We start from the raw sequence: 268,252 nt of genomic DNA, 5'->3' as shown, positions 1-268,252 counted from the left end.
AACATTTTATATATATTTTCCTGGTGCACCAAAAACTCTATCTCTCTATACAACACATTAGCTTGACTATACTCTCGTGTCGTATAGAAGAAAAAAAAAAACTTGGCAAATTGGTAAATTTCCCGGGACCACTTACAATTTTTCATTCGACGTATTAAATTTCGTAATCCCTTCACTGCGCTAATTTTCCTTTAGCGCGGTGCCAATGCCGAGCAATATGCGTGTGTTGTTGACCATCAACATTTTCGAATACATTTTGACACAACGACGTTTATACACTATACGTCAGGATACATGACTATACGACCCCAAAAGCCAATGCCCTCTTGTCCTATCCTTCACTTGTTCCATTGATTAAGTTCAGAGTTTAAACCCGCTCTCTGCTGTATAATACTGGGCGGTGATATTGGGGTTGATGTAATTTTTTATGTTGGTTGGTTTTTTTTTTTCTTTCTTTTTTAATTTCATGTCACTGAGTGCTTAATTGAGAACGAAAAGTGTAAAAATGAAATATAAGGTTACCCACACTCTCTCACTCTTGCCAGCCGGGGTCTCTCTTCGTACTTTTAGTCGATTAAGTAATTAAACCATCTCTCTCTTTCTGTGAACCCGCTTGGTTACGAAAGTATTTTTGGGTAGTAAAAGATTTTTATGGCACAAAATTTTAACCATTATTTTATTGAGTAGGATTTATGGACGATAACACCAAAAAATACAAAACAAAAAAAATTGAGGGTGCTAAAGTATTTAAATAAAAAAAAGCAATTTTCATATTTTAATTATTGACGAACAATGTTTAATGGTGGCATGATGGTTTATTCAGATGGATGGCTTAGCAAAAATAAAATAAAATGTGTTTATGTGTTATGTCAAAAGAAATGAAATGTTGGGCGCCACTTTTTTTAGATAAATTCAACGTTCTTGTTGATATGTCTGAGTATTGTGGGAATTTGGGATATTGACAATTATCAATACAAAAATAAAGAATCCATCGCATTAAAAACAAAACAAAAAAAAAAAAAACATTTTAAAGTGTTAAAAAAATTGATAGAACCCCGGTGAAAAAGTAAAACTTCAACACATTCTGAAAGTGACAGCTTGCGAGAAAAGTGCTGATTACTTCGATGTTTTGGAGAAATCGCTCATAAATATATAGTGATCGAGACCACATTTATTTTTACGTGTGACGCATACAGGAATAAAGTAAAAGTTCGGTGACGTATTCCCATTGGTGTTTTAGGAACCTGCGAGTCTTTTTCAATTCACCGCAATTTCTGTATTATACCTATAGAATCAAATGCCTGCGTCATGCGTCAAAAAACGCATGTGTGCACCAGGTCTTTTTTATGAAAAACGCCAACGAAGTACGGCTGAGTTTTTTTTTCATGTTGGGACTCCTATAAGACATAGCCGTAGCTAGGATTTCATTTCGGGGGGGGGGTTACTTCAGACTGAAAAAATTTTTTTTTTAAGATTCACAAAACTTTTTTATCAACTATAGGCGTGTTTTTTCTATTACTCAGTTGCTACTCATTTTTGATTTTATTCGCAAAACAATAATAAAAATTACACAAGTAAGTATTTGTTTTTATTGTTTTTCGAATAAAATAAAAAAATGAGTAGCTACTGAGTTGAAGAAAAAACACGCCTTATATGTAACTGCAGTCGATTCTTAATTCCGCTAAAGCAAATGGTCATTAGAACTGTGTCAGAGCGAAAAACTTGTCAATATCCTTTTTAAGTATTTTTTAGGAGAGAAATTCATAGTTAAAAGTTTAAAATAGCTCTGCTTAACGTAGAAGAATTTAAGAATGTACCGAATATAAAATGGCCGAATATTCGGCGGCATCTCTAGTTTAAATTGATACAAGGAGTGATAAGATGTTTGATATAAATTGCGAGCGTTAGCGAGCAAGAAAATTTTTTTGAAGAAATAAATTTGAACCATTATTAGGCTTTATACAAAAAATTATTTCGCACAATTTTATATATAAAAACATTGAAAAATGAAATTTTTCTCCCACTAAAATTTTGTACCAAAAAATTGAAATATTCTATTATATCAATTTAGTTCTAAATTAAATCGGGAATACTTAAAATTAAAAATTTTAAATAATCCAAGTTGTTTGGCATGAGCTAATTTTCTAATTTGAAACAATTTGATAAATAGAAAGCTAAAAATATAACGAAAAATTTTACATAGGTACTCTCTGAAATAAAAGGATAAGATGTCGAAAAGACTTAAATAGATTTAACGGTAATATTTCAAAAAACGAGATGTGATCGAATATTTTTATCTTCGGATTCGAGTTCAGCAACCCTTTGAAAAAGTATAGCTTAGCCTCGACATCAAAAACCTTGTAGATAAATACTTGTGTTATTTAAAGGGTTCTTAAAAAAACATTTTAAGGTGTTTACATAGTGCTTTAGGAAATGATCAAAGAGGTAAAAACTAGTTTTTTGATAATCCCTTGCCAAACGTTGTAATGGACCACAAAATTGTTGTTTTTCCTTATAAAAACTTCATCGACAGCTTCTTAAACGATACGAAATTGGTAGAGACTTTTATGGAGATTTTCGGGATCGGGTCAAAATTCTGGCTTCAAAATTCTGCTTTTCAAAATTCTGCTTTTTTAACGAAAATTCTGTTTTTCAAAATTCTGCTTTTCAAAATTCTGCCAGCAATATTCTTGAACAAAAAATTCTGCCAATTCTGTTTTTTTTATAGCTTATGCGCTGACTAAAGAAAAATACACCTCATTAATGTAATCCAACATTGGTACTTTCCCAAATTTTTTTATTTGAGTGTCGCAAATATTTTTCAAATAAAATCTATAACTTATTGGAACCCATCGGTTGTTTGATACAAAATATTCCTTTTAAAAAATTTTGAATTATTTTCGGAAATGTTTAGTATTAAAAACCTGTTCTTAATTTTTTCAAATTTATTTATTTATAAAAAGAAAATTAATATACATTCAAAGAATAACAAATTATGTAGGTAAGTTATCAAATAAGCAGATAATTTTTCAAGAAGATGATTTTTAAGAAGTCTGCAAAAAATTAAAGAACGGTTTGCAAAATGTTAAAAAGCGCGCGCTTTTTAACATTTTCCAAACCCTTTTTTAATTTTTTGCAGAATTTTGAAAAACAGAATTATGAAAAGCAGAATTTTGAAAAACAGAATTTTGAAAAGCAGAATTTTGAAAGCAGAATTTTGAAAGCAGGATTTTGACTCCGGCAGAATTTTGACCCCAACCCGAGATTTTCAGATAGGTAATTAAATTACTAAAATACAAAAACAAACCATTTAGTACTGCAAATATTAGACTTATAGGCATTTTTTTATACTATATCTTTTGATTTTCTGAAAAAAAAAATTTCGGGGGGGGTTAAACCCCCAAAACCCCCCCTAAATACGGCTATGCTATAAGACGCTGTGTAACTAAATTTTGGCACCTGAACGTGACACTGGCTCATATGCAAAAAGAATGAGCTTAAGCTCTATCTCACTTTTCAGTACATTTTCTAAAGATCTATCTCAAGAAAATGATTTAGATCTCAAGAAAATATACTGAAAAGTGAGATAAGAGCTTAAGCTCATTTTTATTGCATACGAGCTATTGTCACAACTACAAAAATGCTTTGGTTTGGAAGAACCTTAAGGATGTCCAATACCAGCATTTTCAAACATTTCTTCCAATTCAATTGAGTGTGACATCAAAAGAAAGGTCACTTTAAACATCTCGTTTCGCATCAACAGCGTAGGTACTAGGCTTAAGAGGATTAAACACTTAAGCCTTAAGCGAAAAAAAAAATCGGTCTCCACAAAAAAACTCAAATGTCATTTTTCCGCACACAATTAATGTCCCCGGCAATTGTTTGTGTGCGAAAAAGAAGTGGAGACTTTTCAGTTTCACTGTGACGAACAGCGTACTGCAGAACAAAAAGTTGAACGAAATTTTTCGTTTACGATTTCGTTGTGGCATTTTTGTATAGGAATTTTTGTTTGTATCAGTACACGGAGAAAACAGACCACATAGAATTAAGCGGATTACACCTTTATTTAAGCGGATTTCTGTATGGTTTTTCTCTAAGATGATTTTCACCTTAAATTAAGGTGGCATCACCTTAAATTAAGGTAGGGTTCCCAACATTTTCGAAGCCGATTATAGTATTTTGAGGAAAAACTGTAAAAAAATATAGTATTTTCCACACAAATATAGTATTTATAAGTAAATAAAGAAGTCAAGGAATTTTTGTTTAAGTTGTTTCATATTAATGTTTGTAAAACCTTTATTTTTTGCACTTCTTGTAGGTATTATTCAAAAATTTTTTGTAGATAAAAAGTTATTATAAGGTTTTTCATATTCAACATTTCAATTTTCGCCGTTTTGAGTTCATGAATCATGATGAAAAAATTATTTTTGTATGAACTCCTCAGTAGCAGAAATGGAATATAAAATATCTTAAAAAACATTTAGGAGGTGTTTTAATTGCGTTAAAATTTAGGTGACAATTTTAACCTAGGTTAAATTTTGACACTAGCGTTGTGAATAAAAAATAGGTTTAAATGTATCCTCCTGTATAGAAGGCTAAAATTTTAACGAAGATGAAAACTTTAACTTAAATATTAACTCAATCGGCACACGGCGGCCTAAGTAGGCTAGGTTAATGCGAGTTCAGATATGTACATGGACAATATAAAGCAATAAAGTTAAATCAACATAAGAAATATTTTTGTTATTGATTTCGTTCACCTCATTAAAATGTAGTATTTTTGCGTACTATATATTTCTTTAACAGTATATAGCACGTAAAGCCCAAATATAGTACAATACTATATATTATAGTACGGTTGGAAACCCTAAATTAAGGTGACAAGTCACATTAATTTCTTGAATGCGCAAATTAAAAAAAAGAAGCTGGCAGCCACCGGGGATCGAACCTACAACTGTTGGGTTACTAGACCAGTGTCTTACCACTGTTCAATCTCACTGTTGGAAATGAGTATGATAAACTGCAAGTAAAGCTAAAGTGTGCATATAATATTAAAATTTTTACTTTTGGTCAGTTTTTTTTTTAAATATGAACATTCACATTAAAATAAGGTGAAGTTCACATTAAATTTAACTAAGTTTAAGTGAAATCACCTTATTTTAAGCGGATATCACCTTATTTTAAAGTGGTGAAATTTAATGTGCGCATCACCATATTTTAAGGTGACTCTTTTTTTTCCGTGTAGCGTAGGTACTAAGCTAACGTGTGGTGACATAGTTGTCAAAATTTGAACTGAACGTCAACAACCTCACAAAGATAATATAAAATAAATGTAAAACTAAAAGTCAAATTTATCTATCATTTATTTTGAAATATTATCAAAACTATTCGACAATAGTTTGTATTCTTTTTTGGCGTGTTATTAAAGTTTTTATCACCGTTTGCGCATTTTAACTAGTCGTCAATTCTTGAATTAAAATTAAACGTGAAATAGTGACCTTAGCGCCATCAAGTTCTCTAAACTGTAAAATAGTTTTTGTTTGTTTAAATTTTTGTATGCGCAAAAATGTTGGGTCGTAGAGATACCAAAAACAAATGCAAAATGGAGGATGTATTTTACTGTCATTGATTTTGAAATGTCTTAAAGATGTTTAGTTCTAGTGGTAAATGTACTAGATCTTCTACTCATGAGTAGTTTACGTTTACCACCTCTCCAAAGGAACGCGGCTTATGATAACTCTACCAATAATACTTGTTAGCGATTTTTGTCTGTCGTTTTCTCCTCTAAATTCGAAGAAAAATGACGTACATAGCTTCTTGCACACAAGTTATTTTGACATAGTTTCAATTAAAAAAAACCTTCAAATTCTCATCTCGAATTGATGGAGTCAAAGTCGTATAAGAAAATAAAGCAAATCTCATTTCTACCTTATGTATAATATGATATCCTCGTTCCATCTGAATGGTGCTCCTACTGCTTCTAAAACAAGGTAATCTATATGAATAAAATAAGCAAAATCTTTGAGAAGAAGGTAAAGTAGCTAAAGTCAGTAAAGTTACATACATTATACGAGTAGGTAGTATATCAGCGCCAATCCATTTCTCAAAAATAAAAAGAAAAACATGAAATGAAAGTGAAAAATTGAAATGGCATTCCGCACCAACACGCGAGATAGCATTCATATGTAGTTTGTTTGTATGTAGAGTTCACTCTCTAAAAAAGAAAAAAAAAAAAAACTCTCCACGAATAAAGTGAAATAATGATTGACAGATGAATTTATTTTTCGTTTTCCATCCGGTTGCGCCTCACAGAATTTCACAGAGGGATTTAGCTGCTTCTTATCCTCCAAGGAGCAAGCAATTCGCAATGCACAATCCATTTATTTACAACACACACACACACACATACTAACATACATTCATGTATGCATTAGGTTTATATGTGTATTGTGTGTACTTGAGAAAAAATTCAATTCCATATAGTATCCTTGTGCTTGGATTCATGACTCTATCCTATATGTCTTCTATTTTTATCTGAAAATTCGAGGCATAAGATGGAACAATGCATCTTATTTGCAAAATTATTTGCCCCCTAGAGAGTTTTCACGGTTGATTTTACTTTTTTTTTGTGTTGAAAGAAAAAAAAAGGTAATAGAGTAGGTATAGGTGCTCTTGGATCACGAGAAATCCTTTATTGCATCATTTGTATCATGGATATGCCATATCATCAATCGCAATCGCACACATGCACACACACACACACAAAGAGTTGCTATTTCGCTCGATTTTCAATCTGTAATTTGTGCAACTTGATTCGTGCAAACACCTGCTCTAGCGGCGTCAAAAATGTTGACATAGAACTATCTCGCAACACACAATACGGAACCCCACATTTCCGTCATCACCCGCTTTTAATATCACAAATATGCCCAACGGTGTGTATTGCTGCTGCTGTTGCAATGTGTACACACATACACACATCCGATGCCTAGGATGCAACTTTATTGGTTAGAAATGTAACGCATTTAATCCATCTAATCAGGATGCGGGTATTTGCTGATGTCGAACGCCGTAATGCCTAAGGGAGCTCTGGAAGGCTTTGCGTGTTTGAATTTCACCGAGCCGAGAGAGAGTCGAATCGAGTCGAGTCGAGTCGAGAATTGAGCGCCTGAAACGAAAGGATTCTTGAGTTTTGTTTGTGCCGCAGGAGACACAGAGTATAGTGGGTAGGGATATTTATAGAAATGTATTAGCATCAGCAGAGACAGAGTACAAACTAGCAATTGTATTCAATTGCACGATGCAATGGGCAATATGTGTATGAGAACGAAGTACTATAGAGGAGGTATTTACCTGGGCTAAAGAAGCCTTGAATCTATTCGGTGTTGTTTGGATATATAACGGTATGAAATTATTATTAGTTTACGGAATAAGATTGTTTCGCACTTTGTTTGTTTTTGGTAAATAAAGATAGAATTCTATGCTTAGTTTGCATTTGTATGATTTTGAAGGTGATTTTAAACACGTTAATCATACAAAAGGTATATAGCTTTAAATTTAATAAGATCTTGAGAGCATATAGGACAAGTATTGTGATATTTTGAATCACTGAGTTTACAGACCCAGCGAGGTTAAAGATAAACCAAATTGGCAATTTTGCTTCTATAAAGTCTTACAGATCTTTCAGTATATTCTATAAGGTTTTATAGAAGCAAAATTTGTAAGCGGTTGTACCTTCGCTAACTTCGCAAGAGTAAGTGACTTTTTATAAGTCATCACGACCTCTGGATGCGCTCCGTCTGAAAATAATGTACGTTACTATTGGCTTTAATGTCACGATGGCATTTATACGTGTACAAAGCGTAAAGTTCGTTGTATTCTCTTCCGAAGTCAATATTAGCCGTGTTCTTTTGGAGGTGGTAGATAATCTAGTACATTTACTACTAGAACTACTCATGCTCTTCTGTCCGAGTACTCTTTTTGACATTTGGTTTTTCCTCTAATCGCTTAAGATATAACATATAAAAAATACATCGAAATAATGACATTCCGTTGTGTTCGCCGTGATTTGTATTTGAACATGGCGGGCGGACTGCGGACATGTCTAAATAAGTGGGTTGAGTGAATCCAATATGAACTTCGTCTTCTGGATAATGTCATATATGTGTGCTTCCTTGAATCGTTTTTATGTTCCTGAGTTTTTTTTTAATCAACTGTAATTTGGCACAACCTTTATTCAAAAACTATGACAAAAAACTTTTTCAATTTACCAACCTCTTAAAAATCAACATTTGTTTTTTTTTTTTCAGTGTAAAAATTGTCCTTTTTACACTTTTTCTAAATTAACCATGGTGATTCCAACAAATTCAATCACTTTTTATTCATTAACCCAACCTTAGTTTAAAAATTATGACAAACAACTTTTATAAATTACCAAATACCTAAGTCAGTTAGGAAACTAAAAAAAAGTCACTGTGGTGTATGAGTAACTTTTTTGGGAATTTTGAGGACTTTTGAATTGTTCAATGCAAATTTCGTATTTTAAATATATTTCTTGAACGTAGAGTATAAAAACTTTGATTTTGAGAATGTATCAAGAACTCGAGCTGGATAATTGGTTTTATACCTCAAAATTTTAGTGTTTTAGGAGATTTTTCAGACATCTATAAAAAAATGAATTTTCTCTGAAACTTTTTTAATGGTGGACTAATGAAAATTTTGAGTAAACTGACATGGACTAGACTAGTTTGGTTCAAAAATTTTGAGGTAGCAGTTTTGACTTCATGGAACTTTTGACTAGTTGAATTTTGACTAATTGAAGTTAAAATGTAAACCAAACAAATTTAACTTCTATGTATTTTGAAATAATTTTTTGCGATATAATTTTATAACAAGAAAAAAAAACCACAAATTATTACATATATTTAGTACAATATGTTAGAATTACCATGTTTATTCGAGAAAAAGTGTAAAAAGGACAATTTTTGACTGAAAAGAGGTTGGTAATTTGAAAAAAAAAAACGGGTTGTAATTTGTTGAAATTATAATAGTTTAGCCTGGGCTAACCCTAGGCAAACGAACCACAGTGATAAATCAACGATTTTTACACTGAACGAAAAAAATATTTTTTTGTGGTTTTAGATATGAATAAAAAATAACACTGGTCAACAAGGTTTTTGCCACAACAACCAAAATATACTTTTCTAGTAGTTTTTGATGTGCTGAACTGGAATCTGAAGTCAAAAAAATGTTATTGGCCATTATTTTGAAATATTACCGTTAGGAATTGTCAAAAAACGTCATTATGGCTGTTTTCGAGGCTATGTTTTTATGTGGGGTAGTTTATTATGAATTAATTTGTAACGGTGCCTATAAGAACCGTTTTATTCTTTCAAAAAATGTTTAAATATTTCCGATATCTCTTTTACTGCCCGAGATATTTAAAATTTAAGTAGCGGTCTTTGAATCAGAAACAACACAGGCCAACCAAATTAAACTTTTTTTTCCACAAAACTCAAAATACACTTTTCTGAAGGTTTTTGGGTTGCTGAACTCGAATCCGCAATCAGAAAAATTCTATTAGCCTTCATTCTTGAAATATTACCGTTATAAAATGAAAAAAAAGGTTTTTTTTATAACGGTAATATTTCAAGAACGGTGGCTAATAGAATTGTTCTGATTGCGGATTCGAGTTCAGTAACCCAAAAACCTTCAGAAAAGTATATTTTGGTTCTTGTGGCAAAAATTCTGTGACCAGTGACTTAAACTTTAGATTAAGTTTAGTTTTTCTTTGGCTTATTAACTGAAACTTAAGATATCTCGAGCAATAAAAGAGATATCGGGAAAATTTATACAGTTTTTGAAAGAAAAATATCTGTTCTTTTAATCACCGTTACACCGTTTGTTTATAAAGAATTACCCCACATAAAAACATAACCTGGAAAACAGCCAAATTGACGATTTTTAGCATTTTATAACGGTAATATTTCAAAAAACGGAGGCCAATAAAATTTTTGACCAGTGTAATGCTTCTATAATTTTTAAACTAAGGGGGGAATAGCGAATAATAGGCGGAATAGTTCTAAACTAACGATTTTTTCACAGGAAAAAAAACGTAGGTAATTATTTTCGGTTTTTTCTTGTATTTTTGAAAAAATGGTGGAAAAAGAAAAAAAAGTTTTGTTATCGTTGGAAAACGAACCACAGTGCAAAACCACCAATTTTGAAAATTTTTTTTTGATTTTTGAGGTGAAAAAAAAGTATAATTCCGTTATAATTTTAGAACTATGGGTGAGTTAACGAAAAAAATTCTTGGACTAACGTTAGGCAATTGAACCAGGCGAATTTTGAAAAAAAAAAAATTAGAATTTTGGATTGCAAACTTCACATAGCATCATCAGAAGTACCTACATAAAGTTGAATCACTACCTGTTGCTCCTTAAAATTTCAAGTCCTTATTTACATATATATCTAAATTATCGATTTCTTCTTTAAACTTGAATGAGTAAACTTTTATAACATTTTCACTTTACCTATATTTATTCTGTTTTTGGTTAAAAATATTCAATCACCAATTTTTAAAATTTACTTAAGTCTTAAAGATTTTCAAAATATTTATATTCTCGAAATAATAACGAAAAGTGTAGTTTTAATATGTTTTCTGCTTATTTTGACTCTGTTTTCGATTGCATATTCAATTACCACTTATTATATTTTAGTACCTAATACTTATATTAAAGAAATACTAAAAAAGTGTTTTGTGTTTATGTGAACTCTGTTTTGGGTTGGATATTCTATTCAATCACCAATTTTGAAAATAAACTTAGTTTTCAAAAGCCATTCAAAATATTGACATATCCGAAAAACTTTAGAAAAGTGTACTTTTAGCAAGTTTTGTGTCTACAACAACCTTCAACTGAAGAACATACAGTTTAAGTACAACCTGTTGCTCCTTATAATGTAAGTACTTAATAATAAATCTAATTTATCGATTTCTTCTTTTATCTTCAATAAACTTAATTCATCATAATTACCTTTAAAGCTTATTCGTTTTCTTAAGAAAACAAGTCTGTCTTTCAACCTTATGTACCTCCCTTCTATCTATTCTAGAAATATATCAAAATCAAATAATTTAGCTATCAACACGAATACACACAGAAACGTATGGAATGGTTTATTGAATCAAATTATTTCATTCTATATATTTACCTACTTATACTCTCCCATCTTGACACGTTTGCCTTTCATTAGAATTTCTTGTAAATCAGATAAAAGATAAAAATTTCCTTTTAGCTTCTGCATGGATGCTTGTATCTGATCTTTAGATTATTCTTATAACCAACCACACACAAAAACACACACAGATAAATTTAGAAAACTGCTTTTATGTTATTTCAACCTGTTATGTGTATTCTTCAAGTCGATAAAACATATATGTATTAAAAGTAGTATTTATATAGGATATTCAATTACTTCACATCAATTTACTTGAAAGCCTCATTTTTATTTTTTTTTTTAACTCTCCTTCTATCATTCTCCCATGCCATCACCTCATTCATCACCAATTACTCACCAAAAAAAAACCATATGATTTAGGTTGGAGGATGAGGAAAGAAGAAGAAGGATACAAACATCCTCTTCCAAATCTAATCCTCGTATAGAATCGAAGGTAATAATGATTTTCATTCCAATTTAATTACAATATCTAACCACTTATGCCCGCTTACCTGCAAACAAAAAGGATCATGATAGCAATTTTATCTATCGAAAAACTTGGACTTGGTATTCTGATGTGGAGAAGAGTCCTTATTCGGTCTGTCTGTCCATGATAGTTCGGTTCGGACCGAAGTCAATGCCGTCGTTCTAGTCATCGTCATGTTGTTTTTACCTCATTGAACTGCCATGTTGCATTTATCTTTTAGTCCTCTATCCCTTCGCTGAAGTTAACCAACATCTCGTCCTCCCTTTCTCTCTATTTGCCTCCTTACAAAAGGACATGGGCATATTGAACGTATTGGCATGTGGAGTTAGTGGTCATGAATTCCTGGATGCATACGACCTATAGCAAGCCGATATACATACAACATACAGAAAGAGAAAGAGAGAGAAAACAGTATGGGCCAAGACTATAGAGTATAAAGATTGAACTCGTTGCCACTTTCGACAGAAATTAATTCTTTGACTTATGAGGTGGAAGCAAGTTATTTCCAAGTGACTTAACTTTCATCCAACAAAGTGCTCCCGACCGGCAACACATAAAGAAGTAGATATACAAAAAGGATGAACCCCACTCTTTTCCTCCCTCTCTCTTCTAACCACCACAGTATTTCAAAAACTAAGCCAATACCGAAAAACAACCATCCATAGAATGGACCATCAGGACATCACAATACTTCCCATCACCTAAAAGCAAAATACAAAAAAAAAAAAAAAACAAGACAACACACAACCGAAAATCTCTAGGAATGGGCATCTTTTTGATTTTGAATGTGAAGGCTTTGATTTGGACTTTTTGATGCTAAATACTGGAGATACTAGGATGTTACAACACATAGTAAAATGGCTGCAGGGAGTACAAGAGATTTCATGTGTTTTAACGATGAAAACCTTCGTTACATTTTTGGGTTTTACATCAGAGAAACATTGTAAGGACCTTTGCGTATTATTCTGGAACTATAACTGCACTGAAAGGAATGAAAATGAAAAATTTAACCCCATAGTTTTACACTATTTTAAAAAATTCTTATTTTTTGATTTGACGAGTCACGAAAAATCTAAGTGTACATTCAGATATATAAAATGAGGGGCAGAAATTTAGTGAGACATGTTAAGCAAATTTTTGTACAAAAACTTTTCAGAAAAATTTCCAATACAATTATCTAAATTGGAAAGACTCCTCCAAATAAAACGCTTCTATATTATTTTACTAATGCTAACAAATAAAGCTTCTTTAAAGCTTTATAAGAGTGAAATTTGCTTTCCTAGTCCTAGCCAATAGTCGTTTAATTTAAACTAATTTCATTCATGATCAAGTGCGTTATTATAATTATATTTTTTGTGTAAAATAGTGGGTAAAGATAAAACATACACATCGGCTTAATCTGGGTAAAAGTTAAGGAAATCGGTTAATTTTTTTACAAAAAAAAAATCCAAAAAAAAAACAAAAAATTGAACAGTGACGTGAAATGGCGTCCTACAAAAAAAGGCCGCTCCGAGAAGCCAGAACTGCAACCTCAAAATTTGTTCAACCAAATAAATTTTCTTTTGTCCAAATTTTTGAACAAATTCTTTTTGTATGAGAAGTCTGAAAATCGTCTCAAAACCCTCAAAATTTAGCCTTATAAAACCATGCAATCGTTTGTCCATTTCGACTTCTTTAATAACATAAAAAATCATCGTTTGTCCACCACCCGTTTACACTGAGGGAAAAATTAAATTGAAGTTGAAACGTCTGAAAATGAACTACTTTGATTTATGTTATTTTAAAATAGGTTACCATCAAAAATCAATTTTTTTTTCACGTTGATTTTTAAATGTTTATCTTCAACGCAAAATCATTCTGAATAATGTGGTTCTCATTGATTTTACGTTGTTTTATGGTGGCTTTTCTCTCAGTGTAGGAAATATTAAAAAAAAAAAACAAATTTCAAAATCCCATAATCCCCAAAAATTATTTTTTTTTTCAGAATTTTAATTTGAAATCTTCACCTTCAGATCTTTATGCATAGAAAAAATCATCGTCTGTCCATCCTTAGTTTAGGAAATATTCAAGAAACAATTTTTTATAGCAGTTTTCATACAAAATATAATTTTTTTTTAAATCCCCAAAAAATATTTTTCTTTCAAAAATTCAAACGGCATTCCGAGAAATGGATACAAAAATCATCGTTTTTCCACCATTCGCTAAGGAGATATTCATAAAACTAATTTTGTGCTGAAAATTACCAACAAAAGTTAAGCATACACCACAGTGTACATAATATACATAACTGAAAAGTTTTTCAAATATTCAAATTACTGTCGTTTGTCCATTCTATACGATAAGAAGAAACTTCAACTGCTAGTTTTTAAACAAGAATAGAGAAAAGTTTTTTTTTCGAAGATCATTATTAATTCAGGGAAAAAAACCGCAATGTAAGATGTAGTTAGTATGGTAATAAAAATTATTAAATGTTTTTAAAATAATCGTCTTCAACGGAAACTCATTCCGAAAAACAGTTAAATGAAAGAACTTTTCGCTGATTTCAACTTGCTTTTTCCCTCACTTTAGAACAGATCTTTCAAGTTCTGACTTTTTTTTATAATGACAACCTCAATTTCAACAGAATTTTTTTTTGAAATATCAAATTTTCGAATACAGGACATTTGATTTCTTTTCAAAGATTGATTTTTAGAGCGGAATTCAGAGTCGTCACACAAGTAAAAATTTTACTCAAGTGAACATTTGCTCTCGCGTTTGGCCCACTTAAGCTACTCGTTACGTTGAGAAAACCCTTAGGTTTTCTTTGATTTTAGCTTATGATAGTATTCATGAGGAAATGTTGAAGTAAATGCATGAGCAAACACTCAGAAAACTCATCTCAGACTTGTGCTTGAGAAAAAATATTACTTGAGTGACAACTCTGAATTTAGCAATTGGTGTTGATAAACAATTACTAGGTACATGTACCTGTAATGGCATACTGACTATATTATTTATCGTGTTTTTTAATTTCTTAAAAAAGCGACTCTAACTATTTTTGAAATTTTCTTTTCTAAAAACACTTTTTAATAAAACAAGTTAAATTGGTATATAAAGACTGTATAAACTTAAGCCTTGTATGCAGATCGAGCTAAATTTTAGCTCTCATACAAAATTGTTTCAAAAATATTCAATATGAGATTTTGGAAAGAGTTTTGTATGATAGCTTAAACTAAGCTCGTTCTACATACTACTCTTTAAACATAAAAAAAAACTAAATAAATCATTTAAAAACTTTGCGTTACAAACATTTCTTAATGGTTTTCTATTCTTACAAATATTTTGTCATTTGACAATTTTTTTTTTGTTTATTTTGGGCAGTAAGTTTGTGAATTGTGTGTTCCCCCCAAACTGAATTTCTAGATTGGTGCCTGAGCCACGTTGACAAATTTTACGAGGGACTTTGAGCAAACGTGAGGAAACCTCAAGGAACTTTTTTAAACAAATTGACCTAGTTTTTTATTTATTAAAAACTGTTCTAGATAGTTTTGCAAAGTATTGATATTGAAGAAATAACGAAAAGTGTAGTTTTAACATGTATTCGTTTTATTTTTACTCAGTTTTTGATTTGATATTCAATCACCAATTTTCAAAAATTTATCAAAAATTTTGATATTCATGAAATAATAAGCGAAAATCTTAAATGTTGTAAATGTTTTCTGTTTATTTTGAATCTGTTTTCAGTTGGATATTCAATTACCAATTTATAAATTTAAGTAAGTTTTCAAAATATATCCAAAACATTTATATTTACGAAATACCTACTAATAAAATGTAATCTTTACATGGTTTCTGTTTATTTGAACTCTGATTTGGATTGAATATTTAATTACCATAATTAAACTTAGTTTTTTAAGAGCTATTCAAAATATTTATATCCCAGAAATACTTATAATCCAGTTAAATAAGGGTTTAACCTCGGAATGAATGTTAGTAGAAATTTTTTTTGCTCAATATCTTCCTTTTGCCATTCTATAACATATCTCAAAAGTCTAGAAAAATCTCATGTCCGCTTGTCGCGATTTCAAGGTCAAATCGCGAAATGGAGATTTTCAAAATTAGCAAAAACAGGCTATGGTATTATATACACATATGATACATGATTTCAAGGCGTTTTTTAATGCTGATTCCAAAAAATCTAAAATTAAGACAATCTGACGTCTCTGGAAAAAGTTATACCTGTTTTTCATCTGTCAACTCATATTATTATAACAGTTGCAAACTTACTGCCGAAAAACCCTTAAAAGTCATGGTAGATGAACCAAATTTTGCATGAAGATTTTAGAATCCATCATTATTAAAAATCAAAACAATCCCTTACAAAAAATATATATACCTTTTGAAATAATGGTATTTTTTGATGGAGGGGCAAATTTTAGGATATGCACTAAAAAAGATTCTTGTTCATCTTAGGAATAAGTGCAAATAGGCTAATTTTTTCATTTTAATCTTTGTTTGGATATTCTTTAACTACCCTCAAAAATCTAAAAAAATCTCATGTCCGCAAGTCCTAATTTTCTTGGTTTGAAAATACGCGACCTCAAAACAACAAGGTTCTAACCGACAATTTTGAAAAAATGAGTTGTATATCAAATCTAGGTAAAATCGTGGTGCTCTTTCCATTCCCGCTATCTATTTTGCTCTATCTCTTTCCGTTTCGAAGATAAGCTGGGCTACAGAGTTCTATCTGCACAATTTTCATTTGAAATTTAAACAATAAGGTTCTAACTTCCACTTAGAACTTTGTTTCACAAAATATCCAGAGATACAGAGTTCTATCTGCCTCTTTTTCGATTTGATTTGAGAGCAATAGGGTTCTAACTTCAAACAACGTTGCAGTTAGAACTTTGTTACATGTTTAGACGAAAAAATTAAATGCTGAGCAACTAGACTTTGTTTATTATTTTGAAATAGAATTTATTCTCAAAACTATAAATAATTGCTGTAATCCACCACTCTTAAACAAAAAGAAATAAATTATTTAAATCTTTTTATTTCAACGCATTCCAAGTCTTCAATATCAACTAAGGTCACATGAACAAAAACTGTACATAGAACCTTATTGTTCTAAATTTAACTGTCTCATCGTTGAGCAACGAAGTCCTATACGGTTTTTTAAAGTCAAATTAAAGGGTTAAAAATGTGTTTTTATTAGTTTTTTAAGCTAAAATCTTGAAGATTTTCTATACACTCATCGAATTGCAAACAAAAAATCAAACTTTTCATACACAGTGACGGTAAAGGTGTTTGAATATTGAGAAGCGTTTTTCTCAAAACATACTTAGGTGTACTTAGAACCCTGTTGTTCTAAGGTCACGAATAAGGTGCAGATTTTAAAAAATTGGAAAACTACACTTCAGATATTTGTGTCAGATCAACATGAATAAGGTGCATTACTTTTCAGGGATGGTCAGGTTGACTTGTTTGTGAGTTTTGTTGGAATTAGTGTTAAAAAATACCTTTAAGTCATGTCGCTTATGTTGGTATACATATAAAAATTTAAACTTTTCTTATTAATTTTTTAAAATCTGCACCTTATTTTTAAACCAAGAAAATTAGTACTTGCGGACATGAGATTTTTTTAGATTTTTGAGGGTAGTTAAAGAATATCCAAACAAAGATTAAAATGAAAAAATTAGCCTATTTGCACTTATTCCTAAGATGAACAAGAATCTTTTTTAGTGCATATCCTAAAATTTGCCCCTCCATCAAAAAATACCATTATTTCGTAGGTATATATATTTTTTGTAAGGGATTGTTTTGATTTTTAATAATGATGGATTCTAAAATCTTCATGCAAAATTTGGTTCATCTACCATGACTTTTAAATGTTTTTCGGCAGTAAGTTTGCAACTGTTATAATAATATGAGTTGACAGATGAAAAACAGGTATAACTTTTTCCAGAGACGTCAGATTGTCTTAATTTTAGATTTTTTTGGAATCAGCATTAAAAAACGCCTTGAAATCATGTATCATATGTGTATATAATACCATAGCCTATTTTTGCTAATTTTGAAAATCTCCATTTCGCGATTTGACCTTGAAATCGCGACAAGCGGACATGAGATTTTTCTAGACTTTTGAGATATGTTATAGAATGGCAAAAGGAAGATATTGAGCAAAAAAAATTTCTACTAACATTCATTCCGAGATTTACCCCTTTTTTCTCCTTATTTTACTGTATTATTAAGAAAAGCGTAGTTTTAACAAGTTTTATGTTTATTTTTACTATGTTTTTGGTTGAATATACCATATTTCAATATTCCTACATTCATATTTACGAAATATTACAGAAAATTGTAGTTTTAACAAGTTTTCTGTTTATTTTTATTCTAATTTTGGTTGCAGTTTATGTTTTATTCAGTGTAGTCTATAGACAAGACATATAAGCCTACGCTCCATCATCGTCTCTAAAGAATTATTATGTGTGGTCCAGAGAAAAGCAAGTCTTTTATTTATATGTATATGATATGAGGTTTTTCTCACCCTCTTCTCCTTTCCACATGCGTTTTTGTTGAGGAAAGATTGTGCGTAAGTCATCAGTTTTTTTTTTTTCTTATTCAACTTTCTTTCTTGGTAAAAAGATAAGAACACACAGCATCAATAGATAACATACTATAATATTGAACTACGATTATCTATCCTACATGTATACAAGACTATATAGTATTTTGAATGCTGAAATCAATTACGTAAAAGGCGTGTTGAACATACAAATTGGGTTTCCTTAGGGGCATATAAAAAAGGGTATATGACGAGGTAAAGAAATTTGGGAAATAGGAAGGAAGGTATATCTTCTATATGTTGTTAGTTTAATGGATACATGGACTTTCATGAGCTTTATTATAGATTTTGTATAATAAAATCGTTCGTTTGGTTTCGATTAGGGGGAAAATGGTCAAGAATTGAATAAAAATGATGGAATATCTCTTAAGGAATTGGTTACATTCTGATAAGAAAAGTACCTATGGGGATTTTGTATGTTTTTACTCTGTGGTCAGTAGAATTGTAATTTGTGGATTTAAAGAAGACAAACGGATTTATTCTTAAAGCCAATATAAAGTATTCATTTATTTTCACACTCGACATTTTAATTCTTTAGTTGAGATGGTATTTAAAAATTGTTTTTTTTTTTTTTTTTAATCCCCACAAGAAACAGAACGACTCAAGCTAGAAAAAACACCCTCTTTTTTTAATTTGCCACTCAATTATGAACCCCATTTCGTGTAGACGAAAAAATTTCAATTACCTGCTTAGGTATGTGCAATGGGGATTGGGGACTGGAAATTGGAGACTGAGATTGCAGCAGCATGATGTCTTGCAATTTTGCTTGCTATCATACCACACCACCCCTTTCGGGGGAATTATTCCAATTAAAATTCCCTTACAAAAATGCACACGAGAATCAACTACATAAATACAAGCAAACATACCTATGCGATAGGATAATAGTGCAGAAAATTCCTATTAATCCTGAATATGAGAACGAGAACATTGCTTCTCTGTGCATTTATTCAAAAACATACAAACATACCAACATAGAAAAATGCATTTCCATGTCATGTTCCAAGTTAACAATTTTTTGTTTCAATTTTTTTTTTATTTTTGCTTCTTATTATTGTTTTGTTGTTGTTTTCTTTTTTGTTTCTTTTCAATTGAAAAAAAAATGTCCTTGCAATTTGAAAATTTCAAAACTTTTATCCAACAATTATGTAAGAAGCTTTAATGGTAAATAAAAAGAAGAAAAAGAAATCAGAAAGAGAGAGGGATAAGAGAAATAAAAATGAGGAAAATTAGCAAAGGAAGTAATATTAGCAATTATTATAACGGTTTTTTTTAGTTTTTTTTTTTTTTTTTTTTTAATTTTATTCCTTGCACCAGTGTGTACATATATTTCAAATAATGGAATTTCCCTTAAGGATAATGAAAAAATAATTACATGGCAGTTCAGTGTAGTAGTTTGGTGTGCAAATATTTAGCTTAAAGAGGGTACAGTGAATAGTGGGTTTTAAGATGCACTTTTTGGGAGGACAAGTATTGGTTTAATGGAAAAATTATGATGTATCCTAAAAGATGCTAATTTATATAACAGTTTTATAACAGTTCATAGTAGATACGAAATGTTCAAAGGGGTTCATTAGTGGCGTGTTGCGAGCATTCATAAACAGTTTTTTTCTTCTTCAATAGAGGCCAACTATAATAAACTGAACCGAGCTCAAGTTAGCTTAAGCTCACTAGCCAATACACAGTCTTATATGTATGTAACTTACCATAATAGACAACCAGAATCTAAGGGAAACATTTTTTTTTTTAAGAAACGTAAAATATCAGCTTTGTTTTCTCTTTTAATAAATCTTTTAATTTGTTTAATTTTTAGTTAAAATGTTAGTAATTTTTTGTTTATTCCACTAAAGTTTTGGTCTAAGTCATCTATGGTCAGCTAACAACTTTCTTTTCTTGTTTTCTTTACATAAAGAGCTAGAAAAAAGATCGGACGGAAAGTACCATTAAATTTTCTATTTGCCCCAAAAAAACTGTTATACTTCATAGGGAATCCAGTTATCCAGTGTATAAAAGAGATTTTTGAAGCGCATTTCAACTCAATGTAGGTTTATATGTCGGTGTGTCTTATCAATAATTTCTGTTCCTTGTGAATTTTGCTCGTGACACTAGCTATAAGCAAAAAAGAAAGAAATTATAGCAATATTAATATAATGAAATTCTAATTACATATGCGTTTGACATTTGTTTAAGTTACCCAGAATCTATTATGGTTATTTTTTATTTTGACAATAACTTCTATCAACTTTTCGTTCGGTTTAGCTATTTATGTAAAACATCTATACTAAGAACTTGATTACAAACGTTTATTTTGTCAACAAAACAGAAAATTAAATGAATCAATGGCTTTTTGGGACCAATTACAGATTTTACTGTCTCTTCGAAAAAAACACCCTTTCACCTAATTTTTTTTACGAAAACTCTTTACTCTTGCTTTCTATCCCTAATTCAATGTTTTACCAAATTTCATTATGGTGGCCCATAATTTTTTATTTTCACTAAAAAAAAAACACCCTTTTAACCATGATATTTGTATAGACACTTTAAATTCTTGTTCCTGATCTCAAAAGTAAGTTAATTGCTGAATTTCAATAGGGTACCACTATTATTACTCGCTCTTTCCAATATACCCATATTTTCTCTACACCTAAAAAAAAAACACCCTTTCACATGGAAAAAAATGTATAAACTACTTTTATTCGTAATTCCCATAGGAAACACAACATATTTAATGAATTTCGTAAGGGTACATTTTATAGGTAGGTACCATTGAATTTATTGGACTTATCGCGGATTTTCCCTATTTCCCAAAACAAACACCCTTTCACCTAAAATATTTGTATAGACTGCTTGGGTTCTTGGTTTCTGTTATAAATGAAACATTTTTACAAATTTTCATTGGTGTAACAATTTTTCAAAGTTTTTGTGGTACTAGTTCCGAGTTTCATCATTTCTTGAAAAAAAAAACACCCTTTCATTCAAAATAATTTTGTACACTTTATAGATTCTTAAGCCTGAACTACATCAAAACACAAAGTCAGAAAAGTACAAAAAAGTAAACACGATGTTTTTTCTTTTTCCCCCTAGTAACTTATTTGTATATCTCTCTTTCATTTTTAAAAAGTATTCGAGTCAAAAAGCTTGAACATGACCAAGCTTTCAATTTTCACAAAGTTTCAAAAACAAATACACTCAAACAATATTTTATATCCTTTCCGTAAGGTAGCTCTGCGATCACATAGTTCCTGTCATTTTCGAAGAAAAGCTCTTTTGACAAATAAATATTTTTTTTCAAATACAGTCGATTCCCTCTAAGTCAAACTTCATTCAGGTCAAATTTCCCTCTAAATCGAACTTTTTCACCATTTTAAATGAAACCGCCTGCAGCAAAAAGATTGAATAGATGCGTTTTACTCGAATTTCCTATAAACTCCAACCAATTTTCGTGTCCTGTGAAAATTCGACTTAGATAGAGTCGACTGTATTTTGTTTACTTTTTCAAATTTTTTTTATTTGAAATTTAAAACTTCAAAAAACAAAAGAGCTTTTTTAGTTATTTTTTTTTCAATAGATGTCAGGTAAATATACATGTGATTTCTTTATTTTGAGCTTTGTTTACTTTTTTGTACTTTTTCGACTTTGTGTTTTGATGTAGTTCAGGCTTTAATTCTTTTACCAAACAAAACTTTTTTACCAAGTTTTAAAAATTAATAAAATATAAAATACAATTTTTTTTTTGTTGATTTTATGTACTATTTTACCTGTATTAAGCTGAGTAAAGCCTAATTTAGTTGGGCCCTAAAGCTTTCGGCAAAAATTCCCAAACGTCAAATTCTTTACATTGATGAAGCTGGAATTTTAGTTTAAAATTGTTTGTAAACGTAACAAAATTTGTATTATAAATACATACTTTGGATTTTATATAGTACTAGATTTCTACTTGTATGCGTATTCTACCACTTCTTAAGCAACGCACTCAACGCAGCTATTGTTTCATATATAGATAGGATATCTCTGCTACTTTCATAAACTTCACTGGCAGCCATTTTGAAAACGGAAAAATATTATATTCATTTCCTAGCGGTAGAAAGTATTAAAATAAAATTTCTTTAATATTCCAAGATAAAATTAGATTGCTAATATGCCATCACTGGGTATTTGGTTCTGTTTGATTCCTTAATTTAAGCAACTGTTATAATCTGTTATAAAACGCTTGCATATGTAATTGTAAAAATTCGTTAAACTGAACGCAATTTTTTTTATGTTGCAAGTAAGTCTCACTTGGTGGTGAATTTTTATCGCACTTAAAAGAGATGTGTTTTATTTTTGTTCCTTTGGTAAACTTCCTGCGTACTTATATAATGTAATATAGCATAGTTGGGGTAGTAGTGGGATAGCCTCTGTGTGTGGCTTGACTTTGCTTGTTGAAATAGTTGAGGTGGTTTGCCTCAAGTAAGCAAGCAAACCAAGCACCACCTCCGGTTTCTCCATAGCGTGGAGTGGAAAGTAAATTCATTAAAAGCAAAAACTAAGTAGGTATAACAGTTGGAGCGAATGTGAACCTACTTCCGAGAACAATGATGACTTCCGGTAGTGTAATTTGTTTTTTTTTTTTTCTTTTTTATATTTTTGTTTCATTGTTTCTTGGGTAAATTACACAGAAATTTAAAGGTCAAACAAGTGAAAAAAGCCAAAGGTATAAATATAATAGTGTGATACACTATACACCATACCCTCGGGATGATGAAAAAATGAAAACAAACAAAAAAAAAGAAAATAATATTGTGATTTTCTTAATTAAATGCACCGGGGAAAAGGTGTTTCTTTCATGACCATTCAATTCAAGTCGTGCGAAATAACACACATAAATTTAATTTATAAATCATAAGTCCCAGCCCTTAAGGCAGTCAAACCTATATCTAAATAATATAATAATTTATGCAAAAATCAAGAACGCTAATTACAACATAAGTTTTGTCGATTATTTTGATTTAAGGACATCTGGCTAAACAAATAAAAATATAAAAAATAAGTAGGTTAATGGTATTTTTCCTGAGGACAGAAAACCTTAAATTGAGTTATAGTATTTAAGGGAAGGAAATTTTGCTTTTTTTTTTAGAGATATTAACTGGAGTAACAGAATGTGAGGAGAGGGAACCCATGATATAAAACATACAGTGATGCTTATAGGAGGAATTCGTGATATGTATAAACTGGCGCAAACTGTGATACTCAACGGAGAAGTCAGTGATATACCAGGGCAATGAATGAGGCCATCCGTGATTCATAGTATTCCATGATATATTTTGTTCATCTTGTGATACCGTGTTATAATGTTTTACTTTTAAGTAATTTGTATTGTATTGTATTGTGCTATAAAATGAGGATCTCTTAAAATATAACAGAATATTTCGTGCTTTTTACAAGATCAATCTGTGATATATTCCGATTGCACACATGATACTTGCTGAAATAATCCGTGAGATAATGCAAATTAATCTGTTATACATTTCGGAGCAATCTTTGATATTAACCGGAGCAAATAGTAATGCTTAAAAAAGCAATCTGTGATATATAATGATGCGTATTGTGGTGGCTCGTAAGATACTTACTTAAGTAATTTGCGATTATCACAATAATTGGTATTTATAGGAGTTGTTGAGAGAAAGCAAGCGTTTTTGTTTCCCTGTTAATTAAGTCCGATTCAAGATACGATCTTGATGGATTCCTTTAATAAACTTCGATTAATAGAAGACACGGTCTTTAGTTTCACAGCTTTATATAATATAAAAGAGGTTAGGTTTTTGACAACCATAAATTAACCATAAAATTTCATAAATTAACTTTGTAAACAAATAGCGAAAAACATAGAATTGTTTACAGGGTATTTAAATTCAATTAATTTGGTTAATTATTTATTTTTATAGCAAATGTTAAAATAAAGTTATGTTAATGTAATTAAAGAAAATTTAAATTAAAAATATTTTTGAAATGAATATTTAATACAAAATGTATTTAAGACTCAACAGGAGTAATTTCTGATGCTTGAAGGAAAAATTTGTGATATAAAAAAGGGGACGATTTGTGATATTTACCTGAGCATGCTATGATACTAAGCATAGTTATTCGTGGTACTAAAAGGAATAATCCTTATCCTTTAAATTGAGGTGACTCGTGAAACTTACCGGAGCCATCCTTAATATATAGTAATATTGTGATACCTCATCAATTCGTTTTATATACTCATTTTCAAAAGTAATTAGTTGTGCTTAAAAGAATCAGAGCAATTCGCTGTATAAAATGAGACTTTCTTAAAATGTACTAGAATATTTTGTGATACTTGCAAGTTCAATCTGTGATATATAGTATATCGATTACACCTATGATACCTGCCTAAAAACTTCGAACTAAACACTACATTAACTTAAATTATTTACCTAATAGGGCAAAACCTATTGTTTATCGGAGCAACCATTTTTTATTCTTACAGGAGCAATCTGTGATACATAATGAAACAATCCATGATACAAGCAAACTCGATTCTTAATAAATGCGTTTTATTTACCTCGTTGACCTATGTTATTTTCAAAGCAATCTGTGATATGTATACTTGAGTCACTCATGACGTTTTTGGAATAATTCATTATGCTTACAGGAGTTTTCTTTGATATAATTTAATCAACCGTGGGTATACTTGGGTGCCTTGGGGTACTACTTACTGAAACAATACGTGATTATAACTGAGTGGTCCGTGGTTTTTATAGGAGTAGTTTCTGATTGTTAAAGTAGAAGTTCGTTATATAAACTCGGGCAGCTTATAATGTATCAGGGAAATCTATAATAATTGATCTATGATATTGATATTCATAAAACGATATAAGGTAGATAAATCTGTGATACATAATGTTGCAATCCGTGATGTTTACTATTTCGTGTTCGTGATATTTTGGAGTAGTTCATTATATTTTTGGAAAAAATGCATGATAATTAGGTACTGAAACAATTTATGATATTAACTACAAAGATCCGTAATATTTGTCATGGGAACAGATACAAAATTCGTTGGATCGTTTTGAAAATTTTGATTTTTCAAAAAAAAAATTTTAAATGAGTTTTCATAATTTTTCCTTATTTTAATATCAAGATTTCCTAAACGTTATGGGAGCGTTTTTGTTGAAATCATTTAAGTTGTTTACGAAATCAGAAATCAAGAAAATGGTTTTATAATGTCTGTTAATAACTTCTAAAAAATATTTTTTTTGAAATCAAAATCGGTTGAGTTGTTTTTTATCATTTTATTTTATTTAAAATGATTTTGAAATTGTATGATCTTTAACACAACTTTTAACATTTCCTTAAAAGTTTTGAAACTTATCTGGGTTCTTTACTCTACCATATGTTGTTCTTTATTGTATATTATATTTTGTAGCAACCTGACAAACAGAAGCTGGAACTAAATAATTGACGAACATTAAAAAAAAACTAAAGCCTAGTCTAGAGGCGAAACGAAAATTTTCATACAAAACCAGCACAAAATTTTGCTTTTCGTTGCACAGCTTAGGTAACAAAATTCTTACTTGCGCTTGAATATATGGAGATTTTTCAATCGTTTGTCACTCCTTGCAGAAAAAGTTTTTTGACTTTGGAGACTTAGAAAAATTTTCGTTTTGCTTCAGCAGCGTACTAGGCTTAAATGCTTTATCCGTAAAATTAGAAAAATTTTAATTTCCAGCCACTGTTTTCTTGTTTTCCGTACAAAGTATTTTAAATATTGAATACAAAAATCAGAGAATGTCCAAATACGGGACAATCAGGGGACAAATTACAAAATACGGGACACTTATACGTCCCGGGTTTCTTAAATAAAAACTCGGGACAAGCTGTAGAAATACGGGACAGTCCCGGGTAAACCGGGACGGATGGTCACCGTACCAATAGGCGATGCTTACAGGAGCATTTCATTATGCATACCGAATTAGTTCGTGATATTTCCTTTAAAAAAAAATGTGTGATACTTATATGAACCATTTATGATAAAGATTAACTGATATAAAGAAAAATATTTAACAGAGCAGTTTTTGGGAAACTTGTGATACCGCTGCGGTTCGAAATCGTGATATATCCTAGTAGTTCATGAGTTTTTTTTTTAACTGGACCAATAGGAGATGCTTAAAGAAGCAATCTTGTGGAACACCGAATTAGTTCGTGAAATGTGCCCTTAATAATGAAAGTGGACTAAGTCACTCCCAAAAATGGCATCAAATCTAGCGTAAAAATAACTATTATTTAAGGGGTAAAGTTTATTTGAAAGCGAAATCGCAGTTAATAAACTTCTTTATTGCTCCTCTAGTGATTTCATGAAAGAAATATAATTAAATCGTTATAAGAAAATTATTATGTAATTTTTTCTTCAAACAATGCAAAAAGTGACTTAGTCCACTTTCATAATCATGGGCACAAATATCCTTAAAAAAAGTGTGATACTAATATGAACTATTTATGCTTAGGATAAACTGATACAAACTCTTTGACTAGGTAGGGGAAGCGGGGGCAAGACCGCCCCTTTAGTGTTTGATTATCATAAAATCCAATAAAAAACTACTTTTTATTAAAATAAAGTCTTTATTCATTAAGTTTATTGTTTTTCGTAAGAACTCTCATTGTTATAAAAAAAAAGATAATAAGTTTTCAAAAAACATCTAACAAAAAACGGTCTCGCCCCCACATGGGGGTATGACTCCTTCTTTCTCAGAAAATACTTTTGAATATTTACTTTCTATTATAAAAAATTTTTTCCGCATTAAAATACAATTGACTTTCCACGTGAACCATAACAATTTGATGAAAAATCACAAAATTTACCGTAACTCTTCGGCGTCTCAACCGAAATTTCTAAAACTTACAGACGTGATCCACCATACCAAAAGGTACCTATTTTATATTGCAAGTATTGACAATCTTACTTTTTTCGTACAGCATAGTACAAAAACGGTCTTGACATTTCCCCTATACCTAGCTTTTTTGGATGATTTTAAAGCAACAATTTAAAGCACAAAACTTTCATGTCATCTTCTTGTAAGTCCATGTTCCTACAAAAGGCTTCCTTTTGAATCCTTAAGCTTCCCATCTCCCTTGACACAACTTAAAATCTTAACAAATTTCCATCCAATGGATATCATAAAATTCACTATCAGTCAAAATGCAAAAATGGCCGACCTGTCTCGAACAGAATTCCTTCAGTCAGTGTTCTTATTTATGTTTGCTTTTCTAACATTAATTTCCAGCTACAAAAATAGAACACAACAAAAAACATGAAGATGATGAATAAGAACTTACACCGACTTTATACTTAGATATGGCTGCCCAAAAATCAAATTCCTTTCTTCGTCCTTTGCCATTGCCCATCATCGTCATCATCATCATCACCATTAACCATAAGAAAATACTGCTAGAAGAACAAAATGACGACGAAAAAAATATATATATATATTCGACAATAAATGTTACGAAAAGATTACAACAAACGTTCTTTTTGGCGCACAAAAGTCCCTAGCTACTAGGTAGGTATATCTTCTATAGCTTTTCGTGTTGTGTGTAATCAAATAAAACCAACACAATCAGGAATAATTAAAATGCCAGTCACCCCTCGTCCTTGTCCACACAGGACACACAAAATAATAACAAAAAAAAAAAAAATAAAGTCCCTGTGCCTCAGTATTTTCTAACAAAACCGTGATTGTAATTACAAAAATCTCTTTTATCATCATCAACACCAGAAGCAGGACATTATATATACAAAAGCTTCGTTTCGTCGCAATATTTTTCGTCGTCCTTCTTTTTCTCCTCATCTTCATCGTATAGTCATAGTTGTCTTCGTTGTCGTTCTTACTCTGTACATATAACTCCAACCCTTAAGTCTTCACAGGTCCTCGGCATTCATGCAAACCGAAATGAACCGCACCAAAAAAAGACAAACAAACCTTTGCTTTGGTGAGGCTTGCGTGTGTGCGTGTAAAGACATTTTTGGTTCGTCCCGAGTACTAAATAAGCAATTTAACCCCATACCGCCTTAAGAGCCAAGCCGGGGCAAAATGCACAAGCAAACCATCATCATAAACAAAACTATCGTGCTGGTGGCACAAAAAGACCATCATCCAAAAGGGATCTTGAGCAGAAACCTAACAAATATTCTAGCAAGGCATAACACACTATGATAGCCAGCCCTATTCTCCCCCTCCCCCCAACCATGCATCTCTGTCCAAAGTAATATTCTGACAGGAAAAACGAAAAACTTCCATCAAAGCTGCTGCTTCTGTTGCCCCATAGCCCCCCCCCCTTATAGTCTCAACCACCCAGCTAATTATAATTAGCGTACGTATTACATTCGCAGGGGGTAGTTTATACTGTACGACGACGGACGACAACGATGAGTACAGTTAGTTCAGCGTAGAAAGAAAATTATTTTTTGCAAGCAGTCAAACAGAGCGTAGGGAAAGAAGGGTAGTGAGGGAGTAAACCGGGGAGGGGGGGTTTGGTTCTTCCCTTCTTTTGTGTGTGTCGTTTCTTGTTAGAGATGCTCGTAAAATAAGTTTTATGTTTGTTTATTTCTGGCTGCTGCTAAAAACTAAAACCCAGAAAAAGGACCTCTTCAAGTTTTTGTATAAATATGTGTATAAACGTATGTAGATGGCGTTACCATAGCTATATGGTGAAAGGAGTTTTGGGAGGACTTTCTGTGAGTGTTTACTAACTAAACAGAGACTTCATATGCATGACGTGGCATCAGGCGTTCTGTGTTGCAAAAGTGCATTGGCCATATTCATATTGTGCGAAGCAATTCTACAAAAATAAAAAAACATTTTTAGCGAGAAACCCCTGCAAATATAAAGCCCAAGGAATAGCATACAAAGGAAGAAGTATAAAGAGACTGCAAATAGTGTAAGATAGAAATGTTTATCACAAGATCCAGAAATAAATTGCTAAAAATTTCAAAAATATATATGATATACATAAATATGTGTGATAAATCGGGAAAACGTTGGACCCGAGTCTCGAAACAGGTTTTTGTTGAAAGATACGAGTTTGTAGTGAACAGGCTCATCCATTTGTGATATATTGTGGAAACACGTGATATTTAGCGGGACAATCTGTGATGCACACAGGAGAAATCTGTATTATACAGGGACAACCCGTGATATTTAATGAGGTAATGTTTATAGGAAAAATGTGTGATATTCTGTGATAACCTATGATTTCTACGTAAAAAATCTGTGATATACTATAGGGCAGATGGTGATGTTTATAGGAGCAATCTGTGATATAGTGATACAACTCGTGATATTTATGTGTGAATTTATGATTTAGCCGTGATATTTACCCGGACAACCGGAATCAACTCGTAATATTTACTTGATAAATCCGTGATATATTGTAGAAACCCGTGATTTTTACCGGACCAATCTGTGATGTCACAAGAGAAATCTGTAATATATGGGGACAACCTGTGATATTTACTGGTGACACCGAGACATTCCGTGATATTGACTTAACCAACCTGTGATATACTGCGGCGATTGATGGTATCTATCAGGATGATCGGATATAGTTACGTTAATAATCTGTGATATTAACATGAAGAACCTGTGATATACAATGGAAACCTGCTATAATATTTTCAAGGCAATCGGTTGAACTCGGTATTTTTAAGATAGAAGAAAGTTCCATCTAAAATCTGATATATGTTTAAGCCTTGTTCGTGATGTTTAGATACTAAAGCCATACATGATACTTACAGGAGTAATCCGTGATACTTACTAGAGCAAACCAGAGTAACCTGTGATATTCACTGAAACCGTCTCGTATATAATCAAGTTGGCGGTGATGTTTACTAGAAAAATTTGTGATGCCTGCAGGAGCTGGCCATAATATTAACTGCAGAATGCATGTAGCAATTTGTGATACATTTGGAGCAATCTGTGATACATAATGATGCAAGTCATGATACTACCGCAGGTGACTTGTGATATTTACCAAAACAGTTCATGATATATGCTCGACCTTTCCGTGATGCTTACAGGAGTAACCGGTGCATCATGCTATGGTTTCCACAGTGGCAACTCATGGCACTTTTTGGATTAATCTGTGATATGTTTTGGAAACAACGTCACTTTACCCTATATGCAACTTGATTTTACGAAGAATGAAAACAAACAAAAAAAAAAAATTATAAAGAAGAACTTTGAAAAGTCCAACACTAACGAGAGAAACCACAGGAACACAGAATGTTCTCTTTCGGCTGGTGGTGGTGTGTATAGTTGGTGTAACCATATGTGGTATGTTGTTAGTCAATTGGTTGAAGGTTTGTTAGGAGAGATTTCCCATGAGAAATGTAAAAGGACACACACAATATAGTTGAAGAGTTATGGCGGGCATATAGTTGCACATATACCACGAACTATAATACAGAAGAAAGGAAGAAATTGTTCAAAGGTAGCTATAGGAACCTTATACCTACCTAATTCGGGATTTGCGTAGATACCTATGCAGGTAGCGGTTTTTCCTCCAAAGAGCAAAATGTTAAGAAGTTTGCCCTTTTGGTTGGTTTACACTACTATTCTGCTGTATAAATTGCTTCTATATATTTTGTGTTATGTTACCTCTACCTTGAAGTACAAAAAGTTCAAAAAGGACTACTACAACGACTTATATTGTCAAAGCTAACAAAAGAGGAACAAAATACTCACGCGAAAATATTCTGTGTGACATGTTGGTGGCGGCGGTTCTGACTGTCTACACGTATGGCGGTGGGTTTTTGGGGTTTTGTGTTCAAAAAGTTTACTCAAGTCATTGTCAGATTTTAGGATTGCCAAAAGAACGTTACGTTTTCGAAAGGATATACGTATGCAGAATGCATGTTAGAGAAGAGGTCTGTGTGGTAAATGTTATTTATATACGAAGCGACATGCGGGACTTTTGTTGCGCTGCAGCTTTGCTTTTATATTGTTATAAGAAATAGGAACAAGTTCTTGAAGTTTAGAGCTGCTGTGATATCTTCTTTTGTGAAACTTATGGTTTTTTTGTTCGTTTATTTTTAAAGAAACGAAGTACAACAAGGATAAGGATGTGTTCTTCTTGGTTCATAGATAAGACTAAAGGGCAAATGTTATTATGCACTGTAAGAAGCTTTTTTTAGAGAAGTGCATATCCTTGAGTGTAGGTAAGATATTATTGTGGTATTGAATGTATATTTGTTTAATATATTTCAAAGTGGAATGGCTTACAAGAGAGCTAATTAGAAGAGTTTTTACAAGATAAGGTCACATAATAAACTTTTTCTTAATGGTTTTTTTTTTTTATCCTTGTAATGTGGGAATTGCTTATGTTTTTTAAGATTTTGTGCAGTATTGTTTTGAGGGAAGTTTGACTCAAATAAGTTGCGTATTCAAGGGTATCAGAACCGGATGAGTAAAAATTACATATTTTCATACTTTCAGAGTAGACAGCTCTGGAAAGTAGTAAAGTTAAATTTTGAGTAGGTAAGGTATGGTGAAATTGGGAAATACCAGCTTAAAATAGTTATTAAACTGGTATTTCCCAATTTCACTAGTGATTTTCTTTGTTTCGGGTGTGACTATACAGTTTTTAGTGTAATTCACCAACTTCGAAAGCGATTCACTAGTGTGTTTTACAAGATTAAAGTGTGATTAACTTTTGTTGGCCTTGATTTACTAGACTAAGCTTTTATTTTCCAACTACAACAATGTATTGTTTTGTTTCGGGTGTGACTTACCTATTTTAACCATGATTTATCAGTTTCGACAGTGATTCAAGTGTTTTATATACATAATTTTATATATATAATTTGCTAAAGCTGGATTTTATCGGTTTCTCCAATTATACACCAGTTTCGGGTGTGACATATATTAGTTTAGAGTGTCATTTATTTGTTTCAAGTTTCAGGTTTGATATATTTTACCTCTTAAAAAAAAAAACTAACTATGACTTGTGCATCTACCATTTTTCCATTTAAATCTTTCTAACTAACCAAATTAACACCGCACCACTTTTGGTTTTATATTTTTCGTTTACTTTTTCACTGGAATTCATGGAAGCAAAATATTAGTTATCTATTTTCTTTTTGTTTTTTCTCTCTCCACAAACTCCGCAGTGATTCATTAGCTAAACAATTTTTTTTTTCAAATTCAAATGCAATTTATTCTAATAGCTTTTAGATATAGCATTTCTACATACTTTTTTTTAGAGGCGTTTATTTTATATGAAAAAAAAAAAAACTAAACACAAAATGAAAATATACGATTTTCCATTTAGAATAGTAAAAACCCGAAACATACATAACTTCATGGTCGCCATTTATGATGCAATGAAAAATTCTTTTGAATTCAAAGTCAATGAAAACGAATATTTTTTTTCTATTACTAGAGTTTTATATGGGCCACAAAAAAAAAAATTAAAACAACAAAATTCTAATCCACTTTTTGTTTAGATTTTTGTATCGTTTACCTAGCCAGCTCGTACGTTTACCTTTAAACTACCTATAAAATGAATTTACCCTTTTTTTACAGAGCTGGAAAAATGTGTGCTCTGCAATTACATCCAACTCAGTAGTTTTCTGTTAAAAAAAAAAAAAACATAACAGAAAAAAAACAGCCCATCTATTGAGTGAGAGTGCCATTTTGTTTTTGTTTTTTCTTTTTTTTTTGTGAAGTGTAAAATCGATAAAACTAAGTTATCGATATAAAATTAAATTTTCTTTTGATTTCATTTGGTTTATTTTCATCATTCGATGTTTGTTAGGGTTTATTTTATGGAATGACAGGTACAGATAGATATGTCATCTTTCAAACACTGGATAGTTCATTGATACAAATTTTTGACTCGAATTGACAATAGGTGCCAAGGTTTTCTTGCACCAATTTTCTTAGCTCAAAAAATAAGGAAGAATTCTGAATGTATATTTTGTTCTGCAATACTGTTATATTATTATACTGTTATAAAATTAACAAAGATTATCATCTCGCTTCATGAAATAATCCACAGTCATACTGATTATAATATACAAACTCTGTAGATGAACGGCTCTGGAAGATTAGTTGTATTGCAATACTGTTATACTATTATGCTGTTATACAATTACGGCAAATTATCATCTCGCTTCATATTCATAATCAAAATAAACAAAGGCCAAAAGGCTGTTGAAGACTGATTACACTGCAATACTGTTATACTATTATACTGTTATACAAGTTTTACATAGATTTTGATTTTTTTCCTAAGAAATGGTGCGTTTCGTTACTTCTATCTAAGCAAAAATTCGTTGGACTTCCTAACAAAACTATTCTGAAGGCATACATGTTTTTTTCCTCACCGTATGATTTTTGATTGAAAAAAAAACTGAATGTGAACTGAGATAGATAAAGTGCAAAATCGTAGGAGATTTTAAAATGTTTGTATCTATGGTTTAATATTAATATTACATATTTTTGACTTGTTATATTAAATAACGATTAGTAAAATAAAAATCATATATAATAATACTTTCTATAAGGCTTCTATAAAGCTTCCATCAAAACAAATTCAATAATGGCAGCAACGTTTAACTTTTTCTTGCAAGTGATTACAGTAGTTTTAATGAAGCGTCCATATCTTTACTTCGGTTAATTTGCTTATCGAAGTTAGTTGACGCGTTTAATTCAAAAACATCTAATTTCTTAACAGATTTTGATCTATGTATTTTTATATGCATTAAATTTTTTATCTGACTTTTTTGAAGTTTTCTAAAAAAGCATTTAGTGGAGTAACTTAAGCTCAAAAATTGGCAATATTAGGGAACCCGGCCGAACAGCTTAGATTTTGCTGATCTTTTTTTTCAAACGTCGGTAATTAAAAATACTTTAAAGTCTATAGATTAAAAATTGCCGGTGTTGCCGTTTTGATTTTTTAAATTTAATTGAAGATTTTTGTGAACAAGAACCAATTTTTTTCAAAAAATTTTCTTAAATTTCATAAATTAATTGATGCCAAAAGATTGTCTAGGAAATTCAAGGAAAAAAAATATATGGGAGTGAGGGACAATCTTCCATAGTTCAAGCGATAGATGCACTTTTCTTATTAATTGACTTCAAACACAAAAAAAAAATATTTGAACACAACGGCAACACCTACAATATTCAAATATACATTTTTTAAAAGCTAAAAGCTTAGTCATATATGTAAAATTAAAATTAAGTTAATTGAATGAACGGCTTTTGAAAGAATGGTAGGGGAGAGTGGGGCCAAATGTAACACTTTTTTCTAAAATCGATGGTTCTCCTACAAATTTGAAAGTGGGTCAACCTGACCTTTTTTAAATTAAAGACCCATGTTTTAGCTCCAAGATCCATCATAAAAATTTAGCAAAACATAACGGTAATGTTGAAAAATAAAGCTTCCAAAAAAAAAATCGTGTTGTTTCAACTTACCCCACATACGGGGCAAAGTGTAACACATACCGGGGTAGGTAGTACCAAGAACTAAAAATAAGAGAAAAATACCTTTATTTGTTTATATTTATTTATTTTTAATTAAAAACAATAAAAACAAACCTCAGTCATGAAATTTTGGTGCAAATTTGTAAAAAGTGGAGCAAATCTAAGATTTCCAGAGAAAATTTGACAGTAGTCTTAAATAAAAGTTATTCGAATTCATAAATTGTTTTATAAGCTTTATGAATTCAAGTGGTGGTTCAAAAATGTGTTTCCAATTTCAAAATAAATACAAATTCAATTACAAGCATTCATATTCAGGGTTGTTAATTATATTTGGTAAACAATTTTTCAGTATAGGTAGGTTTTTACATGGTACAACTTGCCCCGGAAAAATGTTACAACTAGCCCCAGCATGAAATTTGGCTTATAAAATCAATTTAAAAAAAAAGCGAAACTGATATAGACATAAAATATACACGCAATTTGAGCCAAAACACAGTTGCATATAACAAAAAAACACTAAGCACTCTATCTTTTTCGGGTAAAGAGGTAGACCAAAAATAAAATAAAAAAAAAAAAGTTACAAACATGCATTTTTTGGGCACCACTAGTGTAACTTCTCACCCTGTCGTCTAATCTTCATCTGAAGAAAATGTGCCGGTAGATATGCAAAAATTGAGCATTTTTCTCCTTTACGCGTTTCTTAATATTGAAAGGAACATCGCTTTTTTTAGCTGTTAATTCTTACCCCTGTTACATTTAGCCCCACTCTCCCCTAACTGAACTCTGATTTTTGAAAAAAAAAATATTGAAAAAATTTTAACATGTCGTTTTTTAAACTTTTTCGTAATATAAAATGCATTTTTTTTCAAATATTTTTGGCCGCATTTATTATGATTTCAAATTATAAAAGGAAATGTCAATATGTATTACGGTTTATGAAAAAAATTAAAAAGTATTTCATTTTCGAAAAACTTTTTTTAATAAAAGTTTTGAAAAAAAATGTAACTTATTTTTTTTTTAAAGTTCAACATCTAAACATAAAATTATTTTTTATTCATTTAATAACCCTTACTGTTGAAAGTTAAATAGCAAAAATTTAAAGTTCCTATTTACCACAGTCTTTGAGAAAATTAATTATTTCAATGCAAAAATTCAGTTTTAATAAAACAAAAACCATTGAAATTGAAGTAATTTTTCATTTTTTTTTTCAAAAGTGTGATATATTTTACCTTTTTTGCTTCGAAATTCAACTGGTAATATTTATGGCCAAAAATTTGTTTTAAATAAATTCATATTTTATTAGAAAAAGTTTGGAAAAAAGTCATTTTAAATTTTTCTAATAACATTTTTTTTTTAATTCTGAGTTTGAGGACCATTTTTTCAAAAAGTCTTGATTAAATTTAGTGGATTTAAATTTAAGAGATAAGAATGAGCTTCTGGCTTTTTAAAAATGTATTTTAAAATATTGTAGGTGTTGCCGTTGTTTTCAAAATATTTTTTTTGTGTTTGAGGTCAGAATGTTAGAAAATTGCATTTATCGCTTAAACGATGGAAGATTGTCCCTTACTGCCTTTTATATATTTTCCTTAAATTACCTAGAGAATCTTTTGCTATCATTTGTTTTATGTAATTTAAGCAAAAAAAAATGGTTTTGTTAAAAAAAATTTAATTTTAATTTTAAAAAACAATACGGCAACACCGGCAATTTTTAATCTATAGACTTTAAAGTATTTTTAATTACCTGCGTTTGAAAAAAAAAATCGTCAAAATCAGAGCTGTTCGGCCGGGTTCCCTAATAATTTGCTTTAGTTACTCTACTAATTGTGAGATAGCTAACTGAAAACAGTGATAGACTATAAGCCTGTAATTTCGATAAGACTTGCATTATATATCTAGCTATATAAAATTTATAGCTCCGTTAAAGCTTGTTTTAAACTTCATTTATATAGATTTTATTTTTCTCTTCCCATGGAAAGAATAAACGAATGTATCACTTATTTTGAGCCTTACAGAAACTGAAATGTCAGTTGGATAGACAATGGAGTAAATGATTTTTAAAGATCTGAGGGTCTATAATTCAGCATCAATACTGATACAATATCTCTCTTCAGCCTCTTAAATTCTTAAAAAAAGAACCATTAATTTATTCCCATCAAAGATGTCTGACTTAAAAAGTTGATTTTTGCCTTTTGGAAGTATAAAATGTGTATTTTTACATACAGAACACTGCGGTGCGAACAATCTGTAAGTCGTTTGCCATTCTACTCAAAAAGTACATAAAAACATACATATTCACAAACACATGCATATAAAAACATAAATCACTCGTTCAACTTTTTTTGCCGACAGCAGCAACAACAACAAAAAATCGAATTCTGCTTGGATTTTTTACGATAAATTAAATTTATTTTCTCCAAAATAAATTGTGTGCAAGGATTTAACTACTGGCTGATGATTTTCTTCGAAAAAAAGTACACATTATAATAAATATATATACATTGTCTGTGTCTGTATGTACAGAGTTTTTTACTTCACATTTCCAGACACGCAGGTGAATTTATATATTTTTTTTCGTATATTTACCTGATATAAGGGATTGAGTTAAAATGAAATACATTTTTATAATTATTTGCATTCAATTTGTACTGCATGTTGTATACACTGATGGCAGACAGAGAGAACTTCTGATTCTGATTGCAAAAGAAAAGTAAAGTAAAATGCTTGAAAAGGAAGGAAGGAAGGCCAGACAGAATAAAATATAATTGGATAAATTTTAATCCTTCTCTGAATTATACTTACAAAAAATGTTACTTTCATATGCGGATTCCATCATTATTATTTGTTCTGCGAAAATTTAAAAAATCAATTTTTACAGGAATTTTTTGTTTCGTGTTAAATTGCGTTAAAAGGATCAATGATGTAGAATATTTTCGGGAAAAAAACATCATATATGTACAATGCTATAGCCCCTTTTAATTTATCTGAAACAACCAGATTTTTCAAATTTGCAAAAGCAACTGTGAACTGAGAGGCAATGAAGTTGTTTTTATTGGCCAATTTTTATATCAAATGTTAATGGTGTGTTATACTAACCTTTAGCCTCTCTTATAATACAAAATTTAAAACCTTAAAGGAAATAATTGTATAAGACTTCTTTTAAGCTTTCTTAAGAAAAAAATAAACTTTTAAAGCCATTTCTTATTGAAAGTGGTTTAAATTTATTAAACAAAAAAAGAGGTTGTCTGTAAAGCCGGTTTACGGACGATGATTTTACGTGATAACGTCGTAAGAAAACAGGTTGTGTGCTTTTAAAATGAGCCATTTGAAGGGTTTATTTATTTCAAACAGTCATAATTTACAAGAAAAAGCTAAAAAAAATGTCTTTTTTCTTTTCTCATTATATTAATTTTTTTAATTTTAAAAGCTCACAAAAAAAATTATACCACTAAGAGCCAATTTTTCAATCTTCTAATAAACAGTCAGTTAACTGTTCGACGAATAAATTTATTAGGCTTATAAACAATCAGATAAAAACATTGAATTTTTCATTCAAGAATAATTTATTCAATAGAATAACAAAAAAAAAAATTGTCAAATTAAAAATATTCAAAATTAAACGTCATTTTTATTCATGATTAATTTTAATTCGTCTCTGAAAGAAGCAGATATTTTTATTCCTAGGAATAATCTATATCTGCCTGTTGAAAAATTGATTTTTTCTCTATCCTTAGGAATAAGTACTAACTGACTGTTTAACTGACTATTGAAAAATTGGCCCTAAGCCAAATATTTCTTCTAAATAATAAAACCATTTTTAAATTTTTACAATGAGCAAAAAGTATTAAAATAATTTATTTAAAACAATCATTTTCATCAAAAAAAGCAAAGAAAACATGTAAATTTATCTTCTCACGCTATTAAATCCATTTTTTTTTTTAAATCTATAATTTTTACACCATCTGAAAGCTTATTGTCTTAGCTAAAAGTATATATATACAGGGTGTCCCAAAAGTAATGGATCAAACGAAGTATGCTGATAGGGGATCTTAAGGGCTCTCAGAATTTGGTAACTTGTTAATCCCAAATCCTTACGGTTTTCGATTTAATGCAATTCTTGTGAAATTTCAAAAAATCCCTACTTTGCAACAGTATTTTGCTTCCTACGCCCATTATTGTTTTTTGTTTTTTACAATTCTTTTACAAAAACATTGCCAAATAATTAGGAACAATTAATTAATTAAAATATTTTTCATTTGATACTTTATTTTGCTGCAAATTAACTAACAGTTTCAAGTTTTATAAAAAATCAGTTTTTTACTTTTTTTTAGAGCAACACCGTTAAAAAAAATTGTAGGGTGTGAGAGTGGTTTATTATTTTAAAAAGTTGCAATGTTATTGTAGTTTTCAAAAAAAGTATAAAAGTTCCCAAAGATGCAGTTAGATCGCAAAATATTACAATTTAAATTCAACAAAACAGGGGTTTTCAGAGCAAAAATACAAACAAAAATAGGGGCTTTTGTTCAAAGAAAAATAAACAATAACAGTTCGAGAAAATGTGTTTATTTTTGGTTGTTTTTTGTTCTGAAAAACCCTGTTTTGTTGAATTAAAATTGTAATATTTTGCGATCTAACTGCATCTTTGGGAACTTTTATACTTTTTTTGAAAACTACAATAACATTGCAACTTTTTTAAATAATAAACCACTCTCACACCCTACAAATTTTTTTAACGGTGTTGCTCTAAAAAAAAGTAAAAAACTGATTTTTTATAAAACTTGAAACTGTTAGTTAATTTGCAGCAAAATAAAGTATGAAATGAAAAATATTTTAATTAATTAATTGTTCCTAATTATTTGGCAATGTTTTTGTAAAAGAATTGTAAAAAACAAAAAACAATAATGGGCGTAGGAAGCAAAATACTGTTGCAAAGTAGGGATTTTTTGAAATTTCACAAGAATTGCATTAAATCGAAAACCGTAAGGATTTGGGATTAACAAGTTACCAAATTCTGAGAGCCCTTAAGATCCCCTATCAGCATACTTCGTTTGATCTATTACTTTTGGGACACCCTGTATATAGATCAAGTCTATGAGACATCTACAAAAAGAGCTAGAATTTTTTAAACTCGATGAAATTTCATCAAAAATCAAAAAAAACTTTATTTTTATGTTCATGCTATTAAATGAACTTTTTCCCTAACAACCTATACAAAATGTTATACCACGTGAAAGCTTATTGTTTCACCTTTCAAATGAGGTATCAATCTCATTTCAAAGATGCCTACAAGAGAAGTTAGAATTTTTTAAAGTCAACCATGTGGAATTTCCAGACTGAGATTACGGTACTTCCCACACTGGTGGCTGTTCATGGCGCAACAGATCTCCACTGGTGGTATGATGTTTTTCGCAAGTTTCTTGATTTAACATTGTGTGGCTTGTAGTAAGTCTAGCGTTATGTGTGATATACCAATTGAAAAGTAATTGTATCAGGATGCTCATAAATGTTTAATCAAATTTCTATCTGCTTTTGGTAAAAAGTTATAACCTGTTGAATTCTATTTTACCGTTATCTCAAAATTGTGTTAACAAAAATGATTGAAATTTCGCACACATATAGTCGTAGTCATGGTCTATCATTACTCCATATATAATATTCCTCTATCTATTAAAGAAAAAAAAGTAAAAATAAAAAACGATGAAAATTGGTTAAAAACGGCCAAAAAACCTGTTTTTTTTAAACTTATTTTTCTCCGTATTCAGTCAAAACTCTTTAAACGATTCCAATTTTTTGCACATGTGTGCGCATTTATCAGCCCTTGATGTCCCATATAACTCGAGATTTTTTGAACGCTCCAAAAAAAATCTAATAGTACCCCTAAAAAAGTAGGTATTTTTCAAAAATTCATATTTTGAAACGCAGAGTGTTGAAAAAAATGCGTATGAGAAGCCTAATTTTGTTTTCCTTCATCTTTCACCTGGCACCTTTAGAATTGTCAAAAAAAATTTCCCCTACCCATAATCAACATTTTGTCATACCCACAACACCCGATCAACGTTCAAACAAAACGTTATAGTGGAGTTCCAGAATTTTTTCTTAAATGCAGTTATCTTAAAATCAGTCTCCTCTATCTATAACAAAAAGAATCAACTCTATACGACCACGCGTTTAGATTTTAGCCCAAATTTCATCTTTCCGTTTTACCCCTGTTTACCCTATTAAATGACGGAATTTTATAAAAATCCTTCATTTGGATTAGGCTTTAGATTATTATCTTTCAAATAAGCTTTAGGAGATTTTTGTATCTCTAATAGTTTATTTTTAATTTTGAATTTAAATTTTTTGCCACACTGCGAAAGTGCGAGAGTGTAACGCTAGAAAATGGCGTCACTTTTTTGTGGTGGCTGCCATGGTATAGCTATACTCGGGTAAAAAGACTTATGGAAGTAAGATAAACCTTGTAAAAGGCTTACTTAAAATTTGTTTAAAATTAATTTTCTACATATTTTTTATATTTATTTTTTGTGTTTTCAGTTTTCGGAGGTAAAGTAACTCGAGTTTCCAATTAATGTGAGCAGGCTATAAAATAGGCCATAAAGACATCAATTTTGACGATGTGATTAAAAAAATTCAAGATGTTCTGTTGTTTAAAATTAATATCACATGTTTATGGTTTTATATAGTACAAGGCGATTAAATTAGATTCTTTAACCATTTAAAAATTAAAATCCAATATGTAATAACTTGTATAGCACTTCTACAATGCCTTATACAAGTTATCTTCATATCTCAACAAAAAATGTAAATAAAATCGAAATGAAATTGGTAAATCGAAGTAAAAACTATTAAATCACACTCGAAACTAGAAAATTACTGTTAAAACGGGTTAATACCAGCTCAAACTAGTAAATCACTGTTTAATCTATGTGGAAACTCTGCTAGAACTGGTAGATTTCAGTAAAAATGGTAAATCACGCCCGAAACTAGAAAATCACTTTTAAATCATACCCCAAATTTGAAAGCCATAGATGAAACTGACAAATCCCATCGTGAACTAGTAAATTACAATTGTAAATTACACTTGCAAATCATTGTCAGAATTGGTAATTTATAGTAAAAACTGATTAATAACACCCGAAACTTGAAAATCATTTCTGAAATTGTTAAATGACAAACAGAGCAGATAAATTCCAACTCACACTACAAATTTGGTAAATCATAGATCGAACTTTTAAAAATTAGGTACTGGTAAATCATGGAAAAAAAAGGTGAGTCACACCCGAGACCCTACTTTGACATAATTAATTTATGAAAGGGTACATTTTTTTTTTAAGAACATCAGTTGGTAAATTTGATTTCCAATACTCATTCAGACAGATAATGTGTCTAGTTCAATCTCTTTATTTAAATAATCTTCTCAGAAAAACAGAAGTGTCAATGTCAAAAACAAACCATAACCTTAAAAAAATAAGTTCATTTCAACTAACAACTAGGTAATTCTCAAAAAGAACACACAGTATGGGTTTCTCAATATCACAACCCCTTTTACATACCTCGAACAAGTTCATTATGTGAAGGCTCATTAAACTAATATCCTATCAAATTTTCTCTCTCATGGTTCATAAAAAAAATAGGGGAGACTTACATACATAAAATTTTCCTAAAATGGAAAACAAAAAAAAAAAAAAATAAAACTTTCAAATTTTATTATTCTAATTTCAGAGCTTGAAAAAAAAAATATAAAACAAAAAGTCCGATCTTCTCCATAACCACAGAGACAGACGAAATTTCTTCATTTATATTCTCCACATAGCGAAAAATCTCTCCAATTATAAAACACTCAGCAATTACTTGCAGAAAATCCTCCTATCTTTGTCGTCGTCAAGAAGTAGGGGAGAGAGGGATCTTGGGCATAGCCGTATTTAGAGGGGGGTTACAGGGTTTAACCCCCCCCGAAATTTTTTTTAGAAAATCATATGATGAGAATTTGAACAAATACAACCCTAACCCTAATACATACTTGTGCATATACAGGGAGTCCCAAAAGTAATGGATCAAACGAAATATGCTGATAGGCCAACTTAAGGGCTCTCAGAATTTGGTAACTTGTTCATCCCAAATCCTTACGGTTTTCGGTCTAATGCAGTTTTTAAGAAATTCTGAAAAATACCGATTTTGCAACAGTATTTTGCTTCCTCCGCTCATAATTGGTTTTTGTTTTTTACAATTCTTTCACTAAAACATTGCCTAATAATAAGAAATAATTAATTAATCAAAATATTTTTTATTTCATACCCCATTTTGCTGCAATTAACAGTTCCATGTTTTATAAAAACTCAATTTCTTACTTTTATTTCAGAGCAACATCCCGAAAAAAAATTGTAAGGTGTGTCACTGGTTTATTATTTTAAAAACTTGCCCTGTTATTGCAGTTTTCAAAAATGTATAAAAATTTCCAAAGTTGAAATTAGAACGAAAGATATTACAATTTAAATGCAACAAAACAGGGCTTTTCAGAGAAAAATAACAAAGAAAAATAAACAAATTTTGTCGACTGTTGTTTGTTTATTTCTTTTTGAATAAAAGCCTCGATTTTTGTTTGTTTTTTGCTCTGAAAACCCCTGTTTTTTAGCACTCAAATTGTAATATCTTTCGTTCTACTTTGATTTATGTGACTTTAAGATACGAAACCATCAAAAATTAACCTTTTTTCCACGTTGATTTTAAAATGTTCATCTTCAACGCAAAATCATTCCGAATAATAGTTAAATTCTAGGCTTTATGAAAAATGTATTCTCTAAAGATATACTGAGGGAAAAGCCACCATAAAACTACGTAAAATCAATCGACAACGAAAATGCTAACGAAAAAATATCATCGAGTACCTATTCTTTCAAAGTCAAATAAAAAAATCCAAATTAATTAAAAATCAAGAAAAAACAACAGAAAATAATTTTTAACACAAGAAATAAATAAGTTAAAAGTGAAAAAACACTGCTCTTGGAATCAGGAAAAATGCACAGGACAATAAAAAGTAAGTGACAAATGAGTGAATACTTTCCATTTTTTCCCTAGAGCTGCGTAGTTACTAAAGACTAATACGCTGCTGATGCCAAACGAAAAATGTTCAAGTCTCCAAAGTCGACAAAGATATATCATCGCGTATTCTGTCAAAGTCAAAATAAAAAAAATCAAAATTAATTTAAAATCAAGAAAAATCAACAGAAAATAATTTTTAAAGCAAGAAATAAATGAATTAAAAGTGAAAAAAACCGTCAACACTGCTCTTGAAGTCAAGAATAATGCACAGGACAGTAAAAAGTAAGTAACAAATGAGTGAAAACTCTCCAATTTTTCGCTAGAGCTGTGTACTGAAAAAACGAAAAGCAAAACGAAATTTTCGTTCAGGATTTCGTTAACGAAATTTTGTATGGAAAATTTCTTTTCGCTTCAGCCGCTTACTAGGCTTTAATGTTCAAAACTTTTAATAAACAAAGAAATTTGAAAAAAATAATACATAAATCTCATCAGAGAGAGTCAATTTATGATTTATCTGCTGGCTGTTAAAACCATTGATAATATCTAGTGTTTTTTATATGATATTTACGAAATTTTTGTTTGTATAAGGTTTAGGAAGGCTTCTACAAAATGTTCTTGCTCGCTTACGCTCGTATGTAACAATATATAAAAAAAATTTTGCCGGTCTGAGCTAACCCCTCCCGGAATAAAATCATAGCTACGGCTATGATCTTGGGGGTAGGTTAGGTACACAATACGATATAGAACGAAAAAAAATTATGAAAATAATAATAAAAGAAAACTACTATGTACCGTTCCAACGCCCAAGCACTGTGGATCATTTGTCATTATTATTACGATTATTGTTATTACTATTACCATCTCTACCTAAACTCCCCTTCGCAGCCCCCTCCCCTTGACAATGACTACGACTATACGACTACGACGAATGAACGCGTTATTTCAATCTCTGAATTCTCTATATGCATTTGGGTGATGTCCTTTGTATATCTATCTATAGACTTGGCACTGTATCTTCTACCGCCCGCATTGCTCCAACTCCCTACTTGCAGTCCTTCTCATACATATTTGATAGAAGATGGAGGAACAAAAAAATTGTACTACACGAAAAGTTACTTCAAATCCAAAGGAACGATAAGGAGAATGACGACAACGTCGTCGTCGTCGTTGTTGAGAATTCGAAATTGGAATGAGTAACCTACTCGAGTCTCTAGATACATATTTAAGATTTTCTCGAGGAGTAACAACATTTTTTTTTCGTCGTCATAGTCATCGTCGTTTGCAACTCTCCAAATTGCAACAATGGAAGGTATAACAGTAATTTAAAGGATGTGCATCTATAGGAATATGGAAGAAGAAATATTCCAAACGGTAGATCTGATGCAGACTTTATTCATCGCTACTTTTGTTTGCTCCTTTTTTTTTGTATCTATCTGTTTCTCTTGTTATTTTATTTATACATATTTTGTGTATGTTTTTTTTTTTTTGCTTTTGCCTTCCTTATTTCAAGTGTTTGTAAAGTTTGCTTGGTGGCTTCTAGGATTCTAGGATGAGAGATGCTGTGTGAGCGTAGTGTACCATGGAATGACATTTCATAAAAAGCACTCACTGTCTGACTTACGGATGAAGGAAGAATACTTATATTCTTGAATGAAAGAAATAAAAAAAAGTAGATATAACCAGGACTCGCAGAATCGTTTTTTTTTCTCTTCTGTGGAGAAAGAAACAAGCAATATTATTTTCATCCGAGGAACTGTGTTGGTTGTAGCTATATCTATACAAAAAAGGATACAGGAATCCTTTTCCTTAACATTTCTTCTTCATGCTTGACTTGTCTTCAATATAGTTTCAATGTTGTTGTGAATGATGCATTGGGATGCTGCTGATGCTGGCTGTTCTTGCAACAACACGCCATCAGTAAGGATTCCAGGATTCGTTTTTTTTTAATTCACTTTTTTGTATATTTTATTTATTTTTTTTTTCTTGCTTTGTTATCTTAGGATTGGTGAGTTTGTAGATGCATTTTTTTTTATTTTGTGTTTCTTGTTTTTTATTTTTTTACTTTGGAGATTGTGGCAATTTTCCGTTTAGCAAGAAAAACTTGAACATTTTTAGGAATAATAATGCTTTTGGAACCTCATCGCCGCTGGTGTTACCAGAGGAATTTAACATTGTCCACGTGTTGAGTTTCCAAAATGTATCTTAATGTTTATTTTAATTATTTTGGAAACTCTCCAAAAAAAAACTCTCGAACAAACTCTCCAGCAAGTATTGTAATATTCATTTACTTTCAAAATGTATATTACACCCTATTTTGACTGAATTGAAGCTCCCAATTGAAAATTTTATTTCATGTTCTACACACCAATTCGTATTTTTATAAATTCTCCAAAAGGAAAAATATTGCAGTTTTCTGTGTCTTTTTCAATGTCAACTTTTTTAAACAAAATTTTCAGGAGTTCATAGTGCAGACATATTTTTTAATACACATATTAAAAGGTGTAATATTTCAATTACAAATTACAAAAACTCTCCACTAAATTCATCAGCTGTAGCTTTGATAAAGTTTCTTTAATTTTTTTCACTTTATTCTGTCAATGATTAGTTTATATTTTAAAATAAAGGTCATGAATTTCGTAAAAGTCTACAACCCATTGTTGTTTAAATGTCAAAAGTTACTCTAGAGTATTATTTTATATTATTAAAAAATTTCCATAGTATTTTCATTAAGATTAGTGCATAAATTTCCACCTAGGAGACATAGTTATAAGAACACTCTCCAAATATTACACAAATGTTTAACTTCTTATCTTATGGGCAATTCCATGGTAACTCACGTTACATTCACAAAAATTTCCGATACATAAATAATTTTTTTTTTTGTTAATTTTAATATAAATTGATACGAAATTACTATCCATGAACGGAGCATAACTATTACTTTCATAATTAACAAAACAAATTTTCTTTAATTTTAGTATTTGCTTGGGATAAATAAAAGTATGATGGTAACTCACGTTACAAAAATCGGACACGAGATTTAAGAGTCCCACAGTATGAAGTTTTTCTGCGAAATTAAGAATCTTAATTTGTTTTAAATGAAGATTCCATACATTAAAAATTACAAACGTTTAATATTAGTGACAAAACCAAACATTTATTCGATATTTCGAGGAAAAATTTTAAAATGTTTAGGTAACTCACGCTACATTATTTTGGTAACTCATGTTACCTGCGATTTGTGGTTCCAATAGTAAAGAAAAGATGCATTTTCACTCAAGTTTTTTTTAAATCGAATATTGTGTAACGAAGCTTGCTTAAATGTTAATTTATTTTAGCAATCACGAGGGCATATTGTCATGGTCACTATTAGATTCATCCAATTTTCTGTGGGCTTGTTTTTCCGTCATTTTCATGTGAAATTCCTCTGTAGTTGGCAGCTTATGCTTTAAAAATGCTTTAAGATTATTTATTCTCCTTGAATTTAATTTCTATCCATAAGGGAATACAACAAAGAATCTTTTCTTGAAACTTGCATAAAGTGTTACCGTTTTTAAATAGTAATTTGCTTTTACAAAAAGTAAAAAAAACTGCATAATTTGTTCAAAATTCGTGTCCACTTTTTCATGGAATTACCCTTATAATATTTTTGTCTCCATTTTCAATCAAATGTTTATTTTTTTGTTTTTTTGCAGGATGATGAAAAAAATTTCATGACGAACACTCAAAAAGACTACAAGTTAAAAGTAAGTTTAAGTTGCCTTATATCATTTTTAAATGTAAAAAAATTAATTTCTCATCGACCAGTCAAAATTATTGAATTCTCCAAAAAACTCTTTCCTTTCTTTTTGCTGGACTTTTTTTAATGAAAATATGATTTTGATCAAACTATGAATTTAAGGGCTCCGCGAAATTAGGCCCCAGGAAATTAGGCCCCAAAAGAAAAAATGAAATAAGGCCCCAAATTGGGGTATTTTTTCATAATGAAAATATGCCCCAATGAGAGAAGGCCCCATCGAAATGAAAAAATGCCCCAAAAATAAATGAAATAAAGCCCCAACTTGTTTTGAACTTTTTTAGAAAAATGAAATAAGACCCCAATTTTTCTTTTTCATAATTAATTTATTTTTGGTAATGAAATATCACCCCAAACCAATAGAACCATCTTTATGGACGAAACTTTTAAAATTGTTCCTCAAGGATGTTTTAAACTGTTGTTGTGTTTTTTTTCGGTTATTCTGTTACTTATTAATGCTTTTTTCAATGATCCCTGATGGTTTTCTGCACGATCTTTGCATTGAAAGACATTAGTTTGCAGTGCAGCACGATGTTTACATTGAAAAGCATTAGAAAGTAACATAATAGCTGAAAAATCGCGCGATTTTTCTGTTACTTTCTAATGCTTTCCAATGTAAACATCGTACTGCAAACCATTAGGGAGTAACAGAATAGCTGCAAGAAATCACGCGATTTCTTGAAGCTATTCCGTTACTCCCTGATGGTTTACTACACGGTCTTAACATGGAAAGGCATTAGTTTGCAGCACGATCTTAACATTGAAAAGCATTATTAAATAACAGAATAGCTGAAAAAATAATGCTTTTCTTGCAGCTTTTCTGTTACTCCCTGTTGGTTTGCAGCAATATCTTTACATTGAAAAGCATTAGCAAGTAACAGAATAGCTTAAAAATCGCTCGATTTTTTTAGCTATTCTGTTATTTACTAATGCTTTTCAATGTAAAGATATTGCTGCAAACCAACAGAGAGTCCACAATATGCGGTTCTTTGCCAATTCTGGGTCCTTGATAAGCGGAATTTTACAACAGTTTATTTGAAAGATAATTAAATACCTAGGTATAGGAAGCATTTTTATGTAAATTATGAAAAATGAAATAAAGCCCCAAATTGTTTTTAAAATAAAATGAAAGTAAGCCCCAAAATAAATGTTGGGGTCTAATTTCATGAGGGCCTTATTTCGTAATGAAATTATGCCCCAAAAACAAAATGAAACAAGGCCCCCAAAAATGAAATAACACCCCAAAATTTGAGAAATTTCGTTGTTGTTGTTTTGTGTGTATTTTTTTGGGGCCTTACTTCATTTTTTTATTGGGGCCTTATTTCCTGGGGCCTAATTTCGCGGAGCCGAATTTAAGTAGAATAACTAAAACTCTGCACATGTCAAAGAGTGTTTCTGTTTCCAATGTTTTCTTGTTTCTCGGACGCGTCTCGGTCGCGTAATGCATCTCTCCAAAAAAGCCAACCGTAAGTGTTAGTAAAAGAAGTATCTCCAGAAGGTTCTTCCTAATCGAAATTCATAATCGAAATTTACTTGCATGCACTAATCAGCATGCACTATTCAGCAAGCAGAATCACCAAAATTACCTTTATTTCCACTAGAAGTCTGTAATTTAATTTTAATTTGTTCAAAATTTATAGAATAATCTCTCTCCATAAAAGTCTACACTGCTGTGCTCACCATGTTTTTGTTAGATATTCTTTCAGAATGCTTGCAAATTAAAATCGTGTAGTATTATTTCCAAAACATTCATACTTTACAACAAAATCTGATCTTAAATTGAAAAAATAAGAAAAAGTACGTATACGCCCGAGTGGCACATCTTATATCAAAATACAAATGTAGTTCTTGTTCTTTGACTGCTTAAAAGAAATCAATGTTTTTTTCCAAGCAAACGCAAAACTGAATAATCATAAAACGTGAACTGTTTTTTTTTTTTCTTAAATTCAACCTCCAATCTCTTTTTTTGGTTCCAAATGTATAAAAACTGTCAATAAAATATGCTTTGCACAAAACTGTCAGCGAAAACAAAAAAAGTTGGTATTTTCAGAACGCACCCTAAAGTTATTCATCTACTGAATAAGTAATTGAAAAAATTTAGAGTGCGTTCGGAAAATCTTTTTTTTGTAGCTGATAATTTCGCGCATATTCTATAAAATAGAAATATCAGAGAGCCACTTCTATATTAGCGAATTATTATTTTTGTTCAGTTTTCGCCCACTTTTACTTTTGAGGAAAAATAGCATAGAGCTGCATTCTGCGACTCATTTTACGGAATTTTACAATTGGTCGACTAAAGGTCGTAGTTTTTTCTGAATAAAACGGGTTTCCCCTTAAAATTTATAATTGGTTTAACCCTGAATGGTATAAGGGTGAGTTCAGAAATCCTGCACAATGCTTACAATTACAATAAGACTTTTTGTAATGATGAGTACCTACTTTTTATCGGATAACTTTAACATATTTCCTTAAGTTTTCAAAACTTTAATTTTGATCGAGATAAAACAGATTATCTTCAACACAAACTATACCTTATCTAACGGTAAGTTTGTCCAAAGTCTATTAAGTTACTATTCTCTGTTGTCTACTAACTTTTCTTTATAATAGTTTACTCCCTCTTGCGGCCAAAGTTTAATGAAAAAATCCTTTCAAATGTATACTCTTCTGGCAAGACTCTTCAATGTAACGCCACTTCATTACAATGTTGCCATCTTAAAACTTCATAATAGTTTCCCATTGTCGGGAAGCTCTCTTACTTAACGTCTGACAATTAGCTTTGTGGGCGTTGAGGATCTAAATTGTTGATACATTTCTACTTTTTTTTTTTTTTTTCTTTTCTCTTTCTCATGCTTCGTCGTCTTTGTCGGCGGTCGTATATTTTCTTTGTCTGAATGCTTTCACACAAATTGAAAGAGTACTCGTAACGTAACGATTCTAATTATTGTAGTTTTGACGACTTAATGCTTATTTTTTTTTTTGTTGTTGTTGTGTCTCCACTCGGTCATTGAGCTTCATCTTTCATCAACAACAAAAAATAAAATAAAATGAGGGCTACTTTACGTTTCTCACGAGATGATGACTTGCAGGCAAATTGCAACAAAACAAACATTATCTGCCACCACACATATCCTTTTTGCAACAAGAAAACCTTTTATGACCACTGTGGTGGTGAAGACTGCTCGAAGGCAGTAAGAACCAATTCTATGAGAAAGAGAGAGTGTGTGGTTAGTATTATGTAGTTAATGCTTTGGGAGTATTTCGTTCATTTAGAAAGTCACAGCTTTTATGTTTAACTTGAAATGCGGAAGAGAAAAATTTATAATAAAAAAATGTGTCCTTTTGAATTTCTATCATAAATTTTTTTTTATAAGAACGTGTAAGTCCCACGAAGGGAGATTAGAAAGAGAGAAAAAAAGAAAAACTAAACAATCTAAGAACTCGAAGAGAACCCCAGAAATCTAGAAAATGTTGGCAAAACGTACAAATAAGTAGGCTAATGGGGTAAATGTTGATCATCATTCCCTCATGATTATAATGATGATGGGGAGAATGGTGATGATGATAATGATGGGAAGCATCATATATGAAGAAGAAAATGAATGCCACTACAACGAGGACGACGTGTGTGGAGAGTTCATATACAAAGACAAGACTATACAGATAGAGAAAATTCTATATACTTATATGGAGGCACTCGGCATTCATTCACATTATTTTACTACGTGCAACCTCTCCTCCCACTCTTATTCCCTAAGGCTCACTTAATATTCAGTAGAAGAAAAATCTTCTCTACTTTATGGTTGGGAATGCAATTTTGAAATGTTCATCTTTATTTTCTTCTGTTATTTTCCCACGTTGCACATTTGTATAGAAATTGTGAGAGAAAATTGTTGGGGGATAATTCTTTTCGAGTGAAAGCGTCCATCCCCCCCAACTAACCCCCGCTAAAATAGGGGTGCGCCGAATAGCAAAGTAATTATGAAATAAAATGAATTATTATTTGACTTTGGGAAAAATTGTACAAAACAAAGAAACTCAACGAAAGATTCAACAGACTTTTCTAGGTCGAATTTAATGCTTGGTTATGATTAAGAATTATGATGACTCAAACAAATAAAAATAAAAGAAGAAAAAAAGGAGAAATAAAATTATCTACCTCAGCAGCTGCTGTTGTTGGTGGAAAAAAAAAAATAAGCTAGCTTTTTTTCAAGGGCAGTGAAAGATGACAACTTGAAATGGACCTAAAGTAGCCGCTTGAAAGAAGGACACAGAGAGACATCCTTAGGAGAGTGGTTTTGCAATTAAAGTTCATTAACAATGCACAAGGACATCTTTTTGTAAAGCGTGGTAATTTTTTTTTTTTGTATATCCTAGAGGCGATATGGTGGCGACCGACGACGCCAACCTTTTGAACATTTTTTTTGAAGAGCCCTTCCTTTATGAAAATAAGTTTCAAGCTGTGAAGATAAGAAACATTAAAACAGAAAAAAATAGAAAGGTCATATTAAAGAGAACTATAAAATTCAATTCAGCTGAATGTTTGGAATGTATATGAATACAGTAAAAACTATATTCAGCAGCATTTTGTATGAACAAGAGGTGATTTAAAGAGGTAAATTTAATGCGTTTGAAAAGTTCCTTCAATTCAGCTGAATGTGTGGTAATGCTGAATATCTACAGCCAAAAATATTTTTTGCCGCTTTTTTCTTCCGATTTCCGCAATTCAATTGAACAAACTTCATGCTAAATTCTCTTAGTGCATACAGTACGTTTTCAGCATATTTGAACCTTCTTGATTGATTTGTATTGTTCACTTGTTGATGTGAAGAAATTTTTAGTTTTGAAATGAAAATGCTGTTTTAATTTGGATTAAATGAAAATGTATGCTGAATACACTTAAGGTGTTGAAAATCATATTAAGCTGATGTTGTGTAAATTTGGTTGATTTGTATTGTATTGTATTTAAAAGAAAAAAAAATTGAGAATATTATGTCATGTTTAAAGGCTTTGCTATTCATGATGGCCACTTCTTTGTTTTATGAAGCTTAAAATTCTAAAACTTCGAAATTATATGAATTCAGCTTGATGAATGCACATGCTGAATGCGTAAAAGTCTTTATTCAGCTCTTCATATGTTTGCTAAATTGGCTCGCATTTGAAGGCTTCTTTTTGCAAAAGAGTTTTTAATTCCAAATGTAGTTCAGCAGCCTTTGATCTATTCGCATCTATTACCTCTTGATTTAAAAATAAGCTTTAAGCTCCAAATAAGAGAAACACATTCAATTCAGCTGGGTAAAACTGCATGCTGAATACCTCAAATGCAATTTAAAATATATTCAGATTTATTTCTGTAGGTCATCGATCCAATTTGGTAGTTACAGGAACTTGTTATTCTGTATATTAGAAATTCTTTCAATTCAGCTAGCTGTATTCTGAATATTTTGAATATTATAAAACTCAGCTTATCTTATCTAATCTTGTGTGGTTCATATTGATTATGTGTCGGTTCAAAATAAGTTTTCGTTCTGAATTTGATAAATTTTCTGCAATTCAGCTAGATGAAAAGGTAGTGAATTACATATTCAGCTATTTTTGTACAACCAAGAATGAAGTTTATTGAATTTAGATGCATTATGCTGAATAGATTCAAAGTCAAAAATGAATAGGAAAATAGGTGATAAAGCTGTAGATAACCTAAATATGTAAATTTTATAAAAAGGCTATAATTCAGCACTATGCTGAATTAGCCAAAATCCTCAAAGACATAGTTATTCAATTTTTTCATGGCTTAAATGAAATATTTTAACGAAAAATATCCTCTTAATTAGCAGAACTACTACCTCTAACATACACTGACAAGAGTCTAATGTGATTTGATCCAAAAGTCAACACACACATTCACAAATTGTCATTGCCAATATTAATTCCTCTCTTTCTGTCTGTTGCTAAAATTTAAGTACCAAAATATCAGTTCTCTGCGATCCTTCATATCCGTTACTAACCAGGAGCATAATTTAATGACCTGATATTTAACCACTACCATCAACTAACCGCTGCCATTGGTTCGGTCCTTTAGCTTCATCTGTGTTCAATGTGGCTAGCTTGGCTACTAAAAATTCACTATTACCACTACTTTTATGTGAGTGTGTGTGTGCTTTCTGGTGTGTAACTGTATGAGAGTTAGTATGTGCTTAGGTCGTCATCGTTATTCTAACCACGCGCATTTGCATCGGTGACCACATACCGCTTTAGCGTATACGACTCTTCATAGCGTTTTAAATGCGCCACGCGATTTCCAGGAAGCTATCCATATTTAACACACTTTCAACTGCCAACCTCGACCGACCAACCGACCGGGCCGGGCCCGGTTAGCTGGCTGACTTAGATAGTATAGTGAGACGACACAGCACTACTCTCTCATCGTGGTCACCATCATCATCGAAGCCAATGGGACACACATTTTCTGCATCCCTGGGTTTGCACATACAAAACCGCACTCATTGCCGTTTGCCTTGACTATGGCTTGACTGGCGACTGGGTTAGGGTAGGATACCTCTCTCGTTGGGTAATGATGATGCTTCGCTATAGCTCTAGTTCTCTGCATCACGTGGAACAATTCTGGTGTAATAATCGATGCAAATTGAAAATTTCTAGTGCCACTTTGTGTGTGCCGAAGGACTAGCTCTCTATCTCCCCTTCTATATCACCCAAAGAGTGCGCGTTACTGTTCAAAAAACTAAGTACACTACACACCTAGGCTATTGCCACTAATTCTGTCATATCCATTGTCATCACTATTGTCATCATCATCATCATCACCCATATAGACCGCATACACACAACACACATCAACCCTCGATATATACTCTGGTTGTGTCTTAATTTTTGTCCATTTTGGTGGTAAGGAGCTGCAGTAAAATGGAATACTCAATGTGAAGTGAAATCCATTAGTCAAGGCTTTAGAATGTGCAATTTGAGTTTGTGCTTTCCATGATGCAAGAGAGGGTACGTATAATGCAATAGCCTGCTTTATATTGGTATATTGTTTGGAACGGCCATGATGGGCATTATTCTTGGATGTGCGTTGACAGTTGTTCCCTTGCTATATAATAGCTAAGCTTTCGTTAAAACCAATGTTGGTTAAAGAATAGTGGACTTTTGGAGGTGTAGTGAATGTAATAAGGCCATTTGGTATAATGACTTTTGAGCTGAATTTAATTTCTTTGAATGTTCAATTATTGAGAATGGTTTAAGTGAGTCTTTTTATCATAGGTACACCTGTTAAAGTCGGGTTACTATACGCCCATAGAGGTTTGTAATTATGTAAATAGAAGAAATTGCTATCATTCCACTAAAATTGCTCAAAATTGCTCAGTTTTGAAAACATAAAAATTTGCTTATGACAACTGTCAAAGTTGAAGAATTATCGCAACGACTGGGTTTATAATTATCGAATTACAAGAAATCGGTATAATTCGACTAAAATTGCTCAAAATTGCTCAGTTTTGACGACATCGTAATTTGCTTATAATACCTGCCAAAATTGAAAAATTTTATGAATGAATCTAAATTGATGAAATTGCTTTCTTTCGACTCAAATTGCTCAAAATTGCCCAGTTTTGACTACGACAAAATTAGCTTACTACAACTACAAATGTTGAAAGATTATCCGAATAAATGAGTTTTTTAATTATCTTAATATAAGAAATTAGTATCAATCGACTGAAATTGCTCAAAATGGCTCAGTTTTGACCACATCAAAATTTTTTTTGTGACACCAAAGTAAAGTCACATGCTGCTTGGCCGTTTGGATTATTTTTTAATTTGACTCATTTCCATTCTTCTTGTTTCTCAAGGATTGTGAGTGTGCCGTGCTTCTTTCCTGTCACCTTTCTGAGCACAAAGATCTTCAATACCAAAATAAAAGTGAGCTCCATGGAAGATCTCGAAGTGTTTACCCCCATAATCGAGTATTTACCCCCAAAATTCAAAACCACCAAATCGGCATTTAGGGGCGGAATTTAGTTTTACAAAATTGTGGGACAGCCTAAAATATTCAGATTTAGCTCAGGACATGGTTTGCTATTTCAACGACGAACACACAATTTGTTTGTTAAAAAAAACTTAACGAAGAAATTTAAATTCAACGCTTGTGACCGTTGAAGCGATTTTGTAGGCACAAGTTTTACTACACAGCGTTTTTAGATAATTTCCATAGCTGTCGCTTGGGAGTGCCTAGATGCTTCAAAAATGTCATTCTGTTTATAAAGATCCTTTTATGTCAAAATAACCAACATTTTTGTGAAAAGATGTTAACGAACAAATTATTGCTGCACCAATTAACATTGACTATTTAAGTTTATCTTAACTACCTTATCAGTTACATTAAGAGGATGAAAGTCAATTTCAGTGTGAACAGCACCTTACCGTCTGTATCACAAAACTGACATCACATTGGCTCCACTCCGCCAACTCATTTTGACGTTTCTGTGCTGTTTTCTCACATGTACTTCATCTCTTTCTCACCGATATAGTCATAAGAGGCAGGAATTTTTAAACTCATTTGATGGACTCATTTTTGAGTCCAATGTAAAATCGGTCTTACATTTTTACTTTGCATAGATTTGATTAGTTATTTTTTCTCATCTGTCAAATTAAGTGCTGCCAAGTTAAGATTTTAGTTTGTGTTGATATAAATGTCACAAATAATTATTTTTGATTAAAAACTGACAGGACAGTTTTCATTATCAGAATGAATTTTCCTTAATATTAGCCCTGTTCAACAAAACTGAATACACATATTTTCCAAAAAAATTAATACCTTTACATAGCTATAAGATAATCTCACAAAAAATCACACTATAAATGACTTCATTTCATTGCAATAAAAGAAAATTATTTTTATTTTTTTTATTTATCTCTCTCTATACACATGACTTTCCAATTTATCCATCCCCAATTTGTTCAAAATGAAAATCATATAGGCCGAAAAATTAAATCCCTTAACAAAAGACAACTTCCTGATGTGAAAAAATAACCTCAAAAGCCGCCAGTCCACCATTCAATTGGAAAAAGAACAAAAAAGAGACAGTTAAAAAAAATATTGAAAAAATAAAAAAAAAATACCCAGATTTTCAAAACAACAAAGTGAAATCCTTTAAATAATTGCAAAAAATCTCATTGTTCTTATTTCTCTCTTTCACGGATGGCTTGTTATATAGGGATTATATTCTCTTTTTATTCTGTTATTTAAAATTTTATTTAATTTTGTTTACGAATGATCCAACAAGTGGAGAGACGCAGACATACAGAGAATAAACAAAACTTCAAAATAATAATAATAAAACTGAGGTGAAAGGATTGGGACTTTTGTCATGTTGGCTTTAAACACATTTGTAGGCAAAAAAAAAATCATACAGGGTAATATGTCCATGAGTGACAAAAAATATCTATGATATATTTTTTAATTAAAAAACGACAAAATTTAACGAAAGAATTAAGAATGTGACATTGGCAGCAAACAAGCAATATCTGCAGATTTTCAATTCGTGTTTTGCTATTTAACTTACATACAGGGTGTCCCAAAAGTAATGGATCAAACGAAATATGCTGATTGGGGAACTTAAGGGCTCTCAGAATTTGGTAACTTGTTCATCCCAAATCCTTACGGTTTTCGATTTAATGCAATTCTTGTGAAATTTCGAAAAATCACTACTTGGCAACAGTATTTTGCTTCCTGCGCCCATTATTGATTTTTGTTTTTTTAAATTCTTTTACGAAAACATTGCCAAATAATAAGGAACAATTAATTAATCAAAATATTTTTTATTCCATACGCCATTTCGCTGCAAATAAACTAACAGTTTCAAGTTTTATAAAAAATCTATTTCTAACTTTTATTTGAGAGCAACACCGCAAAAAAAATTTGTACCGTGTGAGAATGGTTTATTATTTTAAAAAGTTGCCCTGTTATTGTGGTTTTCAAAAAAGTATAAAAGTTTCCAAAGTTGCAGTTAGATCGCAAAATATTACAATTTTAATTCAACAAAACAGGGTTTTTCAGAACAAAAAACAACCAAAAATAAACACATTTTCTCGAACTGTTATTTGTTTATTTTTCTTTGAACAAAAGTCTCTATTTTTGTTCGTATTTCTGCTCTGAAAAACCCTGTTTTGTTGAATTAAAATTGTAATATTTTGCGATCTAACTGCAACTTTGGAAACTTTTATACTTTTTTGAAAACCACAATAACAGGGCAACTTTTTAAAATAATAAACCATTCTCACACCGTACAAATTTTTTTTGTGGTGTTGCTCTCAAATAAAAGTTAGAAATAGATTTTTTATAAAACTTGAAACTGTTAGTTAATTTGCAGCGAAATGGCGTATGGAATACAAAATATTTTGATTAATTAATTGTTTCTAATTATATGGCAATGTTTTCGTAAAAGAATTTTAAAAAACAAAAATCAATAATGGGCGCAGGAAGCAAAATACTGTTGCCAAGTAGGGATTTTTCGAAATTTCACAAGAATTGCATTAAATCGAAAACCGTAAGGATTTGGGATGAACAAGTTACCAAATTCTGAGAGCCCTTAAGTTCCCCAATCAGCATATTTCGTTTGATCCATTACTTTTGGGACACCCTGTATACCAAAGATAACCAACATTTTTGTACAAAAAAAACTTAACGAAAAAGTTTTAATTGAACTGTAACAATTTAATTGGCTACAAGCTTCTAAAAATTCATAAATTATATACAAAATTGCTTTTGATTTCTTTTTAATACAAAAAAAGACAGAATTTTAACAAACAAAACTTAACGAAAGAATTCAAACTGTCAGAACAGCAACAAACAAGCAACATTTTTAACTGTTGTCTAAGTGTTTTTCTATTTTATGTAAATATAGCGAAAATAACCAACATTTTTGTACAAAAATAACTTAGCGAAGAAGTTTGAATTGAACTGTAACAATTTTACTGGCGAAAAACAAATTAATGAAATAGTAATCGCACAATGCACAAAAGAAAAAATTTAACAATCTTAACGAAATAATTCAAACTGTCAATACAGAAGCAAATAAGCAATATTTGCAACTTTTGTCTATTTGTTTTGAAATTTATCGTAGATTTAGCAAAAATAACCAACTTTTTGTGTATAAAAAAACTTAACGAAGAAGTTTGAACTGAATTTTCAAAATTTGTTTGTTTACAAGCCACTGGACGTTCATGAAATAGTAAGTGGATCAATGTTGCTATGTACCTACTATATATAGAATTGAAAATTTGAACAAAAAAAAAAACTTAACGAATGAATTCAAATTGTCACCCGGGCAGCAAAACAAGCAACATTTGCAACCTTTGCCTAAGTGCTTTGCTATTTTATTTAAATTTAGCAAAAATAGCCAACATTTTTGTGCTTAACGAAGAAGTTTAAACTGAACTATAACAATTTTACTGCCGATAAGCTACTAGATCCACCTTTGTTCACATTTTTGATGGATTGCTTTGATATGTCCATATTACCCTGTGTCTAGAGTGCAGGGATTTTCAGTTTTTTTTTTTTTTTTTTGAAAATCCAATCCTTGCTGATTCGACACAGAAATACATCTACACCAGGAGTATCCATAAAAAAAAATGCCATAACAAACAAGAGGCGGATTAAATATGTAAAAGAGACATTAAATATGTGGAGCTCTACTGTCGCCGTCCGTCGTCGTCATGATGTGAAATTTATGTGTATAGTTGTTATATTTTTTTCTCAACAACATACATACATAAACAATATACATGCATATATAAATATCGATCACTTAATAATATGTAAACAATGTGAATTCTCTATTGAAGGACATTGATTGATTGATTGTTATTTGTGCATTGTGAATTTGTAGGTTTTTCTTTTTTTTTTGTGGTCTTGTCCTCTAAACTCTATGTATGCGGTATTTTATGAATCGTTTAACCATTTAATTGAGTCTGGGTATGTATGTGTGTGTTTTTGTACTATGACTGTATCCATCAGACTGATATTATTACATTTTTTGTGTGTTTACTGTGCGTTTATTGAATTAGAACGTTAAGGACACAATATTCTATAAATGACAGTAAAATGAGTGGGTTGTTACCATTATTATACAAAATTTATTGAACAAGCTTTGAATACATATAATTAATTTTTGTATATGTATATCTACCTACTATAACTTAACAACCATGAATTATGATAATGGTTTTGGTTTAATTGATGTTTACAAGTAATTTCATGAGAGAAGAGCTCTCTCCTTGATGGAATTTTATGTCAGGTGTGTTCTAAATTGGTTTCTATAATGTCAAATTTTTTAGCCTTTGTTTATTGAAGAGGCAAGTATAATTGAAATTAAAGCAGCAAATTATGACTACATGGAACTGTTTACAAGGTTTAGGACGTTTTTTTTGAACATTTAAAGCGGTCATCAATGATTACTCTATCGTGGAATATTTTTGAAGTAATATTTCATATTTTCTTCATTGTTTTCTCATTAAAATATCACTTTTTTAATAAGAACTGAGAAAAATTTGAGTGTGGAAGATTTAGAACTTTTCTGCAGTCAGATTTCAATATTTATGACTTAAGTAATAATTTGCTTTCTTGGCATTTACTAATTTTCAATACCCATCACTAACTTGTGCAATCACGCTCTCAAGCTTTGTACATAATATCTATTTTTACTACCTTTATCTTCATTTTCTACTACTTAACGACAACACTGTTCTTTCAGATTGCAAATAAAAGACGTGATCAGTGTTGTCGAAAGTAGCAATTTAGTAGCATACTACCGTGCTGCTCTTCGCACTTATCGTTTTTTAACCAGAAAAATATTTCACAATCAAGTTGCAGTGGCGTATCCAGAAAAAAATTTGGAGGGGGCTGGAAAATTTTTCAAAAATTTTGTATAGGGTACCTAAATGTAGGAACATTTTTTCTCTTTTTTTATTCGTCTTTGAGCACTGTGTTGCAGTACTGAAAGCTACATTTTACTGCTCTCGACAGCTTCGAACTACTGTCTCTTCCTTTCACAGTCAAAGTAGTGTTTTTTCAAAGTTCTTGTATCTCAATCATTTTACACAAACAGCAAGGTGTTGAGTAATCTTAAAAATAAAAAAAACACTATATCGTTTGAACTTTGTCATGAACTTTGTCATGCTGAATTCAAAACTGTTTACGTATTTATTCCTACCACGTCTTGTTTTTGAGCTATACTCATTACTATTTTCCGCAATTCGACCGAAAGTGAATTGAAATCACTTTTCAATTTCACGTGAAATCTGTCTTCGATCGATTTCGACAACTTCGTAAATGCTTCGAACTGTCAAAACTGAAGTATTTTTATTTTGTTGCATGGATGCAATTTTATTTACAATTTTAATGAACAAAATCAGAATTTAAAAGAAAAAATAAGTAGATACATTTTTCGAGACATATCAAATATGTATGCAAGTGAAATGCAGAACATGGGCGATATTATTGCAATTTGTAAACACTCAAATAAAAATTAATTAGGTAAAGTGTAAAGTGAATGAGGTGCAAACACAGAGGCAGTGATTAATAATGATATAAATAAATTAGCAACAAATTTTGTCCAAAGATTGCAGATCTATTGAAAAAGGCACCAAATTCACTTACAGAAACAAAGTGAACTGATTTCGATCAGAAAATCCAAAATAAGTGAAAAAATGCAGAACATTTAATTTCACTATCGGCAAGTGAATGCGCAAAAAGTGAAATGCAGAACGTGAAAGTCTGAAAAACTAATTTTCAGAAGCGCAATCTGAAATTTCCAGACCACTAAGATTTTAAGATACCAAAAATTTCTATTTTCTTTGAGAAAAATATTATTTTGAAAAAAAGTAAATATACTGAAGACGGTGATGTAATTCGACGCCAAAATACCGAAAAAAAAGATTTGAAGAGTTCCAAATTGGAGTAAAATCCGAAAAAAATGTATCCCAACTCTCAACGTCAGCTAAGGCCCTTACTCAAACAAACACAAACAGCCCTTTCAGAATTTGGAGGGAGCTCAAACATCTGAGCTGCCTCTAAATCTCTAAGATTTACGAACAAGTTTCATTTAATCATGTACATTATGAAGAAATCAGCTAAATAATAACATTCTCTTGGAGGCTTGGGGGGGGCTTGAGCCCCCTGAGCCCCCCCCTCAATACGCCACTGTCAAGGTGTAAAGTCAGCTTCAACAATTTTAGCCATTATTTTGAGTCACAAATTTGAATATCTAGTTAGATTCGCATATTTTTAAGTACCAGATTTGAGTAACTGAGACGAAGTCGTAGACTTCAGTCACAAATTTGAGTTGTACTATTTGTTCACAGATTTGAGTCGATAGTCGCAGTTTTGAGTCGGATAAATGAGTCTCAGTTTTGAGTTTCCTATTAGAGCTGCAGATTTAAGTCGTTGATCTGTGTCACAGACTTGAGTCACAGATGCGAGTCGTAGACTTCAGTTGAGTCGACGATTGAGCCGCAGATTTAAATTGTTCACTTTAGTCACAGATTTGAGTTGGAGACTTGATTCATAGGTTTGAGTTACAGGATTTGGGCTCAGATTCGAGCTACAAATATGAGTCGTAGATTTAAGTTGCAGATTTAGACCCAGCTTCGAACCATAGATTAAAGTCCCAGATTTGAGCCGCAGTTTTGAGTCGGAGATTTGAGTCATATTTTTCAGTTGCTGATTAGAGCCGCAGATTTAAGTCGTAGACCTGAGTCACAGACTTGAGTCAAAGATTTAAGTCGAAGACTTCAATTGAGTCGATGATTTGAGCCGGTAGAAGTTTTAGACTTGTGTCACAGATTTGAGTTTTAGACTTCATTCGCAGGTTTGAGTTACAAGATTTGCTATCAGATCTGACCTACAGATATTAGTCGCAGTTTTTCGTAGAAGACTTGCGCCCAGATTTGAACCAAAGATTTGAGTCCCGGATTTGAGAGGGAGGCCGGAGTCACCGTTTTGAGTCGGAGATTTGAGTCACATTTTTGAGTTGCTGATTAGAGCCAAAAATTTAATGTGGTTTTCGATTGGACGTCCAGAAGCGTCCGGAAGAATTTAGAAGTCTTATGAAACTGTTTTATTGGCATGAAAATGACAGCCATAACGTTTCTCAGAAGAGAAATTCTCTTCTCGATTTAAAATCGAAATTCACTCAAGAAGCACTTATGCATGAATACTTAAAAGTCAAATAAATCACTCAATCAATGTTTTTTTTTTTAATTTTTTTTTTAAATAAATTATTGTTTTCCGAAATAAATGTTTTAATTAATTTTCAAACTTACTTAAAATTTTTTGGAAACCAACTTCCCCATTCATGTCTTGAACATTTGAAAAAAAAAAACAAAAATTAATATAAATATTTGACATTTTAAATTTCACAGAAAACACACAAACACAAAAAAAAAAACAAGTCATGCGTGCAATTCACACGTGGTAGAAGTGAAACCTTAAAAAAAAATTTTTCTTGCTAAAAAAAAAAGAAAAAATCTACCTATTTTTTATTCTTTCTCCTTTAAATACATGTTTTTAATATGACAACTTGTAGGTATTAATTTTATATCATCTGAAAGCTTATTGTTTCAGCTCAAAATATTTATATCGCCCATGTCTAATAGACATATAAACAATTTGTTACAAAATTAAGAACAAAAAACGAATTTTTAAAGATTTTCTCGATTTTTGGACCTCAAATATCTATTCAACGGTTAGATAAACGAAAAAAGTGTATAAGGCCTTTTTTGTAGAGCGTTCAATTTCCTACAAGAATATGAGAAGAAATTTGCTAAAAAGTCAATTAATAAAAAAATTATTTTTTTTTAGTAGAAGCTTGATGTAAAAATGGAAAATTGCAAAGCGGAGGACCTTCCCATTAATATAAAGAGCTCATATTTGGTGTGTATATTCTAGAGGGGTCTAGCAATCGATTTTTCGGAGTACCAATTCAAAAAAAAGAATTTCGATTTTTTTGACCCACCCTAATGTCTATACATCATCTACAAAAAGAGCTTATTTTTTTCAAACCAAATCACTTTTCATCAAAAAATCAAATAAATCAATCTTTTTTCTCTTTTAACACCATTAAATATATTTTTTTAAATGACAACCTATAGTAAATTTTATATCATCTGTAAGGTTATTTCACCTTTAATATGACGTATGAATCATATTTCTACCATGCCTAGAAAAAAATAAGAATTTTTTAAAGCCAACTATGTCGAAATTTCAAGCTGAGATTACGGTACTTCCTACACTGGTAATCGTCAACAAATCTCCGAAGGGGATTTGAGGTATTTTTCAAGTTTTTCAATTTAAGATTGTGTAACTTGTAGAGCTTGTACAGTTAATTGTGATATATCAAATGAAAGGTTATGTTATCAGCATGCGTATTAAAGTTAAATCATGTGTATGTGCTCTAGATCAAAAGATATAACGTAAGTAGAAAAAGAACATCTTTTTACAGTTATCTCAGAATTTTTAATATGAAATTAATTGAACATTTGTAGTTTATTTAATTACCTATCTACAGTACAAATTTCATTCATCTATCTACATATTAAAACAAAAAAGTTATAACAAGTTGAATGTTCGTATCGCGTTTTCGTTTCATTTTGTTTCAAATCACTACGATACTAAAGAAGTTTTCACTTCAAAAAATAGAATTGAGTGGAAGCGATTTGATCTGTTCCATTCGAGTTCAGAATGCGGGAATCCTTGAGTGAAACCAAACGAAAACGACATAAGTCGTAGACCAGTGTCACAGATTTGAGTCGTAGACTTCAATTGAGTCGAAGATTTGAGCCGTGCCTCCAATTAAAATTGCATGCTCTGAGTTGTAGATTTCAGTCACAGAGTTGAGTTAGAAAATTTGCTCTCAGATTTGAGCTACATATATGAGTCGCAGATTTGAGTCACATAGATTTGATGCCCAGAACTAAGACTCATTCTGTATTCGCAGCTTTGATCTCCAGATTCGAGTAACCGAATTGATACTCAGATTTGAGTCGCTTTTAGAAATCACAGATTTGAGTCGTAAGCTTCGAGATCAGATTTGAGCCACAAATTTGAGTCGAAGACTTGAGTTCCATATTTAAGTAGCAGATTTAAATTCTAGATTTCAAAAAGGATAATTGTTTCCGATAAAGTCTTTACTCTGCATCTTCAATATTTTGCATTCACAAATGATTGCTTTGTTTTATTGAAATAGCTTCTCTTCATAAGATTTAAATAGCACCGTTTGTAATAAATCAATGAAAAGGAAAGTTTCGCAAAATGAAAACCTCTTAACTATCAAAAACACTCAAAAAGGTACTCAACTTGATCCATTTTCTCAGTTAAATACTTCTTTTGATTTTCAAAAATATAACAAAATAATGAGATTCCTCTTAGTAGCCAGCCAGTCCCAACAAAATATTGTTCCATATTTTCACTTCACCAAAAGCAATTACAATAAAAAATCTTTGCATATTTCTATAAGAAGCTCCTTTCACTAATTCTTAACCAACAGTGAAAACAATACCAATAATCATAATAAAATAACAATTATCTCTCTCTCACGAAAACAAAAGAAAGATAAGAAAAGAACACAAGATTGCTTGAGTATTTTCTCTTCGTTCGTTCATTCAACACAATGAAAAACAGTTTATTTCCTTGCGGATAGACAATAAGGTAAAGTACTCATTTTGAGTATTTAAATGTGTTAAAACCTAAATTGCTTTGTTAATGGATTCATCGTTGTCGTGTATTTAGCTCTATTCAACGAAACTAAGTCTCTTCTCTTTATAGAATATAACACAACACAAAAAAAAAAATATAAAACCCAAATCCTATCTAACCTATATTATAGGAATACAGGGTACACTTACATAAAGTCCTCGAGTATCACCTGAAAAACGATTCAACCTAATCACCTTCACCATGCTTAATTCTTGATAGCGGCGGTGATGGTGGTGATGATGATGATCATTTTTAAGGGATGTCTCCAGTACCCCCCATCCCCCCACGCAAAGGGATTATAATATGAATAACAGCAACAACAACAATCTAGAAATAACCACAAAGCCTGTTTTGGGAGCTTAAGAGGGGGGGTGAGCTTATTTTGCAAAAGGCAGAAAGCGCGATGAAAATTAAGTACCTGCATCGGCAGTGGTGTGTATATATTAGAGAGAAACAACATTGGAGGGTTATTAAAATCAAATTAGACGACCATAGTCTCGCCCTTAAAATAGTGGTAGAGCCAAGCTGTTTTTGGTATGATGTAAGGGCGCTATGGTAAAGCTTAGGTACCCCACCGCCTTCTCTGCATATTATAGACTGTAACTTGGAACTGACTCTATTCAAGGCAAACATACGACGACGATGAACTATATTAGCTTACAAAGTCAATATGTCGTTAAAATGGTTTACTTTATTGGTAATATGGCTTGATACTACACTGAGAGAAATTTTCTAAAAGCGAAGGTCTAGAGATATTTTTGAAAGCCTGCAAGATTGCACCAAGTGGGGAGACTCTTTTAGTGATGTGTCATGTAAAAGTAAAATATTGATGCATAAGCTCGTGGGTGACCAGGGCCTATTGACCTACGCTTTCAATGCTTCCTGTAAGCGGACTAAGCTTGAAACACTGAAGCCGAGGTAACATACTGATTGCAGGAACACCAAACCCAATTAGGAGATTTTTGTAAATTAGTTCGTTGGTGACCTACATTTTCAGCTCTTCTTGTCAGCGGAATGCAATGTTTAAACTGAACTGAACTGATTCCAGAGAGACCAAACGCAATCAGGACACTTTTTTATGTAAGCTCCTGAGCGACCAGGTCCTAGGGACCTACACTTTTAATTTTTTTAATTAGCGAAAAAGTATTGTAAGGCTGAAGCTGAATTAGCTTTTTTTGAGGACAACTGAATGAAATCAGGATACTCTTTTGAATTGGCTCACGGTTGACCAGGGCCTAGTGACCTACACTTCTAATGCTTCCTGTTAGCGAACCAATTTTGAAAATCCTAATCAGGGATTTTTGTTTAAATTAGTTCGTTTGTGACCGGAGCCTGGTGACCTACACTTTCAGTTTTTTCTGTCAGCTGAATTGAACGGCAATGTTTTATATAAGCCCTAACCTCTAAAGGCTTAAGCCGGATCAATATACTAATTTCGGAAAGACCAAAAGCAGTCAGGAAACTCTTTTCAATAAGCTTGTGGTCCACCAAGGTCTAGTGACCTACGCTTTTAGTGAATTTCGTATTTTAAGGTTTGAACCAAATTGTTACGGCTGAAGCTGAATTAGCATTCTTTTTTGTCAGAAAAGCCGAATCCAATCAAGAAACTCTTTTAAATAAGCTCGTTAGTGATCAGGGCCTAGTGACTTACACTTCCAATGACTTTCGTAAGCGGTAAAGTATAGTAACTTTAACGGATGAAGCTTAATCAGTTTTCTTTGTTTTCAGGAAGACCAATTTCAATCCAAGACTCTTTTAAATAGGTTTATGACCAGGGCCTAGTGACCTTTTCACTTTTAGCACTTTGTGTGTGCGAGTTGTTAACATAATATATTGAATAAGAATTTGAATGGGAAGGAACTTTCCTTCTAGGAAAATTACTCTTTTTTTATTTGGCTTATAATTCCCTAACGCTTTAAGCATTCTGAGAAAGGGATCTACTATTATTTTTTCAAAGCAAACTTCAATTTTCAAAATGGTGGTGAGAAAGAAAAAGTAGTTTTGATTTTGATATTTGCGTTTAAAAACAGCAGTGGTTATAAAGTACAACCTTGTGGAACTCTTTTTAAAAAGTCCCCTGATTGAAAACGTGCATAGTTTCGATCGAGATTTGTTTCCTTAAGGTCTTTAACTGTCAATTTAATCCTGATTAACTAAATTTTCTCCCAGTGTATAGAGTGGGCGTTGATTTGGGGGCTCTTGTTTGTTGTTTTTGTAAGTACTTATAGAAAAAGTCAAAACAAAACCCCCACAACGTCGTCGTCATCGTCGTTACCAACGTTGTCGCCGGTAACCTACAAAGCTTATTTTCCTCCCATATAGTATTTTGCAACAAATTTTATAGAAACGAGGGAACAAAACAGTCAGAGATTAAGAGAGAGGGAGCTAGGGAAAGAGAGTTTTTACCTACACTTTCTATATATAACTGGGAGATTTTAATCAGCTTCTAAACCACATTGGCGCACACTGCTATTTGCAATAACCGTTAATTAGATGGCATTGATGTCAGCAGCTAATTTAAGTTTGTTTATTGATCCTTATACAGCAGTATAATATAGCAGCAGCAGGAGCAGCAATAGACAACGATACACGTAGGTATAGTTTTGTTTGGTTGTAGGTTAGGTATATTGGTTTGGAAGCAGCATAGGAAACAGTAGCAACAGAAAACAGTAGTGTCAAGCCATCACAGGACAACATACCATCAGCATCATCATCATCATCATCCACATTCCAGGCAACACAAGAGCAAACACATGCACATTCATACACAGCATCAGAGAAAAAGCATAGGTTTTGTGTTCGAGTTAGTTTGGGGAATTTAAGTGAGAGATTAAGCAAATTTTAGTGTGCACACACAAGTTGCTTTTGAACTCAATGAGGGGGGTGAGGGAAGAAGGGGAGTCATTTGGTTCAGAAAACATCGCCTAATGAATATAATTTACTACTTTAGTCGCAATGCAGTTACACACACTCTATACACCGGATGTATGACGATATGAACGTCCATGTTGTTATTTTTTGGCCGAACTAAAACAACAAAAACAACAACAACAACACAGATGTGTTTATTTTCAGCCGATTAATGTTATTATTACACTCTGCGTTGCATCGTTAGTGCAGGGTAGCGGAGGTGTATAGCATTTAGGTGGGTGGTGCTGAATGCGTTCTATATGAAAATTAAGATAATGAGATTTCGAGGACGCGCTTTTCTATTAAGCTAATTCATGAGATTTTTGCACGATATTCAGCAATGAAGCTATTTTCTAATTAAAATCATATTAAACTAGCTTATGTAAGTTACTTGATAAATCACATTATTTGTGCATTGGGCAAATTTTAAATAGAAGTTATGATAAATAATGTTAAATAACTCGCAGTGATGGACGGTTAGGAGTGGTTATTAGACTTGAACTTTTAAGGAGCGTGTAATGCAACGATTCTGGCGCCCAATGCTGGTTGTCTACGACAGAAACAACAGAAAAAATAGTAAGTTTCTCGGAAAAAGCTTCCTCCAGGACTTATCTCTTGGCCTTGGCTTGAGGGCGACTAGGGCCTAGTGACCAATGTTCACTTCCAATGAATTTTTTGGTGGAAAAGTAGGTACTTTCAGGTTTAAAACAAAGTTAAACGACTGAAGCTTAATTTGCATTGTTTTTAGAAAAACCAAATTCAATCAGGAGACTCTTTTCAGTTCATCGGCTACCGGGGCCTAGTGACCTACACTTTTACAACACTTTGTTGTTTAATGTAGGTATATAACAAAAAGTATGGAAATTGTAAGAACCCAACAAGTAAGTTCCCAAGATTTTCACCCAAAATCTTATTTATGTTTTAGCCTTCAATTATTTCTAATACCTGAAAAGTGTTTTTGGTGTTTCTTTAAGCATTTGTGCAGGGTTACCGAGTGCTTGTTACTATTTTGGAGCTGGCACCCGACATTTTTCATATAGAACAAAGTGATAGATGATGTTTGGTGCATAGTTTAGCCTTTTAGCGTTTTTTAGTTTTTTTTTTTTTTTTTTAATAGGGTTGCCATATTTGTAAGCTTACATTCCTCATATTAATCTATCTTTTTTTTTCATTATTTACTCTTTTTTATGGTGTTAAAAACTACAAAGATATGATAAAATTAGTTATGTGACAATTTTTAGTTTAAGTGAAAGTGGCAACCCTATTTTTTTCATTTTCAGTATAAACTTATCATTTACATGTGACTCCAACCTAAACCTAATGTTATGAGATCTTTTCTTCAAAAAATATTTTTTGTAGGTTTTTTTTTTATTTGAATAGGGTTACCATATTTCTAGGTCTACATTTTTTATGTCATTCTATTAATTTATTTTTTAACTATTTATTTTTTTGTTTAGTGTTACTTACTAGAATGTGAAATATTAGTTATGTGAAACTTTATTCTTTAAAATAGGGTTGCCACTTAGAAGTTCTTATCTAAAAAGTGGCAAACCCTGTTTTTTTTTTTTCATTTTCAGTATCAACTTATCTAACATTTGACACCAACTTAAACCTAACTTCTGAGCTCTTTTGTTAAAAAAATATTATTTGTAATTTTTTTTTCACTTGATATAGGGTTGCCATTTTTGCAACACTATTTTTATTTTTCATTAGTTACGCTTTTGAATGGTGTTATAAACTACAACGATGTGTAGTTATGTGAATTTTTGTCTTTAAAATAGAGTTGCCACTTAGAAGTTCCCATTTAGAAAGTGGCAACCCTATTTTTTTTCGTTTTCAGTATCAGTCTTATTTATCATTTGACACCAATTTTAACCCCTAACCTTATGAGCTAAGTAACTAGACGATTTCCTCTCCGACTAACAAGGATACAAAATTAAAGGACTTAACTGAATATGAATAAGCTATAATAATAAAGAGTTCCCACTTAGTTTCTTCAATTATAAAACTGTTTATTTTGAAAATTGTTAACAGAAATTCCCTCTTTTGTGGTTTTATTTTTAAATTAAGATATTTTTTTTTATCAAAATACCAAATCCTCACACCTTTCAAATTGACTACAGACAACATATTTCTACAAAATTAAACACAAATTATACAGACAGACAGACACTTTCAAATGAAAACAAAACCTCAACCTTAACACAAACTCATCAAAACCATCAACGAAACTGTGTGCAAATCTTCTATCTAGCCTAAAGCTTTCCATTTCATTACCTCTACAATACCTACTAATTCGCGGCTTAACAATAAAATTCTTCTTCAAAGGATATAATCGTTTATTCCTTAGAAGAAGTTTTCAATGAAATTTGAAAATAAAATTGAAGTTAGAATTTGGCCAAAAATATATAATTTATATTAAGTTCATTCAGCTAAAAGAGTAAATGTTAAGCGAGAAGTTGAAAGAAAAAGTTTATTTCTAGTCCTTATTTCCATGGCAACAGGAACAATTTAATCAGATTATTATAGTTAATTAAAGTTCATAAAATATATATAATTAATTCAGAATAAAGTTGTAGTTCTTCTCAAATTAGCATTTGAATATTTTTGTTAAAAGTGTTCTTATTTATTTTTTGGGGGGAGAGGTAAATTAGAGGATGATAAAGGTGAATTAAGTAAGCATTTTGATATTATTTTTTGTTTAATTTTAAATAACAAAAAATAAATTAATTAACATTTTTTGCTCAAAAAATAAAATATTTATTGTTCATTTATAAATACCCACCTTAACCACTTTTTAGGTCAGTAAATTGTTTTGATTTATTGTTATTTATTGAACAAAAAAAAATTATGTTATATTTTTTTAAATTATTTTATGTGGAGTTATTTACTCGCCATAAACCAGTCAAATAAGACAGAAAAAAGAATTAAAAAAAAAACATTTTAGTATCATTAAACAATATTTTTTTTTATGTTTCATTCATATTTTTTTTTTCTTTATAAATAAACTAATTATACATAAATTTAATTTAAAAGGATAAACAAAACACAGCTAAAAAAAAAAAAACAATAAAGTGAATATGTTGAGTAACAATAAAAAAACCAAAACAAAAAAATTATTGAATTAAGTTCCGGGAATTCCACTGATACCAATCAAAGCGATAAAATAAGCTCGCATCGGATAAAATTGATTAATATTCTATAATTAGCATAATGCAATATTTTTAGTTGACTTTTTTTTAATTTTTTTTTTAATATTATTAAGCTTAAGCTTTGTGAATCAATATTTATGTTTTCATTTATGCATTTATTAATTTTTTTTTCGTTTATTTAAATACACTTTTTTTTTCAAATTGCCACTGTTTTAGTTTTTTTGTTGCATACTTTTCGGTTTATAATGGAGGAAATATAGTGACTATCTATGAGAAGCGGAAACACTAGGTTGAAATATATGAATACTTCTACTCTGGACAGTTACCACTTGGCGGAAGACCGCAGACATTTTTATGAACTAAAGTTTTTTTTTTTTTGCTGACGTTTAAGTTACAAAACTATTTTTGCTAACAGTTCTCTTGCCTTTTTCGCTCTTTTTTTTAATTCGATCCCTGTTTAATAGGGGCTAACTGCTATTTAATCCGATTATGGAAGGTCAAATCTAGGTGTTTGAGCATGTAAGTTGGTTGGTATCTTTGTTTGTTCCCCCGTAGCTTTTGACCTACTAATCATAACTGAATAATTGAGGTATTGTTGGAAGCATCTTAATTATCTGCTGGTTATAGTTTATGTAATGTAACATTTAGTAAAATACAGCGCCCTCTAGAGGCTAAAGTCTTTTAAAGTATTCTTTATTCTTAAACTATCGACGAATTCCACTAACGTTCATTTTTTTCAATGTTAGGAAACACTGTGCTTGTTTATTTTTCGACTGAAGAATTGATGCTTCTTGATCAGCGGCAGACGATAGTATGGCTTTTATTGTACTGGATCCAATTCGATATGACGATTCTTCTCTGCACTAAATACAAGTTGTATTTAATGGATTCAAATCTGACACCAACAAAATAAATACTGGTGTGCCCCAGGGTTCCGTTTTTTCTCCTATTCTGTTTCTTTTCCTTATAAGTGATTAACCTTCTCAAACACTTAATCATTTTAACTTTTTTGCTGATGATAATTCTCTCTGTTTTATATATAGAACATTTTCCTTATGGCATTTGTTCAGAAGTTGGGACCCCTGCAACACTAATTCAACTTTCATTTTTGGTTATAGTTTAAGTTTTCCTTGCTGTAATCCAGTGTAACTCTTTTCAGCTTAATTTTTCAAGTATCACAATTAGAACCCTAAGGGAAGTTCATTTTATAAGTTAAAAAAAATTAAATCTGGCTGAAGATAGCTCACTGTGACTTTTTGCAACTGAATAGGGTTCATTAGGACATTTTATCTTACAATTTTTTTTTGAATTTAAACAAAATTATTTGGGACCCCTGAAAATTTTTTTACTCGCTATTCTTTGAAAAATCTTCATTTTTAAAAAAAACTAACTTCATGTTATTTAATATAATTCAATTATTTTTTATAAAATAATTTATGTGTCAAGAACATTAATACATAAGCTTAGGACCTCGGATATTAGTTTTTGTAAAAAATTCCACACCTGAACGCCAACGCGTTTTTTGTCGTCGTTGGTTTAAGAAAAGTTTATATATATTTTTTTCACTTCGCTTTACGCAGTGATTTGGTTGAAAAATATTGACGACTTATTTATTTAATGAAAACTCTCCACTATCTTGTGTTTAGCATGGCTATTTGATAGTTCTCAAAATTCTACACCTTTTTTTAACCACGGAAATAGAATTCCAACGAATATTATAAAATATTGCAGAAATCCCTATTTTTTTCTAATCGAACTGCGTATGTGAATTATAAAAGCACAAATAAAAAAAATCTACTACAAAAAAAAATCATTTCTTATGTCAATCGACATAAAAATCTGATTACAGAACCCTCATCTTATAGCGCAACAAGCATCTTTATTGAAAGTTCTTTTTTTTCACTTTCTATTCTGACATATTCCCTGCGATAACTTCAACTACATTCATGAGTAATGTATACAAGAACCATCAGAAGAAACAGAAGAATCCCCACAAAAAGACCCTTACCAAGAATTTTTGATAAGAAGCCATATCACTGTTGGCTTGAATACCCTTATCAAAAAAGATGCCGTTAGTTAGTTATACAATAATTCGTTCACTTTAAAACTTTTACTTCTTCAGCCAGTACCTTGGTATAATACCTCTACTCTACCACAATATCTATAGATTCTCTCTCTTACCTTTTTTGGGAAAAGTTTTTCCTTCAAGTTTACCAAACAGCCATTCATCCATCTAATAATTCTCTCCAAACTACCCTACTCCTATTTCAGTTTTTCGGTTGGAAATCATTTCAGCGGAAACTTCTTGAATTTCCTTATCACACAATCACAAAAACAAGCATCTCCAATTTGTGTCTACGTTTACGTTCGTTCGTTCGTTCTACGAACTTGAACTTTAAATTAAGAAGTCAAAAAAAAAAAAAAAACTAAATTAACGAGACAACTGAGTAAATTATGTTTTTTTGTTGTGTGTTTGTTTGTTTTTGGAAAATGAAAAGAAGTCAAGTCGCACTTGAAAAATATACAACAAGTTTATATACCTTGAGAGAAATATTGTATTCTGACAGTTCCCACACTCACAACAGGGTTTTCTTCTCACCACCAACATAGAGCTTGTTGAAAAAGTTTTTTTTTTGTTTCTGTTTTCTTGTTGTCTGTCTGTTGGTTAAAGTGGAAAACGGATTTATGTTTAAAGTTTAAGTATGATTTCTGTTTGTCAATTGTTTGTAAAAGTTTTTAGTTATGTCTGGAATTTTCTTGAGGTCATAAAGAACGAAGACAATTTCAAAGTTAAATGTTATCGTTATTTTGTTAATTTTTTTGTTTTTCAAAATACATAGTAATGTTCGGGCCAGATGTTTGCTTTGAATCAAAAAATTACTTCAATTAAGAAGTTGGGACCCTTGAAATACCAACTAGTTTGTTATTCCTAGAGAGAAGTTGAATTTTTGGTGCTTGTGGTCCAGGGAAGCTTTAATATAGGCTGTGTAAAGCTAAATAATCTATGTTCCTAAATTAGGACCCTTAGGTCAGTTGACTTTATCTGATACAAAAGTGAAATTTAGCTTAATATGGCTCAATTAGGCTTTCTGTGACACATTAAAATATTTTAATTTACAGAACTTTTTGAATTTTAACAAAAATTCTTTAGGACCTCTATTTTTTAGAAAATACCAAAAAGTCAAACTAATTTCATTTAATTTAATATAAATTTTGTTCAATTTTCTTAAACAAATTATTTGTATCATAAAAACATTAATACAGAAACTTGGGACCTCTGATATCAGTTTTTTGAGTCAGTGTACCTCGATGCTCTTCAATGTGTCATTGGAACAAAAAATCGTTTCAATTACTTCAACATATTTACCAAAATTTAGAAAAAAAGTCAAGAATATCTTTTGTTTTAAATAAAAGTTTTCCAATTATTAGGACCCTGAAGACCAGTCTTTCATTTTTATAATTAATACATTTTTAAGTCTGGGCGTATTTAGCTGTGATTAGAATATGACTCAATATATTTCAATAGTTTGAGTTTTTACAAGATTAGTTTATAAATAAGGACCCCTGTTGTTCTTTCAAAAAATAAATTCTTGTAGATAAATACCCTACCTGTAGATTTTAACTGACATAAATTAGCAACTCAGCATAACATCAAAACTGCGACCCCAGTTTTAATAGTTTACAAGTTTGCCATTTAAGTCTAGTTGAGATCTCAGAACAGGTATTTTTTTTGACACAGTAGTAACTCTTTCAAAATTAAAGAATCCAAATAATGAGAATACGTACAAAAATGGCGTTTCAGCAATGTGAACACGTAACGTAGCGAAAGTCAAACATATTTAAAAAAATCAAAACACTAATTAAAAATAATGATTTTTTATTTAGTTTTAAGGTTCAAAAAAGTTAAAAATTTGTCCATAATATGAACAGCTAAAGGAACAATTGTAGGCGAACTTAAAACGTAACGCAAATGAAAAACAAGTTAAAAGAGTCTAGTAATAACACAAAAGTCTACTTACTTCTAATTTCTTCTCTTCTTACATTTCAAAGTGAGTTTTTGAAGAAGCTCCAATTTCTGTCATGTTAAGTGAAAACGTAACGTTACGCAAATTATCCTAATTGTGTTAGTAAAAAAATCTTAAACAAATACATTGACAAAAAAAAAAAAAAAATTTATTGGAAAAAGCCTCAAAAATCAAATAGTATAAACAAGTACCTACAACAATTTATTTTATAACCCAAATGAGAACGTAACGCAGTTATTCCACTTTTAAAAAGGCTGAAAAATCCAAAACTATGAAAAATAAAATATGTATATGTAAATCAAGGGGCACGGTAGTGCCCAGCCAAGTTCTCTAGCAACTTTGGCACTACAGCCTTATTTACAGGAAACAACTCAGGCCATTTTCGACCCCCCTCTAACTTCCACACCAAAGATGCTAGAAATTTCAAACTCACTACATTTATTGAGCTTGTCAAAACCAAACTCCTCACAAAATTTCAGCCTTTTACAGTGAGTAGTTTCTGAGATATAGGGCTTCAAAAATCGCAAAAACCGTAACTGACTGACTGACTGACTGACTCACTCACTCACTCACTCACTGACAGATCATCAAAATTATGGAGAACTTCCCGTTAACGTAGAAACTTGAAATTTTACACGGTGATAGGGCTTGTGGTGTATACAAAGGGAAAAATCACTGAATTATCATCAAATATTATAGAGCACCTCGATTATCGTAGAATCTTGAAATTTGGTAGAATGGTAGAGATGGTAGTTTATACAAAGGAAAAAATTTAAAATTTGAGAATTTCAGCCAGGGGGCGTGGCAACCGCCCATTTCCGCTGAATTTTCATTAAATATAAAAGAGCACTTCTGATTATCGTAGAATCTTGAAATTTGGTAGAATGGTAGAGATGGTAGTTTATACAAAGGAAAAAATTTAAAATTTGAGAATTTGAGAATTTCAGCCAGGGGGCGTGGCAACCGCCCATTTTCACTGAATTTTCATCAAATATAGAGATTTTCAATTCTACAGCCATACCTTGCAAAAAGGAGTGAAATCACAACAAAAACATTACTGTTAAAAAAGGAGCCAAGTTCTCCTATGTTGAAATTATGCTGGCACAAAAAGTACTGAGATGTAAAATTGTACCAATTTCTAAAGTTTGGGTTCAAATTCGTATCAATAAAATTTTGATTGTTCTCTTGACAATTTTTCTTTTAATTATCGATTTTTAAAGTTATTTCAAAAATTGCCAAGTAAACAATCAAAAATTTATTGATACGAATTTGAACCCAAACTTTAGAACTTGGTACACTTTTACATTTCAGTACTTTTTGTGCCAGCATAATTTCAACATAGGAGAACTTGGCTCCTTTTTTAACAGTAATGTTTTTGTTGTGATTAGTTATTAGGAAAAACGCGATATGTAACGTAACGGAAATAAATATGCATTACATTTTTGAAAACCTTGAAGTAATTGATACACGTCATTTTACTTATGAAAACTCCTGATTTTATGGAGAGTTGTTAAAAATTAAAAAAAAAAATGGATTGTAAAAAAGTAACGTAGTGTTAAGGCATTATGATTTGAAAAGAGTTTAATACCAAAATGGAGGTTTCTATCTATTCGTTCGGTTATTTGACGAGGGCTTTCAAAATTTGAGCAACTTCAAAATTTTGCCAGAACAGTTTGAAAAATTGCATATAGGCCAAGTTGAAATCATTTTGTTAAGTCTATTAACAACGAAACGTAGTGCAAATGTAATAGATTAAAGAGTTTTATATTTAAATACATTTCCACTATCAGAAAGGTTCAAAAGTCTTTGGAAATTTAAAACCTTTTCAAATGATAAGGACATATAAGACAAGCAGAAAGTTAAACCGTAACGTAACGTAAATGCAATAGATTAACAAAGTAAAAAAATTGTGGTCGAATACACACAAAAATATACCAGTTTAGCTTAAATTCAAAAGCCACAAAATGAAAAACCATACAAATTGGTAAAAAAAAATCTTACAAAGTATAAAGTATCAAAGCCCAACTTCTAATGTTTGTAACATTACTGGGCCAAAGGCTACAATTTCCATAATGAAATTCACGATCAGGCGCAACGAACAGCATCAACAAAAAATCTAAACCAGGATACCAAGCATACACCAAAGTGTGTATAAAAAAAAAATTAAATCCTTGTGTACCAGTAAATCAGAGCGTTGCTGATGTATTTTAAAATTTATTTACAGTTTCCCAAAGTGAAGCCTGCGCTAGCTGAAAACCTCTATACTTTTTTTTTTTATTTCTTTTTCAATGCGAAAGGTAATAACACCACAACAGGCAGGAGGCTACCTAAAACCAACTTTGTTATAGACAACAGTTGATCGGATTCTGATGAAACTTTGAAATTTACGTTTACGAGTGTATCTACCACAAGGGTATCAACCGTATATGGTAGTGATGGACGACGACGATGATGGTGGAAAAAGGCAGGCAGGCAGTCATGCCAGGCTTTGATGTAAAAGGAAACTTTTCAAATGGAAAAAACACGTAGGATTGCCGGGGCTCCAAAAAGAACGCAAAAAAACTATGTAAGCGGTTCTTTTATGCAAATTATATGATGTTGGTTTTTCTATCTATCGCGTGTAATCCTCCAGGGCAAATAGGATTTATAGCAAACCAACAAGAGAACAGCATCACATCACATCATCACAGAGACGAGTGGGCCACATCCGGGAAATATATTTTTGTTTACTTAACGAAAATACAGAAAATAAAAAAAAAAAGAAAAAATATAGAAAATTTCATTTCTTCTCTGAACTCTCATCCCCTATTACAAAACCCCCAAGGGGCAACTCCAACTTGTTGTGTGTTTACATTGAATATGCCACGCAAAAAAAAGTTACATCAGTCACAACAACATGCAACAAAAATCACACACAAAAAAAACAACAACAAAAAAATCATGAAAATAAGCCCTAAATGGAATAAGGCTGAATAGCTGAATACAGAAAGAGAGATATACGATATGAACTGCGGAAGTCGGAAGTCGATGCAAAAATACAACACGAAAAAAAAAATCAAGTGAAATGTGGTTACACCGTTTGAAACTTTGATTTTAAAAGAATATTTATTTTTTTTTCTTCTTTCCTTTTGTAATTTTTGATGTTTGAGTAGGATCTGAATTCCCTATGGGAAAATGGATTAACGTGAGCGAAAGGCAGATTAAACTTATCGAATAAAATGTGTAAACGTAGGGAACATACCTTTTTTTTTTTGTTGATGATGTGGTTGGGGAATCGACTGATATTTTTTTTGAAAATAAAAAATTATTTATCTTTGTGGAAGGAAAAAAATTCTCCTTTGGGGAACAAAATCAAACAGAAATTCTATGTTAAAATAAAATCAATTGAATGTTAAAATATTAAACTTTTCATCTAATGAATTTCAGCTATTAAGCATCCATTTTTAGGTTTCAAAGGTCAGATTAACTGAATCTTTCATTATCTCTTTTTTTCAACCATATGAATCATGAAGTTCGCATAAAATCCCTTTTTCTGAAAAAAAAACTCATTATAAGCTGAATAGCTGAAATATATACAGTAGTTACTCGATAATGTGAATTACCGATAATGCGAATTTCTCTAAAATGTGAATCGCCAAAAATTTTCATTGTCATCTCTATAATGTGAATTTCGAAAATTTTTAGACTCTATAATGTGAATTTTGAAGTTTTTTTTACGTTTTTTTATGAAGACTGGATTTTAAGGATTCTTATGATTTTTTTTTTGAGTTTTTGAAATGGAGTGTACTCCTTATTACTTGTATTTTATTGATTTTTTTATGAATTCAATAAATGCTTAAACTGAGCTTAAAATAAATATTTCCTGTGATATTCATCGGTTATAAAGAATGTTTTAATCAGTTAAATGACAGTTGGAAAAAGTTCCAGTAATGTGAATCCCTCTAAAATCCGAAAACGCCTTGTTTTAATTAGTTCACATTATCGAGGGACTACTGTATTACATATTTCATCATATTTCTATCTCCCAAAAATTATTATTATAATGAATAAAATTAATGAGTTCAGCTATTCAGCACTGAAAATTATTATTTTTTTTGAGAAAAATTCATCTATTCAGCGCATAAAACCAACATTTTTCGATACTCCACAATATAAGAAATGAAGATTTTTGGTTTAATACATTATATGCCTAAAAATTTATTCAGTGTTGCAAAAATGCGATTATTCAGCAATCAAAGTCTAGGTATACAAGTATGGATTACTAAAACATGTTTTTTTTTCAAAATATTTCCTAGATTATCTCTTAAAAACATCAGCTTAACCATCTATTCAGCACAAATATCAAAACAGTCCTACCACGATGGTCGTCTCTATTCATCAAAATATTCGGAAGGTTTTTATATAATTTATTAATGATTTAATAAATTTCGGAAGAATTTCAATAAAAATCTACAAAAACTCAGCTATTCAGCACCTGAATATCAAATGTTAAGCTATGGTTGGTTTTACTAGAATATGTGTAACCTTAAATTGTAAGGCAATTGTTTTCTATAAATTCAGTTTTTACGCCAGCTGACTTCTTATAAATACAAATTATTTTAGAAACAGATAATTTAAAATTTCTATGATTCCAACTTTTCAGCACTATAAAGGCTTATTTATTTGGCAATTACTTAGAATTTCTGGCATTAATTCTCATTTGTAACTTTATATCAATTTGATTTTATAAATTCAGCTATTCAGCAGACCATCAAATAGCAGAAAAACTGTTCGCTACTTTGGTGTCAGGAGTGGAATTGTCATGTTTTAGTACAAACAATTTGTAGGAACAGTGGAAAATAGATTCTAATTTTTTTACACAAAAAAAAAAAAAAAATTGGGCCAAACTCGATCTTAAGGCTATCAACTAGCGGAAAACACTGTTTGTTACAGTGGTCTCATTTTTAGAATTTAATTCAAAGATATCAGCTTTTTGTTTCCTCGCCTTTCTTTCTCCTCAAGTATCTCTATGCTGTAGGTATAGGAACCTACAATCATCGTAAAAACGGAAATTCCAAAAATAGAAAACGACAAAATGTATAGACATTTCTAGCGGTATATTCTCCATTTACCCGCACATCCCAAAATGCTGATTGTATACAAGTGCTCTCAGTACTACAATGTTCAGGTATTACCCATCTATATATGCCTGCGGTGAATATAGAACAATTCACTATCCTTTTACCCTGACAGCGAACAAAACGAAAAGAGGTTTTGGTTTTGTAATAAAAAAAAAAAAAAATACAAAAACCGTTTTTGGCCGAAAAAGGAAGTGCAATGAATCCGTAACCAAGAGTCATACATATCCCAGTATACTCACTTTCTCTCGAATATATATGGAGCGAGCAATGACTTTATATTTTGGCAAAGGCTATAAACTATATTGACATTGGATATTGCTCTGTCCTGTGTGTCCCTTTGGGGTGTTGCAAAAATCTCTACTATGTAGGTAACGTTACTTCTATACTTTACATTATGCATTTGAATAATCCTAGAACTGGAACTGTGTAGTGTATGTATGTGTGCTACGCTCTGGGAAATTGTAAATCAAAACCTTTTGAGGGATAAAGAATTTAATATGTAAAACTTTGTCAAAAAATATTAGTTTTTTTTCTGTCTATTTGATGGAGGATGATTTTATGGAATATTCTGGAGAGATTTTGGATACTAAACTTTTTCTGCTTTTGGCTATGAAAACTTTCGAAGAATGAAGAAAAAGTATTTTAAAAATTCTCAAATCAATTTAGAATTTTTCGTATACCTGTGATAGAAGTTATCAATTCCAGTTTTGAAAATATCAATATGACACCCAAAAGCTAAAGTTTCATCGCAGCAACAGGATTCTACGAATAAAGAAATTCCGTGAACTATTCGAGATCTATTTTTGTATTCTATGAATTCGTATCATCCAGGAAAGTAGACATTTGTTTCCAACGAAACACTTGATTAACTTGGCCCAAATTCCGATTAAATCCTTTCGGATTGAGAGAAAAAAAAAAACTATTTTTGTTACACTCGTATCAGAAGTGGGATAAACATTTAAGAACTTCTTAGAATGCCATTTGCTCTATAATTTCAGGAAAATTTTAACAAAAAAAAAAATACAGAATACGTAGGTAATTAGCTTTAACTTCAAGTCCTGTAAAAAGTTAGAAATCAGCAGCAGGGTTGCCAGAAGTCTTTCATAAATGTCACTCATAAATCAATGGTTTTTTTTTTCAAATAAAAAGAAGTTTGAGTTTGCAAAGGTTTTGATTTGCAAACTTAAAAAGCAATACATTTTTTGAGGTCTCAATTTCAGTTACTTTATTATTAAAAAGAAAAAAGTAGGTATTATTGTGTGCATTTTAGTCATATTAATTAAAAAACCGAAATTCAACAAAATTAACAACCTTTATGAAGAATATTTGATGCACTTATTTTATAGGTCTTAAATTTGATAACATGTAATAAGTAGGTTTAACTGATTTCAAAAAATAGAAAGAAAATTGAGTTGGCACAGGTTTTGATTGGCAAACTTAATTGAAGAATAATTATTGTTTTTAGGTCTCGATATAACGATATTTTTATTGAACAGTTATTATATATACAATTTGCTTAAAGCTAGTAATCTAAAAATGTACATTGATTATATTAGTAATATGTTGGCACAAAAGGGGCCTAACGTTTTTACATTGTTTTTTTTTTAAGCTAAATTTACAGTTAATTGTCATTGTGTTTGTTTTAGATATTAATTCTGTTGGCAGCTTCTTAACTCGGGTTGTTCAGGTCCGGTTGTCATTGTTTTTAGGTCTCAATTTCAGTCACTTTATAATTAGACAGAAAGAATGTATTATTGTAGAAATTTAAGTTATATTAATGATGCACGTATTTCTTTTTTAGAACTTAAATTTGAGTGGGCACAAGTTTTGGTAACTTTTAATCAGTCTGCAAATCTTAAGATGTCCACATCAAATTATTATCATAAATATTATCTTTTAGAGGTCTCAATTTTTCTTTATCAATACCTACTAATTTTGTGGAACAAGAATATAATTAGCATTACAGATACTTGGCCAAACTTAAAATCTCAATTTTATGAAGAAAATAGTCCTAGAGGTCCCAAGCTCTTTTGAATTCTATCTTTAGTTCATCATCAAGGTACATCAAGTGAAACATAACTTTTTTCAAATCGACAAATATGTGAAACCAATAATTTAAAACCGAAACTTATAATCTTGTATTTTCCTTTTTTCTAATTGTATTACATTTTTACTACGTTACTACGTTTTTATTCAGCTTGTAGGCATTTTTTCGGGTATTTTCATAACTGTTTGGTAGAATTTTTTAACTTTTTAAAATTTTCAAAGCCTTTCACAATGTGGAAGTAAATTATCTAAAGAAAACGAAGGTTTTGGTTTAGTTTCAAAGACTTATCGCTTGCAATACGTTACTTTGTCACTTGGATTAGCTGCTTTTTAAAATTCTTGGTCATATAATTTGACAGAATTTTTGGCTCCTTCAACTTTTTAGAATTTAGAAAATAAAACCAAAAGTTTATATCAACTGGAAGTGAAAAGAATGGTTCGTAAGCTTTATTTGATTTATTGCTTTACGGTGATTGTTTTTAAAGAACGAAATCCAATTTTTACTAGACTTTTGTCTAATGTTTCAAACAAATTGTGGGCTTCTTTATCTATTTAAATGATTATACGAACTGGAACAAGAAAATGGAAGAAGTATAAACAAAAAAAAAAAAAAATCATTTTTTTGCTTCAGTTTAAAGCTATTTATAACTACCCTGGTGATTTCTTGGGGACAAGTTTCGATTTTTCATAAGTTAAGTGGAAAATTCAAATACCTGTTTATATTTCTTACCAGAATTTATGAATTTCTTCAATCTTTTAAAGCTTTTTCTAGGTTAAAGAAGAGTATCAGTGAAAAATTTTGGTTAGAATATTTATAAACAAGTTTAACACTCTTTACAAGTTATTGAACCATTTAATTTACACCCAAAGTTAAAATTTTTAAGCAAAAAAGTTGATTAACAAAAGGACTTCTTTCAAAAATTCCAAAAAAGAAAAGTTCCTGAAATACAGTCCACAGAAACTGCTTCTTGTTAGTTCTTTCCAATCAATTCTGGACATTTGAGTCCATAAGATGGCATACATTCCAAGCTTTTGTTAATTAGGAAGATTCTCCACAGAGAAAAATATGACCCGCTAAAAACTAACAGATTGTCATATTGTTTTACCGTCCATACATTTCATAAGGAAATCTTATTAAAATCAACGATTAATAAGGTTTTTTTAAGGAGATTTCTTATTATTTTTATAGAGAAAATCTTATTAAAATTTGACTGAAAAGTTGATTTTTTTTGCAACTTAGCACTAGAACAAAAATCGCGATCAATATATTCATGGCAGGTTGGTTCAGGTGGTAAGGTGGGCGACTAATGATTTGAAGTCTCCAGTTCGATTCCCAGCCTGGTCATCGTTTTTTTTATTTTTTTGCAGATTTTAAAACAATAAGGAAAACCAGATTGTTTTAATAAGGTTTCCTTCTTGGATGAAAACCATAGAGAAATCTTATTGTTTTTGTTCTATTTTATGTGGTCTATTTTTCTCTGTGTCTCATTCCCCTCTTTTCGACCACAGAGTTCTTCCTTGTTACCTTATGCAGTTGAAGTGGATCTTTGGAAAGAACAAAGCCTCCCGTAATTGGGAACTTTTCACTTGTGTGTCCACATACTCGTAAGTCGTAACAAACAGCACGCAGTTAATTCCAATTTGTCAAGGTGCCACTGAGAATCGGGGGGCTATTTGTGTGCCATCACCAAACAGAGAGAGAGAGTCCTCCTGATTATACATACATCCTTCCAGGTACTCCCGAATATCATCACAATTTTTTTGTTTTTGTTCTTTACAAGTGCTATACGAATTTTTATTTGCTTCGAGTTTTGTTGGCCTTTAACTCTTCTCTGTTGTAGGTAACTGCTGTGTATGGGCTTTTTGTTTCGTGTTACTTGTAGATTGTTAACTGCACACACAGATCTCATGTTAATGCTGCCTGTACATCCAGGACGACCGACCGACCGACGAGCAAGGACCTTATACCTCATAGTCGTTTGGTCATATTGGTCGTTTTGCAACAACCCATGATGTTGCCATGGATTCTTTGTTTGAATACGCTCGAACTCCGACCATACATTTCACAAAAGCTCAGATATCCCTTTGAAGAGCAGATGATAGTTGGGGGTTCAGCTTCGGCTTCGAAAGTCCCGAGTTTCAGAGGAAATTTTGGTTTCATTTCGTCCTTTTTTTCTTTTTGTTTTGTGAAAATCCAACGATGTAGAGAGAAAGAGAGAGAAGAGAGGGACCCATACTGACACATGCCATGGCAGGACAAGTCAGGCGAGCCTACAAGCTATGATCATTGAGTGTAAAACGGCCATATAACTGAGGAAAATTAAATTCAGTGCAAATTGGAAACAGAGTCCTTTGAACAAAAAATATAAAACAAAACCAACAAAAAATGGCTTAAAAAAAAAAACAACTTAACCCAAGATAAAGCTGGAAAAAGGGGGGAGAAAAATAAACTATGAGGGAGTAAAACGAGAGGAAAAATACTGCTGTACAGTGTAAATTCGAGGAAAGGTTTTTGCGCCCAAACCAACTCAACGCAAGGAGAGAGAGAAGGGGTTTAGGGTTACGAAGATTAACTGACAGTTTATGGACTTTTGGCAAAGCCTTTTACTGGAAAATGCACTGATGATGGCAATGCCCGTTGCAAGCAAGAAGAGTTGTTAGTGAGTTAAACTATCTGCTGAATGGCAATTTACGCCGACTGAATCTCGAGAAGAGATAAGAGGGTTTTAACAACTTTTTTGCCCGTCAATCCCCTTATTTTATGAAATAAAAAAAAAAATGAAAATAAGCGTGAGATTATTCTACTTTTTTTTATCTCTCCTTTTTCTATATTTTTTGTGCTGAATTAATTCTCCCGCCACTTTAATTGCACAATTCAAGAGTGAGCTGAAAATTCAAGCAAATTTCCATTGAATATTTATTTGTGTGTGTGTCTTTAACAAACTCTTGAATGAATTTCAAAGTGCTTGAGGGTTTTCAACTTGTTCTTCTTTTAGCAAAGAAGAAGTATCTACTCTTCTTTGCTACTTTTCTTCTTATATTTTTTTATTATTTAAAGAGAGATTCTTTCTATATATTTATGTTGAGAAATTGTTAGCTTATTTAAGCTAACAAAAAAAAAAAAAAGTTGAAAGTCAATAAAGTTATGTACAAAATAAAAATATTAAAAAGTCAATTTGTAGAAAAAGTTTTAAATTTATTTTTTTTAAGACATTTTTGTAAATACAAATACTTTAACTTTTTTTGGGTGTTTTAAGGCAAAATAATTTTTTTAACACAAAAAAATTTAAAAATGTGGGATTTTGCGATTCATTCTTTATAATCTGAAAATTGCTGAAATCCAGGAAATTAAAAAGGAATGGAAAATAGGTCCCTCCCGGGAGAAACGAAAAAACGATTCATTCAGGATAGCTGTAAGACAATGCAGTGTCAAAATTAGAGTTGGAAATATGTCACTCCAGTGGCTGTGTTTTTGACCAAGTGTTTGACATTAATGGTCTATTCAGCACTTGATATCCAAGTTTCTTCCTAAGTAGGATACTTTTAGTTTCTTTTTAATGATTTTATACTGCATTAGTTTTTTATTCAGGTATTCAGCATTTGTTCCTTGTATGTTGGTGTAATGATAAATGTATATCAAGAGTAAAAATCTCATCTTTAAAACAATTCCTGTCCTTCATCAGGTATTCAGCACTTTAAATCAATATTTTACTACGCAACTGACAAAAGTGTTTGGTCTTAACTTCATCAGCACTGTAAATAAAATTTTTTTTAGAGACTGCAATTTTACTATTATTTTTTTTTAAGCTTAGGTATACAGTGGTGGCAAAATAATTAGAAACATCCTCCTTTGTTTACAAAATGTTATTTTTTTCTTACTATAAATACAAAATATTTAACAAATTTTTAGCAAACACAAGTGATGATATTATCCTTGTAACATTTTAAGAAAAAAATTTTAGAATTTATCCAACAAAAGAAAAATATTGCAAAAAATCTAAAATATAGTCCAATTTTGTGTGGAAATATAATTAGAAACACTGAGGAAAAATTACTAAGAAATATCCTGTTTTTGATTTTTGGCATTTACATTTGCCAAACTTGGTCAATTAATTAAACGTACAATTAATAAAAAGGACTATCACCAACTAATTTCTATTAGTTGGTTAATGTGGTTGCAGTCCTCGAAAAATGCCACATGTTCCAAAAAAATAATAAAACGTCCTTAACAATATTCCTGACACACCAACCCCTTATATTTTAGAAAAAGAAGGTGCAATAAAGACTAAATCCTTAGTAAAACATCAAGCTCTTCAAATACCTCTGTTAAAAAATATTTCTAATATTTTTTATTCATATTAAGAACATACAAACATTTTGAAAAAAAAGAGAGTGTTTCTAATTATTTTTCCACCACTGTATATAATAATATTCAGCTGTTCAGCACATTAAATCCTGTTTTTTCAGGTAAGCTATTCGACACATGAAATAAAGGTTTTTAGAGCTAAGGTTATTGGATATTCTATTCAACATTATAAATTCAGAAATTGCAATACTTATATGCAAATATTTTCAAATAAACATTCATCAGATATTCAGCACTTCTAATATAGGTTTCTACAAGCCTTAGATTAGTTAAAGTTTTCATTCAAATTTTGAATTTCACTTTAATAAGTCATTCAGCTTTAGAAAATCAATGTTTATTGCAGACTAGTGTATTGACAAACATCGTACTTAATATTCTTTGTCTTACTTTCATCATCTATTCAGCTATTGAAGTAAAATTTTCTACAAAGTTAGTCAACTAATTAATGTACTTTAATTTTCTATCTTATTTTTATAGGCTATTCAGCACACAGAATTAAATTTTGTACGAGGTATTGGTTCTCGTTTATATTATTCAAAATGTTTTACATACCTTTTTCTGCTATTCACCACTATGGGCTTAAGTCATGATGAATATTCAAATACATTATCCTACATCTTTCTTAACCAAGTTAGCTATTCAGCACCTGAAATCAAAGCTTCTGCGAGCTTCTTAAAATCAAAGTTTCTTTGAGGATAGGAATACTCATACAAATCTTTTTGTATTCAAATACATGCTAGCTTACTTGTACCAGCTATTCAGCACATCAATTAAAGAAGAAGAAGGTACTGATTAATACTAATCCACATTAAAATCTTTAACTGTTCAGCAATCCACATGAAAACTACGAGACTAGGATATTTACAAAAATAAAAATATATCGAAAGTTTCTATTTTACTTTTACCAGCTATTCAGCACATCAATAAGGCTTAGGTACCAATAAATACTAATCCTACCAAACATTTTCTCTTTCTCTTTTTGCTATTCAGCAATCTTAATCAAATTTTGTACGACAGCTTATTCAGCACTAAAAATCAAATCTTAAAGAATTTAATTTATCTCTTTACAACTTTCCTGCATTCAATTGAATTTAGCTTAGGAGACTTTTCAATAAATAATAATGAACAGGACAAACAAAATTTTCGTTCATAATCAAATTTGTCTATTTCTTAAAAGCTTCTCCGAACGCAAAAAAATATCATATCCACCCATTTTGTCTCCCATTTTTTATTTGAAAATTTTAAGTTAAGCTGATTTTTCCAAGAACAATAATTGAAAGAAGCTATACATTATCCTGATTGATCCAATTTTCGTTCAAATATAATAGCCTTTGATAATCCAATTTTTTTCACACAAAATTTAATTTTTTTTTTTTCACGAAACAAAAGACACTTTAACACCCCTCAATCAGCATCACCATTTCAAAACCTTTTGTCAGAAATATCATGTTTCATCCTAAAGTTCACATAAGGATACAAGAGTATCACATTTTTGTGTCTTTTTATCCTCAAAATTGAAGAAGAAGGGAAAAAAAAAAATAGACAGAGAAGCCTCTTTTAGGTTACCTATGCTCTATACATTGTTTGTCCTTTCTTCCGTTTGGCCGTGTCTTCCATTGTGTTATAGATCAAAAGCAGGACATGTTATCCTCGGCCCGGGCCGTGTCACTTTGAAAGTCTATTAGCAAAATCAAATAATTGGCCAGGGGACAGAATCTTCCATCTATCATGAACGTCGTCACATCACAAAGTCACTAAATCACTATCACCATCTGCAGTGTGTCTCATCTACAAAAGCAACATATACATAAGAACCTCCATCTCCCTCCCGGTGCGTCCGCCGCCATTCGTTGTCTGTATGTCATTCGGGAAGATTTAAAAGCATCCATATCTGGAGCATGATGTATCTCAGTCGTTCGTTTGACGGTTTAAATCGACAGAGGGTGCCCTGCCCGGTGGTGCCTCGTAGAAAATCATTAAGGCACACACAAAGTGTCAATAGGTGACACACTGATTCTACGAGCTATGTAGGAGCATGGAGGACGAGGCCAAAGTGCAAATAACCTTTGGCAAAGATGTTGTCCCATTTGCCTTTTTGTGTATATTATCTTGCACATCGAACTGGAGAAGGAGCAGCAACTTACATAAATTGGTTTTGGTGTAACCGTAGGGTGTAAAGAGTGTATACAGATGCACCAGGCGGCCCTGAGATTGCGAAAACCATCCAACCTCAACCCTTGGAGAGCTTGTGTGTGTGCACAAAGCTTTTAAATCACATTAACATCTAACACCTATCTGTTATGTGAGAGTGCACCCAGAGACTTCCATTAGATCTCATGTTTCCTTTATTACCCGCTCCGTGAAATTTTCGGGCTAGACGAAGCACAGCACAGAAGCGGTGGTGTTAGGGTACAGAGGCAGGGATGCATGTCTTCTTATAACAACATGGCGCACACGAATTTATCTTTTTTGCGAATATGTAGCTTCTGTAGTTGAAGCAGCAACACTACCTCGAGTTTTGAAGAGGCAAAGGAGGTGAAGTGGATTTACACAGAAATTCGCATTTATGTAGAAGAAGAAGAAGAGAGTGTTCAATTTTCTTTTTGGATATTTCGCTTTGAGTCTCGCAAGTGCGATGTACCCACAATGTTTGGTACAAATTTTCCCAACAAGGGAAACCAAGTTTCTAACATAAATACAAGAACATTGAATACTAGTTTTTGTGTGTGTATGTACGAGTAACTAACTAAATGGAAGGTTGTGAGAGTTGAGATTTTAAAAGCTAACTTGTTTGGCCCTGATAATGTTCGTTTGGGGAAGGGTGAAAGTTGTGCAAATTTAAAAAAGGGGCTTATAGTCTTTTGGCGTACAAGTTGAATATTGAAGGCAATTTTAATATATTATAATTTCAAGCCTTTTATTTGACTTTTTCAAGGACTTTAATGTGCCATAAAGAGTTTCAGGGAAAAAACCAGAGAATAACAGGGCCCGGGAAAAATAATCTTTGCGAAAAACAAGCCCGGAGAAAAAAAGACAAAACATCAACATCATCTGGTAACCAGGCCCAGAAAAAGTTATACAGAAAAAATCAGGCCCGGAGAAAAATAAGTTCAGAAAAAACAGGCCCATGCACTGTGGGCTAGAACGCTATTTTAGCTGGAATTAATTAAAAATGTCAACTTCTTCCAAAATTGATAATTTTGGTCTCATTCGATAGATAAATGGACTAGTTATAATTTCTCATTCAAAGTTGAGGTCAAAACATTCATTGGGTACCTAAAAAACACAGTCGAAAGCAATTTTTCGAAAATAAAAACAAAAAAGGCCACTTTTTCCTCTATCCAGATATTCGTTTACTGTGTTTGTTTTAACGGATTGATTGTGAAAATTTTGCTAGTTTATAAATGAGTGATGTATTTTAATATAGTATTTGCTAATAAATTGTTATTATATTGAACTTTTGTGTATAAATTTTAAAGTAAAGTATGTTACTATCACCGATTTTATATAAAACGAATGTTCCTAAGCTTTAAAAAAAAAGGCACGCGTAGGCACACTCTAGAAATAATTTTAAAAAGTAGCTAGCCTATATGGCTTTATGTTTTATATAAAACTATGTCCTACAAGAGCAAACTTTTTTCGCTGTAACTCCGAAAGTATAGGGAGCAAAATATTCAGAAAAACCACTTACAATGAAAAGAAAACGAGTTGAATGTTTTCAAATAACGATTTTTTTATTTGCATTAACATTTTATATTCCATAATAAGTAAAAACAACTTTTGTTCGCTTCAATGATACCATTTTCGAATTTGATGCGTTCAAACTTCAAAGAACCCATTTTTGTTTTTTAGACCAACTTTATATGTGTTGAAAATTTGAAAACCTCATTTTACACAATAACTCGCTTATTTTTGATGTTGTTCTTACCATTAGAATCGGTTGTGCCATAAAATTATCATTATTATATCATTCGACACCATTTTAATGCCTTTAATTGCAATTTTAGACGATTTCGAGAATTTCTATAATTAATTCCAGCTAAAATAGCGTTCTAGCCCACAGTGCCATGGAAGAATAGGACCTGAGAAGAAAAGACTGACTGGAAAGCAGGCCTAGAAAAACAATCCCAGAAAATAGAAGCTCTGGAAAAAAGGCCTAGGAAAAAAGAGGTTCAGGGAAAAACGTCCTCAGATAAAACAAGCTAAAGGATAAACATGCCAAGAGAAGAACAGGGCCAGAGGAAAAAGCAGTGAAAAGCAGGCCAGAAAAAAATAAGCCCAGGTTAAAACAAGTTCACGAAAAAACAGGTCCATGAAGAACAGACTCATGGGAACTCGGACAGGTTAAAAATGAGCCCATGCAAACAAAATCTCTGAAAAAAGCCTAGTTAAAAAGAGGCTCAAGGAAAAAAAGCCAGGGAAAACAGGCCCACGAAAAAAACAAGTTAAAGGAAAAACAAACACAACCTCAACAACATTTCGAAGCCAGGCCCAAAAAAAGCTGGTACAGAAAAAATCAGGCCAAGTTAAAAACAATTTCAGAGAGAAAACAGACACAATGGAAGGCAGGCCAGGACAATAGGGAATTGTCCCAGCAAACTATCTTGGAGTTGTCATTTCTAAAAATGGCGCCCAACTCAGAACCAGAGGTTTGATTAAGAGCAAATGGCATGAATCGGAAATCACTTGGAAGAAACCGTGCACACCCGCGTGCCCCAGACATTGGGCGCAACTTTTAAGAATCAGAGTTTCACTCTCACGTTGGGCGCCATTGTCATGATGATGATAGAGGGGGAGATCTTTAATGAGAGGTTAAAAGTCTATTCGATCCGGAATTCCTCACATTGGGCGCCATAGTTAAGAATCAGAGTTCGAGAGAAAAACGTCTTTGGATGGGACAGCTTATAATTTTAAACAATCTACAATGCAAACATAAAGCTCTTGATATTACCTTGGTATCTACCTCAGCTTGAAATAATACAAAAAAGTTTACTTTAATTATCTTAAAAGGCAAAAGGCCTCTTGTTACCCTATTTGTTAACTGATTTTCCGAATTAAATTGCATAAAATCACCACACACCGTTTGTCTAGAAGTAATTACTCACATATCAAGGAGCTAACCAAAAAACACATCCACATTCACAACAACAACCGCAACCTTTTCCGATTCACCAGTTCCTCACACAGATTGTCATTTATAACCATAACCAACACAAAGAGATTGAAAACTTCAAAGTCAATCGTTTAATTGAAAACAAACACTGCCTGACATGTAATTAATTTTTCCTCAAACCAGTAACAGGCTCGAACTTTAAATTAATTCTGGTCGCCCCCGTCTCCCCAAAAAAAACACAATACAAGTTTTTCAACAATATTCACCGTCGTTTTGTTTCGTGCATAATATTAAGGCTTCTTCGTCGTTATGAAAAGAAATTCCGTCCTTGATTTGGTCATGAGTCATGGATATAAAAGACTCTTCGTCCAGTTTTTTTTCTTTTTTTTTTTTCATTTTTGGGTGAAATTTTTTTTTTTTATTATTCCAAAAAGCTACTAACAACAACAACAACAACTATTTCCAATGCCAATACCTAAAACTGACAGAATGACTTTTCGTTTTAATTACACATAGAGAAGAGAGAAGAAGATTGCTTCCTCTTTTCATCATCATCATTGTCATCATCCTGCCCTCCCTCCCAATGATGGAGCTTCGACAACGACGACTACGAAATTGGCAGAAGTCGAATTTTGAATGACTTTCATTTTCATTTACTACCACGCTACACTGCCTATTTGTGCCATTTTTGGGGCAAAGAAGATTCATCCATCGACAGATTGAAGTTTAAAAACTTCGCCATCTAGAGTAAAACGAACCATTAGAGAGTGTGTACCTATAAAGCTTTTGTTAGTAATCGATTGGAATTAGGTATATAAACGAGAAACAGCTAGCTTAAAAGACCCTTCTTTCTTGTGTGTCTTCAACCCGTTGACAGGGGAGTAGTAGCACAGTTTGGAAAATCACGACAAAGGTATGTGAGGATGGAATCTGCAATCTAAAATTGCTTTTGGATTTATCGTTGGGAGAGAGAATGGGAAATGTTTAAAGCAATTTAAACGACATGGAATTTCGATATCGTGTGTTTTTTTTTCTTGTTCTACTTAAACATTCAGGATTTTGAAGGATGAAGGATGTTTTTTTTTCACTATTATAGTAGGGAATTAGAAAGTTTTCATATTGTTGACGATTTTTTGAATATTTTTCAAGAATTTTTTCATTTGGAAACCATGTAAGCAACTAATTCCGCTATTCAGCATTAAAAATCTTTAACTGTTTTTTTATAACTTTGTATTTTGAAACTTTTATCAAAGTTTATTATAGCAATATTGCACATCTAAGTATTTGTAAGCTATTCAGCAATTAAAACGACAAGTTTTCTTTGATAATTCGCCTCCGAATTTGGCCAAAACGCTGTTCATTGTGAAAATTTAAGTTGAAGCACTAGAACAATTGGGTCACAAGGAAAGAGATACTCTTTGTAAAGCAGCTTAAGAAAACCTTAAATTGTCTCCAATTTGAATGGCCCCTAAGCGCACCAAGCACCCCTTAGAATATACCAATTTTATTGGTGCCCAACTGAAGATTAAGCTTCAATTAACTTGACATCTTTTGAATGAAAGATAAATTTCAATCATAATAATAGGAAAGATTTTTAGTTAATTGCGCTAAATAGTGGAATTAGTGGCTTACAACATTTTTAATGGGCAAATTTTATTAAACTGGTTCATGCAATTTAAGGCTTATAACAATTATTGTAAATGACAAAGTTCGTTAAAAACATAAAAAAACGAAAATGAGCTAAGCTTACTGCGTTGAATAGCGGAATTAATGGCTTACATTTTTTTTAAATGAAAAAATGCTCTAAAAACATATGCAAACAAAATAGTTTAAGTTCATTCAACGGCGTATACAGGGGGGGGGGGGGTCACGGGGTCATGACCCCCCCCAAGAACTCAAAACTTAAACAAGAAATTGTTGTGTTCTACTAAATTCTTTTGAGTACGATGATTTCAAAATGTCGAAGTTTTAGAACAAGAACGAAAATGAAAAGTCAAAAAATTTGTTGGTATTCAACCGAATATTTTTGCCATATCTGGGGATGTGGTCATATTTTTAGCGAACGCTATGCTGGATGAGGATTATTTTGATTCGTTCGATAATATAAGGCATTGATAGGCTACAAGTTAAGCTGTGCTGTAGAGCTTTGTATGGATTTAAAATCCAAATAATTTTTTTAATTTTGACTAAACCGAGAATAGATAAGAATATAGGCAACCTCTTCTAAAGGCAAATTAAATATTTAAGCAAGCTTAGGTCACTTAAAATAATCTCGAAAATCGATTTAAGAAAAACTAATAAATATAACTGAATATGTTTTATATTTTAAACCGCTGATAAACACCTGAAAGCTGATTAAATCAGAGCCGAATATTATGAAATCCTTCGTAAGTGATCTAAAGCATTTCTTTAATTAGTAATGCCGTTTGAAATTTCGAAAAAATATCTAAACTATACTCTGTCCGATAAATATTGGCAGTACAGGCCTTATGGGAGAGCTTTTTCAAAAACAATGTGACCTAACGATTGCTAAAAAGCAATTCACGAAAAATATGCACCTGAAACACACAAGAACACCACAGACGTGCCATGGCATTGTTGTTGTTATTTCTTTATTAAGCGAAGTACACCCTCCTATGACCGATCTGCCTCACGATCTGTGGCAGAATGAAACTCAATCATAAAAGCTGTTTATTAAAAGTATTCACAATACATAAGAGTTACCATTGGTAAACTTCCTTCATAAACTACTCCTTTTTCTATTATTTTTCTGAAAGAGCTTTCAGGATTAATGCTTTTTTCAAGCTTTTTGAACGAAAAAAAGCATATGTGTTGTCGTGGTGTTGGTGGCTATTTGATTTTTATGTTATGATTGTATGTAGGAAAACAGTTAATGTCAACATTTTAACATGCATTTTAAGATTTCAACAGGCAAAATTTTGTACCCATGCGTGGGGTCGGCCTGCGTCTTAAATGAGTGAATTTTTTATTTGTTATTTTGGTGTTAAACGAAAAATTTATTTTTTTTTTTCGTTTTTGTGAAATTTTACTATAACAAAATGGTAACGCTGGTACCTTTTCGAAACATTTTTTTTTGATAATACGGCATCGCTAAGTAAGCTTTTTTATGTGATAGACATATCCAGAAGGCGTGAAGCAGAGTGAGATGCAAATGCCCTACCTTCCCTGTACTGCCAATTTTTATCGGACAGAGTATAGCATAATTTTGTTTAATATTTTCTGTTACGCCAAAAATATTTTTTTGTCCTTACTATTTTGACAGAGGTACTTGAATCCTGTATCGTCTCAAAAGAAAAAAAAAAAAAAAAAAAATTAAAAAAAAAAATGTATTTTCAAATGCAATTTTTTTTTTTTTTTTGCAAAACCTTGCGATTCGTTTGCCTGAGGTTAGGAAGACAATTAATTCGAAAGTTATCAGTGTTATTAAACTAAAAAGATTTTATTTAAACTTGTAAAATAATTCTGGACTATCGGAAAACAATGCAGAGTTGTTTAAAGGCAAATTATTCAATCGAAGTACTTGTACATTACACTGTATTTTAAGGACAGGATGGTCTTAATTGGTGAAGATTTAAGGCTAAACAAATAAAAGAAAACGAATCACACAACGTTTTTGTTTGGTTATTCTTAGAACTCTTCGGAACTGTTCGATTCGAAATGCAAAACAAACAAATTTTAATATTTTTAATATTTTTAATTTAAATAGCACATTTTCAAGTTTATGCCTACTACCAAAACTTTTGTAAAAAAAATTTTGGCATGACCCCCCCCAAGAAGAAAACCTGTATACGCCCCTGAGTTCATTGCGCTTAATAGCTTGATTCAAAGCTTACAGCGATTTTAAATGGCAAAATTGTTTAAAAATATAGAAAAAAAAAAAACAGGTTAAGGCTGATTGCGCTGAATAGAGGAATAAGTGGTTTTCAACGTTTTTAAATGACAAAGACCGTTAAAAACTCATATTTTGTTCAAGTTTATTGAGCTGAATAGTGGAATGAGTGGCTTACAACTTTTTTAATTGAAAAAATCCTCTAAAAACATATAAAACTAGTTTAATTTCATTACGCTGAATAGCGAAATTCAAGGCTAGCTAACAGCTTTGTCAAAAGGAAAAATTCGTTAAAAATATAAAAAAAGAAAAAAAGTTAATTCTGGCTCATTGTGCTAAATAGAGAAATAAATGGCTTATAACGTTTTTATATAACAAAATCCGTTAAAAAAATAAACAAAAACACGTAACCAGTTTAAGTTTATTGTATTGAATAGTGGAATTAGTCACTTACAACGTTTTTGAATTGGAAAAAAATCCGTTTTGTCAAAATTATAAAACTGGTGTTAAATCAATTAAACTGAACCACATCAAAATAATCCAAGAGAGTTGGTTTATTGGTATTAAAACTGAGGCAAGTAAAAAGTAAAATGAAAGTTTTTTTTATTTTTCTCTCATTCCCAATATCATCAATTCATCTTTTATTTCATCATCAATACCAAATTCAAACAAAATAAATTACCCTTTCTACCTAAAAATTCATCTAATAAATTTTATTATTCTACTCAAAGTGTTTTCTCTTTACAACTCATTAATTTATTGAATTGCTTTGAAGTGGCAACACACACTTCTTCTTAACACCCAGGGATGGCATGAGAGTGAAATCAATTAAGTGGAAAATGTTTGTTTGTTTTTTGTTTTAAATGATCGATATTGTATAAATATTTTTGACAATTTCAACATGTGTCTTTACTGTGTCGTTAACGATATTGAAATACCCACACATGTGTTTCCTTAAGGAAATACGCACACGTGAATTTGAAATTTTCTTAAAAATATATTTAAAAATCCATTAAGTGTGTGGGTTTTGATTTTTATTGAAATTTTCTTTTGATTAAATTAAATTGTCATTCATTTTCTTTTCGCATCTACTCTGTTTAAGGTTAAGAGTAATAACTCACTCTGTGATTTAACTAATTGTTATACAATTCTTATTCCATTTGGCATCTACATCTACATATCAACCGACTCCTACGTTTGTCGAATAAAATTGAAAATGTCATTTTATGTAAAATGAAATTCGCAAATGATGGCTCATTCAACCGCAATTAGCTTTATTGAGTTTTCGAATTAACGCTTGGCAGAGTAAATGAGCAGACGTACATAAAATGATAAAATCACACAACGTGTGTTGTTTCTCACTTCGGTTTTTTTTGTATATCCTCCAACATACCTACTTTATAATTTATTTATACAAATTGTCTATAATACTTACAGGTTAAGTATGTAGAGGTACCTATACCAACTTTCAGATATATTATTTGAGCTCTCTCTCTCAATTGATTTTACGTTTTTTTTTTTTTTAAGTTAATGCTATGTGTTGAATTAAAAAGTTGTGGTTTTAACGTCAGCTTTCGGGGAAAAATTTTAATTTTTCATCGTCGTCGTCGTTGTCGGTCGTTTGGACAAAATTTTATGGAAATTCATGGCTGGAAAATTGCGTCCTTTAATGAGTATTTAATTATTTGATGTCAAGCTTACTTTGGGAAAATTTAATGTGAAAAGGGTTAAATTCTGCGTACATAATTTGGTATACCTACCTACCTTACCTCTACACTTCGCAGTATATAAATGACCTACATATCTACTACCCATGACCATAATTTCAAAGAATGCATTAAATAACTTTTTTATAGAGAATAATTAAAGTTGGAAAAGGAGTATTTTTTTTATTTGATATTTTACGAGATGGAATTTTATAGGCATTTTGCAATAAATTTATAATCAAATAGCAGATTTTTTTAACATTAAAGTTGTAACAGGGACATTCTTTAAATTCTTGTATTAGTTAGTATAAATCTGAAAATGAAAAATAAACCACAAAATTGCATATAAATTATGTTTGTATCACTAATTCTGCTATTCAGCACTGTTAACTTAAAATCGTTTTTCTTTTTTTTTAATGTTTTTTAACGGTTTTCGTCAATTATAAACGTTGTAAGACACTAGTTCCGCTATTTATTTATTAAATTTCGCTATTCAGCACAGTAAATTTTAATTAATTAGCCACTAATTTCACTATTCAGCGCAATAAACTCATACTCGTTTTCGTTTTATTTTTGTTTTTGTTTTTTTTTTTTAACGAATTTTGTCATTTAAAAACGTTGTAAACCACTAATTTAAGTATTCAGCAAAATCAACCTTAGCTTGTTTTCGTTTTGTTTTATGTTTTCAACGAATTTCGCCATTTAAAAACGTTGTAAGCCACTAACCCCTCTATTCAGCGCTGTAAAATGAAACTCATTTTCGTTTTTATTTATGTTTTTTAACGGATTTTGTCATTTAAAAACGTTGTAAGCCACTAATTGAGCTATTCATCACAATAAATTTGTGTTCTTGATGTTTTTAATGGATTTTGTTATTTAAAAACGCATATGAAATAAGTTTGTATCACTAATTCTGCTATTCAGCACTCTTAACTTGAAATCGTTTTTCTTTTTTTTAATGTTTTTAACGGCTTTCGTCAATTATAAACGTTGTAAGCCACTAGTTCCGCTATTTATTTATTAAATTTCGCTATTCAGCACAATAAATTTTAATTAATTAGCCACTAATTTCACTATTCAGCGCAATAAACTCATACTCGTTTTCGTTTTATTTTTGTTTGTTGTTTTTTTTTTAACGAATTTTGTCATTTAAAAACGTTGTAAACCACTAATTTAAGTATTCAGCAAAATCAACCTTAGCTTGTTTTCGTTTTGTTTTATGTTTTCAACGAATTTCGCCATTTAAAAACGTTGTAAGCCACTAACCCCTCTATTCAGCGCTGTAAAATGAAACTCATTTTCGTTTTTATTTATGTTTTTTAACGGATTTTGTCATTTAAAAACGTTGTAAGCTACTAAAACTCTTCCCTATTATATTGCTTCATATTCATCTTTCATCTATTTATCAAACCTTACAAAATGTTACATGAGGTACCGTAATTGTTTTCGTTGAAGATTTAGTACCGGAAGATCTTTATCAAAAGATTGTGTTTGGAAAATAAAGTTTGTGTGAATATCAATAAGTTCCAATAATGTTTGGTATATCGGTAAAAATCCAAACTTAAATCAAGAAAATTTTGTGGAACGTATTAAATCTTCAATCCACACATCTGGTAATTACTGAACTTTAGGTAGAAGTTGTGGAAAGTTAATCTGCAATAAAATATTTAACTCCAATGAACAGACACATGCACCAAATGTAAATGACATTTGCCTAAAAAAATTAATTTCAAAAATTTTAAACTTTCCACATAATTCTATGCGTCTTGCCCAGCAGGGTTGGGAAAAAAAGATGAAATTAATAAAAAAAAAAAAAAAATAATTTAAATATAAATTTTTCAAAACTTATGACTTTGGCACATGCATTGAATGCACAATTTTTTTTTTGTCAACTAAAACTGGGTCACAAAGATCAAAGACTAAATAGAAGGAGTGAGTGCATGCGGGTGCCGGTGCATATTGTGTCGTCTCCACGTCCATAGTGTGTCTCTGAGTTTATGGATTAGGAACGTGGGGATTTGTTTGAAAATAGTTTTTTTTTTTCATTCTCTCTCTCTCTGTCTCGTTGTCTCCTTAAGACCGCAGGAAACTTTTGACTTGACGCCGAAAACTTGACATTCAGCCTCTTGAAAATTTTCGAAATAGACCGAGAGCCCAGAGCAGATTTTGGGAGTTTTTGGATAACCGAAAATGAGTCATATGTATGTGTAGGTAATAGCGTTCTGATGAAGAATTCGAAAGTCTGGCAGGTTTATTTCACGGCATTCTATGGTTTATGGGGAGTTGAAAAATGCATTTTTTCCGATTTTTGTGTCGAGTATATAACCACTTTAATTCATATAGAGCCGATAGAGGGCGATACCTTGATTGCAAAAAGTTCGGTCCCAGACGTTTTATTCACGGCATTACCCCCGCCAGACGTCCTTGAAGATTCGCGAAATGGCGATTTTCATACAAAAGTCAGAATATTATTTTTTGCAAGATATATAACCGTCTGGTGGTACCTATTAAAAAATAACCACTACCCCTTGATAGAAAATAAATTAGTGCCAGACGTTTTAACCACGGCATTACCCCCACCAGACGTCTTTGAAGAGTAGCGAAATGGCGATTTTCATACAAAAGTCAGAATATTATTTTTTGTAAGATATATAACCGTCTGGTGGTACCTTTTAAAAAATCACCACTACCCCCTGATAGAAAATAAATTAGTGCCAGACGTTTTAACCACGGCATTACCCCCGCCAGACGTCCTTGAAGATTCGCGAAATGGCGATTTTCATACAAAAGTCAAAATATTATTTTTTGCAAGATATATAACCGTCTGGTAGTACCTTTTAAAAAATCACCACTACCCCCTGATAGAAAATAAATTAGTGCCAGACGTTTTATTCACGGCATTACCCCCGCCAGACGTCCTTGAAGAGTAGCGAAATGGCGATTTTCATACAAAAGTCAAAATATTATTTTTTGCAAGATATATAACCGTCTGGTAGTACCTTTTAAAAAATAACCACTACCCATTGATAAAAAATAAATTAGTGCCAGACGTTTTAACCACGGCATTACCCCCGCCAGACGTCTTTGAAGATTCGCGAAATGGCGATTTTCATACAAAAGTCAAAATATTATTTTTTGCAAGATATATAACCGTCTGATGGTACCTTTTAAAAAATCACCACTACTCCCTGATAGAAAATAAATTAGTGCCAGACGTTTTAACCACGGCATTACCCCCGCCAGACGTCCTTGAAGAGTAGCGAAATGGCGATTTTCATACAAAAGTCAAAATATTATTTTTTGCAAGATATATAACCGTCTGGTGGTACCTTTTAAAAAATCACCACTACCCCCTGATAGAAAATAAATTAGTGCCAGACGTTTTAACCACGGCATTACCCCCGCCAGACGTCCTTGAAGATTCGCGAAATGGCGATTTTCATACAAAAGTCAAAATATTATTTTTTGCAAGATATATAACCGTCTGATGGTACCTTTTAAAAAATCACCACTACTCCCTGATAGAAAATAAATTAGTGCCAGACGTTTTAACCACGGCATTACCCCCGCCAGACGTCCTTGAAGAGTAGCGAAATGGCGATTTTCATACAAAAGTCAGAATATTATTTTTTGCAAGATATATAACCGTCTGGTGGTACCTATTAAAAACTAACCACTACCCCTTGATAGAAAATAAATTAGTGCCAGACGTTTTATTCACGGCATTACCCCCGCCAGACGTCTTTGAAGATTCGCGAAATGGCGATTTTCATACAAAAGTCAAAATATTATTTTTTGCAAGATATATAACCGTCTGATGGTACCTTTTAAAAAATCACCACTACTCCCTGATAGAAAATAAATTAGTGCCAGACGTTTTAACCACGGCATTACCCCCGCCAGACGTCCTTGAAGAGTAGCGAAATGGCGATTTTCATACAAAAGTCAGAATATTATTTTTTGCAAGATATATAACCGTCTGGTGGTACCTATTAAAAACTAACCACTACCCCTTGATAGAAAATAAATTAGTGCCAGACGTTTTATTCACGGCATTACCCCCGCCAGACGTCCTTGAAGATTCGCGAAATGGCGATTTTCATACAAAAGTCAGAATATTATTTTTTGTAAGATATATAACCGTCTGGTGGTACCTATTAAAAAATAACCACTACCCATTGATAAAAAATAAATTAGTGCCAGACGTTTTAACCACGGCATTACCCCCGCCAGACGTCCTTGAAGAGTCGCGAAATGACGATTTTCATACAAAAGTCAAAATATTATTTTTTGCAAGATATATAACAGTAGATTTATAATAAAGCATTTCGAGACTCTTCAAGGCAGTCTTACAAAAAATAATATTCTGACTTTTGTATGAAAATCGCCATTTCGCTACTCTTCAAGGACGTCTGGCGGGGGTAATGCCGTGGTTAAAACGTCTGGCACTTATTTATTTTCTATCAGGGGATAGTGGTGATTTTTTAAAAGGTACCACAAGACGGTTATATATCTTACAAAAAATAATATTCTGACTTTTGTATGAAAATCGCCATTTCGCGACTCTTCAAAGACGTCTGGCGGGGGTAATGCCGTGGTTAAAACGTCTGGCACTAATTTATTTTCTATCAGGGGGTAGTGGTGATTTTTTAAAAGGTACCACCAGACGGTTATATATCTTACAAAAAATAATATTCTGACTTTTGTATGAAAATCGCCATTTCGCGAATCTTCAAGGACGTCTGGCGGGGGTAATGCCGTGGTTAAAACGTCTGGCACTAATTTATTTTCTATCAGGGGGTAGTGGTGATTTTTTAAAAGGTACCACAAGACGGTTATATATCTTACAAAAAATAATATTCTGACTTTTGTATGAAAATCGCCATTTCGCGACTCTTCAAAGACGTCTGGCGGGGGTAATGCCGTTGTTAAAACGTCTGGCACTAATTTATTTTCTATCAGGGGGTAGTGGTGATTTTTTAAAAGGTACCACCAGACGGTTATATATCTTGCAAAAAATAATATTTTGACTTTTGTATGAAAATCGCCATTTCGCGAATCTTCAAGGACGTCTGGCGGGGGTAATGCCGTGGTTAAAACGTCTGGCACTAATTTATTTTCTATCAGGGGGTAGTGGTGATTTTTTAAAAGGTACCACCAGACGGTTATATATCTTACAAAAAATAATATTCTGACTTTTGTATGAAAATCGCCATTTCGCTACTCTTCAAGGACGTCTGGCGGGGGTAATGTCGTGAATAAAACGTCTGGCACTAATTTATTTTCTATCAGGGGGTAGTGGTGATTTTTTAAAAGGTACTACCAGACGGTTATATATCTTGCAAAAAATAATATTTTGACTTTTGTATGAAAATCGCCATTTCGCGAATCTTCAAGGACGTCTGGCGGGGGTAATGCCGTGGTTAAAACGTCTGGCACTAATTTATTTTCTATCAGGGGGTAGTGGTGATTTTTTAAAAGGTACCACCAGACGGTTATATATCTTACAAAAAATAATATTCTGACTTTTGTATGAAAATCGCCATTTCGCGAATCTTCAAGGACGTCTGGCGGGGGTAATGCCGTGGTTAAAACGTCTGGCACTAATTTATTTTCTATCAGGGGGTAGTGGTGATTTTTTAAAAGGTACCACCAGACGGTTATATATCTTGCAAAAAATAATATTTTGACTTTTGTATGAAAATCGCCATTTCGCGAATCTTCAAGGACGTCTGGCGGGGGTAATGCCGTGGTTAAAACGTCTGGCACTAATTTATTTTCTATCAGGGGGTAGTTGTGATTTTTTAAAAGGTACCACCAGACGGTTATATATCTTACAAAAAATAATATTCTGACTTTTGTATGAAAATCGCCATTTCGCTACTCTTCAAGGACGTCTGGCGGGGGTAATGCCGTGAATAAAACGTCTGGCACTAATTTATTTTCTATCAGGGGGTAGTGGTGATTTTTTAAAAGGTACTACCAGACGGTTATATATCTTGCAAAAAATAATATTTTGACTTTTGTATGAAAATCGCCATTTCGCGAATCTTCAAGGACGTCTGGCGGGGGTAATGCCGTGGTTAAAACGTCTGGCACTAATTTATTTTCTATCAGGGGGTAGTGGTGATTTTTTAAAAGGTACCACCAGACGGTTATATATCTTACAAAAAATAATATTCTGACTTTTGTATGAAAATCGCCATTTCGCTACTCTTCAAGGACGTCTGGCGGGGGTAATGCCGTGAATAAAACGTCTGGCACTAATTTATTTTCTATCAAGGGGTAGTGGTTATTTTTTAATAGGTACCACCAGACGGTTATATATCTTGCAAAAAATAATATTCTGACTTTTGTATGAAAATCGCCATTTCGCGAATCTTCAAGGACGTCTGGCGGGGGTAATGCCGTGAATAAAACGTCTGGGACCGAACTTTTTGCAATCAAGGTATCGCCCTCTATCGGCTCTATATGAATTAAAGTGGTTATATACTCGACACAAAAATCGGAAAAAATGCATTTTTCAACTCCCCATAAACCATAGAATGCCGTGAAATAAACCTGCCAGACTTTCGAATTCTTCATCAGGACGCTATTACCTACACATACATATGACCCATTTTCGGTTATCCAAAAACTCCCAAAATCTGCTCTGGGCTCTTAGACTAAAAGAATATACTTATATATCCCGAAAAGTTTTGTGCACACAGCTCAAAGATGCAATCGGGATGATAAATATTTTATATGCTTCTGGTGCGCTTAATGCAGATACAGCTATTTTATATGGATGATGCTCCAGCACAAACCAGCACCAGCGTTATCCATAGTTTAACCACCCTCGCCTCGCCACCCTCGATGACGACAAAAAGAAAAAGGATACTCTGCCATATCGCATCGTAGTCTCCGTAGTCGTCGTCATCTTTGTGTGAGATGGTGGCACAAAGATTCGACCTCCTTAAATCGCCGTAAGAATAGTGTGTTCGTTTTGTTAAGAAATGGGTTGGCAATGTAGGTCGCTAGAGGCAGAAAAGGACCTCATTCCTCTCTTGCACCCTTATTCTCCTCATGTTGGTTGGTCTTGCTAAAAGACTGCGAGGGTGAAGGCGGCTAACGAGAGAGAAGGACGAAGAGAACTCTGAGTGAGTTGCTTGTTACAATTGATTTAGTGGTTGGGAGCTCAGAGCCGTTGTCGTTTGTATGCCCCATAGTCCGCCTCGAGAAAAGTAATTTGCATCTTTGGTTTGGTATACGAACGAGTGGAGCAAAGTTTTTTTTGCCACATAGAGGAACCCATGTTATTCTGTGTTTTTGCTTGCTTTTCTTTTTGTTGAAACTTTTTGCAACAAGAAGAGGTATGTGCGGTTTGTTCGAGTTCTAGATTTTAAAAGCTGTGAATAGTGTAATATGGAGGACATGCCAACAAATTTTATTATTTTTTTTTGTGTCCCTTTCTTTCTCTTTTTTGTTATTCAGTGCGGTGATTGTAGAGAGGGAAAGGGAGTAGAGGGAAAAAGCGGAAGAGTGTAGAATGGATGTTGGGGAGTTGGTGTTGTTTCAATTTATTTATTTTAACACGACTTTCAGATGTTTTTGGAATTTGTAATGTTTTTTTGGTTAATATGCGTGGATTGGTTGTTGTTCTGGATGAGTTATCTTTATCTTAACAATTAATTTTGTAGACAATTTTTGTGTTTGTGTTTTTTAAGAGTTGTCAGCCTTGTTTTGGAGCGATAAAGTTTTACGAGGATTTGGAGGGATCTTGATTCTTGCAAAAGTGTATCAACTTGAGATGCATCAACTTACAATAAAAGGCTCCCCTCTACCATTGGTGAGGGGTCTTATTAATTTTACCCTTTTGCCGGATTCATCCGTTGAATTGTCGGATTCGTCCGTTAATTCGCTGAGTTTGCCCATTGAATTTGACGAGTCGTCTATTGATTTGCTGGATCACTCAAATTTTCTCATTTCAAAACATTATAAGCTATTCATTCCGCTATTCAGCACAATTAATTAAAACAAGTTTTCATTTTTGTTGATGTTTTTTAACAGATTATTCCGATTTGAACGTTGTTAGTCACTAATTTTAATATTCAACACAATTCAGCACGGACTTTATAAATAAAAATTGTTGTAAGCCACTAAATCCGGTATTCAGCACAATAAATTTTGATTCTTTTTCGTTTTTTATGTTTTTGACTGATTTTTTTTTTAATTTAAGAAAGTTGTAAATAGCTGTTTCCGCTATTCAGCACAAGCAACGCAAACGAGTTATTAATTTTTGTTTTTGTTTTACACAGATTTTTCCAGTTAAAAACGTTGTAAGCCACCTATCCCACTATTAAGCACAAGCACAATAAACTCATTTCGGTTTTTTTTAATCTTTTAATGGATTTTGTCATTTGAAGTCTTATATACCGCTATTCAGCGCAATAAGCCTAACTCGTTTCAGTTTTTGTATGTTTTAAACGGATTTTTTCATTTAAAAACTCTCTGAACCATTACTTGCGCTTTTCAGCACAGTAAACTTAAACTTGTTCTCGATTTTTGTCATTTTTTCATTTAAAAACGTTGTAATCTACTAATTCTGCTATTCAGCGCAATAAACTTAACGAGTTTCGATGTTTTATCAGACTTTGTCATTGAAAAACATTGTGTGCTACTTATTCTGCTATTCAGCGCAATAAACTTAAACTCGTTTTCATTTTTGATGTCCATCCGTTGTCGGATTTGATTTTTTGATTTGCCGCATTTGCCCATTGATTTGCTGAGTCCCCCCGTTGATTTGCCAGGTTCGTCTGTTGATTTGTCGGATTCGGAATTGTGTATCATAAATGTGGATGATAGCCCTTAAAAATGAAAATTTAATTTTAAATTTTACTGTAAAAAAGAGTTTATCGTCCTCTTTCCAGAGTCCCCAAAAAAGTCCTCTCACATCCTGTCAAGAGTATCCTTCTTTTCACAGATTAAATATGTCCCAGTCAGAGAAGTTCTAAGAGGAGTATATAATATAAGTGTCAAGTAGTGTCAACATAGAGCCAAAACATTATTAAAACAAAAAGTTTTGTTTTTTGTTTGTTTTGTTTCAACTACTCAGACTAGGATAGGTGTTGGGTAAAAGTACACATACTCAAAACTAGGTCTGGCTACATCATCATCATCATCAAGGATCTTTCATATCTCCCTGGAAATGAAACTCACAAAAAAAAAAAACAGGAACAAAAAAAATCTTATCAAAATTCGTCGTGTATATATAAATTGTATGTAGTTTAGAATGGAGTATAAGGTGACAAGGCATCAAGGACAAATTGTCGTCGTCCCATTTTAGTGTGTTGTCATTATGAGATAAACTCTCTCCTGTTTTTTTTTTTGTTTAATTTAAATTCTTACTTGAATATTCATGGAAGAATTATGCCAAGGCTATTTGAAGAAATTAAAAAAAAAAAAAGAAAGAAAAAGAAGAAACATGCTGGAGTTGATTATGCAGAATGCAGCAAACTTTGGACGATCGATGGATAAGGAAGATTAAAAATGTGTGAACAAAAATCAGATAAACATGTTTCAAGGAAATTGGGACTTATGTAGCTATTTTGATTTAGAAAAAAATTAATTTCAAAATCAAATTTGTCAACTCTTTACAAAATGACTTATCTTAACTTGTTCTTTAAGAAGATCAAATAGACCTAAAAAACTAGTGGGACATTTTTCAGCTTACCATTAAGTGCTGAAGACGAAAGTCTGGGATTTTTTGAAATTGGTTCGAGAAATATTTGGTTTAGTTCCGAATTAGTTGGTCTTGGTCAAGTTTTGGACTCGTCTTCAACACGTTTTCGACGCTTTTTGAACGCGTCTTGGTCAACTTCTTCTTCTTTCTCTTCTGTTATTATTACTTCGGCTACTATTTTAGTCACTACTATTTTTACCACTATTTTTGACAAAGTTTCGTCTGCTTCATTTTCTTTTCATTTTCTATTTCATCAGCTTCTTCTACTTCTTCAGTATCGTCTACTGCTCAAACGATTTGTTCTTCCACTTTTCTTCTATCACTGCTTCTACTAGCATTTTTTCTGACAACATTTCTTCTGCTTCCAAAACTAGTACAGTTCTTTAAACAACTCCTATTACTTCCAAGACGTCTTCCACCACTAGCTCTGTAACCACTATTCCTGATATAGTTTCATCTTTTTGGATTTACAATTCCATTTCTTCTTATTCCATTTCTTCGACATCTCCAACTTCTACTTTTTTACTTCTACTACTTTTTCTTCTAACATTTTTTTTTCTGGATCCTCCATTTTGCAGAAATGGTTCCGAAGTAAAATTTGAACAAAAAACCTTTATGGTCACCGGCATCATGACGCCTTCCTTATTTTTTTTTTCAAAAGGATAGGATAGGCACTTCCTGAAAAGTCCTCCATATCGAATAAAGGACCTATTTTTTTTTCAACTACACAGTTATTTCCTGTTAATAACCTCAATTACTACAAAGCTTTAGGAGTTTTTCCTCTTCTTCCTCTCAAACAAACGACGTTGTAATTTCTTTTTGTGTTGCTGAAAATCGATGGATAGAAAAATTATCAGGCACCACGATAATGGTAAAGGAATGGCAACGTTCTATCGAAATTTTATGTAAATTCGTTTTTTTTTTTTGGATTGTGTCTGGAGCGAGCCTTGTCTCTCTCTCCCTGTAAACTTTGGGGCATCCTCATCATCAAGTTTTTCTTATTCGCATCAAGAGCAATATTCCTTGACCCTTTTTGCGCTGCTGGTTGGTGCTCGTCTTCTTCTCTGTGAATGAATTGATGCTGTCAGCGAAAAAAAGGATAAAAGGAAGCAGCAGTTTAGAAATTAGGGCTAATGACTATGATGACAATGTTTCATTCTACTTTTTTTTTTGTCTTTTTCGTTTTTTCGTTCGTTCTGGATCGCTAAGTTATGGTTCCTAAAAATACTTTACGCGAACAATTCTGATGATGAAAGATAATAATTAAAAAAGTTTCAGTTGTGTCACAGAGAGAGAGAGAGGATATAATAGTGAAAAAGGGTTGGAATTAAGTTCAATTTTTTTTTTTGTTTTCTGGTTTAATTTCTTTGAAAATGAGGGGAAGCTGATGAAAAACAAAAGGACTGACTGGGATTCTGTTGTTGATGGGGCATAGGGATTAGTATTTAGTTTAGGTTCTCTTGCTTGCTGTGGTTGGTTCTATAAATTCTTAAATGTTTAATGGATTGTTCAATGTTTAGTGTTTAATTAAAAGCACTCCAAAGTTTATTTTCGTTGTTTTTTTTTTTGTTATTGTGTTGGTTTTGGTTTGATAAATGTTTTGTAGATTTAACAATTTACCAGTTAATGGGGAGAAATTGTTTTTAATTGAAAAATGTTTGAATTTGTCAAAAGTAATTTCTTAAAGTAGTAACTCACACTTCATTTAATATCATTTTCGCAAGAAAATTCATTTTGTTTTTTTCGATAACTTTTTAAAAGTTGACCCATTGTTTTCTAGTGAGCTGGTTAATTAAAGTTTTGTTCTGTACTCTGTAGGCTCATTGTAAAATTGTGAAGGTTCATCCAAGAAATGGAAGCATCTTCTTCTTCAATATTTCTATAGTTTTACTACCTTTTCGACTTCTTTCATTTCTTCCATTTTTTCTGCTGCTTCGATTTCTTTTCGATTAGTTTATATTTTTATAATTAAAGTTTCTACTTCTTGAACCACTTTTAGTTCTTTAAATTGCTCATTTTCTGTAAATTGTTCAACTTCTTCACTGTCTTCAGTTTTTACATTGATTTTATTCTTCTATTTGAACTAACAATACCTACTGATCCTCCTTTTTTGTACTTCATCAGTTTCCACAGATTCACTTAGAATAGTGAACGAAAGCTTAAAAAAGCGCTGAATGCATCAAGGTCATAAACAAAAAAAATCTAGAATTTCTATATTTTTTAACCAAACAAACATAATATCGATAATCGAAAACTCTAACCACTAGACTTTATTGGCATGTTGACTAATGTTGATGGACGTTGACTTCTCTTACCATATTTTAAAACTAATAAAAAATTACAAATTGATTTATAAGTTGTTAAACGTGAGCCAAATTTCTTTGGCTCAATCGATTAAACTATCATTGAATGCACATCACTGCAATCATTTTAAGCCCATCACCAGGCAAAACTGTTTTTTCATTGACTTCTGTAAAGGGGCGTCTTCGAAAATTTGAAGAAAAGGAGTAGAAGCACTACATACCACAACCTACTCTATCAATATTATGTTCGCCTGGTTTATTGATGAGAATTTTGTATGAAAATTATAAATTAAGAATGTATGTTAGATGTTATTTGAATATTCAAAATTGTTAACCATGCGGGTTCCATAGGAATATACTTACGTTGTTTTTTGAAGATTTCATACTTCACATCTGTTTCTTTGTAATTGATCGCGAAGAAAAGAGGTAAACAAGTAATTCCTCCACTCGCCTTTCTTTCAGAAGAAAAAGAAGGAATGAGAACCGATAGCTTTTGAAAATTTTTTTAGTTTTGTCAAAAGTTATTTCTTAAAGCCTGGTACGCAGTTCGCGCTAAATTTTAGCTCCCATACAAATTATCGAAAAAAATTATCCGAGCTAAAACGTATTCCATACAAATTATCGATAACTTGTATGGGAATTTTATCTCGGCTAAAATTTAGCTCAGCAAAGTGAGTTTTGACTCACAATTCATTTAATATCATTGTAGCAAGAAAATTCATTTAGTCTTACAACATTTGAAAAAGCAATGACTTAAAATAAATTCTTTACTTGTGAGTTAGTAAAATAAAGTTTTGCTCTGTTTTGTGAAAAAAACTATTTTTTTTAAATAGGAAGCTTCTTCAACTTTTCTCAAGTTTTAAAGTTTTTCTTTTTCTTAAACTTCCTAAATTTTTGTTTTCATCTCCTATATCTTCACCATTTACTAATATTTTTTTCCACTTCTGCTCCAACAGCTACTGCTACTCCATCCACCACCAAATATTGGATTCGGGCAAAAAAAAAACTAGAACTTCGATATTTTTTTCAATCAATCAAGCAACCATAAATTTCACTGTGTTCGAAATGGGAACTTTTTTTTTCCGACAGATGGCTCTCATATCTACTAAAGATAATTCGGGTCTGCTGAACACGATGGCGTTCTAAGTTTATCTGGATTAGGTCAAATAAGAAAGATTTTTGCGTTTGAAATTTTGTTTGCACATGCCAAAACTGAGGGTATAAAACACCATATATTTTCCAATTTTTGATTGTTTATCGATGAAAAATGATGGAAAATCTATTTTTTCCCAAGTATTATTCATACAAGAAGTTATTTGAAACAAAAATCTGTCGATTGACATTTTAAATCATTATTTTATGGCAAAAAAACGTCGATTTTTCTTCAATTTTTCTAATATCTGTCGTATTACTTAAATTAAAATGCAGCACTCTTTGGCAACGATTTGATCTTGTATTTCAGGATAAAATATGGTTTTGTTTATAAATACGAATAGGCAGTACCTACCTATCTACAATATTGGTTAAGCTTAAGAGTGAAAAAGTAGCAGTAAAACACTGTTTTTTTTTTTAATTTTTTAGTTTATAAAATAAAAAAATTACAAAAAGTTTAAATGCAATACATATGTAGGGGAAGTGGGGGCAAAATATCACCTAAGATCGGAAGGGGGCAAAACGCCCATGGGCTCAAGTAGCATAAAAACCCGCTTAAGAGAAACCCTCTTAAGCTTATCTGAAACACTTTTCTGATCTTTAAATATTTTCTTCAGTTTAACGGGGTTCGTTTAAGTGAAAAACCCACTTAAGTTAAAGATGGACTGTGACAAATATATTATTTGTTGTGTATGTAAGCTCATATAATGCAGATGGAAGTAATAGTAAATATGTTTTAATTTTAAAACAAATTGAAAAAAAAAAAAATGATTTTTTGAACTTAAAAAAAAATTAAATAAAAATATTGATACCATGCCTGATTTTTTAATTAAATATCTACATCTACATATGTAAAATATTCCAGATTACTTACACATAAAAGGTGTGTACAAAAAAAATGTTGAGTTTTCGCATACATTTGTACCTTTATAGTTAAAAAATGTAAGAAAAAGTGAAAGAAAAGTTGACGTTTTTTGCCATAAAATAATGATTTAAATAGTTAGTCGACAGATTTTTTTTTCAAATAACTTCTTTTACGAATAATACTTGAGAAAAAATAGATTTTCCATCATTTTTCATCGATAAACAATCAAAAATTGGAAAATATATGGTGTTTTATACCCTCAGTTTTGGCATGTGCAAACAAAATTTCAAACGCAAAAATCTTTCTTATTTGACCTAATCCAGAAAAACTAAGAACGCCATCGTGTTCAGCATACTCGAATTATCTTTAGTAGACATAAGAGCTCTCTGTCGGTTTTTTGAACTATCACAGTGTTATCAATATTGAAAAACTCGTAAAATAAAACTTTATTGGCACAAACCATCCTTTGATTTATGTTAATGTTGATTGACGGCGATTTCACTTAATAGAAACCACAAATTGATTTAAAAGTTATTAAACCTGAACAAAGATTCAACAAGAATCTAGCTAAATCGATTAAATAATCACTAAACGCACATCACTAGCAAACGATATAAGGCCCATCACTATGTGCGTGTTCAAGAATTTAAAGAAAATAGGTAGAAGCGATACAAACGTCTAGCTACTCAATGAATATGATCGCCTGGTGCATCGATGAAAAATTCGTATGAAAAGTTGAAAAAGGCATTTTTGGAGTTTTTTTTTAAAGAAATAAATAAAAAAGAAAGAATTTTTGGAGTTTCTTTTAAAAATGTTTGTATAATTTTTTGTAGATAATCCGATATCCAAAAAAAAGTTAAAAATTGTCAACCATAAACAAAAAATACCAAGACTGGAAACTTTCGTACGTCTTTCCCCCCAAAACCCTTTTGTGTACAGTGCTGTCTGTGAATATATGTGAAAGCCACCACGTTGGTAAATGACGTTAACACGCACACATTTATAGATTCACGACCATAAACAAAAAATACCAAGACTGGAAACTTTCGTACGTCTTTCCCCCCAAAACCCTTTTGTGTACAGTGCTGTCTGTGAATATATGTGAAAGCCACCACGTTGGTAAATGACGTTAACACGCACACATTTATAGATTCACGACCATAAACAAAAAATACCAAGACTGGAAACTTTCGTACGTCTTTCCCCCCAAAACCCTTTTGTGTACAGTGCTGTCTGTGAATACATGTGAAAGCCACCACGTTGGTAAATGACGTTAACACGCACACATTTATAGATTCACGACATTCGCCACACATCGGACACGAACACAACGATAGGTTCACGACATTCACCACACCTCGCAGCTTGTAGGCAAACGTCAGTTGACCGCCGAGTTTCCAGTCTTGGTATTTTTTGTTTATGTTGTCAACCATTTACCAGGCGACCATGTTAAAGGGGAATATACTTACGTGGGTATGTGAACCTATCTCTCTTCAAAATTAAATAAGTCACCTTAATTTGAATTGTTATCGGATTTAACACGGTTCAACAACAAATTTTGATGTAATCTATCTTTCTTGTTTCTTTATGATTGATCGTGATTGTTCACTAATAGAGATATATAGAAATAATTCTTCCTCTTTCTTTTTTCTTCTCGAAGATGCTTGCTTCGATAATATTGTTGCCATCTTCGTGTATCGATGAAAAAGCTTCGAATAAAAAAAAACACGAATGGGATGGTATTTTACTAAGGGACATCTGTACTGTTACTTCACTCTTATACTTTCATTTTGAATATGATAAACATCACGCAAATGAACCACTGCCACTGCTTGGAGGAGAATATGCTCGTAACAACAAACCTAACTAATCGATAAAATTATCTTCAATGAACATCACTACCACTAAAGTTATAACCCATCACTATGCAATAGATACTGTACTAGATTTTAGTGTTTTGTATTTTTTATTTTCTTTTTGACATTTTTTGTGGATGGGGGTGGCGTGATTGTATATTCCAAGAATTTGAAGAAAAGGAGATGAATCTATACCTACTCAATTAATATGTTCGCCTAGTATATAGATGAGAATTTTTGTATGAAAAATTATAAACTAAGGAAAAATAAAATGTGGGATCCCCTTATGAATGATTTTCTAAATAATATATTAATTGAATCCTATTGAAACTTGTCAACGATATACCAGGCGACCATGTTTTAGAGAAATATACTCACGTTGGTTTTTAAAGACCTCTCTTTCTGTTTCTTTATGATCGCGATCATCTCCCATTTCTTTTTTCGTATGAAATGTCATAATTTATTCTCTATCTCCTCAAATATGACATATGTTCATACAAGCATGCGAAATGAGCATGGCTACTTCCATTCATAAACAAAAAATACCAAGACTGGAAACTTTCGTACGTCTTTCCCCCCAAAACCCTGTTGTGGTACAGTGTTGTCTGTGAATATATGTAAAAGCCACCACGTTGGTAAATGACGTTAACACGCACACATTTATAGATTCACGACATTCACCACACATCGGGCACGAACACAACGATAAGTTCACGTCATTCCTTAAACAAAAAATACAAAGACTGGAAACTCGGCGGTCAACTGACGTTTGCCTACAAGCTGCGAGGTGTGGTGAATGTCGTGAACCTATCGTTGTGTTCGTGTCAAATGTGTGGTGAATGTCGTGAATCTATAAATGTGTGCGTGTTAACGTCATTTACCAACGTGGTGGCTTTCACATATATTCACAGACAACACTGAACACAAAAGGGTTTTGGGGGGGAAGACGTAGGAAATTTTCCAGTCTTGGTATTTTTTGTTTATGCGTCATTCACCACACCTCGCAGCTTGTAGGCAAACGTCAGTTGACCGCCGAGTTTCCAGTCTTGGTATTTTTTGTTTATGCTTCCATTGCTCAAAGAGAAAACAGTACACAGAGAATTTTAAATAACACCGTTTTAGTTAGTGATGTGCTACCAATAAAATTGGTTGATAGTGATGGGTGCTTTCATTCGATTTTATTATTATTATTGAAAAATCGATTCAGTGAGTACAAATAAATAAATCAAATACAAATTAAAGGTACTATTTTTTTTGTTTATTATTCTATATAATAAACTAAAAACTAATTATAAAAAATATATACAAAAGTGCAGCATTACTAGGCTGATTTTTATGATCATTGTTGAAATTGTGTTCGCTCCGATCAGTTGATTAGTCAGCCAGGATCGGAATAGCGGAGGAATCATCGAAAAACGGGGAATCATCAAAAAGCGGCATGATGTGAGTCCGAGGTGAAAACGTTGAAGAAAAATTTCCCAAGTTCGTATTCTGAACAACTACTGCTCTTATGGGCTTTGGTGTTGATTGTCTCTCAGCTTCCGAATTCGGCGAAAAAAGAGCTAGAATGAAAAAAAGTTTTATATTATTTTAATTATATTATTGGGAAGTTTAAGTTTATAGAGCTTGTGAATAAGACCTTTTACGTCAGTAGGTAAAATGAAATTAACGAAATTGACGGTAAAATGGGTTTAAAAAATTTAAAATAATTTTTTTGTGCACTCCTCTTACTGCTCAAGACATTTAAAAATGTTTAAAATTTTCTATCAACTTTTACAGTTTTAACGAATTTTTGTAAAACGCTTTAAAACTACTTATAATTTATTTATATTTTGTATGGAATAAGTGATTTAACCGGAGCATTTAGTAATATTACTGGGGTGGGAACTCGGTGATGGGAACCCAGGATAATTTTAATAGAGAACTCACGGAAACAGGTAACTCGCGATTTTACCAATCAATGTGACGTTTGATTTTACAAGGAAAACCCTGATTTTACATACATTACGGATTTTATCGAATTAACCCTTGCTCTAACTGAAATTAACTGGGGCTAAGCCGAGGCAACTGGCGATCTTACCTGGAGGAAACTGTGATTAAAAGAAGCGATAGGTACGTGATTTTACAAGAACACTTTGTAACATCTACAGTGACATCTTGTATTAAGAAATTTTTCCATTTGTGAATCTCTGTGTTTCTATTTTTCATCCATCACTTCTTGTCAAGCTGATAAGTTTTGCGTAGAATTTTGCTAAAGACATAATTAATTTGCAGACTAAGCGAATATTTTATTACGTGTCCTTTCTCAAATTTATAAAACTCGATAAACTCGGTGTTTTGTTATAATTCTGGTATACCACAAGGTAGCCATTTAGGCCCTATATTATTTATTTTATTTATAAATGAATTCCCTATTGTCTTTAAGCATTCAACATGTCTTATTTATGCGCATGATGTAACAATTGTGAATGCATTATTTGTGTGATCTGTGAAATGAGAAGTGTTCAAAAAATTAAGAAAATTGAAACGGAAGCCGGAAAAGGAAAGAAAATTGAAGAAGAAAAATAGAAAGTAAAATTGAAGGAGGAGTGGTACAAGAATAAGTGTTATAAATGTATGTGGAAGAAGAAGTCGATAAGGCAGATGTCTTCATCTTCTTTCCGAAGAATTCCAAAAAATAAACTGTCATTACTTCGGACAAACCATGAAAATGTAAGAAAGTGACATTTTTGTCTATTTCCAATTTTCTTAAGTAGAGATATTCATCTCACATAGAACTATGCAATTATTTCTTCGAAGAATTTCTTAAGAGAACCAAGTCAATATGTCACATAAACACCTTTTGCAATCGACAAGAAAAAAATTAATTTTATTCCAAGCACATTTGTCATTCTCCAAGTTACATTCTTCATCTTCCCACTTCCACATTATCATCCTGTATTTTTCTTCTTTCCCTCTTCATTCATTCTTTGTTTTATTAATTAACAAAAATGCGCATATATTTTCCTCATCGAAGATAAAATATCCAAAATACCATGAATATGCAATGTTGTTTTGTTTTTGGGGGAAAAAAAAGGGGAGGGGAGGGTGAGAAAGTTCTCATTCAAAATAAAGGACACGTTGATATGTTGATACTTGTGTGTGACTTCTCCCACACATGACATTCCCTAATTTATATGCCTCGAGCATCAAATCAACCAGAATCATCATCATCATCGTTCCGTTTTGTACCATTTTATATATAGTGGAACGGAGGAGAGCAGCAGCTATCTCACATATCGCATATATCCTCTCCTGATCAATGTGGTGTTGCTGCTTTGTTGCTATTGTTTTGTTGTCGTCACATCCTAGTACTTGCCATTTATAACGCTCAACGTGACCGTCATCGTGTCGTTGTGTTTGCTTGTCGCATTGGGACCCTGCTCTCTATCCATGAACTACATGTGTAATTGCCAGAATCTCATTCTGTTTATTTTATATCTTTGTTTTTTTATTTTCTCAAACGATGATGATTAATGAACCAATCTATATATCGGGGAGAAAACAAAACCGAAAAAAAAGAACAAAGCAAAGCACCATGATATCTCTCGTCGAGATAGAAGGTGTAAGTACTAGGATACCTTCAATACTCGATCTCATTGGACATAGGCGGATCCAGGGGGGGGGGGGGCACGGGGGCACGTGCCCCCCCCAGAACTTAAAGTTCATACTTAAAGGAAATCAAACTATAAGAGTTTTAAAAATATATGAATAATAACAGAAAGAACTTGAGTGAAACTCTTGTCTATTTCTGGCTGAAAATGCGAATTTTGTTGATTGTTGCATCCCTTTCCCATGAAAAGCTCCACCTCACAAATAAATAAACGGCTATTTGTTGGGTACTATTTTTAGAACTGCTGGATATGTAGAACAAACTTGCATTTCAGAAGTTTGCTCAAGTTTGCACCCCGAAAATAAAGACCCCTTGAAAAAAAACTCCTCAAAATCGACCCTTATACTTATAGATTTTTATAAATATTATTTTATTGAGAAAATTTCTCCAGGGATACCTCTAAAAATATGTAAAAAAAATAGTGTTCCAAATTTCAAAAGAATCGGTGCAGTAGTTTTGAAGTTATGAGGAGCACCGGCGAGCGTTTTTTCAAGCCTTTTTTTTTCAAAGTACAAAATCTCGGCAGTGCGCAAGCATGCGCAGCTAAATATTTTTATTTTGGATCAACAATTGGTTGGTACACATACCCTATTCGGCTTAATGCATGGAACCGAATCCGATATTCTCCGAAACGGCTTATTCGATTTCAACGAAACTTTTTGTGAAGAAGCACTTATATAACTCAAATATAAGCCAAAAATAAAATTTAAAAAAAAATAAATTTAGGATTTTTAAAAAAATTTTGAATTTTTTTTTTGAAAAATAAAATTTTCGAAAACGGGGCATTGTATTTTTTTGAAATTTTGTTTTTAAATGTGGATTAGTGATTTCTACAAAATGGCATACCAGTTTTAATTTAAACTTTTTTTTTAAAGAAAATGTGTTTTTGGCCGATGATTCCGAAACACCCTGTGAAATAATTTTATTGAAATTCATTGGTATAACAGCCCTAGAAATTTCCTTCAAATAAAAAAAAAAATTGTACCGCTAACTCAATCCGTTCAAAAGTTATGATTTTTGCAACGAGATAAGTCATTTTGGACAACCGTGCGGCGTTGAAAACATTAGTTGTGGGGATAACGATTTAAAGTTTTGAACTCTGGACTAAAAGACTAAAACGTTCCTAAGGGAAGTATTAAAATACTCATAACTTGGTCAATTTGCCTCCAAGAGACCTACAATTTGAACACAATATTCTTGAGGTATAAAACAATTTAACCCCTTGTAGCCCCATGTGACATTTCTGTAATAAACCGAAAAAGATTGCATAAAAGCTCTACAAACTATTTTTTTTTCTTTTGAAGCTTCTAATATTATAATCTTTAAGTATTGCTTTATCGAAATAGTACTTCAAATTTCTAATAAATAGCACCAATAGTTTTTAATTGAGAGTTAATGTTGAAAGTTGGGCTTTTTTTGAAAATAAGCAAATTTGTGTAAAAACAACGAAATTCAGAAAAAAAATAGTTTTTGTTAGTAAACCCCACGGGGTTTTATTTTTGGATTTTAGGAAAGTGCCTAAAAATTAATATTAGATAGTTTTTTGCTTGAATTTTTGCATTTTTATATAAAAATAAATTATTTGAACTTTTTTTTTACTCCCAAAATATCGAAATAACTAAGTAAATAATGACTTTATTGAATTTTTAAAAAATACGTGTTTTATTAAAGATAAAGGCCAATCGATTGACTTATTAATTTTTAAATTAACGACCTTGGGTTACAAAAGGTTAATGCAAATAAAAAAAAAAAACAAAACTGGGTTTCCCGGCAAAAAAGTATGATTCTGTTTTTTTTGTCATTCTTAGGAACTTTAATATTTATTAGAATGAAGTCTTTAGTATTTGACTAAAAACTACTAAGCCATTAACTAATGGTATAATTATGTCCATAATATTGCAAAATTTTATACAAAATCAATTAAAAAACGTAAACATTTTTTTTCAAAATTTCATCTTTAAAACTTAATTTCTCAAAAACTATTTGGTGAAACAACTTAAGTCAAAAAATTAAATAAAGAATAGATTACTAACTTTAATATAGCACAGAATTGTACGTGCATTTTCTGATTTTTTATATTTTTTTTCTTCCGGCTAATCCAGGAGTAAGAGGGTTAGCACTTAAGTGGCTTTTACTGTAACAAGAAAATGAAAATTTTTCCTTCCGAATAACTTTTTGGTCATTTGGTACCTATTTGATGTGGGAAATGTGCCTAAATATTTTTGGCCAGGTTTTAGACCACTGTGGGTCGTTAAAATTTTCTGCTTGTTAGTCAGTCGTATGGTACTTCCGTCAATCGTGCCCCCCCCAGAAAAAAATCCTGGATCCGCCCCTGTCATTGGATTGGAAAGAAAAATGCAAAAATAAACTTGGAGTCTATCAACCGTCGTCGTCCAACCCCCTCACCTTTTTAGATACACTTTAGCAACATCAGAGATATACAACATAGATCCCGCAGTCATACCACCATCATTTTCAAGATGGTTATCGGTTATTTGCAATTTATTTCACCCAAAGATACTTTCACTTTGTGCTGATGTATCTGAAAGATACTTTTTGGATTGTTAGTATAGCGGAAGGACGAGGAAGGGGAGGTCTGTTCGGATGTCAACTGCTTCCAGACATGATAACGCATAATGAACGTGGCTGCCTTGAGAGAGTGCTCCTTGATAACTACACGGATGGAAAAAAGTCAAAGTCCAAGAATGCTGGAAAAATATTCTTAGACCTAAAACTTAGTATCGGTAAGTGGTAAGTGGCAAGTGATAAGTGGTAAGTTGTAAGTGGTGAGTAGCAAGTGCCAAAAGGAGAGTAGCATGAGTGGCATGTTAGTTATAAGTGGTAAGTGGAAAGTGAAAAAGAAAAGGTGTAAGTGGTAAGTGGCAAGTGGGAAAAAGATAGTGGCAAGTGGAAATAAGTTGTTTGTAGTAAGTGGCAAGTGTTAATCGAAAATGACAAATCTTAAGTGACAAGTGGTAAATAGCAAGTTGGAAAAAGAGAGTGTGACTATACACGAATGAAAATAGATACAAAGACTAAGCGACTATGACGAAATCGAAAATTCTGAAAAAAAAAACATTCTAAAACTTTAAATTAGTAAGGGCTAAGTGGCATTTGATAAGTGTGATTTGGTAAGTTGTTAGTAGCAAGTGGCGAAAGGAGAGTAGTAAGTTGCATATGGTCAGTTTAGAGTAGAAAAGAAGTTGGGCAAGTTGTTAGTGCAAAGTGAAAAAAAAGGTGCAAGTGGTAAGTGGCAAGTAGGAAGTGGAAAAAAGATAGTAAGTGGCATGTGTTCTGTGAAACTCGAATGAACTAAGTCGTAGTAAAATAAATTGCACGACTGGGGTCGCACGTACTTGCTCTTATGCTTAAAGTAACTATAATGTTAAAGCTTTTTATACAAGAAATTTAAAATTTGATATTTTGAAGAAATTTCATAAGTAGTATAAAAAAATTAAATCTGTTTTATTAATTAATAAAACTCCGTTTTAAATTATCTTAAAAAAAAAAATAAATATGCCATTTTATTTCTTGTATAAAAAGGTATTTTTAGAAAAAATTTTCGAAAATTGTACGAGCCGTTTTTTAAAAAAATAATTTTTTATGTATAAAAATTTTTTAACATTTTTCAAAAAAAAAGTTGGTATGCCATTTTGAAGAAATAATTAATTTACACATAAAAACTAAATTCCAAAATTTTTCATTGATCCGTTTTCAAAAAATTGATTTTTCAAAAAAAAATTTTAAAATATTTTTTAAAAAACCAAAAATGCGTTTTTTGAAAATTTTCTAAAATTTTAATATTATCTTTACTTACACACTTTTGTATACAAATTTTCATTTAAATCGAATTAATGTTGTACGAGATATTCAGAAACGAAAAAAACCGTTCTATGACAGGTACCGTTAATAACGGTACAAAAAATATTTTTTTTATTTAAAAAGTTGGCTCTTTTGTGTAGTACTACACACAAAATTTTTAATCAAAATCGTTAGAGCCGTTTTTGAAAAAAATTAACTTTTCTATTTCCGTTATATGGCAGGTACCGTTAGTTTTGGTCATAAAAAAAAAATTTCAATTTCCCCTCTAGGGAATCACCAAAAACTGCTAACTACCAAGTTTGAAGAAAATCACTTCACTCGTTTAGGTTGCAGCTCCAGATAGAGACAGACAGACAGACAGACAGAATTGCCGGACCCACTTTTTTGGCATTCTCCATCATCGTAATGTCATGTAAAATTGTTATCTCAAGTTCGATTTTTTTTTAGAATCCTAAACTTGCCCTATAGTACCTATATCGCAAGTAAAAATGTGGAAAATTCATGCAGTCAGTATAGAGAGGAAAGGAAATTATAAGTGGTTAGTGGAAAGTGAAAAAGAAAAGGTGAAAGTGGTAAGTGGAAAGTAAGAATTGGCAAGTGTTCTGTAGAGAGTTGAAATAAGTTGTTTGTGGTAAGTTGCAATTTCTAAGTTAAAATGACAAATAAAAAGTGGCAAGTGGTAAAAAGCAAGTCGGAAATAGAGAGTGCGACTACACGGAAGGAGACTTCACGAACGAAAAGAGATACAAAGATTAAGAGACTAAGTCGGTGTTGAAAAGTGTGAGAAAATTATTCTTAAACTTTGAAGTGGTAAGGTTTAAGTGGCATGTGATAAGTGTGATGTGGTAAATTGTAAGTAGATAGTGGCAAAAGGTGAGTAGTAAGTCTCATGTGGTCAGTGTAGAGTGTAAGGGAAGTTGTAAGTGGCAATTAGAAAGGGGTAAGTGGCAAGTGGTAAGAGGCAAGTGGACAATGGAAGTGGTTAGTAGAACTACTTACTTTCTTAAAGTTCTTACTTACAGTCCAGAATGGACCTCAACCTCAACAAAGAGTTGATAGTGGCAAATAATTTGTAAGTGGCAAGTGGCATGTGCTAAGTGACAGTTCAAATCATAGCTATGTAAATGGAAATGGGAAGTAGTAAGTGGGAAAAAGAGAGTAACAAGTATCAAGTGACCAGTGGAGAGTATCAGGTGGAAGGTGGAAAGTAGGAAAAGCCATGTAGAAAGTTAAAATACCTACTTTTTCTCTCAGTGTACAGCAGAGTAGAACTATTTTGTCAGTTGTTGTGTTACATTTTGATTCTGAATTCAGGATTTTTCGATTCGTAAAATAGAACAAATTTGCAGAAAAGAAAAAAGAATAAAAGGAAACAGGAAACACCAAACATATCCTAAACAGAAGGCGCATAAACATTTGTTAGTGTTGACAAAAAAAAAAAAAAAATACAAAAATTGTCAAGAACAAATTCTGTAAAATTGCTCCTGGGAGAGAGTGTTACTGATGTGTGCATATGAAGTGCATTCTCACCACCAAACAGACAGAGAAAGACGACAGGACATGCACATAGATGTTATTTGGTTTAAGGGAAGAAGGGAGATTTGAGATTTAACAAAAAAAAAAAAAAAATAAAAAAAAAAAACTCTTAACGAAGCTTCAACAAAATCATAGCTACAAGGATATTTTTCTTCACTTCTGTTTTATTTGTGTATATTTATAGAAAGACGTGATATGCGCTGTATTCTCTCGCGCTAAGGACGAACTGAATAAAAAAGGACAAGGACTAAACATATCGAAAGAGAAGACAACCGACGACAACAGCGACACGTGGCAGATTTAAGATGTGTGAATAAATAGAGTGAAAATGCATACAACAAAAGTGAACGAATGAATATGAACAAGAAGAAGAAGAAGAAATCCATTGGGATAAATTTAATACGTGATCGAAATCGTCAAGTTAACACTCTCTGTTGGTTACATTGAATGGATGGATATGCTGCGAACGACAAAAACGTTTATAATATTTGGCTAACGCTGCCATATGTTAACTGTATATCATTTTATTTAATAGCAGGAATCATACCTATAATATGAATGAATGAATGTTTGTGTGGTTGGTTTCTTTGTGGAAGATATTGATAGATACCACACTTTACCGCACAGACAATTTGTCCTATTAATGAATTGTAATGAATTGGACGTGTATTTGGTATATTTTTTTTTTTTTTTTTTATTTTACTTTAAGCCTCAATAGGTTTTGTTGGTGTGTGTGGATTTGGATTATATACTCAAAGGAATAAAGGATTCTATGTGGAATTATTACCAATTTAATGATGATGATGATGAAAAATCATGTCGGTATATTACATTGGGAATTGAGTTCGGCTAATCGATTAGATCAGATTTTCATATTTTTTATTTGGAAAATGGGTTTATAAATATATAATTTATGCATCAAACCTAAATGCTTTCAAAAAATAAAAAAACACTGATCGGCAACGAAAATAGAGCTAGAACCAAACCATACTTTTCTAAAGGATTTTTTTATGCTGAGTCCGAATCCGAAGTCAAAATTTCACGGGCACGTCACGTTCTTGAAATACTTGAATATAAACAGGTCAAAAACGCGTTTTTTTGGTACAATTGACGTCAAATTACACCACTGTAAAATATTTTTTTTGCAAATCTTCTTATGCAATTTCAAAACGCAATATTTTATTGTCTCAAAATGTACATTTTACATTTTTTCAAAATTAATTTTTTCTCAAAGATATTGCAAAAAGAAATTTATGATATCCCAAAACCTTATTACATATCATAATGAATGGTTTTTTTTTTACGATCTATTCCGGCTACCACGTACCATAGGTTACCAACCATCGTAACTTACCAACCACATCTGACAAATAACCCGTGGAATGATAAAGGAACGTGGGCGAAGATGGGTCAGAATTTGTAGATTAAGGATTTAATGTCGATAAAAAGTTGAAAATCAGTACCCTAGTCTCTATTATCCATATAAGTCGTGGGAGATTAGAACAGCTGCGGAACATGTGGAACTGAGAAAAAGTTCGTTCGAATTTTTACAGATTTTAAATGCTTTCGACTTGTTCTCGAAATATTGGAAAAACCTAGAAGTGACGCTTTGCACACTCTCTGGTACCAAGCAAACTGGTAAAAATACAAAAAATGGTAGAAATCCAGCAAAACATTACCCAAAGCAACCACTCAACACAAAGGAAATCAAAATTACTTTTGAAATTCGAATAAGTCATTTTGTAGAGTTCAAAGGTTTAATATTAGCCATTTTACTTTTTATATAAAAAGTTGATATTTCTTTTTTTCCTGAAAGAATTTTCTACTGAAGGTTCATAAAAAAAATGATGATTGCCTTAGGAGTAAAAGTAAAGAAAGAAAAGGCATTTCATTAAATTCGCTACTTTCCATTCATTCAGCAGCAGGCCATTTTTAGTTAACAGAAAAATATAAAATCTCACCTAAAAAAAACCGCACGTAAAGTAGTATCCCTAGGCAATTTGTTGTGCTCCAGCTCTGTGTATATTTTTTTTTCACACTATCAACAAAAAAAAAAAAAAAGGAGAAAGAAAGAAAGAACCTATACAAAAGTACAAAAGGGGGAGCACAAAATAATGTAAAATGACAGGAGTGGATTAAGGACAAAAGAACTCTGAGAAAACTAGACAAAACTGTCTGAAATCCAACTGGCTGTTGTTTTACCAATTTATTGAAAAGCAGAGTTATTTGAAATCCAAATATGAACCCAAGTATCGGAACAAGTTTTGGTTTGAAGAAGTGAATTTGTAGTGAAGTAGTGTATCAATTTTGCTTAAAAAATTACAATTTTTTTGAGATTTTTCGAACAACCATTGACGAAAAAAAATTCGGTTTTAAAAATTCTTCCACATTCGTCGAGTGAGACATCAAAATAAAAGTCTCTTTAAGCCCTTTTCATAACTGAAAACTAAAAGTTATAATTATTTGCATCCAAACATTTTTTTTTTACATTCGGAGGCAGATATCTGCGGAAACAAGTCTCGAAAAATTTTTTTTCTTAATATATTTTTTTTCCTTAAAGCTCTTTTAAGAATAATGTCAATAAGGTAGTTCAAGTGGATCTTAATCTCCAAAGTAGGTACTATTGCTTGATATATATAGCTGACACTTTTCTTGAACGCATAATCGGTTGGGATCATCAGCTTTACCTTTTAGAATAATGTCGGTAAGGTAGTTGACTCTCATCTTGATCTTCAGCGTTTCTTATTTCTAGCTGTCACTTTTTTCAATTGCTTAGTTAAAAAAGGACTATCTTCTTTTTTTTTTTGAATATTGTCGATAATGTAGTCCCAATGGATCTAGATCTTCAGGCCTTTTTAGTTTGTAGCTCCCACATATCTTGACCGCTTATTTGATCTAAGTTCGGATGAATGTTAATGTCAATATTTTTTTCTTTAAAACTTCTCTTGAAATTATGTCGGCTAGGTAGTTCAAGTAGATCTAAATTTTTAAAGTACTATTGCTTGATCTAGATGACACTTTTCTTGATCGCATAGTTAGTTGGGATCATCTTAGTTTAACCTTTTGCATTAATGTCGGTAGTGTAGTTCACTTGGATCATGATATTCAGCCTTTCTTCATTTCTAGCTGGTACTTTTCTCAGCTGCTTAATTTATTGGGGCCATCTTTTTTAACTTATTTTAAAATATTGTCTATAATGAAGTCCCAGTCGATCTTGATCTCCAGCCTTTCTTTATATGTAGCTCTCAATTTTTTGTTGATCGCAGAGTTGATTGAGATCATGGCTAGTTAACCTATTAGAATATTGTCGGTAATTGGATCTAATTCCCTAAAATACTCTTTGAACTCTTGCTCGATATTTTGTGAAGCCCTTAGTTGCTTTGGATAACTTTAAAAACAATGTCTATATAAGCTAGTTCATATGCCCCCAGATCTCGAGATTATAAAATAGATGTCTTAAAAGTGTCTCTAAGACCTCTTTCTTTAAAATAGGGCCCCAGAAATTGATGTTTTATCAATTAAGCGCTGAAAATAAATGACATTTTTCTATACCTATTTTTTTACCCATAATTCCTTTATTGTGTTTTCTTCTAGTTCCAATCTAGTGGGCCCTCTTCAATTCGACAGGCCCTTATCAACTATCTACTTTAGTACAATATACACTCCGCCCATGTAAAATTTATCTAGATTCTTTCGCATTTATAAAACTATTATGTACATCTTCGTAGTGTATAAGTCTTGTATTTCTCGCGAACTGGATGCTCTATTTTTCTGTGCAGTGTGCAAAGAAATGAAAAAATACAAAAACACATGAAAACAGGGACAGCTCCAACAATGATCGTAAAGATAAAAATTATGGAATACGACGGAGAATCCAACCAAAAAAAAAAAAAGAAAAACAACAACAATAGGGCTGGCGATAAATCGCGCAAAGGGACGGAAAATGAAGCTCTTGGATTCTATTTCTATTTTTTTTATATTTCTTTCTTTTCTCTTCAAAAACTCATCCTTAACAAAAATGCATTCAGTTAAGGGGGGATTTTTTGTTTTGGAGGGAAGCATTCTGAATTTAGTAGCAGTAGAATCAGCTACCATTTAGAGAGGGAAAGGGTGGCGAATATAAAATAGTGAATTGAATGCACAACTTCGCATTACGTTTTATACCCGCAGAGATTTAAACGGAGCAAATTCGAAGTCAAAGCAAAAGTTAGAAAACGAAACGCCTTTTTGAAATAAAATGAATGGAGGTAAGGTATAGGGTCTTCTTCCCTTAGAACACCAAAATAGTTAGGGTACCCCTCCTCCCTACCACAACCGCACCACAACATCACATCCATTGAAAACACTTCTTTGGAAAATTACTATATTGTCTAGGGCTTGAGATTGTTAAGTTCTGAACAATGTACATTCCCACACTGATATTATATATATATAAATAAAAGTCAAAACCATACACACAAACAAACACACAAAGAATAACCACAAATACACTTGAATTTCAGACTTGCATTATGTATATAGTTGATATTTGGTACATCGTACATAAATTACATGCAGGTTTTTTTTTTTTTTTTGGAGAGTAAAGGTATACCCCAAGAGAGGGTGTAGAAAAAATGGGTTATTTCATTCGCAAAAGGAAACAATAATGCTTCGAATTTTCTACGAGTTAAAAGTGGTTTTTTTTTTTTGAAAAACTCTAGAGAATATTGAAAACATGCATTTTGGAAATATTTCATGTTGGAAAAGAGAAAAGAGATAATTATGTCCAATGGTGAATGAAAAATATTAGTAGGTATTTTGTTATTTCATTTTCTAAAAACGAAGAAGAAGTTAGTAATGTGAAATGAAATTACGTTTTTTGGATTTAAATTTGTGTAAGCTCATATTTGTAACATTTATATTTGAAAATTGTTAAGTTTTAGTTTTTGAAAATATGATTTAAATGAACCTTTTTTAGTGTTCTCCATGATTACTAATGAGAAGCATTGGGATTTACTATTGGACTTCTTAGAAAAAGCTTTTTTAAAGCCAAATAGAGTTTTTGAAAATTCTTTTTAAACTCTATTAATGACCTATTTTTGAAAATTGCTTGATGTTCTCACGTCAAGGGTTAATGATGTTTGTGGTAGCAAAATATAAAGTGGAGAGCTTTTAACTCGATTTCACAATAAAATCTGGCGCCCAACGTTAAATATCGTTTTCAAAAATTCCTTAAAAGCTATTTGTGATCTACTTTTGTTTCAGAAAATTGCTGGATATTCTTACATTACCAGTTAATGAAATCTGGGTAGCTAAATATACAATGAAGGGCTTTTAACTCGTTGCTCGTAGTAAAAATTGGCGCCCAACTAAAAACCTTTTTTAAAAATTCGCTTAAAGCTTTAAGTGACCTTCTTTACCCTAGTTGATCCTAATATACAGTGGAGAGTTTTTAACTCGACGCTCATAATTAAATCAGGCACCCAACGCCAAATATCGTTTTTGAAAATTCTTTTAAAATTATTGGTGATCTGCGTTGCATTCAGAAAATTTCATGGTAATGCCTTTTCACCGGTTTTAGTCGCCCGGAAGAGCTAAATATACAGTGGAGAGATTTTAATTTTTTTAAATTTTTTTTTTAATTTGGATGGATGGTCACCATACTTATAGCAGAATCTGGCGCCCAACCTTAAATATCGTTTTAGAAAAATCTTTGTGTTGTACATCCTTTCAGATCATAATCAAGTCAAAGTAAAAATGTGGTGAGAGTTTCCCAGCCTAGGAAACCTAATGCCACTTAATCACCAAATTATTGAGTTGCATATAACTCAATTAGTCCACATGCTTTATCCATTTTCATTCAAAAATGGAACCTTGTTTATCAAAGAAAATAATAATTGAAGATAGTAATGAAATTTGTCAATGTGAAAGAAACTAAAAGAAGGATAATTCACATTCTCAGAATAGAAAACCATAATTTCTTCATAATTTGTATAACAAAATCTGTATTCAAATCTGTTTCTCCAGAACTTCACTTTGTGAAACACCTTTACTCAAATTGAAGTTGGAAAATGTCCCAGATTGAATGATTTATTAGAAGAAAATCTCAAATGCAACCACATATTTCTGCAAAAGACAAAAATCCTATTGTACTCAATTCACAAAATACCTAAAAACAAAATCTAATATTTTTACCTCATAATATCCTGTTTTCTTCTACAAAGTCTCTATTCCTAAAGCATAAGAGTACAAAATACAAACAACACGACAACAACAATAAGAAGAAGCAAAAAAAAAAAAATAATACCTTTAAAACTGATTTTCGAAGAAATCTAAAATCCACAAAAGCCCACATAATAATCTCCTCAATTGGAATGACAAGTTCTCTTCTTCGGTTATATCGGTTGTGTCTTTCTCTCGTTTTTTACTTCAAAGCACATTCAACCACAAATAAACGTGTTCTCAATATTTAAACAAAAATGTCCTTTCCGGGGCAATACACTTCTTCATCTAAACTCTTGGGAAAAAAGGAACAAGAAAAAAATTCAATAAAAAATCTCACTTCCTTCGGCCATTTCTAATATTAGATTCTTCTCCATCTCCACTTTCCCTCTCTCTCTCTCTATCTATTTAAACAGAGAACGTTATTGTATTCGTATTTGAATTGAATTGAAATCGGAAAAATAAATACAAAAAGAAAAACCAAGCACGAAGAGGAATATCCTAAGGACTTGAGTCGTAGGAAGGATTTCGTGACACAATAGATCTTGCTTTGTCTTAATTTCAAGTCTATTGTTTATGTTTTAAGTAATTTTCATTTCATGGATTTTATATAATATAAGAGGGAAAATCTAAAATTTTCAATTGTTAATCGATTTATATCATCGATGATGATGAAGGATATAAAAGATAAAGGACGAGATGGATCCGTTTTTCTTGTAAAATTTCCAAGTGATGGCCAAAGGCAAAGCTGAAACACACAAAACAAGGTGTATTCAAAAACAGATATCCGCTTCTGGTCGTCCTACCTATTCTCTATGTTCGGTCGTTGGTTGTCGGTGGTGGTACTCAATTGGATCCTGTGTATATCCTGGCATATCTGTCAGCACAGAGGAAGTACGGAACAAACGGCACAACACAGATCGAGGAGAATGGAAGCCGACGGACGGAGGCAGCGGGAGGGTGTAGTGTTGATATGCCATTAAGGATATGACTTTACTGTATTAAGCCGAATTGTCTCTACTTAATCGGATTGTTGGTGAAGCTTTCGGTGTGTGTGTGTTTTGTGTGTGTTTCTCTTGTTCTCTTTTATATCAACTCTGTGGCCCCTGCGGATGTTTGGCAGTGACATAATGCCATTTTGAATTTGAATACTGCTACAAGGATGTGAATGTGTGATGGTGGTAGTACATCACCTGTCTATATTTTGTGAGAGACTGTTTTTGAAAACGATATCGAGATGTCATGTGAATTTCTGGAACAGAAACAAGCCGCAGGATGTGTTCTAACTATTGTTTAGCTGAAGGCGCGTATTTCCAAAACGGATTTTGTTTTATAAAAGGGGCTAACCTATACTCATACGACTCATTCCCAATCTACATACATTTAACAGACGTTTGGGGGCATTCTCATCGCATAATAGAATCGTGCCAACACAACATATATACAGGGACATCATGATGGCAAAGCAGAGGGAGCATTATCCTTATCTAATAACCAAACAACAATACTAGAAAATTTGGGGATGGGGTGTCCTGTCCGACCGACAAACCGACAATATAACAACAACAACAACAACAAACACACATAATTACCTGTCAACAGAGAGTGTGAGTATATATGGGCAGACGACCGACACTCGACGACCATAGCCAGCAACAAACCATAGCATAGCACGAACTCCACTCTCTCGAATCCAGAGGATACGGATTTATTTCCGTGTTGTTTCACCTGGGAAATGAAAGAAGAAAAGTAAATTAATGAGAAATGTGACCGTTGTGGGAGAAAGGACGTGTTTCGTAATATTGTGAGGTTAGTGTGGATTCGTGGTAATGGTGGTTGCTCTACCGGAATGAAACGGTACGATGCGGTATGGAACGACGACGGGATGACTTTAATTCAATGGAAAAGGACCTCTATCCATCTGTAGAGCCCAGTTGTTTTTCGTTTAATACAGCTCTGATGCAGATAAGTTTAGAGATAGTGCAGCAAAACCATAACATTGCATATCTATATGTAAAGTATACAGACAAACCTATATAACTAATGGTTTCGGATTACAAATGGTGCATTTCTGATGCAACACACACGATTGCATGGCGCATTATTACATGGAAATCGAAAATAAAGATAGAAAGAGATAGACAGAGAGAGAGAGAGAGAGAGAGATAGAGAAAATAATATTAGAAAGATGGCAAGTTTAATGTCAGCTTAAAGGATAATGGAAATTTAGTTTTGAAACGATTTAATAGAAATAGATTCAATATTTTGTGTTTTTTTCAGATTCATAGACACTTGCGGTTTGTTGAATAGCTGAGTTCATAGGATTTAACTGATATGAAGTTACAAAAAATGGGAGTCAATTGTTGGAAATTCTACTCATTTGCCCAGTAAACAGACTTAAATAGTGCTGAATAGCTGGTTTCATAAAAATTTTAAATTATGTTTTCCTAGAAAATTTCAGTACATAAAGGGTAATATAAAATTCCAGAGAACAGAGAAAAATAAAAGTGATTAAGTTTCATTGCAAAATAGTTAAGTTTATAGAAAACAATCCTTTTAAAGTAGTGGTTAAGCATATTTTAGTAAAACCAAATAATAGTTAGCATTTGATATTCAGGTGCTGAATAGCTTAGTTTCTATAGATTTGTAGTGAATTTTTTTAACAACTCTATTAATTAATGCCTAAAAGGGAAATATAGAAAGGCATTTTGCGAGTACATATTTAAATGAAAAGAGACGCCCCATCGTGACAGGAATGTTTCAATTCATGTGCTAAATAGCTGATTTAGATGCGTGGAAATAATTTTAAAAACATTTTTTAGTAATTCATCTTCCTACTTCCTATGGATTTTGATTTTCATAGCTGAATAGTTGCGTTTTTGGCAAAATATATATTTTTTGCATTTAAGTGCTGAATAGCTTAGTTTGTGGGTATGGATTTCATAAAATTAAAAATCTACAACCATTTAACAAAGAATTTTAGATTCACATGATTTTTTTTTTTAGATTTAATTTTTAATCGATGATGATTAGTGCTGAATAGTTGAATATCACAAAAATATCATATATATAGCAATGTAAGAAATTTCATGTTCTAGACAGAAAAAGTAAAATTAGTTAGCCGAATGAAATACATAAAATTATATGTTTTACTGTGCTGAATAGCTGAATTTATTCAATAACAAAGTATTTTCGTGTTGTATGCATGGCTATAACTATGTAAGGATATAATCTTTGACCATTTACTTTGCTGAATAGCTGAATTCACATTATCTTTTACACAGTAATGTGTTTTTGTGGAAAATTAATTCTAAATAAATGATAATAATAGTTTCGATTTTCAAAAAGTCCATTAAAATAATCTATAATCTAAATAGAAAATAGTAATGAAATACAATATCCTTATCTTGGACAGGGACACATAGGTAAAGTCTTCTTACCAGGGAATAACTTTTAGTGCATATTCAAATTATCATTTAGGTTTTCACAAAAAAAAAGAAAAAAAAGAAAAATGAAGTCCTTTAAGCATAATTTTTCAAAAATACCTGACCTTAACTCTCTACTCTCTGCTATGAGTGTTGTGAAACGTGCAATTTCAATTGAAAGTAAATTAAGATTTCCTCTCACATTCACAGGGTTTTGCCATTTTTTTGTGCCACTCAAGGGGATATTTTATAATTTTTTTTTTCTTTTCTCATTCGCGCACAAACAGCACGTGCACTCAAAATTATTGTTGTGCAAAAGCAGGCAGGTGTATCCTTTGGATATTTTTTTTTTCTGAAAAATAAAACAAGAAAAGGATAAAAAAATTCTAAAACAGCAAAATGCTCTTTTGAGGATTTAAAAGAGAAGAATTTTTAAAATTACGTTACACCAACAGACGTTTTTTTCTAAGGGAAAGGGAGATACCAAAAGGAAATTAAATATCCCATATCAATGTCACAAGCATATTTCTTGCAAAAGCAATTTTAATGACCTTACTTTTTTTATTTATTTTTTGTAAGCAAGAGAATTGGGTAAAAGGTGAAACAGAAAACAAGTATTAAAGGGTGTTTAGTTCAATATCAGCCTGTTGAATTCAAAGGAAATAGGTTATTCAGCACAATATCCCTTCTTTTCTTCCATCCTTGTTGGTAGCCTTTTGCCTACTTATGTATGCCACTATTAAATCGTTGGCTTGGTATTTCCAGCTTTACTTTTCACATTTTCTATTTTTGAAACAAAATGTGTTGATTGAAAAATTCCATATTTTTTGTTATAAAGCTGAATAGCTGAATATTTTCTTTTTTTTTGTTATTAAATTTAATACAAAAGATATAATTTCGGTGAGAGAACTTGAATTTTCAACCTCCGCAATAATATTTATAAAATAAAAAATCTCCTCAAATACAACAATGCACTTCATTTCGAATATAACAATGTTTCTCGTATATCTCCATGGAATTTACTTGCCCCCCAACGAACACTCAATTTGAACAAAATTCAGTCAAGTTTTTGGTATTGTCCTGCTGTGTTCTTGTGCATATAAATTGTATGTAGGTATTATACATGGCACTTGGCAATCGGATTGTTTTCGTTTGCATATTAAATTTTGTGAATTCCACGCGAATAAACTTTGAATTTTTGTTTAAAAAATGAAAACATAAATGCAAAAAATATACTTGAACAACATCAATATGAGCACGGAAAACTTATGGTATGGGAGGTAATGGTTGTGGGTGTATTTGAGTACATGTATATTAATAAAATTTAGCTTCCAAAGTAAGTTTCAATATAATTCAGCTGATGAATAATAAATTCTGTTGTTTTTTTTTCATTGTTATTTGGCCTTTCACTGATCAAATTGTGAATTGACTTATACTTTTACCCCGACAATGGATTTAAAATGTGAGGAAAAATTTATGAAAAGGAAATCGCACATCATTTAGCTATTCTACATTTTTGAATCGTGATTTTGTGTGTCTGGGAGTTTTTATTTAAAACAAACTTTGTTGGTTCTGAAAAAAGAGAGAAACCAAAAAACTTAAGGTCAGGATATGGACGAAAATAGATAATTCTCAAAAATTGTATTAGTTTTAATGGAGAAAAATAAAAATTTCACATAATTCAGCAAACAATTCAGCACGAAGGAAAGAAACCTTAAAGTTTTTTTTTAATTTTTTCTAAGAGGCTTTTTCCTCCAATAAAGAAATGATTTTGTTCTCCAAAAAATAGTGATTTTTTCACTATATTTAATTTTTTTTTAATTAATTTAATGAATTCAGGACCAAAAACAGAATATTATTTTTTTTTTGAAATTTAAATCTCCAATTCAAAATAATACACTGTTTGCTAAGAAAATTTCAGAAACCTTTCATTTTCATCAAAATGTTCACTTTTGTTTTCTAAAAACAAAACTTTGATCAATTCAGCAGCAATTCAGCAGAACGATTAATGTTTCCCACAATATTTGAAACATGAGAAAAAGAAGATTTTCGGTTGAATCAGTCAGAAATTAGGAAAGTAAACGTCTGCCAAGAAAAATGTGCTCAACAAACTTTGAACAGTAACAAATATTTAAATAAAAGTTCACAGAACTCCTAATTCAGGAACCAAAATATCAATTAGATACTTTTTTTATTTTTTTAAAAGATATATTCATTCGAATCAAAAGTTTGTAGTTCCGAATTTGTATTGCATCTCTTTATTTTTTTTTTATTACTTAATATTAATATTACTTAATACCTACTACAAAAACTTTAAGGGTTTTGAGAAAATGTACTTTCTCTTAATCTGTGAAATTTTGTTTTGTTTTCACAAAATTTAAACTTTACATATAAAGAAAAAGTACATTCTCTCAAAACCTTTATAATTTTTGTAGTGTTTAAACGAAATATTGATTAATTCAGCACTAATTCAGCAACCGGAACCCAACTTAGAAACTTTTTTAACCGTTTTAAGAACCATTTATCCCAATCAAATGTATCTAGTTGCAAACTTTTTCTACATCACTTTAAACTTTTATCAAAAATGTAACTATACAAAAAGTTTGGAGGCTACACAAATTAAGTTAGTTTTCCAAAAATTAAAGATCACAGTTTAGAAGAAAATACTCACTGATTTTTGATTCCTTAGAAAAAAGCTGTAGTCAATTCAGCACCGATAAAAAATATGCCATTCCCAAAACCCAATGTTTTCACTTCTTCAAATTGTCACGATAAATTTTCAAACTTGGATTTAAAAACAAATTATTCATAAAACAAAAGTTGGGAGACTAAGAGAAAATACATTTTCTCAAACTACTAGTATTTTTTGTTACATAGAAATGAAATATTGATCAATTCAGCACTAATTCACCAACTGGAATATAGCTCTGAAGCTTTTTTTTAACTTTAAGTTGTGAAATTGTTCTTCATGTCCTTAAACTTTTTTTTTTAATACTCTTTTACATAAATTTTAATTTTTCAAAATTCTAGTTAGTTTTCCCCAAAATGAAAGATGACATTCTAAAAGAAAACACTTTTTCTACAAAACCTAATAACATTTGATTTCTTAAAACAAAACTTTAACGAATTCAGCGACAATTCAGCAACTAGAAAAAAAAAAAACTGCCATCCCCCCAAAACCAATTGTGTCCAATTCTTCAAAATGTCACAACAAAACTATTCGATAAACTTAATTAAATAAAATCAATAAAACTTTTGCCCCCACAAAACACTATGTCAATAATTCTTGAAACTTGCCAAAGAAAATTCTCTGTTTCATTCATCTATTATCACATCACATAACAACTAAAGCCTCATTAAAAAAAACGAAAAAAAAAACTAAACTTCACAAACAGATGTTTCTTCTCATTTGGCTCCTTGTCAATGCTGCCTAATCGCCTATCTATACTCTCCTGAACTGACAAAACTCATCTATCACGTTTAATTACTCCAAAACCAGCTTAATGAAGCATTAATGCCAAAAACAACAACAATATGACATCATTAATGTTTTGCTAATGATATGAATTGCCTTTATATCTCTACCATCTCCCATCTCCCATACACACACATATTTTCATCTCTCTCTCTATAAAAAAAAAGTAAAACCAACAAGCAAGCATCACACGCACGTTTTGTCCGCCATTGCCTCAAGAATCTAATTGCTATTCACAAAACGCATAAACTCATTAAACTATTATCCGCTTAAGTAGAAAGCCTTCCGGTCCAGTTTTTTTTTTGTTCCTTCTTCCTCAGAGGTAAGAGGCACAATGCACAGATCTACTTATCAATAAAAGTCCAACGCGTCGAAGCTTTTACTCCTCGACGAAAAACTTAGACGAAACAAGTACGAACAGAAAAAAATTTAAAAAGAAAAACATTTTTTTTTCTTCGTCGAACACGAAAAACACGTTCACAGCACCGAAAGTACCTCCTTCGGGATAATTAACAACTTTAATCATTATTCCATTTAAACTCCTACGAGACCAGAATTCATAAAGAAAACCAAAACCATCGACGCCATCATCGTACCCCAACTTAACGCAAAACACAACGAAACATCAATGAAAATCCATCCAACCCTCTGGCGGTACTGATGCGAAACTCTTCTACACAAACTCTATTCTCTCATAAGAAACCGAACCGAAACTCGAAAAACTTGGCGAAAATCGGGAAAACTCGATTCCGAATCGCTAGATCCATCCAAGTGTTGGCCGCAAAAGTTTCTCCAGTTGAAGAAACACGTCGTTACTCAAAAAGAGACCATCAGAGCAAGAGCAACAGAGTTCCTTGGTAATAACGAAACTAGCTAATCATTATTCCTGATTTTATTTAACCCACTTTTATCCCCAAGGAGTTCAAGCAGCAACATCAGAATCGTCTACCAACTACAACTAAGGCTAGGCGCACACATGCGATTTCAGTCGTGCGATTATTCAGTCGCAAAAATGGATCACACGGATTTCAATGCCGGTGAACACACATGCTTCTAAAAAATAGCCGCGATTTAAAAATTGAAAAATGTCCCATTTTTTTGGCGACGCGACTGTCGCAAATTAAAATGGAACAAATGGATCAGTATAGTTGTGCACACACTTGCGACTAAACTGAAAACGACTAAAAAGTAGCAGTCGCAAAGAGGCCAAATCATGCGCACACATGCGATTTTCAACCACTCGATTTCTTAGACGCAAGAAATGAAACACATTATTTTAAATGAGAGCGCACAGACTTGCGATTTTAAAATCGCAAAGTTTAAAAAAATGGATCCGGTTCTATTTTTCGCGATTTTTTTTGCTGCACATAAGGATATATTATAAAGTATATAATGCACCTGCCCGCACGTGCGACCCTTGGAACAATTATTTTAAGTACAATAATGGATATACTAGAAAGTGTTGTATAGTGGATAGTTATAAACCATAGGAAATTTAAAAGGACAATTCCATAGAATTCATAAAAGAGAAAACCCTCAGAAATTTACCCAGTACTATAGAATGAGTATACAATGCTTTGGTGAAATAATGGTACTCGTAGGGCCTAAAATAAGATACAAACATACACATTGCAGAGAATCTATTTCTATTTCTATTCTGGTAAACAAGCTGTCAAACCCTTACCAAATTTTGAGACTTGTATCACTTTACCACTTTTACCAGAGCTTACATTTGTTCCATGAATTCACCTTATCATAAAATCCGATCGTAGATACCATTTGTATGAAATATTCCATTACGAACGGATTTCGTGATTGTTTTCTTTGCGGTAATTTGACCATTAGATTTGAACAGTGAGTATCTCCTGGCTCTTTTGATCTTGAGATGATGCATTTTATCGAAAAACGGTCAACTCTTTTTCGACCAAACATAATGTTTTTTCTTGCAATAAAAAATAGTCGCGCGATTTTTTAGTCGCAAGTGTGTGCATGGTAATTTTATGTTGCGACTGCGATTTTTTAGTAGCAACGACTGAAAATCGCATGTGTGCGCCTACCCTAAGGCTAGGCGCACACATGCGATTTTCAGTCGTTGCTACTAAAAAATCGCAGTCGCAACATAAAATTACCGTGCACCTGCACATACTTGCGACTAAAAAATCGCGCGACTATTTTTTATTGCAAGAAAAAACATTATGTTTGGTCGAAAAAAAGTTGACCGTTTTTCGATACAAAAATGCATCATCTCAAGATCAAAAGAGCCAGGAGATACTCACTGTTCAAATCTGATGGTCAAATGACCGCAAAGAAAACAATCACGAAATCCGTTCGTACCTAATGGAAAATTTCATACAAATGGTATCTACGATCGGATTTTATGATACGCTGAATTCATGAAACGGTGTAAGCTCTGGTAAAAGTGGTAAAGTGATAAATGTCTCAAAATTTGGTAAGGGTTTGTCAGCTTGTTTACCAGATTAGAAATAGAAATAGATTATCTGCAATGTGTATGTATCTTATTTTATTTCATTTAAATTTCCTATCGTTTATAAAAAAAAGAGCCACTATACAACACTTTCTAGTAATATCCATTATTGTACTTAAAATAATTGTTCCAAGTGTCGCACGTGCGGGCAGGTGCATTATATTCTGTATAATATATCCTTATGTGCAGCAAAAAAAATCGCGAAAAATAGAACCGGATCCATTTTTTTTAACTTTGCGATTTTAAAATCGCAAGTCTGTGCGCTCTCATTTAAAATAATATGTTTCATTTCTTGCGTCTAAAAAATCGAGTGGTTGAAAATCGCATGTGTGCGCATGATTTGGCCTCTTTGCGACTGCTACTTTTTAGTCGTTTTCGGTTTAGTCGCAAGTGTGTGCATAACTATGCTGGCCCATTTGTTCCATTTTAATTTGCGACAATCGCGTCGCCAAAAAAATGGGACAATTTTCAATTTTTTAATCGCGGCTATTTTTTAGAAGCATGTGTGTTTACCGTCATTGAAATGCATGTGATCCATTTTTGCGACTGAATAATCGTGCGACTAAAATCGCATGTGTGCGCCTAGCCTAATACTAATACTGTTTCAATATTTTATACAAAACTAAACTAACACACAGAACGAAAAAGGACAAAACAAACCAAAAATAAATGAAAAACTTAAATAAATGAAGAGAAATACTGGTAAAAGTTATAAATGAACGAGATGGCAAAATTATAGGGGCAACTATGGAATTATTGAAAAATCTCTACCGCGCCACTTTTGATCCGGAGAAATCCACATACAAAAAAAAGTGCTTCTTCCTCTCGTTTAGAAAATCAGAAGGACCCCAAAACTTTACAGTCGTGTGCAACAAGGATAAAAGGGTGAAGTTTTTTATTTATTTATTTTTTTTTTATTTTGAAGGGGTTTCTGGAGGAAATATCAATACCACCGAAATCCAAGTGAATGAAGCCACCCGCAGGTTTCACTCTGTGTGCCCAAAAGAGAAAGGGTAAATCGAAAATTGAAAAATAAACCCCAACAGATTTGAGTTATCGATAAAAAGGACACACACAAGGATGTGATGGTTTAGTTTTGAGAAATAAAAAAATGGGTAAAATATTAAAAAAAGACACACACACACAAAAAGTTTTTCGTCCAACTTTTGATGTTGTTTTTTTTTTGTCTTGTTTTGAGAGTCCATCCTCTTTTGGTTTGTTTTTGGCATAAGACAGTGGGAGAAAAATGTATGTACTTTGATTTTAAACCAATTTGTTTTATTTGGAAAGAGCAAATTGTATCAGTATCGAAATAAAAACTTATTCAGCATTAGAATCCAATACTTTCTGCTTACATTTAAGATCATTCAAGCCTTTTTTAATTTTTTTTGTTATGCTTTACTAACCACCAGGCCTATTCAGACGCTTTTCAGCACTAAGAACTAAAAAATATATCCTATTTTTTATGCAAAAGTAATTTTTTTTTCATAATTCTGTGAAATAAAACATCGGGATTTAACTATCAGCATTGAACTTATGAAATAAAAAAGTATGCATAGGCATACCCAAATTAAACTTATTCAGCACTTGATAAAATAAGTTTCTGATAGCTTTGATAACCTCTTTTATCTCTGTTTATAGTGTTTGATCAATTTTCTGGGCTATTCAGCAGCTATTCAGCACATTCAAATAAAGTTTCTGTAAAACTTCTGTTAAAAAAATATAATTTATTTAGCAGCTATTCAGTGGAAGAAAACTTATTCTTTTATAGGCGTGGACATAATTTTCGAGAAAAAAAATCAAGGTTAACCCTTTCCCAAAAAAAAAAAATACATTTTCAAAAATTTCCTGCAAATCCATCAAAACAAAGGTCTTTTTTAGCTCTATTTATAGCTGAAACGAAAATTTTCTTGAAGGTATGATTGCTGAATTATTTGCAATCAAAATATTTTTTTTTTTTTACATCCGGAGGCACGCTATTCAGCGTGGTTTTTACCACCCAGAAGAATCAATAAAATTGGTAACGAAAAGTACTCAATCCAATTCCTTTTGAGTTTTAACCGATAACCTAACAAATTCAACTGTTATTCAGAACTAAAAAGAGCCGATTTTGGTTACTATCTCTTTTTTTTAAAAAGCTTCTTTGCAAAAAATTATCTATAGGATTATTCAACTTGTTTTCGGCACTAGAAAACTTTACTTTGTTGAATTATTTCTATTTGGCTAAACATTATAACCCCTTTTTTAAAAGGAATTGCCTGCTTGAACCCTATTCCGCACTATTAAAATAAACAGTTCTTTAGTCATTAGTTGTTGTTTTCGTATTTTCCCCATATTCTCTTGATAAAATATTATTCAGCAATAGTAACCAGAAAACTGTATTGAACAATAGGTATTCATTTAATTTCCTTTGAATATTTGACATAGCTTATGTATTCAGCACTTATTCAGCACCAATTAGCTATACATCAGCTATTAGTACAATGCATTTTTAATATTAATTGTCAATTCAGTTTCTATTCAGCACAACTAATATCAACATTTTCCCTTTTCTTATATTCTCTTAATAAAATGTTCCACTATTTCATATAGCATAGTTGCTGAATACACCACACAACAACGTAAAAAAATATCATAAAATGAAGAATGAATTAAATTAGGAGATATTTTATTTTTGGCGCCAAAGTTTTGTGTGTTGTGAGTGATGATGATGGTGATGATGATGACGAGGGAAAAGCAAAATAATAAAAAAAAAAAAAAACAGAAACTTCCTCTTCATATGTTCCTAAGGCAATCAGGCGCCTATTCTAAAGATAACTTGGCTACGATGTAGAATTTTACCCTAAAAACGAAAAAAGAAAATAAGGACTATTTCTTTTTGATGGAAGATGAAAAATATTTCCAAGAAACGAAGTCTTTAAAGTATTTAAATATTTTTTTCGTAAATGCTAAGAAGGCGTATGGATGTAGGCGAATATAGTAAAGAAAGATGAATAATTATAGGAATTTGAGCTTTTGAAGTTTGATGCTTTTGTATATTTGCAAAATGAAATATACTAACTGATTGACAGTAACGTGCTGCTAGGGTTACATTTTGTATCCTTTTTTTCTTGGAAATATTTTCTGTATGTTAAATTTTGGGTCTTCATGCTTTGAAGGGTTTATTAAGATATTGCTTTGTTTCAATTTAAATATGGCAGATAAAATATATGAAAGAACCTACCTCAAATGAAAAACAATATAAAAAATTGATTTGATGGTTTGGCATTAAATCAATAAAGTCTAGCCAACAAAATATGTATATTGTGGTAGCTAAAGGCCTTTTCGAGATAAAGAGTAGTTTAACAAAAAAGGAAACAAAAAATATGCCTCACAACACCATTTGTCACCCTAAGAAGTCGTTAAACCTGAGTTCGTTTCTCAAGATGATTTTATTCAAACACTTTTACGCCTTTTCCGTTTCAAAAACAAAGCAAAAACAAAGAAAAAAGTTTACAGTCACTCCATTAAACTTGCATCATTTATTCATATTTTTTTTTTTTTTTTCAGAAAAAAAACATTCAAACTTATATTTCCAACACTTCATCGTTTCGAACAATAAATTCCACAATAATACGAAAGTATAAAACTGCAGCATAACTAAACATTCCATTCTCTAATGGATTACTTAATCCAAACAATGGATAGACAATAAATTCTTGTACCACCATTAACCCATTCAGCATTTTTATCGTCTGCTGCTGCTGCTGCGACATAACAAAAACACCAACTAATAGAACAAACTAAAATGAGAATAAAAAAAAAAAAACTTTCTTCTTTTTGAAAAACTACAAACAAAAATATATAAAAAAAACTTTTTTTATTTTTGACATCGTTAAGGCATGACACAGAGATAGATAGACTAATGGCGATGATCTCTGCAGATTGCTCTCCAGTGCAACAATAAACGACATCTCTAACACACCACCACTTCCACCGCCATCAGTATTACCACTATATCACCACCACTCCATCCATCACTCCAATTGCATTTCTTATTGCAACTTTAGCAAAAATATACACACAACTATTATACAGGGTGTTTCAGTATTTTCAATAATTTATCTTTTAATATTTTTATAGGAATTTAAATATTTGATATAAGGCTCCAAAACTCAGCCGAAATTTACTAAAGTAACATATAATTCAAGATTAAATTGCTTAAAAAAAAGTTACGCATACGCCATAGTGACTCATTTTGTTTAATTTTTAAAAATTGATACAAAAAATTCTAATGCGGACAAAGTCATGAAACCAGTTGGCTTTTAAAAGCCTTTTACTGACCTTTCAAAAAATGTTATTGGACATTAAGAACCTAATATCCTTGTATCCAAACTTTTCTTTAAAGAAAAGGTTAAAAGAAATTAAAAAAAATTATTCACTTTTTCTTTTATAAGTTTCTGAAATATTATTACCGATTTTTGATCATTTGTTCAAAAATCTGTTAGTGCTTTTATTGAAATTCAGCTTTTAAAATATTTAAAGGTCTTGAAATGTTAACACTAGCAGCTTGAAGTTTCTTTAAGACCTTAAGAATATAAAAAACAGAAGAAATGTTTACCATTTCAGGATCTTTTTGAGACTTCAAAGGGCGTTATGTGTTAAACAATTGTCTATCATTGGAAAGGTTGTATAATATATAGCCTTTTCTAGTATTTATCCCAAAATTAAGACCTAAGGGTCATATTGGATTTTTGTTCAAATTAATTGGATCTTACTGCTGTATGGTGTCTTAATTTTTGTTACATCATTTATATAAGTTCTGTAGACTTTTCAAAATAAAGAATTGTATGGCGTTTGAATTTTTGTACAATTTTTATGGGTCTTAAGTTCTACAGACTTTTCATAATGTAGAATTTTTCGACAATCAAAGATTTTGAATTTCATAAAGTTTCTTATTACTAAAGTCTTTTATAGTCTATTTAATAGACCGGAGCTCCAGAGCAAAACTAGAACAAATTCGTTCAAGAGTTTTTATTGTTGATTTTGCTTCCTTGGCATAAAAGAATACTCCAGGCCAGGCAAATTAGTAAATCAAATTGCATTTTTCGCGGTACAAATTTTCTTCATGGAACGTGTTTGGGTGTATGTCCTTATCGTAAAAATGAATTTTTTTTGGATGGTAGAACATCGGGAACAGCCACCATCTTGGAAAAGAGGTCGGTGCCGTTTTTATTTCATAGCTGCATTTTTACTCATTTAAACCAAAAATGTCCAAGGACAGACCTATTCACAATGAAATTATCTAACAAATTATATACAAATGAATTCAGTGAATTAGTTAAATTCAATTTTATAGTCAGTCAAAGTTCGGGTTCTTCTCGCAAGCTTAGGACAGTATGACATTTTTTCAAATATCTGAAGAACTTTTGATTTGTTTGGGATTTTCTTCAAGAAAGAATTATAGCACTTTTAATTATCTATAAAATGAGCCCTTTATCGTAACTGTAACCATCACATTGTAGAAGCAACCAAACGTCGAAGTCATGATATACGATTTTTTAAACAAGCATATTTGGGATTTCAATAATTCAAATAAACAAACAAAAAATTAAACACAATAGTCTGGAAAACATAACGGCTTGCACATTTCATATCTTGATTTATAGTTGAGATTGAGGTGTTGAAGTTTAGGAAAAATGACAGAGCATCACTTCTCATATTTAGAATTAAAAATAGTTTCAATTTAGCTTATTCACTTTAATTGGAAAACTCACTTTATTTAACCCCTCGAAAACCATATAAAGGTTATCATCAAAGATTTCAAACTTTGAATTCGATATTTAGACGAATATAGTTAAAAAACTGTTTACTTATATTTTGGTTATATCTTCACTTCAGGAATTTGCTCTTTCTAATAGAAGAAAACTTGCTACTTCTCACTTTTGATTAGTGCAATGTAAATTTCGACGTTAGATTGCTTATACATTATAATGGTTACAGTTACGATAAAGGGCTCATTTTATAGATAATTAAAAGTGCAATAATTCATTCTTAAAGAAAATTCAAAACAAATCAAAAGTTCTTCAGATATTTGAAAAAATGTCATACTGTCCTAAGCTTGCGAGAAGAACCCGAACTTTGACTGACTATAAAATTGAATTTAACTAACTCACGGAATTCATTTGTATATAGTTTGTTAGATAATTTCATTGTGAATAAGTCTGTCCTTGGACATTTTTGGTTTAAATGAGTAAAAATGCAGCTATGAAATAAAAACGGCACCGACCTCTTTTCCAAGATGGTGGCTGTTCCCGATGTTCTACCATCCAAAAAAATTCATTTTTACGATAAGGACATACACCCAAACACGTTCCATGAAGAAAATTTGTACCGCGAAAAATGCAATTTGATTTACTAATTTGCCTGGCCTATTTTGTTTGAAACTCATTTGAATAATTTTTTCGTTTTTCAATAGAAACTTTTCGTTGGTCGCTGATTTTACAAGAATTGTTTTTCAGGCCATTGAAAACAGTAAAAGAGTTGGTATTAAATGTTCTTCTATGCAATAGACCAAAGCTAATGGCTCTCCGTCGATCCATTCGATCTGTATTTATAAAAATGCACATACACAAAATTGCACACAAGCCCATAAGGATGCAAATAAATTTGTTTGTTTGTCATATTTAGTTTATATTAAATCAATCCCTCTAAGTATGTTTGCTTTAAAAGTCCAAAAGTTACCAATTTATACGATTTTATCGAGTTTTAAAAACTTGCTTTTAACTAAAAAAGTCAAAAATTTGGAAAAAGTGCTAATTTTTGAATAGGTACATTTAAGTTGTTTCTTGACAAAAAAAATTAAAAATTGAATATTATCAAAGAATTTTACCTCTACTTTATTTCATTAGTACAAAGTTTGGACGTACCGGCTACATACACAGAATGCCCCTTGATTTAGTAAAAAAAAATAAAATCGTCAATTTTTTAACTTTTTTTTCTTTGATTTTATGTTAGAATTTCAGTGAAAAATAATTTTTAAAATTTTGTAATTATCTTAACATGACAGAAAATTTAATTTGCTATGAAAAGTGTCTTTGAACCATTTCAAAGTTATTCTTGGTTTTCGAGTTAAATCAAAAAAACTGAAAACCGACCAGTGTTGCCGTTTTCTCAGAAATGCACCAATGGATTTAGTAGCACTTTTGGCTGGAGTATTCTTTTATGCCAAGGAATCATAATCAGCAATAAAAACTCTTGAACGAATTTGTTCCATTCAAAAGGGTCTATTCAATAGACTATTAGTAATATTAATGTCTGTGCTATTTTAGAAAATTTAAACATTTTTTTTGAGGTCTTAAATCATAAACTCAATTCTTGTAATGTCTAAGAGGTTATTTACTTGCCCACATTAAAAATTTTTGGGAAGCTATTAATATTCTACTGTTTTGTATTCTTCCTTACTTTCTAAACTTTTTAAATTCTTAATATACATATTTTAAGACCCTGAATATGAATTTTTTAAGAAGTTTGTGTATAGATTTCTTGGCTATGTCAGACAAACTCTTGTATTGTGCTGAAATTTTTGGTTTTATTTTTTAAAATTATTTTGAGGTCTTATACTCTTTTAAACTCTTTCATTGCTTTAAAAGTTTTGTTTAAGTCTTTTAGGAGTTACATATATTTCTTGTTTTAGATTTGTTTGATATGTTATAAGGGTTTTTAATTCCAAGGGTCTTAAAACTTTTTTTTAGGTTTTAACTTTTTAATTGTAATGACAGTTTTGTTAAAATTTGTCAATGTTTCCTAGATTTCTAGGGTTTAAATCTTAATGTTTCCTAATTTAATATTTCTAGGGTTCTAAGGATGACGATTGACCTTTGTTCTCATATTATAATATTATTTAAATTGGAAGTTGTGTATTGACAAATTTGTTAAAATTTTTATGTCATCCAGTATTCCAGGGTTGGAAACGTTATACGTACAGAATGTTCTTAAATGTTTTAAATGACTGTATTGTGATGGAACTTTTGTTCGTGGGTTTGTACACTTTCATTTTTTTTTTATTCTTTTACCTTAGAAAATTTCTAGGGTCTTAGCATTTTATTGATTTTGGTGGTTTTTAATTCTTATTTAAATAAAATATGATTTCGATTTGCATAAGCCTACTTTTTTCGAAATCTGATATTATAAAGCCTTTAAAAAAATTCAAAATCATTTAATTGTAGGGTCCTTATTAATTTCCTTTTAAATTTGTATTAAGTTCAGTGTGCTTTGATCTTATAAATTCTTAATTGCGCATTTGTGTCCTAGTTTTTAGGGGGTCATTAAGAGATGTGAGGTCTTAAGGTTGTATATTATATTGAAATGTTTTTACCATACTTTTAAGCTCTTTTATTTTTCTTTATTCATTTTCTGTTCATAGATTTTTGTATTGTGTTGAAATATTTGTTCGTTTTTTTTTTCTAGAGGTTCTTAGATAATCTCTATATTGTGCAAAATTGGTTTTAAGTCCTGAAGAGTCTTTAAGGTTTCTTCTATGAATTGTACTTCTGGAAATTCAGTTAATAATATTTTGAGGTCTTAATTATTGAAACCTAAAATTTCTTATACATTTTTTTCAAAAATAAGAAAAAAAATTATAAAACTTAAGTCCAATGACCACCCTGTAGACATATAAACTTCCTGCATTCTAAAACTTTTGTTCACCGTCATCATCATCATCAGACAGAATTTCACCTGAGTTTCGTCATTTGGCAAAGTGCAGTTTTTATTGCATCAATTTGAAAACATTCTATATGGTCGGGACAAATGCAGTCCTTTTTTTTTTGTGTGTGTTAATCCCCATTAGTCTATTTATCATCGTAGCTAGTTTTTTTTTGTATCATCTCTTATGAATGCGGTGGACTTTCTCTCCACCAAAAAAAAAAAAACAGTATCACCACCAAACTACTGTCATAAGATCACACCCAGGAAGAAAAAAAAAGAACTAATGTATGTAGTTTTTTGATTAATGGACTTCAAACCATTGTTAGATATATTTTTAAAATTCAAAGGCATACCTAACAAAAAAAATAAGATAATGTCTTTCACATCATCCGCACACTTTTTTTTTTCTACAAACAAATAGTTAATCTCTTAGGAAAACTTCAAGGAAACACTTATCCTTGGTTGAAAGGATAAAAAAGAAGTACAAAACTCTTCAATTTTTTTTTCTTGGGTTAGCTTGGCATTGTGTCAAAATTGGGAATATCCTTGCCAAACCTTCGAGCTCCTTCGCATGAGAATGCATAATTTATAAAATAGAAAGTTTTTTCCCACTCTCCCCAAATACCCAATCCTATACATCCTGCTTCTTTTCAAATGTGTTTATCCATATGTAGATCACTTCTGATAGAGATAGAGCAAAAAATCTTGACTAACACAGAAAAAAAAAAGGAGATAAGAAAAGAAGAATGAAAAAAAAAAAATTGAAAAAGGAAGATGTCAATCAACTTGAAAACTAATAAATTCCACATGCCTCCCAATGATGGAAGGAAACTTGTCAGCGCGAGGTAAAGTCGTATGTCAATTTGTGTATTCATCTAGCTCAGAAAATATCCAAGTCAACATCCTGTCTGAACATCCGCAGACACATACAACTAACACACAGCCAGCGCTGCGAGATGAAGGAGCGACATAGTCGTATATTACACAAATCACTATTACTCGTCCTTATTGTCGTGCGTCGTTGTCCTCGGATAGGGAAAGGGAGAGAATTGTAGTCATAGTCGCTTTCGTCGTGGAGGAGTTAAGGGTTTGATTTGCTCGCTTTTAAATGTCCTCCATCATGAGTGCAAATATCTTGCCTTCAATCAATATATCTCTGGCAGTTACCCACCACCACCATCACCACACGCTCTCGCAATTCTGCTTCTGTCATATTTATCTATCATCCATCTATTTTATACCGAGATTCGATTCGAGATTTCTAGATTCGTGATACATCATCAGCAAAAGGAGTCAATGCTTACCCCCCCCCCCCCAAACCTTTATCATTTCAATGACATAGAATATAGTTTTGCCTGTGACAAAATTGCGCGCGAAAGGATCAAAAGGAGCAAGAGACAGAATAGGAGGCGGTGAATATTGTCACACTGCGTCGCCTGTTTCCGTTTTGCATCAATCAATTGAGTAAATATGTGAGAACGTGTGTTTTTCAAGGCATCAGTAGAAAGCAGTAGCAGCAACAGACGAGACGTTGAAGGAAGGGAATGGTTGGATAGATGGAATTCTATGGATGTATAGATAATTTGTGATTGTGTAATCGTTGGAAGCTATAGATGGCGCTTTATACAAGAGCTCACATCCATCCATTAAATATATTGACTTCCGGTTGTGCTGCTGATGTGGGCATGCATATAATTGTACCTATATAGAAATGGGCTTTAAGGAAGTGAGAAAAACAAATACCGGATGGAAATAATTTTAATTAGAATTTACATTCCTTAACACGAAGCACACACATGGATTTTGTATAATAAAATTAGAATTGAAAACACGTTTTCGTTATTAAGAGTAAATAATAAATTAACTAACAGGGTAAAAAAGGTTGGAACAATTTATTAACTTGGGAAAAATATTTATTTAAATTTGCATCCATAAATTTAAGTTTTTAATTCGATGAAAATAATAACACTATTTGTAGCTTTAAATTCTGATTGGGCAACAAGTTACACTTGCTCATTGATTTTACTACTTCGGTGGTACTTTTCGGTCGTTCTATGTTTTTTTCTATGTTTTGTATATGCTATTTTTTGGTCATTCTATGTTTTTTTGTCTTACTTTATTGTGTTGTTTTAGTTATTGGAAACTATTTTTTTTTTCAATATAAAGTCGAAACTAATGTCGTTCTATACATTTTTAAAAGTCATTCTATGTTTTAACGAACAATTCTATATTATATTGTGATAAGATAAATGTAATTTTTTGTAATTTTCATGTATCTTATATAACATTTCATCACTTTCTTTATTTTATATTATTCTTACTCTTTATGATGGTTCCTTAATTAAATTCTATGTTATTATACATACATAGACAGAGTTAAAGGCTCTATTCTGCTCGAAGATATAACTGTTGAAAGGATTAATTCCAAATATTGCAACATACTATGTAAACAAAGTTATTCTACCACCACAGCGATACTTTTGGCTCATTCTATGTTTTTCTATGTTTTTGTATTATTATACTGCAATGTTGTTTTTAGCCATTTTATAAACATTTTTCGATTTAATATGTGATTTCTGGCAAATGTTATTCTATGTTAAAATTCACATTTCTATGTTTTTGTGGTGAAATTTATGTCATTTCGTTAAGATTCTATGTTATTTTTTTGACAAAGTTTATGGCATTTTACATATTGCTAATTTATTAATAATTCATTGATTCTTACAAACCTGATAGGACTTCCTTATGCAAAAAACTTCAATGAAGAATACTCTATTCAAATACCGAAAAATGTTTCGAAATTCATCAAAATTTACCCCCAACGAACCAGGTTCTGAAGACGTAGCAGAAAAACTATTGGAGATTAAAAATGTAAAGCAATAGCTAGTGACAAGGCAGGCTTGCGACCATTCCAACGTACTTCTAGAAATCGAGAAATCGTAAATTATAACTGAAAACTATTGTATAACATTGCGACCCTAATTTTGACTTAAATGCTGATTTCATTAAGTCAAATACTGTACTGAATTCAATTTAGTCTTTATAAAATTTCTAATGGAGTTGCCAAAACTTTCAAACTTATTTTTTAAATCCAAAAAACTCGAACGCAATTAAAACACACAAAATTCAATAAAATCACCAATAAACCCAACGAACTCATTGCTGCAAAAATGGCAGAAAATCTGCTTGAGATATAAGACTAAAACAATAGGTCAGTTGTACAGCACACTTGCGACCTTAAGATTTGCATTTGTAAAAGTTGAGAACTTGATAAAAAATATCGTGAAATTCACTGTGGAACGTAGGTAATGATATTTTTACTAAACTGATAATTTTGAGTCTAAATATCGAAAAATTCATTGAAAATTTTGTTTGTTTGATAGGATTTTTTTTCCAGGGAAAGAAATGATACCCATTATTTGGCAACCTTGTAAATCTAAAAAGAAAAATTCAAACAAATTTCCATCAAGTTTCGTGTCAAATTCGCTAATTAAATATGGCGGCACGAGTCACAAACCCCTAAATTCTTCATCCTTCACCTCCATCCATCCATAAATTCATGTCAATATGAAAATTCTAATAACTAAACCGAAAAAATACACGAAAAAATGCTAATTTCTCTTAAAACTCTTAAACGACATGAAAAATGATTTTTCGCATGAAAAATTACCCAATCTGTAATCCAATCCAACAAACAAAAAAATAAAACTGAAAAAAAAAACCTACAAACAAAGACATCAATAAACTCACCTTCAGACAGTTTTTCACACCAAAAAAGGATACAACATTTATACCCCGACAACACAGTACACTCTCACACACAAAAGAGTCCTTAAAAAACCTTCAATATAGACAGAGGAGTAGAAGTTAGAAGAGATATTCTTAACTATGATGGAAGAGGAACCAAAAATAAAATAAAATATTAACGGTGATGGTGACGGTTAAAATATCTAGCAAACAACAAAAACAACAACAACAAAATATGACAAAGTGAGTAATTTGTTAAGTTACACGTTGAAGAGCTGACATCTAGGAGTAAGTTGCTCCAGTTTGGGTCAGTTCCAGTGCTAAGCTGTCAAGGATTTATGAAATGTCATTACAGGGATAAACTTTGTCGTCTTTGTTATGAAAAATTCATGTGGCCGTTTTTTTTTTTTACAAAAACACACTAATATAATGACACGACCGATGAGAATGAGAAGGATGACGATGACTTTTCTACCTCCCCACCATCCCTGTTTACGGTTGTCGGTCTGGTTATCCTGGTTGTCATAGTCGTAGAAGTAGTCCTTGTGTCGGTTAGTGGTTTGGTGGTTTTTGGTTTTGCTACTTTTACTTCTCTGCTTGTCTCATAAAAACTAAGTCTTGCAAAAGTGTGTATTTGGGTTTATGGATATGTGTCAAAGGAAATCGAAATGTATACAATGAGATTTTGTTTTTGTTTTCTATTTTTTTTTTTGTCTTTAAGGAGATTTCCAAGTGGCACCGTTTTTCCGGCCATCTATGTATTATAATAAAAAGCAGACCACTTTTAGTCCTTTTTGACTCTATATTAGCCGGAAGTACTCGAATATAAAAAAAAGACCTACAAATATGTGAGTCAGACAAACAAGACATACTAATGGAAATTATCCTTGATAAGGATATAAAACTATCCCCGTAGACAAGCAGGCGATATGGATGAGGATTCGAAGAAGAAGAAGAAAAAAAAATTCAATAAAGTAATTGAAAGAGTCCTTATTCAGAGATTTAGTAAACTGTTGTTTACTGTTGTTTGTGAATAGTTTCGTGTTGTGGAGACCAAAATGGTCGAATGAAGAATAATGCTATTCCTTTTTTGTGTATGAATTTTTTCCAATTTTCAATACAAATTATTTGAATAGTTTCCTATCAGATTAGAAAGTGTAATGTTATCAGGGTACAATCTGATAAGGATTTAAATAGACTTTCAACTTTTTTCATGGGCATGGTATTAAGATCATTCAAGGAAAAAAGAAACATTTTATATGTATGGACAACTAATGTTTCAAATTATTTTTTTTTTCAAAATATGTAGTTTTCTGATTCCTCGCAGGATTCTTCAATCAAAAGGCGTTCACTTAGGAGAATTTTTGAGATTATTTCGAATAGAAAAGGAGCAAATGTAATTTTAAAACTCTCAATTCTATGAAAAGTAGAAAAAGAGAAAGGCTGAATTATGATGATCCGTTGTATGAAAAGAATTAGACAATTCTAGGAATTGAAACATCAGGCTTATCAAGAATTCCGAGAACATATGTAGGTCTTGAAAATAGACAGTTTTTAAACAGAAATCATTGGAAAAATGCTATCAAAAGTTTAGAATTACTTAGAAAACCTAGATAAAGAAGGAAATTTTAAATAAATTTGGAAACCGAAACAAATTACAAAATCCAAAACTCTGAAAGCCTAGCTGAAAAGCTGAATTATACAGGTTTAAAAATTTTAAAATCGTGAAATTTTTATAATGAAAAAAGTTAGAAAATATTATTTTAAAAATCACACTGTCATGATACTCAAAGACCTTAAAACCTTAAAAAACGAAATTAAAAAAAATTTAAAGCTAAAAAGACCAGATAGAAATACAAAATATCCATCACGATTTTAAGAATCGGCAACGTCTTGAATCCTTAAAAGTTAAAATATGTAAATTGAAAAAGTTGAAGACTTAAAAATTTTATAAAAATCTTTTGGGTTTCGGATGTTTTTAGAGATTTCGAAAATTTAAAGTAAGTGTGACACTGTTTCCTGGAGTTTGAATGTTGTAATTTTTCCTTTTGTGAAATTTTGTTCTCTGAATTTTCGGGTTAAAAAATTTAAGGAAATGTAATTTCAATTTTTCTTGTTTGGTCGTTGTTGACACAGAGTGAAGCTTAATAGAAGCCTTATAGAAGCTATAATCACTTATTGTATCTATTTTTTTAACGAAGCTGTTCTGTCAATTGTTCAAAAATTCACTAAATCAATTTTTTTAGTTTTAGAAACTTTAACGCCGTAATTGAATTCTCTATTAAAAGTTTAGTTCATCAAATAAATTTTCACAAAATTTGATATCAATTTTTTTTGTGTCCTTGAATAAAACCTTAAAAAAAACTCTCTAGTTTCAGAATTCTATATTTCAAAATGTATGTTATGTTTTATGTAAATTGTATGTGCTTTAAACCATTTGATGCACATTTTGTTTTCTTAATGTTCTTTGATCCATTTCTGGCTAGCGTTGCTTTTTCGCAACATCATAAATTTGAAGGCTTCTGGAACATAATGTAACTGATTACAAATTTAAAAATGATTTTGAAGGATACTCTTGAACTATGTGTTTAAAAGACCTGTTTTTGAATTTTTTTTTGTAAAAAACACAAATTAGTGTTTTTTGAGGACTTTCAAAATTTGAGTTTTTATAAATTTTGAGTTTAATATTTGAAATTTTGAAAAATAAATAAATAAAGTCAAATCAAATAATATATTTAAGTTTATAGCGACAAATTTCGAAACTGCATATTTATGAACTCACAAAATTCTGGAACGAAAAATTTTCTATCTATGGAATTTTGGAACCTTTGAGACATGAAATAATAGCTATGTATGTATGTATGTATGTACATTGTACAATCTTGAAACGAAGATCTGTGTATTGAAATAACTTATGAAACATAATAAACTTTTGGTATTCCTACAAAATTTTGGAACACTTTTTTACTTTTAAGACTAAGAGAGATTTGGAACAAATATAAATAAAAAAAATTGATACCTCTAACGAAGGGCAAAAATAAAACAGCGGAAGATAGAATTATTGGGTAAGTTATAGAAATTTAGGGCACGACATTTTGAGAGAGAAAATTTTGAATTTACAAAAATTTAGTATCAAATAGTCATTTATAAGCCATTTATTGTATTTTTCTGAGTCTCCAATGTCATACATTTACATTTTTGGAACCCTGAATGCTACTTTCAAAAATATTTGTACGAGCATTACATAAAGTTGATTTTTTGTTCCAAATTATGAACTCGCAGGATACATTAAGATTTGTTCTAAATTTAATCTTCATAATTTGTTCCAAAATGGATGACTCAAAATAACTTTCTTCAAAATAATTTTAGCCCATAGTTCTGTTTTCCTTAATAAAAGTTAGGAAATTTCATAATCTCGTCGTTCAAAAATGTTGTTAAGTCAAAATTATCTCTTTCAAAATGTCGTGTTCTAAATTTCTATACTTTACACAAAAATTCTCAATTCCAAAATTTATTTAAAAGCATCTAAGCATCAATTTTATTTAAAGTTTATATTTGTTTCAAAATTCTGTCAATCTTTAAGGTAAAAACGTTTTTTTTTTTTGTTTACCAAAATCATGTTTCAAAAGTTCTTTCAACGCACAATTCTTCATTGCAAGATTTTACATACATGAGTATGTGTATGTGTATTATTTCATGTGCCAAAGGTTCCAACATTCAATAAACATTTTTTGAGTTCATAAATATTAAGTTCCAAATTCTATACATTATTATAAGCATTTGCAGAGTCGTCGTGAACTTAAAAACAAAACTAGTTGGTGACTTCTCCTTATAGAGGGCGTCTTATTTAATTTATAAAACGCAATGATGAAACAGTATAATCCAAAATTTTTATTTTCCAACCTTAATTTTTTTATAAGTACATAGTGTCGCGTTAAAAAATTATTGAAATTCGTAGCCAAAACATCTTTTATAATTTTATAAGGCAACAAAATCGTTAAACCAAAATTTTTCACTTCAAAAATGTTATCAGCTAAAAAATTCTCTTCCAAAATGTTGAAATAATTTTGTTTGGCATTAAAATATCGCAGGCTTTACTAAGTTTATTACAGAGACCCTCTTTCTGTAACATATTGTAATGTTTTATTCCGGGTTCACAATAAAACTTATTTCGTTTATTTTAACTTCCACTTATCTTTCCGTTCAAATAAGAACACACTTTATTTCAAATCAATTTACTTTTATTATTCGCTCAAACAAACACACTTTTCAATCACTTTATTTACTACTAACAATTTCCAACACTTTATTTCACTTTGTACTGTACTCTTTCACATTCAAGATTAAACTGTATCCGGTCGGTGTCCACGCTGCCCTTTTATACCTGAAATTCGGAATTCGAGAATGTCTTCGAAGGTTCTCGTCTTTGCTTCTCGAAGCTTCCTTTCCAAGAGGGGGCGCTTCATACTTCCAGTCCAGTGGGATATTTTGGGATATTCAGCAGTCGAGGGAATTTCTTTGGATGCGTTCAGAGGGTAGTTTCTTAATTACTAAAGGTCCGTTCACATTTCTACCTTTACTGTAGCAGGTAGTGTGTTCAGACTTTTATCTTAAAAGTAGTTCGGTAATTCATCGTTACATTGCCCCCCTCTTAGGATTGTTCGTCCCGAACAACTCCATTGCTACTTTCACCATTATAACGATGTAAACGGTCACAATGAACTACCTTTAATTTGCCTCTTACCCCTCTCTGTATACGGTAAACCACGTCGTTGATTCTGGTTATTACTGTGTAAGGGCCTTCCCAGTTTTGTTGTAGCTTCGGTGATAGTCCCTTTTGTCGGTGGGGATTGTAAAACCACACAAGTTCTCCTTCTTGAAACCCTGTTGCTGTCGCTCGCGCGTCATATCTTGTTTTCATCCTGTCACTAGACGCTTTTATATTTGTCCTTGTCCGTTGGTGAATGTCAGCCAGTGTTTCTTTCAGGTTATCAACATACTCATCTATTTCCTGTGGCTCATTTGGAACACATCCGAATTTTATCTCACTTGGCAGCCGTATTGTAGAACCAAAAAGGACTTCCGATGGTGTATGTCCAGTGGAACTATGTGTTGCACTTCTATAAGCCATCAAGAATAATGGAATATGTCGATCCCAGTCTCGTTGATTATCGTTGACTACTTTTGACAGGTGTTCTTTAAGTGTCCTGTTAAATCGCTCAACCATCCCATCAGATTGTGGATGAAGCGGTGTTGTTCGCGTCTTCTTGATGCCAAGGAGTGAGCAAACCTCTTGAAAAATCTTAGATTCGAAGTTCCTTCCTTGGTCGGAATGAAGTTCCATGGGTACTCCGAACCTGCTCACCCAATGAAAGACAATCTTATCCACAACTGTTTTGGTTTCCTGGTTTGGGATGGCAAATGCCTCAGGCCACTTGCTGAAGTAATCCATCACTACGAGGATATACCGGTTTCCTTTGTTGGTTTCGGGAAAAGGACCTGCCACGTCTATTGCAATCCTCTCAAAAGGTGTGCCCACATTGTACTGATGCATCTTGCTTTGCATTTTTCTAGCTGGTCCTTTGCTAGCTGCACAAGTATCACATTTTCGGCACCACTTTTCAACGTCTTCTCTCATACGTAACCAGTAGAATTGCTGGCGTACCTTTTCCAGCGTCTTGTTGATGCCTAAATGGCCTCCAGAAGTTCCCTCGTGCATCTCTCGGAGAACATCATTAACCTTTGACTGAGGTACGATTAGTTGCATTACATAAGATTTACCATCTGCGGATTCCCACTTACGCCTGAGTAACCCTTCTTGCACATGAAGTGAGTCCCATTGTGCCCAATATGCTTTGAGATTGGGGCTTCGGTCGGAGATGTCGGCCCATTCTGGTTTCTCTTCATGTTCCTTCCATGCAAGGATGGGTTCGATGTCCGAATCTTCCTGTTGGGCCATCCTGAGTTCTTCATTACTCCAGCCGCAAATGGGATCAGCTCTCGTTCTTCTTACAGCGACAACTTCCTTTTCCTCTAGCCGTGTGCAATGCTTGCAGTCTTGCTTGCACGGGCGCCGAGATAATGCGTCTGCATTTGAATGTAGCTTTCCTCTTCGATGTTGAATCTGACATTGATACGTCTGGAGTATCTCGATCCATCTTGCTACTTGACCCTCTGGATTTTTGAAGTTCAAAAGCCAATTTAGTGCACCATGATCTGTGCGAAGAAGGAACTTCTGTCCATAGATGTACTTATGGAAGTGCTTTGTTGCCAATACCAGAGCTAGAAGTTCCCTTCTGGTCACGCAATAGTTTCTTTCTTGTTTCGAGAGTACCTTGCTGAAATAGGCAACGACCTTTTCTTCTCCGTCATGAACTTGCGATAAAACAGCACCAACTCCAACATTACTTGCATCTGCGTCAATGATGAATTGTTTGCCTGGAGTCGGATAGGCCAACACAGGAGCTTCACATAACCGTAGCTTCAGTTCCTGAAAGCTTTTCTCACACTCACCTGACCATTTAAAGGGTTTACCCTTCTCCGTAAGCTGGTGCAAGCTTTTGGCGATTCTCGCAAAATCCTTCACGAACCGTCGATAGTACGTTGCCAGACCGAGGAAACTCCGAAGTTGATGCTTGTCCTGAGGGGTTGGCCAATTCTTCACAGTGTCAACTTTTTCTGGATCAGTCATTACTCCTTGGGATGAGATGATATGCCCCAAATATTTAACCTCGGTCTTGAAAAGTGCACATTTCTTTGGATTTAACTTAAGATGTGCTTCTCGTAGCCTCTGGAATACAGCCTTTAGGTTTTCACAATGGTCATCAAATGTTTTCCCGTAAACGATGACATCATCCAAATAGACTAGGCAAGATTTCCAGGTTAATCCATTTAAAACGCACTCCATTAAGCGCTCAAAAGTAGCTGGGGCATTACATAGCCCAAACGGCATGACATTGAACTGCCACAGACCATTTCCTGTGGAGAAAGCCGTCTTTTCTCGATCTTCTGGATGGATTTCTACCTGCCAGTAGCCACTCTTCAAATCCAAAGTCGAAAACCATTGTGTTCCTTCCATTGCATCTAGAGTATCGCTGATTCTTGGCAGTGGGTAGCTGTCTTTCTTCGTCACATCATTCAGCCTGCGGTAGTCGACACAAAATCGAGTGCTTCCATCCTTCTTTTTGACGAGAACTACCGGTGATGCCCAAGGGCTTTTGGAATTTTCGATCAGCCCGTCTTTCTTCATTGTCGATATCATTTCTTCAACTTCACTTTGTTTGGCCAAGGGGAGACGTCTTGCTGGTTGACGAATCGGCCTAGCGTCTCCTGTATCGATTCGATGCTGCACCAGTTGTGTTCGGCCGTATTGCCCGCTGGGTGAAGAGAAGATATCAGCATATTCATGAAGAAGCCTTCCAGCAACATTAAGCTGATGTTGACTCAAGTTGTCTGATTTGAGAATTTGAGTCTTTAGTTTCTCAGAGTTCATAGTCATCTGTGTGTCCATCTCGTTGATCTTAGTTATTGCGGACACAGATTCACATTGCCCAACAACTTCTCCTTTCTTAAGCTTGATTGGGTACGGTTTGATGTTAAGTATCCGTACAGGTACCATGTTGTTCTTTGGTGCCACAAGAGTCTTCCCGATGATGATGTTTTCGGAACTTTGCTCAACTTCTGGTTCGACCATGAGGTATCGATGGTTTCCACAGTTCCCCTTTAACTTCGTCCACACAAAAACTTCTGAAGAAGGAGGCAGGCACATGTCTTCTTTGATGACAGTTCTAATTGTTGTTGAGTTTTCGCTGCCATAGACCATTGGAATCTCTACATTTCTGTATTTCAGGACTTGATTACCGATATCCAAAATGATTCCATGCTCCTTCATAAAGTCGATTCCAATGATGCACTCGTCACATATATCTGCCACCAAAAACACATGTAAAAACTTTAGTTCTGCTATACGGATCTCAAGACGAACTTCTCCGTACACTCTTGCTGCTTCTCCTGTGGCGGTCTTCAGACGATAGCTGTTGATGTTATGTAGCCACGTCATCTTTACCAAGTCTCTTCGTACAATAGAGGCGGTGGCACCGGTGTCAATTGTAGCCACGTGTTGGTTATTGTTTATGGTTGCCTCTACTGTCAGACTTTTGTTGTCTCGTTTAGTTTGTGAGACTTGAATTGTGGTTCTGGGGCCATCGATACCAGAAACCAGCTTCTGCCCCTCGAAGTTGGTTCTTACTCGTTTCCCGAATGGGAATCAAGTTGAGGATGAGTGTTGGTTGTATCGCTTACCTGTTGTTGGGCAATATTCCTGTTTCCACAGTGCTGGCAAGCACTTCTTCTTGGTGGCAATCTGCACTGCCGCTGGAGATGTCCTGTCTTGTTACAGTTCCAGCATCGAGCAGCTCCGTCTCGCTGGTTTCTTTGGAATGCGAGTTTTTGACAAGAGCATTCCTCCACTGTAACTTCTCTTACCCGATGAACGCCTTGAGAAGCCTGTTCTGCTGCTTCCATAGTGAGTGCAAACGCTAATGCTTCAGGAAGGGAACGTTTTCCAGCTGTTCGAATTGCTCGCTGAAGATTTATATCAGATACAGCACGTACAAAGGCTTCTGTCGCAAACTGATTGATAATGTCGTCTCCTGCTGTCGGATATGCCAGATGAGCTAACCTTTCAATATCTGCTTGGAGTTGTTGCAGAGTTTCTCCTCTTTTCTGGACTCTTGTATTGAGTTGGACGCGGAAGACTTCCTGCATATGGCCATCTCCAAAGCGTTTTTCAATGACCTGGACAAGAGCGTTAAAGTTACCATTCTTTTCTGGTGGTAAAGTTTGTAACAACTCAGCAGCAGGACCTCTAAGAGCAAGAGTCAGCGCTATACATTTGTCTTCGTCATCCCAGCCATTTGTTGTGGCAGCTGCCTCAAACTGTTTCTTGTAGATCGACCAAGAACTTTGTCCATCAAAGGTTGGTGGATGCATTTCCTTCTTCTTTGAATACTCACCAGAACTTTCTCGGGCCTTAATTTTTCGAACCTTGTCCAACTCTTTAGTAATGTCTTGGAATTTCTCTTCGAACTTTGTGTGCATTGCCAACAGCTTTTCTTTGTTTTCTTTAACACGCTCGTCAAGAGCAGTGAACTTCTTCTCGAAATCACCAAGCTTTCCCTCTAAAAGATTTTTCTGTTCTTCTAGAAGATTCTTTTGCTCATCGCGATGTTCTTCTAGATGTTTCTCCATTTTTTCGAGAAGATTCTGTTGTTCACTCTTTTGCTCGGTACGTTGTTTCTCAATTTTTTCGAGAAGATTCTGTTGTTCACTCTTTTGCTCTGTTCGTTGTTGTTCCATTTGTTCTCTTTGTTCATTGCGTTGTGTCTCAATTTGTTCAAGAAGATTTTTCTGTTCATCCTTTTGTTCTTTACGTTGCTGTTCCATTTGATCTTTCTGTTCTTCAAATTTTGCAAGGAGAACAGCCATCATGGATGACATATCGGAACTAGTACTTACTCGTTCTTCTACCATTTCAACTTCGAATTGAAATGTATCCAAATCTTCGTTTTTCTGGGTTAAATAATCCTGCAGGCGAATAATGAGGTCATTTTTCGATCCAGCAGTAGGAAGACCTCGTTTAGTTAATTCCGCCTTCAGCTCAGTCAAACTTAACTGATTCAATGTCTTACCCATTTTAACTTTTCAAAACGCGAGCACTTTTACTTATTTCAAAATGTTTTACACTTTGTTTATTGTTAAAACACACGCGCACTTTTTATTTTATTCGCGAAATTATCTGATTCGCACAAATAAATAAGTTTTATTCCACTTTTCTGACACCAATGTAATGTTTTATTCCGGGTTCACAATAAAACTTATTTCGTTTATTTTAACTTCCACTTATCTTTCCGTTCAAATAAGAACACACTTTATTTCAAATCAATTTACTTTTATTATTCGCTCAAACAAACACACTTTTCAATCACTTTATTTACTACTAACAATTTCCAACACTTTATTTCACTTTGTACTGTACTCTTTCACATTCAAGATTAAACTGTATCCGGTCGGTGTCCACGCTGCCCTTTTATACCTGAAATTCGGAATTCGAGAATGTCTTCGAAGGTTCTCGTCTTTGCTTCTCGAAGCTTCCTTTCCAAGAGGGGGCGCTTCATACTTCCAGTCCAGTGGGATATTTTGGGATATTCAGCAGTCGAGGGAATTTCTTTGGATGCGTTCAGAGGGTAGTTTCTTAATTACTAAAGGTCCGTTCACATTTCTACCTTTACTGTAGCAGGTAGTGTGTTCAGACTTTTATCTTAAAAGTAGTTCGGTAATTCATCGTTACAATATTATTTCAAAGCAAACAAAAGTACTAAAATTGTGTTTAAATCTGTCGGCACACGGGTGCGAATTTGGCAAGACAAAAATGAAAAGTGGTCACAGAAAAGTGTCTTTTTAAGGGTGAAAATACATTTTTTTTGGAATTGTGAATACAGTATTTGAATTCCTCGGAAAATTCTACATCAATATCATATATGATTCTCTATAAAATAGTGAGACCGAAAAAAGTTCTAGCGCCATAAAAAAGTATAAACCAAATTCGCAAAAAAGAGGTGTGCCTACAGAGCAGAGGGTTAAGACCCAAAAATCCTAAACTTCCAGTTGTGACCCCGAAATCGTGTAATTTTCTTCATCAAAAACATGCTATCGATATCACGTTGATACAACGATTCCATATTTCTATTAATCAAATTCAAGTTCTATTTAACAATTACAAATTGAAAACCACATAAAAACAAAAAAGTGATGAAACATTTCGCATAAAATTATAAAGACCTTGCGTGTTCTTAAGTAATTATGAACTTTTCATAGAAACAAAAAAAAAAAAAAAAAACAAATAATTGCTAGTCTCGTATGGCTAATTCGAGAGTGTACTTCAAATGTTGGTCTTAATGTTTCTTTAATTAACGTACAATGGCGAAGGACATTTGATAAGTTAATTTCGACAAAGTAGTTTTATGCTTATAAACTACTACAAACCTACGTGTGTAGGGCATGTAAATAGGTATACGAAAGAGTATTAAACGAGTTATTGTGATACCATATTTGTCGTCGTCTATATGTGTGTTTCCGTAATGAATACCATTTTGAAGTGATTTAGAATTTCTTGTCTAAGGAGGAGGAGGATGTTGGATATTATACAACCCAATGAGTTCTCGTTGTTTGACTAATTCGAACATAATAGTTATGTTAGCCGCGCGAATAAGCTTTCATTATTATCCTTAATTAGGGATTATTTTCAAATCACAATACCACGATTATATAGGGAATGAATAGGGAAAAGCCTTGAACTTCTCAATAGAAAGGACAAAATCCCTATAATAGGCCTTCAATTTACCATAGACAAAACTATTCTACTATTTCACCAAGTTCCTGGTAGTGCACTTTTCATTTCTTGACTTTTTCATTTTCACTCTTTTTCTGCCGACTATACTGGTTTACTCACAGACTTGCACAATATTTCGCATTGAAATTGAATGAAAATTTCACAGGCTCTGCCATCGGCCAACTTGGCATCGGCTAGTAGGTAATAAAAATATGAAAATAGAAAATGTGTGTGAGGAGTGATAAATTTCCCAAGAAATAAAAAAAAAAGACGAATCTTCCAAAGTTGGTGTGGAAAATTGCAACGCAAAAGGAAATGAACCAAGAGTTGGCTGGCTCTATCCTGGATGGTTGGTTGGCTGGCACTTTACTGTGTGAATTCATGATGCAATTTCCCAATTTCTATGTGAGGACGAACGACCGATATTTTTCACTTTTATTCCTCATTCCCGCACACACAATTTGCAGTGTTATCTGCCTAACAACCGAACGTATCCTTTGTTCGCGTGCTTTGCTCTCTCTAGTCGCTATGACTATAAGACACTTGTCCTGGAGAACCGAGCAGCAGAGTACTACTCGGTGGTGGCGCGTAGTAGTATCTCTTCGTTTTTTTTTTTTCATATTTTCTTCCTACTTTTCTTTCTTTTTTTTGCAGTTTTGAAAGTGCTCCTGAATCCCTTGGAATAGCACGTCAATATATCAGCTAACAAATGTCCTAGTTTTGCAGTTTTTTCTTCTTCCTTTTTTTACTTTATTGGTGTCTTTTACTCGTACTCTACTACTTTGACTGTTCATTTTTTTTTTTTTTTTAGTCATGATGATGGTGGAATGTGTGGAGACTAGGAGAAGCATCAGAAACCATGGGCTTTTGTTTTGTTTTTCACATTTAGCGATAAATAATCCTCCGAGGATCGATAGGATGCTATAATTTGCCAATCTTTTGTAGGATTATTTTGGCTCACCGATAAAAGTAGAGAGAGCCATATAGAATAGAGGCAGTTTGTGTGCTTTAGTGGTTGCAGTTGGATTGCAAATTTTCTTCTTCTTCTTTTCAGTTTGGATGAATGAATATGAGGTCATCTAGTGACGATGTATTGGAGGAAAGTGAGAAAAAACAAAGGATGTGAAATGGGGACAGTTTTTTAAATATTTTTTTCTGCATTTTTTTCAGTTAAGGAATTGAAAATTCTAGGTTTGTTTACTGTTCAATGGAAATTGAGTAGGGATTGGTTTCTAAGCAATCATAAGCCAAATTCGATTTTTGAATTTTCCAATGTAAAAAAAAGAAATTATTTCGAGTGCAAATAATTCAGCAACCAGACCTTCAAGAAACTTTTGGTTTTCAGCTATGAATAGAGCTTAAAGAGACCTTTCTTTTGATGTCTCACTCGATGGATCTGGAGAAAAAATATTGGCCTGTTCATTGTGAACTCGTATCAGTAAACCAAAACTGTTTTGAGACTTTAATGTGAAGATACCAAACGTTCACTTCTTTACTAAAAACCAAAAAATGTCAAAAAATTTAAGGATTTATTCATCAGAACAGAAATTTATTGCTTCCTACAGACTTGACTTCTGAAAAGTCTAAAATTTTTATCGAACAATTTCAATTTAAGCCATCAAAAATTAATCACCTAAAATCCTTCATAAATTTTGTAAATGTTCCAACTCTTCTCTTTTAGTAGCATGTTAAGAAGTTTTCTAAAAAAAAAAGAAAAAACTCGTCATGACAACTTGGTGAGAGTCATGTCACAAAGTACCAATTAGCCCCTCTTCCCCCTTTAACTAAGTTTTAAAATCTATTTTGTTGTGTTGCATATAAACTTTACACAGAACAATGTGTGTTCCATGCACGAACGACATTAAATTATGTCAATTTTCCACAACTTTGAATATTTTCCTTCATAGTTTTCCTGTTTATATGGAGAAAATAAAAAATAGTTAAATGCACGGCTGGGTTGTACATATTTGCTCTTTTAGTTCTTTAGTTTCCCAGGTTCAAAATCTCGAAATTTGATTTTTTACATGAAACCAATATTCGTCCTGTGGAACATATAAACCAGAAAATATGAAAAAAAAGGAAACGCAAGAATTCACCCCATAATTATGTTTCATGTTTTATTACTTTCAAAAAGGACACACACAATGCACGAATATGTTGTTTGTTTGTGTTATGGATGGATGTGAAAGAGACATGCAAGGCTGAATGAAAGCTTCCGTTTCCGTTTTTGCAAACTCACATCCTTTCTGTCTCTTTGATATGATAGCTACAAGTAATAGGTATAAAAAAGAAAACAACAACAACAATAACAACTTTTTCAAAAAGATTCTTTTGGTTCCTTTTTAGATGAATTATACAAACCACAAGGAGGAACATCGGTCGAAGGTGGTTTTTTTTTCACCCAAACCCCTTCACTATAGAAACGCATCCCTTTTGCTCTGTTGGATGCATTTTCGTTGCTTTTTCTGCAACTGAAACCATTGAATAGAAACACAAGATTCAGAGAGTCATCTTTTTTACCCACCTTTCAACCTCATACATTACACAGGAATAAATTCCTTGTGTGTCATGAAGCAAAAGTTTAACATAAAACACGTCTATTCTACCCAAAACATGAAAAAATCAAACAAAACAAAAAAACTAAAACCTAACCACATTCACACTCATGATTTTTTTTGAAGCAGCATGGTGTTTTCCAAGACTCTTGTATTCAACATTTTACTGCGGTTAGAGCTCTACTCTGTTCCACTTTGAAGAGACCAGAATAGATGATGTGAATATTTTTTTTTTTTTTTTGAAGATAAAGTTGCCACAGAAAATATAAAGGGGGCGCACTTAAAGAATTTCGGGCCTGTATGGTGTATTTGAGGATTAAAAAGGTGTTTAACCCATTTTTTCCCTGATTTTATGACTTTTAAACCAAAAAGTGACGCGCATCAGTTTTCAAAAGTAACGCAAATTACTTTTCTAAAGTGACGCGGGTCAATTTTCAAAAAGTGACGTGCGTTACTTTTCAAAAAGTGATCCGCTTCAGTTTTCAAATGAACGCACGTCAGTTTTCAAAAAGTAACAAGCTTTACTTTTTAAAAAATGATTTGTGTCAGTTTTCAAAATTGACACGCGTTACTTTTGCAAAAAGTGATTTGTGTCCGTTTTCAAGAGTGACGCGAGTCATTTTTTAAAAAGTGACGCGAGTCAGTTTTCAAAAAGAGACGGACATCAGTTTTCCAAAAGTGACGGGCGTCAGTTTACAAAAAGTGACAAGTGCAAGTTTTCAAAAATTGACGCGCGTCAGTTTTCAAAAAGTGACTAACGTCATTTTTCAAAAAGTGACGAACGTCATTTTTAAAAAAGGGTATCTTGTCAGTTTTAAAAAAGTGACGCTCGCCAGTTTTCTTAAAGTAACGTACCTACGACAAGTGACAAGTGCAAGTTTTCATAAATTGACGCGCGTCAGTTTTCAAAAAGTGACGAACGTCATTTTTAAAAAAAGGGAATCTTGTCAGTTTTCAAAAAGTGACGCGCGCCAGTTTTCTTAAAGTAACGTACCTACGACAGTTTTCCAAAAGTGACGCGCCTCAGTTTTTAAAAAGTGTCGCGTCAGTTTTTAAGTGACGCACTTTAGTTTTCAAAAATAACTCCCGTCAGTTTTCAAAAACTTGAGAAGCATAATTTTCGAGTTTCGACATTTTTGATTTTCTTCTTAATGTACAGACACCGTACATTTAAATATTGGTTTCTAGAAAAAATAACGCCCCCTTCACCTATTTGATTTTTATAACCAATTACACCCTTGCCTTAAAATGCAACTTATATGATAAATGTTTTCTAAAAGTAGAAAAGTGAATACGGAAATGTAAAATGAGAGACACTCTCATATGAACGAAATTTGATGAAGAAGTTTGTTCATTTTTCTGACATTCAGGATCATCACAGATAATAATAATGCATAAGGTAGGTGACATAAAAATACAAAAAAAAAAACAAACACACCCATCATATGTCCTTTTAGAAGAAAGTAGAAAGAAGAAGAAGAGAAGATGATAAATTACATTTTAAAATACTTAAGCTGTTGGTCTTCGTCTTTGTCAAAAGACTTTACTCTTCTTTCAAAATAAAGCAAAAAAAAAAAAAACCACAGATATTTATGACAAGAGGAAAATCCTCAAGTGCAATGTCCTTTATATAAACTCTATGATGGTTCAGGTCCTTGATTTTTATATTGATTTCGAAAAAAAAAAAAAATTAGAAAATATAAATATTTTTGCATTCAAGTTGAGAATTTCTTTCATAGAAATTCTCTCTTAAATGAGGACAAACTATAAGCACTCCAGGGACATTCATCCATTCATTAAAAAAAGGATATTTTTTCTTTTATATATTTTATTCTACTAGAGAGGCAAAAAAGTAGTAGTTTTTTTTTTTTTTTGTATTTTGTTTCGTTTGTGTTTTTTTTTTTTGTTTTTGTTTGAATACACAATGTAGACACTCGAATGTGATAAATGTTTCTAAAAGCTCTCGAAATTCTAAGTGCATATGATGGCATTAAGCACGAATACGTTATAGTGTGTTCATGACAAAACAAAACCACACAGAACACTGGGATATGGAGACTAGAGTACGAGAGTATGTAGATGAGTTAAGATTCTATACTAAAAGTATCTTTCTCTCTAACTCTTCCTGAGTGTATACTTTTTTTTTGTGTTTTTCTATTTTTTTTTTCTGTGGTAGAAAGGATGATATTATTCATGTGCAGTTGGGCATGTGACACATGGAATTTTAAGGGAAAACTCTTGAGACAATCCTGAAAACATCAGCTAAGGGCAACATTTTGTGAGTAAATCACAAAAAAAGAAAAAAAAAAAAGACATAAACATGTACATTCAGGAAAAAGAAGGATTCAATTAAGTAATGAGGAGGAGACAAACAAATTATGTAATTTTCATAGGAAAATTGGCAGCGTGTGTACAACAAAATTATAGTATAATCAAGGTTTTGTGTTTAAGAAAAGATTTGGAATGCAGAATTTAAGGGTACTGCGTTACTCTACTACAAATTTCGGTTTTATTTATAAAATTATATAAATGAGCACTGAAATAAGGTAATTTTAAACTAAAGTAAAATTGTAAGCTTCCCATAAAGTTAAATCACAAAAATGTTTATTTCAATTGAGTATTTTTAGTAGTTTGTGCCATTGCGTTACCAAAAATTGTTTTGCAAATTTCAATTAAAAACAAATTTGTACTTATTAGGGATAGAAACTCCAACTTATGGTGATAAATCGTGATGTGAAAGCTTAAATTCTAAATGCTATCAAAAACTGGTAACGCAAGAGTTTTTGTTTAAAAGAAGATCTAGAATGCAGAACTTTATGATATTTTGACACTTTACTGTAATTTTAACTATAGTTACAATGTAGGTTGAGAGATAAATTAGAATAACGTCAATTTCAATCAAATATTTTTAGTAGATTATATCATCGCGTTACCAAAAATTAACTTAAAAATTTCAACTTTAAATGGAGGAACAAAAAAACAAAATTAGTTCGTATTAGAGATAGAAACAGCAACTTATGATCATAAATCGTTTCTTATAAAGCTAAAATGCTATAAAAAAAAATGATAACACAGTAACGCAGGGGTAGTTTTAGTACCAGAGTTGTGTCTTATCCCCAAATAATTTGTGCATTGATTCAGTTGATTTTACTAGATAAAGTTTAATAACAGAAGCATTAATTTCAATCAAAATTTTTGTATAGTTTATATTATTGCGTTACCAAAAATTAATTTACAAAATTTCAATTTTAAAACGGAGGATAAAAAAGGAAAACAAAATTTGTGCATATTAGAGATAGAAACTTCAACTTTTGATGATAAATCGTGACGTGGAAAGTTAAATCCTATAAAAAACTGGTAACGCAGGAGTAATCTTAGAACAAGAGTTGTATCTTAACCGTAATAATGAATGATATTTTTAGTAACACTTCACAATATACTGAATTCAACTAATGTGCATACAAATATTTGAATTTAATAACTTTAAAACAGATCTTAAACAACTGTTTTACCACTTAATACGGTAACGCAGTGGTGCACTAACGCAGTTGTGAATATGCAATTTTACCGTTGATATGAACTTAATGTATATGAAATTTTTTGAATTAGGTACCTAAATAATTTAAAAAGGAATCTAAAACAGTTAAGTACTTTACCATTTAATGCTATATGGTAACGCAGTAGAGCAGTAACGCAAAATTGTTGTAAATATGTAATTTCATCGTAAATATGAGTTTAATATATGAAGTTTGTTGAATTAAATAACTTAAAAACAGATTTAAAGCAACTGTTTTACCATTTAATATTTTATGGCCATAAACGCAGTGGAGCAGTAACGCTGTTATAAATATTTAATTTTATCGTTAATATCATATATATGAACTTAATTGGAAAATAAATTTTCTTTAAAACTGTGTATACGGATTAAAGTAATACATACAAATTTCGTCTTATTACTTATCTCAAAAATGTGGTAACTCAGTGGTGACGCAATCAATATTATTATCTATCTTATTTCTTCTGACTAATGGATATCATTTATTTAAAGAGTTAATTCAAAATAAATGAGGTACATTAAATTGAAATACCTACAGTAACTCTAATCCATTTCACGTAACGCAGGATAGTTAAGATTTTATTTTTTGCTGTGAATGCGTATATAGAATCAGCACCTCAAGATGTTTGGACCAGACGTCTGGAGTTCAAATCCCAAGACATCCCAAAAAAATATATTGGGCTGTCTTGGGATTCGAACCCCAAACCTCTGTTAAATACAAATCGTCCAACACTTTTTATGTCGTAAAAATTGATTTTCCTGAATTTGTTTAAAAATTGTTGGTTTAAATTGGATGTGAATTATATTTTACAAAAAAAAAAAAAAAAATATGATAAAAACAGATACACTTCAATTCTTGATCAATGATGACTTCCGAAGAAGAATAAAATATTTTATTTAATGGAAATACTCTGATGAACAAAGCTAAATATGGATCGAATCATCTCGAATCTTTTCGAATCATTCACAAAACATTGAATGATTCAAAACTTTACATACCTAATCTAATTATTATTTCTTCAAAATATAAATGTAGTAAGCTTTAATGTAAATTTCTTGATAAGCTTTGTTGAATATTTGATGAGTTTTCAGAAATCATCTTTCTTTCATTACTTTTCAAACATCAAAGAATTTGAAAATCTTCTCAAAATTTTCATCAAAAATGTATCCATACATTGTATCCACATTGAATTTATTTAGGTATCCAAATTCATTTCCATTCATTCTTTCATCTGATTGGTTTTGAATTAAAAATAAAGTCTGTACAAAACCCAGACTGTAAATAAAAACTTAAAATTCTCAATTTTTAGTAAAAAAATCCTCTGTAAACATCTTTCAATGGATTTTTATAAATCTTTCATTTTCGCAGTTTTCTGTGGAAAACCAATATAATTCTGATTACAAATTCAAGAAATCAAGAAAAATATTTCAATCACTTTCAATTCGAATCTTGAAAAATAAAAAACAAACACACACACAAAAATGTCTTTCTCTTCAAAAAAATATAAACTCAATTGTTTCTGATTACATTGTAAATTCCAGAGTAAAATCATCATCACAAAATAAAATTAAAAAAAAAAAAAAAAATATGAAACAAGGATGAAAAGTTCTTCAATTTTTATCCCAATGGAGTAGTTGTCTTCCATCAATGTTGTTATTCACCACTCAAGCTTAGAGTAAACAGAGAAAGAGAAAGGAAAAGAGATGGACAAAAAATCGAAGAATAAGGAAAATATTGTAAAATCAATACTCCACTTGCGTCAAGATTTATAATTCCCCAGATGGGCATAAAATGCTTTATATCGTTTTGTGTTTTTTTTTCTTACTTTTTTCGATTTGTTGTTGTTTTTGTTGCAACGTTGATTTGCTCTGGAAAGTATAGTCAGACTTGTCAGTGGCGTAGTCATAGGGAACGGTGACCGATAAAACCGATGTTATAAACTTTTTTTTTTCAGATCAGAAGTGGGATATACTTTGTGTGACGAATAATCATTTTTATCAAAAAAACAAAATCGACTTCCATGGATCACAACTTGTTTTATGGGTTTTCTAATAGTTTCTATGGCCATAACTAAACGAAATTGAAATGGGACCACACTGCAGGCACCTGCTTTCCAATACCAAAAGAATTTTCAAAAATGGTTCACTCAGTCCAAAGTTATGCGGTAACAAACATACAACAACAAAAAAATACAGACGAATTGAATACCTCCTCCTTTTTGGAAGTCGGTAAAAAGAGTGACTTGGATCATTTTTGTAAGCGTTAGTCACATCACAGATAACTGAGACACTGAATAAAAGGATGTCCGCAATCAGGTCCGAATATCTCAAAAGCCCTATCTGGAGTAAGTATCAGAAGTGGTATGCGCAATCGAACTTTGGAACGATTTTTTTTACTCTTGCAGGAAACAGATTTGGGTGATTTGTTACATAAAATTTTTACAAAATTTACAAAAGACACATTTTTTGGATTTTTAACAAGGGAGCTGGTCAAAATTCTGGCTTCAAAATTCTGGTTTTCAAAATTCTGCTTTTTTTCAAGAAAATTCTGCTTTTTTTATATTCTGTCTTTCAAAATTCTGCCTTTTAAAATTCTGCTTTTCAAAATTCTGCCAGCATTTTTTTTTTAAGAAAAAAATTCTTCTAATTCTGTTTTTTTTTTTTTTTCAAAGCATACGCGTTTACATAAAAAAAATACACCTCATTAATGTAATTTAAGTTTGGTACTTTCCTTACTGCCTAAGACTGACTTTTTTATAACTCACATCTATAATATACCGTTGAAAACTAATTAGAAACGATGAAGAATATTTCTTTACTTATTCAGTTTTTTGAATATTAATTTTTATTTGAACAGTTAAAAAATTTTCAATTATCATTTTTCGAAGATATTTAGCATTAAAGACCTCTTCTCAATATTTTTAAATTTATTGATTTATCAAAAAAAAAAAAAAATGAATACCTATAACAAATATTGACATAGTACCTACCTACCTACTCGTAGGTAAGTTATCTAAAAAAAGCAGCAAATTTTGCGAAATGAATAGGTATTTTACAAAATTCTGAAATTTTTTAATTTTTTTCAGAATTTTGAAAAGCAGAATTTTGAAAAACAGAATTTTAAAAAGCAGAATTTTAAAATGCAGAATTTCGAAAGCAGAATTTTTGACAAAAGAATTTTGAACCCGGCAGAATTTTGACCCCAACCCTTTTAACAAATATCAAAAAAAAATTTTTTTTAAACAATCTATTTTTTGAAAACGCGTTGATGAAATTTATCGAAATTTCGTTTTTATGTGTTGAATAATATTTTCCTAAAAATGGTACACCAACTTTTTTTGTTTAATGTTAGAAAATTTTGATATACAAAAAATTATAAAAAAACCACTCTAACGAGTTTTAAAATTTTTGCATGTCTAAAATTAAAATCTTTGTTTTGTGTGTTGTGGATTTAAACAACATGATTTTGTGATTGTTGGGTAAATTCTAAGAAAAAACTTCTTTTACATTAATTCGCTCTATCTGCAAAGTTGATACCACTTAGCGATGATTAAAGAAAACGCTTACTTTGGTAGGTATGCCCTTACTCATGTTAGTGATGATTTCTTTATTAATACGAATGGAAAAAACTTCGTGAAGGTTAAGTTTTTTGAAATAAATGATTTTCTTTGTAACTGCGCTTAGCTAATGTTCCTCAGATATTATGTAATTTTAAAGGTAGTTCATTTTTATTGCCCATGATAATTTTTGATTTTGGGCTTATTTTCTTCGAAAAATGTTTGATAAACATAGTGCTTTATTCATTATAAAGTAGACAATATTTACATTATACATTATAAATTAACTTTTGTTTAAGGAAAAATATAAAAAAAAAAATTGCCACAAAAATAAAAAAATAAAAACTATTTTCTCAAAAGTTTTCCTCGAATTGGTTTATTTCCTTTTTTCCAGACTGTGTCACTTTACTCAGATTACCAAATTACTTAAAAATTGATTTTGTGTGATTGTTTATAAAAATACCATTATGTTTTTCACCTTAGTCAAAACTTTTTACTTTAAAATTAATTTCTGCAATACCCAGTTACAATTTTTTCTTTATTTGAAACTTGCCATTTTCATAGTTTTGGAAATTTTCTCAAAGATAAAACAAAATTGTGACAATATATTTATTCGTTTAGTTTGATTTTCGCAACCAAAAAAGTCAAAACGGGCCACTGTGCGTCGATGACATGTCGGGTTGAAGCCTATCTGAATAAAGAGATAGCTGAAAAATGTTTTTGATAAAAATTATCATGCCATTAACGAGAATATATAAGATTTAGTCTAAATCAACAAAATATCAGAAGTGGGATAAACTTTATGTAAAACTTCTTGTGCCACTAGATTTTGCATTTCAATGCTTAATGACCAAAATATCTTATAATCCAGACGATTGCCCATCTACGTCACTGTCCAATTGTCCATTACCCTGCCGACTGAATTCGCGTTTTCTGTATTGTTTTTGAATGCAAAATGACGAATTGAATGAAATAAAAACCATACAAGCAAAAAAAAAACACATTCGTTGAATAAAAATCACAAAATAAAACCAAAAACATAAAAAGGACTTCAAAAGCTATAGATATCAATATCCTGTTATGTGTGTCGAACCAGCGAGCAGCCCATATGATGTAAGTGTAAAGGAAAGTCCGTGTTTCGCATGGAATTTATATTCCTTATTCCAATATATTCACACACTGCGAAATACCAATAATTCATTCAGGATGTGGGCGAAGTTCTCACTCTTCTCGCGCATAAACCTATACGCTCTCAGACCCATTGAAAGGATTCAAAGTCGTATTTTATATTTTATTGCGATAACAACCTTTTTTTTCTGTGCCCCAACGAATAAAGAAGAGTTCCAAAGCAAAAAAAAAAAAATTGTAGAAGAGTAACCGGAACTAGCTAGCTACTGTATGGATAGGACATGAATACTAAAGGATATCTCTGTCTGTCTGTGAATGTGCCTGTGAGAGCTATGAAGAACATCATCAGTTTATCATCATCTACCGTGTATCATTGTCTACTTTCTTTTTTTATTTTTTTTACTATTTTGTTCATATTTTTGCTGAAATAAATCCTTAAAGGTCCTGGCTATACCAAAATGGAGAAAATCCTAGAACTCTACATGCAAACAAAATGAAATTGAGTGTAGGTCATTAGGGAATCCTGACCAATCCTTTCTCTTACTTTAAAATTCATAAAGGATATTCTTCTCATTTAAAATATTTTGAAGTATAAGTTTTGAAATATTTTCAAATACCCAGGAGGAATTGAAAGGACGAGCAACAACAAAAAATTGTGTTGGTCTATAAATGAACAACTTGTCAGCTTAAGAATATTCCTTGTTTTTTTCTATATATTTTTTTATGAAGGAATAATTCATAAGAAAAAAAAAAAATATTTTATTGATTGCTGCCGGAAATACTCGTATCTCCCCAAAGAAATGGATATAAATTTAAAGATAAAACCCATCAAAGGCGAGATGGAAGAAAAACAAAAAAAAAAAAAACTTGAATAAATGAAGAACTAAGTTCAATAGAATTTTCCAAAGTTGAATGGCTTGAAAGTTTGTTCACACTACCGCAAGAAGTAACTTTAGAAATATTCTTTGATGTTTATTTATGAAAATTTAATCTTTTTTTTTTCTTAGAATTTATACTCCTTCAATTAGGGTTTCGAGTGTTATTCATCTGGAAAAAGCTTGTTAAGATGTAAAATATTTTTGGAAATAATTGAAATGATTACTTTTAAGGGGTTTAAATTTAATCATATTTGAAAAACAAAAAGGAAAAAAATTTTAAAAAAATAGAGGAAACCTATTTTTTTATTAGCTTTTATAAAGTTAAAGTTTATGCAAAACGTGAAAATAGGTCAAATTTGTTGTAAAAATTATGGAGGAAGTAACAACCTGTCTATTCGATAATTTTTTTTTTAACTTAACCAAAAAATTGTGCACAAAACATACTTTTTCTCTTAAATTTAGAGTTCTAAGATTTTTTTTTAAACTAACTTTTGTGTTCAAAATTGTTTGTTAAAAATTAAAATTTAGAAATATTCTCATACAAAATTCTCTAAAATGACTATTTTTCTATTAAATTTGTTGTTGGATAGTGGAAATATGGCGTTCTCATTTTTCGCAAAAATTGACATTTTATATAAAGTATATTAATATACTTTATTAAAGGCTGGACCGATTTTATTAGTACATTACGGATAGACATTTCTGATCAATCAAAAACAAAATTTTTAAAAAATATTTTTTTTTTTTTAACAACTTCACTGTCCAATGAATCATTTGTGATTCATGAATTGTATTTTTTCCACGTTTCCTACGTTCATGAATCATATAAGATTCAACATTACTACTAAACGAATATTATTCTACGTCCCCATATAGACTTGTAGGTAGAAAAAAATCTCTACGTTCTTGCTTGGAAAATAAGCATCAATATCACGTCCTATGAATCACATTTGAACATAAATTATTTGTTGTACCGCGTTTACAGCATCCATTAAGCATATGTGATTCATGAACATGTATTTTTAATAACGGATATATTTTATACAAAAAATCAGAGAAATAATTTTAATATCCTTTTGTAGGTTTATACAGCCCCTAAATATGACTGCAGTAAAAATTGAAATATATTTATGAAAACGCATTTTTCTTCAAACCAATATAACCCATATGATTTCAAGGTATTTTTTAACGCTGATTGCAACAAAACCCACAAACAAATCAATCTGACCATCCCTGAAAGCTAATGTACCTTATTCATGTTGATCTGACATAAATATCTGAAGTGAAGTTTTTCAATTTTTTAAAATCTGCACCTTATCTTCAATGTAGGAAAATTAGGACTTGTGGACATGAGATTTTTTAGATTTTTGAGATAAGTTATAGAATATCCAAACAAAGATAGAAACCAAAAAATTAGCCTATTAGGTAGCACTAATTCCAAGATTGTACCAAGATGTTTTTTTAGTGCATATCCCAAAATTTCCCCTTTTCTCAAAAAATGCCATTTTGTCATAGATATGAATGTTTTTTTTGCATTGCATTGTTTTGATTTTTAACCCTCTGTAGACACACCTCTTTTTTGCGAATTTGGTTTACACTTTTTCATGTCGCTAGAACTTTTTTCGATCTCACTATTTTATAGAGAATCATATATGAAAATGATGTAGAATATTACGAGGAATTCGAATATTGTATTCACAATTAAAAAAAAAAAACAATTATTTTCAACCTTATAAACCCACTTTTTTGTGACCACTTTTAATTTTTGTCCTGCCAAATTCGCAACCGTGTGCCGACTGAGGGTTAATGATAATGGATATAAAAACCTTCATGCAAAATTTGGTTCCGCTAACTTTTAAGGGTTTTTCGGTAGTAAGTTAGCAACTGTTTTTTTTTCAATTCAATTTTGTTTTTATTGAACTTGTTATTTACAATTGACTTAAAATTAACTTATGTCTAAGATTCATTGATAGATACAAAATTTTGTTGGCACAGAGGGGGCCTAACCTTATACAATGACTAAGTTATAAAATATAAATAAATATTATACATGGATAAACTTAATTTAAAGTCTGCTGACTAGGTTGTCCTCGGGGTGTTCAGACCCGGATGTCCAGTTGTGGGGTTGGTTGAGTTGGGTTGGTTTGGTTGGCGTTAGCCACGGTAGTAAGCCGACTGGGTGTCGGCGTAAAAGTTAACTTCTTCGTTGTCCATTGAAATTATGTTCTCAGCCAGTATATCCAAAGCGCAAAGGTACTTAGGTTCCGGATGTCGTTGTTGGGCTGTCATTCTTCTCATCAGTTGATTGGGATGGTTGGCGATATTTCCTACCAGTACCTTCGCCGATTGCAGTAGATACTTGTCCAGTGGTATGATTTTTGCTTCCTCGTAGAGTCGCTTGTTGCTATAGTATTTCTGCCGCTGTCGGTCAAAGATGAGTCCAGTGCAAATCCTCAGTATTTTTCTCTCGAACATTTGTAGTTCCTTCATGGCTGTCTTGGAGATGGTGTACCATACTGGAAAGCTGTAGGCAATGACTGGTCGCAAAAGCTGCTTGTAGATCAAGAGTTTCGTTGGTTAACTCAATCCTGTTCTTCTTTTCATCAGAGGGTGAAGGCGATGGAAAGCAAAGTTGGCTTTTTTGAGGACCAAACGGGAGTGATTGTTGAATCTGAGGAGCTCGTTAAAGTTGATTCCTAAGTACTTGGCGTTGCGTTTGGCTGGCAATCTAGTTCCATCTGGAAGTGTCAATGTGATGCTTCTACAGCTTCCAGCCGATCGACTGCCTCTTCCTCCTGATCGTCTAAGGCACAGTAGTTCCGACTTGGATGAGTTTATTCGAATACCCCATTTACCGTAGAACTCATACAGTTTCCGAATGTGAGCTTCGACTTTCCTGGCAGCTATTGTTGGCGAGATGGACTTGCAGTAAGTGATTGAATCGTCCGCGTAAAGCAGGTTCTCGCACTCATTTGCAGGTGGTTGGTCTGACGGCAGGATGCTGTAAAGGAAGGGGCCAAGTTTGGATCCTTGAGCAACTCCAGCTCTAATGACTTTCATTGGTGATTTCCGATCCTCCACTTGCACAAAAAAGTTTCTGGAAGAGAGAAAAGAAAAAATAATTTTAATTAGTGCCAAAGGAAAGCCTAGTAAATGAAGTTTATGGATAAGAGCATCTATCCATACGCTGTCAAAGGCTTTTTCGACATCCAAAAAGCATGCGACAGTAACTTGATTGTTGTTTAAAGCTGAGGTGATGTCTTGGTGGAACTTCATGAGCGGATGCAGTGTGGAGTGCTTCTCCCGAAAACCAAACTGCGTGTCTGGGATGATGTTGTTATCGCTGCAGAACTTCTTCAGCTTCCTTAGTGTCAGCTCTTCCAAGAGCTTACTAAGATTGTTGAGAAGAGAGATTGGCCTGTAATTGGAGATGATGTTCCTAGCACCTTTCTTAGGAATCGCCACAATTCTTGCAGTTTTCCATTTCTGTGGGAAGTAGCAGTTGTTTATGCAGTTGTTGAGGATGATAGCTAAGAAGATTATCACTGTTTGCGGGAGCCTCTTTATGATGAAGTTGGAGATACCATTCGGTCCAGCTGATTTTTTCGGTTTGGATAGGTTAATTATTTCGGCAATCTCTTCTGGGGTACTCAGGTTTAGGCTGTCAGTTGGTTCACTTGCAGGATTGGAGTCGCTGAATGTTGCTTTATCGACTTTTGAGGTATGTTATAGAATGCCAAAACGAAGGTATTGAGGAAAAAAAAATTTCTATTAGCATTCATTCCTATAGGTTGAACCCTTATTTGACGACCTGATCATTTCAATCTAATCTAAATTGATATTTTTATTACATGTTCTTAGAGTGTTTAATTATTTATTTTTAATGAGACCAACTATATAACAATCATCTTATATCGTTTTTGGTCAATAATCATATTTGATTCATAGGACGTGTTCATATGATATGAACACTTACTACGTCCATGAATCATATGTAAACACAAAGTAAACTTTTTTTTTCAACAAAGCAACAAAATTTTATTAATGGTAAAAAAAGCATTTTGCCTCATATCTGAGTCAGTCGCAATACTTTCTACCACAAAAAAAGTTTGGACGTAGAGAAGATTTTGAATCAATTTATGTTGGGACGTAGAATATTTTTCATATTTATGATCATATATGATTCATGGACGCTGGAAATTCGGTGCAGAAAACTTCTATGTATCAAATGTTATTCATAGGACGTAAAGAAAATGCCTGTTTTTCTGATACAAAATTATGAGCGTATCTACTTTATTTTACCAGTTTGTATAGGGACAGTGAAATTGTTAAATATAATTTTTGTTTTCATTTTTTTTTTATATCTAACCAAATTGATGAATTTCCAAGAGTTAGCTAATATATACATACAGTGACGAGCAAAAGTGGTCAAATGTTTTGCCTTTTTTGAGAAAGTTGTTTAAAACTTAGTGTTCTTTACATGAATTAAATCGTTTTTATTTTATTATTTTTCTATATTATGCCACCATTTGTTTTCCTGATTAAAATTTTAAAAAATGCTTCATTGTTCAAAAATGGAGAGTATCATATTGGTATTTGGACTTGACCAATTCTGCTCGTTTTGGAAAAAGGCTTTTGTTTCAATATATTGAGTGTACTAGAATTAATTTTTACCACTTTTAACATTGCCGCGAGATAGGATCTATCAATCTGTGAAGAAATAATTTTAAAATTCGGTCGTATTTCAGCTTAATGGAAAGCTCAAAGCTCATCGCTTTTAGACTTGTGTTTTTTTACTGCGCTTACAATTTCTTCAAAAATTTCAACAGATTTTCAGCCAGATTATGTCAGGGTCTTATGCTGACTACGAAACTGTCTAAAATTTTTTATTTCTGAAGCAATATTTGACAATTTTAAAGGTTTTGGTGGGGTCTTCATCTAGTTGAAAAATTATATCAGACAACACGGAGTCTTCTTTTGCCAAAAAACTTGGTAAATTGTTTCGTTTTATATAAGGATAGGTTCGCTTGTTCATTATTTTTTCAAAATTAGCTAGCAATCCACAAGATAACACCGGAAAATATTCTTGAGTCCATAATAATTTATGTCCGTTCTATAAACTTGATACTGCTGAAATGTTTTTTCCAGTTTTGGATAGTAACTAGATTTGCATTCTATTTCTTCTGAGTTCTCGTCAATTCAATCTACTTTTCCCATTGGTTATTGATTCTTTTTTGTGGTTATAGTTAAGGTTTTAGTAAAACTTCATCTAACCTAACGATTTTTGACTTAAAAAAAAGGTTTGGTGATGTTCTGTTTGAGTTTTTGGGGGGAGTTCCCGACCTTTGATAAAATTTGAAGATATGATGAGGAGGAGAATCTATCTTGATATAAAACGGTACAATTTAACAAGTTTTTTTTGGCAAAAGAAGACTCCGTGTCGTGTGATATAATTTTTCAACTACATGAAGACCCCACGAAAACCTTTAAAATTGTCAAATATTGCTTCGGAAATCAGAAATTTAAGACAGTTGTATAGCCAGCACAAGGCCCTGACCCATTTTGGCTGAAAATCTGTTGAAAATTTTGAAGAAATTGTAAGGGCAGTAAAAGAACGCAAGCCTAATAGTGATGAGCTTTGAGCTTTCCATTAAGCTGAAATACGACCGAATTTTAAAATTATTTCGCGGCATTGTTAAAAGTGGTTAAAAATAATTCTAGTACACTCAATATATTGAAACAAAAGCCTTTTTAAAAAACGAGCAGAATTGGTCAAGTCCAAATACCAATATGATACTCTCCATTTTTGGACAATGAAGCATTTTTTTAAATTTTAATCAGGAAAATGAATGGAGGCATAATATAGAAAAATAATAAAATAAAAACGATTTAATTTATGTAAAGAACACTAAGTTTTAAACAACTTTTTCAAAAAAGGCAAAACATTTGACCACTTTTGCTCGTGACTGTATGTATGTACTTTGAACTTTAAGACGTGTGATTCAGTCGGGCATTTTATTTGAAATCGAAGTGCAATTCATCACATAATTTGTTACAAATTCTTTTTTTTTTTTAAGATTTTTCAAAACTATTTTAATTGGATTTATATTCTCTTTTTTATATATTTTTCTCTCTTTTTTTTTTAAATATTTATTTCAAATAAAAATTCTATTATAGATATAGAATTCTCAAATTGCACCATTTCACATTCAATTTAATTGTAAAAAAATATTTTTATTGAAAAATAAATTAATAAAGAAAAAAAAAAAACAAAACAGTTTATTAACAAAAAAATTAGATTTAGTATGAAGCACGCGCATATTTGCATAATTATCGTGTTTGTTTTTACATAAAACTAAAATATTTGCCTACAGCAAAATAGTATGAAATATTTTTCATTTTATTTTAAATTCTATTGAATTGACAAAACAGAAAAAAATAATAGAATATTAAAATTTGTTTACTCAGTGAAATTGAAAAAATGTATAAATTCACAAAATCAAATCTTTTTTTTTGCTTTTCACAAAAATAATAGAAAAATAAAATTAACTAAAAATCATTTTAAAAAAATATGTTAGAATCTGGGCGTTGGCTATGGTTGATTAGCTTGTATTAGGTCAAATCTAAATTTAAACATAATTATTTGTTGATTTAATAAATTGGTATCAAATTAACCTTGAAATAACTTTTTTTTCTTTCTCCCTTTATGATGAAATTAAAGCTAATGAAAATGATTACTTATCTGTTATTTCACTAAATGCCTCCCTTTTTCCGATCGATTCAGTAAACACCAAAGTTATAATATTGTGGGGTGTGAATTGACAAGACAATCTGATATCACACAAAATGCGGGAGAAAATGTCTCAAGGATAGGATTTCAATTAAAATCATATCTTATTTCGTTTTGTATATTTAAGCAAATCAAGCAAAAATAATTTGTATTGAGGCAGTTCTACAAAAGCAACAACAACAAGAAAACAAATTAAAAAAAAAAAAAATGGAAGAAAATAAGACAACAACATTATAATCCCAGAATATGTCCCCATTGGGTATTTTCATTAAAATGATCCTTTCCTCTTAGTTGAAATTTAAATAAATAATTATCAACAGGGTGTTTTTTTTTTGGAGTAAGTTTTTAAGAGACTGGGAGAATACTAAACAACATTTACAAGCAATTCAATGCTTGCTTTTTCCTTTCATTTTTTATATTTAGGGCTAACCGTTATAATCAGTTTGAACAGCATTTAAAGTATTAAGATAATATGTTTAGAATTTTCAAGCTGAACTTCACGAATGTAGAATATTTTATTTGATTTCAATGGAGAATTAATTAATTATTACAATATAAAGAATATATTCTTATACTCATATATATTTTTTGTTTACGTTTTCGAGTAGTTTTTTTAACCGCACTTCACGAATGTAATTCTTTTTTCTTCTAAATAAGAGAAGAATTATTAATAAATAATGTTTCCTTATAATTTTAAATCTTGGTAACAATTTTTTTCTTTCATCCTAATTAGAAAAAAAAAAAAAAACACCCTGCCGATAGGACATCATAAAATTCACTAAATATATACATGACCATATTGACAATGCAAAAATAGATAAAATGGGTTGACTTCACAAATTTTTACATATAGATAGGTATATATATTTTTTTCTTTTTCAATTTTGATGATATTCATGAGAATGAGAAGATTCCAACAACAACAACAAAAATGTAAAAAAAAAAGAGGAAAGTAATCATTGATGCTTGATATTGGGCTTTTGTTTTATCTCGTTTCATTTTATAAAAATATTCAAAACATTAACATACAAAATATGTATTTACAACACACAAAAAAAAAAATTGTTTGTATTTACTTAATTTGTGAATTCATTGGATATTAATTTATTTTTATGCAAAGTAAATATTAACAAAAATATTTTTGTAAAATTGAATGATTTTTTATTTTTATTTATCATATTTTAATATTATTTTTTTTTTGAAAAGCTTATCAGGGTATAAAATTAGTTGAAATAGAGTCAACTATTTAATTTTTTTTTTTCGTTTGAAATTTAATCAATAACACATATTTTTGCAAATATGTAAAATTATTTTGTTTGATGAATTAAACTCAATTTTAAGCTTTGTCAAAGACTAATACTAGTTGAATGGTGGTTGCATACAAAATTAGAAAAAAATGCACTTCTTTATTTGATATAGGTGAAATAGAACAAAAAAAAATCAAATAATAAAAGAAAAATATTTCTTTTGCAATAAAAATACAGGATCAAGAATTTTGGGTGGAAAGGTGTTGTTTTTTTTTGTTGTTTCAAAGAGAAAGTAGATTCTGTAATAAGTAAAATTAACTTTTGTAAAAAATGTTCCATTTGTCATCGGAACTTAAAATAAAATTACTTATGAGTGAAAGGATAATTCTTTGGGTAAAAATCAATTATTAAAAGAATGATTCCAGATAAAAATCTAATTAAAATGTAACATTAGGATAAGAGTCAAGAAACTATGGAGGCCATACAACTATTTTGGAAGAAATTCTGTTTTTTTTTCGAACAGAAGAAATATACACTGAGGGAAAAAATTAAACGTCGTTGTTTCAAAGTTGAACTACTTTGATTTATGTGACTTTAAGATACGAAACCATCAAAAATTAACCTATTTTCCACATTGATTTTAAAATGTCCATCTTCAACGCAAAATCATTCCAATTAATAGTTAAATCAATGTGGTTTTCATTGATTTCACGTTGTTTTATGGTGACTTTTCTCTCAGTGTAGAAATTCTGAACGAAAATACCCTTTAACCTAAAATATTTGAATAGACTGTTTAAATTCTTGGTTTCTGTCAAAAATAAAAATTATTCATTAATTTTCAAAGAGATATCGTTTTTTTTCTCATACTCATTCTTAATAACATCATTTCTTAGACACAAAAAAAACACCCCTTAATCAAGATAATGTTGTAGACTCTATGGATTAATAATTTTCATAGCAAACGAAATTTTTTAAATCAAGTTTATAAAATAAACAAAATTTATATCAGCTGTTATGAAATCTTTTAATTATATAACACGACCACTTAAAATACCGCATTTTTGCCGAAAACATTTTTTAACAATGAAGTTCCAATATCCAGAAATATTGGAATTTCATCAGTTTATAATTTTTTTTTTCATATTCGGTTATATTTTACCTGATTTAGTAAAAAAAAAAAAGTTAAATCGATATTAACTTTTTTTAAAATAATCTAATTGAAAAAAAAAACTTAAAAAAATGTTTCATATGATTACATTTAACTAACAGTTTTTTTTTCAATGTTTTTCTGCCCATCAATCTCTTCTTCAGTCTCGCGAAAAAACACCCTTTCACACAAAATCTTTTGATCGTTCATCCTTATTCTTAAAGAAAGTTTTTGCCAAGTATCATGATGATGACCAGACCATTAATATCAAAGAAATAAATGTTACGTATACGCCACAGTGACCACTTTTTGTTGCGAGAGCAACGTGAAATTTTCCAGTGAACAATATATTGCTGATCTGAACAAATTATGCAGGGTTGCCACTCCATATCCGGCAGGAGTCAGGGCTTACATACATTATGAATTAACTTATTTCTGTTTATCCTTACCGAGTTTGAATATTAATTAAATCCAAAAAACACTATAAACTTAAGGTGCACAAACACAAATTACGCTTATTTCTTGTCAATAAAGCAAGCTCTGATCAAACCGTGTTGAGTTATAATATAAAATTAACTCACCATTTTTTCCAACCTTTTGTTTTTATTCATAAGCGCATTTTGGTGGTTTTTGTTTTTCATTTTTGCTCATTTTATCATGTCTTTCAGTACAATGGACATTAAGCAGGAGTTTTAAAATCCCTTTGATATTTCGTTGAATTAAGAGGACGTCTTTTTCCTGCTGAAAAAAAAAATAGTACCTATAGTTGCCAAGTGAGGTCAAAAAAAAAAATTAATTAATATATTCAGATAAAGATTAATATTTTTTTTTAAATCAACGTCATCCAAAACGGTCTTTGAAATTCTAGGCGATTTTTTTTAAATCATTACTTAAACTTATCAATTTTCTCAATTTTCTGAAAAGAATGGATAAAAGTCAACTTCTTACAAAATTCTGGAAGATTTTAATCAAATGCTAAAGTAATCTACAAATTATTTTTGACGAATAAGTTTTCAGTCACAAATTTCCAAGGAAAAAAAATAATATTTTTATCAAAAAAATTAAACCGACTTCCATGGATCAAAACTGGGTCTTATGGTTTTTCTCATAGTTTCTATAGCCGTAACCGGACGAAATTGAAATGGGACCACACTGAATCACAAAAAGAATTATCAAAATTGGTTCACTTAGTCCAAAGTTATGAGGTAACAAACATACAAAAAAAAAAAAAAAAAAAAAATGCAGACGAATTTAATACCTCCTCCTTTTTGGAAGTCGATAAAAAAAAAACTTGTTGATAATGTCACGGGCTACACAATTTTTTTTTTCTTGGGTGAAATTCATACTAATTATGTACTCTGTTGTTAATGTTTACTTAAATAGAAGAGGCTACAGATTCTGCAAATCTGAATAATTTCTATTACTTTTTTATGTATTCGAATATATGTCAGCTTAACTATGATAGAACCCCCTGAAAGTGGACGATTTCAACATTGACTTAAAAAAATAACTTTAATTTAGCTCCAAGAGCTCTAAAAAAATATTCTGGCTACGTAGAAATGTCAAACTTGTCACAATTTCAATGTCAAGTCATTTAAAAATTTTCCGAATTCCCTACAATTTTCCAGAGTTGGCCTTTAAAAAAAAAAATATTTTCCATTGATAAGCCGCTGTCCATTTATTTTCTTTCAAATAAAAATTAAATTCACATAAAATTCTAAAATTTACAAGAAAAAAAAATTTCAAAAATACCCTAAAGACCACAAGAATTCTTGGATTACCATCATTCCATTCCCTAACATGACTCAAGCCCTTCTTTAGAAAGGTGATTTTTCTACGCAACACAAAAATCACCATCATCTCAGAATGTATAAAAGCTTTTAAAAAAAGATACCTACTTTGAAACTTCCTAAGCAATGAGAGACATGTGTCAGGAAATTATTTCGATTTTTTTTCGTTTCGTTCGTTTTTTAGACTTTTTTTTCAAAAAACTAGGCATTTAAAAGCAATTCCACTTGAATGTTCCACATGAGTCCTTGATTCTTCTTAACTGTCTGCCTTCGCTCTCAGAAAATGAATTCCCTAGAAAAGAATTCCTTTTCTTGATTGCCTGACTTAAATTGCTTTCGATTTTTTCTACTTCGTGTGTAGGTATATAAACCATCACGTTTTGCATCAAGAAGAAGAAGACTCTCTCGAGAAATGAAAATCGATTAGAGAGAATAAGCTTGAAAAAAAAGTGCTTCTAATATTGTAGCATAATGTTAGGAGTTTTTATGCCTTTTTCTATTATATGAAAGCAGCTTTTAATGCTCCCTAATAACCAGTATTAAAATAAAAATAACATTTACATATACTCGTTTATATAGCCAGGGCCAACTCAATAGTCTGGGGAGTTAAATTTAATGTCCCGCTTGCTTTTTTTTTTGTTTGCTTTATTCTTCCCGCCATCTAAAGAACGTTTTATCCACAGTATAACATTTACATATATATATTCCACTCGTCATTTTTTTTTCCTTTCTTTGCTTTGGAATAATAAGGAACAATAATATAAATATAAGAGGGTCAAAGGCAATTGAAATGGAAATTTCCACAAAATGTAGGAGGTAATTGTAGATTTAATTGGACACAATATGTACAACCAAGGAGAAATTTTTTGCAGAATTATTTGGAAATATTATGACTTGAAAAGGACATTTTGAGATGTTTTTTTTTTTGTGTATTTTTGTTGAAGGAGATATGGAATTGGCATGATGAATGCTGTTTTTTGTTACAAAGAAAATTTGAGGTAAGAAATTCGCATAAAAGTTTATTTTTTTTTTTAAATGTTTGATGTTAAATTTTTTACACATAACTTGTCAATTTTTAAAGAATATAAATTCTTTGTAGCATTTGGCAGAATTTTTTATAACTGTGTTGCTTTTTATGTCTAGATACCTTAATTGTTACATAAAGAAGTCTAATATTAAGTCTATTGGAATAAATTCATAGTGTTCACTCTGGTGTATACGCAATTTTTTTTTAAATGTTTTAATTTTTTACGAAATCCAGTGCCGAATGCCGTATTCGATCCTATTTAGATAAAATTCAAAATAAGACACTTTTTTAATAGATTTTTTTTTTACACGAAATAATTGTTTTACCTTCATGAAACAAGTAAATTATAACCGAAAGTTAGTGATATACATGATACACTGATAAAATTCTGTATGAAGGTTGTATATAAAGCAGGAAAAAAGAATCCATGAAGTTCTTAAAAATACTTTAGGTGAAAGGGTGTTTTTTTTTAGGGGTTAAACTTTGTGTTGGAAAGGTATCATATAAGAGTTGACATAAATGTTGTTATTCTTTTTAATTTAATGAAAACTTTTATTTTGCCATAAGCACTAAAAATCTAGAGTCTACAAAATTATTTTTAGTAAGATGATGTTTTTTTTTAAGGAATTATGAAATTTAGATTTGAAACACAAATATAAAGACAAAAATGTTAACCCAATGAAAATTGGTACAAATATTTAATTTATAAGCAGTCCATTCCAAATAATTTAGGTGAAAGGGTGTTTTTTGTTTAACTAAATCACTCACTGGTGCCCATACGATAAAATCAATGATGCCCATACAAATTTATTAAAAATGTTGTCTTTGTCATGATAATTACGAATAAAATCTCTATAATTATTTTTTTCATGTGAAAGGGTGTTTTTTGTAGGTGTAGAGAAAATGTGGGTTTATTGGAAAAACTAAGTAAAAGTTGTGGTACCCTATTTAAATTCAGCAACTATGTTACTTTTGAGATTGGAAGCATTCATTTTTTCTTGAGAAAAAAAATGGGTCGCCCTAATGAAATGGCATTTTATCAAAACACTTTAAAAAAATCGACTCTTTACAGGAAATTTTTGCAAAAAAAAGAGTTTCTTACTGACATAAAAAATCTAAATCTTGTGAATCCTCATAGTTTTATATTTTTATCTTTTTGGCAAAGATAACAAGAAGAAATTTCTTCAAAATCTATGGATAAGTTATAAAGATATGATAATTTTTGCAGCGATCAATATTTTCGACTTTTTTGTTATTTTGTTATTTTTTGGGTTTTCGTCTATAACTTGAAAAAGGAAGCCGAATATGAAAATTTTTATTAAGTAATTTTTTGTAGATAATTAAATTTCCTATCGATATGTATCCTTTAAAAAAAAATTAAATTCAAGTACTGTAAAAAACTAATGAAAAACTATTCGAAAAAGAGAAAAACATGAAATTTTTGTTGTTTTTACTAAATAGTCTATTTTTATCCTTTAAGCATTTATAGATATTGAACATGTAACGAAAAAAACAAAATACTTAATTTTTCAAAATAAATAATATGACCTAAAAAAAAAATTACAATTTTTAAGAATCCTTCGGAGTAACAAAAAAAAAAAAAAAAAACAAAAAATTATCGTGACAAAAATCCTCTGAAGTCTTTGTCCAAAAATATTTTATTAAACTGCAAGAGTCTTTGACCGAAAAATGTCCAAAAAACAAAACATTTAACATAGATTTTCCCACGCAAAGCAATTCTACATGAAACATAAATTTCAAAAATTGTACTTATATCTAAAAAAAAAAAAAAAAATAACGTTCACACCGTGTAAACCAAAAGCCATAACAATTCTTCCATAAAAATAATAAAAACAAAAAAATAAACCAAAACAATAGCAATTTTGTTTTATTAAATTGCATTTTCCACCGACAACGACGACGACGATTCCTGTGTGACTATGACCCATTAAATTCTACACACACATCCCAGACTTATACAGACATATAGCCATAAAAATGTCCACAAATTAAGTACAATCATTTTGAAACACGAACTTTTACCCAACACCAGCCAGCCAGCAGCCAGCCAATCATGGTTACCCGCAAAACTTTGTTTGCCACGCAAAAACTGAAACCGACTTATTTGCCACTAGAACCACCTTTCCGTTCCGCCTTCTCCCCTTCTCTCAAAATCAGGGTTAGAATTCCGGTATTGTATATGATTCTCTCATTCTCTATATTTTTTTGTTTGGTTTGGTTTATTTTTTAAAATCATATTTTAAATAACTTTATTCACCACAAAAACACACAAAATTTAAATCAAAACATTTTTTTGTTAACCTCAAAAAAAAAAAAAAAAAAAAAAAATAGGAAATAAAAATAACCCCACGTGAAAATGGTTCGTTGTCACACACAAAATTGTGTTAGGGTGAGAAAATACTTTTTTGTCTTTTTTTTTTATAGAAAAAAAAGGAATATACCACACGAATGTGCAGGATTTAACATAAAAAAGGACCAAACACTAAACTTTTTCGAGTCACAACCCAGCCAACCGATGGACAAAAACATCAAATTAATAATTAACCAGCAAACAACAACAACCACCATTTTCAAAAAGGACACAGGAACGTATTGTAAGTCCTGTGACATGCTCCTGGAATCCTTGCTAACATACTCATACATACTCTGGCAGTAGTCGAGTTCCTTCAAAGGAAAATGTTTCCATAATGCATAATTAATTGGCCAGGATATAATAATTATCAAGGAGCAACTACTACTATTCAGTTTATGTTGTTTGTTTGAAAGTAAGTAGGTCAATTCGGGCTAAAAGGACTTTTGTCCTTTTTTGATTTCATTCAACATCAAAAAACATTTTTACCGGATTTTTGCCCATTGACAGAGGGACACAGGGAGAAAGTAAAAAGAATTATTATTATTATATCCTTTGAGGGATTTTTCGGGGAAAATTTATGAATATCCTTTTGCGCGCCCCACTCCATTACACACAGGATCAAACCGTGCGAATATTATTATATTTTTTTTGTGTGCAAATATATAAATCAGTCAGTCATGCATTGACCATATATACACACATAAAATTTGTAGTAGATAGTTGAGAAGGACTCGTTTTTAGGCGAGCGGGAGTGAGAGTGGAAAAGTACCACACGATATAAAGCTTATCCCGCTCATGACACATTTCGTTATCCTGTCGTGGTTAAATGACTCGCAAACTGACCAAGACAATACACGTATTCCTCAAATCCTTATAACGGACAACGTCTATGGATGATAGCAAGCACCCATGCCTGGCATTTTAACAATAATAATTTGACGACGACGATGGACGTCGATGGTTGGTATGGAAAGTGCTGAAGGAAGGCCGCGAGAGTGCCAAGTAGGTGAGGATTGGCAATTGGGGTAACCCAGTTATCAGTATTATTCTGGTTACAGAATTCTCTCTCTCTCTGGTTCTCTCGAGAAAAAAATAACTCTCAGAGAGTTGATTTTTCTCTGGAAAGTCTCCAAAAATTGGAATTGATGGAAATTCAATGGAATATGAGGGAAATCCAAGAAGAGATGTAAGATTTCCAATGGTATTTTAATATGACCCTTAAAGTTTGTGGATTGTAAGTTCTAACGAGTTAATTGTTAAGTTAGGTCTTGTAATATCTGGCGAACCAAAAGTGGGAAATAAGCTTTTTTTTTCGTTTTTGCTTTGACGACTCCTGGACCTTTGGTACAAGGAAAAAAATTGAACTTACATTGGAATAATTTGTATTAAGGGGTTTGATGAGGATTTTTTTTAACACAAAAAAAAATGGTCTTAAATAATTTTGGGACAGAGATTTGTCCGCAATTAAGCCTCTTACAAATTGTTGGGTTTCAGTGATAAAAGGATAGGAATTTCATCATGAGTGATTTGTAGAGTTTTTCAAAGAGAATTATGAATAAAAAAAAAAAAAAAAACATTCAAGATAGGTACATTTGGGGCATAAATATTTTTAATAGGCAAGTGAATCGTTTATTTCAGAAACGACATAAGTCCATGAGCATAAACTTTTCAGGAGCAACAAAAAACTGTTTTTTACTTAAAATTCCACAACACTTCAAATTTAGAGTATGCCGAGTTATAATCTAGCCTAAGATGCATTTAGAAACCTTTGAAATATAAACTTTTTTTTTGGTCTTTGCGGGTCTTTAAGCCTTTAAAGTCGGTGCACTTATGTCGTTTCTGAAATAAACGAAATTTTTGTGGTAAAACTTTTGTTTTTATTTAGCTATAGTTTTTGAACCCTACTTTCGATTTTAATAAATTAAATAGCAGTAGATAGAGTAAATCTTTACCTTTTATAGATGTATAACTTAAAGGCTTGCGTGTCATGATGTTTGCCAAAAAAATTTAAAACTGGTAAAATGTCATATTATTCAAGAGTAAAAAATGCTGCCACCACCAGAAATCTGGCTATAACTTTTGAATCCTGAGTAAAATTTTAATGAATTTAATAGATATAGATAGAGTAATTCTTTACCTTTTTATAGATATATAACAAAAGGGGGTGCGTGTCAAGATTGCTGCCAAAATAATTTAAAACTGGTAAAAAGTCATGTATTTAACAGTCAAAAATGTTGTCACCGGGTGAAAATTTTCCATATATTTTGAACCCTTTTCTTTCAGTTTTCGTATTTTAGGGGGTCTGACATACTTAATTTTTTTTTTTAGAAGATGAATAACTATACATAAATGAGATATTTCAAAAAAAAAAAAATTTTGGAAGAAGTGGACTTATGCTGTTTCTGAAATAAACGATTCAAGTAATGTACAGGGTTAGGTTTTGATTTGAAGTTTTTTACCGATAAATGGTTGGAGAATAATCCTGGACAGTTTTGGAAAGTTTTATTTAGAAATAGGTTCTTTTTAAAATGAAGAAACTGTATTTCGTAATTTGTAGCCTGAACTTAAATGTTTGTACTGGCGCCCAACATGAGTCTATAGTATTTTTTTTTGAAAGCTGATTTACAAAAGAAACTCAATCAAAAGTTCTAATTTGAAATACGATACCGAAAGGTAGTCCATGATTTTTTTTTTCAATTTATTACTTGGTCATACGAGAAAATATCTTACGAAATAAAAAGTAAATGTTTTGAGTTTGCAAAGAGTACAAAATCAGTTTAAGACAGTTTGAAAATATTAATATGAAAGATTGGCGCCCAACGTGAGGCTATGAATTTCTATCTTTCTTCTTATTATGTGAGGTTAACAACAAGAAAAATCACTTACTATGAATTTTCTTCAGAAAATTTTATGTGAGAATCTGGCGCCCAACGTGAGTCCATAAATTCTTTATTCCTCGATTTATACTAAAAGAACTAAGAGAAAACTAGTGAGGTATCGTAGAAAAATACTTCAGGGCATCAAAGAGAGTGCTCGCCCAACGCGAGGTTGAAAACATTGAAAGTTCAAAGAATTGAAATTGAAAAAAAACTCTTATAATTTTTTTTCATTCATCAAAAATCTATTTGTTGTATAAGTTTTCCTATTTTCGCATACCACATCTCCTTAAAACAGAAAAAAATTATGACTTCACATTGGGCCAAGTTTTCTCAACTGAATTTTCTGTTTTGCTAAGTGTATGTATTTCTTTTTTCACTGATCATTGAATTACGGTTTTCTAAGCAATCTAAAGAAAAATAAATTCATAGTGCCCAACGTGAGTCTACAAGATTGATTTCTCAACTTTCACTATTTGCAGTAATTTTTCTGAAAAACCTCACTTCTCTAGAAATTCTCAACTTAAATAATGAAAAGAATTCATAGACTCACATTGGGCGCCACTTATAACAAATTCTAAATATAACAAGTTTGATGAGGTGTATTTGAATGCAAGATTCATTTCTAAACTTTCCAACGAATAGATCAAGGCTCAATATAAGAACCTGTCTTGTTGGCATATTAGTGTTTTCCACTTTAATTCTTCATATCGTGTTTTCATACATAACTAGCAGAAACTAAAAAAAAAAAAAACTGAGACTCACGTTGGGCGCCATTCTCCCACATCCCAATTCTTCACCCAAAAACCTTATTTTGATTGCATTTGAGTTTTATTTCTCAGCATACAATTGTTTATAATGTTTTTTTTTTTTTGCAAATACCCTCACTGCCAGCTTAAAAAGCAAGAAGAAAATTATTAACTCACGTTGGGCGCCAATTCAAAAATCATTACGGATAAAAATGTTAATGTTTTTCGAAAACATACTCTATTATTCGTTCTGAAATCATCTTCCGGAATGTATTTTTGTATGTTTTTAATCCAAGTAAACACACATTATTTTGCCATTAAATATTGATAACCAGAAAACCCTTCCAATAAACTAGTAGTCATAGATGTTTTATTCGAATTACTGTTCTTCAGCCACAAAATTTGTATTTCAATCAGTTTCCACTGAATTTTCGATTTACATATTTAAAACCCACAAAAAAAAAAAAAAAAAAAAAGAAAAAAAAAAACGCATTGAAAAAAACCTACAGAGTATACGAGTACTTTTGCATAATCCAAGTAAGTACTTAATTTGGTTCTGATCAGTAGTTCTTGTGTGTTTCTGACCTTCATTCAGGTTTTTCTTTTCTATTCTTCCTCGATGAAAGCTATTCAATGTTTCAAAAAAAAAAAATTTTTTTTTGTGTTTACTTACATCAGATGAAGGGAATATTGGAAAAGTGGGGAGTAGAAAGAGAGGAGGTGCGGTTGTTATATTTTGCTTGCTTGTCACGTTTTTAACTTGATTTATGCCCATGGAATTTATACAACATTTCTTATTTTATTCTTTATTTTTTTTTTGTGTTGTGTTGTGTTGTTACTACTGCTTATATAGCCTTTTGGAACAACACACAACACAACTCTCTCTCTGCGATGATGGTATTGCAGAAGAAGAAAAGGACGACATCGAGGTCACCACACAGAGTATTCAGCAGGATGGTTTAGTTTGCTCATCATCTCATCGTCGTCGTCGGTCGTCGAGTTCTATAGGAACACACAACAGGCCAGGCTAAGAGATAGAGAGAGAGAGGAGGCTTCTTCATCCAAGAAACCAGGGTAGGTTACTGGTGCAGATTTAAACATTTTAACCCTATTTCAGTTGGGGATTTGAAATGGGTATAGTAATGGGGGAGGGAGAAAGTGTAAGGTTATATGGAAAAGAAAGGATATCCAAGCACATTGTCCGATCCAGCGAAGCGTAAGAGCTTAAGTGACAAGGGACATACAACGATAAGAATTTATTATGCTTGGGTTACCCTATTTCCTTGTTCTTCACCTCAACCTCCTCTATCCCCATCTACCTCTCTTTTTTGTCTCTCTGAAACACAGGTAATCGAATAAGGGTATACAGATAGGGTAGATAAATGTTTCTATTTTATTAACTTTTCTTCATCTCTAGTTGTGGCTCTCATGCATTTAAAATAAAGACCTCTTTTGATATTCCTCCTAAGTAAGAACAACTAACTAACGTTTCTATACCTTCTTTCATACTATGGAAGGTAGGTAAGGTAGATAGGTCTAAAAAGGAAATTAGGTCGATGTTGTCATAGAAATGATAGTGATTATGAACTGATCTTTATAGCAGTTTAAGAAAGTCTTAGCTCTGGACTTTCTCTATCCCTCTCTCTCTTTGGCAAAAGAACACAATATTGTGTTGTAAGGTTATTTAAGCTTTATCTTTAGGGCTAATTTATCAAGTTGAATTTATTCATAAATCAAAATAAAATGAGGGAATGATGTGATAAGCATGTTTATAGTTGGGTAATGGTTGAGAAATTTTACCTTCTAGCTGGACAATAATGAAATTATGCACATAAAGAGATTTATATAAAATTATTTTGCGAACGATTATTTTGTTTGAAAGAAAGATTTTAATGACTAGCAGTTGAAACTTTTTAAATTGAACATCATTTTTGAATGTAATAAACATTTAAGGTCAAAATGAGATGGAAGATTTGGTTAGTAAGATTTTCATATCAACAGAAAAAAGAGTTTCAATAATCTTTGGAATTGTATTCTTATTACACTGTGGTCAGCAACGAAAAAATAGCTTGAACCAAACCCTACTTTTCTAAAGGATTTTTATGTGTTGAGTCCGAATCCGCAGTAAAAATTTCGCTAGCACGTCACGTTTTTGAAATACTTGAATATAAACAGGTCAAAAACGCGTTTTTTTGAATTACATCGCCGTTAAGAAATTTTTTGCAAAACTACTTATGCAATCTCGAAACGCCGTATTGAAATGTCCTTAAGGTATTTACTTTTTTGACGTGATAACGTCTTATAAATCGATGCACCATGGCAGCCACCACAAAAAAATGACTCCATTTTCTAACGTTCCACTCTCGCACTTTTATAGTGCGGCAAAAATTTCAAATCAAAACTAAAAATAAACTATTAGAGATACAAAAATCTTCTATGGCTTATTTGAAAGATAATAACCTAAAGTTGAATAAATTTGAAGGATTTTAAAAAAATCCGTCTTTTAATAGAGTAAATGGGGGTAAAACAAAATTGCGAAAAATTGGCTATTTTCTAAACACGACAATGTAAAGAGTTGAATTTTTTTTTAATCTATAGATAAATTTATTACAAGATTGACAATGGTATTCAAAAAAATTCTAAAAAATTTCAAAACCAAGTTATAAATGGTTTTCTAAAACTAAAACATGAAGTAGACCTTTGACGAATAAGTGATTATAGGTAGGGGAAATTTTTTTTGAAAATTTTAAAAACGTCATTCGAAAGATAATAAAAAAAATTAGGCTTCTAATACGGATTTTTATTAAAGTCAATGCGTTTTGAAATATGAATTTTTGAAAAACACCTACTTATTTTGGGGTATTTTTTGGTGAGTTTTTATTTTTTTAAATTTTTCGTAGCGTTCAAAAAATCTTGAGCTTATAGAACATGTAGTCTATGACTGAGCGCATACATGTGCAAAAACTTGGTATTTTAAAATGATTTTTGACCGAATAACTGGAAAAACAAATTTTTTGACCGTTTTTAACTGTTTTTATTTTTATCTTTTTTTTTCAACAGATAAATAAATGAAATTTATATTGTAGATAGATAAATAGACAGGACTATATTTGTGCAAAATTTCAATCAATTTCGTAAACACAATTTTGAGATAACGGTAAAATAAATATCTATTTTTTAACAGATTATATCTTTTGATTCAGAGCAAATACAAATTTGATTTAACGTTATTGAGCATCGTTATTATGATATTACCTTTCATTTGATATATAACACGTCATAACTATAGGTACATTCAGTACAAGCTAAACAATGTTAAATTAAAAAACTTGCGAAATATCTCAAAACACCTGTGGAGATCTGTTGATCAAGAACAGCCACCAGTGTGGGAAGAACCGTAATCTCAGTTTGGAATTTAGACATGGTTGGCTTTAAAAAATTCTAAATTTTTTTCTAAACCTCGCTGAAATAAGATTGAAACGTCATTTGAAAGGTGAAATAATGAGCTTTCACATGGTACCTATAAAAAAATTGATCCAATAGCGTGAGAAGATAAAATTATATGTTTTTTTGCCTTTTTTGATGAAAATTGATCGAGTTCCAAAAATTCCAGCTCTTTTTGTAGATGTCTAATAGACATGATCTATGTATATTTTGAGCTGAAGCAATAAGCTTTCAGGTGGTATAAAATTTATTATAGGTTGTTATATCAAAAAAATGGATTTTCTGGTGATGGAAGTGATTTTTTCACTTTTTTCATAAGAAATGATTGTTTTTAACCCTCTGTAGGCACACCTCTTTTTTGCGAATTTGGTTTATACTTTTTTATGTCGCTAGAACTTTTTTCGGTCTCACTATTTTATAGAGAATCATACATGAAATTGATGTAGAATTTTCCGAGGAATTCGATTATTGTATTTACAACTCCAAAAAAATGTATTTTCACCCTTATAAAGACACTTTTTTCTGACCACTTTTTGTTTTTGTTTTGCCAAATTCGCACCCGTGTGCCGACAGAGGGTTAATAAATTATTTTGATACTTTTTGCGAATTGCAAAAATTTAAAAATGGTTTTATTCCTTAGAAGAAATATTTGGCTTTTTAATGGTATAATTTTTCTTGTAAGCACACAACCTGTTCTCTAACGACGTTATCACGTAAAATCATCGTCCGTAAACCTGTTCTCTAACGACGTTATCACGTAAAATCATCGTCCGTAAAGCGGCTTTACAGACAACCTCTTTTTTTTTGAAAATTATTTTTTTCCTCAAAGATATTGAAAAAAAAAAATGTATGATAAATATCTCAAAATCTTGTTTGTTTTTTTTTTTTTTTCAAAGTAATGAATGGTTTTTTAAACTAAATTCCAATTTACGTCTTCTGATTTGGACTTTAAAAAGCAACATATTACGGAAAAATATATATTTAAGATTAAACATAAAAAAGTACTTAATTGAAAATTAACTTTTTGGAGTTTATAGCGAAAAAAGCGATGAGTGTAGCTCAAAAACTAGACGTGATAGAATAAATCTTCAAACAGTTTTGAATTCAGCACACTAAAGTCAATGAAATTCACCTAACAAAGTTCTTGCACTCGATTTTTTTTTTGTTTTTTGCCGACCAGTGTTATTTGTTTAAGCTGGCGCCCAACTTGAGTCCTGCTTATCATTTAAAAAAAAGTTTTAAATTTCATAGGATTGACAGAATATCAACTTGAAATTGAACATTACCAAAAGGCGGATGTCTGTGATAAGTTTTCTGTTGTTATATGGCGCCAAATGTCAGCTATATGGCTTAACAGTGAGTCGCAATAAAATAGCTTAGAAAAATGTGTTCTAGAAAAGTTATATAATAATATTGTGGTCAAACGTGTTCGTAAACTTTATCAAAATCATAAATTTTTTTGGTTTTATTTTAACTGGCGCCCAACGTGAGTAATTTTTGTATACTTGTTTGTTTAGTTCACAGTACCTAGGTAAGATAAAAAAAATTTCTTCACATGAAAAGAGGCTAGAAAATATAGCAATATTAGGCGCTATGCATCTAGGAGTGATATCTTGGTCACCGAAAAAGGTACGTTACGTTGACAATTTGTATGAAGCGGATGGCGTTCAACGTGACTCTAATGTGAGTATATTATTTCATTTCTGAATTAAGATGGCTATGCGAGAAAAAATATTAGAGTGTGAAAAATAAGTGTTTTATGTTTCGGAAGATCTATCGAAAATAGTAAATTTTGATTGGCGCTCAACGTGAGTCTATAAATTTATTTATCTCTACAGAATTAGTTATTGTGCGAGAAAATATTTAAGAAAACCAAATTAATAGTAAAAACTGGCTCCCAACATGAGTTCACTTTTTTCTAGCTGTTTATATACGAAAACTAGCACGCGCAAAGAAGGTGTTTCATATTGAGGAAAAATACGCTAAGAGATTTTAAAAAGCCAGGAGAGTGAGTGCTTTTGTAATAAAATATGCCGCCTAGCGTGTGTTTTATATTTTTTCTATTTGTAAATTAGGGAATGTCAGACAATCACAAAAAAAAAAAAAAAAAACTAAAATCAGGTCTACCGAGTTTGATAAGAACATTCAAAGGTTCCGAAATTGAATAAAATTTAGAAATTTCGTGTTTGAGATTGGCGCCCAACGTGAGTATATAATTTTGTTTCTACTTTAAGCTGAACGTACGGGAAAATGTTTACTCTTTAAATAAACAAATAATACCCACTTAAGAATAAGAGTAAACACTATCAGAATTCAATTCTTACTCTTCGAATATTTTCAATTGGCGCCCAATGAATAACTCATACATTTTTCCTAGAATCTTCCAAATCCCAAACCCACTTTGTTTTTTAAACCCAATAACTTATATGAATCCACAATTTGAAGGTAAAGTAAATTGAAAGATTATGTGACTGCAAATCTTCAAAGGGCTACCATTAACCCCAAAATTTGATGATATTTTGAAGCAGTCTTTGAGATAAACTCTCTCAAAATAAAATAACAGATTGAATATTGGATTCAAATGATTTATGTTAAGCTTTTGTCTAGACAATCCTCGATAAACCTCTGATTGATTGATTAGAAAGGACTTTTGTACACATCCCAGGTAAAAGGTAACCCTCATAGCGTATGTGGCTGTTTGGATGTGTGTTCTTAAACGATTCAATGTGTGACTTAATAGACCTAAAGGTATTAAATTTATGGTTCCACAGAAAACCGATGTCTTCCAATTTCGTCGTAGTCGTCGTTGTAGATATAATAAACCCATTTACAATGAAAGACCTTAATATTCGCCAATATATTCCATTCATCTCTCTCTCTCTCAGTCGTCCTCCTCCTCGAACAAAACTATATACAACATTTTGAGGTTTTTGTGGTTAACCTTTTTGCCCATATCAAACAGAATTATCAAACATACACAATCGACATCGTAACACATCAGAGAGACACATCACATCATCATATTTACAGAAGCTTATCGCAATTTACTTCACAAATACCACTTGATGAACAGACACACATTACCCCATTTTATTTATACGAGAGTGTACACTGTGGACTGTACACATTGGAACAACTCTTGTATATTGACATCAGGGCAAGGGATTCGAATTGGAGAATCCAATGGAATCAATAGGTTTCATCTCTAAAACCAATAAATTAGGTCACTCACAATTATTTATTGGCACAACCTCAGAGTTGATAGATAAATACAAATCTTGGGCTAATATAGTTGCAAGCAGCTCCGCTCTCTCTCACTCTGATTGCCTAAATAGAGGCTTGGCTATATTATGTGGACTTTGAAGATGAGGATTGTATGTAGTAGGTGCTTGTAGAGAGGTGTTCCTGCCACCATAAAACACAAACATTTATTTAGCCTTTCCCAGAACAACCTAAAAGAACCCTATATTTCCTCCTTTCCCAGACCACTGTAGCCTATTAATTGCCTTTGATGTTTACAGAGGACTCTGATGGACTCTGAATTGCTGAGGAAAATGTATATAATTAATAATATTGCGCCCACAAAAACCACCATCCGACCACAGCCCTACTTCATTTTGAAGCTTTCAGCCTGAAACTCTGTGCGTTGCAATCAAAGCCTGAAAATATGCAATCAAAGTCAATAAATCTCTCTGTCTGCTGTGTCGTATATAGTTTGCAGCTGATTTTTGATAAATTCCCGATGCATTAAAGGAAGAACTTTGTGCTTGGCCATCATCAGGGACTTTATGCATATCAAATTAAGGGTAAACAAAACGCTCATGTCGCCGCCGCCGCGCCGCCGCCGAACTGCTCCGCTCCGTTAACGGATGGGCGAACGGGCGTGCTATAAAACGATATCCTTTCGCCGGGCGAGTGAGTTCACTTGAACCGCAACGAAAACGGATCGCATGGTATTCGGTGTAATTAATTATGGCGGCGGTGCGGTGTGGTGGAGGGTGGTAATGGTGGTGAGGCCACTATTGCATGCACTTGAATGGCATTGGTGGTATGGTGGTGAATGGTGAGACCTGCTTTGGCGACGTCGACGACTATGACGATGGCCATGATGGTGGCGATGGGAAGAAGGACCTCTTTGCATATATTCATTAATTTCAGCCATGTTAACTGTGGCAAACTCACTCTTGCCTGCTTTGCTCTGCTCTCTCTCTGTTTTTCGATGCTTGAGAGGCATGCAATCCACACATTTACGCCGTTAAAGGTTATTTGCTGCGCTGCTGCTGCTTGCTTTGCTAAGGGGCCAACGAAGGCTCTCTTCATAGTCGTCGTCGTCCTGTTATATTTATATTGAAGACACTTTATAAGCGAGGATAAGTATACACGGGGCAACAGAGCGAGCTGAAGGCAAGCAAAGAAGAACAAAAAATTAAATTGCTGCTTTGGAACAAAATTTATTACGCTCTTGAATCGTTTCTATACCTAAATATATTTATAGACCGAGTTTCGTTATTTTTCTTTTTTTTTTTCAAGTAGAGAATATAATATTGGACAACACAAGGAAAAGGACGAAGTTAAGAAGTTTCCTTCTTGACGAGATATAGATAGGCTAGGGCATTATAATCGGCTCTGATGTTGGTAGAAGACTTAAGCAAGATAAGTTGGTAAACAGGATGTATAATGGCAAAATTTATTGAAGAGATACAAAATACGGTTTTTTTTTTAATATTTTCATTCATTTTTGACGAAGAGAAAGAGATAAGGAGAGATTTTGTTTTTTTTTTTTTTAAATCGATGGGATCATGAAAGTTAATGAAGCGACATAAAATATTTCTACAAGAGGGTTCAATTTGTTATATAATCATTTTTATAAAAAAAAGTTAATTTAAAACAAAAGTCCTTTTGTATACATTCATTTAAAAAATAAAAAAAAAAATATATTTTTCCTGACCTAAATTTTGACTTGGACAAGTTTCTTCATTTAATTATTGGAAAAGGAAAAAAATTAGCTTACATTAGTGAGGCGGCTTAGCATTAAAAAAGAGTTCAATCGTGCACTTTGTGATAAAAGCATGAAATTAACATCGTTGGTAGTACTCAATTTAAGAGTTATTTTGAGATATTGGGCCACCTTGTATTCCATTCGGAAGGGTAGATACAAGACTTTTTCTGTGTTGCACTCGATTTGTTGCATATCGTAGTATAGGCAATGAAATATTGTATTAATATGATACATGATTTCGAGGTATTTTCTAACGCCCGATCGAATAAAATCAATACCAAAATGTCTCGACCATCATGTAAAAAGTTATTGCACTTTTTATAAATTGTCTTTTACTCAAACAGCAAGATTCAGAATATTACCAAGTACTCCTTGAAAAAAAGTGGTAGGTTGATTAAATTTAGTGTGGACTTTTCTAATACCATAGAAAAAAATAATAAAATATGTCCATCAAAAAATTTCAGGTCAAAGGGTGTTTTTTTTTAGCGAGAAAGAACACTTTTGAAATGGTACCATTGCAACACATGGAAAATTTATGAATTTTTTTGAACCGCATATATATTTTATACATCGTATGAGAATAAAAATAATCAAAAAATGAATTATATTTACCATGGAACATTGAATTTTCATGCAAAACTTAAATTGCTTGCTTTTGTTTTTTATTGAATTTTCATACAAATTAATGTTTTGAAGGAGTGAGGTGCAAAAGTAAAAGTATGAAAAATAATTGTGCAGTTTGTGATAAAAGGATCAAATTAATAGGATTGTTAGTACAATATGTAACCCTCATTTAAAGATATTGGGCCACTTAATATTTTACCTTTAAAGATGTTTATAACGATACACAGAAAGCAATTTAAATGAAGTTTTGTGAAATTTGTGATCATTAGATGGCTCATGTACATCCTCATAGGTGAAATATTAAAAGGCCCAATATCTTAAAATGAGGGTTACATATTGTACTAACAATCCTATTAATTTGATCCTTTTATCACAAACTGCACAATTATTTTTCATACTTTTACTTTTTCACCTCACTCCTTCAAAACATTAATTTGTATGAAAATTCAATAAAAAATAAAAGCAAGCAATTTAAGTTTTGCATGAAAATTCAATGTTCCATGGTAAATATAATTAATTTTTTGATTATTTTTGATTCTCATACGATGTATAAAATATATATGCGGTTCAAAAAAATTCATAAATTTTCCATGTGTTGCAATGGTACCATTTCAAAAGTGTTCTTTCTCGCTAAAAAAAACACCCTTTGACCTGAAATTTTTTGATGGACATATTTTATTATTTTTTTCTATGGTATTAGAAAAGTCCACACTAAATTTTATCAACCTACCACTTTTTTTCAAGGAGTACTTGGTAATATTCTGAATCTTGCTGTTTGAGTAAAAGACAATTTATAAAAAGTGCAATAACTTTTTACATGACGGTCCAGGCATATTGCTATTGGTTTTATTCGATCGGGCGTTAAAAATTACCTCGAAATCATGTATTATATTAATAAAAAGGTTTCATCAGCTATACTGTGATATGCAACAATGCGGGTGCAACACCGAAAATCTCTTGTATCTACGCTCCTGGATGGAATACAAAGTGGCCCAATATCTCAAAATAACTCTAATATTGAGTAATACCCATGATATAAATTTCATGCTTTTATCACAAAGTGCACGATTTAGATGCTAAGCCGCCTCACTACATTCTAACTTTTAAACACATAAATTTTAAACCTAAAGAATCTTTTTAGTTTTCTAAGTTTCCCAAAATAATTCACTTAATTACATCCATTTTGTTAATGAAAATTTGTATTTTTAACCAGAAAACCAAAAACCCAATTGAGGTCTCACGTTGGGCGCCAATTTTTCATGTCACGACCTTGAATGTCATACTTCTTTGTTTCTGTCTTTGAGTATTTTTTTTTTTTGAGCACTAAATGGGGATTGAATTTTTTGGTAATTTTATCAAGCTCGATACACATGATATGTATTTTCTTGTTATTCAAGCTAAAACCAGAAGAATTCACGTTGGGCGCCAATCTCTAACATTAAATTTCTTAATCGCAAGCCTGTTTTCAGCATTCGGCTATTTTTTCAAACTCTTTACAGTTGATTTTGATTTTTTGTTAGCTTAAAACTGAAAAAAAAAAAAATTATGGACTCACGTTGGGCGCCAACCTCTAGCGCAAAATTTCACAGATTTTGGTGGCTTAGGGTGTTTTTTTTTTAATTCATTGCAGCTAATTTTGATTTTCTTGTTGTTGTTGTTTCGAAAACCAGCTAAAAGCAAAACAAATGATGAGCCCACGTTGGGTGCCAGTCACATTTTTCAAGCCTTTGGATGATCTTTTCAAACTTGGTACACATGATTTTAATTTTTTTGTTGATTTTTTTCGTATAAAGGTATCAATTAACAAAAAAAAATCAAAGTCTCACGTTGGGCGCCAACCTTTATCACACTAGCTCTCAGAATGATGTCTCTTGAAAGCTAGCTTTCTTGGTGTATTTCCTCAATATGAAACGTTTTATTTGCTCTTGCTTAGTTTGGTACATAAACATCTGGAAAAAATATATGAACTCACGTTGGGCGCCAATCTCTCATATCAAAATTCTCAACCCCTAATCACTTTCACTTTCTTAGTGAATTTTGTTTCTTATTTATTTGCTCGCACGATCAACTCATTGAGAAAAAGGAAGTATGAACTCTTGTTGGGTGCCAAACAAAATTTATTACCTAATCACATTTTTCTAGATATTTTCAATTTTGGTAGGTAGACAAATTTTTTGGCACATTATTAAAATCAAAAGAAACTCTGCATCCATTATAGAGAATAATGTTCATTTATATAATGATCTTACAGCAGAATAACTGCATTTCTCAACAGTCCATTTACTTTTGTTCAAACCCTATATAAAAACCAATGAAGCATTTAAAATTTTAGCCCAAGATTGACCACTATCTTTATATAGGCATAGAAGAACACCTCAATTGCATTGTCAAATCATAATGACAACCAGAATCAACATCTTAAATGTCCCATCAAAACCCATCTCATCTCGAATATCTTCTATACCCAGAAACATCCGCAACATATACAAAATATAGGTTCTTCTACCCAAAAACCTCGATGTTAAACAACTGTAAACACAGGAATAGGAGGTATTAATATCCTTCACTCAGTAGAGCATCATCATCGACCAAACAGATAATTCCATCCCCAGATTATGTTAACACACTTTGCTGTCCATGGAGGTTCAATCAATAAATTCACAAAGCTTCTCTCAATATATATATACATATATAAGGAGCCAGAGCAACATCACTGAGAGAAGTTGTTGTTGAAGGGGGGGGTAACTGGGGAGGGGGGGGGGGGGGGGGTTGAGAAAGGAAGAAGAAGAACCGAACGATTTAAGCAATGTGTGCACACACATTCACTTATGCAAAATGCTCCCAAGACCCAAAATGCAAATTCTTGAAATCCGATTTGGGAGTTTAAATCAACAACCGGAAACAGTAAATGCTCGCCACATCCGTTTCCTTCGATTCGATTCGGTTTGCTTGCATGGGTCTCCTCCACTTTACTCAACTTCATTCTCTGCCCCGCAATGGTACCCAATTCAACAGCGTTCTGCGCGCTTTCTGGCTGCCTGGCTACCATAGCTATAGCTGGATGGAGGTCTTCGCATTTAATATGAGTGAATAACTTTATTCATTGGCAAATCAAAATCAGTTTGTGTATTTGCGGTGCTGTGGTGCGGTATGGTATGCTCTGTGTGGTCTTGTTCCTCTGTGTTCTCTCTTTCTCTCTTGCTCGTACCCTGTGTCCTGTCTCCGATATGCTGCTCGTTCTTAATTCACGTCACATGTGCGTTGAATTATTATAATCCTCCCTGACAGAGGTGTGTAAGGTTCTCAACGGTTTTTATGTTGAAATTTCCGTTCCAATAAAATTAAAAAAAAAAAAAACGTGGTTCGTCTATAATGTAGGCAATAATATTTCAATGTATTTTATATACATAGATAGGGGCTTAAATGAGCAATGAAGAGGGCTTTACAGTGGGACAGTGTAGTTGAAAATGAGAGAATTGAACAAAGTCTTCAATTTGTTTTTCATTTACAATTATTAATACCCGTTTGGGGAGTGTTTAAAAAATGGCGCCCAACGCGGGGCTTTTATTGATATGCAAGTATATGACATTCATAAATCATCTCCAAATCTGTGCAGAAAATAAAGTTTCTACTATTTACTTGGTTTTTGTTCACAACTCATGCTCTTTTTAACGAGGTGTTCTAAAAATGGCGCCCAACGCTAGACTTTTACTGATTTGCAAGTCTATGACTTTCATAAATCATCTTCAAATCTGTCCAGAAAATAACCTATTTACTTAGTTTTCTTTCTCAAATCATTATGATTTCAAGGAAGTATTGTAAAAATGGCGCCCAACGTGAGAATTTTACTGAGTTTCAGGCCTATGACTTTCATATCATCTTCAAAACTGACCTGAAAATATCGAATGTGCAGGTAATTAGGTTTTCTTTCACAACCCATGCTCTTCTCAACGAGATGTTGTAAAAATGGCGCCCAACGTGAGACTTTTTTTTTGATTTGCAAGTCTATAACTTTCATAAATCATCTGCAAATCTGTCCAGAAAACAACAAATAAGCTATTTACTAAGTTTTTTTTCTCAAATCATGCTCATTTCATATCAAGGAAGTATCGAAAAATGGCGCCCAACACGAGAATTTTACTGATTTGCAAGTCTATGAATTCCATATCATCGAAAATATCAAATGTGCAGTTAACTAGGTTTGCTTTTACATCTCATGATTCTTTCAAGGAGATGTTGTAAAAATGGCGACCAACGTGAGACTTTAACTGGTTTGCTAGCCAATGAAATTCATTTCCAGATTTCAAACATGCAATTTCTTAGGGTTTCATTCAGAATTATGTATCATCTATGAATTTTTTTGGCAAATAGTGCTCCACGTGTGATGGTTAATGGTTATGTCACTGGTTTAATTTTTGGACCCGACCAGAAAATATCAAATCTGTGGATTTATAGCTTTTTCTTTCACAGTATCGTGGAGTTTAGAAACTGCAAATATAAAATTTTGGATTAAAGAACCAATAATTCATAATTTTTTTAATACACTCATATTTCTTTTGAGTTTAGTTTTTTTAAATTGTACTCAAGGTCCAGTGTTGGGCGCCTTCTAGTCATTTTATTGAATACGCCAACAAGTCTACCTTATTTTTGAATACTTTTAAAAAAATAAATTTCTGCTCCCTGAAAACTAAAAATAAAAATTTTTGTCCAAATTAATCATTACATCTGCCCTGCTGTACATTAAGTAGAAACAAGAGATTTTGTCATTTCACTGTGCTTTTCAGGACATCACATCACACACAATGCAATTGGATATTTTGCAATTATAAATTTCATTATTTGCCATCAGCTTTTGGTCCTTGTAACAACAACAACAGCAACTACAAAAGTGTGCCACGCCCAAAAAATTTACCACCCACAATAATTTTAACCCTTTCACCTGCTGTTGCTGCTGATGCTGATGCTACTGCTGCTGAAGCTGCTTATACTTGCTGTTTCTCATCCAACAAAAGTTTTTGGGCTTCAAAATGAGTTTCACATGATGAGGATGGCAAACGTGATTATAATTGAGAATGCAGCAGCTTTTTTTAATCCGACACAAATGTTACCGCATGAAATATGGAAGCTTAACATTTAATTAGATTTCATCAGGGCTGGCTCACGTTTATGATGTAAAAGTAATGAAACCAGCCAGCGCAACCAGCGATATCTATAGAGAGGTATTGTACATATACGTGAGGTTTTATAATTTATAAGTAGGCACACACATATACACACACACTCATACTGTCAAAAAAATAAAGTCTGAGATCGATATTGTTGGAAAACAGATTTAGTTAAGCTGGTGGACACGCCAGAGAGAAATAATTTTAAGCAGTGGGAAATTAATTTTTTTTTTTTACTGATTTACACTCGAAAGCGTTGGGGTAGAGTTAAGTCAAAAGTCACATTGCGGAGTCATATGAATTCCATATTAGGGTTAAGTTTTGTAATTATCAGTGCTGTCGACCCAAAAAAAAAAAAAAAAAAAAATACAAAAAAAAAAAAAATATTTTTTCTTAGTTTGCACGTGAATAATGTACCTAAATATATAAGAGCTCCAGCTCGAACACCTTTGTTTCTTAAATGAGAAAATTATTCTACTCTTGCTTTCAGTTAATGAGAAATGAGGAAGAATTCTCCTGAGCCTTTTTTTTGCAAAAAAATTTTTTTTTTTTCATTTCGATGAAAGTTGTCTTATACGAATTACCTTCAACTCTTGTTGACTTCCTTGACAACCCCTTCTCATTCCTTCTCTCTGTCATCCAAGAATAAATATGCCTTGAAATTCATACATAAATAAAAAAAAAAAATATAATTTATAAGAACCTTTAATTGAATATGGCACGAAAGAGAAAACTTAATCATTCCATGTGCCAGAGAGTTACTCGAACGAATGAGATATCATATGATTCATTGCTTCTTCTGGCACAAAATGGATGTGCACATCTTTGAGTCTATAAGAGTTTCTCTAACCACTCTTATAGGAGGTTTTTCTAAGGTACGTGTGTGCATCTATTATGATTTCAGGAAGAAGAGAAACAACTTTTTTTTTGTGTTTTGTTTTTGAAAAGCTACTCAATTTTGTTTTGTGTGTCGTATCGTAACACGTGTTCTGACAAAGATAATAATAATTATACTCATTTATGTAGTAAGAATTTTCTAACTAACATTTGTATTATGGAAATTTGTTAAAAAAGAAACAATTCATGTAATTCATTTCGAATCTTTGTTTTGCAGTTGGCACGCGTAGTATTTACGAAAATTTGTGTACAAAAGCAATAAAAATGTCTCTGTTGTGTTGGATGAAGTGTATATGAAATCTTGAAAATGTGCATCAAACACACACACAAATATCTACAAAAGACGTGACTTTTTACATTTGGTATTTATTTTGACCTTTTGATTTTTAGAAAATGAAGAAATCAAACTTCTTCAATTTTAAATATTCTAATTAAACATACATACAAAAATGTATGTCTTTGAAATGTTATGTAAATATGAAATGTCTGCAGATTGTTTGTTTAGAAATATACACAAGAAAGGTCTCGATAATCCCTCTTTTAATTCAAATTATCAGTATGCAAGTAGTGACAAGATTTTAACGTTTGAAAATGGAGCCCAAAGTAAAACTCTAGTCGTTTTACTTAAAATTTTTGCATAAGGAGTACAGCCATCGAGTTCATTTTAGATTTATTTTGTTGAAAAATATCTATATTTAATATTTGGTAAGTATAAGCTTCCTACATATAATAGCCAATTTTCTGGAGCCAGTCAAAAACCATGAAAAATCAGCAAAATTACCAGTTTTTCAAAAATTATTTTTAATTCAGGGATAATTATTACGTAATTTTTTAATATATATTCAAAAATTACTATTCTTAAGCTTTAAAATGGCGTTTCAAACAAAAAGATATCTTTAGTAGACGCAAAGCTATAATAACATAAAAATGACCTTCTGAAAAAGTTCGAATGCGGGTAGCGGGGAAACCACGCAACTTAAAATTAAATCATCATGGATTTGCTTCCTTACAGTCCTAGAGAACATCCCTACAAAGTTTGATCAAAATCTAAAATGAGACAGCAATTCCGATTGACGCTTGCATACGGAATGACAGTTAACGGTTCATAAAAACTGTTGTAATCGAGAGCGGTGAAATTTTTTTTTTTAACTTTCTTATTTGACCCTTTTATAATGCAGCCCTATACTCGTTTTTCAGATGCATCGACTTTCCCTGGATTCCGAGGTATAAAGCTAATTTGACTCCACTATATAGAATCTTAGGTTTTTTTTTACTAACAATTCAGATGTGTTTGAGGAGCCTCGTAAAAATGGCGCCCAACACGAAGCTTATGCTGTTAACAAAAACAACTTCAGTCAAATCTACCAAGTGTCAAATCTACAGTTTAAAAGGGTTTTCTTTCATTATTTGTGCTCGTTTAAAAAGTTCTACAAATATGGCGCCCAACAAAGCAATTTTTTCTATGATCTTCTACGGAGTTTTAAAAAATGGCACCCAACGTTGAGCTTTTTGTAGTTAGAATTTTGTTTGAAAATGGCGCCCAACGCGGAAAGATTTATATTAATTTGCTAAAAAAATCCTAAAACTAATTTGAATTCCATTTCCTTTACTTTCTTCACTAAAATCAAGATCTCTCTTGTCAAATAAACATCCCTCTAAAAATCTTCATTCAATAATTTCCTTTGAAATGGCGCCCAACGTGTGACAATCTTAATTGTTTTCCACAAAAAAAAAAAAAAAAAAAAATAGCCCATAATACAGTAAAATTAAAGCAAAACTTATATAAACACCTCACCTCAATAATCAAGGTCACCTTTTTTCTTAATAAATTTCATTCCTATCACAAAATCCAGCCACAAAAAAAAACTAATTACAATCATTTTCTACCCTCGACCATTCAAAAAAAAAAAAAAAAAAAAAACATTCGAATTTCAAATTAAAACAGAAAAAAGGTGATGAAAGTGTCGTAAGTATTTGCATATTTAGCCACTTTCTATGATAATAAGATTTTTCTATAAACAGATACCTTCCTTCAATGCCTTTCAACCATATAGAACTACCTCCACCAGTCAGCCAACAAAAAAAAACAAAAAAACAAACCAACTTGGTGTTTAAAAAAATAACTGACCTTGTTCTCTCACCCAACACATCACAAGAAGCTCATTGAATATTCAAAGATGAAGAAGAATATAAAAAAAAAACAAACGAAAAAAGTGAAAAGGAATGCATTAATTAAATATTCACAAGAAGTACAAGGAATGTAATTAATAAAAAAAAGGAGTCAGGATAATGAAAAAAAAAAATTAAAAAAAAAAAAAATAATACCGACATCTATTGACAGGATATTATTAAAAAAAATTATTCAACTCATGTCACAATACCAAGTAGGTATTTATTTCATTTAACTTAAAACAAGTGAGAAGGTAGTTATGCTAATAGAAAAGGACATACACAAAGTACAGTGTCAAGAAAAAAAAAATACGGGAAAATGTTCTTGAAATGGAAACTCGCAATTATCATTATCGACCCAAAAAAAGGGGGAAATAAGGCTTTTGTTAGTCCCAAAAAAAGATCATTCAAGTGGAATTATTTGTCTTGTTTTTTTTTTTTTTTTTTTTATTTCAAAAAATGAGAAGGATACTCTTTTTCTAAGGGTTTCACAAAACCGGATGAATCTTTTAATGGGCGACAAATTAGCAAGGACATTTCTATTGTTGGTATTTTCATTTTTTTGTCGCTGCAAGAATGAATTTGTCTTGAAGGAGACAATAATAATTCAAAACTAATTGGGAGAGGAAAATGTTCATCTTTTTTGGAATTGTTTCTGATTTTCTTTGCCATCAGTCTTATAAGGATTGGAAGGAGGTGAAATGATTCAAATGACAAATTTTCTTTCACACAAATTGTCTTGGGTGACTTGAAATTATCTAGAGCTGAAATTGTGAATATGTGCGAACGAGCTAAAAACTTATATTAAATTTTTAAATGCTTAAATGGCACCCAACGTGAAACTGATATAATTTTTTTTAGATATCAAGACAGTATGTAGTGCATATTATTTGTTATTTTTTAATTTGAAGACACAAAGTTTAAAAATTATTCAATTTCTTTTTTACAGTTAATATTGCAGGGCATAACCTCATGAAAAATGGCGCCCAACGAGTAACTTTAATCTAAAAACATTGTCAAATGATGGTAGTAATTTTTCTGAGTTTAATATTAAATCTCAGTTCTTTCCTACCTTTTCTTTCAAAATGTAAAAATATTTTTTATTTTTTTTAGTTTTTAAATGGCGCCCAACGTGAAACCAGTATATTATTGTTTTAAATTATATTATTTGTGATTTTTTGATTTGAAGACACGAAGTCTATAAATTATTTGATTTCTTTTTTAAAGTTAATATTCAGGGCATAGCTAAATGAAAACTGGCGCCCAACGAGAAACTTTAATCTAAAAAAAATTGCTAAAGGATGGTAGATTTTCAAATTTAGTATTGAATCTTTGTTCTTATTAAGCTTTACTTTTATAATACATATAGGCATACATATTTCTTTAATTTTGCGAGCTTTAGGCTTTTAAATGGCGCCCAAAGTGAAACCGATATTATTTTTTCAAGACACTAAGACAGCATATAATTTGTTATTTTTTTTTCTAATTTGAAGACAGAAAGTCTAAAAATAATTCGATTTTATTTAACAGTTTACAAGGCATAATGTAATGGAAAATGGCGCCCAACGAGAAACTTTCATATACAAATGTGATAGTTTTTTTAAATTAAGTATTTAATCTCTGTTCTTTCCAAGCTTTACTTCCAAAATGCATTTTTCTTTTTATTAGTTTCGTGAGCTTTGTGCTAGTAAATGGCGCCCAACGTGAAATCCATGGTTTTATTCTACAATGCGAAGATTTTAATTTAATACGAAGAAACGTTGGGTTTCAATTTTGATCAATCAAAAGATGAGAGGTTATCTTAAATTTCCGTATTTAAATGAAATGGCGCCCAACGTGATAACTTTTTGGGGTTTCCTTCTTAAAAATGGCTCCCACAGTAATACATATATATTTTGCTCTATACAATTGTTTTCTTTTTTCAGTTAAATGAATGAAGAACTAGCTGAAGGCCCACTACTTTATGAACAGTTAATCCACTGTGCCTATGGTGATATTTTGTTCAGGTAAGTTTGTTATCCATGAAACTTAGCGATAAATAAAATTTAAAAATTAATTTAAATCAAGTAAGGTCCTTCGAGCGAGAAAAAGTAAAAAAATAAATAACACTACAGAAGCACTTTTTTATGTTTCACTCCATCGTCGTCGTGTGGTGTAGTACGCATCACATCATTACCATCATCATCATTGTCACGTCATGGCAAATATAAATTTCAACCAACCATCAGCTAAGCAAGCTAGCAGTTTTACCCCCTAAAGGCAATCAGATTTAGTTTGTGTGTATGATGTTGATGATGATGATGATGGTTAGCTAAGATCACAACCAAAACGGAACACCATATCCACATAACACCGACATCGACGGGACCGAAACCGAGACCGGGACCAACCGGATGTTATAATGTGTTGTTGTTTACGAAGAGCCGTTTGCATATATTTATGGTTGACAGGTCATTAAGGTGGTGATAAGTTGTTTATGTAGCGCGTAATTAGATTGCGGTCAGTATAGTTGAAGTAAACATATTGCATAAACATTCACATGAACACACACACACACAAACAAACACACCGTTAAATTGAGGAAATTGACTTGCAAAATAAACAATTAATTAGATTCGTTAAGGATATAACGTATTATTATTATTATATCCCTCTCTCACTTCTTTGGTCCTAATTTCATCTCCTCTCGTCTCACTCTTCTGTCTGTCATAAATTGAAGCATAGATATTATACCAACAAACAAACCACATTAATACTCTTTTCCGGTATACTATAATGTTTCACAGAGTGATATTGTGGTGTAAGACAAGGAGAGAATGATATAATTTATGTGTGAATATGTGTATGTGTTTGATACTAAGCATTAATATCAACTGACAGTTTTATTCAAGGACCATAATATTTCACTCAGCCAGATAATATGGTTGGTTGGGTTGATTTTGGAGAGTCAAATTGTGGTTTGCTGCGAATTTAGGTTAAATTTTGTATGTTGTTTGATTTATAATATTTATAAAGGTACGGAGATTAATTTTGGTTGTATTATAGGCATTTTTGTTTGAATGATTTAACTAATGACAATTTTGGCGAATGATTTCAAAATGTCTTGAAAATTGAACTAAACAAATATTTAGTTGACTTTATTAATCTGTAGTCCTGAGGTGAAGACCTGCACTTTATGAGAATTGATATGATATATATTTGTTTTATAAAGAGAAAAAAAAGAAGAAAATTACACGTTGGGCGCCATTTTTTTTTTATCAAATTGAATTGTAAAATTCCTATCAAGATAATTCCTATCGTATAAATACTCACATCGAAAATGCGAATGTCCCTGTCGTTATCAAACGACCGACACCAATGCAACGATGAAGGGCCTTAATTGGGTGCCATTTTTAAAGACGCTTCGAAACAGGATTGCATTTGGATCATAAAGAGAAGCGAGGTAAAAATCAGTGAACTCACAACAAAAATGGAATTAATATAGTGTGATCCAACTTAAAAATGAAAAGACAGCAAATTTCACGTTGGGCGCCATTTTTAGCTCAACTGCACACAGAAGTGCTAATTTAAAAAAAAAAGAAGCCAAAAATACTTCAATATTTTGTTCAGATTGAGATTATTATTAAAAAATAGAAAAAAAGGTTCTTGGTGAAATTTGTTTGCTTCGATGATTTTGAGGCATAAAAATGCCGTAGTATTATAGTAGGCAACTTTAATGTCATATTTGGAACAAGTTTTTTTTTTGCAATATTTGTCCTATTATAGAACTGAATTAGAAATTAAAAATCAGATTCTAGTGAATGTTGTCGTTGATTTATTTAACAAGCAACATAGTTTTACGTTGGGCGCCATTTAAATCAAAATTCCGCTGATAAGGACTTATTGGTTCACTTCTTTGAAAATATTGATTTTCTCAATTCAGGATGAAAAACTGATATGAAATGAATGTCATCGTTTTAATGAAAGAACACAAATTTTCACGTTGGGCGCCATTTCGCCAATAATTTAATAAATATGAATTTTACTTTATTTTTTAGAAACATCACAAATTTCAAATTGGATTTATTAAGCAAGAACTGCTTTTTGAATTATTTCATCTCCTCGCATCAATATACATAAAAGATAGCAAACGATAAATCAGAAGCAATCCACTTGATGAACAATGAACATATTCCATTGCTTATGATAGGTTTATAAAAGCCTTTTTTTATGTTTTTTTTTGTAAAAATATTGTGATGAAAAGAAAGGCATTGTTAAATTAGCTTACCTTCAACTTACAAAATTTTCTAAATACAGGTCAAAATTGAAATGAAATGAAAAGCATCGTGTTTTCAGACAAAACATTTCACGTTGGGCGCCATTCAGACAAAAGTTTAATTACTATGCATTTTACACAAAAAACAGCAATGATGAATTCGTTGAAAAATCGCATTTTTCATTCCAGTGCGACAAATTGTTAAATTGTTAAAAAAAGAAGAAGTTTCACGTTGGGCGCCATTCACAAATATGTAGAATTCTAAGAATTCCGTAGTTTTATTTGATTAAACAAATAATTAAGACATTTAAAATGATGTTAAACTAATACAATAACGAATTTTTCACAACATATATAGAAAAATGAAAAATAGAAAAAAAGTGTTGTCAAGTGATATTATCATGATCTTTCAATAAAATTACTTTTTAAAATTGTCATTTTTGAGTCGTAATTTCACATTTTCTTTATATTATTTTGTATGGATTTCCAACACTTTTCTAATCGAAATTTGATACATTTGAAAATTTATTCCACCAAATAAATAAAACAAATCATTTTGTGATGGTGTGTAGGTGTAACATGAATACCATTCAGTGGGAAATAAATTGGAAACCCAATCGATTGTGCTATCGAGACGATTTTTTTGTTCATACTCTTACTCATTTCTATACATTTTCCTTTTGTTTTAGAACACATATACAGAAAAATAACTCAAGCCTGTTATAGACAATAATTGTTACACCTTGCTTTTTTCCCCTTCACTTACATTTCCATTTTCACCTCAATCCTTTTCACACAATAGCAAAAGAATGAAAACAATATCCTTCTGTGTTTTATTTTTTTTTTTTGCTATTGCCTATAACACAAAAGTTTGCAACAACTATAACACACAATGGTGTCGATTGTTCGTGGTGTATTTTATATATGTGTATTGTGTATGACAAACAACCAAGTTTGCGCCTCCTGCTTGGTTTAGCTTTATTGCTATTTTACGTTGTCGTTCCTGCGGTGTGCAATTTGCTAACTTTTTATCCTTTATAACCCTTCATATAAAGTACATATATATAACACAGCATCTTTCTATTTATATGAAGAAAGGAAAAAATAAATAAGAAAACAAAACGAATTGGGATAAATGTCTCCGTTTTAAGGATTTTCTAAGGATTTATTGTGCCTTTTGGTTGGTTGAGTTTTGTTTGCTTATTGGACCCCGTTTTGTGAGACTCAATTTGATTAATGTGTTCGTTGGTTTTTTTTTTTTTTGTCTCAGAAGTAATTCCCGGTAAATAAAAATAAAATAAAATATTTTTATATAAATGATGATTTTGCAGATATTTATTTCTTAAAGGAAAGAATTACATTTTTGCGGATAACAAATCAATGTTTCTAGCAAAAGTTATCATTTTTATAAGAATTTTTTTTATAAGAAATTTAAGTATTTATATTTTTGATCAATTAATCGTAATTAAAAAATTCTCCTAGATAACAGAAAGAGTTTCACATTGGGCGCCATTTTCAACAAGGCACCAAATCATAGTTTTTAGCACAATATATCATTTTCATAATAAATTTTACAGTCTTCAACAAGGATATTACGAAGAAATAACAATTAAATGAACATTAAAATATCATAACCGATGACTCACGTTGGGCGCCATGATACATTAGTAAAAAATTTAAAATCCAAACAAAGCCAAGGAAATTAAAGTTTTTATGTTTTAAGGTCAATTAATAGTAACTACATATCTGATTGTCCTAGATTAAGGTAAGGGTTTCACATTGGGAGCCATTTTAAAAAAATGTTTCCTACCAAAGCATCGGGATGTGAAAAAAATTGCATTCAGGTGAAATCATTCAAAAGATCAAATAATCTTAAAGACATTTTTAGTTTATCGCATCAGGATGTCCAAGATTAGGTAAGGGTTTCACATTGGGCGCCATTTTCAACATTTTTTTCTTGCCAAAATCTTAGGATGTAAGAAAAAAAAAATTAAATCCACGGAAAATAATTCAAAAGATCAAATCTAAAAGACGTTTTTAATGTATGGCATCAGGATACATTTGCTATAAAAAACATTAAAATATACATCTTAACATCATTTTTTGAAATGATATAAAATAAATGAACGGATTCAGAACATCGTTTTTATCTCGCATTAATGGAGCCTAACGATGCTGAATAAGTAGCTGTTAAGATCTATAAATCAGAGTACATCACAAGGCAGTTTAACATTTAAATTGAACTCCCTCAAAAACACACACACATACTACACCCACCCACATACTCTTTTTGAAACACGCGCTTTATTCCCTGGGTAAATAACATTTTATTCTTTTGTTGTTGAACCCAATTTTATTTGTCGACAAATACATCAATCTCTAAAACACTCCCCTGGGTCATATTCGGGATAAGAATTTTCTTTTTTTCATCTTCAAAAAAGGACCTTATCTGACGCGATATAAAGGAAAGAAGAAACACATTCCAAGAAGAACAAAATCATTTTCCAAAAAGTGTGTGTAAAACTTCTACTACTTTCTATACTATTTTTGTATCTACTTTTGCATAAATGCCCCCAACATACACACCTTGGAATATAAATGAAATCGTTTTGCAAAGTTGAAGCGAAAAGAAATATCCTTGGGGCGTTTTTCTTCCCGATGTGTTACTGAATTGTTGTAAAATTTGAACTTCAATTCAAATTGTATAAATTGCATATTATATTGTCGTATCTTCGTTTTTGGAATCCTATTTTTTTTTTTTCAAACACAAAAGGTGAATTTTTTGAAAACCTCCAAGGCATATGTGTAATCTGAAATCAAAATGTTTATAGTCGTTTTGATATTGTGTTTTTGGTTGGAGAGAGAGGGTTGTGATGGGTATGAAATGGTAAATTTAATCCCAAGGACTCATACATTACACGTCAAGACATTGTCATAATGGCCTACTACATCCACTGGTTGTAGGTACCTACAAGCATAATAATGGGAGCTTGTGCAATGGAAACCAAAAGTTAAATCGTTTTTGAAGACATCCAGTGATATGGCTGGCTTACGATGTATTCTTCTGTGTGTGTGTTTGTGTGGTGAAAAGAAATCCGATTTTGATATCTTCAACTCGTACATTTATCGCATTAGCATAATCAGAATGTGGATTTCAGATACTTTATTTTTCGTTTCTTTTTTTTTTCTAAAAGATGCTCCCTGAGGAAAAATGTTTTTCCACAAAAAAAAAAACAAAAATAATATCTAATACCGTCCAATTCTGATTCGTATGAGTATATTGGGTTGGATATATGAAATCAGAAGGAAAATACTGTTACTTAGCCTCTTTTGTTGGAAGTTAAAAAAAGAATTTGTCCCTCTGGGTTATGCAAAATAATTGAATTGTAAACAAAAAATGAAATTTGGAAAGTTTTCAAAGTCTGTTTAAGAGTAAGGACTATGTTAAAGATCTTCGTTTGTATTTACTCTTTCTCAAATAGAATTTTATACCAATAAGAATTTGTTTAGAGTCATGAAACAGACTAAAATGAGTTATTTTCATAATAGGAGTTCGTATTAACCTTTAAATTGTAGCTATGTTTACAAAGTCAATAGATGCTTTAGACCAATTTATACCAATCATCAGATGGTAAAATAAGGCATTGTAAATCTGAACGTGATGAAAATAAGTTTTTTTTAATAAGTGTATTTAATTTCGAGGTATTTTTTATACCAGATTATACCAAACTATACCATTACAAAAATTGGTATATTATGTTAAAAATATAGACAAGATGCAAATTAACATTATTTTGATTGATGAATCTGCTTTAAAATTAATTGTAGTAAGAATGAATATAAGACTAGTTTATACCAATCAGAGTTTGTTTAATCACAAAAAAAAAAAATTAACATGATAAATATAAGGTCTTAGTAGTTATTTAATTTATTTTTGATTTTTAACTAGGTTTATTGTAGCTAACAGATTTTGTACAGCACTTTATACCAATTAGCTGTTCGCGGGAAGTGTTGGGAAAAGAATTTTTGAACTGCAGTTTGACCTTCAGTAAATATAAACGTCTAGACAAGTTATAAAAAGGTGCCTAAACAGGATAAGGCATGATTTTTTAACTATAAGATCTGCATTCTGATTGCAATGATTTTTTATTTCAATTTATACCAATAAGAAAACTTTTAAATACCGGAACGAAGGGAGTCTGATTTATGATATTGCTGCATGTGATCTTCGACTGTGCCACTTTAAAGTTTATAAAAGCAAGTATACACCTTATACAAATTTATAGCAATCAAAAAATTGCTAAACAAAATAAAAAAATGGGTCAAAAACAATTAAAATCTATTTTGTTTAAAAAAATCTTCATTCTGATTTAAAAATTTTCCGATTGTGGCAAAGTAACTTCTAAGAGCAGTTTATACCAATTGGTGGTTTATAAAATATGATGAAATAATCATTTTTAGCAAAAAAAAATCATGTGTGCAATTCACACGTGGTAGAAGTGAAACCTTAAAAAATCATTTTTCTTGAAAAAAATAGAAAAAATCTACCTATTTTTATTCTATCACCTTCAAATTAATGTTTTTTATATTTTTGACCTATATAAATTTTATATCATCTGAAAGCTTTTTGTCTTAGCTCAAAATATATACAGGGTGTCCCACAGTCACCGCCCCAAACGAAAACCATTTATTCCTGAGGTCATTTTAAGTCGAAAAACTTAAGAGGTAATATTCTCGTTTTCGTCCCGTTTTCGAGTTACCACGGTTTTTATGATTTTTGTTCTCTTTTCCCTTATCTGGCTTTATCTTTGCCAAACTACCTTTGATTTGAAAGATTTTTTTTATAACCAATCAAGAATTTATTACAGTTTTAGTTTGTCTTAAAACTTTTTTTCTGCGGACAACCGTTTCTCCACAATTTTGCATCAAACACAATTTTCTTCGTTTTTTAAGTTGTTTTTTACACTTTCATATCATTTAAGTCAAAAAAACACGTTAATGAGTATTAATTTTTTGTGCTTTGAATTAAAGCCCAGTTTATTTTCATAAAAAAAAATAGGTTTTATTTCATAAAAAAGGCTACTGTGGAGAAACGGTTGTCCGCAGAAAAAAAGTTTTAAGACAAACTAAAACTGTAATAAATTCTTGATTGGTTATAAAAAAAATCTTTCAAATCAAACGTAGTTTGGCAAAGATAAAGTCAGTTAAAGGACAAGAGAGCAAAAATCATAAGAACCGTGGTAACTCGAAAACGGGACGAAAACGAGAAAATTACCTCATAAGTTTTTCGACTTAAAATGACCTCAGGAATCCATGGTTTTCATTTGGGGCGGTGACTGTGGGACACCCTGTATATCGATCAGGTCTATGAGACATCTAAAAAAAGAGCTAGAATTTTTTGAACTCGATCAATTTCCATAAAAAAAAGCGAAAAAACACGTATTTTTATCTTCTCACGCTATTAAATGCATTTATTCCCTAACAACCTATAAAAAATTTTATACCATGTGAAAGCTTATTGTTTCACCTTGTATAATAATGTATAAATCTTATTTCAAAGATGTTTACAAGAGAAGTTAATTTTTTAAAGTCAACCATGTCGAATTTCCAGACTGAGATTACGGTACTTCCTACACTGGTAGCTGGTCATCGCCAACAGATCTCCACATGTGTTTTGAGATATTTTTAAATTTTTTTTCAATTTAAGATTGTGTAACTTGTAGAGCACGTAACGTTATGTGTGATATATCAAATAAAAGGTTATGTTATCAGCATGCGTATTAAAGTTAAATCAAATTTGTATGTGCACTACATCAAAAGATATAATGTGTGTTGGAAAAGAACAGCTTTTTACCGTTATCTCCGAATTTTGAATATGAAATTAATTGAAATTTTGTACAATTATAATGTATTTAATTACCTATCTACAGTACAAATTTCATTCATCTATCTGTTAAAACAAAAAAGTTATAACAAGTTGAAGTCGTGTCGCGTTTTCGTTTCATCTTGTTTCAAATCACTACGATACTAAAGAAGTTTTCACTTCAAAAAAAAACAAAACCGACCTATAACAATTGCAAAAAAATTGTTAATTGATCTTAAATCTACTAATGAAATCCAGCCGTTTAATTGAATAAGAACGATGTACAAATAATTTATGCCAATCAAGGTTTTTCTAATACACCATAAAAAAGTTTCTTAAGGGGGGAAATCCCTCTGGACGACACCTTTTTCAATATTTTTTTATGAAAAACTGAAAGCACTTATTGAAATTTGGAAAAAGACAAAATATTATTGACATTATTAAGTATTGAAAAAAATTTTTTTTGAAATGAAAAAATAACAAAATGGCGGCTCTATAGCCTTTCAAAGTTGACGCCTCTAGTTTACGCCGTGCAAAGCACAGGTCCAGGAAATCATCTTAAATCAAAAGGAAATTTTTTTCCGTTAGATGATATTAGTACGCATTGCATGAACCTAAATTTATTTTTTTTTTAAATGAAAAATAAAAATTAGAAATCAAAAAAACGAAAAAAACCATGTTTTTTTTACAAAGAAGTAGTTAAAAAAAATATTTACTGTACAAATTTTATTCAACTTTTAGGTTCATGTTGTGGCCAATAAGTTAAGGAGTAATTTGCTTTAAATTTCAAGTCGATAGCTTCATTAGTTTTTGAGTTACATTGCACGGCGCGGAAAAAAACTAGTTTCGAAAAAAATGCGTTTAAAGTTTTCGTTTTCGTACTATGGTAGGTTCGGAGCGCATTGGTTTCGGGACTATCTGGGCACTTTTGAGGCTTCATTTAAGGCTAAGACCACTGAAAATAGTTTCTTCGGTTGATAAATAAATTTATTACGCAAAAAAAAAATAATGCAAAAATAAAAAATTCCAGAGGGATTTCCCCCCTTAAAACCCAACTCACTGCATTTTTCAAAATGTTGTTTAACAAAATCATAAAAAAAATTAGTTTAAATCAAATAAAACATGCAAGCAGCAGCAATGATCGTTTATATCAATCAGAATATGGTAAATAAAATCTATGTTAGACCAATTGATACCAATCCAAACACATCAAAATGAAGACAAGTCAAAATATGTACATATATGAGACTAGTTTTAAAGAAAGCATTTTATAACGCCTGAAACTTTTTAGAGATGTTTATAAATTAGACCAGTTTATACCAATAAAAAAGTAGGCATTAATAAGAGCTAGTTCTTTTTTACCTATTTTGGTGCCAATTATGTAGTTTTCTCATTGAATGAAATTTATTTGTAAAAAGATCCTAACATTCAAAATATACACTTTAGGTATTAGGTTAGTGTATTGCAATTAACTGATGTTGAGTCACAAAGAATGTAAATAAAACCATTTGAAAAATGTTAACAAAAGATAACACATTATTCGTTTTGTATTGACAAAAATGTGATTCTGTTTGCAGTGCAATTAGACAAAATCGATAAAAAATGGAATAGGTGCTGTTTTTTGTTACCAATGGAATTCTTCTTTTTTTCAATAAATTTGGGAGAGAATAATTTTTTTAAGGACCTACACTCACTATCGTTTATTAGCGGATGTGTGTAGAATTTGATGTGCACACACATATTTTGATATTTTTACAATTGATGTTGAGTTCGTAAATAAAAAAATAAACAACGTGTTTATTAATATTTTGCAGAGAATTTTTTATATTCTAAATAGTTTTTATATTTTATCCTGATGTTAGGGCAAATATTTATCAACATTCCATCAAAAAAAAAAATCACTTCATTTTTTTTTTTTGGCAAAACACGAAAAGGGAATTTAGTTTTCTAGTGGTAGATTTCAATTCAAAGTGAAATTTCATTTTGAAACGTGTCAGAGGAGTGTTTTTTTTTTTTTTATGTACCTAACACTTATTTTTATTTCAGGAAATATTATATTTTTTCTCGATATGAATTTTTTTTTTAAATAAATAATAAAAAAAAAAAGAATTGAATGAAGGATTTTTAAGTAAGAAAAAAAAACCATTAATTTTTCAAACCCGATCAAAAATACGAACAACAAAAGAAAGAGATTTCTTAACACTCGCGATAAAATGGTGTTCAAGCTTTCAACATATAAGAACAATCAAGTATATACCGATAAGATTTACACACGCGGAAAGCAGACAGGGGCATTTTTTTTTACAAAAAGAAAATTCTTAACCCTCGCGACAAAATGGCTTCCAAGTTAACGAAAACCAAGAAAAAACAATAAATCTAGATAAACATATTTTTATAAAATTGGGCAATTTTTTTATTTTTTTTTTCACAAAGAAGGAAACTGAAAGAATAGAAATTAGGTTGAATTTCTATAAGTCCCACATGAGTAAAAAAGAGACTTGCAGAGTGTGTTTAAAGGGTTTCCTTAACTTTCACAAAAACTTGGCCAAACTTTTTGTAAGAAATTTTGTTTGGCTTTTACTTTAACTCTAAAGTTTGTTTCTTAAAAACTCATTACGAAGGTTTTTTTTTTAAATCCTTTCAGTTAATTCAACTATCATAGAAACTTCAATTTAATTTCCCTGAGTTACTTAAAGACAAAAAGAGGATATGAGTACCTATCTAGTATCTTTCACACAAAGTTTTCCCATTAAAGACAAAAAAAAAACGCGTTTTGGCATAAAAACACAAAAATTTAACTTCCTTAGCTTTAGGCTTGAAGTTCTATACGTTGTTGGCGTTGGTGGTAGAAAATTTATGAAAGAAAGTAGCACACTCGATTCTATCCCGAATATGAAGTGTCCTCGCTATGTTTTTTTTTTTTTTTTGAAAAAAAAAAAAATTGTTTCAAAGTGGATATCCTCGTATTCGTATGTAGGATACGTTTCCATGAATCCTCTTGAATAACTAAAAAAAAGCAGATAAAACGAAAAACAAAAATGAAAAATAGCTGGCAACATACATATCCGAGTAAATGGTGCACACCAGCACATAGCAGCTACATTTTAGTGAGTTCAAAAAATTATGAGAAAATGGTGTTTGGATGCAGTCAGCAACAGAATCTGACAGAAGCACGAAACACAGAAAATATATAAACAAGTATAAACTAGAAAGCAAGAGACAGTAGCTAGCTTCCTTTTGGTGTTCCTTATCCTGAGGGTAAATTTTGGCGAATGTTTTTTTTTTTTTTTTTTTGAATGTGTGTTGTTTATAGTGGTTGAGTGTTGGGCTGCTGTCCTGATTCTTTTATTTAGTTTTGTAGTTGACAATGCGTTGTTTCCTCCAATTCAAAAATTTCTCTACAAAATGAAAAAAAAAAGTTTCATATTTTCTGGAGGAAAAGAGTAGCTATATGGCACATGATTGAAATTGGTTTTCCTAAAACTTGAATTTAATCCTCATAATTTAAAATTAAAAAATAAAAGTCATTCAGCAGCGGAAAATACGAATAAAACAAGCTGAATTAGTAAAATCATGTTATGTTAACTTTCTTGAATAAATTCAGCTATTCAGCACATTATAACCTAAATATTTTTTGGTGTCCACTTTAATTTGCAAGCAATAAGTTAATTTCTCAAGAATTTACTAGGCTTACAAGAGTAATTTTTTTTTTTTTTAATTTTAAATGGCAGGAATTCAGCTATTCAGCTATTCAGCAAACAGTACTTAACACTTTTTATTTTGAATTAAGTGTTAAAAACAAATGTGGGTAGGTATTTTTGATGTTTAAGATTCTCTAAAACTTATTTTAAAGTAGTCGAATGAATATTTGAAAAAAATGCAGAAAAATTCCTAAGTTCAGAAATTCTGTTAAGATGATAATAAAGTTTTTCTCTCTATTTTTCCTTCTAAAAATCTTTACAATATATATTTTTTTAGCGAATTTCCTACCCAACTTGCTTAATCTTATCTATGAAATAATATTATTTGTGTTATTCAGCCAGCTATTCAGCAACCATACCCAAAAAACATGCCAAGTGAAACAACGATTTTAAAATTATTTGATAAAATTCTATTTATTTTTTTTTTCCAATATAGAAATTAAAATTTTGTTGTTACTAAAAATCTTTCACATTCAGCTATTCAGCACTAAGAATAAATCCTTGTGTATGCCATCAATATGCTAAGAACACGTTTACATAGTATTTAAATACTTTTCTTGCAATTATTATCTCCTAATTTATTTCAATTTGTAATTCTTATGTGGGTTTTTTTCGCTTTGCCTTGAGGTATTTTAATTTTAACTTTTTTTATTGTTTCTTTTGACATAAAAATATGCAAATTATCCAGGTATCTTAACAATGAATAAAATAAAAGCAAAAAAAAACCGCCTCAGGACTATGTAAATTTAACCTTCTTTTTGATTTCGTTTTTGTTATTTTTTTTTTATCTGAGGCTTTGATTCAAATTAAGGAAAAAAAGGTACAAATAAAAATATACCAGATGAATTGTTAAAAGTTTAAAATTATTTTGAAGGAAAAATAAAAACAAAAATACGTAGCTTGAATAAGAATAATTGCTTCAATATAAAAAATACCAACATTCAAATGTTTTAATAATATTTTGAGTGTTTGGTGGTCTTGGTAATATTTAAAAGAAAAAAAAAAAAAACATCATACTTCTTGAGAGGTTGACCTTTTCGTGATTTGAAAAAGCAATATAATTTTATTTTAATCATGGGAAATACCTTTATCTGTATTAAAAAAGTGTTTGAAGGTTTCGTGAGGCTTTATTATAGAAAAGCTGTTAAAGAAATATTTTGTCATGCAATCTCAATTTTAGAAGGTTTTAATAAACCTAAAAAAATCATTAAATTTTTTGAAAAAGCGTAAGTTGGTTCTGTAGAAGTTTTATGGAACTATTATAGAAGCTATTTACTGCGAAGTTTCGAAATTTTTTATTTTTCATTAGTTGGGAATGCAACTCTTTAATATAAGTAATTTTAAGCTTCGTTAACAATTTCAAGAACTTACCACAAGCTCCTCTATAAAGTTTCTGGGAAACTATAAAAGAAATCTTAAAGAAGTAATTGCTTCATTTAATTTCTATAAACGTTTTAAGCGAATTATATCAAGCTTCAATGAGACTTCTTTGAACGCTTTTAACCAATCTTAAAAAACAGCAGTCAACAAAGTTATGATTTGCATAAAAATTTATTTAGAGAAGTGCTTTATGGAAGTCTTATAAAGTTAAAATTTAGTTCTTAAAAGAAGCCTTATAGAAACTATAACCTGTAAGATTTCAATTTTACTGTTACCGAAACCGTTTTGTGAGTTGATAAGTTGTTTTGTTTTTGCTTATACACTCTTCATTGAGTTGATATTCAGGATAAAACTATAATGACAGATTTTCTAGGATGCGAGGTAGTTGTATTTTAAATATATTAATGTCTCACGTTGGGCGCCATTTATTACGAGGTTTTAATTAACAGATCTTTCAATAAATGAGAAATAATTTTATTTATTGGTGGTATACCAACTATTGAACAACAACTTTTAAATTCACGAAAAAATTAGTGTCTCACGTTGGGCGCCATTTATAAGGAAGCTACATACGATATAACAATTTTACTGGACTACTTTTTTTTTACAATTTGAAGTACCTAAGAATTGATGACAACTTTATTAATAAACCCAAGTCTCACATTGGGCGCCATTTTGAAAATCTGGAATTCTTATCATTTAAAAGAGTACCCGGTGAGGAAGCTTACAAAAATAGCCGCAGAATTACAACTGTAGTTTTGTTTTATATCAATTTCTTGAAAAATATGAAAAATCCAATAAGTAAAATTTTTCAGAACAGAACCTCCCATCTGTAATAACACTGGTCAACAAGGTTTTTGCCACAAGAACCAAAATATACTTTTCTAGTAGTTTTTGATGTGCTGAACTCGAATCTGAAGTCAGAAAATTGTTATTGGCCTCCGTTTTTGAAATATTACCGTTATAAAATGCTAAAAAACGTCATTTTGGCTGTTTTCGAGGTTCTGTTTTAATGTGGGGTAATTCATTACAAACAAATTTGTAAAGGTGATTATAAGAACAGATATTCTTCTTTCAAAAACTGTTTAAATCTTTCCGATATCTCTTTTAATGCCCGAGATATTTAGAATTTAAGTAGCGGTCTTTGAATCAGAAACAACACTGGCCAACCAAATCAAAATTTTTTTGCCACAAGAACCAAAATATACTTTTCTAGTAGTTTTCGGGGTGCTAAACTCGAATCCGCAATCAGAAAAATTCTGTTAGCCTTCGTTTTTGAAATATTACCGTTATAAAATACAAAAAAAAGTTTTTTATAACGGTTATATTTCAAGAACGAAGGCTAATAGAATTTTTCTGATTGCGGATTCGAGTTAAGCACCCCGAAAACTACTAGAAAAGTATATTTTGGTTCTTGTGGCAAAAATTCTGTGACCAGTGACTTAAACTTTAGATTAAATTTAGTTTCTCTTTAGCTTTTTAACTGAAACTTAAGATATCTCGAGCAATAAAAGAGATATCGGAAAGATTTAAACAGTTTTTGAAAGAAGAATATCTGTTCTTATAATCACCTTTACAAATTTGTTTGTAATGAATTACCCCACATTAAAACAGAACCTCGAAAACAGCCAAAATGACGTTTTTTAGCATTTTATAACGGTAATATTTCAAAAACGGAGGCCAATCAAATTTTTCTGACTTCAGATTCGGATTCAGCACCCCAAAAACTACTAGAAAAGTATATTTTGGTTCTTGTGGCAAAAAAAAAGTTAAATTTTGTTGACCAGTGTAATTAGACTATCCATTTCAATTCATGTAGAAAACCGCACAAAGTTTCAGTAAATTCATTTTCAATTTTCCAACATTCACATATATTTCGCATAAGTTATTCGCTTGGGCTATATAATATTGGAAATTTAATTTATTTGGGTTTTTTAGCGATAAAAATCATTCATCTGAATAATTTGAGTAAAGTATATGGTCGTCGGTAGAGAGTAGAAGTGGGCGGCAAGAGGAAGAGAGAGCTTGATTGGTCGAAAAACCAAATGGTTTAATTAGGTTCATTTCGAAATAATCATTCTTCGAATTCAAAAATGACGAGGCTGCTGGGTAAGTAATGGTAATGGAGAAGAGAAGAGAGAAATGGTGGTGAAAAAACCACGATGACCATTTGTAAAATATTTAAATTCATTATTCCATCCTGATGGGCGAGAATATGTGTAGTATACCTACCCGGATAACCGACAAAACGGCTCTGTGTGTGTGTTGAGGCTTTTTTCCCAACTATATTCTGGATATTCTCTCGCTCTTTTTTGATATCATGCACGAAATCAATTAGTTTGTGGTTGTTGAAGTTTTAATTAAGTTCGACTTCCATTCGATGTATAGAGTAGAGCAGAGAGAGAGAGGTATTTTTTTTGTTGTTATTGTAGGTAGTTATCTCTTGTTAGTCAGAGTATTGAAGTTGAATACGTGTTTCTCAAATTGTTGCACAAATATCGAGTGACCTAGTTAATATTTATTTATTTATTTGGTAGGACCAGGAGACTTATTAATTAAATCAGTGACTGGCTTGCATGTGGAAGAGAGCCCAGTTTGTAACATGCGACAAAAGGAACGTTAAAATACTTTTGCAATGCAATCGTAAGCCAATTTGTTGTTTTGAATCAATTCTCGAGAATAGTATTTCATGCCAATAACATGTTGATTTACTGCCACAATTTGCAAGTCTGAAGGTTCTTTGTATTTTTTTGTACAGGATTTCTGTTAGAATGGTCAAGAGTGTAGGACCTTGCTTGTCCCGGAACATCTTCCGATACCATCATTTGAAATGATTTGGTGTGAATATTTCTTCGTTGGGATATTAATTAGTAGCAAACTTCACATCGACCTGTTGAACATGGGAGGTCCTTCTGCGAAAAAAAGTTTCACGATCGTTGATAGCTTCATAATAGTTGTCACTGTAAATTTCTTCGCCAAATCAAAGCTTACGACCGTGGAGTTTTCGACTCCAACCACGAAGTAAAAAAAAGTCTTGTCTAACTTGGCGGGTGAAACTGGAAGCAGCTAGCCAAGTAGCTGGCTTGAGAAGCTTGTTGGAAGAGGCTCAAATTAACAATGGTTTGGTGCTGGTTACCCTTATTAAATAAGTTAATAATAAAGGTATTTAGTTTGAAAGAAAGGGACCTTCACTTTTCTACCGAATCCAAACGACTAAATTGACTGCCACTTGTGCTATTTATACTCAAGAGACAGTACTTTCTCCTAAGTGTTTAAGTGGTGGAGGTTGGATTTGAACCTAAAACCTCGTCTTGGCTGGAGAACAGGGTGACTGGAAGAAACAATTTATTGATTGTGGTTCGAATGAAAATACCTAAGGCCTGAAAAGAAAATAAGTCTAGTTGTATTGACAATACACAACAAAATAAAAAAAATTAATGTAAGTGAAATCTTAGTAATATAAAACGAATTGGACGCGTTACGTAATTTTTTCTTCTATTGAAGCTTTATGACGTTAAGTTCATGTTTCTTTTAATCTCCTAACTTTGTCCAATGATAATAAAGTAGTACTTGCTCTTATTACTTTCATTCAAATTCCTTTGGACCTCTAAAATTTAACTAAAACCTCATTATTTCATCTACTCAAATATTTGAATAAAATTTTTTTTGTACCAGCCCCGGTTATCAAATTGCAATTTTGTATTTATAAATAGTTTATTTTTTTTTAACTCTGATAAATAATTCAAATTGTCATGCAAATATAATTTGAAATTTGTACAAAATTTACTTAGGACCCCTAATTTAGATTACCCACTTGCTCTTCCTTCAATATTTTTTGGTCTTAACTAGTTTCTATTCTTCCGTACCTACCATGTGTAATGATCACTAAGCACTCCAACAAGATTTTCTACATATATGAAAATCACAAAGCATTGCATTTAGGACCCCTTAAATAGATTTATCTTGCAGTTTCCATTTTTACTGAAACTCTTAAATGTTTTATTAGTATTTTAAATCTATCAAATTCAGTGCAAATGATGTCAGTGCGATCTAATTTTTGTTTTGTTACTTGGCACCTTTAACTGGTTTAGGAATAAATTTTTTTCTTTTATTGAAAATGTATTTACTGAAGGTTTGAATATGAATATCTTCTTCAAAATTTATTTAACATATATTTTACATGAGTAAAGGTATACCAAGGTAAACGTTTTCTTAAGCCAACCTTGAGAGGTAGCTTGGACCTCTTACAGTTTAATTTTCCATTAAAAGTATTATTACGTTACTTTTTTCTCTTACCTTAACAGCGGCCTTAAATTAGGACCCAAATTTTAAATTCGTTCGAAGTTGGAAAAAAATCTTGGAAAATTTTGGAACTAGGATTATTAAGCTAAGTATATAGCAAAAAAGTTATGAGTTGTCGATTTTTTAAGGATTGCAAAGACCTACTTTTAGGTCACAAAGCCATGTCAAAACTTCAGTTTTTCCGGTATTGGCTCTATAAACAATTGTTATTCAATCCAAATGTTAAACATCCTTCGTGCACTCAGAGACAAAATAGTTAGTACTATTTTAAATATTTGAAATTAATAATTTTTTTTTTTTTTTTTTGACGGGAGGAAATCTTCAAAAGACACTTGGCAATAGTGTGGGACTCTTAACCACTAAAACCACCTCTTTATCAGGACCAATCTTGAGAGATCGAAATCAAATTTTTCTTTCTTAACTTTGTAAAATCACTTTGGGGAAAGTTTAAACTTTTAATACTTTCCCATGTTTTTTTAGACCATAAGCTCATGAGGCTTGGTTCTTCTTAATCTCCGAACATGGTTTCTTGTATTCAAGACAGACACCATTTCAGAATTGATATGACTTTGCAGTCTCTGATTATGCGATACAGCGTATTTTTTAACAACTTCTGTAACCGTTTCTATTTGTAAGTCACGATGTAGATCGCTATTTCTTATGTACCAAGGTGCATTAACTATTCCACGAAGGACTTTGTTTTGGAATTTTTAAATGATTTCGGTATTTGTTTTCTTTGTACAGCCCCATAATTGGATACCATAGGTCCAAACAGGCTTTAGTACTTGATTATACAGCATTATTTTGTTTTGGGTTGATAAATCAGAGTTGTTACCAAGTAACCAGTACATTTTTCTATATTTCAAGTTTAGTTCTTCTCTTTTCTTTTTGATGTGCTCTTTCCACTTTAGCTTTGCATCCAAAGTCATTCCAAGGTATTTGGCCGTATTGGCGTAAGGTACAGCTTGATTATTAATGAATATTGGAATATTGTTTATCTTTTTATTTGTAAAGTTTATATGTGAAGATTTTGTTTCATTGAGTTTGATACGCCATTTTTCGGTCCAATCTCTGACTGTGTCGACGGCATATTGCAGCTTTACTGCTCCCCTAGAGACACATTTGTACTCAAGTCCCTCATGCCAAACCTTGTCAAAGGCTTGAGCAACATCTAAGAAAATAGCTGAACATACTTGTTTTTCTTCTAATGCTTTTTCTATTACATCCGTTATTCTATGAACTTGGTCTATCGTGGAATGTTTATTTCTAAAGCCAAACTGATGATTTGGGATTAACCTTCTTTCTTCTATAATTTTGCTAAGTCTCTTCAGAAGCAGTTTTTCAAAAACTTTTGCCATAATTGGTATAAGCGATATTGGTCTGTAAGACGTCACTTCTGTAGGTGGCTTACCTTGCTTGGGTATGACAATAACTTCAGCAATTTTCCAATGGTGTGGGACATACCGTTGCTTAAGGCATGCATTTATTATATATTGGAGTTTTATGAAGGCTTTCAAAGGCATTTCTTTCATAACCTGAGCAGTAATAAGATCGTAACCTGGTGATTTTTTATTTGATAGTTGATGTAAACACATACTTTTTATTTCTTTTAATCTTACAATAATTGGTATTTCACTTACATCTATCTTATCAACAAACTGTAAGCTATTTTCAGCCGCGTTTGTTTGGTATGGCTTAAAAACATTCGCAAGATGATCCGCGAAAAAGTTAGCTTTTTCTTTTGGGTTACCGATCCATTTCCCATCTTGAGATTTCAAGGGCGAGTTTTGTAACTGTGGTCTTTTCAGGCGCTTGGCTGCTTTCCATAGCAAAAAATCGGTAGAAGCGTCAGTCGTTAAATTCTTTAGGAATGTACTGAGTGAATCATTTTTGAATTTATAAATTTGTTTTTTAAGATTGTTGCTTATACGGTTAAACTTTGTTTTATCATCTGGAAATCTAGTATTTTGCCATTTTCTTCGAGCTCTTCTTTTCTCTATTATCAAATCTCTTATCTCTAAAGGAAATTTTATTTAATTTTGTCTTCTATTAGAAAATGTTGGAGTACTTTCTTCAGCGGCCTGTTGCACATCAGCAATAAATTGTTCCACTTCATGGTCAATTTGCTCGATTGTATCCATGGGAGATCTTAAATTTATAAAACTTAAAAGCCTTTCTCTAAAATCACACCAGTTTGTTTTCTTATTTACAAGCTCTCGATTACTTTTTTCTATTACTTCCGATTCACTTAGTGATAGAATCACTGGAATATGATCTAATGGCAGGTCATAATTACCTTCGACACTAATGTGATTTCGTTTGATTCCTTTAGCTACGAAAAAGTCAATAAGGTCTGGTATTTTGTTAGTTATTTCTGACTAAGAAAATAGTCAACTGAAGTATTCTTCAAATTAACTATTTTAACAAAATAACTATTTTGATAGTTGAAATTGTTATTAAATAGTTAATTTAACTATTAAATAACAACTTTTAAATAATAAAAATTAACAAACTAACTATTTTAATAGTTGAAATTGACTATTTAATAGTTAAATTAACTTTTAATCAATTTCAACTATTTAAATAGTTATTTGGTTAAAATTTACTATTTAAAAGTAAATTTATAGAATACTACAACTGACTATTGAAATAGTCACAAATAACCGTTTTTAACTATTTCAAATAGGTTTCCCGATTTAAACTATTTTTTCTCTGAGTTTGGTTTTGAAAACTATTTCTAACTTCTTTCACAACAATAAAACAATTTATATTATCAATTCTAATCTCGCTTCTTTATCTGTATATATCAGTAAACACTTATTTCGAGAATCCCATCATCAAACATCAAAATGGAAATTATTTCCATCTAAAAGCAAATAATAACCCTCAAAGCCACTATACCCCTACCATCCCTATGAAAAACAATATTATTCCAATCTAATAAGAATTTATTGACACAACTCACTCTCTCACCTTAAATTTTAATGACATCAAGAGATGATTATCAGTTTGCACAAATGTCCTGGTATATAGTTAGTTGATGTTGCTATGTGTGTAGTAGATACAACTGTGTAACTGAACTGAAATATGTATCTAATGCCCAATGTTTGCGTATCTAAATGCAAATTAGTACAAAATATTATGACAAACGGTAGAGAGTATAGAGTAGGTGATTTGTTTGGATTAGCTCTCATAAAATCTGTTGTTTTGGGCCGAGTCGTCCGGCTTTTGTCGTTGTCGGTCGTCCGTCATCACGAAATCCTATAGGTCACTATTATACCTACTTTTGCATGTTGCCTGTACACTAGAATGTTGATCCTTTGGAGAATTTACGACCCAAAGCTATTAAGCAGATAAACTCCAACACACGCACACCAGAGAGTATTTTCTATTTATAAAATATTCAAATACCTATATCTTGTTCTTTTGTACTTCCCACGCCCCCATTTACGCCCACTGTACACAACGAGCTATGAGTCTTTTTTTTTTTTCATTCTTTGAGTTTGTTTTGCAAATTGTTTTCGGTCAAAATAGAAATGATGATGATGATGAGCAGAGAGTCACAATCATTGAATAGAAAATAAGATTTATATCGTGTTGTCTGCATTTTGTTTTTATGTCATTTTTACCAAACAAAACACAAACACACAAAAAAAAAAACAAAAAAATGAATGACCTTTGTTGCTCTCCATAAAATGATATCTTCCTGATTTTCTCTGTTTAATGACATCAAACGAGGCTCTTTCTAAGAGAGGTATTGTTTTTTTTTTTTTTTTTTGTATTTTATTATTATTGTGATTGTTAGCCGAGAGAATATTCATTTTAAAGTCGGAAATGATATCAATATTTTGCGATTCATGTAGTGGAAGTGAAGATAAGACAAATATGAATATACACAAGAGAAAAGGACTTAATTCGTTTTAAGGTTTTCCTTTAACTTTAGATGTGCTTTGATTACCCTTATTATTATAGTTTTTGATGGTTGTTTAAGGATATTTTGAATTCCGGACACAACACACAAAAAACAGTGAAGATTTAAATCATATAATAATATTTTGTGTCAAAGGACAGACAATTTAACAATACGATTGGGAAGTCATTTAGTTCGTTTATATCTGTCATTGTGAGTTATGATGAAAAATTTCAAACAAATGATAGATAAGTGGGTAGTAAAACAAAATTTAAAAAAAATGATTGTCTGTAAATTTGGTTTACGGACGATAATTTCACGTAATAACGTCATAAGAAAACTTGTTGTAAGCTTTAGACAAAAAAATGGTTTCCAAAATATAATTAGGCCAATCGAAATAAGGTTAAGCCCATTGAAATAAGGTTCCATAATAAGACCTAAACATTAATTTGGAGCCTTATTTCATTTTTCATGATTTACATGAAAATTCAAAACTAAAAATGTATTATCTTTTACAAATTTGTGAAAATACTCTAATCTATTACCTAGAAGGTTTGTAGCGCTTATTGTGGACTCCTTGAAGGTTTGCGGCAAAAAAGCAAACAAATTTTTTTTTCTTCGCACAACATTTTGTCACTGATTTTAATTGAAAATCTACTACAAAGATTATTATATCATTCAATATAGGTAAGTTCAATCACTCCACTTAATATCGAAATAATTTTAATAATTTTTTATTATTTTTGTTATTTTTTTCTTCGTGATTATTATATCAGTTAAATAATTTCAGTTACCTAAATCATGTCCTTACAACATCTAAAAAAAAGAGCTAGATTTTTTTAATGCAATCAGTTTTAATGAAAAAACAACAAAAAACAAACTTTTTTCTTTCCATCAACCGGAAAGCTTATTATTTCAGCTTTATTTATACAGGGTGTCCCACAGTCACCGCCCCAAATGAAAACCATGGATTCCTGACCTCATTTTAAGTCGAAAAACTTAAGTGGCAATTTTCTCGTTTTCGTCCCGTTTTCGAGTTATGGCGTTTTTAATGATTTTTGCGAATCAGACGTAGAACATAGGTGTTTTTCAAAAAATCATATTTCGTAATCTAGTGCTCTAGAAAAAAATTCGTAGGTACTACATATTTATTTTTTTTGTTCATTAACTTCCCAGTGGTTTAAATCAAACTGTCCTAAAAAAATTAAGGGTCAGGAAATTGGAATATAAATATTGGATAATAGAATTCTGAATTTGTAATGTTTAGAAACATTGAGTTGCTAAATTAAGTCACGAAGAATTCTGAATTGAAGGAATTTTTGAAACAAGATTGAGAATATGAATATTTTTTTTAACATTTAGAAGACACAAAATTTTGGAACTCATAAGAATAATTGATTTCAAAAAATTGGTACATAGAACGATGATCTAAAATATAACTTTGGAATACAGATTTTTCGGGTAAATAAATTCACAACACGACAGTTTTTGAAAAGTGTTATGAATGAATATAAAATTTTGGAACGATTTATTTGCTATTTTGTATTATTTACTAGGGCAAAATCTATTGCACTTAGTTTTTTTTAAAGCGCTTATAAATCAAACTATTTTAGAGAAAATTTTAATGTCTCTTGAAAGTTTTCAATTCAGAACACAAAATTTTGTATAAAAATTATAAATGTTTTTAGAACATGCCTCAGAATATTCAAATCTGAATTAAGTTCATTATGAAATTCAAACTTTCAACGCATTTTACTGGAGAAAATTGTGAAAGAACATGATTTTGGAACATAGATCGTCCGTAAACCGGCTTTACAGACAACCTCTTTTTTTTTAATTCAAAATGGCGGGCTTCAAAATGGTATAGTTAAAATAGAATTTTATTTCATGTTATTAAATTAGCACCATTTTGAAATTATTTATTTTTCTTAACAAAATTTAATATGTTTGGGTTATATGGTTTAAAGTAAATATTAAAAAAACATGATAGATATATGAAATGATTATAATGTTCAATAAAACTGAGTATTTATTTAATGTTAACCAAAATATATGTACCTACTTTTTCTAATAGATTTTAATATTTTAAATACAAATCCGAAGTAAAATAAAATGCACGACTGGGGTCGCACGTACTTGCTCTTGCAGCTCAAAGCACTTTTATGTTAGTCTACTTGTAGATTTTAAAAGATGGATCTAAATTTAAAAAAAAATTGATATTGGGGAAAAGCCGACATTTAGGGCAAAATTTTGTTCAATGAAAAAAAAATTTTTTGTTATTTGACTTTTTTGAGAAAAAACAAAAATGCAGTTTTATTGCCACTGCTTTAAATATTACGTATACAAAGTTTAATCAAAATCGTTAGAGCCGTTTTCGAGAAATTCGTAATATCGTATTTTTTTGTATGGGAGGTATACGTTCTAAACGAGATATAAAAAAACAAAAAAAAAAACAACTTTCAGAATTCCATAAAAAGCATCTGTACCAAATTTGAAGAAAATCCATCCACCCGTTTAGGCTGTGGAAATGTGTACAGATGGACGCACAACCGCACAGACGCACAGACGCACGGACAGAATTGCGGGACCCACTTTTTCGGAATTCTCCATCATCGTAATGTTGGTTTTGATTAAAACCTCAATTTTTTTTTTCGACACGAAACCAATACTTGCCCTATAGAGCAAGTAAAAAATATATGACCTATACGAGTAGGTATATAAATATGTACTTCATTTGCAATCAAAGTCTTTCTCCGAAGGTACCAATTGTTTTGTATTTCTATCCATCGCACATCAATACTAATCAGGAGTAAAAAGCTATCCTTGTTCCAATCTATTCAAACTCAGCTATTTGTATATCCATTGCCTTCAGTAATTTCATAATTAAGTGTATAATATCCAAGAGTTCAGGATTCCTCTTCCCAACTCAAATAGGAAAAATAAAATAAAAATGAAAAATTGAAATTTTATCGCGTAATTACACTAGCCCAAAAAATTAAGGGAACAAAAAAATATCGTCATTTTTTTAGTGATTTTCGATAGGCTGTATCTCAGTAAAAAATGATCGCATCATGACAAAATAAGAAGCATGTGAAAGCTCTCTTCTTCTAGTTTTAGGATTAAATGTTAAAATATTTTCTTTCTAACGGTAAAATAGCTAAACTGTTGGAAATGTTCAAAAACCAACATTTTCCAATTTTTTTTCGTTTTTACTGTTCTCCTAAGAAAGTGGGAAAATTTTTTCTGATAAAATGATTATTATTTTTAAAAAGGCTATTTATTTGGCTTTAAGATTCATTTTGTTTCAAACTTCTACGATTTTTTTTAGACTGCAATATCAGTCATCAAACCAAAACCCATACTTTAGACTTTGACTATCAATATCTCAACAACGGATTATTGTACAGAATATTCAAAGACACATTTAAAAACTTCATTTAATTCTCTACAAAGAAATTAAGTTTGGTTAGTTAAAAAAATTATTTTCTTATTTTTTAGATTAATTTAGAAAAGCTATCAAAATAGGCATTTTTACGGTTTTTTAGAAAAATTACCGCTATTTTATTTCTATGGGTGATAAGATTAAACTGAGGCTTAATTATTGAAGCTTAATACACCTGATATTAATATGCAAAGTTTCAGACTTATTCATCAAGCAGTTTTTCTGTTGTGAGGGTTTGAATTTTTGAGATGAAATAAAACACCATATTTCTGCATGTCTAAATGACTTACTTCTTTGAACTTTTTTATGAGCAAAATCAAGTTCTTTTGAGTTTATTTGATAATTTTATTGGGAAATATTGTTTAAATTTAAGATAAACCAAAGAAAAATTAAAAGTTAAAAAAAAAATAAAATTTTGAAAAAAAGCTTTTTATACCATTTTTGGATACTTTTCCTAATTTTGAAAATTTTTTGTTTTTCCTTGGCTTATCTTAAATTTAAACGATATTTTTCAATAAAATCATCAAATAAACTCAAAAGAACTTGATTTTGCTCATAAAAAAGTTCAAAGAAGTAAGTCATTTAGACATGCAGAAATATGGTGTTTTATTTCATCTCAAAAATTCAAACCCTCACAACAGAAAAACTGCTTGATGAATAAGTCTGAAACTTTGCATATTAATATCAGGTGTATTAAGCTTCAATAATTAAGCCTCAGTTTAATCTTATCACCCATAGAAATAAAATAGCGGTCATTTTTCTGAAAAACCGTAAAAATGCCTATTTTGATAGCTTTTCTAAATTAATCTAAAAAATAAGAAAACAATTTTTTTAACTAACCAAACTTAATTTCTTTGTAGAGAATTAAATGAAGTTTTTAAATGTGTCTTTGAATATTCTGTACAGTAATCCGTTGTTGAGATATTGATAGTCAAAGTCTAAAGTATGGGTTTTGGTTTGATGACTGATATTGCAGTCTAAAAAAAATCGTAGAAGTTTGAAACAAAATGAATCTTAAAGCCAAATAAATAGCCTTTTTAAAAATAATAATCATTTTATCAGAAAAAATTTTCCCACTTTCTTAGGAGAACAGTAAAAACGAAAAAAAATTGGAAAATGTTGGTTTTTGAACATTTCCAACAGTTTAGCTATTTTACCGTTAGAAAGAAAATATTTTAACATTTAATCCTAAAACTAGAAGAAGAGAGCTTTCACATGCTTCTTATTTTGTCATGATGCGATCATTTTTTACTGAGATACAGCCTATCGAAAATCACTAAAAAAAATGACGATATTTTTTTGTTCCCTTAATTTTTTGGGCTAGTGTATTTGAAATCAGGGAGCTGAATCCTGTACACATCATCCGCCAAACATCATCCCTTTTCAAAAATCTTCGCTCTTCTATATTTTTCTTCCCAGAGTAAATATATCTAAAAATACGAAAAAAACCCTTTTGTGCATCAATCAATGTGCTAGAGAGAATATGTATCCTGATTTTGATAACTCAATGCTTTTACGGAAATCAGATTTCAAAACATCATAATATCATCATCAACCAATTCTGTGTAGGAAGGTAAAATGTGTATACGACAACAACAACAACGATGAGACTATGACTACTACAACGATGATGATTATGAGTACCTACTATAACCAATTTGATTCGGATACGCACACAAACCTTTATCTCTTGGCTCTAACGGTTGTTTTGTACAAAAATACTATAAACACACACATATCCTATCCAATATCCTCATAATGCTAGAGCTAGTAGAGAGATCAATAGAAAAATAATGATGATTCCGTTGATGATTTCAGGATGATTCTCTGCCGATGATTATAAATGGCATGGATTTATAAGTGGGATATAATTGGGCAGAAAATTGTGTATTTGATAACACTTGAGGAATTTTTTTTTTTTTTTTCATTTTTTATTTTATTTTTATGAAATTTGCAATGCGATTGCCATCAATGGCATTTTAATTGGAAATTTTCAAAAAATAGAAAAAAATATATACCTAAAATTAGATTTTATTTGAAGTTTATTTTAAAAATTATTGAATTTTTCACCCTCACTTGAAAGTTTTATTTGTGTAATAAAATAAAATGAAATAATATAAATAAAAATTTTTAGGACATTTTGTGACACACACGGTACCCTGGTGGCAAAAATACTTCTGGTTTTTATGCTTCATGAAATATTAGTTGGCTATTCGTTTTCAATATGAAATTACAAAAAAAAAAAAAATAAAACAGATTTTCAACAAAAGTTAAAAAATAACCAAATCGGGTAGAAAAATAACCAAATCAGGTAGAAAAATAACCAATTTTCAGACGTGGATCAACAAAACTCAAAATTGTATTTCTTTTAAACACGGAGAAACATACAAAAATTGGATTTCAAGATAAAATGTAAAATGCCCGAGTAGAAAATTTTGGGACACTTTGTGATATTAATTTTTGTTCCCTTAGCTTAGATTTCGGTGTTGAATTAACACAAATGAAGTCTTAACGAAATCCTAATTATATGACATACGGTTTTTTAACATAGAAATTCAAATAAACTTAAATACAAAAAATAGGCAATTTGGGACAAGACTTAATAGGTGTCTAAAAAAAACAAAAACCTAGAGTTTAATGCTGAGCAATTTTCAACCAGGTTAAGATATGTTTATATAACTACTGTTTGTATAGTTTCAATGTCAATTTTGTACTTTTTTTTTTAAATTTGAGCCAAACTTATCCTTGCTCAAACCTTGATTTTTCAAACTTTTGGTTGAGGGAAGTTAAAAATGAGTCAAAATGAATTATTTTACTGTCTGCATGCACCAACCATAGACAGAATTTTAAGACTAAAATATCACACTTTGGGACATATATTTTGAAAGTTTGAAGCTTCCAAGAATCTTAAATATTTGCTTGTTGTTCTATAAAATATTTACATTTGACCAAAAATATTGGTCAGTTAAAATTTTCAATGTAAAATGTCTCTTTTTAGCAGAAAATATTCGGAAATTTTGGGACAGTACTGTTTTCAAGTTTTAAATATACTACAAAAAACAGTTCCGAAATTGCTAGATTGTTGTGCTATTTTAGAATGAATAGATTTTAGAAGGGACAGAGATTCTCAAGTGGAATAGCCTTGTTTAACAATTATGATAAGAAAAAGTTATGGTTCGATAAAAGACATTTAGAAGAGAAATACTTAGAATTTGACCGAAATGTAATACAAAATTTGGGACACATGTTTTGAGATCCCAAAGATTCGTGAAAAGTTTTGACTCTTTAGATTCTTAATGGGAATATCGCAATTGTTCTTCTATTAACTCATTATAATTTTAAGTGTCCATCAATTAGGGTCCAAACTATAGAATATTCTCCGCGATGTTTTTTTTTAAGTTTTTTGACCTCTTACTAGTTTATACTCGTGGTTTTCATTCGAGTCAAATTGGCGTTCAATTGTAAACTTCTTTTGTAACTTGTTTTGTTTTTATACATAGATATCTTTTTTGTTCATTCTTGATTGAAACTTCTTTTGTCTGATTTGCAATAAAAAAGGACACAAGTAAACTACATCGTTGCCTTCTTAATTCAATAAAATATTTATTTTCTTGTTTACAAAAAAAAAAGTTTCCAAAGGATAACGATATTAAATATTGTTCAACAAAGATTTACTTTCATGTTTTACAAACTACAGAGAAAATATAATTTACAAAGTAATAAAGTATATTTCAACACAAAACATATATAAAAAAATGAAACCCAAGAAAAATTTATTAACAAATTTGTAAAAAAAAAATTGGTATTTGAGCTGCCAATCTACCTTTTGTTCGCAAACAAATCAAAAAGTATTGTCTGTGTTTTTTTCTCCTACTCCGCATCATCATCAGCTAAAAAAAACACAGACCCCACGTGAAGAAGCTCTTAACTTGTCCGTCCAACACAAAAGTCAAGTAGTAGTAGTAGTATATATCTCTTCTGCTTCACAAAATAATAAAGTCCTTTTGCATTCTCTAGGTGTAAAAAGAAATAATTTGATTGAACTCTCCAAAACACCGACATCGCATTTTACAAAATTCCTTTCGACAAGTTACTTTGAAAACTAAGGATGCTGAAAATCCATTTGAAAAAATAAAAAAACACAAAATCACAAAAAAAAATAAAAATACATTGCCACTTCCTTTATACTACTCGAAATGAATGGAAATAAAACGTAGGTTAGGAAAACAAGGTAAATAAAATAAAATAAAAAAAAGTACAGGTATGTATCTATAAGATACTTACCCTCTCTATCCATCTATCTATATAACTTTCCACATCCCCATATAACACTGCATAACTCAGTCGATTTTTGAAAAAGTTTCATTTCTATTTTTTTTTTTTTTTACTTTTTCTATTTGAACTAGAATTTGCAGATCCAGCTGTGGCAGTTCCCAAGATGATTAGGAATTGAAAAATAAAAAAAAAAAAAAAAAATGAAAATAAGAGAATAAAAATTGAAAGGAATGTAATGCCCTTTTGAGCGCAGAGTGATCAAAGCATTCTACAACAATGGCATCCAATGAGCTTAATGTGGTATACGAATCCTTACAATAAAATGCAAGGGTTTTCTTCTGCTTCTTGTAAATGTTGTCATCTCTTTTTTCACTTTTTTCGAATTGAAATTGTGAAATAAAAATAGATTTCAAGGTAACAACAAACATGAACTAAGACAAAAGCTTGAAAAAATATAGGTACTTTGGGTTAAGATTTATAGAAATAATCTAGTCTTAAAAAATACCTCTGTTTAGAGTCACTTTTATTTGGAATTATTTATTTTTGTAAGAATTTAAATTAAGAAATAAGTTTATTGGAAATCTCAAATAATTCCAATATAGTTAATAAAAAAAAAAAAAAATAAGAAAATACAAAAGTTTTAGAACAAAAATGTTTGGTTCTCATCAGAATAATTTTTCAGACTTTCTTTAGACTTTTAACTTCTTGCTTTGATAAAAAAATACATCAGATATTTAATTTTTGTCCTAAATTTTAAGCAGTTCTCTGCTAAAATCTTATATAGTGTAGTAACTAAAGCTCAAAAATTGCAATATTAGGGAACCCGGCTGAACAGCTTAGATTTTGATGATCTTTTTTTTCAAGCGTCGGTAACTAAAAATACTTTAAAGTCTATAGATTAAAAATTGCCGGTGTTGCCGTTTTGATTTTTTAAATTTAATTGAAGATTTTTGTGAACAAAAACAAATTTTTTTTCAAAAATTTTTCTTAAATTTCATAAATTAATTGATGCTTAAAGATTGTCTAGGAAATTCAAGGAAAAAAAATATATGGGAGTGAGGGACAATCTTCCATAGTTCAAGTGATAGATGCAATTTTCTTATTAATTGACTTCAAACACAAAAAAAAATATATGAACACAACGGCAACGCCTACAATATTCAAATATACATTTTTTAAAAGCTAGAAGCTTAGTCATATATGTAAAATTAAAATTAAGTTCATTGAATGAACGGCTTTTGAAAGAATGGTAATTGAACTCAGATTTTTGAAAAAAAAAAAAAAATTATTGAAAAAATTTTAACATGTCGTTTTTTAAACTTGGTCGTAATATAAAATTTATTTATTTTCAAATTTTTTTGGCCGCATTTATTATGATTTCAAATTATAAAAGGAAATGTCAATATGTATTACGGTTTATGAAAAAAATTAAAAAGTATTTCATTTTCGAAGAACTTTTTTCAATAAAAGTTTTGAAAAAAATTTAACTTATTTTTTGTTTAAAGTTCAACATCTAAACATAAAATTATTTTTTATTCATTTAATAACCTTTACTGTTGAAAGTTAAATACCAAAAATTTAAAGTTCCTATTTAATACAGTCTTTGAGAAAATTAATTATTTCAATGCAAAAATTCAGTTTTAATTAAAAAAAACCATTGAAATTGAAGTAATTTTTCATTTTTTTTTTCAAAAGTGTGATATATTTTACCTTTTTTGCTTCTAAATTCAACTGATAATATTTATGGCCAAAAATTTTTTTTAAATAAATTCATATTTTATTAGAAAAAGTTTGGAAAAAAGTCATTTTAAATTTTTCTAATAACATTTTTTTTTTAATTCTGAGTTTGAGGACCATTTTTTCAAAAAGTCTTGATTAAATTTAGTGGATTTAAATTAAGGAGATAAGAATGAGCTTCTGGCTTTTTAAAAATGTATTTTAAAATATTGTAGGTGTTGCCGTTGTTTTCAAAATATTTTTTTTTGTGTTTGAGGTCAGAATGTTAGAAAATTGCATTTATCGCTTAAACGATGGAAGATTGTCCCTTACTGCCTTTTATATATTTTCCTTAAATTACCTAGAGAATCTTTTGCTATCATTTGTTTTATGAAATTTAAGCAAAAAAAAAGGTTTTGTTAAAAAAAAATTTAATTTGAATTTTAAAAAAACAATACGGCAACACCGGCAATTTTTAAAATATAGACTTTAAAGAATTTTTAATTACCTGAGTTTGAAAAAAAAATCGTTAAAATCAGAGCTGTTCGGCCGGGTTCCCTAATAATTTGCTTTAGTTACTCTACTAATATATTTAAATGGTATTTGATTTTTTATCAAAAATTCCCACGTCCTAGCGCCCCAGTTCCTACTCTCGATTTTTTTTTAAAACCTACAATAAACTATTTATCATTAGAAAACATTAATTCTCAATTTAATTCGATGTTCCCATGCTAAGGCACCCCATTTCTACTCTTTTAATAAATTTTGAATCCTCTTATCACAAAACGTACAATAGAACTCAACTATTTCAAATCAATATTTCTAAATAAAATTCCCGTTAAATGCTTAATTAAAGCTTAAATTAATCACTAATATTTAAACTTTTCAAAAGTTCAAATGCAGTCAACCTTACTTTAATTTATTCTGCTGCAAAAAAACAAAACAAACTGATCTAAACTGAAATTTAAATCAATTTCATCAACTCTTTCACACAGTCAACAGTTTTTTTTTTGTGTTCACCTAATGCAACATCCTTTTTCCCATCCTACTTTCCCTCTTACTCTCTCCTTATCCCTCTCTCTATTGTTTTCTATCCTCAATTAAGCATTAGACGCAGTTGTTAAATTTCCTGATGCATAAAATTCCCTTGTTGCCGCATATTTTCCAGACTCCTGTTATAATGTAGTAGAAAGAGAAAGAGCAGGAAAAACCTACTCGCATGTGTAATTATAAATTCACGAACACCTGCAGTTTAATTAGGTTGAAGTTCAGTATGAAAACTGCAACTGCACTACATTCACGACTTCATTGGAAATTCCCTCTTTACTCTTCCTTTATTCCATCCAAATACAAATATCATTCTATAATTGTTGTTGGTATTACTACAAAAGGATATGCGTTGCTTTTGTTTATATATGCGTGTATAATTGTTTTTTCTCATTCCACAGGCATGAACTATAATACACATTAGAGAACAAATGATTTTTATTTGTTTAGTTTTTAGTTTTCGACACAATATTGTGCTAAATCTTAATTAATTTTTAAATAATTTTGCATTGTTTGTTTGTGTCCTTATTTTGTATGTATTTTGAGAACAAAACTTTACTTAGTTTTTGTTTTAACCTAAAGAACTTTCGAGTCCTATTTGACTTGATAGTGTTAAAGGATTTAATGAGTTTTTGTTTTTTTTTTTTTTCAATGAGCTTTATTTGATTAAAACTTTTATATGGTGAAGTTCATGTGAAAGGATTTGAGATTGATCAAAGAAATAAATCCTTTGTATGGGAGAAAATCCTTTCTTGATTTTTTTTTTATTTTTTTCAATTTAAATTGATTTCCAATTATATTGATACCTTGCCTGGGGTCGTTTGTGAGTATTTTATGTAAAAACTTAATAGTTTTGATTTAGTTATTGAAAAGAATTGATATTTACAGAAGGATATGAATACATACACTTTTTGACATTCTTTAAATTCTCTTATTACTAAAATTGTTTTTATTTTTTGTGGTTTTGGTAACTTATATTTTTTTTTTTCATGTTTCAAAATAAGCATTTACGACCTTAAGTAACTCACAAAGAATAGATTTGTAATTTAAAAGTGGGTTAAAATTCTAACTTAAAAATTCTGGTTTTCAAGATTTTTCTTTTTTTTACGAAAATTCTGTTTTTCAAAATTCTGCTTTCATTCCATTCTGTCTATCAAAATTATGCTTTTTAAAGTTCTGCTTTATTTGAACTAAAAATTTCAGCTTATTCTGTTTTTTTTTAGCTAATGGGCTTCCTACAGAAAAATACACCTCATTTATTATTTTCCTGATTGACTAACTTTCTTACTCACATATATAAACCATTTAAAATTAATAACAAACGATGTTGTATGATACAAAATATTTAATAAACTTATAAATTTTTAATTATTTTCCGAAAAAATTTAACATTCGCAACATTTTTTTAATATTTTTAAATTTATCGATTTATCAAACAAAAAATTAATTTTAAAAAAATTGTGTAAAGACGATTTTACAGAATTCTACAAAAAATTAAGTAAATTTTAGAAAGCGCCCATTTTTTAATATTTTCCAAACCCTTTTTTAATTCTTTGCAGAATTTTGTAAAACAGAATAATGAAAAGCATAATTTTCAAAAACAGAATTTTGAAAAGCAGAATTTGGACAGAAGAATTTTATCTTTTACAAAAATTAAAAAAAAAATAGGCATTTTCTTTTCGGTTTATAAAAATTCCAACGCTATGTCGCCTCACTAACTACTCTTAGATTATTTTATTCATCTTTAATCATTGTTCACAATGAAAATTACATCCATAAAAACACTGTTTAGAGGCTGAATTACGATTTTTATCAAAAAACTCCCACGCTGTAGCACTCCAGTTCCTACTCTCTTATTTTTAATTTTTTATTATGAAAACTTTGTGTTTATAGGAGTAAAACCATAAGAGTTAATCCCAAAATTTCTACAGTTTTAAAAAAGAGATCAGAAGAGAAAAAATCAAACAACCTTTCTACTCTTGAGTGCTTTAAGAACTTGGTCGCAATTTTATTTAAAATTGTCAATTATTACCAAGCATACTTGAAAAACTTGCCAAATTGCACGTAGAACATTTCAAGTTCATCAAGTAAACACCATCTTTTTCTATGAATTCTTAAACAAAAATCTACATTTAATCTTAAGTATCCCAATAAAGGTGCCACGAAGATAAGAAAATTCAACACTCAGCATACCAGCACTTTCATATCCTTCCTGACTTTACATTTTGAGAGTGTAAACAGAATATGTGTTCAAAAAAATAAGAGGAATGTTTCTTCTTTAAATTGCAAACAAATAAAAAAACAACGATTCTTTATTTTATATCGAGGAGGCACAGAAAAAAACACGATATCCTGCCTTCTTCTTCCTTCGGCTCACACCTTTCTAAATTGGATACTTTGTTTTTTATCTGTAACATGTTTACTTCCAAAAAAACGATGTGAGATGTTAGATGTATCGTTAAACGTTCTTTGGTTCGTTTGATTCGTATTTTTTTTTTTTTTTGATAATCACGGAAATCGTAGACAATGCGTCAAATACCCCAAAGGCTTGGTTATTGTAAATTTAAATTTGAAATCACATTCCCATTGCCGTGCAAATATTTGATACTCTTATGCTACCATTCTCCCTCTCTATCTCTCTTTTTCTGTCTGTGCAAATATTTTAAGTTCTAAAATGAGGACACGAAGAAAAGGAGCTACACCCACCATTGTGTTTGCCTTTAGGGCGGGCGGAGGTGGGTGCAGATATACAATTTTCATAAAATCAAAATGTTTGTATTCAAAACGTATCTTCTAGCGCAAAAATTTTAGAAAGACAGGAAAGTGTAGGTTTGGGTTCTTTAGGGATACTATGGGGCTATGGTGACGTCGTTAGAGGCTTCCCAAAAAGCAAAAAAACTGTCTTAGCGACAGAAAAATTCAATACTCTATGTCTTTTTTGGAGCTAAAATAACACTCACTGCAATATGTCTGCCGGCAGGTGGTGATTGCGAAGACCTCCTCTATCTAGCTATTCCCCGGAGGGTGTATTGGGAGGAAAAGTCTTCTATTTTTTTGGTTGAAAAATAAAAGGACTTAAATTGAATTTCAGGAAACACGTTAGGATGGCATTGTCAAAGGAATCGGAAGGGAATTAACAAAAGAAAACATTTTTCCATAAAAGCGAATACATTATCGTTAGTTTTTTTTTTTTGTTGTTGGTGGGTGGAGAGAATGACGATATGCAATCGAAAAACGTGCTAGGAAAACTTCGTTTACTGCTTTTTTGTGTGGAACTTTTGATTTTTACACAAAAAAAAAAGAATTAAAGGTGTTGGAATTGTTTCAAGTTATTATTTTACATTTAACAAGAAAATTGGCATTCAACCAGCAACCGAAAACATTTAGAATATGTCACTTTTTTCAGGTTAGATATATTTTTTCTAAGTTCTTACGTATCTGTCATTGATTTGAAATTATGAAGTTAAAAAACTTAAAAAACTGATAATTTAGATATTCTGTTTGAGTCCTCATAGTCCTTTTGTTATTTATCGCCTCTTCAGTTCTTATATGACTAAAATATGCTTTTAGTTTTGAAATGGTTTTAAGCTGATACAATTTTGGCGTATGGACAGTTTTTTCTTAGTTTTTGATACAAAATTTATTGAATAAACAGTTAGAGGTCCAGAAAACTGTAAGAAAAATTCAAAAATAGAGATTAGGTAAAATATCTATCATGAAGATTTGACGTAGTTGAAGAATCAGAGACCCTACAAAAATTTGACACAAAAAACCTTTTCTAGATACCAAATTCTTAAAAGAATTTGTAGGAAAAAAAGTATAGACTGCTCAAAGAAGAATGCCGAGTATCATAATTGGAGTCCCCGTTCATTCCTTATTAAAAAAACTGCAGGGTCCTAAAAAAATTCTTTTCAAAGGGTCCTTATAAATACTTATCAAAAAACTCCAAGAGAATAATAATTTTTTTGAAGTTGATCGCCAGAATTGGTCGAATAAATATGTCTTTGCTCTGATTTAAATTCCTGTAAGAAAACTAGAGGGTCCAAAAAATTCTTATCAAAAAATTTAAAAAATATAGTTTTTATTGTTAATTGCTAGAATTGGTCGAATAAACATGTCCACGTTCAGAAGTTTTAACCGCCATATAATTAATAGCAAGCGAAATTATTCATGAGTCCCTTTCCTAAGGTCTTAGATATATTGTTATAAGAGGTCCTAAACAACTCTTGTGAGGTCCCAAAGTGAATTTCCAAAAAACTTCTTTCTATTTGAGCTCCCGCCATTCAGTATTGTTAGTAGAGAACAGAAAATATTTCACATTAAAGAAAAGTTTCAATTTAATTATTTTGAAGAAATCCAAAGTGACTTCTTTTCTACTTGGGCGCCATTAAACAAAATTCATTAAATCAAAGAACAAATTAATATTTTATTTAAATTTATATATCTTGAAAATTTGTCGCGTCTTTCTTTGTAAAACAATTGATTTTTTTTTTTTGTAATTGTACTCCCTTTTATTCTCATAAATATGTCATATTTGACAAAAACAATCATCAGCAAAGAATAAATCCTTCGAACAAAAAAAAAAAAAAAACACAATCTCCTCTGTGGTATATTGATTTGTTTATTGTAATTTTTGTGATACCCACTGATTCAATTGCAGGCGTCATGATTTTCTCTCGCTCTCTGATTTGTCTGAATAAATCTTCAATGAATGCCGTAAAATAAAATTACGTTGAAAGATATTTATGCGCATAAAAAAAAATATCTTCATCTTTTTAGATTCTTATTATTGATATTCAATTTTTGAACGCGTGTGTGGCTTTTGGTACACGCTTAAGGGCATCACAACTTATTTTCTTTATTGGATTTTTTTTCAAAAAAAAAAAAAAAAAAAAAAAAATACCTATATAAATAAAACCATTTCAATTAGGTTTACTTCTTCTTACATTTATCTTTTTTTTTTTTCTTTTTTGATAAGAAGGCAAATTAAATTAAATTATACTTCTTATTCAAAAAACATGAATCTTTTGTGTGTATGGTTCTTTGATAGAGCAGAGATGGCAATATAAGAGAGAGATAGAAGGAGACCTTATAGTAGACTTAATATATTCTATAGATAAATTTCAATTAATTTAGGGATGTCAATACACGGGAATGGGAAAAGGAGGAAAAATCGTCTTTTAGTTTCTTTTATTTTTGGGTCCTTCTTATTGTCTCTTATTTTTTTCTTCTTGTTTATGGCTTCTGATTTGTTGAGGTGTTTCTGTTTTGTTAACAAACTTGTGATGTTACCAACAAATACTACCTATACATAAATGAACAATAAATTGATGATAAATATTGTTTTGTTCCCTAAGAGTACAAAATGGCGCCCAAATGAGGGTTTTTGCTATAAAATTTAGACTTTTCTCTCTTGTTTTTGTCTTATCTGCAATTTTTAATATCATTCATATTTATTAGACCTTATTTTCAGAAGAAATTATGAATTTTAAAAAGTACTGGTCCTTAAATTCAGCCTTCTGGAACTCCATTTATTTCCATATAACTACATTAGCTGTCAACTTTTTATATTTTAAATTCAGGACCCGTTGTCAATAACGTCAGAAACCAATTCCTATCATTTTCAAAAGATCCCATTTCCCAGTTACAACTGAAAAATATCTTAAATTCATTAACTTTGAATTCCCTCATCAAAAAAAAAAAAAAACTGAATTTCCACAAAATGACATGTGTTTGTCCGAGATATGGGCTTTTTGTTAAACATGATGTCCTTTCAAATGAAACATTTCAGAGTGTATAGAATTTCAGTAGCTTCCTCCTACGTTATACACCTTCACACCTGAATACCAAAATTGTGCTTAATTGAAGTAAAATGCATAAAATTGACTTCTACTCACTTTTTGTAACTGAAACTGGTTGGTTGGTTGGTTGGTTGTTATACGAGGTTAGTGATGCATTTAACATACAACCAAGTAAAGTAACGATGCATTCAACCCCGTCAAACTGATATCCAAATATATTCAATGTTTCAATACGAGTATATAAACCTACATGAATCGAGTGTCAAATTGCAATGTGTCCCAGTTTTGGTATGTTTTTTGGGTGGTTGTTGGATGGATAAAAATGGATGAATTTTATTGATTTTGTTAAATGAAGGGGTTAGAGTACAGGAATTGTACACAAGTATTACATTATGTTATACAAACGACAGATTGTTATTTGTTTGGTTCTATGATACAAAATACATGAGGAGAAGAGTTTAAGGTTTTTGTCAAACAGGAGCACTCTGCTGCATGTAGAGATTGCATGTTACAGGTAATTTGTTGGTAATTTGATGATTTTCATTTAAATTATTGAGACTATCGATTTCAAATTGAAATTTGTGTAGTCAAGTTTAAATATTTTTGTCAGAGGTCTTTGATTTCTAAGAAGTACTAGTGAACATCCTAGAGGATGTTTTAAGGAAAATTTACTTGAAGGATTATGAAATTCCAATATGGTATTGTAATTTTACATCAACCTCATCAACGAACACTTGAAAATGTTTGGCGGTCTGCCTGATTATTGCGCCCCAACTTAAGGAATTTAGTGCTTGGGACCTCTAGATGTAAATTTATACACAGATAAATGTAGTTTCGCATGGTGGTAAATATGACTTTTTATTTACAAAATTCGTCAATTTGCACCCAAACTCATTTTGTTTTTTCAGTTATGACAAACTTTGGTTAGGACCTCTATTAAAGATTTAAGTCGTAACAAATAAGCTCTACCTACTACTTTTAAGTTTTAGTTATGGAAACCTTTTCCTATTTTGTATAATTTCTATACAAATTCCGTTAAAATTGCTTTTGAAATAATATTGAGATTTTTAGGACCTTAACAAAATCTATTGGGTAAAACTTAACGCATGGTGGTAAATATGATTTTATATTTTAAAAAATTCTTCTCATTTTGATTTTTCAGTTATGACAAACTTTGGTTAGGACCTCTTTTAAAGATTTAAGTCTTAACTTTATGGCTCTTCTACTTTTAACCTTGAGTTATGGATACCTTTTTCTATTTTGTACAATTTTTATACAAATTACGTCTTAATTGCTTTTGAAATAATATTGAGAATCTTAGGACCTTAAAAAATTCTATTGGGAAAAACTTATTTTTTTTTTTAATTTTATCAGGACTTAGTGGACAAAATGTTTGCAAAATGTTTATTTTTTTCTAAGGTTATTAAAACTTTTCTTTGGACCTCTAACCCATATTTAAATCCGAACAGTTCCACTATAAAAGTCACTTTTTTTATTTTTTACTAAGTTTATTGAAATTAATAGGGAATTCACTATGCATTTTTGGAAATGAGACTTAAGACCTTATACAAGAACCTGATCGGATTTCTTCTAAAAATGTTCAAAAACATTTTATTTAATGCTGGCAACTACCCCCGAAAGTTATAATTTTGTTTAAAAATTTTCAAAAAAAAAGGCTTTGGACCTCAGAGAATTTATGAAGTCTAATTTAAAAAAAAAATGGCAAGTTTTTGACTTATGTAGCCAGTGTGACCATTTCATCGATAAAATATCTCTCATGCCTACATAATACTTAGGAGATTCAAAATTCTAAGGTCCTAAATAAAATCATTTAATAATAAATTTCATCACATATTCTAGTTAATACATTCAACAAAAAAATATCTTAATAATAAAATCATTTGTATTGCATTCACGCTTATTAAAATTCCGTAGTCCTCCAAGGACAATGCCACTTTACCTACAAATATTTTTCATTTCCTCAAAAAAGCAATGTCATTTTGAACTTTTCTCATTTTTGTCATATATGGCATATGTCATGAAGGTGGTTAAAAATAGGTACCTCGTGTGTGGCATGTTTGATTTCTCAGCTCAAGTTTTTAAAACCCACACACACACATGACACACTTATTCACAAAAAAAAAACACCTCAATAAAGGATGAAAATTGGAATATTATTCTAATTCCCATGCCACGTTTTGAAAATTATATAATTTTCTATAATTTAACAACTTGAAGCCAGCAGTGTGGCAAAATTTCGCCCCAGAAGAGCGAGAGAGAGAACTTTTTAATGGCAGCTCAACTGGAGCTCAGCAGTGCTTTCAAAAATTAAAAAAAAAACACCCACACATCTTAAGCTTTTTCTTCTAATTTTCATCTTGTGTGCTGCTAACTTTTTAATGACAAAATTTTGTGCTCTAAGAAAACATATTAGGCTGCGTGGATTTTCATTAAATTGTACAACGTTGTCGACGTTGTTGGATGAAAATATACACAAACACGCTACTTCACATTATGCGTGAATATATCTATGTTGAAAGGATATATAAATGCATTTCTATGGTTTTGTAGAATTTTGTTTCAAGTCCTTAGTCCTTGTCTCATTTTATCGTAACTTTCATTAAAAACAACTAAATTAATATTTATACTCATTTACGTTGAAAGTATAATTCCTATGAGATGTGCAACAGATGTCGCTAAGATCGTTTCGAGAGCAAAAAAAAAAAAAGAAGAGAAATAAGAAGAAGGAGAAGAAAAAAAAAACAACCAACAAACTTTTGTCTCCTCTTGTTCATGTTCGCTTTACCACAAAACAACTACTACAACAACAGAAAAACTCATTATGCCCTCATTAAAATTAGATGAATAGTAATTTTTTCATATAATAAGTGTGGTAGCTTTAGAGTTTTACTGTTTGTAGGGTAAGCTTGGGTATGTTGGTAAATAAATCGATTTTTTGCGTATAAATCTTTTTTTCTATGTTTTCAAAAAATAGTTATAGCAAATTGTAGGGGATACCAGGGTTAAGTGTTCAAAAGTATGTTTTTTTTTTGGTAATTTTCTTATAAATTCATTGCACTTTCTTGTCCTAATCTAAGAAACATTTTTTATTGATTTTTTTTTGTATATTGAGAGACTTTTTTCTTTTAGGGGAAACCCGTGTAAAAAGTTTAAGAAAGTAGATTTTTTTTTTGACATTTTCTGAATTTCTTAAAACTGTTGCCTGGATATTATTAAAAGTTTTGAATACCCTTAACTTTGTTTTTTTTCTTTTTTTTCAAGTTGTAATGCAAAAAAATTTGCCCCCATGTTGTAAGTTACCCCATTCTTCCCTACATTTTTATGTCTATTTTCGAGTACTTGTACTATCTTAACGCAAAGGGCTGTTTTAGGTTTTGCTTAGGGAAGAAGACAAACGGTTTTAATGGTTGTTATTCTATCTTTTCTTCGGTTTGTTCTGACAGCCTTAAGAAAGTACTCTAGGGGCTTGTTGTAATAAAGAATGTTTTTTTTTTTTTTTTTTCATTTTAAAGTCAGACGAAAACTGTCAAAAATAAAATAGAGTGGCTTTCCTTTGACTACAAATTACAAAGCCTTTACAATTATTTATATTATCTTAGTAATTACATAACAATAAAAAAAATAGACATTGTTCCTTAAGGAAAGTCAAATTACGGTGCTCATTTGTATAAAGAAATGGAGAACAAAAATTTAGGGTTCCGAAGCTTAATTTTTTAATCAATAAGGTAATGCTTATAATAGTGCCCATTTGTTTACGCAACTATAGATAGAATAAATGAAATGAAAAGAAGAAAGATTTAAATCAAGATTTTTCAATAAAAATAATAAAATAATTAAGAGGTCCGAAACTTAGTTCCGTAAAGATTCTATAAAGAAAAGCTTATTAGGTTGAACATTTCGTCGCCCGAGAGTTGTTTTGTCGTAAACGCCAAAATGCACTTTTTTAAACTGGATATGTAGTAATAGGTTTTAGAACGTTCTCTTTTCATTTCTGTTATCAGATTTGTCCTATCGTTTACCGTTACTGAGATAATTAGTGTTCATTTTGTCGTATATCCACAAAATAAGCATCGGATTAGCGTTGGTTTGTCGTAAGCGCCAACTTTTGGCGTTTACGACAAAAATTCTATGTATTTTTCAGCTTTTTTTTCTTCAGTATTGGTTTGTCGTACGTCGTACAAAACAGATACGGGAGAAAATTTCGAACTTGTTTTGTCTTAGGGTCAATGTGGGTAAATGTAAACAGGGGTAAATGAAAACATGGCTCATAACAAGCTGCAGTTAAATCTATTTGATGCATACATAAGTACAAATCGCGGACGCATGTATCTTTTAACTTATACGTCAAGCTCATTGCTGTCAAGAGAGAATTCATTCGACGAGCGTATTTTCCGTGAAAGATAATTTTTTAAAGTGCTAAACAAGTCGTTAGTCTTTCAGAAAAATTAAATATTTTTGTAGATTCAATTAAGTCAGTATAATTTGCAAATACTTTTTTGTTTTTAATTTTGATGTAGATTCTATGTGATACAACCAAATTTTAAAATACAGGACATTTATGTCGATTTGCATGTGTTTACATTTACCCCAGAATATTTTTCATAATGGGTAAATGTAAACAACGTATTCTGGGGGTAAATATAAACATATATTTTTGCTGAAATTATTGGTTTTAATAAAAATAAAGTATTTTTAGTCGATTGCTATTGCTAAAGTGCCGCGGAGTCACATTTTAAAGTAGCCAACACCATCATTTTCAGTGGATGATGTTGCAAAATCGATCTTTGACGTAAAAAAACAAAAAATATGACGTTCAGAGCTGCTCAGGATGCATATTGGGCGCCTATATAAAGAATCAAAGGAAGAAAACAAAAACTTTTATTGGAATTTGAAAAAGTTTTTGTCAAATACCTTCTTGAACGTTTTTCAAGTTGTTATCCATATTATAAAGAGGAAATTCTAAATTTTAAACCACCGTTTACATTTACCCCGAATTTGCAAAAAAACACAAACATGATGGGGTATTTGTAAACATGCCATATTTGACAGTAATGTAAACAATTTGGGAAATATTTGTTTATATTTATAAAGAAGAATTGCCATCATTTCATATTTGCATTTGAAGATACCATTCAAGTTGTTCCGTGAAAACATAAAAAAAATCTAAAGTCGAAAGAAAAAAAAGACATGAAATTGTTTACATTTACCCACATTGACCCTACATGTATGTAGGTATATGACCCAAATAGAATATAAACAAATATAATAAATATAATATTTATTGAAAATAAGGACTTCATGTGCTTAAGGACAACGAATTTAAAAACTAAGGGCTGCATTAAGCTTTGCGCTACTTAAGGTTTTGCACTATTCCTAGTGGTGCAAGGAAGAAATAAGTGCATCTGAGAGACATCTCAAATGTTGTATATTTTGTCATGGTTCTTGTCGTTTGTTCCTGCCGCTAGATACTTGACCTCATCCTCGGTCGCAAGTACCGCTTATAAATATGTACACTTGTTGATCTTCTTTCGAACACAAGATCAAGAAGTCGACCGTCGGTCGCGGGCGCCGCTTCGTTCAAGCGCGTTGTCTTGAGCGAAGTGAAAAAAGGTTGCAGTTTTATTGTTTTATTGTTTTATTGTTGTACACTTATTGATCTTGTCACTTCGTTCGCGCGCGCTGTCTTCAACGAAGTAAAGTGAAAAAAAGGTTGCTGTTTTATTGCTGTATACTTATTGATCTTGTATCGAACACACAAGATCAACAAGTCGACTGTAGTCGTGGGCGCTGAGCCCGTGGCGCCTCTTCGTTCACGCGCGTTCTCGTGAACGAAGCGAAAAAGGGTTGCTGTGAGTTTTTTTATTGCACCCGCTCGCAAAAAACACCTGCTGGTCGAAAATTATTTTTTTAAGGCGCCATTGTTCTTCGCTAAATTTGCGTTATTGTTTTGCAAATTGATGATACTGATGATACTTTTACACTATTTTATAAAGCGAGCGGTAGAAAAGTGGAATATAAAAGCTCATCAATATTTAAAACATATAAAAAGTCTACCACAGCAACTCCTGTAAATTTGTTCAGCCAATGTCTTCAAATTACTAAAAAATCTAACTCGATAACTAAGGATAAGATTATTGATATTAAAAGCCTTTTCATATTAATGCCTAAATCAGACCAAGAATATTATGAAGCGTTATTCAAATCAAAAAATTAGAATAAATTCTTTAGTTTGATATTTATTTAGTTTACTTTTATTTATGACCATATATTAATTTATTAATTTAACCAAACTTGGTTTATTTTTATTTTATTTCTTTCATATTTCATAGCCATAGGATGACTTTTATTTTTTGTTGACATTTTTTCAATTTTTTTTTTATGTTTATGGTCATATTTTTTGGTTTTTCTTTATTTATCTATTTATTTTAATAATTGAGCCTCTAAGTCAAACCAATACTACTTCTATGTAATAAGAAACTATTTTTTTAAATGTTTAATTAATAAATAAAAACGAACTGTGAAAATGTTTTTATTTATTTTTTAATATTGGAATGTCGTACGTGCGTCTACTTTGTCGTACGTGTATGGGATGGAAAAAAAGTTGATTTTGGTGGCGTTTACGACAAACTGATTTTGGATAAAAACCTTGATAATTTGAAAACTAAAATAGATGTGACAATTTTGACAACATAAATATGAAGAAAATATCGCACAAAATATTCTATTAAAAATTGAAAAAAATCTATCGGCCAGTTTTTTTTTTATAAAAGCTCAAACCTTAAAATGCGATTTCCCAAAATTCCAAAATTGGCGTATACGACAAAACAATTCTCAGGCGACGATTTGTAAACGCAATTGTAGCAAAGGAAAATTAAAAGAAGAGTATAACAATAGTATAACAATTGCCATGAGAGGTCTGAAATTCAATCTCTTTTTTACAGCACCTTCTTTTAGATAGGATCTTCTTTTTACTAATGAAAATATGATGATATTATAGAAGTGAAATGACTTCAAGACGTCCAAAATTTCCAAAACTTTTTAAAAGAAACTTTAAATTATGTACATTCATGAGGATACCAACGTTAGATTGAAAAAAGTACCTTCAAATCCAATGTTAAATTTTATTAAGTTCTAAGAGGTCCTTATAAAATTCTTTCACAGTGCTATTATAATAAAAAAAAATACTACAATTTTGAAAAAATAACCATTTAGATGGACTTTGTTAAAAATGGTACACAATAAGGAGACATTTTCATAACCTGAGGTTAAGAGTAGTAAAATTAGAGCTTATAGGTTACAATTTTTAAATAATTCCAAGCTTGTTATTTAACAGACACCGAAAGATGTACTCTCAAACAAGTTAGTCGTAAAATAATACCTACAAAAAAAACTTGATAACTCTTCATATTTAATATGACGGCGGGTTTGCACCCTTTGTGCGCCTTCAAACAAAAACACATATCATCATAGGACAACTCATCATGGACAGCCCATCACGAAAAAATTCATCACAAGATTCTAAACAACAAACGAATGTGTGACGATTTTTAAACAAAAAACTATGTAATCTTTCCTGAAGAAGTATCATCACATCCAATTTATTTAGTAACTTCAAACAAACAAGTGGAAATATACGATACTTATACCATATAAGTGATCATGATTATGAATTTGATGATGACAGAAGGAGTCCAGTTTTAATTAAAACTTCAAGTTTAGACACAACTACTTGCTTGTGGAATGTGGATCCTCAGATGCAATCAAAATAATTGGATGACTGTGTGATGTCTTATATATCTCCTGGGTGGCAGTCATTTTACTGTTTTAACTTAACTTACTTTCAAGTCTAAAACACATACAATTTCCATCATTTTAGTCTCGTTTACTTTCTATTTGATTGACAAAAATGAAAAAAAAAAAAAAAGAAAAAGAAAACACACAATTTTTTTTTTTTTCCTTTCAAGATTGTAGACCATTGACAAGAGTCACAACTTCCCCTAAGGATATCCAAGTTATGTACTTGTGTGGCAGCAGTCTGAAGGTAGGTTAAGTGTGGAATCGTGTTTGACTGAGTCGCTTTCAAGTTAGAGTCTTTTTTAAAGTGAGAAAAAGTGAGAGAGAGGGAGAGATTTTTGACATAAATGAGGTGGGGATGCCAACTTTCTTGAAGTTTTTATTTTTTTCTTCTGTCACTTAGCACTTCAACTAGATTTTTTTTTCCAAGACTTGCAACAGGTTTTTAGAATATGTGAAGTATACATTTTTTTTTCAGTCCTTAAAAAATCACTGAAGAGCAAAACCACCACCACCCTCGCTCTTGTCAGAGTCCTCTTGAAAAAGAATGAAAAACCAGTCAAAAGCAAGGCAAAATGTGAATGACGTGTGTGTGAGTGTGAGGTGTTTATTTAATTTTTCAATTGAAACCCCATTCCACTAGAAAGGAAGTCGTCTTTTATTTTAATTGAAGATTGATATCATCTACCAGGAATACAAGTACAAAGGTACAAAACCTCTTGCTCCCTATATGTAATGAGCTTTACCCTCTCTCGCCCTCTCTCATGATATAAAGTCGGAAATTAATTAGATTGCATGTTTATTGACGTGATAGAATGGTATGGCACGGCAAAATGCTACTGCTGCTGCTGTTAAGATCCATTGAGCTGTTAAATTAGAATCCTCTTTGGGGATTATATACTCGTGTTCAATAAAAGTCGGCTAAGGGAGGTGGTATTTTTGTGCAAGAATATCGCCTTCGATAATGTACAACTACCATGAACACCTCTTTCTCTCTGTACAAACGACGATTGCATCAAATTAAATTTTGAAGAATGCAACACGTTTAAGGATTCAATATTATCAACAGGTACAAAGTGGTATTAGGAGTAGACTGAAAAAAGTACCCAGTTGTAGCGTGATTGGAAGCAATACTTCAAATAAACTGCTAAAGTCGTTAAGGAAAAGGTTCCTATTCTGGGAAAGTATTTATGAGATTTCATTGAAAAAAAAAAGCTTGAATAGGTTGTTTAAACTTTATAATTACATTAAGGTACTTAATTGAAATGCATATCGTGATAAAGTGAAATGTATCTCCAGGGCATTTCAAAAACACCATAAAAAACATAAATAAGCAACAGATATGATAAAAGAGTCAAAAATAATGGCGAAATTCTTTCTTTTATTCTTTTTTTTTTAGTTCAAATTAATTTTTTTTAGCTTTTCATTCACTTTAAAAAATGTAGTTAGGCTGAGGTACATACGACTAGTGTAAAGTGTGCTTCGCTAGGTTCATATGAATATAGTGAATAGCTATAAACTATAGTTTATAGCTCAGGAAAAATAGATTTTTTCAAGGAAAAATATGTAACAGGCTGATTTTTGGTGTACAGCTTGGTGTTAGGGTAGTTAACAATCTGTGAAAAGTAATGAAGTTTAGTCTGTCGGCTACTTTGGATGGTATTTCGCTAACTTCAAATACACTTGGCGCATTTTCAAAAAAGACATAAAATTGATATGCTTTCTTTTCAAGAGGCAAACGATAGGTATAGATAATGTATAGGGCAAGGTTAGGATTTGAAAAAAAAAAAATGTCAAATATTATTTCGTTTTTATTGACATACCTACCAATTAAATAAAAATATCGCAAAATACTTTTTTCATGTGTTTTTTGTTGTTTTTTAAATTTTTTAATAAATAATTTTAATAAGGTATATGAATACAATTTTTACGGCCAACAAAATAGCTTGACGTAACTGATTTTAACCCTCTACTGCATGAATTAATATTAGCGGACGAAAAAATTAAAAAAATGCTTTGCATGGGTTCATTGGGTTGTTTCAAAATGGTTTTCATTAAAAAAAATTGTTTAAATTAATTTGTTTAAAAAATTTGTTTATACCTAAGCCAAATTTGGCTACGTATGCATTAAGGGGTAAGAAATTTTACTAATTTTATTTATTCAGATTATGTAAAGAATACAATTAAAAATATCAAAAGACAAATATTTATCATTTAAAAATAAAATAAAGTAAAATAAATACATTGCATTACAAAAGGTTAAGATTTAATTCAAATTTTGCTCATTTTAAGACAATGAACCGAGAAAAGCAATTTGTTTTTGTATCATATTATATATATTTTTTCTTGTTCACATTCTTTCCACTGTCGAAGTAAGTCTTGCTCCAACATTTTCACCCACTCACAGATCTTACAAATACTAAAAAGTAATAAAATGATTGAAAAATATTATAGGTGAGCCCCCGTCCCCCTAAAATTTTTGTGGTTACGCCGCTGGAAATAGGGTTAACATGAGAAAAATGTCTCTAAAAGCGAAGGGGCTCCATTTCTGAAGTAAAACATAGCTTCCAAGCAAAATAACAATGTAAAGAAACAAAATTTTCCAACAAAAAAATTTAACAAATTGTGTAGATTTACAACCCCTTAATGCATACGAACCCAAATATGGCTTCCGTACTTTTTACCCTCCCAAGACCAGGCCAATAATTTTTTTACAATAAAAATTGGTTCATAGCATACACAATTAGACAATCGATCAAAAATAAATGGCAGTAGAGGGTTAAGAAAAATTGCTATACAAAAACGTTTTCGAGACTATTATATGTAAAAAATTACGAACAATTAAAAAAAAATTCGAGGATCAATAAAAATAAATTTATTTTTAGTACTTAAATCTTTTTTATGAAAACAGGACTTTGAAATTTTTATTTTATGTACTCAAAATAAAATTCCATATCATATTATACAGGGTGTCCCAAAAGTAATGGATCAAACGAAGTATGCTGATAGGGGATCTTAAGGGCTCTCAGAATTTGGTAACTTGTTCATCCCAAATCCTTACGGTTTTCGATTTAATGCAATTCTTGTGAAATTTCGAAAAATCCTTACTTGGCAACAGTATTTTGCTTCCTGCTCCCATTATTGATTTTTGTTTTTTACAATTCTTTTACTAAAACATTGACAAATAATTAGGAACAATTAATTAAGAAAAATATTTTTTATTTCATGAGCCATTTCGCTGCAAATTAACTAACAGTTTCAAGTTTTATAAAAAATCAATTTCTAACTTTTATTTGAGAGCAACACCCCAACAAAAATTTGTACGGTGTGAGAATGGTTCATTATTTTAAAAAGTCGCCCTGTTATTGTAGTTTTCAAAAATGTATAAAAGTTTCCAAAGTTGCAGTTAGATCGTAAATTATTACACTTTTAGTTCAACAAAACAGGGTTTTTCAGAGCAAAAATACAAACAAAAATAGAGGCTTTTGTTCAAAGAAAAATAAACAAATAACAGTTCGAGAAAATGTGTTTATTTTTGGTTGTTTTTTGTTCTGAAAAACCTAGTTTTGTTGAACTAAAATTGTAATAATTTACGATCTAACTGCAACTTTGGAAACTTTTATACATTTTTGAAAACTACAATAACAGGGCGACTTTTTAAAATAATAAACCATTCTCACACCGTACAAATTTTTGTTGGGGTGTTGCTCTCAAATAAAAGTTAGAAATTGATTTTTTATAAAACTTGAAACTGTTAGTTAATTTGCAGCGAAATGGCTCATGAAATAAAAAATATTTTTCTTAATTAATTGTTCCTAATTATTTGTCAATGTTTTAGTAAAAGAATTGTAAAAAACAAAAATCAATAATGGGAGCAGGAAGCAAAATACTGTTGCCAAGTAAGGATTTTTCGAAATTTCACAAGAATTGCATTAAATCGAAAACCGTAAGGATTTGGGATGAACAATTTACCAAATTCTGAGAGCCCTTAAGATCCCCTATCAGCATACTTCGTTTGATCCATTACTTTTGGGACACCCTGTATATTCAAAAAATCATTTAAATACAAAAAAAAACACGGCTTCAATGATTTTGAAAATTGAAAGCATTGGGGGGAGGGGGGTTATTCGTACCATTGAAGGTTTGTTCTAGTTAATTTGTTTTAATTTATTTTTTTCTTCACCTAATTATTCATTTAAATATCAGATTCCCGGAGTATTATGAACATTTTCACGAAGAAATATTAAAAAAAAGATAACTACCATCTCTTTCGAAGTGTTTCCGAAACGGTGGCCTTCACAAATTGTTGCTTGATATCATATGAAATCAATAATCATTTTTATCAAAAAAACAAAACCGAACTTTATGAATCAAAACTGTGTTTTATGGTTTTTCTCATAGTTTCTATTGCTAGAACTCAACAAAATTTGTTTAGTTATTCACATGATAACACCGCTGGAAGGTTTTTTTTATCGAAAACAACGGTTTATTTCATATTGCAAAATATAAATTACGATTTAAAAACGGCTCTTCGGCGCACAGTGCGTTGATTCAGTGCAAAGTATGGAAAAAATTCAAAACAGCCTGATTTTTATGATCTATTCTTTTAACATTAATTTTTAGTTTCATGGCAAGTAAATAGTGTATAAAAACATTTTTTATTTCGGTTATAAGTTTTTGTCACATAAGTACACTAAGGGTTGTTATTATTATAACTCAAAAAGTGCGTTTTTCATACTAATTGTGTATAAAAAGGCTTGAAATAAACAGTGATAGCCAGCAGGGACGCGGGTGGACGCGGATGAATGATACCTTTTTGGAAAGGTCGTATTTCCCATTTTATAACCTATTTACTTTTTTTATGAATGCACCAGCACCTGAATCAAAAATGATGCTGAAGTTTGAAAATAAGCTGTTTTTGGGAGAAATAAACCGTTACTTAACCAATTATTAAAACGATCGAAGGCTTTCGAGTGCAAAAAAAAAAACAATAAAATATATTAAGCTTACTCTTCTAAAGAAAGAGTATCCAATTAAAAACCGGATTATTTGGAGCAATTTAACTCCGCGGTGCAGCGCTTCGTAGATCATCACTACTTTTGACATGTTACCTTTAAGAGTTTGTATAGCTTGCTGCAGGTTCATTTTACAATAAAAAAAAAAAAATGTACAGTTAGAAGTCTGGCTATAATTTTGCATTTTTCAAAACCCGTTTTAGAAGATCAAATTTTTTGACTTTTTTCCACTGGTCGCCGCACTGTGCGGCGTTACCTTGTTAATTATTTTCAAAAAAGTGCTCAAAATTTCAAAATGATCTTCGTGTTGTATGGAAGTTATGAAGGGCGCCGACCGTAAGTTTTGGGCAAAACGCTTTAAAATTTTGAACAGTGCTTCAATTGGCTTATGAAAATACAATTTAAGATTGTATTTATAAGTTAAAAAAAAAAAACTTTACATTTTTTATTCATTAAGAAAAAATAATTGGTATACTTTTTTTTAGTTTACATTCTTACCAATTTTTATATTAAAAAAAAACGAAGAATTTAAGTCGATGCATTTTTTGTTTTTAATTTATATTTTTACGAAATTAAAGCGTTACCCTTAAAAATTAACGATTATTCCTCCTGAAGGCTTCCATGAATAACTTCATCTTCATATAATTCTGGAAACAAACCGATTTAAGCCATCTCACTGCAGAACACCCATTCCCGCATTTAATAAAAAATTAATTAATATTCAAGTACAAATAAGCATAAATTCATTAAAGCAGCCCTCCCTAACGCACACACGTAAATTCATATGAATAGAGCTTAGTCTCAATAAAATTACCATAAATACATAAATACGGAGAGTATAAATTTCCAAACAAACAAATAATATTCAAAACCTCAAACAGGTATTCTCTCTTCTCTGTTAGATATAGAATCACACCCATAAATAATATTTGCTATACGCAAATATAATCTGCTTAACTGATAGAAGTCGAAAATTCTAATGAGTCAGTCCCAGGAAATTTCCCTTTTATTTTATATTATTTGCGGTTTTCGTTCTATGATACATTCTATCAATAATTTTCATGCAAATAAGTATAACCAACCACCACCTGATGGTGATCGAAATAACTCCACCCTCTTTCTAAAATCAGAATTAATTATAAACATCTAAATTTTGTTATACGCAACAGGACCTTTGGAATATATGCCTTGGCATAATGACCCAACAAAACTGGCCAATATTTATTTTTACATAATTTTGTGAGTCCTTTTTGTTCTAAAAAAGGACCCCTCAGTTCAACCTGTGTGTGCTGCTGCAAGTTGGTAATAAATAAATACAAAAACATGCCTCTGCAGCAAGGATAATTAATTAACAATTGTTTCGCATATAAATAGTCAAAGCCATTATCTCTTTCTCTAGTCTAAACTGCTCACATATTGTTCACTTTTTGGTCATACACACTCGCAAGTTCTGCAATATAATTTCGAAGCCTGACCAAAAAAGGTGATAAATAGCTTTAGCGTTTCTTTTTGTTGTTCAACTTGTTGTGTTTATTTACATAAACTAAGCTTGGTTTTTAGAATAAATTGTAGTTTGTGCATGTGCTTATTTCTCGAAGGAATTGCTATACTGGCTCACTAAGTGGTGTTTAATTAGCCGAGAAAGATAAGCGCAACCAATGTTTAGCATTGTTGCACAGGACTTTTCCCTACCTCTATGATTTGTGAAATAGGCTAATTGCATGTTAAGTATTCCTTCCTGACTTTCATTTTAATTCCACAAAAGGGAGAGAGGAGGAAAAAAAAAAGATAAAGGACAATGCAGTAACTTCAATTTTATAAACGAACAAAAGAGTATCTGATTTCATTTGCAATATTTTTACACCAATCACTTGCAACGAGCGACACGACCCACAAACCCTTTCAACCCAATCTATCGGAATGCCATTTCGTGATGGAAGTTTTAAAAAAAGTGTGCACTTTCAATGGAGAGGAGGAAAGCTTTTTACAAAAGCGCAGAAAAAGGACTTGTATTTCCTCCAATCATACCCCAAACAAAGGTTGTCAAAGAGGGTCCTTACATTACATATACTTTGAAAGGTATTCGAGGGGAGGGAAGGAATACCTGTTTGATGACAGGACAAAAGTGCATTCAATTTAGATACAAAGCAAAACACAACCCAACACGCCAACCATTTGCGTGACTAGACTATGAGCTATGACACACAGGAACCGGATACTCCTTCCTTTCTCGTCGTCATCGCTATATCTAATGGATGTATCTTTTGCACTTTGGTTTTGTTGCACCAATGCATTTGTGATCATTCAATTTTGTTATTGATGTTGTTGTTGAAAAAGGGGTTTGGTGCATGTTTTGTAGGTTACAAACAAATTCCGTAATTGACGCGCAACTCTTATAAATACATACACACGAGCACATCAGAGGATGAGTTTAAAAGTAAACAAGATGACAAGGACAACAATGGCATTCATTATTTTCTATTGATTTGAATGTTAGGAAATAATTAGAGACACAACATGTTGCAAGGTGTTCACTAACAAAAGGAGGTATACCTAGGCTAGTTTTTGGAATAGAAATGGGGAAAAACAAAAATGTGAAAGGAAAATGGAGATAAGAGAACAAGTACAATGTGCAACAAATGTGAACAATATGTATTTCAATTGTACTACTTTTTATAGAATATGAAGATTTTCTGTGTGATCACATTAATAAGCATAGTTTTGGAACTGAAAATAGTTTATTTAGAGCTTGTGGAACGTATTCATATTTCATTACCTACGTGCAGTAAGGAAATATGTTGGAGTTCAATTCTATAATTTTTTTTGATAAAATATGGTGATTTTCCCATGATCACAAAAGGTATTTTGCATCGTTTTTTGAACTGAACATAGTCCATTTAGAGCTTGTGGAACGTATTCATATTTGATGATGGGCAACAAGTGAACAAGTTAGTTGTGGTATAAAATATGAAGATTTGCCTATAATCACAATATTTCGTATCGTTTTTGGAACTGAGAGCTTGTGGAACCTATTCATAATAATTTCATTACGGATTTTATACAAGGCTTCTTGGTCACACAAATTTTCTTGTTTTTTTTTTTGTACATAAATAGGTTCAAATTATGGAAAGCATTCTTTACATTCTTTTCAACACAAAGTCATCTGTTTGTACACAATAATTCAAAATAGATACGTTCCACATGTAACAGCTTTCTAATTCCTTTTTTTTTATTCAATAAACTTGTAGTTATATTTTTGAGTCAAAATATAAACAGTCTGGGAAGCAAATGATAAATAACAATGGAAAGCTTGAAAAGTACTTAATCATAGTGATTCCGTTCCACAGGCTGGATTTAGATTAAAATGTGATTTTTTCTAAATTTTTTTTTTTGTATTTTACAAAAGTAGGTACATCAAATATTTAATTAAGTAAAAAAATGTGGAGCGTATTTTGACTAAACATATTATTTTGTATTTATAATTTTTATTTTCATTTCATTTGTGGAACTCATTTTTTTTTAATTTTTTCATAAATGCACTCAATTATGGTTCGGTGAAAATAGTGGAAATTAAAAATATTTTTTAATTATCAAGTTCTCAAAACAAAAAGCCATAATTCACACAAAAACAATTCACATTGTTTGTCAAATTCACTAAGCTTAAGATCCAAGCTCGTTTTCTTCCAATTTTTTTTTTTTTTCTACTTAGACCTGTTGAACATTTATTCTTTGTGAAAACTGGCATATTTATAAATTGTTTTAAATCTAGCTATTTTTAGTTGTAAGTAAAATTAATTATTTTTAGTGTAAAGGATTATGTTCCACTTCTTTTTTTGATAGTAGAATGTTTGTATATATTATGTATATTCCATAGCCTTTGTTTGCACCAAAATTCCTTGATTGCAAAATTTCAAACTAGCTTTTAAGGATCCTGAAGATTTTTTCTTACATTTATATTCGTCTTATATTAAAAATTTAAAACTGTAATTTCAAAGAATTTGGAACGTATTCATACATGACTGCATCAATAAATTTATTTAAAAACAATTAATTGCTTAGCGACAGGCTTGTTTGTTTTCTCAAGATTATAACTATAAAATTGCATACTTTTGGGATACAAACATATTAAAATTGGTTAAATAATAACAGGACAATTCATCATGAACAGCTCAAAAAAAGGACAATTCATCACATTTCTTCGAGAGAAACAATTGAAAAAGAAATAAAACAACCAATACAAATAAACATACCTTCCAAAAAAACTAAAATTGTTTACACTGTTTAACAGAGGGTTTATAATGACTATGTATTTGTTTACCAACCAACCACAGGTATTATTAATGTAATGAAAATAATTGGTTTTAACTATCGTTCTGGTGCATTTTTTTTTGTTTGTGATAGATAAATATTTTTTCTAAGGCATAATGCATACGCAAAAGGTGGATCCTTGTATTCAAAGGCCTAGAAGACAGGTGATGCAATGTTGATTGATGAAATTACGAAATATTGATTACAGCGATTCCCATCAATTTAAAAACATAATTATAAAACTTACAGGCACGTTAATACTAAAAAATAAACATTCTATCTTTTTTTTAATAATCAAAGAGTTTGTGCCTTCGTCCAATATTAATTAATGCAATCCCGACGTTTTAATTTAGTCTTGTTCTGACGCTATCGGGATATAAAACTAGACGCAATTCATATAAAGGGCTTAAAAGTTAGCTTTAGTCATGAACTACTCTATCGCAAATTTGGTAACTTTCATTTCAGTACTGATTGCTGCTAAAGTTTTGGCAACAGAAGCTGAGTTCAACGAAAAACTTTTAAGTTTCATCGGAAATCTCAACAAAGCTGATAAATTCGAAAACGTATTTCTGTACCACCCACAAACTTTAGACGAACCTTTATTTGATGAAGAATTCATACAACGGATTACAACTTCACTTCCTATTCCAATAATTCTGTCAACTGAAGTTTCTTCATTTTACTTGAAATCAACTTTTAATGAAAATCTTCTTATCTTAGTAGAATACGAATCAAGCGATTTATTTCTTCAGCGACTTTTGGTGTTCAATCAACATGTTCGATTTTCTAAGACAATTTTTGTTCACAAAGATTCTTTAAGAAATTCTACGCACCTGGAGAGGATTTTCAATTTCTGTTGGAAAAATAAAATGATTAATGTTCTTGCAATCTTTCCTGATGATTTCTCCAATACCTCGACTTACTACACTTACACAAATTTCGGCAGATTTCAAATTGAAGAATTGATTTGGAACAAAAATGATGCCGTTATTTTTCCAGATCGATTGAAAAATCTTCAAGGCCTGACACTGCCTATTGTTTTCGGAGGCACATCACCAGGATTGATTGTTTCAAAAACCGTCGATACTAACGGCAAAAGGAAGATTGGTGGTTTTATATGGCATGTTTTTCATGCATTTGCTGACAGACACAATGCCAAATTGAATTCTTCGAATATTTCGATAGAAATTTCGCCATTTAACTGTCACCAATTAGTTCTAAATGGAACATATGACATTTCAGGAGCTGATCCTAATATCTTACAACCACCAGTTCAATGGGCAACATATCCACACACGATATTGATATGGGGTGTAATACTGCCCATAGAATTAACAATACCAATTTATAAAGTTTTTGCTATTGTTTTCAATTGGGAAACCTTTTTGATAACAATCGGACTTATTATATTGTTGTCTATATTACTTGGAATGGCTGCAAGTTTTTCAGGATCATCTCAAAATCGTCCCTTCTTCAGTTTTAGTTTCTTCTTCAATATCGATTTTTTCCATTTTTTACTTGGACAGTCATTCACTGAATCACCAAGAGCTTCTTACACAACAAAAATCATCTATTCGTTGGTATTTTTCTTCGGAATAATGATTGTGACTTTGTACGATGCATTTTTGCAGTCTCTCATGACCGAACCTCCTAAGGAACATTTTATAAGAACCTTTGACGACCTCCGAACTGCAGGATTACAAATTTCTTCACCCAAAACATATATTGATAATTATTTGCGGAAATTATATCCGGAATTTTTGGAAAAAAACGAAGACGTATTGGAAATTGATCCCATCTATGATCCGGATTATGTGAGATTTCGTGAACATTTAAAAACTAGAAAAGGTTTCGGAGTTAGCAGCAACCGATGGAATGATATTAAAAATGAACAAATTTTCTCAAATTATCATCTGCTTCGTTGGTCAGAGGAATTATTTTTTTTGAAAAATATTCTAATTGTATTTCCAATGAATGAAAATTCAATTTATAAAAATATATTAAATAGACATATTTTGGAAATGCAAGCAACTGGTTTAATGGATTGTTGGAGAAAAAAAGTTTTTTATGAGTTACGAGAAGTTGGAAGAATTACAAAGTTTAATATAACTGAGGAAGAGAAGCCAAGAAGGATGAAAGTTGAAGATTTAAAATGGATTTGGATGTTATTGGGTTTGGCATTGATGGGTGCTACTTTGTGTTTTATTGGAGAAATTATTTACTTTAAATGGCAGAATGCACGAAAAATTGTCGTAGTTTGAAATACTTATTCGGATTTTTTTAAAATCATTTTTGTGTGTCTTTTATTATAACATGAATAAATAAATTTTAATTGTTGTGAATATTATTGTTTTTTTTTTTTTTTTTTTTTTTTTTTTGATTTCGAATAAAATGATCAATTTAAATTACCTACGTTCCACAACAACGTTTTAATTTTTTGTTTTATGCATATTTTTAACAATTTCA

The 268,252-nt window shown here is 31.2% G+C and overlaps 2 protein-coding genes across 2 annotated transcripts in view; one reads left to right on the top strand and one right to left on the bottom strand.

The window, feature by feature from the left end:
* Window positions 1–114,892: 114,892 nt before the first annotated feature.
* Window positions 114,893–226,937, bottom strand: LOC129918112 (uncharacterized). Its single transcript, XM_055998461.1, has 5 exons — window positions 226,388–226,937; window positions 183,470–183,583; window positions 183,424–183,436; window positions 130,368–130,503; window positions 114,893–115,126 (listed from the first exon to the last, which is right to left on the bottom strand). The coding sequence occupies exons 2-5, from the start codon at window positions 183,481–183,483 to the stop codon at window positions 114,939–114,941; spliced, it is 351 nt and encodes a 116-aa protein (XP_055854436.1). The 5' UTR covers window positions 183,484–183,583; window positions 226,388–226,937; the 3' UTR covers window positions 114,893–114,938.
* A 39,718-nt stretch (window positions 226,938–266,655) lies between these two features.
* The window catches only part of LOC129918186 (uncharacterized), a 16,266-nt gene continuing 14,669 nt past the window's right edge, over window positions 266,656–268,252 (top strand). The window contains exon 1 of the mRNA XM_055998574.1: window positions 266,656–267,600. Coding sequence (XP_055854549.1) covers window positions 266,656–267,600 — 945 coding nt within the window. The remainder of the gene's footprint in view (window positions 267,601–268,252) is intronic.

Source organism: Episyrphus balteatus, chromosome 4 (genome assembly GCF_945859705.1).
Source record: "Episyrphus balteatus chromosome 4, idEpiBalt1.1, whole genome shotgun sequence".
In the NCBI taxonomy this organism is placed as follows: Eukaryota; Metazoa; Arthropoda; class Insecta; order Diptera; family Syrphidae; genus Episyrphus; species Episyrphus balteatus.
This window is presented reverse-complemented; position numbering and strand designations above follow the sequence as displayed.

Excerpts from the sequence above, each read along its gene's own strand:
- LOC129918112 (XM_055998461.1), bottom strand. Across the intron at positions 115,127-130,367 it reads CTCACACTCTCTGTTGACAG|CTCTTTTTTCGCCGAATTCG; the intron begins GTAATTATGTGT and ends TTTTCATTCTAG.